Genomic DNA, 288,358 nt, shown 5'->3' with positions numbered 1-288,358 from the left:
ATCAGGAGGGACATCAGGAATAAGAGTCCCTGGATTTATAGCCTAGATGCCTAAGGACGCAGCATAGAGCTTCCTTAGATCCCTTTGGAGATACAACTTGCTAGATGAAATGAAAGTCTAAACCATTAGTACCTAGGAGGTAAGTAAGGATCGGGGAAGTAGATTCGAGGTAAGGAGAATTTTGGGGCTACACTTTCAAGAAAGTCGTGGTCGGGACCCAGGAGGTATGGGCCAGAAGGAAAGGTAGGGGCGCATGCATGGGTGACTGTTGAGCAGAGACTTCTAGCTGCACCATGATCTCGACTGGCTAATGCCGGAGTTCGGGAGGACAGCTTTCTGCGTCTAGTAAGCCCTCAGCTTCCCCAAGAAAACTGAAAGTGAAAGCTGGCTCCAGGCAGACCAACATCCCAACGCAGAAGGGTTCGGGGTTGTTAGAAAGCACTTACCCTGATAGCCTCACACCTGAGTCTTAAGTCCGGTGGCCACGCTAATCTTTTTTTTTTTTTTTTTTTTTGAGACGGAGTCTCGCTTTGTTGCCCAGGCTGGAGTGCAGTGGCGAGATCTCAGCTCACTGCAAGCTCCACCTCCTGGGTTCACGCCATTCTCCTCCCTCAGCCTCCCACACGCTAATCATTTTTAACCTGCCAACAGGTGCCCGGTATTTTCCTCCAATTCTAAGGAAGCATAGGACAGAATAGCAAGTGAAAGAGGTCCAATATTACTCACTACTTTGGAGATCTCTTCGTGGTTACCAAAATGTCACCGGGGGGGGGGGGGGTCCTTGCTCCCAGAGCTCCCAAGATGGCAGCCGGCTGCTTCCAAGATGGTGGCAAGCCTCTTGACCTGGGGTTCTTGGCCTCACGGATTCCAAGGAAAGGAATCTTGGGCTATGCGGTGAGTGTTATAGCTCTATTAGAAGCCGTGGGTCATGGAAGAGAACCGTGGAACCCAGCGACTAGTGTTCAGCTCAATTAGGATGAACCTGGGCACTTAGCCATGCAGGAACAATGGCAAGCCTTTAGCCCCATCAGGAGTGGCAATGGGCGCCTTGCTGGATCAGGAGCACAGAGGACACCCTGCTGGATCCGAAGGGATGGAAGTCTGCAGTGGGTCTGCAGCGGCGGCAAACAGCAGTTGTGGACAGTAAGCGAAAGCTCAGCGCCAGCCGAGCGGTAACAAACACGCACCAGAAGAGAGCGCAGTTGCAAGATTTAACAGAGCCAAAACAGAGCTCCCATACAAAGGGAGGGGACCCAAAGAGGGTAGCCATTGCCGGCTTGAATGCCTGGGTTTATATCCCGATCATTGTCCCTCCCACTGTGCTCTCAGGCAATAGATGATTGGCTATTTCTTTACCTCCTGTTTTTGCCTAATTAGCATTTTAGTGAGCTCTCTTTATTACCTGGTCGGTGTGAGCTAAGTTGCAAGCCCCATGTTTAAAGGTGGATGTGGTCACCTTCCCAGCTAGGCTTAGGGATTCTTAGTCAGTCTAGGAAATCCAGCTAGTCCTGTCTCTCAGTAGCATGAGCAATATTGGTGACAGAGAGGAAGAGCTGAATGCAGTAGACCAGGTGATGGTTGGATAGAAGCAGGTAAGGGAGAAGGAAGTGTCTAGGATACCTTCAGGTTTCAGGCTACTCTCCCTGGATGAATGATGTTGCCACTCACTGGGATAGAGGAGAATGTGCATGGTTCTGGTTGGGGCAGAGATGTGGGTTGTTTGTGTTGTTGAGGGTATTGAAAATCCTCTATCTGCTTTTTAAAAAGCTGAACTTGACGTGTCTTTGGGATGTCCAAAAGGTTTCAAGAAGGCCGTTTGATATATAGATCTGGATCCCAGTAAAAAGGTCTGGGCTGAAAATATGAATGTATAAGCCAACAGCTCATAAGCTGGCACTTGAACCTGTGTGAGATCATTTGATGGGAGTGTGTAGGGCAGAACAAGATAGTTCTAGAAAGGTGTTTGGAAGGATGAAACACTTTTTTCTCTTTTCTTTTTTTCTTAGTCCATGACCTGTGTAAGGGACGAAACATTTTAATGGCCAGTTTAGTGGGTTCTCTTGGTTGCTTTCTCAGAATTAGCATCCTCCGTTTCTCTTCCTAATCCCAGTTTTGTTCAGATATTTCCTTTTTCCTTTTGCAGCTCTGTGCCTCTGCAGAATTTGACTTCATCTTCAATTCTACATGTGGCATGATTAGCATGCGGGCAATCCTATTCCTCTTTCCAATGAATGGTTCAACAATGGCCATGTTACCTGCTAATGAGAGAGGAGAGAAGACCAGTCGTTAGGCTTTGGGAAAATTTGTCCTTGATCCCAAGAGGGTACCAGAGGGAAATCAGTTTAAGTCCTTTGAAAATCTTTGAATCTAGATGTGTTGTCTGGCACTGCTGCATCTCTCTTGCTATCAGCTTGAGCATGTAGACATCACTGAGAGTGGCAGGAAGAGAGAGAGATGCTAGAAAACCGGGGCCTTGGAGTCTTTTAATCTGCTAACCCTGAAATCCTGTTTGACTTCCTTACTTCCTTCTATGTGAGATGACACTTTTTATAATCTTTGTAGTTGGTTTGAGTTGAGATATCTGTTACTTGCAGCAGAGGAAAATGAGGCTGCACATTACACCAGATCCCACAGCTAGTAAGAAAGACACTTGGAATTTGACCTTAAGTTGGTCTGAAGGCAAAGCCCATATGCTAGAACTATCACCCTGACCATAAAAGAAACATTTGTGTTTTCATTAGTTATTTTTTGGTAATTCCAGGACAGGAGATGGCAAAGGGGAGATAGTAAATATTTTAGGCTTTGCAGGCCATATGGTCTCTGTCCCAATTATCCAACTCTGCTGTTGTAGCAAAAGTAGTAATAGAAAATATGTAAATGAGTAGGTGTGGCTGTGCTCCAACAAAACTTTATTTACAAAAACAGGGGGTGGGCCTGTGGGTTGTAGTTTGCCAACACTTGTTCTATTGTAAAAGACTAAGAAAATAAATTCTGAATTAAGACCCTGTGTTCTAATCACAAGTATCATTGTAGGAAATAGTGACTGAATCCAGTTTAAGCACAGTCATGTGCCATTTAACGATATTTTAGCCAAGACAGACTGCATATACAATTGTGGTCTTGTAAGACGATAATGGAGCTGAGAAATTCCTATCACCTGGACACATCTTGCTGATCCTGACTCTGTGGAGGTGGCTAATGTGCGTGTTTGTGTCCTAGTGTGGCAGGCCAATTCTCCCTGACAATTGCCCAGACAGGCCTGCATGCCAGGCACACAGACAGGCCTGCATAGCTCTCCAGTTACACAGACAAATTTCCACAGCACTGCCTTAACATTGAGCAAATAGTTAAACCTGGGGAAATCGGTGCCCAGACATCAAAGCTAGAAATGAAACATATGGTCAGTAGGAGCCTTTCATGGGCTTCTCCCTAACCTGGAGCAAGTCAAAATAATAGAGACAGCCTTACATTCCTAGTGCCAGGACCCATCTCGGGTCAATGGAAACTGAGACAAGTCAAGGTAACAGAGGCAGCTGTTTGAATAGATTCATTGGAGAGCATAAGGCAGCTCTCTGGACCAAGCTGTAAAGGAGATAAGATAGAAATAATCACTCTGGTACTACAGTAGACAGGCCTAAAGGTACTGGGCCCTTTTAATCAAACTGAGCATTTTTTGCCTCTGATCTTCTAGTCGAAACAAAATTAGTTACCAACAGACTTAGGCAAATGCTATACTGCATATAGGCACATAACCCCAACCTATATAAGCACTAAGAAAATTGTAGCACTTTGAGTTGGTCTGGTGGAATTATCTCGGGCCTTCTCCTTGTATCCGGTTACCGCAATGAATTCCCTTATTTCCTAGTTTGTCTGCTTCTTGTTATTGGGCAAATGCAGCTGGACCCGGCTTCGTTCTGAGAATATTAGTTTTTTAAAAAATTACAAATGTAGACCAGGCGCAGTTGTTCACGCTTGTAATCCCAGCACTTTGGAAGGCCGAGGCAGGTGGATCACGAGGTCAGTAGTTCGAGACCAGCCTGACCAACACAGTGAAATCCCTTCTCTACTAAAACTACAAAAATTAGCTGAATGTGATGGTGGGCACCTGGAATCCCAGCTACTCGGGAGGCTGAGACAGGAGAATCGCTTGAACCCAGGAGGTGGAGGTTGCAGTGAGCCGAGATTGTGCCACTGCACTCTAGCCTGGGTGACAGAGCTAGACTCCGTCTCAAAAAAAAGGGAAACCCTTACAGAATAAAGATATAAAGAAAGAAAATATTTTTGTACAGTTGTGCAATGTGTGTTTTAAACTATTATAAGAGTCAAAAAGTGTTTAAAATTTTAAGTTTATAAAGTAAAAAAGTTACAATAAGCTAAAGTTATGATTGAAGAGAATTTTTTATAAATTTAATGTAGCCTAAGTGTAAAGTGTGTATAAAATCTACAGTAGTGTCCAGTAATGTCCTAGGCCTTCACATTCACTCACCACTCACTCACTGACTCACCCAGAACAACTTCCAGTCCTGCAAGCTTCATTCATGTTAAGTACCCTGTACAGGTGTACAATTAAAAAAATATATTTTAAACTGTACTTATACTGTGCCTTTTCTATGTTCAGATGTGTTTAGAGACACCAATACTTGCCATTGTGTTACAATTGCCTACAGTTTTCAATACAGTAACATGATGTACAGGTTTGTAGCTTAGGAGCGATAGGGTACCCCATAGAGCCTAGGTGTGTGGCAGGCTGTACCATCTAAGTTTGTGGAAGTGCACTCTATGATGTTCAAACAATGATGAAATCACCTAATGATACATTTCTCAGAATATATCCCTGTTGTACTTGCTGCAACCTGTGAAATTTCAACACACAGCCAAATTCTATTTTGCTTTTTTAAAGTTTTTTTTTTTTAATCTAGGTCCCAGAATAGCAAGATTTGGATCAACATAACACAAATTGATTTCTAAAATTGAGTAATTAAGAATGATTCACAAATAGAGCATTATAACCAAGTGCCCTAGGGCATTTGCAAAGCTGGGAGGCTGAATGGGTTATGGTGGCTGCCTGAGGATTCTGGGAGATGAGGTTGTCTTTCCTTCTCTGACTCTATTGCCAGCCGCTTCCTCCTCACTTCCCTAAGGCAGCAAGGGGTGCTGGATCCTTCCCAGCTAGAAGTGCCTATTGCACAAGGCATGTGGATGTAGTTAGGAGTGGGGTGGGGCTGAGGCAGTGAGGATCCCACCCCTGTCTATTCCTAGTGCATGTTCAGATAATTTTGGACAACCAGAACTTTTGACTTGTTCTACAGCAACCATCAGAGAATTATTAATAAATGCTCTTTTTGGGGGAGCTTGTAAGGTCTTTGATCTGTGGGAAGAGAAACACTTACTCTTTATTTTGTTTCTATCCTAGAGCTTGGAACAATAATCAAAGTGTGAGTCAGTGAGGGTCTGTTGGCCAGAGTTGGCAAAAAGAAATGTGAGATGAAAACCTGAAGAAATCAATAACAGAACTGAATGATGTTGCAATGGCTGGGGGTAGTGAAAAAATTTTAAATGCTTCCTCTTTCTGCACAGCGGGACATTCTCAGGGAAAGCACATTTTACGACGGACTCTCCACAGAGCAGAATATGTAATATTTCAACGTAGCAATAATACAGTCAAGGGCAATCAATAAGAAGTGCCACTTTTCTACCTGCCTTGATGAATGAAGGTGGGCTCTGGCCTCTCTCCAGTTGGTGCATTTCTGCCTGGCCTGTGCTTGTCAGCCAGGAAAGCATTCACGGCCCCTGGATCCTGCCCCAGGCTGACTTCTCAGCACCCACCTCTGAGTTGGCATGTCTTCTCTGTCACTACCAGAGAGAAGCCCCCTCAGGCTGCAGGGCTGAGCAGAAAGATACAGTGAGGCCAGCTTAAACTCCACCATCCCCAAACACTGGATCAGGCTCCCATTGGTGCAGATTAATTCCAGCCATAGCATCCTGCACAAGTGGCTCAGGAGGGAGAGCCACAAGGCCTAACGTGACAAGCGTTTCATTTTACAGGACGCTTGCTGAAGACTGGACTGGAAGAAGAGGAGATTTCAAAACACAACACAATTAGCCCCACATCACAGGTGTGTACTAAGCAAAACCACAGCCCCAGAGCAGTCTTGGTTCTGAGTTGCACCACAAAGCTGAGGGCCTGGCCGGGAGCACAGGCTGTCAATTTCAAAAGAGATTCTTAGACAGAAAGTCATCACTTATTCATGCTTCATAAGCACACACAGACATTCAAATCCCTTAAAGACAGGATGCTGCACCACTTCAATTAACAGCAAAGTGAGGCCATTTGCAGCTCAAATTCCGCCCTTTGCTGATAGTAGAAGAGCTTCCACAAGGAGGCAGTAAGCTGTCAAGCCCAATGCTACAGCGGCCAATTGAAATACAGGAAAGGGCCAGACGCAGTGGCTCACGCCTGTAATCCTAGCACTTTGGGAGGCCAAAGCAGGCAGATCACTTGAGCTCAGGAGTTTGAGACCAGCCTAGGCAACATGGCAAAACCCCATCTCTATACAAAGTACAATTAGCTGGGCATGGTGGTGTGCACCTGTAGTCCTAGCTATTTGGAGGGCTGAGGTGGGAGGATGGCTTGAGCCTGTGAGGCAGAGGTTGCAGCGAGCCAAGATCACACCACTGCCCTCCAGCCTGGGTGGCAGACCCAGACCCTGATTTCAAAACAAAACAAAACAAAAACAAAGAAATCTAGGAAAGACTAACTTCCTCAGCTCTAGGAAAGATACTTGGGCATTTTTGTGTTTTTCTTAATTTGTGGTACAAAACCAGAAAGTCTTAGTATTTGACTGTGAAAGCTGTCATAATCAAAATAGTCACTAATGTGAAGAAAACTGTAACAAATAGAGCTAGAGAAGGCCATGGGAAGAGTGTTCTCACACATGTATGCCTGAGTTTAAAAACTCAACAAAACCACAATCTTGCACAAAGGCCATCACGACCTTACACAAAAAATACTTCTGCAAGGACATTTGCCAGGCAACTGCCTGTTCAACATCAGACTGGTGGTGACCCTCATAGCCAAGGATAATTATTTCAAAACAATTGTGTAATGTATTGTACAATTCTGTAGTTTTATTTGGCATGCATATTCCCATTGCCATGCCTAGGCGCAAATAAATCTCTTTTCTTTTAAAGATCCTCTCTCTGTTATTTAGGTTGACATGAGCTTTACTTGATAGGTAAGAAGAGGTACAAATTAGAAATAGCAGACCTATCGGAGAAGGTGAAGCAGCAGCAAACTCATTATCACACGAATGGATGTTCTGTGTAGTTGGAATAAAAAGCTGGGACATTTTACTGGGACCTAAATGGTTTCAAATCAATGCCTCATACAACTGTAGGCATTAGATGGAACAAAACAAAACACCAATAGCGAAACACACAATACTGCGGTAATCATGATAACCAAGTAGGTCTCTATTGATAAAACTTTTACAAAGCCGTTGTTGACACACTGTACCTCAAGTATTGGAGGGAGATGGCCTTGGCATAACCCTTTGTCCTAACATTTATTGATGAGAATCATCTGGTTGGAAGGCCCTTGTAGAGACCACTTAGTTCAATAACTCTTAACCAGGTGACATTACTCACCCCATCTCCTGGCATGGGGCATTTGGAAATGTTTGGGTGTGGTTCTGGTTTTCATAATAACTGAGGATGGGCAGCTTTATAACTGAGAATTAGAGACCAGATGTCAAGGGGCATTAAACATCCTTAACCCCTGTATATGAGCAGTTCCACATAAGAATGATCCCAACTGAAAAGTCAGTAGTGCCTCTGTTAGTCTGTTCTCATGCTGCTAATAAAGACATACCTGAGACTGAGTAATTTATAAAGGAAAGAGGTTTAATTGACTCACAGTTCCATATGGCTGGGGAGACCTCACAATCATACCAGAAGGCGAATGAAGAGCGAAGTCACATCTTACATGTTGGCAGGCAAGAGAGTTTGTGCAAGGGAACACCCATCTATAAAACCATCAGATCTCATGAGACTTATTCACTACCACGAGAATGGTATAGGGGAAACCACCCCATGATTCAATTATCTCCACCTGGCCCTACCCTTGACGTGTGGAGATTATTACAATTCAAAGGGAGAGTCAGGTGGGGACAGAGCCAAATCATATCAACCTCCATTGGGAAACACTAACTTAGACCAATCACCCCATTATACAGATGAGAAAGCTGAAACTTCAGGTTATGAAGTTTTTTTATCTAAGACCACCCAGGTCAGTGACAAAGCTGGGCCCAGGACCCAAGATTCCTGACTCGCACTTCAGGGTATCCTTCCTTAAGTTTCCAGTGACCACCTTTCATAAAATTAGGACTGAGTTTGACAAGTGGGAGGGCACACCTGTGTAAACCAAAAGTATCTGAGACAGGTCTTAGTCAATTTAGAAAGTTTATTTTGCTAAGGTTAAGGAAGGACCATGACACAGCCTCAGGAGGTCCTGACAACATGTGCCCAAGGGGGTTGGGGTGCAGCTTGGTTTTATACATTTTAGGGAGATATGAGACATCAATCAATACATGTAAGGTGTATATTGGTTTGGTCTAGAAAGGTGGGACAACTCAGGGGTGGGGGGCTTCCATGTTATTGGTAGATTTAAAGATTTTTTGATTGGCAATTCATTAAAAGTTATTATCAATAGAAAGGAATGTCTGGGTTATGATAAAGGTTTGTGGAGACCAAGTATTTATCAGGCAGATGAAGCCCCCAGGTAGCAGGCTTCAGAGAGAATGGATTGCAAATGTTTCTTATCAGACGTAAAGAGTCTGTTTTGTCAGTAATTCAAAAGGGAGGGGGGTATAATGAGGCATGTCCAGCTCCCCATTCCCATCATGGCCTGAACTAACTAGTTGTTCAGGTTAACTTTGGAATGCCCTTGGCCCCAAGGAGGGGTCTATTCAGATGGTTGGGGGGGCCTTAGAATTTTATTTTTGGTTTATACCTGGGACAACAGGATAGCATTTTAAATCAGGACTGCCCCGAGAGTGCCTCCCAGCTCTGTATTAGGCTGACTTGGTGCCTGTGCTCCAAAGCCTCACCTGCTGAGATCCACTAACAAGGCAGTCTTGGTGAGTGGGCCAGATGGTGGAGAATTGTTGTTTTATCACAGGGAGGAGGAGATGCTGAAACTCTGGGTCCTCCAGGAGAGGTGCCATGGTCATAGCAGGCCCTGCACCCCACAGGCAAAGCTTCTTGCTCCTCTCTGGGGGTAGAACTTTCTGCACTCCAGACAAATGGATAAGGCATAAAACAGTAGGTTCACCTGCAGCCATCAGACAACAGGCATTTGATTTTTTACATGCTTTTTTGTAAAGCCACATGCAACTCTCTCCAGGCATCCTTTGAGAATGACATCGTCTTTAAAACTCTGCATGGCAATCCCTGACACACTGCTGTGATGCCCAGGGAAGACAGGGCGACCTGGAAGTCCAACTACTTCCTTAAGGTCATCCAACATTTGGATGATTATCCAAAATGCTTCATTGTGGGAGTGAACAATGTGGGCTCTGAGCAGATGCAGCAGATCCAAATGTCCCTGCAAGGGAAGGCTGGCAGACAAGAGCACCATGATGCATGAGGCTATCCAAGGACATCTGGAAAACAACCCAGCTCTGGAGAAACCATTGCCTCATTTCATTTCCGGGGGAATGTGGGTTTTGTGTTCACCAAGGAGGACCTCACTGAGATCAGGGACATGCGGCCACTTATGCTGGTGCCATTGCCCCATGTGAAGTCACTATGCTCACCTGGAACCCTGGTCTGGGGCCCAAGAAGACCTTTCTTACAGGTTTTTGGCATCAGGAACTAAGATGTTCAGGGGCTCTGTTGAAATCCTGAGTGAGGGGCCACTGATTAAGACTGGAGACAAAGTGGGAGCCAGTGAAGCCACACTGGTGAACATGCAGAACATCTCCCCCTCCTCCTTTGAGCTGATCATCCAGCTGGTGTTTGACAACTGCAGCATCTACAACCCTGAAGTGCTTGACAAGGCAGAGGAAACTGCATTCTTGCTTCCTGGAGGGTGTCTGCAATGTTCCCAGTGTCTGTCTGCAGATTGGTTACCCAACTGTTGCATCAGTTCCCTATTCTATCATCAGCAGGTACAAATGGGTGCTGGCTTTGTCTGTGGAGACTGATTACACCTTCCTGCTTGCTGGAAAGGTCAAGGCCATCTTTGCTGCTCCATCTGCATTTGTGGCTGCTGCTCCTGTGGACACTGCTGCTACTACTGCTGCTGCAGCCCCAGACAAAATTGAAGCCAAGGAAGAGTCAGGGGAGGATATGGAATTTGGTCTCTGACTAATCACCGAAAAGCAACAAACTCAGCTAGCTTTATTTGCAAAACCAGGAAATAAAGGCTTGCTTCTTTTAAAAAGAAAAGAAAAAAGACACATGCAAACAAAAAAGAAATGACCCCCTGAGGTGAGGTAGTGTTTTTCAGTTTTTCAGCTGAAACAGAGAACAAAAGTTATTTAAAGAGCTTGCAACTTTCTGATGATGACTCTTGCTTGAAATGCTTGGCCTGTCCTGAATTCCCCGTGCTTTGTACCTTCCATGGCATGGATCATGTTTGTTCTTCCTCTGTAATAATTTGTGCACACTTAGCTGCTCCTGGTGTTAGATCCCAAGCTCTGCAGTGCAGACTCTATTTTAGCATCTTAAGCCAACACAGTGCCTCACATAGGCACACAGTAGACTTTTCAAAAATGCTTGTTGCATAAACAAGCGCAGACCAACTAACTCAGAACTGAGCCTTTTTCTTTCTGCTGCTGCTATGCTGGGGCACTCACAGATATGGGGACCATGTCACTCTCCTTTCATTCCTTAAGGTTTCTCATATGGTTTGGATATTTGTCCATTCTAAAATCTCATGTTGAATTGTGATCCCTGATGTTGGAGGTGAGGCCTCATGAGAGGTGTTTGGGTCATGGGAGAGTGTCCTTCATGAATGGCTGGGTCCTATGTGTAACAAGAGTGAGTTCTCACTCTATTAGTTCACTTGAGATTTGATTGTTTAAAAAAATCCGGCACCTCCCCTCTCTCTCTTGCTCCCTCTCCTGCCATGTGATATGCTGGCTCCCCTTCCCTTCCACCATGATTGTAAGCTTCCTGAGGCCTCACCATAAGCCAGGCAGATGCTGGTGCCATGCTCATATGGCCTGCAGAACTATGGGCTGAATAAACCTCTTTTCTTTATAAATTACCCAGTCTCAGGTATTCCTTTATAGCAACACAAATGGACTAATATAATATCAAATAGGTCTAGAGTCAGATGGTTGGAGTTGAACCCTGCCTGTACTGTTGACTGTTTGACCTTGAAGAAATTACTTGATCTCTTTGGGCTTCAGGGTCCATATCTGTACAATGACCATGATAACTGTACTTATAAGACTGCTGAGAGGATTCAGTATGGGATAATACATGTGTCACTCCAGAGTATTTTCCAATACCAAAAACCAATTCTCCAATTCTCTGGACACCAACTGGGTGTCCTACAATTTGATTCAATTCTGACAGTAACTCTAAATAGTTAGTGTCACGTTCCACAGATTTAAGGGTTCAGTCCCACAAGACTGCCTCAACTGCAGACACCAGTCACAAGTCCAGGGTCACTGAACTTCTGATCAATTGGCTATACATGTGCAGTTCCCACAACCCTCTCCTCAGGTTCAATAATCTGCTAGAATGCATTTCAGATCTCAGAAAAATATTTTTGTTTACTGGCTTATTGTAAAGTATACAACTCAGGAACAGCCAAACAGAAAAGGTGCACAGGGCAAGGTCTGGGGAGTGCAGAGCGTTTCTGTGCCCTCTCTGGGTGCACTACTCTCCGAGCACCTCCATGTGTTTGCCAACTTGAAATCTCTCCAAATCTCATTGTTCAATAGTTTTTATAGAGCTCAATCTCCAGCCCTCCCCCAGAGGGTAGTAGGTGGGGCTGAAGGTTCCCACTCTCTAATCACTCCATCTTTCTGGTGATCAACCCCTTCCTGAGGCTACCTAGTCACTGCATTAGCATAAACTCAGGTGTGACTGAAAGGGGTTCCTTATGAATAACAACAATTCATTATTCAGAAAATTCCAACAGTTTTGGGAGCACCGTGTTGGCAACTGGAGACAAAGACCAAATATATTTCTTGTTATACTTAGCACAGTGCCTGGCTGATGTCATAACCGTTAGTGGATGAATGTTATCTGTCATCATCAACATCACCATTACCTTCCTCAGTTAAGTCTACTGTCTTGCAGTTGAGGTTTTCTAAGGTGTAGACTGAAGATATGAATCACAGTTTTTCATTAAAATAGGAAAGCACTCAGAAAAATACAAGGGTCAGGACACGGAGACCTGACATTCAAAATCTGTTAATTTCAAACAAAATGTCTCAGCCTGAAAGGCCACACTCAAGACAATAGACCATATGGTGGCTTGGTTGGTGGCATCAGGCAGAGTGCTGGAAGAATAATTCTTAGGCCAAACTGTTTTTAATTTAAATGATCTGGAAAGGAGAGTAAGCCACACATTAAGTACACCCAGAGGTGTGTTAAGCATTAAAGACAACTCAGAAATAATAAGACGTTAAAAAATACTTGTCTCCAAGATGAAAAATAAAGTATCATTTGACAGAGAATCTTGAGAATGCCAATCCATGTTAATTAGCATGGGTTTCTGAGTCCCTGGCTTGACAGCAATAATTTTCAGGCAGGCTAAGATTTTAATTAAAATGGAAGAAGAATTACTGCAGTCTCTTGAGTGCTGACAATCAACAAGAAACTCATCAGGTTGGAAGAAGCTGGTGAGAATTTGCAGGTGGTTGGAATAACGTCAGGTGAAACTTCTTATGGTTCTAGGCGTCCTTAGAAATTATTAGTTTAAGACTATTATTTTACAGGAAAAGAAATGAAAGTCTTGGGAGGTGATGTGATTTGCCCACATCCTACACAGTAAGTTAGTGACATAATTCAGTCAGCCAACCTCCACTCAGCACTCCCCTCACTTACACCATTTTAAGGAACCTCGTATAAGTTGGAGGTGGCTCCTCCTGTCTCTCAGCTTTTTTCTATTTCCAGTCTTAAAAGAGGAGATTTTTTTCAGATGCAGATAATTTTTGATATGCTCATTATATTTCCTGAGTTTTGAATGCTTTGAACATTTTTATATAATAAAACAATCTCCCATTATGGGAAATATGTAATTCTTTTCTTCCAGAGTCTCTCTATGCAACTTTCTTGATAGACATTTACCTATAAAGGTAGATTTTTTTTTAATAACTAAAGGAGATTTCAATCGTCCATGTCCCATCAGATCCTGCTGGCACCTCGAAGTCAAGGCCTCTATTTCCTTCTTCACCCAGAAAAGACACACTGGGTTGTGGGCCTGGCATCAGACTGGCTCTAACCTTCTGTGATACACGTTACCCTTCTTGGTCTCAGTTTTCCCCTCTGCAAAGAAGAGTTTGGGAAAGTTGAAGGCCAAGATCTATCCTAGTCTCGCAGCTGGTGTCCCACACTTACTTTGTTTAAAAGCCAGCTCTGGCCGGGCGCGGTGGCTCACGCCTGTAATCCCAGCACTTTGGGAGGCCGAGGCGGGCGGATCACGAGGTCAGGAGATCGAGACCATCCTGGCTAACACGGTGAAACCCCGTCTCTACTAAAAATACAAAAAAAATTAGCTGGGCGCGGTAGCAGGCGCCTGTAGTCCCAACTACTCTGGAGGCTGAGGCAGGAAAATGGCGTGAACCTAGAAGGCGGAGCTTGCAGTGAGCCAAGATAGCGCCACTGCAGTCGGGCCTTGGCAGCAGAGCAAGACTCTGTCTCAAAAAAAAAAAAAAGCCAGTTCTGCCCTTGCAAACTTACCAAACTGACTGGGGTCATATGGATTTTGCAGCAGAATGAAATGTGAAATTAATGTTTTTCCCATTAATAAATTATACAAGACTCAGAGGCATCTTCCCCCAAAGGCCCTTACTTGGAAAAATTTCTCCCCCTCTGTTAAATATATCAGAAACTAAACTGTAAAGAAGTTATATGGACTCATATATGAGTGAAGGATACATTCACTCCTACAGGAAGATGGGAGTAAGAACAACTTGAAACAGATACAATGGAAACAAATCCATTCCCTGCTATTCCTTGAAATGCAGAAAGTAAAACATAAATGGCACTCATTAGAGGGGAGGAAAGAGCACAGTCAGGAAGCTGTGTTGGGGAAACTACTCCAGGTCTTTTTGCATCCCCAACTTTGAGCTCGGCCTTTATTTGTTGTATTATTAATAACAAAGATAATTTGTTTTGAATTTCCACCATAAGGTAGGTCCAAATGCTTTTCAAATATCAAGATCTATTATTATAATCACTACCACCATCTTTATTATCATCATCAACATCACGTAGGATCCATCTCTGCATTCCCTGAACATAAATGGGGACAACGTTGTGCTTTTCACTCTAATCTTGTGGTTGCGGTTAGAGTAGTGGTCGTGCAAGCCACTGACGGTAATGAGATGGACTCTTGCTATGAAAATTCAAGTCCAAAAAAAAGTAGAGAAGATCTTCCTTCTCTCCCTAAGTTGCCCAGGTCTAAATATACTGACAAAGAAGATGTCTAAAATATAGCGTTAGCCACAAGGAGGAAGTTGCAAAATAGCGTGTACATGTATGATAGCCTTTTTGTTAAAAACATCAGCAAATCTCCATGTTAGGATATGCATAGAAAAAGATTTTGAAGAATAGATACAAAATCTTTTACAGTGATTATTTTTATGAGGATGTAATTATGGAAGATGTTAGTTTTCTAGTTTCTATATTTCCAAAATTTTTCAGTAACAAATCATATATAATTAGAAAACTGAAGTTTAAAACAAAAGTTTTTCAGGAAAGCAATCTTCCCCTCTTTATTATCACAAGAGATTCTTTCCTTCATACAATGATTTAACACTTTACCCGGCATAAGTGATGAGTATGGGGGGTTTATTATACTTTTCTTTGTATTTTTATATTGTTTGAAAGTATCCATAAGCTTTTGCACACACACACAGAATGAAAACACTGAAGACATTACTAACCTTTATATTGAGAGAGATCTATAATTTTTCTGAATACGAAAGTGAATTTTAAATTCAAATATTGCTGGTGATTATGAAAGTCCCCCATTGTTTTAGTCTATTCAGGCCACTGCAATAAAATATCATAGTGGGTGACCTATAAGCAACAGAACTTTATTGCACACACTTCTAGAGGCACATTGGGTTGGGGGCCTGGCATCAGACTGGCTCTGGATCTAGGAAGTCCAAGATCAAGGTGCTAACAGATTCAGTGTCTGGCAAGAGCCTGATTTCTGGTTCATAAATGGTGACTTTTCTGCTTGTCCTCACATGGTGGAAGGAGCAAGAGGTCTCTCTCTCAGGCCCCTTTTATAAGGGCGTAATCCCATTCATGAGAGTTCTGCCCCCATGAGCTAATCACCTCCCAAAGGCCCCGCCCTTAACCTCAGAGGTTAGGATTTCAATATGTGAGTATTGAAGAGACACAAATATTCAAACCATAGCACTCATTAATCTATGCCCCCATAACGACTGACAACATGGTGACATGCAGTATAAATGTAAACATATAGCTACATAGAGATATTTAGTTAGTTTTTATTTGAAATGAGACCATACTACAAAAAATAAAATATCTATTGGGATTAGTGGTTGCCTAGGGCTGAGACAGGGATGTGGGGATATTACAGCCTGAGCTGAGGAGTGAATACTGGTGGGTACTGGGCTCTTTTTTGGGTGATGAAAATGTTCCAAAATTATATTGTGATAATGACTGCATAGCTCTGTGAATATACTTAAAACATTAGATTGCACACTTTAAATAGGTAAATTGTATGTATGTGAATTATATTGCAATAAAGCTATTTTAAAAAAACCTCAAATTCTTGGGGCTCTTGTTTCTTCTGGCTGTGTACTAAACAGAGGCATCTGAGAAAATATAAGGATACATCTCTGCCAGGTGCGGTGGCTCACGCCTGTAATCCCAGCACTTTGGGAGGCCGAGCAGGCAGATCACTTGAGGCCAGGAGTTCAATACCAGTCTGGACAACATAGCAAAACCCCGTCTCTACTCAAAGTACAAAAATTAGCTGGACATGGTGGTACATGCCTGTAATCCCAGCTACTCGGATGCTGAGGCAGGAGAATCACTTGAATCCGGGAGGCAGAGGTTGCGGTGGGCTGAGATTGCGCCACTTCACTGCAGCCTGTGACAGAGCAAGAATCCCTCTAAAAAAAAAAAAAAAAAAGACACATCTCATAAATAGGGAATAACCATCTTTATGGTAAGAAGCAAACCATAATGAGCAGGACCACAATGAGGCATATTGGCCACCTACATTCGTATGAGTCTTATATTTCATAAGTAGAGAGAGTCCAGATCCAGGCTGGCTAACTTAGCCAAGCCAGTCACATAGGCAAGGGAGTGATGTGTAGGAGAACAGATCACACTGATCCTAATGGACCAAGGTAGAACTGTCCTGGCCACAGTCAGGCCAGTCATGTTCCCAGCTGCTTAAGGCAGGGAAGGCCCCAGAGTCAGCAAGACTTTAGGGACTCAAGGGGGACCATTTGAGGTATGTGTGGTGGCTCCAGCAAAGTTCTTACACAATTGCAAGCTTCACTCGCCAAGGTCTTGAATGGCTCCACCAAACATTAAACAGCAGGCATGGTTGTTACAGGCCTGGCTTACAGAGATTAAGATCCATCCTCACATCTCAGGGGTGGGTTCCTTCTCCTCCAAGGGCTCTGGTGTAGAGATGAGGGCAAATAATAAATTGGCTGAGATTAAATTCTGCCGCTCCCATCTTCGTCAGAACTGTGACTGGAGAGAGATTGAATTATGGAATAATAAGAGAAGTACTATTTCCTGCATATCTGAGTTTGGGGACTGAAATTTATCTATGCTATGCTATATATGAAGGGAACACTTTGATGGTCAGAAACAGACCATAATGAATGTGACTGCATAAAGATGAGTGTAATTGGGGCTCAAGGTGAATACCACATTTTAGGAATTCCTGGATTCTAGTTCTAATCTCTCCTCTAAAAAAAAACCTTCACCAGTTTCACAGACATATTAACCAACATTTGCTAAGTTTTGTAACCTATGAATGAGAAAATTCTGTAATGGTAATATCTCTTTGCCACCAACAAGTGACATGCAGAGGCCAGAGGAACTTGCCTGGGGGAAGAGGGCAAGACTATGAGTCACCAGATGGAATAGGAACATGGTGGTTTTAGAACATGTCCATAAACATTTTGAGACTCTTCCCAACAAAACCTGGAGTCTAATTCCCTTCCCCTTAAGTATGGGGCAACTTGAGTGATTTGCTTCTAAGTGGTAGAAGGCAGTAGAAAAGATGCTGCATGACTTCCAAGGCTAGGTCATAAAAGGGTGTGCATGGGCACATTTGCCCTTGGAATCCAGCCACCATGCTGTGAAGAAACCCAGGTCTCCTTGGAAGGCTGTCAGCAGGTGTTCTGGCCAGCAGGCCCTGCTGAGTTTCCAGCTGACAGGCAGCATCCACCATCACACATGGGAATAGGAAAGACTTTGAGATGACCCCAGCCTCAGCCATCATTTAACGGCAACTGCATGAGAGACCCTGAGCAAGGACCACTTCGCTGATCCCAGCAACCTGCAAAACTAGAAGAGATAACAATAAAAGGTGTTTGTTCATATTTTATGCTACAAAGTTTGAGGTGATTTGTTACACAGCAACATATAAGCAGGATGAAGAATGTGCTGACTGGTCTACTTTTTAGCAAGCCAATGTAACGAGGGGACAGGACACTGAATTGGCAGTAAGGAATGTACTGTGCTTTGCTCCCGCCTCAGTCAAAGCTGACTATGTGCTTAGGACAAGTAACTCTGCCTCTTCTCGGCCTCATTTCCCTCAAGTGCAACACAAGGATTCACTGTCTCAGCCTGGATATCCACATTCCTCACAGCAGGAGGCAGAAGGAGCTGACTTTTAGGGCTATAGAATTTTAGATCATATACTGCAAGACTTCCCGAAGTATTTTCCAATCATGAGAAATTAACAGGTATTATTTCATCGAGTTCATTTTTAACACATAAACATGAGATGTGTTTGAACTATTAGGCAGGTTTCTTTACTACAGGACTTCTCATGGTCTTCAATGTGTTCAGGTGCTCTGTGGCTCTCTAAGAAACGGAAATGGGAAGAAGCACTCCTCAAACCTCCTTCATTATGTAAACTTTTTTCTTTGTTGAGCTTTTCATGGGACTAGGATTCTGCTTAATGTACTCTGAGATTGCTTTCAATTATTCATAGTAAAATAATCAAAACCAATATTTATCTCCCCAGAACTATCCATAAATTATGAAATAGCTGTGGGGTTTGGTACAAGTGGGCATTTGTATCTCCCAATGCCTGATTGTTTACTTTAGAGGCATGTCTCGTTGATTTCCTCTGAGAAATCCTAGGAGGAAGGACATTCCAAGGCCTCAGACCCTGGGGATATCTGAGGGATGCTGGAGAGGAACAAAGCTAGGCTGGAGGGAGTTATGGCTCTCGGCCTCGGTTACTGCAGTTACCATATGCCAGACATTGTGCCAGGCACTGGGGAGATAAGGATGAACAAGGCAATGGCTTCCCTCAAGGGTCTCACAGTCTAGTGAGGGGAACAGACAAGTAAACAGCATCTTAGTCAGCTTGAGCTGCTGTAACAAAATACCATCTCCTGGATGAGTTAAACAACAGAAATTTATTCTTCACAGTTCTGGAGGCTGGAAGTCCAAGATCAAGTTGACAGCATGGTTGGGTTCTGGTGAGGGCTCTCTTCTTGGCTTGTTGACAGCCACCTTCTCATCATGTTCTCACATTGCACAAAAAGAACCAGGTATACCTTCCTTTTATAAAAACACTGATTCCATGGCATCCAAATCTAACTACCTCCCAAAGGCCCCATCTCCATATATATCACATTGGGAGTTAGGGCTCCAATTATGAATTTTGCAGGGGACACCATTCAGTCCATAGCATGTGACATGTTAAAAAATAAGCCCCAGCTACAGGGGGAACCTGGAACTACAAAGGAGGTGGCCCGTTCCACCTGACAGAGTCAAGTAAATCTTACAGGAGATAATTCTTGAGCTGAATCTTGAAACATCAGGAAGAGTTCTTATTGTTGTGTAATTAATTACCACAAACACAGCAGCTTAAAACAATGCATATTTATTATCTCATGGTTTCTGTGGTTCAGGAGTCCAGGTGAAGCTTAGCTGTGTTCTCCACTCAGGGTCTCACAAGGTAGAAATTCAGGTGTCAGGCAGCTGTGGTTCTTATCTAGAGCTTGGAGACCTCTTCCAAACTTACTGAGATTGTTGGCAGAATTCTGTTACGTGTCACTGTAGGATTGAAGTCCCTACTTCCTTTCTGGCTGTTGATCAGAGACTCTCTCCACTTCTTGAGCCTACTCTCACATGGCTTCTCACAATATGGAAGCTTAAGTCTCCAAAGCCAGCAGGGCCACATCTTTCTGATGTGTCACCATCTATTAAAAGCCCTTCCAATTAGGTCAGGCCCACCCAGGATACTCTCCCTTTTGATTAACTCAAAGTCAGCTAAACAGTAACACAATTATGATGACATTTCATCATATTAATTGATTTGGCCCATATTCAAGAGGGGGAGACTGTATAAAGGCAAGAGTCATTGGGAGTCATCTTTGGATTCCGCTGACCTCAACAGTGAAGGTTGGGGAGAACATTCGAGGCAGAGAAAGCAGGATGGACAAAGGAATGGCAGAGGGAAGCAACTCAGGACTTTTGGTGTTCTCAAGTGGTTCCATGTGAATGGAACATAAGGCAAGGACAGAAATGGAGATGCAGAGGGTCATAGACAGACAGAAAGCATATGTCATGGGAAACTCACCAGACCAGGCTAGGGAGCTTAGATTTTATTCTGTAGGTGAAGGAGATTCATTGAAGAATCATAACAAGGGGCTATGAGGATGATAAATATGCTTTAGACAGAACATTCTGGAAGCATTAGTAATGATGAATTGGAGTGGAATAAACCTGAAGGCTGGGAGGCCATTGTGCTTATCTAGGTTGCAAACAGGATCTCGATGCTCATTAATTTCTGCCCTGGCAGCACAGCTCTTTGGGAGTCACTGAGATCTAGCCTTAGGTGCAAATCCAGAACAAGGCTGCCATTATATCAAAACGCTCTGAGCTACTAATGAGTGAGGGTCTGGAGTTAACGCAGTTGCTAATAGCTTAGTATCTGGGGTATGTGAAATGAACCCAAAGGTTCAAGCCTTCCTCTGGTCACATCTCCTTTTGCCTTGTCTCCATGACTGTATGTAGCTCTGTGTTGAATCCCAGATATGTGTTACAGGTACCCCAAAGGAGAACTGTGCTGAGGAATCTACTGTGTAAACCACAGCCTGAACTAGGCCAGACCATTCTGCCATGAAGACAAGACCACCCTTTCCCACTTTCACTTATGGACATGGTTCTGCTCTTCACAGAAGGAGCTCTGGATCCATGAATTCTGCCATTCACCCAACTCCAAACTCGCAGCACTGTTCAGAGGAGAATGGCTAAAGCACACTCTCTCTCTTCTCTAGACCCATGCAAACAGTGCCAATGAGCCCGTCAATCTTTCCCACCAGTCATGGGTGCAACCTCAGAGTCCTCTTCTACACAGGACTCCAGACAGTCACTCTTATGCATTAGAATTAGTCATCAAGATGAAAGCCATCCATCATTCACAGCTGGAGGGCTCCACCCCTTGGATGACAATAGCATCCAAGATGATGTCACTTTACGATGATCCTCTAGTTTAAATTGCTGGCATGCTTGAGGCTTCATCTGGCATCAGGCCCATGTATTCCTGGCTTTTCCCTTCTCTCTTCAACTTGGGTATTTTGAGGCCAAGAGGCCAAGGCCACCTGAATCACAACAACTCCAAGATATGAATTATGGAAACAGTGCTTCTGGGAATTTTGAAATCTTTAACACCCCAAGCAAGGTTTTGGTCAGCGAATATGAAGGGACATCGACCTGGTTCCCCAAAAGCTTACTATCTAGTTGGAGAGATAGGATATGGTGCTGTGAAATGAACCTAAAACTTCAGCCATCAGAGGCAAAATGCTAAATAAGCAGAGGGTTGACAAATGCCAGAGAAATTCAAACCACACAGGGGTGGATATTTTTGGAAATAGCAAATAGGGCTCTGCTCCCAATTCATGACCTAGTCCCTGGCACTGGTCCTACAAGTGCCAGATGATGGGGAGGCAGAGCCAGGTGTTGTGGAATGAGCAGGCAGGAGGAGGGGGTGCCCCGCTGGCCCGGCTGGGCCCATGGAGCTTGGTGATGCCTCCTGGTGCTGGCTGAGGCCATGAGAGGAGGCATAAGTGGGAGAGGAGAGCAGCAGGAGCCCTCATCACCAGGAACACACACGTGGGTCCCTTGTCATTTTCTGAACTTAAACTCATCTCTGCCCACAGAGCCCCCACATCCCGGGAGAAGCAGCAGGCAGAGGAGCCATGAGCAGGTGGAGGAGGCTGGTGCATGCTCTGTGAGATTTCTGTTGGTGACTTCACAGCTGACACACTCAGGCTAGAAAAATGGAGAAAGACAAAAGGCTGAGTTAGCAAGAGCAGAGAGTCCCAGCTTCTCACACACTGGGCCCCAGCTGTGGGCTATTCTAGGGCTTTGGAGGCCTAAGCACAGAAATCATTCTCTTACCACTTTCTTATAACTGCTGATGGCTGCAGTGGAGCTGTGTGATGGGAGTGGGCTCAGGTTCTAGTGGACTCCAGGAGCCCTGAAGATTTACCAATGACCAGTCAGGGCAAAACCATTTTGGGGTGAAAGAGAAAGATGCCAACAGCATTCAGTGAAACACATTATATACAATTCCACCTCCCCATCATATTTGTATATAGTGGTTAATCAGGCAAATCTGAGAAGGGGGAAAGAGGAGATGGGGAAGAGGCACAGGTAACTGGAGGACATGCTTAGGAGCAGAAAGAGGCAAAGCCATCTCTTCACCATGGGGATCCCTCTCCTTTCCTTCAAGAGGGTTCCATGGTGCCAGAGTTGGAAAAGACTTAAGGAAAGTATAGAGGCTGGGCATGGTTCACACCTGTAATCCTAGCACCTTGGGAGGTGGGAGGATCATATGAGCCCAGGAGTTTGAGACCAGCCTGGGAAACATGGCAAGACCACACCATCTCTACCAAAAAAAAAAAAAGTATAGAATATCCTCAGAGGGTGTAACTATGAAAAAACAAGCGAGCAAGACACACCATACCTACCTACTGTAGCAAACCTAGGCTTTTGTTCTCTCACTTCTTCCCAATAATCCCCCTCAACTTGTGGCCAGACATTGAGGGAGGTATGTGGGGCACCATCTAAGGATCTCTCAAATCAGCCCCTTCTCCACCTCTATTGCCCCACCCTAATCAGAGTCATGGCCATCTCTTGCCTGCACTCCTAAAATTGCCCCCTAACTCAACTCCCTGATTCTAATATTGTTCCATAAATAAATAACATAGATTTTATATTTCCCTTCTGGGGAATTGTTCAAAAGCAATCTGTTAGAAATGCAAAGCTGTTTGTGTCACTCTCCTGTTTAAATCCAAACTCCTGACCACAGGTTCCAAACCTCTGAATGACCTGAATGACTCTGAATGACCTCCAAGTCTTCCTATTGATAAGGTTGCACACATGGCTGTCTTTTCATTTCCCCAGCGCAGTTTGTAATTCTGCATTTATTTCTGCTCACTGGCAGCCTCCCTCCCCTACAGGAGGACTCCCGAGGCTGGACCCACTGCACACTCTTCGAGGCACTCCTTGGACCTCCCTCCTCACTCCAGCTACCCTGGTCTCCTTTTTGCCTTTGGCATTTCTCACATGCTGATCCCATTGTCTGGAATGTTCCTTCCCCTGCTCCTGGCATAACTGGCTCCTTCTCAGCCTCCAGGACTTGGTTTAGATGAACAAAGGTCTTCTCTGACTGCTTTATCTACTCTCTATCATTGACCTAAGATACTATCAACTGTAAGATGTCTCAGAAAGTAAAAATGCCACTCAATAGCATCCCAGGCTGCATCTATTATAAGTTGCATCTTGGTTTCAGAAATAGCAAAATGTTTTTGAAGATGTATGCCCAGAATTAAGGAAGTATGGCAAATAGGATTTTCCTGTTATTCTCTGTCATTGTCCCTTGCTCACTTCCATCACAACACTTCTCACAATTGTTAATGATATGTGTACTAAGGTATGTATAATGCATATAAGATCTGGCTGTGAACTCAAAGGCCCATGGTCTGAGGAGGGTATCTGCCTTGTTCATGACTCTATAACCAGCAGCCACTGCAGTTCCTGGTTCAAAGCAGATGCCTCATGAGTGGCTGTTGACTACACAGATGCATGGAAAGAGCAGTGGTTTGGAAAGTAAGACATCTAGACTCGAATCTGGCTCTGTCCTTAACCAACTGGGTGACCCTGAGCCAATCACTCTACTTTCCTGGGTTCCACTTCGTCGTCTACACAATGAGAAGATGGAAACTGAACAGGTCCAAGGCTTTCCCAGCTCTAACACTTCAGGAACTAAGTGATGAAATCTTTTCCAATTGTTTAGGGAAAGTGTCTCATTCCCATAAACGTGGAAGGATTTGCACGCTTGCTGCTCCTTAGCCCAATCATCATGTTAGTCGATTTCTTAAAATTCAGAGAAACCAAATGCAGGCTGGCAGAGAAGGCTATGTGCACGCTGCCTGGAGCTTGCCTGAGCTTCGCCCACCTCTGCTCTGCAGCAGCATCAATAATAAATGAGGACCATTAGCATTGCAGGCAGGTGCCTGCTCTTTGTTCTGTGAAGCTGAGACAGGGCAGAGTTTCTGTAGAAAGAAGCTCCTTAGCTCACCAAGGTACAATGGTGCTCTTACATGGTATCCTATTTCAAAAGCAGTTGATAATTAGTCCCTATAGCACGTGGGCTTTGCTGATAAGAAAAACTACATGTGGGGATTAGGATTCCAAGATCAATGGGAGTCAGTGCATGAGTCTAGAACAAGGTGTGCCAGATTGTTTCTATAAAGGGCCAAGTAATAAATGTGTCCAGCTTTGCAGGTCATACAGTCGCTGTAGCAAACATTAAACTCTTCCATTGTAGCATGAAATAATATGTGACTGAAAAAGCATGGCTGTGTTCCAATACAATTTTTTTGTCAAAAACAGGTGGTGGCAGTGGATTTGGCCTGTGGGCCATCGTGTGCCAACCCCTGCTCTAGGACTGCATATTCAGAGTCCTCCAGGACTATGCATTGACTTATTGGGCCACCCCATAGATTACCCGTAGCAAATGTGCACCATGGCTTACCCAAGGTCACATCACTGGAAAATGAAGCTGGGAGCCAAATTCAGGTCCCCTCGTCCAGTGCATTTTCACTACGGGGGACAATGCTACCTCTTACTGTTCTCATGACATCATTGACAATCCCAGTAAACTTAATTCTTCCCAATCAATGGGGAAATGTGTATTCCTCAGGCACAGAGAAAAGAAAGAGGATTAATGAAAATAAGTCACTTTTTCCCTGTTTTCATAAGAAAATCTGGAAAAGAAAGATTTATCAGTCACCCTTAGCTACCCTGCTTCATAAAGTCAAGCCCATAGAGGCTCTGGGCGAGGCTGAGGGTCACTTTTTTGTTGTTTCCTGGATCAAACTGGACAGCAGCAAACTGGTATTTTATGGGAAAAGTCTCCCTGGTTCTTTTCTAAGTCCAGCTTTCCTGGCAGGGATGCATTTTACTACAATTAGCCAAACTGTTGCTCTCATCAGAGCAGAGCAGAGCAGGCCACACTGTGGCTTGTGTTTGGGGAACTAACTTTAGTTTGCCATGTGTTATTTATTTCTATCTACTTGACCATAAATGTGCAAAGGTTTTAATCTAATCCTGCCCTCAGGGTTTCTACAATCTAGTTGGAGAGATAAGACATAAACATATAAGGGTAAAAAAAGTGAAAGAGCTGGAAAACATTTCAATGCAATAAGAAAAATGCACACACATGCATTCTCTCCCTCTCTCACCTCCAGTGAGCAAACAGTAATTATTGAACACTGTATAGAATTAAGCTGCCTTGGGAATGAGAAACTCATTTTTTCTTGAACATAGCATAACTTGTCCCAATCTCTCTTTCTCCTAATGCCCATTCTACTACTATGCAGAACATTTATTTCCCACTTACAGACAATGCCCAGAGGTTCAGAGGTGCCTAAGAATCAAGGGCCACATCCCTACCTTGCCAGACAGAACCATTGATCCCTGTTGGACACCTTTAGTTATCTAGCACACATAAAAGGATTGGAAATGAGGCCTTTTGTTGGCAATGAAATTCTAGCTTTTAGGTAAAGACAGTTTATTGGGCAGGGTATCCTCCCACACCCAAGACAGTCATTTCAAATCCTCCTAGACACATAAAGGAGAAGGGACAGATTTTTGCTCTTACACACTGTATGTTTCATTTGTTTATTCGACAAAGTATGTGTCGAGGGCTTTTTCTGTGGAAGGCACTGTATGTGTTTTTGTCTGAGATGAGTTTGGAAGACAGATGTTGCCAAGGACAGGGTAATAGTAAGAATACACGTACACAGTGCTCACATAATTAAAATGAAAAATGAAATCTGTGAAGGGAGAAAATCAAGACTCCTTTGATTTTCACCTGACATTTAACATTTTTCAGTTAGCCATGGAAAGGGAATCACCAACCTTCCCCTAAGGAAGCAGCAGAGCAGAAACGGCAGTGGATCCTATTGCTCCAGGTCATTTCCATAGGGAATTGGACTGGCAGGTGTGTTCCGGTTCAGGGAGCAGCAGCTGCCAGGGATCTGCCCTGCTTCCCAGCCACCCAACTTGGGAATACTCCTGCAGGCTCTCCACTGCCCACAGAAAGAGCCTCTCCTACAAAATGACCAGTGGGTGGATGGAAACGCCATAGGGGCTTCAAGAGATCGTCTGGTCCCATCCCTCTCTGAGCTGCTGCACAAGGTCAGGAGTTCCTGGAGCTGGGGCTGCTGTAAGGATCAGAGGGTGGGGGCCAGAGCCCAGGGCTAGCGTTATAACTGCTGGAGAGTGCTGCTGCTCTGGCCCAGCCTGACCCCACTCCTTGCACTTGCACCTGCATCCTGGCTGCAGGAGGCTGTGCTCATTTCTAATTCTTCTCCTGGCTCTTTGGTGTGGGGCATCCTTGGCTCCCTTCTCTGGCTCCCTGTCTGCCGCATTAACTTCCAGCTCTCCACAAACAGCTCTCCTGGCAACTCCAACTCCAGTTGCTTCTTTTCTAAATCTGGTAACTAGGGAACATGGAGGGAAGACTGCAGCACCCACAACCCCCAGTCCCTTGGCCCGTTTCACCTGGGCCCCAGCTCGGCATTATTAGCAATCACTTCTGGGGCAAGGCTGGGACTGAGCCTTCTGGCAACTCTATGTGAACAACTGTCACACTCAGGAGCAACCAGGAAAAACAGCTTTGATGCCGTAAAAGTCAGGACCCCCAAAAGTGAATGCCACTGACTTAATCTGTTATTTTCAAAGCAGGTGAAATTACTCATTAGCATTCAAAATTCTTATAATTCAGATGTCTTATTTGTTAATAAACATGATATAATTGAACAGATATTATAGTGAAATTCCTAAATTTGGCTGGAATCACAATGCTTTTGCCATTACTCATGGCTCATGTTTTATTGTATATCCTAACAAGCTGTTTAAACAGGGTGGCGCTATATTTGAAAAGTGACTTCTTTAGCCAGAGATATAGAAAGGCACTGACTTAATGGGAGAGACCCTGGGTTTTTCTTCTGACTCTCCTTAATTTGTACTTGTCATTTCTAAGGGAGAGGATCTGCTAAGATGATGCAGAAACATGGTCTGCATGCACCTGGTTATTCCTAGATTTGCACCATGGATTCAGGCTTCCCAGCTGAATCAAACTGAATTTGATCAGGGTCTTGGCTCTTCCCCTGTCTTTGGCATAACAACCAGCAAATATGTGTCAGCTCCCACCTTCCTCGTTACCTCCCATTCTCATATTTCTGATAGATGTCCAATCTTTTCTCTGGTTTGCTTCTGGATTTTATCAACCTGTGTTCCTGAGTGAGAATTAGTCTTGGAATTCACTCTGGACTCTGATCCTTCCCAATTTTGATATATTCTCATTGAAATGAATTCAAATAATACAAAAAAAGTACTTAGAAAAAAGGAACTCCTCAATACCTCAGTAGGTCAGGTACCTCCTACCACCCAGAGAAAAACACTATTAACTTTTGGGTAAACATTCTTTCAGGCATCTGCCTAAATGTATTTATATCTATTTACGGCCTGCTTTCTTCTCTCAACCATATGTTCTTGTTGGGAGAGAGAGTTCTCTATGGGTCTCTTGTGCTTGTACACATTTTGCTGAGTAGGCTAAGATTATAAGGTCATTTCTCGGGGTTATGTTTGCAGTGGGCAACTTTGAGGGACGAGGTAACGTCTCCCTCCTGGACAAAGGGCAAGCTTGCTTACCACTTGCAACAAATTGGTGAGTTCCCAAGCTCATGGCACAAAAAGCAGCATGAATATCAACATGTTTACATCCCTTTCCAGAGAATGTGATACAAACCCACCTGTACACAGCATTCATCTGGGTTGGTAGCATTGCCCCCATGTTAGCTGATGCAAACGTACTGATAATTATTCTGCTCCAGTGCCATAGTTTTTAAAAAGTCCCTTGTCTCTGATCCAGGAGTTTCATGTCTTCTGCCAATATCCATGAAAGAGTAACAGACTAATTATTAGCTTTAGTTAAGGTAAAATCAACAGACCCAATACTCACCTATGTCTTTCCACATTAAATATAGATCTAATTATTTTTCATGTGGCTGCATGGTATCACATTATAAGTGTGTGTGTGTATGTGTGTGTGTGTGTTTGTATCACAGTATATTTAATTAATCCTCTATTTTTGAGCATTAGGCTTCCACCAGTTTTTTCTTTTTTTCCTTTTGTATTTCATACAATGCTGCAATAAATATTATTGTACAAATATCCTTTTATACCTACACAATTTTCTCTTTACAGTGAACTTCTAGAAATAGAATTGCTGGGTCAAAGAGTATGCCCATTTCTATACAGTACTGCAGTTAGAAACTATGGTGGCATATTTTCCTAACTGCATCTAAAAGGAGTCTGTCCTTGGTACAACACAAGTACCATAACTCTTTGATCTTTCCTTTTGGTTTACTAGTCACACTGTTATGCCTGAATTTTGAACTGATCTACTCCTTCATTAATATCCCAAATATAGGTAACAGTCTGTAGAGTATGCCAGTTAGTACAGCCTGTTACCTATATTTGGGATATGAATATATTATCCAAGGAGTAGAATAGTTTAGTTAGTTATATATGGAGGAATTGAGGGCCGAAAGTGAAATCACTTGACCAAGATAACATACAATACCAACACTGAGCCAGAGGTTTGATTCATTCCCGTGCATAGTCCATTGGTTCATGGTATACACAGAAGAACAATAGCCTATGATGTTTGCTGTTTCTTTGAGTGGCAAACATATAATATTAGTATTATTGTTATCACCGTCATGTTTCTGAACACTAAAACTTAAGTTATAAGTATTCTTATTAAAATCAAGATAAAGACAATTTCTATTTTTCAGAGTAATAAAATGTAAGTGGCCAGGCATGGTGGTTCATGCCTGTAATCCCAGCACTTTGGGAGGCTGAGGTATGTGGATCACCTGAGGTCAGGAATTTGTGACCAGCCTGGCCAATGTGGTGGAACTGCATCTCTATGAAAAATACAAAAATTAGCTGGGCATGGTGTGGGCACCTATAATCCCAACTACTTGGGAGGCTGAGGCGAGAGAATCACTTAAACCCAGGAGGCAGAGGTTACAGTGAGCCGAGATCACACCATTGCACTCCAGCCTGGGTGACAACAGTGAAACTCCATCTCAAAAAAAAAATTAAAGTAAAACTGTTTGCCAAGTTACATATATATGTATATGTGTGTGTGTGTGTGTGTGTGTATTTAAAAGTTGGCTGGGCACAGTGGCTCAAGCCTGTAATCCCAGCACTTTGGGAGACCGAGGCTGGTGGATCACTTGAGGCCAGGAGTTTGAGAACAGCGTGGCCAACGTGGCGAAATCCCCATCTCAATTAAAAATACAAAAATTAGCCAGATGTGATGGTGTGTGCCTGTAATTCCAGCTACTCAGGTGGCTGAGACATGAGAATCACTTGAGCCTGGGAGGTAGAGGTTGCAGTGAGCAGAGATCACGCCACCGCACTCCAGCCTGGGTGATAAACTGAGACTGTCTCAAAAAAAAAAAAAAAAGATAGTGTTTTAACAAACTCATTGACCCAGGAACTCCAATTTTAGGAATATATTCAATAGAAAAAAAATTTAAAAGTACAAAAATATATACAGATAGAACTATTCACACAACATTGTATGAGTGGAAACAACCAACAGGGGATTGGTTCAATAAATTACGGTGTATTAATACAACCGAATTTTATGAAAAAGAATGAGGTGTGTCTTCATATGCTGATATAGAATGATTTTCAAGGTGCATTGTTAAGTGAATTTTGCTGTCATGTGAATAAAAACGGGAACATAGGTATATAAACTATTTCTAGAAGAATAATGAAAAGCTGATGATAATGTTTATTTCTGGGGGAGGAGAACAGGAAAAAGATTTAGTCTTTGTATTTGATTTTTCAAAATATCATGTACTTTCATGCATTTGTTTCCATTTTTAAAAGCAGTAATGTTATATGTAGAGAGGTAGTGCTTCAAAGCGGTGTTTACTAGCCCGGCTCCAGGTCAGAATTTCTGAAGGGGCCTTGGCATCATTAAGCTCCTCCCCTCTGGATTGGATGCAGGTGGCCCACAGAGGGGTGTTTGTTATTGCCACTTTACAGCAACTTAGGCACATGAACAAATCCCTGTCATATACACTGGAGCTTTTCCCACTCACTTTTCACTTACCATTTATCAACCAATTTCAGCCCTACCTGTACCCACAGATGTTGCTTCTTCTGTTACAGAGCCCCTGCATTCCTGGGGCTGCACCCACCACCTGGTGTCTTCTGTCTGGGAGCATTTGCGTTGCTTACTCCTGCTGCCAGTGGCCCATATCCTCCCATCCTCTGCTTTTCTGATCTCCTGAGGTGGACCTGTGCCCATGGCTAAAGACAGACACCCCTCCGCTTCCAGGTTTCTTTTCTCTTCCACATTCTGGAAAGAAGAACTATTCATTTTATGGAGTACTTTCATCTCCAGCCCAGCTAGAATCTTTCCCATTTCTAAACCAGAGGGAGGCAACTATCTTTTTTACTCCTCCGGCTTCCTGTCAAGTACTGGCATATTTAGCAAGATGTAGGTAGAATTTATTGAGATAAATTTTCATACATATTTCCTGGGTATGTTGCTCTAACCTCTCTTAGTCACCCAAGCCTTATAAAAAGTGTCTCCATAAAAGAGTCTTTCAGCAACTGTCCACCAAAGAGAAGTGATGTCCACCAAACTGAATAGTACATTGTGATGATAATAAACATGATTCTGTAAAAGCGCTTACCTGGTTTTTATGATGCACAAACGCCAGCTGTCTCTTTGCACTCTTTTTCTGCTGTGACCATGTAAACCTAAAGTGACAATAGAGAGACTCTCCAAAGACAATGAATTTATTCAGGAGTAGGCATTTCAATGCAGAATGCATGTACCTTGGTTCCCTATGGGCATATTCAGGAAGGCAAGGATTTTAAAGGTAAAATGAGGAAGGTTACAGAAGTTGTTTTGAAACAATTATCCTTGCCTATTCGCATCAATAACAAGGGTAATGTTAGTTCCGGGTTGGACAGGCAGTTGCTATGCAGATGTCCTCCCAAAAATATTTTTTGTGTGAAGGTGCAGTGGCCTTTGTGCAAGGTTGCGGTTTTGGCAGTCTTTTGTGATAGCTTATTATCAGGCAACCATGTGTGAGAACCCTGCTTCACGGCCTTCCCTAACTCCATTTTGTCAGAGTGCAACACAAGTGACTCCATTTTGATTCGGACAACTTTCACAACCACATTAATTTTTACCACACAGTCCTCAAGATGGTATCTCTGCCTTTGTCCTCCATTATCCCAAATCATTAACCCACTTTCCTTGAAATATGTTCCTCATTTTAAGCAAACTAGATATTTTAAAGGCAATATTTATAAACAAGGAAAAAGAAAAGAGCTAAGAACTGTTTGTTATAAAAAGATTCTTCTCTTTATATACTATTTCATCATGGCACTCTTTAAAAGCATGCTGGAGTCACAATTTTGATGTGGTTTAATGCATGATAGCTCTCTGTTATATAAGCCTGTCACTTCACTGATGTTACGTTCTTACTATATAGGAAGGAAAAGTACATACAAAATTCAGTTCAGACTTGGAAATTAAGTCAGCATTAATATACTTAAGTTACAGCACAGCCATTACTTGGTATATGGGTAAAGAACCATGCCATCTGGCTGGGTGCAGTGGCCCATGCCTGTAATCCCAGCACTTTGGGAGGCCGAGGCAGGTGGATCACTTTATGTCATGAGTTCAAGACCAGCCTGGCCAACATGGAGAAACCCTGTCTCCATAAAAATTACAAAAATTAGGTGGGCATGCTGGCATGTGCCTGTAATCCCAGCTACTCAGGAGGCTGAGGCAGGAGAATGACTTGAACCCAGGAGGTGGAGGTTGCATTGAGCTGAGACTGTGCCACTGTACTCCAGCCTGAGGGACAGAGTGAGTGAGATTCCATCTCAAAAAAAAAAAAGGTGGGGGGAACCATGTGATCTAATCTCAGCTCTCTTCTTATTTTCTATTTCTTTTCTTATCTCTCTTTTCTGAGGGTAGTTTGTCACTCATTTCTCTGTTTTTTTTTAATAAAGGTATAATTTGCATATAGCATAAGGCACAACTCTTAAATGTACAGCTTTATAAATAAATGTATAAATATCTATATTGACCTATGTAATCACCCACTCAGATCAAGATACAGGACATTTTTAGTAGCTCAGAAAGCTGCTTGTCAGGCTTCACCTCCAAGAAGTGACTGCTCTTCTGATTTCTGTCACTGGAGATTTTAGCCTGTTTTTGAGCTTCACATAATAGAGGCATACGGTACATAGTCTTTGGTGTTGTTTGCTCAATGTTAGTTCTGTGAGATTTCTCCACATTATTGTGTGCAGCAGTAGTTCATTCTGTATTTTGCTGTGCTGTATTTCCTTGAATAAATACATCAAAATTTATTTATGCGTATTGCTATGGATGGATAATTGGGTTGTTTCCAGTTTGGGGCTATTGCAAATAAAATTTCTATGAACACTTTTGTAACATGTCTTTTTGTGGACATATACACTCATTTTTGTTGAATAAAGACACAATAAATTATGCTATTGGGTTGTAGGGTAGGTGTACATTTAGCTTTAAAGATAACATGCAACAGTTTTCCTAGTTAACCATCCATATTTACATTTCCAGAGACGATGTATGAGAGTTCCAGTTGCTCTACATTTTTGTCAATTTTCATCTGTTCTTTTAATTTTAGCCAATTTGGTGGGAGATTCCCAGTTCCTTTTAAACTCAGACAAATAACTCAGTCTCTGCATTTCCTCATCTGTCACATGGGATTGCTCACCATTCTCAAGTTTATTGGGAGTTTCACTTGGGAGAATAAATATGGAAGTATCTTTAAAAGCTAGAAGCCATACAAATGTCAGGTATCATATTAAGAAAAGAGAAATAAGTGATTGGCACATAGAATAAAGGCATTTTGCATCTTAGTCTGAGCCAGAGAGTCCCTAAAAGATCTCTTCCAATACCATTATTTTGTTGATGAAGCAGTAAAATGAGGCTCAGGGAGAGCAATTGCCTTACCTAAGGCCAGGTGGCTGACCAATGGCAGAGGCAAAATTAGAGACCAGGTCTCCTGAGTCCCAGCCTAACCTTTGCTCCTAGTCTATGCTGCCTTCCAAAAAGCCCAAAGAGGTTTTTGGATTTTCCCAAGGGCTATCTTGAGTACAGTAGCAATTATGTTACTAAGATTGTGGTAGAAGGCAGTCCAGACCTTCTTTCTGATATTCATCCATCCATGTATTGTACATTTACTGTAAGGTGATACCTGCATTGAGTGATTGGGAATAAAGGGTCATGAAAATGCTGTGTCTTCCTTGAACTCCTACCTCAGTGGAGGTAAGAGCTGGATGGGTTCTGAGAGGCATGGTATGGCTTTCTTCCATTTTATTCCTTCTTGTGGTGACAGTATTGACTGCCCTCAATTTCTTCAAATCAAAAAGTAGCTAAGACGACCAAGGATAGTTCCATCACCTGAATATGTGTCCACCCAACCTCTGGCTAGCTCCCACAGTGGCTGCTGCTTGGACTGTTGATATAGCACTGTCTGCAGCCACTCTGGTGTGTGTGCTAGGTCAACATCTTCCTTTCTGTCCCATTTCCTTCACCCTTGGAGTATAGGGGTCTGTGTGTGTGGATATTTAGAGGAAAAGTCTTCTTTCCACAAGACCATTCTGTACTATGGAAATCCTGACTTCCAAGGCTTCCACCCACTGTGGGAGGGGTGGTTTTGGTATGCGTGAGTACCATCCCAAGCTCCACCACCCTCTAATGCAACCTGTGGGTACCTTGCTGGACTTGAGGCACAACTATCGATTTGTCTGTGTTGCATCCCATCCTTCCCAAAATCTGTTTCCATTCCAAAGTGTCCCTTGTCTGTACCTGGTGCCTTTCCTCTGCCCATACCTGCTGAGAGTAAAGGATTAGTCACTGACACTTTAGCATGAATTTAAAAAGCCTCCTTTTCAAGGAACCTTTATTTTTCAGTGTTGAAGGAAGCACCATGTCCCTTGAAAAGGAAATGTAGGGCCAATAATCTCTTTCTAGAGACAGAGAGAGAAAGAGAGAGAGAGAGAGAGTGTGTGTGTGTGTGTGTGTGTGTGTATGTGTGTTTGGGGAGGTAGGGTTGTGGAGTGAGCCAATTTTTATATATCTTCCCCAAGTCATTCCTGTCAAAAAAGTACAGTTTGGGAACAGAACAGAGAACTTTCCTGTCCCCTTCATATTCCGAGAATATATACAAGTAAGTATTTTAGACTAGAACACATAGATTATGGGTGTGGATCCCTTTATTTCAGAGTGCCTTTACTTGTTATCTCATCTGATCATGTGCAGTTAGAAGGTAGACAAGGTAAGCTTTGTTGCCACTATGATGATGAAACTGAGACCTAAAGGATTTAAGCTAGAGTAAGAGCTAGTCAATGACACAGTTAGGAACAAAATCCAGGTTTATTGAATCCATGCTGTGCAGTTAAGTTATCTCAGGCCTGAGCTGTTAAACCAAACACATTACAAAAATGGCCTGTGTTGTGGGGGACTGGCCCTTGACAGGCCCCTGGGAGAGAACCTCTGAGCCCTTGGAATATTGTGCCTGCTAAGAGTGTTTTTGTGGGCCTGAGGCTGAGCAGCTGCAGTCCATCATGCAGGTGCCACATGCTAAAGCCCTTGACAGCAAGGCTCAGGTGAGCTCCCCTGCTGGACAGTACTTTGCACATGTTGTCCCCCATCATTTCTGGGAGAATTAAGCATATCTCCATGGAACTCCACTGCAAGGGGACACCTGAAAGTTTGCACCTGATTTTCCCTGGACATTGCCCACACACTTTTTCCCTTTCCTGATTGTAATCAGTATCTTTCCACTATAATAAACAAAATAATGAGTATAACAGCTTTTCTGAGTTCTATTAGTCTTTCTAACAAACCATTGTGCCTACAGGTGGTCTTGGTGACTCCCAACACAAATGCCCTGACATTTCCCTTTAGACTGTACCTCTCTTAGCCCCATGATATCAGCCTGTAATTCTATCAAGTCCACCGGCTATGGTTTGAATGTTTGTGTCCCCTCCAAAATTTGAATGTTGGAACTTCAACCCCAAGATGATGGTATTAATTGGTGAGGCCTCTTGGGAGGTGATTAAGTCATCAGGGTTCCATCCTCATGAATGGGTTAGCACTCTTTGATGGAAGAGGTTGAAAGGAGTGCCCTAGTGCCCCTTTGCCCTCCCACCTTCCACCATGTGAGGACACAACATTCATTCCCTCTGGAGGACACAGAAATGAGGCACCATCTTAGAAGCAGAGACCAGGCCCTCCCTGGACATGGAACCTGCTGGCACCTGATCTTGGACTTCACAGCTTCCAGAACTGTGAGAAATAAAGTTCTGTTCTTTAAAATTACCTAGTCTCAAGTATTTTATTATAGCAGCATGAATGGTTTAAGACAACAGGCTACCATTTGAAGAAGGCATTCATCAGGCCAGCTAATGTATGAACTAAACTTTATTTACTCTCCCAAGATCTCTCTGTGATGAGTGCGCTCCCCTGGAAGAAGTGTGCTGCCTGGAACATCTGGCTGAACCTGATGCTTGCACCTTCCCTGAAGCCATAAATCTTAGGTATGGACCCACTAGTCTGTCACATGAACACATCTGGAGGTTTCTTGAAGATTCTGAGATTTGGAGAGGGAGAACATGTGAGGCTAAAGTTTAAAGACATCAGTTTTCAGGGAAATCAGATTCCAAAGTATTATCAATGTAAACATTCAATGTCATAATCAAATAGCCCACCAGAGAATGTGGCCAGTGAATGTCTGGGTTGAATACAGAATTTTGTAAAATATGTGGTTTGAGGGATAATTTTTTTTTAAGTTAGTGAAATTTTTCTTTGGACAGAAAGAAGATTTAAGGCAATGAAGGAGTAAAAAAAATTTAAATGGGACAGGAGGGGTTAAAAAAGAGGTAACCCCAAAAAAACATTAAAAGATCCTGAAATAGACTCAAGTGCGAGTTTTAGTAAATGACAAAGTTGGCATTTCCAAACATGGGAGAGGATTAATTACTCAGGCAATGGTATCAGGACATGTGGTTTTATATTTAGGAAAACATAAAGGTTAGAGTTAGAAAAAAAAAAGAGTTTTTTTTCTTATTTGACACATTGAATAAAAAATCTAAATGGATTAAAGAGTTAAATGATAAAAATGGAAACGTAAGAGAGTTGGGAAAAAGTTGTTTCATTTGGAGTATGGAAGATCTTTCAAAGGATAAAAATAAAAGAAGCAGCATACAGAAAAAAGATGAAGAGATTTACTAGATAAAACTGAAAGCCTCTGTATACCAAGACTTACAAACAAAATTAAAAGGTTAATGAAGCACTGGAAAAATATTTGTACTATATAAGACATGCAAGAAAGATTGTCTCAATACAGGAAGAGAACTTAATAAAAAATAGATGAATGTCAATAAGAAATAGAAATACAGGCAAAGGACATAAACAGGCAACTCACAAACAAAGAAGACAAAAGGTAAATACATAGGAAAGAGATTCAACCTCAAGAATAGCAAAACAAAAAACATACAATCAAAAGGATAACATGCTATTTTTCACTATGAAACTGGCCATATCAGTTGCAGTACAACCAGGAAACAGGAACAACTTCACTTATTTACCAAGAAGGGATTTTAATTCAGGGGCTTGGTTACACAGGTGATGGAAAAAGCCAAGAGCGTAAACAGAGGACCATGAAGTAACTTAGAGAAAATTAGCAATGACAGGAAAAGATGATCACCTTTAGGCTGAAAGGACAGGAAGAGGAGGTGGTGTTGCCAGAGCCAGGGGCTGGGGATACTCTTCACTCCACCCTCCAGGGAACGCAGCAGCTACCAGAGATGTCTTCTCCAGTAGAGAGGGAGGGAGAGAAATACCTTGGCTTCCCCCTTCCTTTTACCTTCCAGTCTCCCACTGATACTGCCCATTGGCCACACCTTGGTGGGTAAAGCTGGATAAATGCAGCCTGCTGTGGTCAGCCCTCGTCTGTAATACACAGCAGAGAAAGCGAAGGGTGAGAAAGAGGTCTGAGGACAAACTGGCCAGGACCACACACTGATAGAGGCTAAAGCCATGACAATGTTTGCAAGGATGCAATGAAATGCTACTTTTATATAAGGCTGCTGCTGTACCAATTTACAATTTACAACTCTCCCGGAGAAGAAACTTGGTAATGTCTGTTAAAGCTTTAAGAAGATGCCCTTTGACCTAGCAATTGCAGTTCTGAGAATTTATCCTAAGAAATATTAGTGATAGAGGAAAAGCAGCATGCAGCTTAAGCCAAGGTCCCCTTGTCTTCAGCCCCTGCTTCTGCAATTGATCGGTTCCGACCCCATGTCAACCTGGATGTAACTCAGTAGCTCTTCAAGTTCCCCCAAATATTCTACTTGAAACACAAGTCAATCAACAACGTAGACCAAGCTTGTCCAACCCGTGGCCTGTGGCCGCTTGAAGCCCAGGACAACTTTGAATGTGGCCCAACACAAATTCATAAATTTTCTTGAGACACTATGAATTTTTTTGTGATTTTTTATATTTTTTTAGTTCATCAGCTGTTGTTAGTGTGTTCTATGTGTGGCTCAAGACAATTCTTCTTCTTCCAATGTGGCCCAGGGAAGCCAAAAGATTGGACACCCCCAAGACTTTACTGAAGATTTTGTAGAGGAGATAAAAGAGGGAGTTTACAGCACATTAATAGCAAATTATGAGTCTTCATCCGATGTTTCTGTTACCCCAAATCCCTTTTGTGCCCCACCGCCCCGTGCTTCTCTTTCAGAGCATGGAGCCCTGGTTCCTGCTCACTCTTCTCTGCTCTTTCATCCTTTTGTTTTGCTGCCTGTTCTCACTCCTACCTCCAGCCATTCACACCCAAATCCATCCTGGAATTCAGAAAAATACAGAACTCTCCTGCTATCAGATGTCACTCTCCACAGAAGGAAACAGAGGCTTAAATTACAAATTCTTTCTTCTGTCATGTGTACAAGGATATCCCTCACATCATTATTTATAATAAAAGGTTTAAAATCTACATGTTCAAGAGTAGGGGATTGGTGACTCCCTTTTGAGGAAATACAATGTAGTTATAAAACATCACCCTACAGAAAATGAGCTGACATAAAAAAAAAAATTCAAATATTAAAACCAGATTGGGTTTATTTTATTTAAACAAGTAAAAAACAAATAAAATGATACTCTCAGAACAAAAGCTTTGTTGGTGGCTGAATAGGGAAAGCAGGAAAGATCTCAGCTGGATTTTAGTTGTAATCCACGTATAAAGGCCAGAGAAGATGGGAAGCAGTTCCATATTGGCCCCAGCTGGTAGTAGTTGATAGGCGTGGTGTTGGTAATTCTTTCTGTCAACAGCTACATGGTAAATATTGTCAGATTTGTGGCCCATTTGGTTTCTGTTGCAATGGCTCAATTCTGCTACTTAGCACCAAAGCCCCCACAGACAATGCACAGATGAATGAGCATGACTGTGTTCCCATAAAACTTTACTTAACGACCCTGAAATTTGAATTTCATAATCTTTTCATGGGTCATGAAATATTCTGTTTTTTCCAACCACTTAATGTGAAAACCAGCCGGGCATGGTGGCATGTACCTGTAGTCCCAGCTACTCAGAAGGCTAAGTTGGGAGGATCACTTGAGCCCAGGAGTCTGAGGTTACAGGGAACTATGATTGTACCATTTCACTTCAGCCTGGGCAACAGAGCAAAACTCTGTCACTTAAAAAGAAAAAGAAAAAAAATTAAAATAATTTAAAAATGTGACAACTATTCTTACTTTGGGAGCCAAAAAAAAAAAAAAAAAAAGGCCACAGGCCAAATCATGGGCCATATTTTGCTGATCCCTGAATTAGGAAATCATGATTTTGATTCCACTGAGCCAAAGCACTTAGCAAAGTGTTGAAACTGTAGGGAGAAAAATACCTTTTCTCACTCAACACTTAGTTTGAGGCTGGGGCACCTATAACAAAAGAGAAATTAACAAGAGAAAAGCATACAAACTTATTTAATATTGTTTGACATGTTATGAAAGATTTCAGAAATAGAGACCCAAAGAAACAGGGAAAACTGTATATTTTTATGCTAAGTTTAATGAAGAAGTGGATAAGTATAGAGAAATAAGATTGGACAAAAGGGGTATAATCTCATGGTAATAAATGGGAAAATTTAGCAAACCCTGTTTATTCAGATTCTTCTCTGTGTTCCTGTGTCTTCAGGAATGAGGATATTACTTTCCTCCAGGTTTAGGGAAGGAACCTTCTGAATGACAGTTTTATGACCTCCCTCAGGGGAGAAGGCTGAGAAGAAGGTGAAAGTAACCTTCCTGCTTCTGCTGTTTTCTCAAATGCCAAAGTGCCATATTTTGGGGTAGCATGTCCTGAATCCTGTGAAAACAAAAACAGGAAAAACAAATCTCCAGTGAATGGGTATTTTTGTGTTTTCTAAGTGCAGTAGAACGGCCTTAAAGATGTTTAAATATGTTACATTACATGTGTCAAATGGTCTCTCTTCAACTGAAATGACCAGAGCTAAAAGAAATGTGTAGCCATGAGGACACTGTAACCTATGAATGACATGCTGAGACCAGAAACCCAAAATCATGGTAACTGAGAGTGGTGCTAAGGCCCTAAGTTTTGGTCATACTCTCATCTAAGTAAGAACCTGATAAAAAAGGGGAATTTTTAAAACAAAATTGTGAAAGGCCATTGTTTTGGACTGAGCTCATGTATTAGGCCCCAACAGATCAAACCAAACCAAGACAGAGTCATTCATGCTAAATGTGACACAATCAACTAAGACTTTAAGGAAACACATAGATCCTAGACCAGACCAGGTTTTGTTTTTCTCCTGTAAACAGGATGTTCCAGCATAAGGAGGTATCCTCTACAAAAGTCCTTGTTCCTACCTTTGCAAAACTGACTGTTCTACTGTTTCCCAGTGGGTTTCAAGACCAAATAAGTACATTATGATGGTGATAGTGATATCAGTGACTAAAGTTTTAGTTGGTCAATCTCTCAAAATTGAGAAAATTACCAAAAGGGGAGAATTGTTAAAGCAAACTAATAGGGCTGAGAAGGACTCCATACTTCAATATTTGAGTCCTTATGGGTGAACTGCAACCTAACTTAATAGGTAGATAAGATTGAAAACCTAACTTAGGAGTATGCACTTGTAACAATAGCTGAGTCTTAGCCAATCCAGCAGCCACACTTCAACTACTCATAGACTGCTGAGTGTTCAAACTGTGTTCACATAAGGCAAACACCGAGCTGTAACCGATCCAGTTGTTTCTGTACCTCACTTCCGATTTCTGTATGTCACTTCTTTTAGTTGTCTATAAACTTTTTCTGACCACGAGGCATCCCTGGAGTTTCTCCAAATCTGCTGTGATTCTGGGGGCTGCCCAATTCAGGAATCATTCATTGCTCAATTGAACTCCATAATTCCATAATTGTATTTGTGGTATAGTTATTTAATCTTCCTGATCTCAGTTTTCTCATCTATAAAAGGAGATAAGAATTTTCACCAACTGTGATGGCTAATATTGAGTGTCAACTTGATTGGACTGAAGGTTGCAAAGTGTTGTTCCTGCGTGTGTCTGTGAGGGAGCTGCCAAAGAAGATTAACATTTGAGTTAGGGGACTGGGAGAGGCAGACTCACCCTCAATCTGGGTAGGCACCATCTAATCAGCTGCCAGCATGGCTAGAATAAAGTAGGCAGAAGAACATGGAAGGACTAGACTTGCTGAGTCTTCTGGCCTTCATCTTTCTCCCATGCTGGATGCTTCCTGCCCTTGAACATCAGACTGCAAGTTCTTCAGCTTGTGGACAGTTGGACTTACACCAGTGATCTGCCAGGGGCTCTCGGGCCTTCAGCCAAAGACTGAAGGCTGCACTGTCGGCTTTCCTACTTTTGAGGTTTTTAGGACTCGGACTGGCTTCCTTGCTCCTCAGCTTGCAGATGGCCCATTGTGGAACTTCATCTTGTGATCGTGTGAGTCAATACCCGTTAATAAACTCCCCTTGATACATACATCTGTCCTATTAGTTCTGTCCGTCTAGAGAACACTGACTAACACACCAACTGAGCTGCCTGGCTCTTTTATTATTGTTAACAGTTAACAGTTAATTTGGCTTAATTTGCCTAGGTTGCAGGCAGGTCTGGGAGGCCAGCTCATCATTGCTCCCACTTCAACTCAAACAGCAGTGCCTGAAAGTTCATTTGAAGACAAGTTATCCTGCTGGGAAACAAACAGAATAGCCACCACCTCTGAAACTCAGACCTAGGTGCCTCCTTTTCCCTGGCTCCCACATCCAGTTGTTCTCCCCATCTTCAGCAACTCTGCCTCCCAAACAGGCCTCCCTTCCCATAAAGTCCCTGCCTTGGTCAAGCCTGAGTCATTTCTTTCCTGGACCACCATGGTGGTTTCTAACCATTCTCTTCCCTCAACCATGGAACCTGCCTGAGACTCAGTTTTCTCATCTATATATTTCAAATGCCACCCTCCTCAGGTTACAGAATGAAATGATAATTATATTCTCTGTGAACCATAGAACACTGATAAAATATGGTATAACAAGAGTCAGTCAACAGAGACCCACTTGCCCTAGTTTAAATATGAAATATGAGGGTTTTATGGAACTCAAAGTCTGCCAGGATCTCATCTCGGCTTCTGTTTTCACTGCTCTCCCTTCCCTTTCTCTTTCCACCTCCTTTGCTCCCCAGTTCACAGGGCAGAGCCTGGCCACATACAATGGATCCTGAGTTGTTTACTTCTCTTCCATCCTAACAGATCAGATGCTGTTATTAGATTATATATTTTTAAAAGTCTGCTTAAACCCATTCAGTGCCATTGTGTGATTTCAAAGCTTAGTCCATTTTCTGCTGCTGTAACAGAATATCACAGAGTGGGTAATTTATATTTTAAAAAGTATATTTGATTCATGGATCTGGAGACTGGGAAGCCCAAGGGCATGGCAGCATCTCCTGGTAAGGGCTTTCATATTGTGTAATAACATGGTAGGAAAGCCGAAGGGCAAGTAGATGCATGTGGAAGAGACTGCAAGAGGGAGCTAGGCTTACTTTTATAACAACCTGCTCCCATGAAAACAAATTTACTCTTGAGAGAACCAACTCACTACTAAGATAATGACATTAATCTCTTCTTGGGGGCTCAGCCCTCATGACTCAATAACCTCTTTAAGGCCCTACTTCTTAATATTGTTCCATTGGCAATTATGTTTCCAATGTATGAGGGGCACATTCAAACCATAGTGGAAGCTAATCCCAAACACCTTTTCCTGTACCCAGGGTCCTTTATGACTTAGCTCCAGTCTCTCATCTGCCTCAGCCTCCATTTTGCACCCTGCCTTCTGCTCACTGAAACCTCTTTTAGTCCCCAAACATCTCCAGCTCTGTGGTGTCTCTCCACTATGATAGCTTATGTTCCCTCCTTATGGAGTAACTGTTCCTCACCTGTCTGTCTCGTACATTTTTATCCACCACTCAAGACTAAGCTGAAATGTTACCTGCTCCATTCTTACTCCTTTGGGCTCCTAAAGCACTGTGTATGTATAATAGTGCATACATGTACACACATATATATCAAAGTGTGTACATTCTCTCATTAGAACAATTTTTTAAAAGGTAAAATCATGACTCATACAGATGAGAAATGAACATGTGTTAAGGATTTTATCAATTAATGAATCAATGAGAGAACCAGATGTCATAATCATTTCAAAGGAGAAATTTTAAAAACACAAATTTATAGGAGTTAAGGAATGTTGAAATGAATGTGAAAATGGAGGCAAAGGTAGCATTTTCCACAGCGGAGGAGAAAAGTCAGTTCAACTTCCACCAGTTAGGGCAGAATTTGCATGTCTAAAGGTAAGAATTATTTTTCATTGCTATCAGTTATCTATAATTTATCAAGAAGTAAAATAGCTTCCATAGAATCAGATAATCCCTGGGGTGTCCTTTAGAGTCCAAATAATACACAGTTTTCCATTTAAGCACATTTTTTTCCTACAGTACCCACCAAATACTTAACAAACACTAGCAGCCTTTGTTAGAAGGTGCCTACTAGAACTGGGCCACAAAAAAGTCAGAGAATATCAAAGGGCAGGGTTGATTTCATATTCCCCTAGAGGAGTGCTGCCTTCAATTCTTCCTAAAAGCAGGATTGGTATCAGAGGTGTAAGGGTTAGGAGGGTGGCTGGGGGTGCTGAGGAGGTGAGGAGTTTTGTAAACACTCCTTTTGTACATGGCTGTAATAGGTTTCCTTTCATACCTATTTGGATTTCATGAAGCAAATTTGATGTCGTGTCAGGTTTGTTAAAATTAGGTTTTAACCAATGCTTTGATTTTAATATTTGTCCCCTCCAAAACTCATGTGGAAATTTGATTGCCAATGTAATGGTATGGGAGTTGGGGCCTTTAAGAGGTTATTAGGCCATGAGGATTCTACCCTCACAGGTGGGTTTAATGCCTTAATAAAAGAACTTGCAGAAGCAGGCTCTCTGGGCTCTTCTGCACCCTTGCCATGTGAGGAACAGTGCTCCTCTCTGGAGGATGCAGCATTCAAGGCATCATCTTGGGCATAGACACAAGGCCCTTACCAGACACCAAACCTGCCAACACTTTGATATTGGACTTCCCAGCTTCCAGAATTGTGAGTCAATACATTTCTGTTCATTATAAATTACCCAGTCTGCGATATTCTGTTATAGCAGCACAAAATAACTAAGACAACCAATAAATGAAAACTTAAAATGGCCAGAATATAAAAGCAATACATATTTTTTGGAAAATGGGGCCAGGAATAGCTATATTCTCCCTTTTATTGTGTCTCACAGTCTTACTTCCAGACACACATCTTCTTTGTGAAAGTGCCCACACCTCAGAGGTCTGAGACTTGCTATGAATCTTTTTTTAGTGCCCTTAGTAAAAAAAAAAAAAAAAAAAAAAAAAAAAAGTTCAATAATTTCCCTCAGACTGGCCTAAAAGGAGCCTTCCCCTTGTGGCCAGTGGAGGCTCTTTCTCCTTCTCCAGAGCTGCATTTTAATGAGACCCCAAGAGAGGCTTTGGGATGCAGGGTGCCAGCACTTTAGTTTAATTTAAGTGTCTGGCTCTTTTTATTTTATTTTTCTTCTTTCTGTGCCTGGGCAGCTCCACTAGCTCCAGCTGAGGAGTTTAACTCATTTAACACTTCCAGATGCTCCCTGTTCTGAAGCACCAATGCTTGTGGCTTGTTGAAAAGTCCTTAGGAGACTCAGGGACATGAGAATAATGTGTCCAGTGACCATAAGGCTGTCTTTAAAAGAAGAACATCTTGTCAGTGAGGAAAATTCCACCTTTGTCACTTGCTTTGCATCCACTTCAAGGTCCGATTTAAGTATTTCCTCAGCAATCATTTGGCACCATTTATTAAGCACCTGTTTTAGGTTCTAGAACTTCAAAGATGAGGAAGCACAGAACGCACTTCTAATGAGGCTGCTGTCTAGTATATGATAAACACCAAAACAGACTACTATAAACAGCCTGGAGGTGGCCAGAGGCACATGATTAGGAGAAAAAAGCAAGGAGCAGAACAGCCTGAGTGATACAATCCCATCTGAGTAACAAGAGTTATTTATATATATATATATATATGGAGAGAAGATACATATGCTTACATATGAGCAGAACATTTCTGGAAGCATACTGGATGACTGGTTATCTCTAAAGGCTTGGCTTTGGGGACTCTGGCATACAGGGCAATTTTTAATTTCACTTTATATCCCTCTATATGTTCAAAAATCATTCTTTTTACAATGAGCATACATTACTTATAGAATACAACAACAGCAACCAGCATGGCAGTACCACCAAAGAGGTACATACAGTGAGTTATGGAAGAAATGAAACAAATCATAAGATCCAAATTCAAGAATTTTCCTAATTATCTTAGATGGATCAATTTCTAGATTGTCATAGTTTTTGCTTACACATTTATGACATGTGACACTTATTCTTACCACAGCCTGCCTTCCTGCCTTCCTTCTTTCCTTCCCTTCTTCCTTCTGTGGATGTTTACTGAGATTCTACTATGTGCAAGCTAGATGATTCAATATTGTATTAGTTATCAAGCTTGATGGCATGTGACTGAAAGAAAAAACTAAAATGGTGGCTTAAAGAATCTAATTTTATTTTTCTCACACATGACGTGGTCTAGAGGTAGGCACTCATCCCAGGACTTGTATGGCAGTTGCAGGGTGGTCAAGAACCCAGGCTTTATCTAGCTTGCTGTTCTCCCATCCTTGGCATGGCCTCTCAGGGTCTAAATTGGCTGCTCCAGATTCAGCTCCAGTATTCAAATTCCGACAAGCAGAAAGAAATAAAGAGGGGCTCCTGCCCTTCCTTTTAAGGAGACTTCCTAGAACTACCACACTACAATCTACTTAAATCTAATTGGCCAGAACTTAGCCATAAGACCACATCTAGCTGCAAGGGAGGCTGGGATGTGTAGAGCAGCTGGGACATGTAGTATTTTAACTAGGTGCATCACTGCCCTCAATAAATCTAGAATTCTATTTTTTTTTTTTTGAGACAAAGTCTCACCCTGTCGTCCAGGCAGTGGCATGATCATGGCTCACTGCAGCCTTGACCACCCAGACTCAGATGATTCTTTCACCTCAGCCTCCTGAGTAGCTGAAACTACAGGTGCATGCCACAATGTTCATCTAATTTTTTGTAGAGATGGGGTTTTGCCATGTTGCCTAGGCTGGTCTCGAACTCCTGGGCTCAAGTGATCTACCTGCCTCAGCCTCCCAAAGTCCTGGGATTACAGGCATGAACCACCACACCCAGCCTAGGATTCTTTTTCTAATGAAAAACTGGAAACTAGATATTGGGAGTTCATTAGCAGTCAATCTCTGCTGCAAATGGGAGCCAAAAAAGCAAGTTCCTGTCTTTATAGTGCTTATACTCTAGGAGAGAAATCCGACATTAATCAAACAATCACAAAAATAATTTTAAAATTGCACACTATAGTAAGTGAGGTCAAGAAACACTTCACTGGGTCTTGGGAGTATATTATTAAAGGACCTAATCTGTTGGGGGAACCCTTTTCTAAGGAAGCATGAAATGGGACTGAAAAAAAAAGTAGGCGGAGGTCAGCCATGCAGGGCCTTGTCTACCTTAAGGTTTTGATCTTTATTGTAAAACAAAGGCCAGTGATTAAAAGGCTTTGGACAGGTTATGAGGTAACTTTTTACCCTACTATGATTATGTTTGGAAAATATTTTTTTGACAGCTTAGTGCAGAATGTGCTAAAGAGGAGGAAAATTGGATGTGATGGGGGAGTCTACACACTGGCAGAAGGATAACCATTGACGTCCAGGCCATTCCACTTAGTGCCAGCCCTTTGTGGAAATTGACGGTGGTCAGTGGTGGGGCTGCACAACATTGTGCTATATGTCTTGTTCTTTCCTACCCCACTGGGGGTTGAGAGTGGAGTACAACCGCAGGAGAGGAACGTCTGTGTTGAGTCATGTGGAGCCATGTGTTACTCATCCCTTCTCGCCAGGGATAGTGCAGCCTGGTGAACATGGCTGACTACCCAACCAACCTTCCACCTACCTTCCTCCCAGTAACAGAACCTTGGTTTACTCAATTGCATGATGAAAACCCTTTGATCTCAGGGAGGTAGACTTCCTCCAGCCTCACAGGATGACTTATGATTGGTCTAAAACAGATATAGTAATCCCATACCTCTTTCCAGATACTTTCCCAGCCATCATCTAGCAAGAGATGAACTTGTGACTCACTGAGATTAAAGAGGGGTTTCTGGGAATGTTTTCTTCATAATAAGAGAAGGTGTTAGAGGACTGTCGTATGTGACTGCGCTTTCTCCCTTTTCCTTGCTTGGGCACTGAAATGAAAATATCCTATTTGAAGCTGAGCAGCACCTTCAGCTATGAGGCTAAAAGCTCAAGGACCAAAATCCAACATCCTCATGGCAGATCAGAAAGATAGAATCTTTCTATCTAGGCTTCTGATGACATTGTAGAGCCACTGCACTCAGCTTGGAGCTACCTCCCAACAGATTTCTTAGAATGCAAGGTGATTCCACATGTTCTCACTCGTAGGTGGGAATTGAACAATGAGAACACATGGACACAGGAAGGGGAACATCACACACCGGGGCCTGTTGTGGGATGGGGGGAGCGGGGAGGGATAGCATTAGGAGATATACCTAATGTTAAATGACGAGTTAATGGGTGCAGCACAAAAACATGGCACATGTATATATGTAACAAACATGCATGTTGTGCACATGTACCCTAAAACTTAAAGTATAATAATAAAAAAAAATGCAAGGTGATTATATGTATCTATTGCTTAAGTAAATGTTAATGTATTCTTTTACTTGCAGCCATAGGCATCCTGACTAATACATTTGGTAAATATTGAATTGAATCAAATGAACCAACTTTATCTCAGCTGTGGTTAAATTTGAGTAACCTTGGGCAAATTATTTTACCTCTCAGATTTCAGTTTTTCCTCCTCAAAATTGGCTGGTAATGATAACCATCTTGTAAGGTATGTTCTGAGAAATAAACAAGGTAATACATATAAACACATTTAGTGATCTCTGGAGTACAGTCCAAATGCAAGTATAAAAGATTAAAATACTGTTGTCTGTTATCCTTCTTAAATGCACACAGATATTACTATTTTAGTAGCTAAAAACAGAGCCAATTTTCTTATTGGCATTCTTCTATTCAGTAAAGTAGGTAATATAAATTGTATGAATACACATTTCCCCCCTCCCCATTGAGATTCAATAAAGTCATTTTTAGTTTGCTTGGTGAAAAAATATAGTAACCATGTTAATCTTTCCTAAATTAGCTCTCAAACCAAGAAAAAAAGAGGGTTGCTTAGCACTGATGTATAAGAACTAAAATGTTCTTTGAAATCAGAAAGACTTATATTTGAATGTCGATGCTTCCACTTCTAAGCTTTGTGACGTTGGTATATTTAATTTCTGTATATTATACGAGGATGATAATGCCTACCTTATCATGTATAAAAATTCAAAGGAGATGATTAAGGATGGTCCAATACTACTCAGAACTCTGGCCCTCACCATATCCCACTCAATTATTTACCACTTCTTAGCTAACCCCTCCATTGAAGGAAAAGTTGCTCATTCTTATCAGGGCCTTTGATTGATCAGGGCCCAGGATATCGCTGGGCCATATTTTATCGGTGTATAAAGACACAACATACCAAAATATCAGTGCCTTGCATGATAATCCTTTTGCTCTTCTGCACCCATGAAAGGAAGATTCACATCTACCTCTTCTTTTTCATGCATGTGATAGGCAGAATTCTAAGATGGTCCCCAGTGATCTCCTCCTGATACTCATGCCTACACATAATCTCATCCCCTTAAGTGTGGGCTGGACCTGGGGACCTTCTTCTTTTTCTTAAGTGGTTTTATTGAGATATCATCCACATATGATTCATTCATTTAAAGTGTACAATTCAATGGTTTTATTCAAAAAAATTCAATATTAAAGTATACTCAAAGATGTATGAAACCATCACCAACAACAATATCTGAACATTTTCATCACCTGAAAAGTACACTTTAGTTATCAACTCCCTGTTCCCCTATGCCTAAGCAAGCATTAATCTACTTTCTGTCTCTAAATAGTTGCCTGTCTGGACATTTTATATAAATGGAATCATATAGTATGTGGTCCTTTTGCAACTGGTTTCTTTCACTTAGCATAATGGTTTCAAAGTTCATCCATCTTGTGGCATATAACAGTATTTTATTCCTTTTTATGACTGCATAATATTCCATTGTATGGATATATCACATTTACTTCATTCATCAGTTATGAACATTCAAGGTGTTTCCACCTTTTGGCTATTATGAATAATGCTGCTACAAACCTTCATGTACAAGTTTTTGTGTAGAAATGTTTTCATTTCTCTTGCATCCATACCTTGGAGTGGAATTGTTGGGTCATATGGCAACTCTATGCTCAATCATTTGAGGAACTTTCAGACTGTTTTCCAAGCGGTTGCAACATTTTACATTTCCTCCAGCAGTGTATGAGGGTCTTGAATTCTCCACATCCTCACCAACAAGTTATTTTCTTTTTTTAAAATTAAATTAGCAATGTTAGCGTGAAGTGGTATCTCCTTGTGGTTTTTATGGATGTTGAGCATTGTTTCATGTGCTTATTAGCCATTTGTATATCTTCTTTGGAGAAATTTCTATTCATGATTTTTACTCATTTTTAAATTGGATTATTTGTCCTTTTATTGTTAAGTTGTAAGAGTTCTGTGTATTCTGGATACAAGTCCCTTATCACATATATGATCTGTAAATATTTTCTTCCATTCCATAAGCTGTCTTTTTACTCTCTTGATAGTGTCTTTAGATGCACAAAAGTTTTCAATTTTGATAAAATCCAATCTGTTTTTTTTTTCCTTTGCTCATATGTTTGGTGTCAAATCTAAGATTCCATTGCCAAATCCATGGTCATGAAGATTTATCTCTGTGTTTTATTCCAATAATCATATAGTTTTAGTTTTGACATTTTGATATTGATCCATTTCGAGTTAATTATTTGTATATGTTATGCAATAAATGTCCAAATTAATTATTTTCCCTGTGACTATCCAGTTGTTCCAGTGCCTTCATTGAAAAGACTATCTTTTCCCCATTGAATGGTCTTGCACCGTTCTTGAAAATCAGATGACCATAAATACATGTGTTTATTTCTGGACTCCCAATTCTGTTCCATTGAGCTATATGTCTATCTTTATGCCAATATCACAATGTCTTGGTTACTGTTACTTCAGAGTAACTCCCAAAATTGGAAGTGTGGGTCCTCCTACTTTGTTCTTCTTTTTCAAGATTATTTTGGCTTTTCTAGATTCCTTGCAATTCCATATGAATTTTAGAATCAGCTTATCAATTTCTACAAAGCAGTCAGCTAGGATTCTGATAGGGATTACACTGAATCTGTAGATCAATTTAGAAAGTATTGTCATCTTAGCAATATCAAGGCTTCCAATCTAAGAAAATGAGATTTTTAAAATTTATTAAGATTTCCCTTTAATTTCTTGCAACAGTGTTTTGTAGTTTTCCAAGTTTTATTCTTCTTTTAAGTTTATTCCTAAGTGTTTTATTCTTTTTGATGCTATTGTAATAGGATTAATTTCATAATTTTATTTTTGATTTTCTCATTACAAGTGTATAGAAATACAATCTTTGTTTTTATATATTTTAAGTTCTAGGGTATGTGTGCACAATGTGCAGTTTTGATACATAGGTATACATGTGCCATGTTGGTTTGCTGCACCCATCAACTCATCATTTACATTAGGTATTTCTCCTAATGCTATCCCTGACCCGACCCCACGACAGGCCCCGGTGTATGATGTTCCCCACCCTGTGTCCAAGTGTTCTCATTGTTCAGTTCCCACCTATGAGTGAGAACATGCAGTGTTTGGTTTTCTGTCCTTGTGATAGTTTGCTGAGAATGATGGTTTCTAGCCTCATCTATGTTCCTGCAAAGGACATGAACTCATCCTAAAAAAAAGATAGATATCCTCTTTATCATTTTTTATTGCATCTATTTGATTCATCTCTCTTTTATTCTTTATTAGTCTTGCCAGTGGCCTATCAATTTTGTTGATCTTTTCAAAAAACCAGCTCCTAGATTCACTGATTTTTTGAAGGGTTATTTGTGTCTCTATCTCTTTCAGTTCTGCTCTGATCTTAGTTATTACTTGCCTTCTGCTAGCTTTTGAATGTGTTTGCCCTTGCTTCTCCATTTCTTTTAATTGTGATGTTAGGGTGTCAATTTTAGATCTTCCCTGCTTTCTCTTGTGGGCATTTAGTGCTATAAATTTCCCTCTATACACTGCTTTAAATGTGTCCCAGAGATTCTGGTACATTGTGTCTTTGTTCTTATTGGTTTCAAAGAACATCTTTATTTCTGCCTTCATTTCATTATTTACCCAGTAGTCATTCAGGAGCAAGTTGTTCAGTTTCCTATGTAGTTGTGTGGTTTTGAGTGAGTTTCTTAATCCTGAGTTCTAATTTGATTTCACTGTGGTCTGAGAGACAGTTTGTTGTGATTTCTGTTCTTTTACATTTGCTGAGGAGTGCTTTACTTCCAATTATGTGGTCAATTTTAGAATAAGTGTGAAGTGGTGCTGAGAAGAATGTATATTCTATTGATTTGGGGTGGAGAGTTCTGTAGATGTCTATTAGGTCTGCTTGTTGCAGAGTTGAGTTCAGGTCCTGGATATCCTTGTTAGCCTTCTGTCTCATTGATTTGTCTGATATTGACAGTGGGGTGTTAAAGCCTCCCATTATTATCATGTGGGAGTCTAAGTCTCTTTGTAGTTTTCTAAGGACTTGTTTTATGAATCTGGGTGCTCCTGTATCGGGTGCATATATATTTAAGATAGTTAGCTTTTCTTGTTGAATTGATCCCTTTACCATTATGTAATGACCTTCTTTGTCTCTTTTGATCTTTTTTGGTTTAAAGTCTGTTTTATCAGAGACTAGGATTGCAGCCCCTGCTTTTTTTTTGCTTTCCATTTGCTTGGCAGATCTTCCTCCATCCCTTTATTTTGAGCCTATATGCGTCTTTGCACATGAGATTGGTCTCCTGAATACAGCACACTGATGGGTCTTGACTCTTTATCCAATTTGCCAATCTGTGTCTTTTAATTGGACATTTAGCCCATTTACATTTAAGGTTAATATTGTTATGTGTGAATTTGATCCTGTCATTTTGATATTCACTGGTTATTTTGCCCGTTAATTGATGCAATTTCTTCATAGCATCAATGGTCTTTACAATTTGGCCTGTTTTTGCAGTGGCTGGTACCGGTTGTTTCTTTCCATGTTTAGTGCTTCCTTCAGGAGCTGTTGTAAGGCAGGCCTGGTGGTGACAAAATCTCTCAGCATTTGCTTGTCTGTAAAGGATTTTATTTCTCCTTCACTTATGAAACATAGTTCGGCTGGATATGAAATTCTGGGTTGAAAATTCTTTTCTTTAGGAAAGTTGAACATTGACCCCCACTCTCTTCTGGCTTGTAGGGTTTCTGCCGAGAGACCCACTGTTAGTCTGATGGGCTTCCCTTTGTGGGTAACTCGACCTTTCTCTCTGGCTGCCCTTAACACTTTTTCCTTCATTTCAGCCTTGGTGAACCTGACAATTATGTGTCTTGGGTTTGTTCCTCTTGAAGCATATCTTTGTGGTGTTCTCTGTATTTCCTGAATTTGAATGTTGGCCTGCCTTGCTATATTGGGGAAGTTCTCCTGGATAATATCCTGAAGAGTGTTTTCCAACTTGGTTCCATTTTTCCCATCACTTTCAGTTTCACCAATCAAATGTAGATTTGGTCTTTTCACATAGTCCCATATTTCTTGGAGGCTTTGTTCATTTCTTTTTACTCTTTTTTCTCTAACTTTGTCTTCTCACTTTATTTCATTAATTTGATCTTCAATCACTGATACCCTTTCTTCCACTTGATTGAATTGGCTATTGAAGCTTGTGCATGCATCACGAAGTTCTCGTGCCATAGTTTTCAGCTCCACCAGGTCATTTAAGTTCTTCTCTATGCTGTTTATTCTAGTTAGCCATTTGTCTAATCTTTTTTCAAAGTTTTTAACTTCCTTGTGATGGGTTTGAACATCCTCCTTTAGCTCAGAGAAGTTTGTTATTACCGACCTTCTGAAGCCTACTTCTGTCAACTCGTCAAAGTCATTCTCCATCCAGTTTTGTTCCATTGCTGGCAAGGAACTGCAATTCTTTGGAGGAGAAGAGGTGCTCTGATTTTTAGAATTTTCAGCTTTTGTGATCTGGTTTCTCCTGATCTTTGTGGTTTTATCTACCTTTGGTCTTTGATGTTGGTGACCTACAGATGGGGTTTCAGTGTAGATGACTTTCTGTTGATGTTGATGCTATTCCTTTCTGTTTGTTAGTTTTCCTTCTAACAGTCAGGTCCCTCAGCTGCAGGTCTGTTGGAGTTTGCTGGAGGTCCACTCCAGACGCTGTTTGCCTGGGTATCACCAGCAGAGGCTACAGAACAGCAAATATTGCTGCCTGATCTTTTCTCTGGAAGCTTCATCCTAGAGGGGCAGCCACCTATATGAGGTGTCTGTCAGCCCCTACTGGGAGGTGTCTCCCAGTTAGGCTACATGGGGGTCAGGGACCCACTTGAGGAGGCAGTCTGTCTGTTCTCAGAGCTCAAACGCTGTGCTGGGAGAACCTCTGCTCTCTTCAGAGCTGTCAGACAGGGATGTTTAAGTTTGCAGAAATTGCCTGCTGCCTTTTGTTCAGCTATGCCCTGCCCACAGAGGTAGAGTCTAGAGGCAGTAGGCCTTGTTGAGCTGCAGTGGGCTCCACCCAGTTCAAGCTTCCAGGCTGCTTTGTTTACCTACTCAAACCTCAGAAATGGCAGATGTCCCTCCCCAAACCAGGCTGCCATCTCGCAGATTGATCTCAGACTGCTGTGCTAGCAGTGAGCAAGGCTCCATGGGCTTGGGGCCCTCAGAGCCAGGCACGGGAGAGAATCACCTTGTCTGCCAGTTGCTAAGAACTTGTGAAAGGCACAGTATTTGGGGAGGAGTGTCCCATTTTTCCAGGTAGTCTGTCATGGCTTCCCTTGGCTAGGAAAGCGAAATTCCCTGACCCCTTGTGCTTCCCCGGTGAGGCAATGCCCCACCCTGCTTTGGCTCGCCGTCTGTGGGCTGCACCCACTGTCCAACCAGTCCCAGTGTGATGAACCAGGTACCTCAGTTGGAAATGCAGAAATCACCCATCTTCTGCATCGATCATGCTGGGAGCTGCAGACTGGAGCTGTTTCTATTCAGCCATCTTGGAATGCCCCCCTAGATCAGTCTAGAAATACAATCTTTTTACATTGATCTTGTATTCTGCAATCTTGTTGAACTCGTTTATTACTTTTGCTAGTTTTTTTTTTTACTAGATTCTTTAGAATTGTCTATATACAAGATTATGTCATTTGTGAATAGAGATAGTTTTACTTCTTCTTGTCCAAAATGGATGGCTTTTATCTTATTTTTCTTGCCTAATTGTCCTGGCTAGAACCTCCAGTACAATGTTGAATAAATGTGGTGAGAATGGGCATCTTGTCTTGTCACAGATCTTAAGGGAAAAGAGTTTAGTCTTTCACCATTAAGTATGATGTTAGCTGTGGGTTTTCCATAAATGTCCTTTATCAAGTTAATGAAATTCCTTTCTATTCCCAGTTTGTTTGATGTTTTTATCATGAAATAATGTTAGATTTTGTCAGATGCTTTCTCAGCATTAATTGAGATGATCATGTGATTTTTTTTCCCTTCATTCTATTAACGCAGTGTATTATATTGATTGATTTTCTTGTGTTGAACCACCTTTGCACTCCTGGGATAAATTGTACTTGGTTATGTGTATAATTTTTGCATATTGCCAGTTTGGTTTGTTAGTATTTTGTTGACAATTTTTGCATACATATTCATAAGAGATATGGATCTGCAGTCTTTCTGTGATGCATTTGTCTTATTTTGGTATCAGAATAATTTCCGGTCAGTTTCTGGGGAACAGACCATCTCATATTCTAATTTCATGGAATGAATTAGGAAGTGTTCCTTCTTCTATTTTTTGAATTTGAGTTTGTGAAAGATTGGTATCAATTATACATTTGGTAGAATGTCTGCAGTGACACCATCTGTTCCTGCTTTTCTCTTTGAGTAATCTGATTTTTTGTTGCTAATTTATTCTTTTCCATTGTTACAGTTTTGTTAAGAGTGTCTATTTCTTCTTGGGTCAGTTTTATTAGTTTATGTCTTTCCAGGAATTTGTTCATTTCATCCAGGTTATCTAGGTTTTTGCATATAATTTCATATATTTTGCATGTATTCCCTTTATAATCTTTTTTTTTTTTGTCGATCTAGCTAAAGGTTTGTTAATTTTATTGATGTTTTCAAAGAATCTGCTTTTGGTATTGATTTTTAGATATTGTTTTTCTCTTCCTTGTTTCATTAATTTCTATTCTAATCTTTATTATTTTCTATCTTCTCCTTGCTTTAGATCTTTCTTCAGCATCTTCAGGTGGAGGTTAGGTTGATTTGAGATCTTTCTTTTATAATATAGACATTTATAGCTATACATGTCCCAGTAAACATCACTTCAGCTGCATCCCATAAGTTTTGGTATGTTGTGTTTTTATTTCATTCATCTTAAAGGAAATGGTGGGAGAGAGAAACACGATAGGAAAAAAAGTTAACATTTGTTTTTTGTTTTGTTTTGATACAGTCTTGCTCTGTCACCCAGGCTGGAGTGCAGTGGCACAATCTCAGCTCACTGCAACCTCCACCTCCTGGATTCAAGTGATTCTTGTGCCTCAGCCTCCCGAGTAGCTGGGATTATAGGCGTGTGCCACCATGCCGAGCTAATTTTTGTATTTAAAAGATATTAAAACACGGTAGGAATTATTTGTGTTTAAAAGATATCCTTCTTCTTTTTAATATAGGCATTTATAGCTATACATATTATAATGTATAATTGGATTTCCCTTTTTATTTCTTCTTTACACAATAGTTATTTATGACTGTGTTATTGTTCCACATATTTTCAAATTTTCTAAATGACATTTATATTTTAATGAATAGAATATGACAAAGGTGAGGAGACATCACTTTTGAGAATAAGTTTCAAAAGACTGTGACTTCTCTCTTGTTTGCACATACTCTGCTTGGCTTTTCCTGCTTGCTTATTCTGATAAAGCAAGCTGTCATGTTATGCACCACCATATAGAGAGGCTCATGTGTCAGGAACTGAGGGCAGCCTTTGGCCAAGAGGCCAATAAGGGACTGAAGCTCTCAGTCCAACAGCTCACAAGGAGCTGAATCCTATCAACAACCATATAAATGAGCTTGGAAGTGGAGCTCCCATAGTGAGCCTTGGTTGACAGCCTGACTGCAGCAGTATAACACAGTCTGAGCCCAAGGACCCAGTCAAGACACGCCCAGATTTCTGACTCACAGAACCTGTGAGATAATAAATGTTGTTTTAAAACCACCCAGTATTACATAGCAGTACATAAATAATAAGATGTAGTTGCTTCAGAAAGAAGGACTGGGTCCTTTGGGTGGGCCAGATACTTCTTTTTATTTCCTGTCTCCATGATGTAAGAGGCCTAGAAAGGACCCTACCTCATATATTGTCTCTGTGCCCCAGCTTCTCTACTGGAAACTGAGTGTGGTAAATCAGGTTGGATCTTTTCTGGGGAACTGACCACCTCAGATTCAGGTGAGGAAGAACCGAAAGGCCTCTCTTTAAGTTCAGTTCTTCAACTCAGAGTTTGTACTGGGTTGGTGCAAAAGTAATTGTGCTTATTGCAGTTACTTTTAATTGCAAAAGCCGCTATTACTTTTGTACCAACCTAAATACTAGGGTAGGGTGGGGCTACCATGTCTAAAGTGTTCCTTTGTTTCCCATTTGGTTATTGTCCTTCATAAGTAAATTTGCTTGTTTATAACCTTAAGGGTGGAAGGTGGGAGGATAGAATGAAGCTCCCAAGCCCTACACCAAACCCTCAATAGAGATAATGAAAGCAGAGCATTCAGTACACAGTAGGTGCTCAACAAATGTGAACTTTTTGACTGGGTGCAGTGGCTCCTGCCTATGATCCCAGTACTTTGGGAGGCCGAGTGGGGCAGATCACCTGAAGTCAGGAGTTCAAGATCAGCCTGGGCAGCATGGTGAAACCCCATCTCTACGAAAAATACAAAAATTAGCTGGGCATGGTGGCACATGCCTATAATCTCAGCTACTTGGGAGGCTGAGGCACAAGAATCGCTTGAACCCAGGAGGTGGAGTTTGCAGTGAGCTGAGATTGTGCCTCTGTACTCCAGCCTGGGTGACAGAGCAAGACTGTATCAAAATAAAACAAAAAATAAATGTTAACTTTTTTTCCTATCGTGTTTCTCTCTCCCACCCAGTCCTCCAAACTCACTCAAGTTATGACATAGAGGAGTCTCAAACTGTCTGCATTACACCCTGGGGTCACTTGTATTTGGTGGTAGCAAAGCTCCTAATTTGTTTGCTATTGATGTATTTATTGATAGACCTTATTGAAAGAGGAATTCAACAGAATTCAACTCAACAAACACCTTGGTGGTGGGCATTATGCTGAGATTGCACAAACAGAGGGGAATAGAACACAGTTTCTGTCCTTAGACCTGAGTTTGGAACTAGTGCGTGGACAGGGGAAGTTTGTTTTTATATATCATCTCATGATTTGAAGGCCAGTCACTAAGAATCCACTCATTTTTTTCCCCATATTTCCCCCAGCTCAAATCACTCAAGAACAATGTCAGAAAGTCTAACACTTCCTCCATTTTGACTTCAGTCCTGGTAATGGGTCTTCCCTGAGGCCATCCACGTGGATATCTCCTAGGATACAACCATATTTGGAACAGAGGCCTGCCCTAATGGAAGTCCCTCCATTACCCAATAAGAAAAATTGGGGAAAAACCCTGAATCTCAAGTCACTTCACAGCCACTTGTCACAAAATGTTCACAATAATGGTACAACTCTACAATGACTGCAGATGAATGGCTTCCTGCATCTGTGTAATATACACTTGCACAATGGTCAGGATGTAGGACTGCTGTGAGAAAATGCTCTTGATCTGTGAAGCTGGAATCCAGGGATTCTGGAGGAAGATGGAGCACAGGAACAGGAGAAGGAAGGAGAGAATGACCCCTTCCCAGGCCTCCTGATCATGTGGGCACATAATGCTAAGATTAACATATGAATGTGCAGGCTCACAGTTGCCATCTATTTGACAGCATTGACGGCAGGATGTTCAGTGTCCCACAATTAATCCTGGTATGTGTGTCTCTGTTGAGTTCTGGACCACTGAGGTCCCCAGCCCACAGGCCACTTGAGGGCAGTGTCTCCCCACTGCAGCTGCTGCTGGGCTGCTCTCCAAAAGCAATGATTCTCCCTGCCTAGGCTGCTGTTTCCTGGGCCCCCAAAGCTGCAAAGCCCTTCTGAGGCCAGCACTGCTGTCTGTTATTTCATCTTTTCTTGGTCCATGCACTGCTAGAACCACACTGTGTTCTAGGTGGAAATCGCCAGCCCAGACCTACCCTGGCCCTGTCTGGCTCTTAGGCCCTTCAGCAACAATACATGTGCCCCAAGCCTCTTGCTTTCCTTTGTGAAAACAACCCCCCAAGGTCCTTTCCTCTAGTCTCTGCCCCTGGAACTTAAACTTACAACTTCCGTCCCACAGACTGGCCATTCCCTGCAAGCACATCAGCTGGTACCAAGAGGTTTGGGAGGCACTGCCCCACCAGTTTGTTAGATTCCGAATACATATCTCTGAGTGTCAGAGATACTTGTAACATCCTATTACAGTAGTTCTGGGAAATGGACTTTTGCTTCAGGGCAAGAAGAAAACTAAATTTTTTTAATAAGTTGGACTAGCACTTTTTTTCCCCTGTGGCCACATTGTTACAGGTACAACAGGTAGATATGAGTGAAGAAAACTAAATTCCTTGAGCAGCTTGTGTTGTATGTGACTGTGCTTGTGTGATGTTGACCCACATGTACCTTAGTGCAAGATTAGAAGATCAGAATGGAAGCCTCGCCCAGCTTCACTCTTGTCCTTTTGGAAATCCCATCCTGAGGGAAGGATGAGGTGGGTCGTGGCATGATGGCTAAGAACGTTAACCAGTTTCCAGAGCAACAAAGGGAGCTTTGGAATCTGCCCTTAAGGAGTTTCTGTGCTAGACTCCAGAAGAAAACTTAATGTTCAGTTTCTAGGTACGAACAGCTATGTTTGGACAAATAACTGTGTCAGATGCTTGAATGAAAATATATCCTGGGTTTTTTCTTACTCTTTCAAATGCATCCAAACCTTTCTGTTGTAGTTTTCTAGGAGGCAGTTGTTTCTCTTCTCACAATGAATCAATCCAGTTAAAAACTGCATGTTCTGAAAGATTGGATAAGGAAAATGTGGTACATATATGCTATGGAATACTATGCAGACATAAAAAAGAACAAGACTGTGTCTTTTGGGGGAAGATGGATGGAGCTGGAGGCCAATATCCTTAGCAAACTAACACAGGAACAGAAAACCAAATACTGCATGTTCTCACTTATAAGTGAGAGCTAAATGATGAGAAGTTACGAACACTAAGAAAGGAACAGCAGACACCAGAGTCTACTTGAGGATGAAGGGTGAGAGGAGAGAGAGAAGCAGAAAAGATAACTATTGGATAGTGAGCTTATTACCTGGGCGATGAAATAATCTGTACAACAAACTCCTGTGACACAAGTTTACCTATGTAACAAAGCTTCACATGTACCTCCAGACCTAAAATAAAAGTTTTAAAAAACAATAAAAATTTTTAATTGCATATTAAACAAGTTAATGTATGAGCCTGCCTGAGGGGTAAGGAGTAGAAGGAAAAAAGAATGAACACAGCTGGGGAGACTATGGCTACAGGCTTTGTTATTAACTGCGTGCTACTGTGCAAATTAGGCTTTCTGTGCCTCAATATCCAAACCATTAATGTAAGGGTTGTTAAGTTAAATTAGATATTCTTTTAGGCAACTTTCAATGCAAGTATTCTCTGACTATAGATATTCTCTCCCTCCCCCTTTTTCCCTCCTCCCCCATTTCTCCTCTGTTGACCTCTTTCTCCTTCCTATTTCCCTTCACAATCCTGTTTCCTTTTTCTTATGTGTGTTGTTTTTATTCCAAGACTTTTACACAGGCTCTTTTATTTTCAACACCAGGCACTTTGTGCCAGCGAGTGTGATGCAAATAAAGTTAGACAGGATTTTGGTTCTGACTGAATAAGAATTGCTCCACTTGAATTTACAAAAAATACCCCCCAAAAACAAAAAACAACCACCCGGTCCCTCTAAACCAATTCTATTGAAAGTTTCTTGGCTTCTGAATTTAAAGAACAACTTGTTCCTGTCGGAGGTTCACTATAAAATGTTTGGTTCACCTCCTTTGCCATTAGTGACAAACACACAAAATGAACGCCCAGAGGAGTGTGCAAATCTGAACTGTGCTCCAGGGTAAGGACTCTCCCCTCTGCCGCTACATCAGTGAGCCCACGTTTACAATCTAAAAATTATCCTGAAGCCAAGTCTCTCTAAGGACATGAATTAAGGATTCTCAGAAACTGTGTGTTTTCACATACACACACATACACACACACGGCTTAGACAGTTCATGTCAAAACAGACTGAAATTAACAACTTGGACTTTTAAAATAGTCTCTCTTGCTTACGGAAACAAATGGCAGTGATGGGCTGCTGAAATTGGGAAGAATAAGAAAAACCACAAAAATGGAAGCATCTTAAACTTCCTTCTATCAGTCAGTGAGAAAATAAGATTCAATTGCTTGAGGTAGCTAACATACTATGGCCAAATGATGGGAATCAGATGTAGCTTCCCTTTTCTTGCCACTTTTATCAGGGAGATAGAAAATAAAATTGGAGCAAGTGGAATAAACAATGCTTTAGTCCCTGAAGCCCAAGATAGGTGAGGAATTAAGAGCTCCTACTTCCCAACTGAGTTACTCCCTAGGCAGTTAAGATTGTCAGGCCATAGCAGACACCGCAAAAGTCAGGGACATATTATCCTAATACAGGGAGTAAGGGTGTTAGTAACAATAATCTAATCTGACATAGAGAGTCAATTCTGGAAAATATAGGTGGGTAAGCTTCATGCTGCTCCCAGGATTGTTTAATGGATGGTTCACAGGTACTTAGAAAACAATGGCTATAGAAGCCAGTACAAATTATTATTACTTTGAGACAGGGTCTCACACTATAGCCCATACTGGAGTGTAGTGGTGCAATCACAGCTCACTGCAGCCTCAACTTCCCAGGCTCAAGCGATCCTCCTGCTTCAGTGTTCCTGAGTAGCTGGAACTATAGGCATGCTCCACCATGCCCAACTAACTTTTAGATTTGTTTTTTTTTTTGTAAAGTTGGGGTTTTGCCATGTTGCCAAGGCTGGTCTCAAACTCCTGGCTTCAAGTGATTCTCCCACCCTGGACTCCCAAAGTTCTGGCATTGAACCACTGTGCCTGGCCTAGGAGTCTTTAAGAATAAGTCAAATCAAGGTAATTCCAGATCTTTCTTACTCCCCCTAGGTTTACTTAACAATGAAATAAAGGAAATGTACTTTATTTGGATTTTAGAAAGGCACTTTAAATTGTTTCCATGAATACTACTCAGCCATAAAAAAGAATGAAATAATGGCATTCACAGCAATCTGGATGGAAGTGGAGGCCATTATTCTAAGTGAAGTAACTGAGGAATGGAAAACCAAACATCATATATTCTCACTTATAAGTGGGAGCTAAGCTATGAGGACACAAAGGCATGAGAATGATATAATGGACTCTGGGGACTTGGGGAAAAGGGTGGGAGGCAGGTGAGGGATAAAAGACTACACATTGGGTACAGTGGACACTGCTTGGGTGTGCCAAAATCTCAGAAATCAAATAATTTACCCATGTAACCAAACACCACCTGTTCCCCAAAAACTATTGAAAAATATATTTTAATATAGATATATATATATAATTCAAAAACTGATTCCATGATATTCTTGAAGGCAAGATGAAAAAATAACAGATCCTAAATAGTGTGGTTAAAGTTACAGGTGTTTATACAACTATTCTTAAATACTCCTGATGAATAGGTCATGTGTTTGTCTAGAACGGGATCTTTCCAGCGTGCTGCAGAGCTCTGCTTTTGGCTCTGTCTGAGCCACCATTTAATATCAGAGATTTGTGTGCAGATAGAGATATGAGAGAAGCAGCACAGATGGGAGTCATGGATGCAAACCAAAAGCTTAACGTTCACCAGGAATAAACGGCAACTACTCTCCTTAGGCAGGTGGAAAAACAACATACCAAACAAACAGAAATCAAGTGCAAGATGAAGAACCCCATGGGAATGACTTGGGAGAATGAAGAAAACTTTAGAATTCTACTAGAAATCATAAGGACTTGATTAAAGGGAAAATACTGCTAGTTCTTACACGGGAAGACTCAGTGTTATAGAGACGTCGAGTCTCCCTCAATTGATATATATTTTAATAAATGAGTTTAACTCATTCTTATTTTGGGAAATTACTGATATATTTGGAAATCTTTCTTGAGGCTCTTTTGCTTAGGAAGGCATACGTAAGGGCTTCCAGGTCACTGGCAATGTTCTACTTGTGGGTCTGGATTATGGTGTCGGGGCATTTGCTTTATAATAATGTGTTACATTTCACATGTGTCTTACACCTTCCAAATCACAACCTCTTTCCTCTCCCCAGAGGCAGCCGCCATCCACATTTTTATAGTAATCAATTTCTAGCACTTTGCAGCATGGTTTAAGATTCATTCAGGCTGAAGGCATATTGCCATAGTTTACCTTTATTGCCATTTAGCATTTTTTTGTTTAAATGTAATGCCATGTGTTTTCTGTTTTTCAGTTGGTGATTATTTTGGTTGTTTCTGGTTTTGTTGTTGTTGTTATTGTTCTGTTTTTGGCTTTTTTGTTTTTGCCACAGGGTCTTGCTCTGTTACCCAGGCTGGAGTGCAGTGGCATGATCTCAGCTCACTGCAACTTCCACTTCCCAGGCTCAAGCAATGCTCCCTCCTCAGCCTCTCAAGTAACTGGGACTACAGGCACATGCCAACAGGTTCAGCTAATTTTTTTTTTTTAATTTTTTGTAGACATGGCATCTCGCCATGTTGCCCAGGCTGGTCTTAAACTCCTGAGTTGAAGCAATCCTAAAAGTTCTGGGATTATAGGAGTGATCCACTGTGCCCAACTATTTCTGATTTTTGAATATGAAGAACATTGCTACTATGAACCTTCTTGTATATGTGTCTTGGTGCCTGGGTACTCAGGTTTCTCTTGGAGTTATATTAATACACATATACACACACACACTTAGGAGTAAAAGTGCTCAGTCACAGGATATGAGAATCTTCAACTTTAGCAGATAACATCCAAACTGTTTTTCAAGGTGGACATAGTATATACTTCCCCCAACAAATGTCTGATTCCTTTTTTAAAATTTATTTTTTAGTGACAGGATCTTGCTCTGTCATCCAGGCTGGAGTGCTAGAGCATTCTTATTCTTCCACATCATTGCCAACTCTTGGTATTGCCAGACTTCTAAATTTTAGCCACTGTAGTACACCTAATCATACTTAAGTTTATACTATCAGAAACCCTGAAACTAATCACCACATATTTTCCCTGAGACATGACAAGAACATTATATGATTTTATTTTTCACTGCTGCTGAAAGCTTACACACACTCACCCATGTTATTATCCAGAGTTTTAGACCGAATTATTTTTTAAAATAATATTTTATAAGCAATGCTTATTATATGGATTACTTTTTGTTTGTGTAGCATTACTTCTTCCATCCCTTTACTGTGTTCTGGGTTAATTTTCCTTCTTGAAGGAGAATATTCTTTGGTAATTCTTTCAGAGAGGGTCTGTGGGTGGTAAACTTTCTGAGTCTGGAAATGTTTTTATTTCATGAAAATAAGGGGTCATTTCATATCACTGGAGTGATATGATGAATTACTTAAACAATTATGTTTTAAAATTAGATCCCCACTTCACACATATTTTTAGAAGGGTCCAGGATTAAAGTGTATACAATGAAATTACAAAAATTGACAGAATAAAATATGGATGATTGTTTACATATAATCTCGGAATAGGAATTCCTCCTCTATTATGACATAAAACCTCAAACTTCACCTTTTCAAAAAAACATCATGAAGTTAAAATACTATTGCAAACCTGGGAAAAAACAATTGCAATGCATACAGAAAGCAAATAATTTATTTTCTTAAAATACAAACAGGATTAAAAATCAATAGGTCAAACAAACAAAAAACCTACTAGAAAAATTTGAATATAAAATTTACAGAAAAAGAAATCAAATTGTCAGCTTTATTTCAAGATAAAAATGCAAAATAAAATGAGATGTCATTTTCACCTACAGATTGGCAAACATTAAAAGATTTTGTCGTTTCCAGTGTTAGCACCAGAGAAAGCATGATGTAAAGACACATTTTGTAACCTTTTTTAGAGATAATTTGGTAATACCTATCGATCTAAAACATGTGAACTTTTACTAAGTAATCAGAATTCCAGGAATTTATCCTAAGGATGTACTAACAAAACTACCCAAAGATGTATACAAGTTAATCAATAAGATTTTGGTTAAGTCAATTAAGAAACATCTTCACAGATAGAATACCTTTGCAGCCATTGGGAACATTATGGTAGATCTATATGTCCTAATATGAAAAGATATCCAAGTTACTATGTTAAAAAGAAAAAGTGCAATTAAAAAGTAGAGTGCGATCCTTTTTGTTTAAAAACAATACTATATATGCTTATGTATACAGAAACCTTCTGGAAAAAAAAATAACTAACAATGATAACTTCTGGAAAGTAGGCCTGGTGGTGGAGGTGGAAACCTAACATTCATTTTACATTCTACTCTAGTGTTTGAACTATTTCACTGTATACACTCATTTTGAAAAGGGGGTTTTAGTTAAATGCAAGCTTGGTTTGGTCCCACCATGTAACCTGATTTCCCCAAAACTTAATGTTATTTCCACCTATATTATTAGATTACAGCATCCACAAAATAAAATAATTACATCCTTTCTGGTGGGAGTCGGAAGCAGACTGAATATCCTTCCTGACAAATGGAATATCCCATAGATGGCAGACCCTGCCTCATAAGCTAGGGAGTTTCCACTATTTTCACAGGCTCCACAACCTTAAGACAAGGATAACAGAGAAAGGACTTTTTATTTGTGTAAGAGACTAAACAATTCTTAAGATTTTTTCAACTCTATGACACTGTAACTCTAAAATTTACAAAAATGCGTTTAACATTCAGGATTTTGGAAATATATCTACTCTATAAGACTTCTAGGATCATGTCAAAATGACACAGGAGCCAATTTCAAAGGGCTCTCACTGGTCAAAGGTGGAGCATTTGTTCATCAAAAAGAAAAATAAATGCAATGGTTTCAAACACATAAAATCTATGCAATTCCCACAGACTTATAATAATAAAAAGTAAAAGCATCATTGGTCATCTTTGGAGATTGCTTGGGTACCAACTCATTATACTGAGAATGGATAAATATGAAGAGAATCAAGCATTTATTCTGTCTTTCAAGATTTATCCTGATTTTTAGGGAAAGCAAAGAGTTTATGAGGAAAATTCTCCTTTATAAATGAATCATAGCTAATCATTGCAGGAACAACAGAATTAGAAAAATCAAAATTTTCAACCTTAAGAAAATGGTAGATATAGGCACCGCTCATCAATGCTTGCTAAAAATCATTCAGGTGAAAGGCAGATAGAGAACCCCAGAATGGATGAGGATCCAGCTTCACCTGAACCCACTGATCAACCTCAGCATCTCTAAGTGGGACATCCAGTCATTAAGTGCATTCTGGGTATGACGTGATAGGGAACACAGACCACTTCCCAGGAAGTATTCTTGCCCCTCCCTCAGATTGAGCCTAAAAATTGGAATTGAGCCTAATTCCAATCAAGTTTTGGATTCACCCAAGAAATACAGGAGGTAGTGGCACACGGTCAGCAATACCACAACGATGCAGTCAGTCAAGGCCTTAACATGGGAAATTCTAAACTGCACAATAAATTACCCAGTTTACTAAAAAAAAAAAATGGCATACACAAAAAGAGGGAACTGATACACAAAAAGAGACATGATAGCAAAATGCAATGTACAGACCTTATTTGGATCCTGAGTTGAACATACCAACTATGAAAGACATTTTTTTCAACTGTCAGGAATACTTGAACATGAACTTTTAGATGATGTTGAGGAATGATTGTAAATGTTGTTGGTTGTGACATAGTTTCAGGGTTAAGGTTTTTAAAGTTCTTATCTCTTACAGATACACATTGTATTTATAGATGAAAGTATTTATAGATGAAATATGATGCTTGAGATCTACTTTAAAATAATTCATTAAACACGTTGCAAGGAACGCATAAAAAAGAACAGGAAGCTGATGTTTTTGTACAGCGGATGGCAGGCTCTGCTGTGGTGTGTTTTTGAAATTTTTCATAGTAAAAATTTTAAAGATAAAAAAGACAGCCTATACATGTAAAGCATCTAATATTGCATCTAGGAGGCACTCAACATATTGGCTATAATCATAGTAACAGCATAGAAAAAATTCTACTAATTTTTACTGACAAAGTTAATAAAAGACATTGAAATTGATCATTATGATATGATTTTGTTAGTATAGACCTTAACTGGGGAGACAGACTGGATCAAGTAAAGGCTCTGACTCTCACTTTAACATATTTACTCAATGTCTCAAATACTGCATAGGAATGCAGTGGCGGGCGCCTGTAGTCCCAGCTACTCGGGGGGCTGAGGCAAGAGAATGGCGTGAACCCAGGAGGCGGAGCTTGCAGTGAGCCGAGATTGCGCCACTGCACTCTGGGCTGGGCGAAAGAGTGAGACCCCATCTCAAAAATTAAAATAAATAAAATAAAATAAAATAAAATAAAAAAGTTCCTGGACTATGAACAATAAACTTTTAAAAATAAGATTCTGAAGCTAGCAGCTTAAGTTTTTTGGTTTAATATTTCTAGATGACAGTGTATTGGGGCATTTCCTGCTTAAATAACTTCTTTCTTCTCGTTAATATTTTCACACTTTCAGAACTCAGCTATAATGAAAATTAAAAACTAGAATTTTCAAATTACTTTTATAAGATAAAAAGTGAAGTATCTCGTGTGATAAATGGATATGATGTCTAATTTTTTTCACTCTTTTGGGCTTGTTTCACACATACTCTCTCACTATATAATTACCCTAATTAACTTCTGATTAGTCCCTAATAGGTTAAGAGGGTTCATTGCATATTGAGAACCATTTTCCTCAAGAAAATAAAATTCCCTATATTCTCCACCCCCATCACACAGTTACCCATTCATCTTCAGGTGTGGTTCCTGTAACAAGATAAGAATAGAGAATCCCTGTGGAGACAACCCTGCGGTCCATTGAGCCCTGAAGCAGTGCCTGGAAATACCATTAACAGGCCATGCCTGGGGCCATATATGAGCCTGACCACCTTATGGATGCTCAAGGTAATCATTAACTCCCAACTTCCTGAGTCTAAAACCTTCTGGGACTCCTTGATATTTTGAGAATATAATATTGTAAGAAAGGGAGAAAATGCTTTTTAAAATCATAACTGCCTTCAAGGAGTATGGATGCTATGACAGGCAAAGGGGCCAGGGTCTTCCATGCCAGTCTTCCATGCTGATATGGTAATAAGCCCTATTTTTCATCTGAGCACAATAATGGCTTTTGATTTGGGCCTGGTGCTGGGTGAAGGAGCATGGGCAGAAGAGAGTTGCAGTGCAGGTCTCCATAAATAACAAGAAGAATTTGGAATTCCTGGGGGCAATCTGATGGGGACAGGGGAGGGGAAACGAAAAGAGACTGAAGGAGAAAGAGGGATTTAGTCAGTTGGCACAGGCTGGGACACCATATATGCAGGGAATCTAGCCAGTGAGACATCTACTGGTGCAGTGGCCAAAATGACCTTTACGAAGAGGGAGGTCTACTATGCAATTTAACATTGTGTTTCTGCAATGTAAATACTTTTGGTTTTCCCAAAAATTGCTGTACAAACAAAAGCCTTGATATGGTTTGGCTGTCGGTCCCCACCCAAATCTTATCTCGAATTGATTCCTACGTGTGGGGGGATTACAGGAAGGAGAGACCTGTAATCCCCACGTATTGAGGGAGGGAGGTGATTGGATCATGGGGGCGGTTTCCTCCATGCTGTTCTCGTGATAGTGAGTGAGTTCTCATGAGATCTGATGGTTTTATAAGTGTTTAACAGTTCCTCTTTCACACACTCTCCCCCTGCCTTGTGAAGAAGGTGTCTGCTTCCCCTTCCACTACAATTGTAAGTTTCCTGAGACCTCCCCAGCCATGAGGAACTGTGAGTCAATTAAAGCTCTTTCCTTTATAAATTACCCAGTCTCAAGAAGTTCTTGATAGCAGTGTTAAAATAGACTAATACGGGCCTTTATGATCAAATTTTTGTTTATGTTTTGTTGCTATCTTGGTAGCAGTGGGGTGAAGAAAATCAAAGAAATACACTACATTCTCTATCAGGTTGGGTGGGTCCAGTGTGGAAGAGTATAAAGTTCAAAAACTCAAGTAACTCATCGAAAGAAAGGAATTAGATCCAGAGGTGACCATGAGGACGTGAGCCTCTGGGAATTTGCAAAAATGGGCAAAGAGCTTAGACTTTCTACCAGCTGTGGAGTGTTTGAGCAAAATCTTCTCTAGCTCTTAAGAGGCAAGGTTACCTCAGTTGATAATGAATCTCACAACTCTGTGCTTGTGCTAAAACATCGCCCAACTTTCAAAGAGGTCACATCTAGTTTCTCTCTTTCTTCTTCTTCTTCTTCTTTTTTTTTTAGAAACAGGGTCTCACTCTGTTGCCCAAGCTGGAGTGCAGTGGCATGATCATGGCTCACTGCAGCCTTGAACTCCCAGGCTCAAGTGATCCTCCTGCTTCAGCCTCCCAAGTAGTTGGGACTACAGACACGTGCCACCACAACCAGGCTAATTTTTTAATTTTTTATTTGTAGAGACGGGGCCTCACTTCATTGCATGGGCTCATCTTAAATTCCTGGCTTCAAGTGACCCTCTCATGTTGGCCTCCAAAGTGCTGGGATTACAGGTTTGAGCCACTGTGCCTAGCCCACATCTGGTTTCTAATGTTGAAATGAAAGCCAAATTTCCTTCATTAATCCCCTTCAGTCTGTTCCCATTGAGCCTAAATAGTTATAATCATTTCAGCCTATCTTCCTGTGAAAGTGAGTCAATCTCCATCAGCATTTTAGCTGAACTTCTCGGACTCATTTTGATAATGACTTATTGTTTGTGTAAGGTTGTGTTTAAAACAAATGTTATCCAAGTTCAGTGCTTCTAACCATTACCACTGACATCAAGGAAGTTGAGTGTGTGCGGGAGTTTGGTCATCCCCAGCAATCCAGGAGGACCCTGTTCTGGGAGTCTGAGGTCCCAGCTTTTGGTTTCAGCTTTACAACTTAACTTGACTGTGAGCCCTCAATTTCCTTATCTGCAAAAATGCAAAAGCCCTCAATTTCCTTATGTGCACTGCTCACCTTATAAGACTGTTGAGAAGACTAAAAGAGGTAACACATCAATGATCTGATTCAGAACACAAAATTATGCAAATAAGGGTTAATATTTGGGCTGATAATAGTTCAACAATGTAAAAAATGTATTTCCTTTGTTAAGGACTATTTGATTCAACAGTGCGCCTGAGAAAAGAATTACTCAACCCTGACTGTTCTTTATTTCTCAATGGGTGATCTGGCAACAGTCTAAACAAACACAAAATTTAGAACTCCTTTAAACCTTCCTAGTAGTTCATTTTCCTTCAAGCATTTAAGCAAGCCAACAACCCAAAAAACTTCCAATTTCTCTCCTATGAACAAACTCTGCACAGAGAACTCAGCCAAACTTACTTTAGTGGTTACTACCCTGAGGCTTTTGACAGTTCAAAAAGTACTTCCTTTGTAAGCCAAAATTCTAATCATTAGAGAGGGCCAATCTCAATGAAATAGCCTCAGGACTGTAGCACTTGAGTTGAGTAGGAGAAGCACTTTCGGGAATAGTGTCTCCCAGCATCCTACTGGTTCAAGGCTGCAGTTGCCTTTGTCTGCTGCCATCCCTCTGCTGAATTCTCTTCCTGTTCCAGGGACCAAGGCTGAAGAGCCTCCAGGGCTCAATCATGCAAATGCTGATCAGATTTAGGTAACTAGGGCAGAGAATTTTACAGAGGGGTGGAGAAAGTCACTAGAGTGACACAGTAAAAATGCAAATTAATTTCAGAGCAAGCACTTTACCCACCTCCCAAGGCACTTAATGATTTCGGATGAATGGCTCTGAGTCTGAGGGCCACCATGATGGCTCTTGGCTAGACTTTGGTTTCCCAGTCTCTTCTCCCTGAGCATCTAAAAGTTATTGCATGAAAGGGACATACACTCCCTGAGAAGAGAGCTCCACTCTCTGTTCCTTATCTTTTTCCTAAATGCATTCTCTCCTCAGGCTTTTCTCCTTTTCATTCCATTTCTAACAAAACCAAGTACAACTTATTTACACATTTGAAAATCTTTATTGTCTAAATACCATCCATTATTAATCGTATACCTGTTCCGATACACAAAGCAAGTCAGTCAGGGAGCAACGGCTTGCATTCTGGTTCCTCTAAAAATGTAGAGTTGGGGAAAATGATCAGTTGGGAGTAATTATAGGGCTTTTTTTATGGAATAACTTTTTCTTTTTATAAAATAATAAATGCTCATTATAGAACCAGTCAAAAAAATTATAAGTAGCCTTAAATCTCTTTTGTTGGAGATTGAGCTTTTGGCTATGAGACCCAGATGTAGACAAATGGTGTGTGAGCCCAGAACACTTTCCATGTATCACCCACAGGAGAGAAATGCACAAAGGAAGCAAGGTGAGGAAAAGCAACTCCTTGCTGTTAGGAGAGGTTTTGGCTCCAAAGCTGAGATTCGAACTCCAGGACCTGTGCTGGTTCACATGGAGTGCTCCTTTTCAGGAAAATAATTGGGCCTATATAGCCTTGAACCCATGCGGGATATAAGCTGCATCATGAGGGACCTCTAATCCTGAACCCAAGAGGAATGATAGCTGCCCCTATTGGAGGGAGGAGCCAGAACAGGGGCCACTTAGGCTCTAGACCTATGATGGGCAGTAGCCCTGGGTCCAATTGCAGGTGGAGAGAGCAGCTCCGGAGAAAGAAAGAGAGAGATGGGACTGCATCGCAATTCTCTCCAGCCATGTGTGCTGACTGGGAAAACAAGGCCTGTTGGTGATCTAGGATATGACAGTGCAGATCCCCCTTGACCTCCTTGGGTAGGCTAAAAGGAGTATGGAGGGAGGAGTGGAGAGATAAGGGGAGAGGTTTCCCCTAGAAATTTTTACCTTTGACCCTACACCCCCATTTTCAGGAAATCTATCTTAGGAAATAATCAGGTACCTATGGAAAGCTCTGCTTATAAGAATGGTCAATATGGCATTATTCATTCCATCTAAAATTTGGATATTAAGTGTTAAATTATGATAATTAAAATGATGAGGCTTTCAAAGGCAGGCACTACATATCAAAGTTAGGAGCTATTGCTCTACCAAAGCCATTTTCTGATATCAGCACCATTTTCAAGTGGTTCAGCTCATAGCTCCAAAATATTTATTTTTCTAACTTTCACATGACTAATCCATTTTTCCAACAAGTAAAACAATAGAAAAAAGACAGTGAAATGCCTTTCACAGATCCAAAGAGTGGTGAAAAAGCCAAACATAATACTCAAAGACATTTGCAGCTGGGCAGTACTTTGGAGATAATTTAGTCCAGTACCCCTCATTGTACAGATAATAAAACTGAGTCCTGGTGAGAGGACATGACTTACCTAAGGTTAGGTCAGAAGCAGAGCCCTGCATCTCTGACCCTCCCATCTGGGGCTCCCTCTGCGGCCCCTCCCTGAAGCTGCAGGGTCCTTTGCATTCTGGGAGAGATTTGGATTAGGCCCTTGCTATTGACACAATCTCTGATTAAAATTGGTGTTCAAATAGAGATGCCCCATTTAACAAATACACGTGCAAGACACCCGGTAATATTTGAATGTCAGTAAACAATGAATAACTTCTTTTTCTTTTAATCTTTTTGAGACAGGGTCTCACTCTGTTGCCCAGTCTAGAGTGCAGAAAATTTTTAAATTTTTGGTAGAGACAGGGTCTCCTATTTTGCCCAGGCTGGTCTCGAACTCCTAGGCTGAATTGATCCTCTCACCTTGGCCCCCCAAAGTGCTGGGATTATAGACATGAGCCACACACCTGGCCAACGATGAATTTTTTTTTGTATAAGTATATCCCATGTCCATATATATTATTTGTGTGTATATACATATATATGCATAAACACTAAAAATTGTTTATCTGACATTCAATTTGAAAGTCGAAATCTAGGCACACTTTTTAAAAATTTGGGCATTTTTTATTTGCTAAAACTGGCAACTCTATATTCAAAAAGAGACATGTCAAAGATTGTTAGAATAAGAAAAGATCATCCATTCCAATTTTCTGATTTTTTTTTTTTTTTTTTTTTTTTTGAGATGGAGTCTCGCTCTGTCGCCCAGGCTGGAGTGCAGTGACGCAATCTCGGCTCACTGCAAGCTCCGCCTCCTGGGTTCACGCCATTCTCCTGCCTCAGCCTCTCCGAGTAGCTGGGACTACAGGCGCCCGCCACCACGCCCGGCTAATTTTTTTGTATTTTTTTTAGTAGAGACGGGGTTTCTCCGTGGTCTCGATCTCCTGACTTCGTGATCCACCCGCCTCGGCCTCCCACGGTGCTGGGATTACAAGCGTGAGCCACCGCGCCCGGCCCAATTTTCTGATTTTTTACAGATGAGAAAACTGAAAACAGAGTGAAGCTGCTACCTGCTAAGGTTCCATGGTTGCTTGGTGACCAAGTTGAGACCACAACTTAGAGGAGATGGTTACCAGGGCCCCTTCTAACACACCATTCTGAATGTGCCTTCCTTCCTGACATTAAAAAAGTTCAACTTACAAATCTTTTAAGAATGAAATCCTAAGAAATCTCATGTGCAGTCAATTTTCCCTCCACACCTCTCTTAGGTTGCAGCCATACACTGAGGGCTTTCCTTGATGCCAAAACAACATAAAGCAATAGAAGATTCTTGGAAGATCTTTTAGAATGGTGGATCTCAGACTCCAGCATGCATCAGAATCACCTGAAGGTGATCACTTGTTAAAATGCGCATCGCTGGGTCCCACCTCCGGAGTTTCTCATGCTGGAAGTCTGGGACAGAGACCTACGATTGCCATTTCTCACAAGCTCCCAGGTCATGCTGTTGTTGCCAGTCCAGGAACCACACTACAGAACTACTGGTTTAGTTGACACAGCCATGCCTATTCAATGAGAATTCCCTGATTAAACCAGAAAAAAAAGTCTTGTGTTTGGGAATATTGTGTCTCAGTTTTAGAAAATCATATTCTGGGCCAGGCGCAGTGGCTCATGCCTGTAATCCCAGCACTTTGGGAGGCTGAGGCAGGTGGATGACCTGAGGTCAGGAGTTCAAGACCAGCCTGCCCAACCTGGTGAAACACTGTCTCTACTAAAAATACAAAAAAGTTAGCCGGGCATGGTGTTGTGCGCCTGTAATCCCAGTAACTTGGGAGGCTGAGGCATGAGAATTGCTTGAACCTAGGAGGTGGAGGTTACAGTGAGCTGAGATCACGACACTGCACTCCAGCCTGGGTGACAGAGAGAGACTGTCTTAAAAAAAACAAAAAAATCATATTCTGTGCTGTATGTTATTAGAGATACTGTTTTTTTAAGGTCAAAACCAGCCTAAATAAGTTTGCCGAGCTGAGATCAATAAGATTGGACAACAGCAATGAATTAAAGGATTATGAGGCAAGTTTAGTTGGGAAAGGAAAGAAGGAATAGGAATAATGATTAGTTTCAGGAAAGAGGAACCACGTGAACAACCTCAAAAAGCACTGTAGTCAGAATGTTCTGTGACTATTTCATACCTTTTATTTTTTTCCCCCAAACTTAGCTATCTAATTACATGGCTAATTGCAGCTGAATGAAACGTTCTGTTGAGATTATTAAGGCCAATATGAGAAATTCTGAGGCATTTGTTCAATCACTTTTGTGGGAACTCCGCGCCCCGTTTCTACTGTCAGAGCTGGAGGCCGCAATGCAGTTTCCCACCCCTCAGCCCCTCCTTCCCTCCCCGTCCCTCCTCCTCCCAGCCACGGCCGCCTCCCTTACTGCTCCCTAAACAATGACCAGATTGTTACACCTCTCTTGGCTTCTTCTGAAAGAAACCACACAACTGAAGTTTTCAAATCTACCCTTTTCGTCCTTGTCCTCCTTCAACTGGCCGCTCCGCAGCCCTGAGCTCCAAGGCCAGGGAGTCCTGTCACATGTCTGCATTTCGCCTCACACTTTGCATATAACAATGCATATATGTCGTAATTATTTGCTCTTCCACCAAATGGCATAGCTCATTTCTATAAGCACTGGGGGAAAAATGCTCTAAAACATCAAATTACATCTCCAACCTGAGGGGACTGAGAGAGACATTCCCAGAGAAAAAGCAGTCTTTTCTGAGAGACTTGGGTGGCCATGGTGTAATTCCATGGACAGAGCTTAATTGGAAAATATCCATGGCAGTAAATAAAGAGCAAAGGAGAAAAACATTCCCCTCAGCCAGCAGCTGAGGCAGAGAGAGTCGGCCCTGCTTGGTACTTATGGATCCCCAGGAACTCATTTCTAGCTTGCCTGAAGGTAGTCACTGGCCCCATGAAGTCAGGAGCTAAAAGCAAAGGGTAATAGTTCCCTAAATGTAACTTCACAGTCCAGCAGCCCTCCCAGGAAACTCTGAGGGGCACCTCACCTCTGAGGCAAGTGCAATAAAAGCAGACTTCAAATCTCAGCTGGGAATTTAGGGGATAAAAATTAGAGTTAACTCCTTCAAGGATACCAGTGTGGTATCCTTGCAGTTTAATACTGGGTTCTGGTTTCCTCGCTGCCTCTCAGATAACATGCCTATGATTCCCTGCAGAGAGGCTGGGAGCCCAGTGTGGGCCAGGAATAAAGAATTGTGATATATCCCAAGTAACTGAGGCCATGATAAGAAGCAGCATTGGCTTGCAGGATTACAGCAGTGGAATGGAAGGGGGGCTTGTCACCCAGACCCCTCTCACCGCCGTGTCTCAGAGCCTTCATGGAGACAGGCAGACACATTCTTGGGGAGGGGTTGGACTGAGTCACACAGTTCAGGAGGCCACTACTAATTGCTGGTCAAACCTGTCTGCAAGAATGAACTGGCATGGAACAGAGAGGATGAGTGACCCAGCAAATGTGGCTCAGAGGGGGCACTTCAAGGGCTGGCTGCCTGGACCTCAGCAACAGCCACCAAAGGATTGAAAGGACCTGGCTGTGGCTTGTGAGATGGCTTTATTGGTAGGCCAGGAGCCAGCTGGGTACAAGGCATGATTTGGGGGCCCTATGAAGATTTCTATTGCCAAGCCCTTTCATTCATTTGGAAACTCAACAATATAGCCTTTTAAACATAAATCCCCTTGAAGAAGAGTGGCTTACTCTCTCCAGTGGGCATTTATCATATTTGGATCTTCCAGATAGCTCTCTCAACAGCTTTGGGAGGATCGTACCCCTACTGCTTCTGTATGGTGTCTTGGAACCAACATCCCACAGGGGCCCGATCGTCACTCTTCCCACCCCTGGTATAGTCAGGGGCTAAGCTCAGTGACCAAGGCACAGCCAGGGTGATACCTTCTCCTGGAACTCTGGGTCTTGCACGAGTAATTTCCTAGATGCAAGGACAAACTTTTCATCACAGCAGCAGCAAGCAGACCCTGCCTGCTTCATGGCCACTGCCTGTTCCTGATGCCCCTCTTCTAGGCCTGGTCCTCCAGCCTCTTGTGACTTCATCCTCAGGACTCCATCAGTCAGGGGTGATTGCTGCAAGCAACATAAACCAATTTGGGTTAATTTGATCCTCACAACTACCTTGTAAGTTAGATAGAAGGATAATTATAACAATCTCTAGAGTGAGGAAAGAGGCTCAGAGTGGTAAATATATTATGAAGACCCAGCAGCTCTACATGGCAGAGCCCAGACCTGAACCAAGGTCTTCTGTCCCTCCCTCCCTCCCTCCCATCTATGGCCCAGGCCAGCCTCCTCTCATATAGCAGAGAGTATTTTGATGCCCAAAAGTAATCAAGAGAAGGGAGTTGAACCCTGAGTTCACAATTAATGAAGATGATCAAAATCAGGTCCTTCCAAGAGTAATTTGGCTGAAGGTGTGATGGACAGAGCAGGTGAATGAGAGAGCACCAAAAGGAGGAAATGGAATAGCCTACAACAGAAGAGAGGGCACAAAGGGTATGAATGCAAGGAGGAGAAATTATTAATAAAAATAATAGCAAATATAAATAGACATATACGCATATATGTGTGAATGTGTTTGCTATGTGTAGGCACTGTTCTAAACTTTACCTATTTACATTTCATAGCCCTGCAAAGTAGGTAGGTATTACTTCCAAGACACGTAGGGGCCGGGACGGTAACTCACTCCTGAAATCCCAGCACTTCAGGAGGCCAAGGTGGGAGGATCGCTTGAGCCCAGATGTTTGAGACCAGCTTGGGCAACATAGTGAGATTCTGTCTCTACAAAAAAAAAAAAAAAGAAAAAGAAAAAGAAAAAAATTAGCCGGGTATGGTGGCATGAGCCTGTAGTCCCAGCTACTCAGGAGGCTGAGGTAGGAGGATTGCTTGAGCCCAGGAGTTTGAGGCTGAGGCTGCAGGAAGCAGTGATCACACCACTGCACTCCAGTTTGAGCAGCAGCAAGATCCTGTCTCAAAAAACAAAACAAAACAAAAAAGACAGACATGTATTACCATTGTCGTCATTTTACAAATGCAGAAACCAGGGCACAGAGAAGACAGGGTCACATCACTTGGTCACACTGCTAGTAAATAGTACAGCCTGGATGTGAACCTATGCAGCTTGGTTCCATTCAAGTACACTTAGCCTTTATGCTACCCTGGCTCTCCCAATGAGTAAGTCAGCCCTGAGAATACCATGGAAGTAGAAAGAACGCTGAGGTTCATGAGGTCCAAGAGAAAGTTGTCCAAGTAGAAGGGGCATCAGTTTGGATCCTGTTCTGCCTGAGAAGAGCTAGGTCATCTTGAACAAATCATACACCATCTTTAGTCTTGGATTCTACATCTAAAGAATAGAGCCAAAAATACACCTTTGTGAGGAATTCAACACAAGTCTTACAATATTAGGCAAATAGTAACTAAATAATATTCCCCTATTGCTACACTGGAGGATATTTAATGGTGTTTCATAGGAAGTGTGAAGGAATTGAGTAATGGTGGATCAAACTTGGGATCCCTCTCCAGCCTGGGAAATTAGTCTCTCCCCAAGAGAGATTTAAAGCATTCATCCCTTTGCCACCCCCTGCAGAAAACTGCTGTCCCTGCAGAGAGGAAGCCACCCGCAAAGAACACAGAGACACAAATCATCCATATTAGACAACCCAAGAGGCACACTTGGTTTATTGTCAGAACAGGCAGCCAGCAGAAGGTATTGGTGGGAACAGACTTTGTAGAAACCACTAGATAAAGACTGAGCTTAGAGGCAAGCTTGCTCACATGTTTTGGTGGAAAACTTACTACTGAGGGCTCAGTCTAAAGCATGGAACAGGAGTCTCAATATTGCAGTAGAGTGAGATGCACAAGGTGTGAGACATGGCAGAAAGCCTCCAGACTGCACCCAACGTAACATTGTCTTCACCACACTTATCAAGGCTTATCATCAGCTCCTCGTGAGAAAGAGCTGGGGGTGGTATTAGAAGTCATGGTTCTCTTTGTAGTTGTTCTGTATGTAGCCATATCAAAATCTGTCTGTCAACCTATCTTTCCATAAATATATGATCTTTGCAGAGTATGAGCTCAGTCTTTTTGATGTCAAACCTCAAGTTAAAGAAACCAGCCAAGAAGGTTACGGGGCACTATCTAGACTTGGGAAATCCTATGATAGTCAAAATTCTGTGCCTGGAGTAGATGAAATAGGCAAGTGGCATCCCATAAAATTCTATCTTGATAAAACTTATTAACTTAATGTTTTATGTAACATTAAAATATTATACGCAAAGCACTTACAATAGTGTTTCGCCCAGAATAGGTCATTTCTACAAGAAAATCTCTCAGGCAGCATCATTTTTTAAGTGCCCAAGGTCTAAAGATGACTGTATTTGATTTGATAGGGATTACCAAGGAAGATTGGACAGACTAACCATAGCTGATCACATACGCATAATTATCAACAGCTTGGTAGGGTGACTGGAGCAGGAGAGTCCAGTGAAATCCATCAAAGAGGACATTTTGTCAAAGAAGTGCAGGCAGAGCCAATGGAAAAGGAGAGTTTCAGGTTGGAGAATGGGATATGTGGATGCCTGAATTCCGGCAGAGGCCGGAGGTAGAAGGGAACATGAACACAGACTGAGCTAGGTAAGAATGGGATGTCGTTGGAGAAGTGGCTGGAACACATGGTTGGGGAGTGTGGTTGGAGCACTCAGACAGCACACCGAGAAGAGGCATCCAGCAGGCTCCTGTCAAGGCTGTGACAGGCAGGACGATGACAAGCTTGTTTCTGGAGGGGGAAAGGAGGACAAGTCAGAGGAGAAGCAGAGCAAGGACTTCCAGTAAATTCTGCAATAGGACAGGAGTGTAAGTTGGGGGCAGATTGTGCATCCCTGGTTATGGGAAAGCCCAGCATGCACGAACAAACGACCAGATGACATTCCAGGAAAAGAGAGCTTCTGTGCGTGTGTGTGTGTGTGTGTGTGTGTGTGTGATGCCTGCTTCTACTGCGTGTTCTAGGGCAGGAGTGGACATCAGGTTTTCATACAAGTACCAGTGCCCGGCCAGGTAGCTTTTGGTCATAAGAGCCAAGACAAACAAACCTCTAGATAAGGGAGAAAAGGCGACATAGAGCAGGATAGTGTCCAGTGAGTGGAGCAGGTAGATGAGGCCAGAGGAAGCAGGCAGGACAAGCCACATGGGGAGGCAGCCTGTGGCCTGGCTTTTGAAGGAGGAACAGGAAATTGGGCAACGGAAGAAACATTCTGCTCCACTTTCCAGTTCATTTTTTTTTTGAGACAGAGTCTCGCTTTGTCGCCGAGGCTAGAGTGCAGAGGTGCTACCTCTGCCTCCTGGGTTCAAGTGATTTTCATGCCTCAGCCTCCCCAGTAGCTGGGATTATAGGCACCTGCCACCATGCCCGGCCAATATTTGTATTTTTAGTAAGACGGGTTTTACCATATTGGCCAGGCTGGTCTCAAACTCCTGACCTCGAGTGATCCACCCACCTTGGCCTCCCAAAGTGCTGGGATTACAGGTGTGAGCCACTGCGCCTGGCCTCCATGTTCTAGTTCTCTATGCAGGTGGGTCTCACACTTGAGCATACATCAGGATCACTCCAAGACTTGTTAAGACAATTTCTGGGCTCCAACTCCAGAATTTCTGATTCAGTAGGTCGGGGATGGGGCCTGAGAATGTACATTTCCTACATGTTCCCAGATGAAAATGACACTGCTGTCCTGCGGACTGCACTTTGAGAACCACTGATCTAAAACAGTGGCCTCAGAAGCAAGGTCTCCTGACCTTCTCTGGCCCTCTTATTTCTTGCCTCTTTTTCTCTCCTGAAGTGAGTCATAAAAACCAGAATTCCTCTTTCCCAAAATGCATCATAGAAACTAGAATTCCTCTCCCCCAAAGCAAGCCGTCAAACCTAGAAAGGTCATTCTCTCCCTTCTTTCTTGAGTATCCTCATTCCAGAGGGGTTCTTGTGCCATATCCAGGAGGAAGGAATGCCATAAAAAGAGGCCAAGAAGAATCTGAACAGACAGGCCTTGCTGGGTTTCTGCCTTCCGCTCTCAGCATTCAATCACTTGCCCTTTTTCCAGTCACATTTCTACACCACTGTCCATTCTTCCTCAAACCTAGGCAGAAAAATAGATCTTTGGGTCTTTATTTCTGAAGGCTCCTACGTCACGTAAAGCCCGGATTAAATAAATGTGTCGTGCTTTTCTTCTGTGAATATGTCCCTTATGGTGGGTGAGGACCTTTCCATGCCTACAAAACCATGGAAATTCTAATTTAGGAGCACAGAAATAACTACACCCCTTGCCTAGTCAAGAAAAAGAAAAACAAAACAAAAATAGTGACAAGAAGAATGAGTTGAAAGTTCCATTTTGCAAACTTGGCACAGTAATGCCCTTCAGAAAGATCAGAATTTGGCTTGGTCAGGGACAGGAAAAAAGGTCACAAACCAGGATGGTGCTGTGGGGAGGAAGAGTTCCATTGTTCCAAACCCCAAACTAAAAAGCAAAGTGAGAAGGTCTGGCGGGGCTGGCCTCAGGTCAGCCAGGAAGACCAGTCAGACACTGGGGCGGGTGGGAGTGGCTACTTAGGCATTTGGAGTTGAGGAACACTCAAGAAAGCATTCCTGAAACCAAAGAGACATCTTCCACTGCCTGTCACAGGTGTTTGAAATACCAGTATTAAGGTTCCATTGAAAACAACAACACAAAAACAAAACCTCTGGGCACCTCCCTCTGAACTTGTAAAGAATTCAACCAGAGCAGATAGTCAGAGCCTACATTTTCATCCAGCCCCAGTCCCACCTTGCCCTGGCAGATTCTGTCCTCCTCCAGCTTGTGACCCTCCACTGTCATTGTCTGAGCTCCTGACTTATGTGAGGGGCTTTGAGGCAGAGATTGCTTCTACTTCTACTTCTACTTCTACTTCTACTTCTACTTCTACTTCTTGCCCCACCTTCTCTGTGGGAGCAGTGATTTACACATAATATGCTCTTTTAAATAGTTAACAGTTGGCTAGGTGAGGTGGCTCCCTGTAATCCCAGCACTTTGGGAGCCCGAGATCGGTGGATTGCATGAGCTCAGGAGTTTGAGACCAGCCTAGGCAACATGGTGAGACCCCTGTCTCTACTAAAAACACAAAAAATTAGCCAGGCGTGGTAGCACTAGCCTGTAGTCTCAGCTACTTGGGAGCCTGTGGCAGGAGAATCACTTGAACCCAGGAGGCGGAGGTTGCAGTGAGCCAGGATTGTGCTACAGCACTCCAGCCTGGGCAACAGAGCAAGACTCTGCCTCCAAAAAAAAAAAATAGTTAACAGTTGTTAACTATTAATAGCTAATGGTTTTTGAATTAAACAAATACACAGGGAACTCTTTTCCATAAGATTACCTGATTTTAAACTATATTTTATGCACACATAGATGCAGGACAGTTTCAAGTGTAGAGAGCTGAACTTGAAGTTGCAAGTTGGTTCTGGACCCTGACCTGTCACTTAGAAGCTGGGGAACCTTTGCATCTCTCAGGTTATTTGATTTCCCGCCCATTAAGTGGACACCTGTCTTGGTTATCTCACAGGCTTGTGCCAAAGAGGATCAAATGAGATGAGTGAAAAGTGCTTTTAAACTCAGGAATGGTATGAACATCAGAATGCTTCTTTAGAGATGATTTCTCTCCATGGCTCCCTTTCATGTATATTCTTGGCTGTTTAACTTTGATCTAGCCATTGGATGACAAATGCTTAAGATAGAGATACTCCTGCCTCGTCCTTGAGAAATGAAATCAACTTTCTTTAAAGCTCTTTAGGGAAATTGTATGTAATGGTGATCTAGTCACAGAGCTCTGGATGTCTGATAATAAAATTAACAGACTCATATAAAAGTGGGAGCAGAGGTCCTGCAGTGCTGACATCATCCAGCGGTAGCCCTTCCTATGTGGACCCTTTCAGAATGAGGCAAATAATTATTAAGTCTTAAGAGGTTTAAAGTGCCACTCTTGCTAAACCACATCTTTCTTGCACCCTAGATGTGCAGCTGATTTTTCAGACCAAGGTAGAGGACCTTATGTTTATCACTGTTTAACTTTACTAAATCTCACCCTTTGGGAAATATGGAAAAGTATGGGCTAGATGCAACAACAGCTAAATTTAGTGGTGACAGTTTTGGGACAAGAGCAGGCTAAAACCAGTGCCCAGAGGAATGCCTCTAGAACTCCATCTCCAGGTGGTGATGGTTCCATTAATTAAGTTCTTTTGCACAAATGCTCTTATGTGTTCATAGTGTCCAACACTTTGCAGAAACTCAGTTGTACCACCTACTGTATAGTCCCATTTCCCACCCCAAAAACTCTATTAAGGAAGGAAATAGGGGTAGAGTTTCCATGCAGGGTCTGTGACCACATCTTCCTTTACACTCAATGTCTACAAACCATGACCTTAATAATCTGAATTGACATGAAACTCAGACTGTTTCTATTCTTCGGACACTGTCCCCTTCTCCAAGGTCCTCAGAAGTGATGATTTGGGCTGATTCGTCTTGTTCATGAATCTGCTCATTTTCCCAGGATATGGCCCAATTATCCAGGCTAAGAGACTCGAGGCACTGGGACCAGCTCATCACTTTCAGACACACTCTTCTCTCATCCTGACTGCCTAGCCTCACACAGTTTGTTTTGCCTTTGCAGTCTGAGGGTTGTTCTCCTTGATGGAGATAGTAGAAGCACACCAGGAAGGAGTTAGACAGTCTATTTACTTAATGTCATTCCCAGCTTATTATTTTCAGCTTCAAACACCTTGTGGCAATAATTCTGCAGTATCCCTCACTGATACTTGTTTTCTGCAAGAAACACAGAATTATGTACTCTCAGATAACCTGTGAGGGGAATAAAGACTGCCTTTAGCATCCTTCCACAGCCTGTGTTAGGAGTGGTACCTTTCCTTCTGAGTGTCTTGTCTCTGCAGGGTTTTCTATCCCACCTTTCAGGGTCCTGCCTGAAACACACTGATGCTATTTTAACACTGGGACCTTGGTAATAAAGCTAGAGGTGGAGTAGGAGGAAATAGACATTCTCTTTAGCATTGTAATGTCCAGGAAATAAGTTAGCAGGGGATTCACATTGGCAGGATGAAAGATCTGTTTATCCATCTCTCTCCTTGAGGTTAGATCATGATGAAGGTCTGTTACCTCTCCCCTCTCCCCTTCACCCCTCCCCACTGCTGAAGATTCCAGGACCTCATGTTTCTCTACCCCTGCAAGGGGGTGACCATTTGGAGCCCCTGAAAGTCCAGAAAAAACACCCTGAATTTATCAAACAGTTTGGGAGGTCAAATTGAACAGAATGGATAATCCAATCCCTAAATTCCACTGCCCTGGGAATGCTGTGTGTGTTGTAATATGACATTCAAAGGAGGAATGAAGGACTGCTCACATGTACTTTCTTCTGTGATCCCATTTCAACGATAAGGAGCCTGGAGCTAGCAGCACACCTGGGCTGCATTCTTTCTCTGGCAGCATGCAAACTCATTTTTACCAAGGTGCCAACTGATTGCTAAGGTGATACATCTGAGAGCCACCTGCATTTTATAATATCAATATCCACAAATATGTATTAGCCTTCTGCCATACTCACAGTATTTTCATTGACACTGGATCTACAGCATTGAACAAGACTGTACCTGCCTTCATGGGTCTCAGATTTTAGTGGGAGTCAGATATTGAGCAATTAATCACATGAATTTGAAATAATAAGAGTAATATGTACCATAAAAGAGGAGCCCTAGGTGCTTAGGAGGCCCACATAGGGGAACTTGGCTGAGCCTGGAAGAGTCACTTTAAGAAGTGACATTTCATCTGAGCTCTGAAAATGAGTGGGTCTGGGTAAGTGCAGAGGAGGAGGCAAAATGTTCCAGAAAGAGATGAGCATGTATATGATTGTTCTGAGGTAGGGAGAACAGAGAGACTCTTCCATGACTGGAGTGAAGTGGGTCAGATGGGGTGGCTGGAGAGGTGGGCAGGAGCCAGGCCACACACAGTCTCCATCTCCTGGACCAGTTCAACCCTTGAGGATTTTATTCTAAGAGCAATGGGAAGCCAATTACAGGCTTTAAACAGGGGAGCAAAGTAATTAGATGTGCATTTTAAAAATGCAAATAGATAGAATATGGAAAATCGACTGAAAAAGATTAAGATGAGAAAGCAGGTGGTCAGGCCAGTCCATTATAGTAGTTCAGATAAAGATGATGGCATATTGAACTAAGGTGGTGACAGTGGTGATGAAGAGAAGTTAATGGACTTGAAAGCCATTTAGGAAGTCAAACATCCAGACATGGGGATTAACTGGATATGGTGTAAGGGAACTGTTCACAGTGGTATGTAGAAATGCCCTTTGCTGTTGTAAGGATGGTAGAGGGGGTAAGGTGGAAAAAAATCAGGGTTGTGTTTTGGAGATGTTGCATTTAAGGGACGTTGGAAACAACCATGTACTTCATGTGACAATCTAAACCTGCCATTGGAACCCATGGCAAATTCCATCCAGAAATAGGCCTGCAATTATAGACCAGGTTATATAATCACCTGGGCAGAACTGGAATTACTGAGGTGTGTGTCTAAAGGCAAAAAATGATTTACTGGGAAAAGTTGCAAAATGACTTCATTAAACTGTATCAAAGTAAAGCTCTATATTACTGCTTAAAAATCCATTTTGCCACGCTTTTTTTTTTTGCTGGATATAGACTTCTTTCTTGACAGGGTTTTTTCTCCTCTCAGCACTTTGAATATTATCCCACTGTCTTTTGGCCCATATAGATTCGGATGAGAAATCAGTTGTTGATCTTATTGAGGATTCCTTGTATGTGTCAAGCTGCATTTCTCTTACTACTTTCAGAATTCCCTTTTTTTCTTTGTCTTCCAACAGTTTGATACTATATCTCAGCGTGATTCTCTTTATTTATTTGGGGTTTGCTTAACTTCTTGAATGTATGGATCCATGTCTTTCATTAAATATAGGGCTTTTTAACCATTATTTCTCTCTTTTTTTTTTTTTTTTTTGAGACAGAGTCTTACTCTGTCGCCCAGGCTGGAGTGCAGTGGTGGGATCTCGGCTTACTGCAACCTCTGCCTTCTGGATTCAAGCGATTCTCATGCCTCAGCTTCCCAAGTAGCCGGGACTACAGGTGTGCACCACCACACCCAGCCAATTTTGGTATTTTTAGTAGAGACAGGATTTCACCATATTAGCCAGGCTGGTCTCGAACTCCTGACCTTAAGTGATCCACCTGCCTTGAGCTCCCAAAGTGCTCGGATTACAGGCCTGAGCCACTGCACCTGGCCAATTTCTTCAAGTATTCTTTCTCCTTTGTATTCTCTTTTTCTGCACCTCACATTATACATTCAGTGGAACTCTTGATGGTTTCCCACAGGTCTCTTAGTTTTGTTCATTTTCCTTCCTTCTTTTTTTTTTTGGTCTTGCTGCTCAGATTGGGCAATCTCACTTCATCTATCTTCAGATTCACTGATTCTTTCTTTTGTCAATTCACATCTGCTGTGGAACACATCTAGTAAATTTTTTCATTTCAATTATTGTACTTTTCAACTCTGGACCTTGTATTTGGTTTCTTCTTTATTGATATTCTCTATTTGGTGATACATCATTCTCATAATGCCCTTTAATTCTGTATACATGGTTACCTTTACCTCTTTGAGCATATTTAAAGTAGTTGATTTTTGTCTGGTAAGTCCAATATCTGGGCTTCCTTGGGCAGAGTTTCTATTAATTTCTTTTTTTACTCTGTATGGGCCATACTTCATTGTGGGTATTTTTTTGCATGCTTCATGATTTTTGTTGAAAACTAGACACTTTGAAGGTTATAGTGTGGCAACTCTGGAAATCAGATTCTCCTCCCTCTTCAGAGTTTGTTGTTGATGTTAATGCTGGTGGTTTCTGTTTGTTTGGTGACTTTTCTGAACTAATTTTGTAACATGTGTGTTCTTTGTCACATGTGGCCGCTGAAGTCTCTCTGTTTAGCTTAATAATCAGATAGTGGTTTGATAGAGAGTTCATGAAATGCCTGCAGCCAAAATCAGAGAAAATCTCCCAGCCTTTGTAGATGGGCTGTGTGTTTCTCTTTCTCTCCACGTGTGTGTGTCTATGTGTGTGATGGGGTGTGTGTGTTTGTGTGTGGTGTGTATGTTTGTGTGTGTGTATGTGTGTGGTGTGGTGTGGGTGTGTGTGTATGTGTGTGGTGTGGGTGTGTGTGTTGGAGTGTGGGTGTGTGTGTGGTGTGTGTGTTTATGCGTATGTGTGTATGTGTGTGGTGTGGTGTGTGTGTGTGTGTGTGTTGGGGCATATCTTCAACACTCTGCTGGGCATTTTGCAACTTTGTTTTAGTGTTTACTTCCTGCTTGTGCAGAGCCTGAAGGTCGGCCAGAGGTGAAAGCTTAGAGCCTTTCAGGTTTCTCCTGAGCATACGCACTGCCCTGGATATATGCATGGCCTCTAGATTCTCAGGAATAGGTGGTAGCTTTTCACAGCCCCATTCTCACTCCCCACCCTTTTCTCCCAAGCTTTCTGGTATGTCTATTATTTGCCCCAACTGTTATCCCTTGTCCTGGCAGCAGCGGTGAACACATTTGCCTTTAACTGTTTCTGACAAATGCTCTCCCAGGTAGCTGCCTCTCTGCTCTTTGAAACTTCTGAATTAAGAAAAAGAAAGGAAAGTCCTTTCCACAAGTTCTTCAAGGACCCACCAGACAGGTCACACCAAGCACCCACAATTCTTTGAGAACAAAGTACACTCCATTTTGTCTGGTACCAGGAACCCACACTGAGAATGCAGGCTGCCATCTTTAAGACAGCTGCTGCTTCAGGGAGGAGGGGGTAGGGGAAAGTTAAGTTAAAATGCCGAAAGTTGTTTTACCAATATTCAGCCTCCTTTTTCTTGATTAAGCATGAATCCGGTTGCTGTAAACCTTTGACTAGTTTCCAGAGTTCCAATAAAATTGATTCTGACAGTTTTTAAAGGGTGGGTACGGTGGCTCATGCCTGTAATCCCAGCATTTTGGGAGGCTGAGACAGGCAAATTGCTTGGGCTCAGGAGTTTGAGACAAGCCTGGGCATCATGGCAAAACTTTGTCTCTATAAAAACTACAAAAAAAATTAGCTGGGAATGGTGGCATGTACCTGTGGTCCCAGCTACTCAGGAGGCTGAGGTGGAAGGATTGCTTGAGCTCAGGAGATTAAGGCTGCAGTAAGCTGTGATCATGCCACTGCACTTCAGCCTGGGTGGTAGAGTGGGACCCTGTCTCAAAAAAAAAAAAAATAGATTCTGACAGTTTTTGCCAGTTTATTCACTGTTTTTGTGAAGAGTTCATCTCTTGGAGTTCTCTACTCCACCATTTTCATAGTCGTCTTGCAGTGTGTGTATGCCTAAAAGAATTACAGGCTTTGTGTGCTGGCAGAATTCGTGATGGTTGGTGACAGAGTCAGAGAAGCTAGATACTGTCATTAGCTTGCTTAAGGTCTGGCAATGCCCATGTGGTGAGACTAGGAGACAGAGATGGGTAGATCCACTGAATACAGACATAATGAATGGGGTGAAGAAGGTGAAGACAGGAAGATCCAACTTTGATCAATATTTCCCCTCATTTCTTCCTCACATTATCTACTTTTCTAAATAATAACTGTTAAATATTATGTGGCTAACTCCATGCCACATACTTAGGAGAAAAAAGAAAGAGCAAACCACATATGTGCCCATAAGAGAGGTTTAATTTTGCTCATGAGATGGCATTTGCCTTAAACAGTTCCAGAATTAATGCAGGGGAGGTAGACGTAGGTTGCTGTAATGTGGTTGACATTAGAATTTGTAAGCACTTCTTTAGGATTTGTAAGGACTAGACATGTGCTGTCCAATATGGGAACTACTATCCACATGTGACATTTTCAATGGAGATTTAGATTAATTAAAATGAAGTAAAATTTAAAATTCAGTTTCTCAGTCACACTAGCCACATTTCAATTGTTCAAATGCTACTCGTGTCTAATGGCTACTGAACTGAATAACACAGCTTTCATTGCAGAAAGTTGTATTGGACAGCGCTGGGCTAGAAAGTGGAAACCAACTCAGAATGCAACTTACTCATTTTGAGAAATCTCCAACTCCTTGAAAATAATCACATACTGCAGCCATGAACGATGAGAGGCTAGTATTAAAGGTATGTTCCTTCAGGTCAGAGATTATGTCTTCATACCTTTCTGAAGTAGATTCCTTCAAGGTCTTTCTCAAAATTCACATGAGAAATAGAAAGAGACATGTTAACTGGGAAAGAACTCCCGAGGGTGAAGGCCAGGCCCACATGCTAGCTCAGTAACAGTGCCTCAGCTATCAAAGGGGAAGGGTGATTCTGAGTTTTGCAGGATGTTCATCAGATTTTTCCTCTCAAGCCCCATAAATTCATAACTAAGTCTTAGAGAAGAAGGCTTACATGGGTAAAATGGAGAGAAATCTTCTCACTCCCCATATCTCTGTGGTATGCTGGGATACATGACATGGTACTTTGGTTCCCACACATCAGAGTGAACTCCATTTGGGATTCAGTCTCTTCCTTTGGCTTGAATTCAGCAAGGGTTCCATTTAGCTCCAGAATCAGAGGTAGGCAAAGCACAACTGCTGCCTCTGGCCATGCCCATTTAGCGATAGCTCCTGTATAGGCATCATCCCTGCGCATAAGCTCGGAGCTCTGCATGAATGGAGTTCATGGGGCTGGGCAGGTGGCAGCAGCAAGGGCAGCCCTCTGAGACAGGTGCAAGTACCCAGTGTTGCCACCTCACTGACGCTCTCTGCAGCTGCATCCAATCACTGATGAATAGGCCCATTGTGTTCTTATTTTCAATGACTATATTTCATTTCTGAAAGTTTGATTGGTCTCAAATCCACCTATACATTTTCTAAATTGAGGTGTATGTTACATTTAAAAATACATAGTTTTTAAAATGTGCAGTTTGATGAGTTAGTACACCTATGTAATCACTGCCTCAATCAAGATACACAACATTTCCATCACCCAAGTAGGTTTCCTCCTGTCCTCTCCTAGTCAATCCTTCACACTCTCAACCCAGACAAAGAGCCACTGGTCTTATTTCTATCCTAACAGTTTGGTTTTGCCTCTTCTAGGACTTCACATAAATGGAAACACAGTATGTACACTTTTGTGCCTGGATTGCTTTGCTTGGCATAAGTTTTTGAAATTTCTTAATGCTGTTTCATTGTAGTATTTCTGTTGAGTTGTTTTCCATGGTTTGAATACACAACAATATGCTTATTCACTTGATGGTGAACAGTTGAGTTACTTCCAGTTTTTGTCTATTATGAATAACACTGCTATGAACATTTTCCTACACCTCTTTTTGTGGACACATGTTTTTATTTCTCTTGGGCAATTATCTAGGAGTGAAATTGCTGACTCATAGGGTTGGAGAATGTTTAACTCTTTAAGAAACTACTAAATATTTTCCCAAAGTGCTTGTATCATATTCTACCCCCTGTACCTTATGTGAGAATCCCAACTGCTACATGTCCTCGCTAACTTGATATTGTCCAGCTTTTTAGTTTTTGCAGTTCTGGTGGGTATGTAATGCTATTTCATTTTGGTATTTTGTTTTTGTTTGTTTGTTTGTTTCTTTGTTTTTTGACACAGTCTCACTGTGTTGCCCAAGCTGGAGTGCAATAATGGTGTGATCTCGGCTCACTGCAACCTCTGCCTCCCAGGTTCAAGTGATTCTCATGCCTCAGCCTCCCAAGTAGCTGGGATTACAGGCACCCGCCACCACACCCAGCTAATTTTTGTATTTTTAGTAGAAATGAGGTTTCACCATGTTAGTCAGGCTGCTCTCAAACTCCTGACCTTGTGATCCACCCGCCTCGGCCTCCCAAAGTGCTGGGATTACAGGTGTGAGCCACCTCGCCCATCCTCATTTTGGTTTTAACTTGCATTTCCCTAATGACAAATGATGTTGAGCATCTTTTCATATGCTTATTCAGATACTACTTTTATCAAGTTTCTCATCAAGTCTTCTGTCCATTTTTTATTAGATTGTCTTTTTATTCATGAGTTATGAGAGTTCCCTACTCTCTAGACAAGTCTTTTTCAGGCATAAATGACAAATATTTTCTCTCAGTTTGTGGTTTGAATACTTGTTTCTTAATCATGCAATCAGATGAGCAGAAATATTTGATTTTGCTGAAGTCCAATTTACCTGCTTTTCTTTTATAGTTAGTGTTTTTTGTGTCTTGAAAACTTTTCGCCTAACCTAAGATGATGAAGGAAGCTCCTATTTTCTTTCTAGAAGCTTTAAAGTTTTCACTCCATGAAAGCTTCCCTGACCCTCTAGTCCCCAAATAATCTCTCCCTCTTTCGACTCCTACCACTTTTGTTAGGGCCTTCACCTGTCACTTGTCTCCTGCCTGTGACATCATTCGGCTCTGTCAAATGATTTAACTCCTCTTCCCTACTGGCTTGTAAGTAACTTCAGGGCAAAACCTACAGATGATAGTTCACTGGATTATTTTCACCACTGTGTCTAGAATTTACTATGTGCATAGCAAGTATCCGGTAAACATGTGTTCAATGAGTGAGCAACTTTAACTCTTGCTCTTCTCCAGACTTGGTAATCGTTGTAGTGAACACAGAAGGTCATTGCTTTGCACATTAGTTTTAACTCCAAGCAGGGCTTTTATCCCCATTTTCTCACCCATGAGGCCTCAGAATATATTCAATTCATTCATGTTCAACCAGCATCTGGGCCCATTTGCTCCTTTTCATTAACCCACTAACCTGTCACCCTTTTGGTAATCAGGGCTCAAGGACTGCTGTTTCACCAGCCCCTCTGGAAAGCCCCTCTGGAAAGCCCCCCTGCTCTCAGCAGCAATGTTCCAGGGTCCAAGCTCACTCTCCCTGGCTTCTCCTCTCAGAGGAGCTGAATTTCAAGCTGCCAAGTGGGGCAGCCTTGTTCCCCAAGCACACCTGCCCTTCTCAGATGAGGCCTGCTGCCCCTACCCTAAAGGTTCATACAATTTAAGTAGCCATTTCAGCAGATAACCATGTCAAGAAAGACTCCCTTTGAACATTTCCATTTGTCTTTTCTCTTTCCTTTATACAGAAACCATCGCTCACTCTTCCTTTAGGCCAAATTTTTCAGGAATCAAATTTTCAGGGTGGCTGGGCATGGTGGCTCATGGCTGTAATCCAGAAGTTTGGGAGGCTGAGGCGGCAGATCGGTTGAGGCCAGGAGTTCGAGACCAGCCTGGGCAACATGGTGAACCCCTGTCTCTACTAAAAATACAAAAATTAGCCAGGCATGGTGGTGCATGCCTATAATCCCAGCTGCTGGGGAGGCTGAGGCATGAGAATCACTTGAACCTGGGAGGTGGAGGTTGCAGTGAGCCAAGATTGTGCCACTGCATTCCAGCCTGGGAGATAGAATCTGTCTCAAAACAAATATTTTGTCTCAAAAACAAATTTTTTTCAGCGTTTTAGGAATGTTGGAACAATCCATTTGCTGAAATAAATTGAAAGCAGTACCCTAAGTAAAGAAAATCACTTTCTGACAGGTCCAGGAGCCGCAGGTTATCTAGGGACCTCAAGAGGAGAGAGATTTACTCAACTCATAGGTATTTGAGGGTACAAACCCATGGCTGGGCTCACCTTTTTAAAAAGTCTTATCTGAGATTCCTTATGAAACAGAGTTCCATCAAAGGCAATTTTAAAAACCTATGTGAAAGATAATTATTCTTGCTGCACTTTATACAAATAATCAGGCAGAGTATAATAAAGCAAATTGGTCTTGCCGTGATTTGTCTCTAGTAAAAATGGAAGACTGGAGAGAGAAAAAGTATGTTTCAAAAACTATGGTACACCTGTTATTAGATTCTAGTCTTATCAGCTGTTTTTGAGGTTTTTTTCCTGCAATTTAGACTCACCTTGCTTATTCCTGTGAACCTCAGTGATCACTGACTGCTGCTCAGAAGAAACAAGAGGTATGGGTAATGTAAAAATCTAGATCAATATTCTCATTCTGGGCACATAGTGGAATCAGCTAGCAACCCCATATCAGCTTGGTTCCAACGGTTGCCCAGTTCATGGAAAGCCTTCTTATTTAGTTTACTTGGGATAGTTTTACTTATTTTACTTTACTGTTGTGAAATATATTTGCTATTCTACTCTTTGTGTAGGAGTGCAGGATAAGCTTACTCAATGTTTTCTTAAATTGAATACTTATTGATCTTCCAGATATCACCTTTTGTTAAGACTCAAAGTTATAAATGGCCCTCATCATATAGATGCTTTCTGACTGAGCTCCTCTCTACCCTGAATACAAGAGACCCTAATATTTAGGCAGGAATATCATCGCCCTATTCAGCCTGAAGAAGTTACAGAATATGGATCTTTGTTCCTCTACAATCCTTGTAAAAGGGAGGGGGAAAATGTCAGAGGCGTTTAAACCAGAGCGGCTCCATCTTGAATAAGGGCTGGGTAAAATAAGGCTGAGACCTACTGGGCTGCATTCCCAGGAGGTTAGGCATTCTTAGTCATAGCATGACATAAGAAGCCGGCACAAGATACAGGTCATAAAGACCTTACTGATAAAACAGGTAGCAGCAAAGAAGCCGGCCAAAACCCACCAAAACCAAGATGGCAATGAGAGTGAGCTCTGGTCATCCTCACTGTTCATTATACATTAATTATAATGTGTTAGCATGCTAGAAGGCACTCCTACCAGTGCCATGACTGTTTACAAATGCCATGGCAACATCAGGAAGTTGCCCTATATGGTCTAAAAAGGGAAGGAACCCTCAGTTCTGGGAATTGACCACCCCTTTCCTAGAAAACTCATGAATAATCTACTCCTTTAGCATGTAATCAAGAAGTAACAATAAGTATAAGCATCGCAGTGGTCCATGCAGCTGCTCTGCCTATGGAGTAGCCATTCTTTATTCCTTTACTTTCTTAATAAACTTGCTTTTATTTTGAAAAGATAAAAGAAAGCAATAACCAGGTTCTAGAATTAATTCTTTATTTGAATGTTGATACCATTTATTATTATTATTATTATTTAAAGATTTTTTTTCCATTTTTATTGTGGCAAGATACACATTGTAAATTTACCATCTTAACATTTTAACTGTATAGTTTAGCAACATTAAGTACATTCATAACATTGTGCAACAATCACCACCATATGATTCATTCTTTGCGTGAGGATTTCCTCAATGACTTGGAGGCTAGAAAAGTGAAACAGGCCAAGTATCCTTCTTCGAGTTGGGCTTCTGCCTAGGGTAGTAGTCATAATGATAGGGACATAGGGAAGAGAAATTCTAGGCAGAAAAGTGCAGGTCTCTGGTGAAACACCACCCTCAAGCTGAAAAGCCTGAAACCGCAGCCTAAAGTGAGAACTTATATCCCTGTTTTCCCGCTTGAATGTTGCATTTTCCTAAACCACCCATGGCACCGTCCTGCCCCATCCTGTGCCTATAAAAACCCAGACTCAGCTGGTAGATGGGACTATGGCTGGACATCAGAGAGAATCAGCTTGACTTCAGAGGGACAGCTTGACAGCATAACTTTGGAGAAGAATCCAGCTGGAGACGGCTGCACTTCAGGGGTAGATTACCTACCCGCCCCATCCCCTTTTCAACTCCTTCTCCTGTTGAGAGTTACTTTCATTGGCAATCAAATTTTCTGCATTTACCAACCTTCAATTTGTTCACGCGACCTCACTTTTCCTGGATGCCAGACAAGAGCTTGGGAGCCATGAGTGTGGATACAAAAGGCTGTCACACTGGCCCTTTGCCCTCACTGGCTGAGGGCAGCCGCCTCATGGAAAAAAGGCAAGGGGCCCACTGAGCTGTTAACACTTAAGCCATCCATGGAAGGCAAAGCTTAAAGAGCACTGTGGCATACCTCTGGGGCTCAGGGAGTTGCAGGCACCACCGCCTGGATGCTGCCTGGGGCCTGCACAGAATTTCACTCCTGCCGGCGCCAAAGCGGCTGGCTGGTTCCACCGCTCGTTCACTCCAGTTCTTGCACTAATTCACTCACTCGCTTCCTCCCGTGAGGAGTTTGGAGCAGCTGGCTGAGTAAATGAGGCACCCCCATCGCGAGTCCCGTGAAGGGGTCGGGGAAATATCCTGCTTTGGTAACAACGACTTATATTCATACAGCTCCTCACGGTTTGCCAGATGTTTGCATATTCATTATCTCATTTGACCCTCCCTCATCATCACCCTGGGACATACAGAAGGTTCTGTCATGGGAGGAGGAGGAACCTCCAGTCTTGGCCACTGCCTCCCTCCCATGCTGAGTCCTCCCCCTGCGTGGGATGTCATGACACAGCCCGTGTGTGCCTGTAGCAGAATGAGATTTCAACATAGAATGACTGACAGCCTAACAAACTTGCACCTTACTTCTTCTTAAGGAAATGCAGAGAATAAAATCTGTCCAGAGGAAAATGACTGTTTTATCACTGGTCATGAGCCTTGATGGCCTCATAAGACTCAAATAACCTAAGCTGAGGCCAAGAACCTGGGCCTGTGAGGGGAGGGTTGGAAGGTGATCAGGGAATTTGGACTGCATGTATGTTGGATAGGTAGCCTCTCGGTGGCTTCATCTGCAGCACTGCCTCCTGCCCACCTGCCCTCGAGAGACCAGCCTCCTCCATGGCCAAGTTGTTGTAATGCTGCCACAGATATAACAAGATCCTTTGCCTGGGTACCATGAATGAGACTCTCTTTGCCTTTTCCAACCTGATATCATGCAACGTCCTCTGAGTAGAAGGGGATTAATCGTCCATCTGCTATCTACTGGTTTCAGTCCACATAAATGTCTCTGACCTGGATCTTGCCATAAGGGTTATTTGCTGTCTTTTACCTCTCTCTTGGCAATAGGGATTCGGGCTATAGGGATGGGCTCTGACACATCCCCCTGCACTAAATTATTCAACATTCCTGTTCTTATCTTTGCAGAGAAGGAGACTGAGGCCCAAGAAAGGAAATAAACCAAATATACAAAGAAAAGGAAATGATATACTTGTGACTAAACATTGAATTTGCTTCCAAGGTTCCCAGCCGCTTGATATCAGAGGGCAACATGATGTGCTGTATAGACTTCATTTTGGAGAATTTAATATACCTGCTAGTTTTTCAGGTATATGTCCTTCCAGTGCCAACTGCATAGCCTCTATTCCATTTCTTTTCCTTCATAGCAAATTTCGTTATTTTTTAGAAACAAAATTTTCTGACTATAAAAATAATAAATGCTAATTTATTATTAACACAGGAAAATGCAAATTTTAAGAGATTCTTCCGTAACTTTTGATATTTTTATGTATTTCTTTCCTGCCTTTCTCTTTGCCTATAAATAATATACATTATACATAACAACTTTATAATCATATTTATAGCCTGCTGCTTTTTATTGGATTCATTATAAATATTGATGTCATTAAAAATTTCTTTCAAAATACCATGTACATTGGCTGGAACAATATTCCACCATGAAGACATACCATAATTTATTTAACAGTTCCCCTGTTGCTTGGTATTTACACTGTTGCCAGCATTTCTCTATTATAAATAAAGCTGCAATTATCATACTTGTACCTAAATCTTTGTCAGTATCTCTAATTATTTCCTTTGGATAGATACCCAGAAGTGAAAAATCTAGGTCAAAGCTTAGCAACATTGTAACACATTTGATTGTGTGTGATACAAACTTGGTCAAAACTTCTCAAAATAAATGTCTGTATTTGATGTCACCATGCCTTTCCCCTTTTCTCCCGAGCCGTCTAGAGCCTGGCTTTTGCCCACTCTGTATCTCTGAAATGGCTCTCCTGAAAAATCTCATGTGTGTTTTTCAGTCTCGTAACACTTGACTCCCTCATAGCGTTTGTACTGTCAGCTATCCACTCTTCCTCAAAACTCTATTTCTTTGACTTTTGGATTCCTTTCTTTCTTATTTATCTTACTGGTTTTCTGACACACCTGCCTAGACTCAGGAACTATTTTGGCTGTCGGTAACAGAAAACCCTGCTAACAGTGACTGAATTGAACAAGGACTTACTTTTCTTGCACAACAGACAATGACATATAGCTGCCAAAGTTGGCTTAGTTGCTCACTGATGCTAGGTCCAGCATCTCTGATATTCTCTTGGTATTCCCTTCATGCTTGTTGCCTCAAGACCACAAGGTGGCTGCTGCAGCACTAGGCATCACATCCACATTCAAGAAAGAAAAAATGAGGCAACCTCTCCCTTTTTGCAATCATTTTATTCAGGAAGCATATTCTCTTTAGCAGGCCTCCTGCTGTGTTTTATCAGTCAGAACTGGGTCATATATCAGGCTGTAAGCCAATCTGGATTCGTCCTCTGGAGGTCTGGAATGGTGTTACCCTCCTGAGATCAAGAGACTCAGCCTGAACAAATCAATGTTGTTTTGGTAGGAAAAGGGGATGGTAGAGTGTGGAGAATGGCTTTGTATGGACATTGAAGAGAGTTGCTGCAATTGTTGATTTTAGATTCCTTCCTTAACCCTTTTCCTATTTGAGTTGCTTCCTAGGAATATCAACCATAAACACAGATTCCCCTCCTACCCACATCATGATGATAGTTCAAAACCTGAATCTCCAGCTCAGGGTCCAGCACCCTCACGGTATTTCTGTTGAGATTCTTCAGGTATTAGAAACCCACTTTCTCTGTGATGAATTTTCCCAAACTTGTCCCAATTTTACCTACGCCTACTCCAGGAGCTTTCAAATGTATTTTAATATCAGAACATTTTTTTTGTTTTAAATGGACATTACATGGAAAGACATTACATAAAGCAGATACTTTTATTTCTATCTTGCAGCCCTCCTCCTCATGGGGTGGGTGGGAGAAGGGTTGTGCATCTCTGGGAATCTTTTTTTTTCTATTTAGAGTCCAGTTCTTGCTCTGTTGCCTAAGTTGGAATGGAGTGGCATGATCGTGGCTCACTGCAGCCTCAAACCCCTGGGCTCAAGTGATCCTCCCATTTCAGTCTCCTGAGTAGCTAGGACTACAGGCATGCACCACCATGTCCAGCTGATTTTTTGAAAAATTTTTGGTAGAGATGGGGTCTCACTATGTTGCCCAGGCTGGTTTCGAACTCCTAACCTCAAGAAATCCTATCTCAGCCTCCAAAATTCCTGGGATTACAGGCATGAGTCACCATACCTGGTTTCAATCTCTTGGACTCTTTAGGACGTTGACAAACAGAGTTTATCCTGATGTCTTGGCCTGGAATCCCCCAAAGCAGATCCTAAGACAAATGCTTATCTGATACCACTCTATTAGGGAGTGTGGGCAGTCCCAGGGAAATAGGAGTAAGGAGAAAGGCGAGTCTTTCCAGTCTTCCAGGGCAGGGAAGGAGGGAGAGAAAATATGCAAGCACACTAAGGAGCTAGTCAGCACTTGGCATCCAGCTCAATTGATTGCCTCATCTTGCCAGACCCTCTTCTGCGTGTCCATATGAGCTGTCGCATCTTAGGACAATCCATCTCTGGGGAGAATATGAGAAGTGTGTATCTGCTGGCTCCTGAACCCATTGGTCAAAACGTCACCTTCCCATTATACGCAGGGGTGCCAAAGGGTCTTGGTAGCATCTCACACTTCAGGGGCAGCAGATGAGCCTCAGGGCAGGAGGTTAGAAGTGCGCAACATGAATAAGAGGTGAGGTAATGTTGAGGGTACCTGAGCAAGGACAGTCCCTGAGGTGGCCAGCCAAAATAATGTGAGGCCACAAAGATCTGAGGTGATACACATAAGGAGTCTGATATAGTTGGTGAACACCCCTATTATACAGGTGAGAAAGCTGCAACCCAGAGAGGGAAAGTGCCTTGTCCAGTCTTACACAGCTAGTTAGTGGCAGAATGCTGCACACTAGACTCTCAGTCTAGTGCTCCTTTATCATGCTAAGCTGTCATTCCGTGCATTTTTTTTTACCTGTTTTTCTCTTGAAGACTGAAGAAAGCATCATCAAAGCCCTGACCTTTCTCAACTGAATATTCTAAGTGGCTTTGGTATCAACTTTATCCATCACAGACTGTGTGCACATTTTAATTGGAACTCTTTTTGTTTGTTTGTTTGTTAACCAGGTTCCTTTAGAGTTAGGCAAAGGAAACTTCTACTTCCACAGTGAAGGGGAAGACTATTATTATCAGCCACATCTGCCAATATTAGGTAGAGGCTTTCTTCATCTTTGCCAGAATTGGGCAGCAGCCATCCAAAATACTGAGGATAATTCTAAACTGAGAGTGATGTACCAAACTTAGATGAATGCTTTATAGTTTCATATTCTTTTTAATATTGAAAATTGCCATTTACAGTTCCCTTTCTTTTACAAAATCCTTTTCTGTGATTGACGTGGTATACATTAGGCATAACTATAATAATCATAGATTTTCTTCCAGAAAACAAAACCAAACTGGGGAATAGGTATTAACAATGCATAAAGAAGTCATACTTGTACTACAGAGAAAGGTGGGAATTAGTTACCTTGTTTTAGACCATGGACCTTTCTAAGAATTGTTATTCTGTGAAATGATTTCTTGAGGCTGGCCACCTCCTAGGAGATGATACTGAAGTACAGAGGGCCCTTGAACAATATGGGTTTGAACTGTGTGGGTCCACTTATATGTGGATTTTCTTCTACTTCTGCCACCCCAGAGACAGAAGAACAACCCCTCCTCTTCTTCCTCCTCCTGAGCCTACCCAACGTGAAGATGACAAGGATGGGGATCTTTATAATGATCCACTTCCACTTAATGAATAGTCAATATACCTTTTCCTCCTTATGATTTTCTTTTTTAACTTTTGTGGGTGCATAGTGTATGTATATTTTTACAGGGTACATGAGATATTTTGATAGAGGCATGCAATGTGTAATAATCACTACTCTTTTAGCTTTTTTTTTTTTTTTTGAGACAGAGTCTGTCTCTGTCACTCAGGCTGGAGTGCAGTGGCACAATCTCAGCTCACTGCAACCTCAGCCTCCCAGGTTCAAGCAATTCTCCTGTCTCAGCCTCCCAAGCAGCTGGGACTACAGGCATCCACCACCACACCTGGTTAATTTTTGTATTTTCAGCAGAGACAGGGTTTCACCATATTGGTCAGGCTGGTCTTGAACTCCTGATCTCAGGTGATCCTCCTGCCTCAGCCTCCCAAAGTGCTGGGATTACATAACCCAGGCGTGAGCCACCGTGCCTGGCCTCTTTTAGCTATTTTTAAATATAAAATTAAATTATTTTTTACCACAGTCACACTGTTGTGCTAGCAAATACTAGGGCTTATTCATTCTTTCTATTTTTTTTGTATCCATTAACCATACCCACTTCCCTCTCCCACCCCCACCCCAACTACCCTTCCCAGCCTCTGATAACTATCCTACCCTCTATCTCCAGGAATTCAAATGTTTTAATTTTTAGCTCCCACAGATAAATGAGAACATGCAATGTTTGTCTTTCCATGCCTGGCTTATTTCACTTAACATAGTGACCTCCAGTTCCATCCATGTTGTTGGAAATGACAGGATCTCATTTTTCTGCGGTGGAATAGTACTCCATTGTGTATATGTACCACATTTTCTTTATCCATTCATCTGTTGACAGACACTTAGGTTGCTTCTAAACCTTGGCGATTGTGAATAGTGCTGCAGTGGGAATGCAGTTATATCTGAGATACACTGATTTCCTTTTTTTGGGTTATGTACCCACCAGTTGGATGCTGGCTTGTATGGTAGCTCTATTTTTAGTTTTTTGAGGAACCTCCAAACTGTTCTCCATAATGATTGTACTAATTTACATTCCCACCAACCGTGTATAAGCATTCCTTATGATGTTTTTAAGAACATTTTTTCCTCTACCTTACTTTATTGTAAGGATATAGTATATAATACCTATAAAATAAAACACGTGTCAATCAACTGTTTATGTTATTGTTAAGGCTTCCAGTCAGCAGTAGGCTATTAGCAGTATTCAACTAGAGATCATACCACTGACAGAACAGACTCCTTCTGGCAATAATATACCCAATTATAAACAAGACCTAAAGCCACTCTAGGCAAGGGTTAAGTCATGTACCCCCGACACTTAAAAAAAACTATGTACTGCCACGAAGTTTCTTCTCTTTCTCTATCAGCTAAACATCACTAGCCTCAAGACAAGCAATGTTGAAACAATTGCAGCTCACTGCCAGATGCTGACTGACATCCCCCCACCATTCCACAAGCCATAATTACAGCTTTGATTGGAAACATGAGTGATTTCAGTCATTTCATCCTGCTAAAAGACCACTGACCATAGACTGGTTCTGGCAGGTTTACACAGGCTGTGCACTGAGTGTCTTCATGTCCTCTGCTTTACCTTTTGACATATAGTGACGAATTGTAATGCATTTAAATGTTAGCGCTCCACCTGAAAGAGAACATGGGCTGACCGTAACAGGCATGTTTCATTACTACACATGCATGTATCCCCTCTTCATGAGTATGAGTATTCATAGCTCCTTCTATAACCTGTTGAACATGTATGCTTGGCCAACCTGTTCAGTTTAAATCCTTATTCCATCTTACCCTCCCTCAAAGTGCCTGCTTTCGGTCTCTGCTGGAGGCTCCACATCTCAGCCTGTCAGGATGGCCAGCCTGTGTCAGGATGGCCAGTGTAATTCACACTTTCTTGGAGAATTCAAGGACAATCCCACTAATTGACAGGCAGCAAGTAGCTGACATACTAGACTGTTCTATAAAAACAAATGACACTGACTGACATGCAAGTATACACTCCTAATAAATTCACCAATCCTTGCTTTCCTTCTGGGTACACACATTTCCTGGCCACCAGATAGCTTTTATGAGGACTCAGGTTTATTCAAATTCTTTTTCCAAAGAAATGGAACTTCCTAAAAGATTTTAGGTTGTTATATTCTTGAATTGGTTGAGCAAAATGTGTCTTCTGATCTTTGACAGTTGACTGAATGTGCTGGTGAAATAACTGACATTCATTGTGCTTTCACTAAAGACGTGTGTGTGTGTCTCTGTGTTATTTATATTAAAAGAATTAAAAAACGCATTTGTATTTAATCTACCCAGTAATCATTTTTATTGTTTTCCCATGAAAATTACACAAGCAAGACTAACCATAAGAAATACCATTACTAGTAAAATTTCTGATGCATAGACAGAGGCTGCCTTGGATGTGTGCTGAGGCTCATAGCATACAGACGAGACAGTAATTTTAAGATGATGGTCTTCATAGAGCCAGAAACAATTTATTTTCAATTTTTGAAGTAAAAATTATTTCATCACTTAGAAACACATTTTTAAATGTCCCTTGAGGTTCTTTAGGTCATGTAAACAACAACCAACAACAACCACCACCACCATGTGTTGCTCATTTGAATGACAGCAGTGTATTTCCCATCTGGCATTGGGAGAGTGAGGGATTGGAGATAGTGATCCAACTCCACGTTTACTCAGTGCTGATGGAGACGGCATAAGACTGCTTTCCATATCTGTGCAACCCACATCCATGCTGAGAAAAGCTGGGGCCATGAACATGCTGACTTAGGGGTAGGGAGGGGAGGCAGGACAGGAAGAGAACAAATAGATTAAGTTTAAAAGTTAGAACTGTGAGTCTTTGTTCAGCGGGTTATAACCTTCAGGGTGTAAATATATAACACCGTTCTAAGCATGTAGGAAGCACTCGAAAATTAAGTGACTAGGACAAATATTAGATTAATTGTCTTCTAGGCTTCTGGATGTCAGGGACCATACTAGCTTGGCATGATGGTTGTTTGGGAATCTAAAACAATAATGTATACTCAATGATTTGGGAATTGAAGGATGAAGTTCATAACCAACTCTGAGGTTGGTTAGCTCATTTAGGTACCAACAAGACACAGGCAGTAAGTTTTATGGCCATAAAGATATGGGCTATTCATCAAACCATGAGGTACTTTTATAAGCATGAGCCACTGTTGGTGATGAAGAAAAACTCAAGCAACAGGATAAGGGGGAAAACTCAGAATATATTCTAATAACAGGATATTGTTTGTATGAGAGGAACAGGACATTTTAGCAGGTCAAGTGATGAATTAAAACAACTTGGAGAAATGAACAAAAGAATCATTGGACTATTTGGACTGTCAGGGAGAAATGACAAAAGAGTCAGACCTCAGTTAAACTCAAGTTTCTACACAGAGCACATGAAGGGAGGAAGTAGGGTACTGAATCTCAAATGTTTTTTGATCATGGGTCATAATTTAAAAACCATTTAATGGTGTGACCTATGGCGTATATACACACAAACATATATATCTGAAATTGTAATGTCATAAGTGATACTCTTATCATTTACAATGAACTCTGCTATTTTCTATTCTACTCTATTCCACCATTTCAAGAATACCAGCACTATCTACCTAATTGATTTCACATCCCATAATGGGTAATGATCTGTAGTTTGAAAAACACAGGACTGCGTAAACACCAAGGGTAGGAAAATGTACTTAAAACTCTGGTGAGGACTTATCTATTATGGGTTGAAAGAAGAGACTGCTGGGATGGGCCAACCCAGTCAAGAAACTTGTGGGAAGCAAGCAGGCTGAGAAGTCTGCACTGCCTGTGGGAGTCAGGTGAGAGTAAAGATCTGCCCCAGGTGACCACTGGATACTGGTCACCTGGGTTAACTTGCTTTGAAGACATGCCAGAATTTCTACCCAAACCTATAAGACATTGAGCATTTTGAGGGCTGCAGAGTAAGAGGGGGGGTATTGGTATCTGGTATCACTGAGTGATGCTAGTTACAAAGGATCCTGGACAATGCTACCTTGATGCATGGTTACAATCTTTGCAGATCTTACAGAGGAAGTAATTTACACAGTAGGGACTCAACTCTTCCCTGCTCAAAATGTTGAAAGAGCTTCTCATGATACTTAGGATAAAGGTCAAAATACTTGTGATGGGTTACAAACCCCTTGCACGGCTTGTGCCCTGCCTCTCTCTCCACCTGCTCTCCCCACCATCTGTCCTACCCTGTAGCCTGTGAGACATTTTCAAACTTTCCAACCTTTTCCTTAGTGTCCCTCATACTCTTCCCTCTACTTGAGCCACTCTTCCTCTGTTCTTCAACCAATTTAATTTTTACTTCCACACGAAACCTTTCCTGATTCCCCAGATGAGAGTAGGTCCCCTTGTTAGACCCTTCACACAGGAAAATCACTTATTTGTGTAAGCATATATTTAATATCTCTCTCTCTTATTAGACTATGAGCTCTGTGAAAGCAGGGACTATGTCTGATAAAAGATAAAAACAACTACTTTAAATATCTTATCAGGAAACTGCATTTCATTTTCTTTGATAACATTTAGAATATCTTCTGAATCTATGCTTATATCACCTTTTTATTGATAATATTAATTTTTTCTTTCTCTTTTCCTTAACCAGGCTTCTGAGGAGTTCACCTATTTCATTGTTCTTTTTAAATACCAGATTTTGGGTTTATTTATTCTTTTTACTATTTTTAGCAACACCACTACATTCTCCTATTCGTTCTAATAGTTATTCTTTAAGAACTAGAGTCTTAAGGTTTTTAGTTGTGCAATTACAGCATTTACAATGACTTTCTTTATTCCTTTTCCATATTTGTATCTACTATTTCATTTTCATGTCTTACTTCTTTATTTTAGTCCCTAAAACAATGTTAATAATAGTGGTGATAGGAGGCATCTCTGTTGTATTCCTGAATTTGGTGGCTTTAGTACAGCTCCATTTTGTGTGCTGTTTGCTGTGTTGTTTTGAGTAGTTAGCGTTTATTGTTCCTTGAAGGACCAGTAAGGTTGGATGAAATCCAGAAGCGTCCTGGGAGTCACATGAAAAAATAACTATTTCAGGAGAAAGGAGTGATTGACTACATCAAATGCTGGATAGGTCAAGTAAGATAAAGCCTGAGAACTGATCATGAGATTTAAAAACATAGGGGTCTGTGATGACCTTGACCAGAGTAGTCTGCATGGAGTGATGATTGGAATGGGTTAGACAGAGGATGTGGGGAGAGGAGGTAGAGACCGGGAGAGGAGGCAAGTTCTGTTTTGCCAGGAGATGTTGTAAAGGGGAGAAGAGAGTTGAGGCAGCAGCTGGAGGAGAATGGGGTCAAAAGAGTATTTTTGTTTTGTTTTGTTTTTTGAAGATGGGAGACATTAAACTATATTTGAAAGCTACTGCTTAGGATCCGGCATTAAGGCAAAACTGGTGATCAAACAGAGAGGCATGTTTATAGAGAGATGTGCTTACAAAAGTGAGAGGAGTGAGATCTTGTACACAAGTGGAGGGTGACTTTTTTTTTCTTGAGAGAGAATCTTGCTCCGTTGCCCAGGCTGGAGTGCAGTGGTGGGATCTCAGCTCACTGCAACCTCCGCCTCCCAGGCTCAAGCGATTCTCCTGCCTCGGCCTCCTGAGTAACTGGGACTATAGGTGCGCGCCACCATGCCTGGCTATTTTTTTGTATTTTAGTAGAGACATGTTGCCCATGTTGCCCAGGCTGGTCTTGAACTGCTGAGCTCAGGCAATCTGCCCACCTCGGCCTCCCAAAGTGCTAGGATTACAGGTGTGAGCCCCTGTGCCCAGCCAGAAAGAGGCCTCATGCAGTATTCAGCCCTCTTGCCCTTCTGCCTTATGCCATATGAGGACACAGCATTCCTCCCCTCCAGAGGATGCAGCCATGAAGCGCCATCTTGGAAGCAGATACCTGACCCTCACCAGAGACCAAACCTGCCATTGTCTTGATCTTGGATTCCCAGCCTCCAGAACTGAGGGAAATACATTTCTGTTCATTATAAATTACCCAGTCTTGGGTATTCTGTTATAGCAGCACAAACATATTAAGACAAGGAGGGAAGGCAGAATATGAGAGACAGGGACAGATGCTGGTAAGTGGGCCACTGTAGTCACCTACTGTTTCTTTTTCTCCATGGATGTATAGCTTTCCTAGGTGATTCTCGTAAGCGTGCAAGTGTGGAATCACTAGTCTATAGCTAGAACCAAGCAACTCACACAGCTTATCACTTCCTTCAATCAAGTCGATCCTGCATCTTGGATCTCATCTCTCTAGTGATGAGGAAAGCCATTTCCAGAAGAAAGAATGAAGAAAGTGTGATTTCAAATTCCTAGGCCCTAGATCCCACTCTATGAGAACAGCCCAGGCCAGTGTCATCTTCATAGCTGGACAGGCTGGACCTATGAGAAAAGAGAGGGAGGAAAGGAAAGGGAGAGGGAGAGGGAGGGAGGAATAGAAGGGGAGAGAAAGAGGTAGATAAATAGAGACAAGGAGAAAAAACGTCAGTTCTCTCCCAAGAAAGAAGCAACCCAAGAGGGAGAAGGGCACCTGGCTGCTGAGGGTACCCCCTCATCTAGAAGCCAAGGTACAGTGGGTTCCTCAAACATGGCCAGTGCTTACCCCCGGAAGAGAGGCCACATGCAAAGTCATTGGCCCCGATGCCAACTCCTCCTGGGAACAGAAAGGGTGGGGTCAGGAATCTGTTTAATCACCTAAGTTGCTTCCCTCCTCTACCTAGGTCTGAGTCAAAAATGGGTGCCATGGGAGACAAATTTAGCCAGCAAAATATTTTTGAAAATCATACCGAAATACCCTAAGCAAGGCAGACAGTGCACTTTTTTGCTCTATGCAGCACCCCTTGCCCCCATGTCCCCCAGGGCCACTGTAGATGTGGGCACCCCTGGCCTAGCCACCGAGTTACAGCTTCTAGTGTCTAGTCACAGGCAGTAAGGAAATGCTGGCTCATTTTTTTTTCCTCCCGGAAAAAGTCTTAAAACAGAATGACCTGGTGAACTTCCCAACTCCAGAATTCTGTGCAGTTATTTTCTAGTGACTGACACCGACTTCAGCCAGCTGTTTCTTTAGGAGTCTTCCCTATGGGGTAAAAATAAGAAATAATTTGTTTCCTGATAGCAGCAAGGAGAACAGAACATCACTTTACCTGACAGTGGAGAGCCCCAGACAGATACTCACTTCCTGTTCATTCCCCTGCCATTGTTTGGTAATGGGCAATGATATTAAACATGCATATTTCACAGTCTCTTGTCCCACGATTTGGAGGATGGCCATTCACTATGCATGAACCACTCACTCATGCTCATCACACAGAGAAAATTACATTTTCCCAGTTGCCAAATGGAAGAGATAAATTATCTCAGGTGGACAAGCACATTGCTCTCAAGAGCAGCTTCCAGACCTAAGACAAAGAGATTTAAAAAAAAAAAAACAAAAACACGCTGGAGGGGAACTCTGAGCTTTCCAGGTGTTGGTGGGGGTCAGTCTCTTCATTCGGACTCGCCAGATCCTCACTTTGCAGTTAGTGGGCTTAAGGTGGCGGGACATTTGCCCTTCTGTTTCTTTTGGATTAAATGAGCAGCCTTGGGGCCTCTTATTCTTCCTTCATAGAAGAGATGTTATAAAAATGAATAAATCAACACAAAACATTTCATATTTATGCCTACTTGCTGAATTGATAACTACTTGTAATGAAAATCAAGGAAGCAAAATGTTAAAATGTTCTCTTTGGGGAAGACACATTGGAATGTCTTACCACAGATGTACACACACTTGCTTGTTACACACTCCTTCCTTATCCCTATTCTCTGAGGTTAATGAAGGTCCTGACAACTGCAGTCTCTAACTTAGCATATAATCCTAAACCTACTACCTGCACACATAGGAGTCTATGTACTAATGGCAGCCAACACGCATTACCCTTCATACCACCATCACTGTGCAAACCCTTAGTGCATTTTCCAATATGATCCCACAATCCTTCATTTTTATGTTTTGCCCACGCTAAAATTCGACAGCGAATTCTTGCAACAATTATTAAGCGCCTGGAATTGTATTAGGCTCTGGGGGTAGAGGCGGGGGACGAAGCGGCAATAACCGCAGTACACAGCAGACCCTATGAAAGTGCCAAAACGCCGGTCTCACTCGGAAGGCTTTGGGAGAGGGGAGAGGAGAGGGCTCATGGGCAGCTAAAGCCACCAGTGACCTCATTATACAATATTTAGGTTATCAGACTTTTCTATGCCTAGAAAAGCAGCGCCTCAACCATTCCAACGGGACGCACCGCGTTCAGTGACGCCCCTCATCGGTGCCCACAGCTTTGGGCTAGCTGAAGGCACCACAGAGGCACCAGTTATTACCAGTGTTAGGGTCCAGTGGCTTCTCCTGTCCATTTCCTCTGGATCCCAAAGTGTTGGTTCCCTTTTGTTAGTTTTTTTCCGGTCATGCCAATGAGCACAGATTCACAGCCCAGGCGGCCCGCTCGGAATCCCAGGCCGGCTGGGGACCGGTGCACTTGGGCTCCGTGCCCCCTCGACCCTCTGCCCGGTGCCCCTTCCCGCGCGCGCGGGTCTCCCCGGTTCCAGAGTCCACCGGTCCCCGCCGGCGCCTTCTCCCCACCCACCCTCCCACCGGGCCCCTGGCGGCTGCAGCAGCGCGGGGCTGGCGGGGCGGCGACCGGGCTCAGGCAGATCCCCGCTTCCCGCCTTCCCGGCGCCCCCTCCCTCCCGGACGGAGCCCGAGGATCCCCCACCCCCGGCGGGCGTGAGGACGGGCTTCTGAGTGACTAGAGCTCGACCGCGTGTGCCCCGGGAAGGCCAGGCTACCCGGGACGGGGCTCGGCTCCCCAGGTGAGCTCGTCTCCGCGGGGCTGGGTCCGGGAAGGCCCCGGGACCGCGCGGCCGAGCGGCCTGGAGGCTGCGGGAGGGCAGAGCGGGGCGCGCGGCAGGCAGCCGCCCCCGGGCGCCCAGGGCCCGGCTCCCCAGCGCCACCGCCGCAGCAGGTGGGGGCCCAGCGGGCGGGGGCGGGGCCCGGCTCTGGGCGGAGCCTAGGCGGCGGCGGCGCAGGCGGGGGCCGGGGCCGGGGCGGGAGCCGGAGCCCGAGCCGGAGCAGTGAGCCGGGCTGTCGGGGCGCCCGCGGGAGCTCGCCGTGCGCCGGGGCTGGGACCGGCCTGGCGGAGCGCGCCGGCGCCGCGGCCGCAGACAAAGGGCGGCTTGCGCCCGGGCCGCCACGCTCTCGGGCTCTGCCTGGGTAAGTGGCTCCCCTCCGCTGGCTTTCTCCTCCCGCCGCCTGCGCCTCTCGGAGTTCGGCGGGCTCCGGAGAAGCGGGTAAGAGCTGAGACTTCCCCGCCCGCACTGCCTCCCCACCTCACCCTAACAATAAGCCCCCCAGGCCAAGCCACTGCCAAACTAGCGAGTTTCCGAGCGGCAGGGGTCTCCCGCGGGACCCGCCCGGCTGCTCTGGGTGACCTCCTCGCCCGCAGACCGCGCGCCGTTGCTGTCCTGGACCCGTTTGGGATGGGAGGTTGCCGCTGGGCTCCCCGCGGTGTGTTTAGGGGAGGAGGACGCAGGAGCCGGGCGCCGCGAGGGGACCCCACCACCAGGGACAGTCCGGAGCGCTTGGGGGTCGCCGAGGGGCGGTTCACACTGCGAGTTCAGATTCGGATAGCGGTTGCGGGGTCTGCCCCAGTCCCCGATTATCCTCCCCTCCAGCTTCTCCCTTCCTCGTTCAAAGGTTAATACTGCGCCCACTCCCCTCGCCACCCTACCGAGGCGCCCACACTGCCGGTCGGTAGCCCCTGGGAGAGGGGGAGTGGGGGGACCCCGCCGCTTTCGCCGCTCGGCGACCCAGAGCCCCAGCCTGCCGGAGAGGGCAGCGGCTCGGGTTTGACATCCCAGCTGGGTCACGGGCCGGCTCCCCCAGCCTCCCCCCGGGTTGCTGTCTATCAGGAAAGCAATAGGAAGTCCGGCCAGCTTTTGCTTTTGTTCTGCCCGCTACTCTACGGAATCGTAGGTGAAGCCGGGGTGGGCGGATGCCCCGGGAGGGGGCTGCGGCGGGAGTTCCAGGTGCGGCCCCGCAATGATTATTGGAGGCGGCGGCTGTTTCCCGCCCCTGGGTGGGGAATGGATTCCGATCGCTAATCGATACCCTGGAGCCAGCAGTGGGTCAGCAGCTTCCCGACAGAGCGCAGCGGCCGCGTACTGTCACGCGCCTCTCCAGCACTCTCGAAAGCACTACCTCGAGACGTGCATTTCCATTCACGGATCTGTGCCTGGGGGTTGATTCATGTCACCCCTGCCTGGGTTGAGGAGTGTCCGCAACTGCTCAATAGCCATTTACTGGGAGGTTACTGTGTGCAAGGCAGCTATCTTAAATAAGCTTAATGTAAAATATACTTATTGAGCACCTACTATGTGAAAAGCAGGTATACTACAGACTTTTCAATTGAATAGATATGTATTGAGCACCTACCCCGTGCAAAGGTGAAGCGTCATGACGTTCTCAATGTAACAGGTATTTATTGAGTACCTACTATGTTCAAGGTAGCTATGCTATGACCTTATTGTAATATATATTTACTGAGCATCTACTAAGTACTAAAGACTTTTTTGCTGAAGGGTTGCCAGTGTACTTTTGGGGTACAGATAGAAACAAGGGAGAGAAAATATAATATCTTCTGACCCTTGAGTCTTTAACTCCTTTAGTGGCCTGCATTTTAACCTTTCCAAACCGCTTGTGTGGTGTATGAAGGGCTGGTCTTCTACACTTGAGGGTACACTTCTATGCTTGAGGATTTGTCAGACAGGAGCAGGGCTGAATAGTAAAAAGTCTTGCTCTGGAACCTCTTTCCAATTCAGTTTCCTTGCATTAGAAAAGTCAGTTTCTTTGCGTAAAGCACCATGAAGTTATCACAGGGAATCAAAGGGCAATAGGGCAAAGCCCTAATGCTCAAAGGGACAGACAAAAAGACACCTCCTAAATAAGGAAGGAACCAATAAAGGAAGGGAGACGGAAGCATGAAGAGAGGGCCAGCTCAACCTTCCAGCCCCTCACTCCAAACTGATACCAGTGATGTATCAGTGAGAGAGTCTAAGTCCTATCATTGCCCATGGCCCTAGGGCTGGAATTAAATAGTTTTCCTGCTAAGAGATTTGATGAATCTGTTACTCTGATAATCTTAGGATCTTGAGATGCACTGGAATATCCAGATTGGCAAGAAAATCATATCCATTAGCAAATATTTGAGTATTTACAATGCAATATAGGCATTTATCAGGGAAATGTAGCCTAAGATGTCTTTGTCTTAAAGAACTCTGGTTCATGAGATAAACATGTAAAATGACAACTTGGGCAGCATATATGAAAAGCCAGGAGCTAATTCCTCCTGGAATTTAACATAAAAAACATTCTCATCACATGGAACTGTGGTTTTTCTCTTATCAGACATTGAGAACTCTCTACGTGCCTTGTATGTTTATCTTTTTGCCTTGGCCTCTAGAAATTCCTGCTAACGGCTTTATCCCGGCTTCTTGGTACAATGATTTTTTTCTCCCTTAATTATTTCTGAGACCTCTCTTTTAAATTCCTTATAAAAAACTATATTACAGTATTTTTGTTGTGAGCTTGAAAGCCTCTCTGAAATCTTTTCTGTAAGTAAGCCCGTTATGAAAGATACATAGAAAATATGGTAAGTATTAGATGAATGTGCTTATAAGAAAAGGGGGAAAAAACTATCAGGAATTTACAGAGAAAACAAACGGGCTTTGCAAGATGAAATAGGATTCAGATGGGCAAAGACAACTAACAAAGACTTTCCTCCCAAATGGAGGGAAATAGCGTTGGCAAAGGTGTCAAAGAAAACAAACCATCTTTAGAGTACTTTAGGTATTTGATAGATCTTCCCCTGGAATAGTTTCCATTCACTCAACACACGAGTGCTGCTGGAACATTTCACTGTGTCAACGACTATGCTAGGTGTCAGGTGGGGGGCATCACCCAGAACCAATTGAGGTTCAGCATGATCCCACAGCTGGCAAGGACCTTTGTTCTCCTGTCCTGGCTGTGGGGTAGCACTGCCCTGCATCTCAGCCATTCTTTCAAGCATTCTTGGAGTTTTTTCACCTGAGCTGAACTTGACTGTAATCTTCTTCAAGGCCAAGAATGTGACTTTTTTTTTTTTTTTCTCTCTGCGTCCCTCCCTCCTTGCAGGTTCAGGTAGAAAGAGTGGGTAGGGAAGGTGACACTTATTTCAGTGACCTCTATTGCCCATTTCATCACCCCTTCCCGGCCTCATCAGGGCCTGCTATCCTCTCTCCCTCTCCATCATTTTCAGCTGTTCAGAGCCTTTCACTGTATGAAAACTGGTCTCAGGGGAAAACCAATCTGTCATCAGTCACTTTCTCTTGAATATGAATGTAGGTCACTGTGTTCTCTCTTCCAGGGGTCTTTGCACTTTAAGCCTCATTATGAAATGAAAGGCTCTGTTCACCATGAGACAATATCAGGCACAGACAAGTGGGTGTTGGAGGTAATTGGGGAGGCAAAGTGCCTTTCCTGGTGCTCCTGAAACCACCACCTCCTCACGTAGCCAGTCTTGGCAAGGGTCCTTGCAGTCCTATGATTCTTGGAAGTCTGGAGCCTTCATTGCTGTTTATCATGGTGCAGTGGTTGAAGTCAGACAGTGGATCTCTGTGAGCCACCTGTCAGCTTGGCCCTCATACATTCCGCTCCAAAGTTTAAAGCTTTATCGTTTGCAGGGAGAATCCTTGCTTCCTTACCTATATGTGCCCATTATTTTAAGGCAGCAATTCTCAACCTAGGCACTATTGATGTTATGGGCCAGATAATTTTTTGTTATGGGGAGCTGTCCTGTGCATTACAGGGTGCTTAACAGCATCCCTGGCCTCTACCCCCTAGATGCCAGGAGCATTAAACACCAGCCTGCTCCCCAAGTTGTGACAACCCAAAATGTCTCCGGCCATTGCCAACTATCCCCTAGGAAACAAAATCACCGCTGCTTGAGAACCACTGTTCTAAGGGTTATTGGTTATTATGTATCATGCCATATAAGAGAGGCCTTATCTAATGTAATTCAATTCTTTTCAATAAAGAGGAACTAATACATGTGTAATTAACATGGCGGAAATTTTCATATAAGTAATTTCATAAATTAGAATAAATATCCTTTTTTTCAGACCTCATATCCTAATCTGGTTATTATATTAAGTTCATCTTTTGAAGCATAAAGCCTCAAATTCTTTGTTTTCTAGTGTGGCTGATTTACATACCACGACTGTGGGTAGCAGAACCGCCATTACCCACAAGATCATCCCAGGCTGCTGCTTGGGCAGTGCCTGGTAACCACCAGTGGGGGAGGAAAATGGCAGAGGAGGATTGAGTTCTAGTGGACTTGATGCTTATGTAATTTGATGGGCCCTCTTTAAGGAAAAGACAAAATGATAAGGGGAGCACATTGCTAGGGCTCCTCCCAGGCCTTGGAAGGGTCCTGTGAGGACAAGTGATGGGCTCTGAATTTAAGTTTCATTAGCTTCGTGGGAAAGCAGTCTTTGGGAAAGGTTTTGAGGAGTGACTGGACAGCTGTGTCTGCAAGAATAGGAAACTAGTCCTACCTATGACTGATAGGAGCTAAGAGAAAATTCTCAAAGTGTTGACTTAAATTGAGAGCACAGATCAAAACGGAATTGTTAAACCTAGGGTGACTTATACTTCTGTTAACATCTGCCCTCAAAAGTAAGAACTTCCATATTGTCAGCAACCCCAGGTCCACATCAGCAGCATCATAGGTGAAATGAGGGGCAGGGATCGTTCCGGTTTAGCAGGAGGCTCTGCATTCCACTAGTGGGTAGTAGTAACTTACTGCACCTTGTAAACGAGGTTGGTCAGTGCTGAAGTTATTGCCTCGGGAAATGAATGAAACTCTTTTTCAGGTCATTCTAATGATATTTGAAGAGTTTATAACAGGAGTACATTGATTCAAACTTTTCTTTTGCAATACCTGAGCCTGGGATGAGAAGTCCTTGCATTAAAACAGGCCAGGCAGGAAACACTTGCCCCCTCATTTTGGGGGGCAAGTAATTTAAGTACAGTCATGTGCTACATAATGGACATTTCAGTCAATGAAGGGCTGCATGTGGGACTGTGAAACTGTAAGATTATAATACTATATTTTTCCTATACCTTTTCCATGTTTAGACATATTTAGGTGTAGAGATACTCACCATTGTGATACAGTTGCCTACAGTGTTCGGTACAGTAGCATGCTATACAGAGTTGTAGTCTAGGATCAATAGGCCATACCTTATAGCCTAGGTATGTAGGCTATTCCATCTAGGTTTGTATAAGTATGCTCGATGATGTTCCCATAACCAGGAAATTGACTAATGATGCATTTCTAAGATGGATCCCCATCATTAAGTGATGTATGACTGTATGAATTTAAGAACTTAAAATAATAAGGCTTTAAAAATGAAACTATAATTCAGACTTCTCATTAATATTTTTCCTTAGTTTAGATCACCTGAGCTTCAGCGAGGAAGACAGTGTTCTAATTGTTGCTTTAGTGTAGAAATGTTAAATATAAATGCCTGGCCCTGCACAAGACTGATCTGGCAATGTATCAATGTCTAGATTTAACAAAAATTAAAAATAAGAAACAAGAAACACTCTACATGAAGATTTGCTGTAGGAGGGATTTCTTTTAAAGCATTGCTAGTCTTTCATTTGTATTTAAACAGATTTGATTTGTATAAAATTTTTCGAGTTGAGACCTGTTTGGAGATTTTAGGTCAAATGTGCACACAGTCACAGAAATTAGACCTGAAAGAGATTTTAGAGGTTTCTGGCCAGCCCTGCTTGCCCATTGAATAATTGGAGAAACTGAGGCTGAGAGTGGTTAGATGGCTTGCCAAGGTCACACAGAGATCAGCTGGGAGGCTGGCTCAAGGAACCAGGAGCTCACCCCATCCCCTTGACAGTGCTGCTGGGATACCGTTCTTCTGTCTTCCTGGTTGTAGAGTGTGTTGGTGTAGGGAGACCAGGCAGGAAAAGGTTTGATAACTTGTCTCATTTCCAGGGCACCTGGTCCTCAGAGAACTACTCATTAATTTAAACTGATTACATCTATGCCAAAGGTGTGTGTAAACACAGGCAGTACTGAAACAATCACAGAAAAACTGAGACGGTTCAATTGGTGGAATGAGACTTTTTTTTTTTTTTTTTTGAGACGGAGTCTCGCTCTGTCGCCCAGGCTGGAGTGCAGTGGCGCAATCTTGGCACACTGCAAGCTCCGCCTCCCGGGTTCACGCCATTCTCCTGCCTCAGCTTCTCCGAGTAGCTGGGACTACAGGCGCCCGCCACCACGCCCGGCTAATTTTTTTTGTATTTTTTTTTAGTAGAGACGGGGTTTCACCGTGGTCTCGATCTCCTGACCTCGTGATCCGCCCGCCTGGGCCTCCCAAAGTGCTGGGATTACAAGCGTGAGCCACCGTGCCCGGCCAGAATGAGACTATTTTATAAAAACTTCCTTTATTGCTTTTTTGTATCATCTTTACAGTAAATAACTAGAATGAAAACATTTGTCTATTTTAAAAAGTAATATATATTCATTATGGAAGGTGGCAAGAAGAGTAAACAAATCCTACCTGCGATCCTGTGTTACTTTAATCCCATTCATATTTTGCTATGTTTATTTTTAGTGGTTTTTTCAGCCCATTTTCAAGCTCATTTGAACAATTGAGACCATATTGTACATATAATTTTGATTTTTCTTGCCTTTTTTATTAGAATAAACAATGTACATGTTATTGTGAACATAATTTTTGTGAACATACATTCCTTGTGAACATAATTTTTTTTTGTCTTTCTACAATGTCAGAGTTTTATTGATGCTATTTTTTTTTTTTACTTTAAGTTCTGGGATACATGTGCAGAACGTGCAGGTTACATAGGTATACACGTGCCATGGTGGTTTGCTGCACCCATCAACCTGTCATCTACATTAGGTATTTCTCCTAATGCTATCCCTCCCCTAACACCCACTCCCTGACAGACCCCAGTGTGTAATGTTCCTCTCCCTGTGTCCTTGTGTTCTCATTGCTGTGAACATAATTTTTAATGTCTGTATAATTCAATCCTTAGAAGCTTGTTAATTTACCACAATGTTTTGCTATTAGTGAACATTAAGCTTGGTCCTAATTTCTCCCTGCTGTGTCACTGCATGAGCAACTTTGTGTCTGTGCTTTTTCTACATTTTGGATTGTTTTCTTGGTATGCATTCCCAAAGAGTGAAATTACTGAGCCAAGGATGTGTGTTCATTGTGTTCAATGGCTTTACCAAAATGGTGTACCAGTTTACCTTATATTGACAGCATACTATAAATGATGAAATTTCACCACACCATTGATAACATACTTTTTTTGTAATTACTTATGTGACAAAGTAAAGGTGTCTTTATTGCTTTCATTTACATTTTGCTTACCAACACAGCTAAACATTTTTCTATAGAATTTTTTATAGGACTTTCTGTGTGTGTGTGTGTGTGTGTGTGTGTGTGTGGTGTTTTTTGTTGTTGTTTTGGTGAATTACCTATTTGAGTGTAGTGTTTTAAAAAAAAAAAAATGACCTGTCATTTGTCAAAAGGAAAAACAATAACCTCTGATCTTATAGGTATAGTGGCCATTTTATAAAGAATTTCGGCTGGGCGCGGTGGCTCACGCCTGTAATCCCAGCACTTTGGGAGGCCGAGGTGGGCAGATCACGAGCTCAGGCGATCAAGACCATCCTGGCTAACATGGTGAAACCCCGTCTCTACTAAAAATACAAAAAATGAGCCGGGCGTGGTAGCGGGCGCCTGTAGTCCCAGCTACTCGGGAGGCTGAGGCAGGAGAATGGCATGACAGGAGGCGGAGCTTGCAGTGAGCTGAGATCGGGCCACTGCACTCCAGCCTGGGTGACAGAGCAAGACTCCGTCTCAAAAAAAAAAAAAAAAAAATTCCATTCAACCCTCATGTTCCATGATTCCAACATCTTCAGTTCCAGGTTTCAGGCTAAACATTTTGTTCATAGTCATAGAGCTGCTTGTTAGTTCCTGAAGCAAGCTTAGATGGAGAGATAGAGTGCTTTATCCTCTTAGTGGAAGCCAAATTACATTGAGCATTTGCTAAGTGCTTCTCAGGCCTTAATTCTTATTCTTACAGCAGTCTCTGAAGTGGGTACTGTCACGTCTCTCCATTTATACATGAGGAGAGTGTTGCATAGAAAAGTAAAATAACATAACCACAGTCACATACACTTTTAATAACTGCTAACTACCTCTGGATCTTTGCTAACATGGCCTGCCTCAGTTATGTACTTGGTCTTGGAGGGAGTTAGGGTTAGGAATATTAGCAACTTCATCTGAACTCTACTGCCTATTTCTGGGAGACTTTGTGGTGCAAGTTAATTTTACTATCTTAAATTTCCTCACTCTATCTTCTGTATCTCTTACCCTCCCCTGTGTTTTCCATCCTTTTCTTTTAATCTCTCCAAGATACATTCTGAATAGTTTCTTCTGACTTGTCTTCCAAGTCACAATGTATCTCTTCAGCTGTATCTAATCTGTGGTTAAATCCATCATTTATTGCATTCTCAATTTTGATTACTGAATTTCCAATCTAGAATTCTAGTTATTTTTCAAATCTGCAATGTTACTTTTTATGGTTCTTGGTTCTTTATTGTAATTTTTATGTTGAGCTTTTAGCTGCATGAGCATAGTAAGCATAATTGTTTTACATTCTGTATCTGGTAATTTTTCTATCTGGAATTCCTAAGCATCTTTTTTTCTTGTCTTTTGTTTTTTCTGGTTCTCATGCTGGTTCATATTTATGTTGTCATGTCTCCTTGTGTGCCTCATTATTTTTAAATGTGTGCTGGATATTGTTTTGAAAAAATATATGTAAGAATACCATGTGTCATTCATTTTAAGATGTACAGTGTTTTTATATTTTAGTCTCTGAAATCAGTATGTGTTTTATGTCATAACGTTTTACACTTCTAGTTGACAGCATTTCTTCTTTTTCACTGGTACATAAAATCATAGTGCTTCATATAATTAGTGATATTTAAAATTTCAGGACACTTGATAATTTGAGACTTTGGATAATCATAATAAAGATGACAAGAGTTCAAGAGAGAATTTTAATTAACTTCTTAAGGTTTTCTGGGGTACCAGCAATAGTGGGTCAATTTTGGGGCTTCAGATTTTCTAGATCACCCAGATGACATGAAGCCAGACTAGTTTACTTTTTGTTCTCTCTTACTTCTAGGGTCTATCAGAGGGTGTCCAAGGGAGAGAATACAGCCGTGGGTTCTTAGTTTCTGTTTCTGGTTGGGCCAGTAAAGCCCCTTCCTCATCCCTGTTTTCCGATTATCACTAAAGATAGAAACTAAAAACCATGGCTTCAGGCTGCTAAAAGCCTAAAACAAAACAGAACAACAACAACAACAACAAAATAAGGTGGGTTAGACAAGCTTGGAGCTCTTTGGGGTCCTACTCTAAATGTAAAGTGGTTTACCAGGCCTTAGGGAGGCCCTGGCCTCTTGATTCCTTGAGGCTGTCAATGTGCTGCTCAGCTTCCTAGCTTCCTGTTTTGGATTGACAAGCCCAGCCCCCTCCAACTGGGTAAAGGTGGCCCCTAGTACTGAGGCCCGCATGTCTAGATCTCTTTGTTTTCTCACATCTTAAACCTGAAATTCCTCCCCATCTTGTTAGCTTTTTGGTGCTTTTAGGAAGCTTTGTTGTTTGTTTGTTGTTAACCTCATCCAGCTTTCTTTGTTGTGTTCACTGGGAAAGTTGGCTCAAATTACGCAGTTTACTACTGCTGGCAGGAGATGGGACCCAGTCAGATTATTTTAGAGACTGACAGGAGAGAAACACAAGTGACCAGCTGCTCTTTGCCTGACTGTGACTAGAGAACTTTATCTGCTCCCAACACAACACCCTGGTTGCGGCTGGAAAGCAGAAGTTGGGATGGATACATTTCCACTAACTGGACATAGCCACATGTAGATATATTTCCCTGCATAGATGAGACTAATTCCTCAGGCTATTCCTAATAAGGCAGGTGATGTGGCTGAGAAGGCAGTCACAGGAGTGCTACCTGGAGCCCCATCTCAAACCTGCTTCTTTCTTCTCACCTATACTGTCCTACAAAAGATGGGAATTTAGGCAAGGGGAGTGTTGAGGCAGGAAGATGCTTTCTCTTTCAGCAGCTGTTAAGAAGTAAAAACTGTAGGCTGTATCTTAGCTGGGTACGTTTCCTTCCATTCAAACTGGACCCCAAATTGTTCATGTTGAAGGCAGAACTTCTCTTCCATGGCCCAGACAATTCCCTGTAGAGGCTGAATCATCAGGTCCAGGCTCAGGAGTCAAGATAGCCTTTCCAGATGACTCTGCTTGATGCTAAGGTTTGGAGCTTTATGATAGTTTCTGGCTTTTAGAATGCTTTTCTGCATGCTCAACCACGTGTTCTTGGAATCAGCAGCCACATCTATTTTCCCCTTACCCTCCTCCAACTCTTCCCCCAACTTTCAAGAAGCCAGAGAAGTTTACAAAAAGCAAAGTGTATTTGCTGAGTTTGAAAAGGTTGGACAAAGGGAGCCTGAGTGGTGGGAACTCCTCATCCTCCACCTTACCAGAGCCTCCACTGGCTTTTGGGGTGTGGGAGTGGGGTGGTGGCAGCTTTCATTTTTATTTTTGAGTACTTTTTTCCTGGAAACCTTAGAGCTGAGCTATCCTCTCAGAAAATCACTGTCTGCCCAGGGAACCATAGCCTCCTCCCTCACCCTTCAGGCGTGTAATCATTGAGTAAAGAGAAGGAAGGTGTGGGTGTGCCCCTCTAGAAAGGGCCCTGTGTTAGCGGGAGGTATCCCTACTGACTTTCTGGAGACCACTGTATACCATGGAGCCTTTTATGTATTCCACAATAATTTACCCTGCTGATTTTTAATTTCACAATACTTCACACATAGGAAGGACTATAGATAAATTAGTCCACCATATTGCTAGAAATAGAAATCCTCCAATTAGATTTCAGTAACTGTCCATAAAAGGACAAATCTGTAACCCCACTCCCAGGTAATTCTAGATTGTGACCGATCCTTTGGAAGAAATGATAAATGACTTAATTAATTTTGAAGAGGCAAATTTTCTGTGCTCCTGGAAAATGTGCCCTTCCATGATTATTTTTGGAGGCAGAATGGCCAGAAAGCCCTACCAGCCATAAGAATTTATGAACCATGACATTTGAAAACTTTCCGCCTGAGATGAAGTAAATTAATTCCTCCAGCATGATTCACTTTAGGTACAAGCCCAAATTTCTTTTATCAGTAACTTGGGCTCTTAGGGTGATTTTTCTAAAGAGGTGTAGTTATTTGAGACCCATCAGGGCCATTTTCTGTATTTCTTTTGTCAAATTTTCCATTTATGTGGATTTGAGTTTTTTCCAGTTATTTCAAGACCATCTTGTCTGCTAATAAGAGATAATGTGCTGCCTTTTCACTAACATATGTGAAAGCCACAGGGAGTTCAGACAAAGTTAGCTGAGCAAATTCCTGTACTTATCAGAGACCATGACATCACCTTCAGTATGCGGTGAGCTTTTTACCAAGTGTCCAGCACCTTTAAAGAACTCAGAATGGTAAAGTATTATAGCTCATTCAATAGAAAAAAGGAACAGAGAAGTTCAGAAATCTGAAATGATTTTATTTCTAAGAGGAGAATAAGGAAGATGATTACCGTAAATCACATAGGAAGAGGAGGTGAGAAATATGTAACAATGGTGTAACTATGGTGGGCTGCTTTTAGCTTTCCAGATCAGAGGCGAGAAAATGAAAAATTTCTTATAAATTATTATGAAGTTTCAATACCTGCAGTATAGGACTTGAAGAGGGCTTTAACGACCCAGCCATCTGCTGTGTAATAAAGCCAGTGAAATATATGCCATCAAAATGACACAGAGAAGAATGTTAGGGTACACAGAGTAGGAGCGAGAGTTTTTTACACTGTGAGTGAGAATATATCTAGTAAGTAGTTCTGGGTATGTTGTGGCCTGAATAACTGTCCATTTTTCTATACTTTACTATTTTCTTGAGCTGAATGGAGACTAAAGACAAAAGAAAAAAGACTCAGGTCGTTATTAAGTTTGTTGGGTCTCCACATGATTCCAAAGTGATAGTGCTCTCAGTTGAAGTACTTTAGTTAAAAGCTCAAAGTCTTGTTTCCATATGTCTATACCTGCTTTCATTTTTCAAAAGTTATTCAGTCAATTTGTTAATCCTGAAACCCCTCCTTTCTTATGAGCAGTCTTTCTTCCGAGATTCTCAATCTTATGAAATGCATTTCTGAACTAGAGGCAGTAAAAAAAAAATCTGTTGGCTTTTCTTTCCAGTTTATTCAGAAGCAAATCCCCAGAATCAAAAATCTATCCACCATTTACCTGCTGAGTTTTCTCCCTTCGTTAACCAACAAACAACAGCGTTTTGCTCTACAATTTGAGTTCAGGATTTGGCTTCCATGATATATTAAGTAACCTTCTAGTTTCTCTTCCACCTCTGCTATTGATAAGAAATAATAGTCGCATTATTATTTAATTATCACCACCAAAAGCAATGTCAGATTTCAGTAATCTAAAACTATATTGCCTTAAACTTAGATTATTTGAAATAAGATCTTTCCTCTCTAGTAATGGATACCTAGAAAAGCAGGTGTATAGGTGTCGATACAGGGGACACATGCAAGAGCATGTACAGTTATGATTATGGGGCAGTCATAAGCTTTTTTCCTAGAAGGACACACAAGACATTGTTAGTAGTGATAAAGTAAGAAGTGATTGAGGATTGACGTGAGGGAAGGGATTTGTTAGTTTATATTTTACTATTTGTTGTTTTAAATAAGCAGACTTAATAAGTAAATAAGGAGAGAATTAAGAAGGTGGAGAAAAAAGCCACTGTTAATAAGATCCTGTTGTGAATTTAACCTCTAGACCAGTGGTCTCCAACCCCTGGGCCACAGAACAAGTATTGGTCTGTGACCTGTTAGGAACCAGGCCGCACAGCAGGAGGAGAGCAGTGGGCAAGCCAGCAAAGCTTCATCTCTATTTATAGCCGCTCCCCATGGCTTGCATGACTGCCTGAGTCCGCCTCCTGTCAGAACAGTGGCGGCATTAGATTCTCATAGGAGCACAAACCCTGTTGTGAACTGCACATGCGGGGGATCTAAGTTACATGCTCCTTATGAGAATCTAATGTCTGATGATCTGTCACTGTCTCCCATCACCCCCAGATGGGACTGTCTAGTTACAGGAAGACAAGCTCAGGGCTCTCACTGATTCTACATCATGGTGAGTTGTACGCATCTCCCATACCCATCCCTGTACACGGAACAATTGTCTTCCATGAAATTGGTACCTGATGCCAAAAGGGTTGGGGACCACTGCTCTAGACACTTCCTCATTAGAAATTCTGGTTTCTATTAATCATCAGACCAAAATCTATAGGAACATATGGTCAATACAGGTCACATATATCCTCCATGGTTTTGTGTAACTTATATTCTGCAGCATTTTTTAAAGTCCTCTCATACCAATGTCTTCTTTGAGCCTCCCAGTGGTGCTGTCTGGTATTTTGAGCCAGTAGTATATGATTTCCATTTCACAGAGGGGAAAACTGAAGCTAGGGGAAGATGTGTGGCTTGTGTTAGATGATATAGTTACTACCTGGTTCCCTAGTATTCCAGGACTAGAAGCCACTTTTGATTCCACATCGGTGTTCTTTTATCCCTGGTAAAAAGAATTTTGCTCTTTATTCTGGACATTCTTTTTTTAAATACTCCAAGCTGCCTCCTCTCTGGTTTTGTGCCATTGCATCTATTTCATTCTGTCTTGACTCATAGTTAGATGATTGTTTTCCTCATTAGTTTCAGCAATATAGGCTGTCTCTCTTTTTGTGTCCTTACTGTGTCTAGTACATTATGGCACATATGTTCATTCCTTAGTCTTTTCTTTTATGGAATTGGATTTAAGGTATTTTCTCCCAAATAATTGTACATTTCTAAGAAAACAAAAGGAATAAACGAAACCCTTTCTACAAGACTAATGTCATTGTTCACAAAAGAATTACGTGTTGTTTGAGTTGGAAGAAAATCATCGAGAGTATTTATTCTCTTGTTTTACAAATGAGGAACCTGAAGATCAAATAACTTCTGAAGATCCCACAGGGAATTAGAGGTGACATGGTATACAGAGCCCAGTTCTCCTCACTTCTAGCCGAGCCCTCCTTTTGCTGCAACAGTTATTACAGAGATTGGCCATCAAGTTTTAGATGAATGGTCAATGCTGGCAAAAATCAGGTCATGCTAAATTAAAACTACAAATGTGAAGAGAGATTTAAAACTCTCAAAAAGACTGTGCTGAGCTTATTTTTCCAAGTTTTAATGAATGATTTCGCAGCTCTGCTTCCTTTTAAAGCAAACCTGCTATATAAACATCAGCATTTCCACAAAGGAATTTGCAGTAGGAATCCTTGAGATGATAAGTATCCACACCAGGTGCATTTGCAATAGAGAAAAATCACCATCACTTGTTGGGTAAATCCAGGTGCACAACATCAGTGTGAAAGGAGGGATTAATGGTAATTTTTACCTCACCTGCAGCCTTCTTAAAATAGGAGCTGTTTCTGACCTGGTGAGTGAACTCCTCCTTCACCAAGGAGCAGAGGCCACGGATGCGCTGTCTAATATTCATGGGTTGGAAACCTAATTCCTAATGCAGCAGTGTTGGAAAGTGGGGCCTTCGGGGAGGTGTTTAGGTCATGAGGGCTCTATCCTCATGAATAGATTAATGCTGTCATAAAATGACTTAATGGAAGAAGTTTGGTCCCTTTCTTGCCTTTCTGCCTTCTGCCATATGAGGACACAAAGTGTCCTCCCCTCTGGAGGATGCAGGGTTCAAGGTGTCACCTTGGAAGCAGAGACTAGACCCTCACAAGACACTGAAACTGCCAGTTCCTTGATCTTGGATTTCCAGAACTGTGAGAAATAAATTTCTGTTCTTTATAAATGACCCAATCTCAGGTATTCTGTCTTTGCAGCACAAACGGACTAAGACAACACCCCAGTTCCTAAATTCACTCCTAGGCACCTGAGTGCTCAAAAGCTGTTCCCAGTTTTTAAACATGCTGAGAACAGAGAGCTGGAAAGGCTTATTTTTTATTTTTATTTTTTTCTGAAGTCACCCAAAAGAGAAACAGCAAAAGAAATTCCAAAGAGGCACTATCAAAAAGCGTAAGGCAAAGATTTCATGAGGAAGATGCCAAAAGCAATTGCAACAAAAACAAAAACTGACAAATGGGACCTAATTAAACTAAAGAGCTCTGCACGGCAAAAGAAACTGTCGACAGTAAACAGTCTACAAAATGGGAGAAAATATTTGTAAACTATGCATCTGACAAAGGTCTATCAATAATATCCAGAATCTATGAGGAACTTAAATGAATCAACCAGCAAAAAAAAAAAAAAAAAAAAAAATTAAAAAGTTTGCAGAGGAGATGAACAGATACTTTTCAAAAGAAGACATACATGTGGCAAACAAGCACATGAAAACAATGCTAACATCACTATTCATTAGGAAATGCAAATCCAAAGCACAGTGAGATACCATCTCACACCAGCCAGAATAGCTATTATTAAAAAGTCAAAAAATAACAGATGCTGGTGAGGTTGTGGAGAAAAGGGAATGCTTATGCACTGCTGGTGGGAATTTAAATTAGTTCAGCCATTGTGGGAGACAGTTTGGTGATTTCTCACATAACTCAAAACAGAATTACCATTTGACCTAGCAATCCTTTTCTTTTGGGTATATACCCAAAGGAATTTAAATCGTTCTTCCATAAAGACACATGCGTACATATGTTCATCACAGTACTATTCACAATAGCAAAAAATGGGATCAACCTAAATGCCCATTAACAATGGGCTAAAGAAAACATGGTACATGTACACCATGGAATACGATGCAGCCATAAGAAGAACAAGGAGATCATGTCCTTTGCAGCAATGGATGGAGCTGGAGGCCAATATCCTAAGTAAACTAACATAGGAACAGAAAACCAAATACTGCATGTTCACAAATATAAGTGGGAGCTAAATATTGAGTACACAGGGACACAAAGGAACAACAGACACTGGGGCCTGCTTGAGGATACAGGGAGGGAAGAGGATGAGGATCCAAAAATTACCTATCAGGTTCTGTGCTTATTATGTGGGTGGCAAAATAATCGGTACACCAAACTTCTGTGACATGCAATTTATTTCTATAACAAACCTGCATATGTGCCCCGAACCTAAAATAAAAGTTAAAAAAATTCTACCAACATCTAATGTGAAAAAGGCATAATAGATTCCATTTTTAATTAAATCACATAATGAAATAACAAAGTGTCAGGTCTGTGGAAGTCCCTAGGACAGTATTTACTAATGAAGCAGTATAATGCAGTTTGTATGAAGCATATTCCTTTTGTGCCAAGCCCTGCTCTGGATTCATAGGGTCCTAGGTGGCACCAGTGCAAGTAGGCATAGTTGGAAAGGACCTCATGAGAATGGAGGTCTCTACAAATTCAATTCAGTTTAACAAATATTTCAGGTAGGTGCTGTAGGAGAGTTACAGTAAAAATTATAAGACAGACCCTACTCTCCTGGAGCTTGGAGCCTGCACCATGCTTTCCAAACTTGTTTGCACATTGGAATCACCTGTGGACCCTACAAAATATTGATGTCTGTGCCCAGCCCACTGCCCTAGAGCTTGTGATCTGATTGTTCTGGGGTCTAGCATGAGGTTTGGAATTTTAAAAAGATGATTCTCAGGTGCAAACTAGTTTGGGAACCAATGGTACGTGTTGTTGTTCTCAACTTTGGCTGCATTAGAATCACCTGGAGAGTGTATGTGCCTGTTTGCATACACTCCCTACTCACCATATGCCTGTGTGTATGAGGGCGTGTGTTACACATTTGTGCCCAGGCTGCAGCCCTAGAGATTCTGACTTATGTGGCATGGGGTCCAGACATCAGTTGCATTTAAAACCCCAAATTAGGTGCATGTTAGAATCACCTGGAGCGTTTTTAAAATACCGATGTCTGGGTCTCACTCCAGAGACTAGGGTTTAATTGGTTTGGAGTCTAGTCTGGGAATCAGATTTTTTGTGAAGCTGCTTAGGTGATTCAAATATACAGCCAAGATTGTAATCCCCTGTGTTAACCAGCAAAACACCAGGGTTACCTTGTGCAGGGTTACCCTGTGCACCAGGGTTACCTTGTGCTCAATAAAAATGGGAACACATGAAACAACAGAAGGGTTTATAAAAATGTTAGTGCTAAAACGTTGGGCATTTCTGGTTCTTTGGACATTTCCGTAGGCCTGAATATGTTATGCTGTGATTTGGATGAAGGGTAGGCAGCCAAACCTAATAAATTCAGCTCACGACCACAGCCTTCATTGTGGCTACCAGTGGAACTTTGAGCTGAAACTGACAGCCAAGCTCTTCCTAATTGCCCTGTTCCTTGTATCTGCAGTGATAGGAGTGGCACATCTGCCTGTCATACTCCTGATGTGTCTAACATTGTTATTTGGAGAAAAATAACCAGAAACTGGCTTCTGTAACATTAAGGTACTCCAGCCATAGATTTAGCCTTAGGCGAACTCTGTGTAGTTCAGCAAGTGTCGACTGTGAGCCTACCCTCTGCCCAGGGTTCAACAGAGAGAGAGCTCCCTGGAGCACAGAGTGCATGTGTCGCCTGGTTTCCTTTGTTCCCTAGGTGATTCTTGTTTAGTCCAAGGAGTAAGGGGAGGGGCCGTATTTCTGCATCTGGCCCTAAGGTGAATGTTTTAAACTGTGAGAGGCTCAGCTATCCTGGAAAAGGGGAAGTGGCCAGATAGTTCATTGAAGCTGCTCATTGAATGGAATCTGAGCCGCTTCTAATGGTCTTTGAAGGCGCCACACCAGTGGTTTTCAAACCTGAGTGTGCATCTGAATCACCTGGAGCACTTGTTAAACTACATATTGCTGGGGCAACCCTCAGAGTTTCTGATTCAGTAGGTATAGGATAGGGTCCAAGAATATGCATTTCTTTTTTTTTTTTTTTTTTGAGACGGAGTCTCGCTCTGTCACCCAGGCTGGAGTGCAGTGGCGCGATCCCGGCTCACTGCAAGCTCTGCCTCCCAGGTTCACGCCATTCTCCTGCCTCAGCCTCTCCGAGTAGCTGGGACTACAGGCGCCCGCCACCACGCTCGGCTAATTTTTTTGTATTTTTAGTAGAGACGGGGTTTCACCGTGGTCTCGATCTCCTGACCTCGTGATCCGCCCGCCTCAGCCTCCCAAAGTGCTGGGATTACAAGCGTGAGCCACAGCGCCCGGCCAAGAATATGCATTTCTAATGCCTGTCTAGGTGATGCTGGTGGTGCTAGTCTGGGGATTACCATTTGAGAACCACTGGTCTAGGAGGAAGGACATAGTGATGGCAGATGGTGCCTGTTTGGTCAAGGAAAAGGAAATTATATGATTGCTGCAAATCTACCTAACGGTTACAAGATCAGGAATCAAAAGAACCTATTAGCAAACTATAAGACTGATAGATTGATTTTTTGAAAAAATTAGGAAACACCTACTGCATGCTAGGTATTGGTGCAAGCTTTGCTGCTATAAGGAAGAGGAAGATGCCGTTACTACATGAAGTGGTTAGTCTTGGGGTGAGTAATGGACTACTAAAAGGACAGCACAGTACTGCTCCCGTAATGCTTTGTAGAGGGAGCGCCTGGGGCTTTCAGGGGACAAACACGGGCAGGAGGGAGTTTGACTCAGAGGAGGCTTCCAGGAGCACGTGATGTCTGGGAGGAATCTTGGAAAATGACCTGGTGTTTGCTAGGGGAGGGTGGGGCAGTATCCGTGGAGCAGCATGGGCAGAGGTGAGAGAGAACATGAGTAAGCCTTGCATGGAGAACCATACATGGCGTAGCATAACTGGGGCAAAGAATTTGATGGGGAGGGGCAGCTAAGTCTGTAGAGGCAGGCAGAGACTGGAGCACAGTAGCTGGGCTGATCTGAAGGCAAGGAAAGTCTTTGAGGGGTGTAGGCAGGAGAGGATGGTGATCAGATTTGCCTGCTCATTGCCCGTGAGTTGGAAAATGGACTGGAGAGAACATGCGTGTGCAGGAGACACAAGAGACTGTCACAGGAGTCCCCATGGGAAGTGATGAGGCTGCAGGGTGCATGGCCTGTGCATCATTTTGTCCTTGCATCACTCTTGGCCTCTGCTCAGGATTTTAAATACTGTGTATGCTTTTGGAGTGGCACCAGGCAGCAACTATTATGCTTCCCCCTACGTGAATATTATTTTTCAAGGAAAATGAAATTTAAATGAATGTCAGGGGCAACTTTGAAGCCGATGAGTTACAAAAATGCAACCACTTGAGAGGTATGTGTGGAAGTGGAGTGGGGCAGTCCCACCTCCTTAGTCTAGATGAGTTTGGGGAGGAACTGTTCTCTGCCTGTTCTGTTTTCTTTTTTGGTACTAGCTGGGAGTCATGCTTTTACCTTGAGAGCAGATTAAAAGCCCTGAGTCATGGCCCAGCCACCTGCTGGCAGCTACATTTCCCCATCTCCCAGGCCTATTCCCCTTCAATTTGGGGGCTTACCCAGGGAAGTCTCCCAGGTACCCTCAGGATGGTGCCAGTGCTGGGCATTATGGAGTGAGTAGGGCTGTCCAAAATAGGTGAGACCCACTCCATGCCCATCACAGTTGCACACCAGGTGTGCATGAAGAAAATCGAGAAGAGGGTGACAGTGGGCTAATTGTTGGTTAGGGACAAGTGCAAAGGGTGTTAGAAGGGGAGTGAGTTCTCATCCATTCCTGGCCCATCTTAAAAGAAAGCAACAGTGATGGATTTTACCTGTGGTACTACTCACTTCAATTTGGTGATGAAAATTTGATTTGCGGTTTCCTCTCACAGGGCTCTTCATCACACAGTAATTGATACATCTCCGAGTAGCTCTTGAGGAAATCCATTCCAACAGGTCCCATCAGCACCCAGGAAGCCTAGCAGGGATCTCAGCTGGCTCCACCTCCCCTGTCATTCCCCTTCCTCCTTCAGTCTGTGGGGTTTCATCAGAAGCCTGAGTGGGCTGGAGGAGGAGGAGGCAGGGGTCACACCAAAGGGATTGAAGACCAGTGTTGGCAAACAGAGTCTGTTCTCAGCAGTAGGGGCATCAAGCAATAGGTCACCTTTGTTGAGGTGGCTTTGCTGCTCAATACCAACACAGTAGATGTGGGAATGGGCTGCAGGACTGGGAGCCAGCAGCTGCCTCGGGTGAGAAGGGTGAGAAGGGCAGGTAAGAGGAGGAAGTAATGGGTGTGACCAAGGGCAAAGTTCACCCTGATCAAGGGAAGACATACAGCCTGAGTACCTCCCGGAAGGCTGCCCCAGACATTTTGCTAATGACATGCCCATGCTCTTACTAGGTGGTTGCTAAAAATGTTTGGATAAATGCCCAAGGGGCCTTCCATCAACCTTTGGCTGGCTAAGGCCAAGCTGCTTTTTTCCTGCTTCCATCTGCTGTTTGTCTCTGAGTGAAGCTTGCCCTACAGTGGGAACCATCCTAGACGTCTGTTCCTTGAGTCACTTAAGGGTGTTCGGCCTTCTCTCTTTCATGGTGTTTACTGTTGGCTGGGCTCCATGGAACAGCACTAGAATATAAACTGCCATATTCTCTAATAATGTCAATTGTGTGAGTCTTGCCTCCTCCGATACTAGTAGACCTTAGGGCAGAAACTTAAATCGATTACAGAACTTCTTTTATACCCCTCCTTTGCTCCCTGCTCTGCCTGGCATCAGGTAGTAGCTGGATGATTGACTGAGATGCCTGAATTTCCCTTGGAAACCCAAACACATCTGCCTTTCCATTGTCCATCAATACTGCTCCCGGGGCCTTCCACCTTCTGCTTACCCAGTAGCATGGCTTGATGCATGTATTCCTCCTCACTCTGTGAGCACTGGAGGAGGAGGAGTTTGCATGTTCATCCTGGGCACTCTCAACATCCTAAAATGCACGAGTGCTTTTGCTTAAAAAGCAAGGCAGCAAGATGTATTCACTATCTGTGGCTGTAACAAACCACCCCATGATTCAGAAGCTTAAAACGACAAAGGTTTATGTGCTTACAGATTCTTTGTGTCAGGCATTTGGAAGCTGAGTGGTTCTAGTTCAGGGACTCTCATGAGGCTGCAGTCATGGTGTTGGTGAGGGCCACAGACATCTGGAAGCTTGTCTTGGGCTGAAGGATCAGCTTCCAAGGTCACTCACGTGGCTGGAGGCGTCGGTTCCTCTCTGCAGGTCTTTCCGTAGGGGCTTATCACACGGCAGCTGCCTCCCTCCAGGGCGCGTACGTGATCCAAGAGAGCAATCGAGCAGTTACGGTACCTGTACAACCTGGACTCTGAAATGGCATGGTCATTGCCCTTTTCTTTCTCTTCATTAGAAGTGAGCCACTGATTCCAGCCCACATTCAAAGGAAGGGGAATTACGCTCAACTTTGTGAAGAGAGTGTCAAATAATTTTTGAACATATTTTAAACCACCACATAAAGCAGGTGAGCAGAAGAGTTGAGTTCATCCTCTGCCAGTAACTTATTTTCCCATGTGGGTGGCTTGGGAGCTGCTCTGGGGAACTCCATGCACCTGTGGGTAGAATGTGGTGAAGGGTCGAGATCCAAGAGTTAGTCTGACAACAGTTACTGGGATACGTGACATGTCTTAGGAGTTTGGGGACCTAGGAAAGTTACATGTAAATTTTTGCTGTCACAGAGCTCACAGGCAAATGAAACTTTTAATAATAAGCACCATACAGTTATCAATGTCCTTTTGAAAACATTATCTGTTGATGAGACTTCTGCTATTTCTAGAATTATGAAGAATAGGGCAGCTTAAAGAAGAGGTGGGCTTATCTGCTGGAGGGTTAGAGCCCTTTCCTTCCACTAGGCCTCAGATTTCTCATATGTAAAGTGAAGGAGAGGGACCCATTCAGTGGGTCTGTAGCCTGGCTGCTTGTTGGAATAACTCAGGGAACTTAAACAAAATACTCTAGAACTTCTGATTCACTCAGTCTGGGATGAGGTCTGGCTACAGGAGCTCCTCAGATGAGAACCACTGGGCTGGCTGATTATGAAGATCTTACAGACTCTGATATGCAGTGGCTCCTAGTGTCAAGCTCTCCTGTTCTGTGGCAGAGTGAGGATGCTCAGGTGCAGGTGCCCTTACTGAGAAAGCTAAATCCTGACTCTACCACCTGTCCCCACCCTAGTCACCCAGAGTGGCCTAAGAAAGTGCAGGGCTACCTTGCGAGTTAATGAGCTCCCTGATGTTAGAATGGCTCAGCCTGGGACCATATCACAGAGATGTTATGGTTGTTGCACCAAGAATTCCTGCACTGGGCAGGTGGGTAGACGAGGCCAGTGGTTCTCAAACTGTGGTCTGCAGAGCAGCATCAGCAGCAGCACCCAGAATTTTTTTTTTAGCAAGGTTCATTCTGTTATAGAATTCTTTTGGTGCTGCTTCACCAGTCAGAAATCTCTACAGCTGCTGCTGCCTCTGCCTGGGGCCTCACTCCGGTCCACTGGGCTCGCTGCACCTGCTTAGCCTGGCAGGCTGTGCTTGGCTTGTGCCCTGGCCCAGATCCCGTGCCCGCTACAGCTCTGTGCTCAGCTCCTAGCTGGATTGGGCATGCCACAAGCAGCTTCCATGTTGGGCACCAGTGTCTAGATGAGGGGAATGCAGTGGTGCCCCAAAACTCAGAGATGCCAGCAATCATGGAGCCCCAAGGGGTGTTACAGCTCTTGCTCAGGAAGTCCCAAGGTCTGAGTCTGCAAGAAAAGTCACACCTCTTTACTCTTGTAGCTCAGTGAGTGGAAGCATATTACAGCTGTCTTTCTACCATAGTCTGGTGAGTGGGAGCACATCACAGCTCTTTTCATTCCTGCTGCCCACAGCTCGGTGAGTTCTGGGTTTGTGTCCTGTGATCAAGAGGAATGAGGTGCATGGACACTAGGGAGTGAGTAAGGGAGAGAAGAATTTTATTGATCAACAGAAGGAAAGCTCTCAACTGAAAGAGGGGACCCTGAAAGCGGGTTCTGTCTGTGAGGCTGAGTTTGGGGCTTTTATGGGCCTAGAATGAGAGAATGTGTGCTTATTAGTCCACGGGTGGTCTTTGGAGAAAGTGCCATTCAATTGGTTAAAAGGCATCATTCAGAAGGAACCAATCAGCCAGGTGCAGTGGCTCACGCCTGTAATCCTAGCACTTTGGGAGGCCAAGGTGAGTGGATTGCCTGATCTCAGGAGTTTGAGACCAGCCTGGGCAACATAATGAAACCCCATCTCTACTAAAAATGCAAAAAATTAGCTGGGCATGGTGGTATGCACCTATAGTCCCAGCTACTTGGGAAGCTGAGGCATAAAAATTGTTTGAGCCCAGGGGGTGGAGGTTGCAGTGAGCCAAGATTGTGCCACTGCACTCCAGCCTGGGCAACAGAGCAAGACTCTGTCTCCAAAAAACAGGAAACAAGGAACCAATTGAGAGAGAGGGAGGGTAAGTTGGGGATAGAAGTTCTCACTAGTCATGGACTCTATGTGGAACTGGCAGCTCAGTTTTCAGGCTTTAAACTGTCTTTGGCTTGTAGGTTGGGTTTCACTGGGGACCCATCCCTGTCTGCCTGGGAATTTGTCTCCTGTTGCTATCAATTCTCCCTTCTCTTTACACACTGAATCAGAATTTCTGGATCTCTGGGGCTGGAGCCTAACAACCTGGGTTTTACAAACCTTGCAGGTGATCTTGATGCATTTAAAGCTAGAGACACACTGGACTAGAGGACTTCTCAAAGTCCCTCTGACCCCAAGCTTTCCTCTTCACAGCAGTGAATTGGGGGCATAAATGTCTGTCTTTAGGCACAAATGCTTCAGGGCATATTGAGGATTGAGTAAGATCCTGTTCATCATAATTGCTGTGCTTTCACTGAAGAGTGCCTGAAGTCCTCTTGTTCCTTGAGGACTGATGCTTGCTGGGAGTTCAACTGGGAGAGATTTCTGTATAAAAACCAATGTGTTTATCGTCCTTAAGCATCTAGATACTGTTTGCTACTTTACAGCATGTCTTAGCTGATGCTTGCTACAGCCAGGGAGTCTGTCCAAGCTCTTTATGTCTCTTCTGTATTAAGGAAGAATCACACAGACCTATGGGATGTTCTGGGGTTATGGTGGAGGAATCAAATCAGAGAGTGCAAATCCTAATCTCCCATCCACTTTGTGTACCCCTGGCAGTGACCGGACATGAGGTTGGATGAACTGAGGAACTAAGCCTCTAGGGCATGTCTCATGTTCTTAAAAAAAAAGCCAAAAACAAAAACAACAGATCTTCTTTTTATAACTTTAGCAATGCAGCCTCCTTAAATTGAAGATAGTGAAAATATGAGAGTGTTTGAACTCTGCATGATGTATGAATTGTGTGTTGTTCCCTGGCTATAGACTGTGTCCCCAACCCTTGCCAGCCACCTTGCAGTGTTTATCCTTGTGGCACATGTTACAAACCCCGGTAAGAATAAGCCTTAGTTAAGCACTAGTTCTCTCTACTGCCTACGACAGAAGAATCTTGACTGTACTTGTCAGTTGGAGTCATCTATTCCTCGTATTTATCTTTAATAATCACTGAAGGAGTTCATTTAATTCAGAAGCTTACAAGGATAACGAAAGAATTGGGTGACAATGACTAGCATGAAACCAAGAGACTGACGTGCACACAAAATGCTAGTCAACATAAACTGTGAATATTGACTACAAACTACGAATATCAGTAGCGTTAACTCTGGACTCTCCTATTCAAGGAGCTAATGATACCCACAGCCTTGCATTACTGAAGGAAATGTCTTTGTTTGGTTCCTGTATAAATGTTTCTTGTCCGTCATTTGGTTCTGTGTTGGAAAGGTCATTTTCCTATGTAAAAAAGAAACTGTATTATAATGCTAAATCATGCTAAGTTTTTGCCTGGTGTTTTTAGGTTCTCAATCTATAGGATCACTTAGGATGCTTTAAAAATAATAAAGATGCTTGGGTGTCAGCCCCAGAGGTTCTGATTTAATTGGTCATGGATGTGGTCCACAGGCCAGCTGGACTGGCATTTTAAAAAGCTAGCCCTCTGGTTCTAATGTGCAGTTTGGGCTATGAACCACTGGCTTGGAGTTTTCATCAACTGCATTTCTATGATGCTTGATATGAATGTCGTTAATTTGCTACTATACACGTTCATCCAAAGCTGACCCCTGAGGATGTTCCCTGTCCTCCAACGTGTGCTCTGCCAAGTGCCAGATGGGGCCTCTACCTCTCTCTTTCCCTCCTTCCTGCCCTGTCTTTTAGCTGCGTGTTTGACAGTGGGGTAGGTAATATATCAACATGTCTGGTTTTTGCTACAGAGAATGTTAAAGTTGCATGCACCTGCAAGTCCCCGATAATGTGCAAAAATATGAATATGACCTTGCCTATGTTCTAACTCAGATTGTGCCCTGGGGTACTATTCTAGCATCAGTGTCTACTTACACTAAGGCTATACTCGATCAATAAGGGGCTTGGTGAGTAGATATATTAGTCCGCTCTCATGCTGCTATAAAGAACTGTCCAAGACTGGGTAATTTATAAAGAAAAGATGTTTAATTGACTTACAGTTCCACAGGGCTGGGGAGGCCTCAGGAAACTTATGGCAGAAGGTGATGCAAACATGTCCTTCTTCACATGGTGGTAGGAAGGAGAAGTGCTGAGCAAAGGGGGAAAAGCCCCATCAGATCTCGTGAGAACTCACTCACTGTCACAAGAACAGCATGGGGGTTACTGCCCCCATGATTCAATTATCTCCCACTGGGTCTGTCCCATGACACATGGGGATTATGGGAGCTACAATTCAAGGTGAGATTTGGGTGGGGACCCAGCCAAACCATATTACTGGGTGTGACCATCTCAGTAATGATCCATTATCATTAGTGGAAAAACAAGATGAGGGTACCTGCTGTGTACAGGGACATCTTATATCCATTCATAAGGAACTTGAATTATTTACAATGTTTGTGCAAAAGAGGCTTTTAAATTTTAATTTATGACTTTCTGTGTCAGAAAACAATTTCTGAGCAACTTTCTAATTGACATTGGTTTGTCAAAGCTATGTGACTTGGTTAGCTCAACTTAGCTAAGAGATCTTCAATATTACCAGTATCACTGATTTTGAACAAAGTATTCTGAGCTAGACATCCTATAAAAGTGCAAATTATAAGGGGGTAGGGCTACCAAAAAATTAAAGTGGAAAATTACCTTCTTCTGCTTGAGGATAACAGATCCTAAAAGAATTTGAGTTCTTGGTGCTGAAGTGCTGAAAACTGTTAGATGTAGAGTCAGCCAGCCTGGGTGTGAATTCCAGCCATGCATTTATTTACTAGGTACATAGAGTTGGGCAGAAAACGTAATTTATTTAGGCCTCAGAGTCCTCATCTGCAAATGTGGAGTAATAATGATATAACTTTTGTGAGGAGAAAATAAGATAATCCATATAAAACACTTGGAGAACTGCCTAGCTCATGGTAAGCTCCAAGTGTACATTAGCGCTTTTTATGGATGTATTTGTTTTCTTTCTGTTGTTACCTGTGTAGAAAATAAAAAAGGGTCTTTTTTCCTACTGATCCAGGGCAAGACCTCAAAATGTTCTGAAAACTGTCACTCCAGGCAAATACTTTCATATATGCTTGGTAATATTAAAGACATTCTTCAATTTTCATTTAATCTTTACTTTTAGGATTTTGGGGACTCTGATTTATATACCATTGCCATCTTGTGGTGACACCTTCAAATTGCAGGGTTTTTTTAGAGGGATGAATTTTTTTAAGGTTTCAATCTGAGAAAATAAAATTATGAAATGACAGCTGGTAAAAAACAATTTCATATTTTTCAAATCTCATTAACATACTCTATTTGATTACTGCAAGAAGTCTGTAGAGTAGGTGTTATTGTCTCTATCATATAAATGAGAATCAGGCAGAAGAGATTGCTGTGGTCTGAATGTGTCCCCTCCAAATTCGTATGTTGAAGTCTAATCCCCAGTGTGATAGAATTAAGACATGGGGCCTTTGGGAGATATTAATAATTAGGTCTTGAATGGGATTAGTGCCCTCATAGAAAAGGTCCGAGGTAGCTTGTTTGCTTCTTCCACTATGAGAGGACACAGCTAGAACACGCCATCTGCAAGGAAGAGAACACTCACAGACACTGAATTTGCCAGTGCCTTGATTTCAGATCTCCCAGCCTCCAAAACGGGTAGAAATAAATTTATGTTGTTTGTAAGCTTCCTAAAGTTTTTGTTGTGCAGCCCAAATGGAGTAACACAGGGAGGGATTAAATGTCTTGTCCAAAGTTTGGGGTGAGTCAAAAGGGCAAGAGTCAGAGCTAGAGCCTAGGCCTCCTAGGTCTCCACCACCAGTGCTTTTCTGACATCCCACTAGGGGCAGCCCCTCCACGAAGGTGTGGTAGGTGCTTCAGTAGGAGCACATTAAAGACTAACTTCCCAAGACTGCTGCTGGATAAGAGATTTTAGCTAATTACTTCACAGCAGGGTTTGGAATTCTCTGTCTAGATGGTCGATGATGTTGTTTCTTTCTTTTTTTTTTTTTTGAGATGGAGTCTTGCTTCATCGCCCAGGCTGGAGTGCAGTGGCGCAATCTTGGCTAATTGCAACCTCTGCCTCCCGAGTTCAAGTGATGCTCCTGTCTCAGCTTCCCAAGTAGCTGGGATTGCAGGCGCCCACCACCACACCCAGCTAATTTTTGTATATTTTTAGTAGAGACAGGGTTTCACCATGTTGGCCAGGCTGGTCTTGAACTCTTGACCTCAAGTGATCCAACCACCTCAGCCTCCCAAAGTGCTGGGATTACAGGCATGAGCTACCATGCCTGGCCTCAATGATGTTGTTTATGCCAGTATTTCTCAGTGTCTTTTTTGTCGTGGTAGAATGAAGAGGCATTGCTATGTAACAAACCACCCCAAAACTTGGTGCCTTAAAATAACAATGATTTATTATTTCTCATAATTTTGTAATTTGGGCAGTGCTGGGAGGGGCGATTCTTCTGCTCCATGTGGCATCAAATGGGGTTGCTCATTTGGCTGCTGTCAGCTGCTGACTGGGTTGGGCTGGGCCAGAAGGACCGAGAAGGCTTTGCTCTCATGTCTCACAGCTCTGTGCTTCCCCTTGTAACCTATCTCTGTGTCTAGCTTGGGCTTCCTCACAGCATGGTGGTCTCTGGGTAGTTGGACATCTTTCATAGAGACTGGCTTCACAGGGCAGAAGGAGATGTTGCTAGTTTTCTTAAGACCCTGGGCTCAAAAGCCCCAGAATGAGCATCATTTCTAGCAGCTTCTGTTGGTCAAAGCAATTAACAAGACCAGCCCAGATTCACAGGGAGGGGAAATACACTACACCTTTGTTTATTTGTTTGTTTGTTTGAGACAGGGTCTCACTCTGGTTGTCCAGGCTGACCAGTGGTGCTATCTCAGCTCACTGCAGCCTCGACTTTCCAGGCTCAGGTGATTCTCTCACCTCAGCCTCCCAAGTGGCTGGGAATACAGGCACAAGCCACCCTGCCCAGCTAATTTTTTGTATTTTTAGTAAAGATGGGGTTTCGCCATGTTGCCCAGGCTGGTCTTGAACTCCTGGGCTCAGGAGATCCACCTGCTTCAGCCTCCCAAAGTGCTGGGATTATAGGTGTGAGCCACTGCTCCTGGCCATTAGACTCCACTTCTTGATGTGAAGGGAGATGTGAACATACGGTGATGGGAAGAACTGTTGGCAGCCATGTTAGGAGTCTGTCTACCAAAATAACATTCGTGTGTCCACTTGCTAAGAGAAACCCAGACTTTTTTACCAGCATGTAGCATCCACAGATAAAAGAAGACCCTGTCAAATCCATCAAGTATGCATGATGGATTTTTTTTAAATTCAGGAAGAGCAAGTTCAATCCAAGATGAAAATATGGTGGAGAAACAGCTCTGGTACGTGGGTCCTTGGCTGTTGACAGTCTAGGTCCACATTTCGGCTCCTTTCTGGGACTGCCCATAGCTTCAATAATCATGGCCCTGGTCCTAAAGATTATTTGGTGTATCTAACCCAAACTCAATTCATATAGGCATTTATGAATACAGAAAAAACTTGGAGAAATGACCAAAACATTAGCCCATTAGATGGTATAAAAAAATATTACCTCTAAATGCATGACCATGGTGTATCTAGAACCTTTTGAAGGCAAGTTATGGCTTAAATCTAAATAATCTGGTCAAAGAGGTACTTCACCAATTGGCTGTGGCTAGAAATGGTTCTCTTTCAGTTTCGGTCCATCCATCCAACCACATTCTCACTTGCTGAGCATGCTTTTGTTAGCTCTTAATTGCGTTGAGAGAATTGGGTACAAGAGTTCAAATTGTAATTAACAGAAAATTCACAGCTGGAGCTTCCATTGGCCTGTGCGTTTCATTAGTCCTCTCACCTGCAAATTTGCATTGCCAATATATTTATGTAGCTCTTTGTTGTTTCCAGAGAACTTTCAGATGCATTATTATAGTTAATTTTCATGGCAACTCCATAAGATAACCCTGCATAAGACTGCTTCCCTGCAAAAAGAAGGAAACTGAAGTCCAGGATGTTAAGAACTTGATTGAGAAACGGCAAATCCAGATCCAGGTCCTCTATTTCAGTGTTTCTCCCTGTCTTCCACATTTTCAGCCTATAATAGGCCTATCTTGATGCCCAGGGCAGGCTGACTAGCTGTGATGAGGAAGGAGCAGTTTTTGGGAATAAAGCCTCTGTTAGTACCTTAATAATGGCCTTGGTCATGAAGGTAAGATGCAGAGATACATAATTTTTTAATTGAATTTCAGTTAGTGGTGTAAAAACATACTATTTCTAGCCAATTGAGGGACTACCTAGGAAATATGTTTTTAACCAACCCCAATAGTGACTTTCTCCTTGGAGGAGGATTTGAGCTCATTCACTCCTAGACCTGAGCATCATGTAGGAGAGAGATAAATCCAGCAGGAGCTCAGCTGCTGAAGCACTTCCATGACTGGAAGCACTTGGATCAGAGCTGATCAGAAGGTGGACCTGTCAGTCTAGCTCACCACACCTTATACAAGTTAATGAGGAACCTTTCTCAATAGCAATTAATGAGCTTTACTGCTGTGCTAAAATTAGAGCTGAAAGGTAACACAGATATATCACTGGAATGGAATAATAATGTTATATATATGCAAAAATTTGAGTGTGCATTAGCAATTCTGTTGCCCTTGGAGTTCATCAAAGCCCTAATATGAGCTGTGCAGAGACAGAGGGACAATGCATTCTGCTTCGCCAGGGACAGTCTCAGTGCAGCTTGTCGTCCTTACATAATTACTATGTCCCTTTTCACTCTCATAAGTGTTCCGCTTGGCTAGTAAATCATACAGTCTCCCAAAGCACAGAGCTCAGCGTATCATAGGCATTTAGGAAAGGTGAGTTCTCTTCCTTGACAAGCCAATAATATCTGCTGGGAAATAGCCACACAAGCTGTGTGTTTTGTCCATTTAAGGAACTTATTCTTGACACTAGAAGTTGAAATCAGGACATTTTCCTGAATGAAGGTCTTCTTTTTAAATGTGATAATGCTTATTCAAATTCATATTGGCACAATAATTGGCCTGACTTCTGCAGGCTTTGGATTCGGTTGAGCAAATAGGGAAAGGGGTCTCTGGTTCTTCATGCATAAGTCAGTAAAATCATCATCACTAATATTGTCTCTAACTTAGTAAATTATTTCTTCTTGTACATGTTTATTTTCTCTCACAGCAACCCTATTAAGTGGGACAGTCTCAGGAACCAGAGATGTAACAGAAGTTTAGGAGTAGGCTTAAGATCCACAACTAATTAGAGAATATCACTGAAACTGGGACCTGGGCCTCCCACCTTTTCATTCTACTTTCTTCCGTCAATCCTGCCTCTTGTAGATGTTCCCAACAGCTGTATCTTGCAGTATCTATGTTGACTTAAGACTTTTTTTTTTTTAGCACCAGTAAAACTAATGAAGAATTAGCATGCTGACCAAGGTGATGGTGCAGAATTGGCTTACTCTAAAACATGCATTGTTGCCAGTTTATTCATCTAGTGTGGCCAAGGGGCAGCCTCATGAAACAAGCCTTATATTTGTTTAGTGCATTTATGGTTTACAAAGTGTTTTCTTTGCAGTGTCTGTTTGTGGCATCTGCTTGAAGTATTGGGAGTGTAAGGCACAGGTAAGCAGTAGAGGTCTTGCTATCACCATTCTTTGCCTAACAGAGAAGGAAAGAGGCTCAGGAAGATTAAGTGAATTGCTCAAGGTTACATATTTAGTAAATGCAAGAACATGGTTAAGGCCACGTACTTCTGATATCTGGTCCGCCAAAGGGTCGTCATTCCTGAATTCAAGGGGCTTCTCTACCATGCTATGAAATTTGATTCTAGGGCCCGCAGGGTTCATCATAAGCACCTCATGAAGTACTGAGCTGACTCCTCTATGAAGGGGGACTAGTATGGTCTCTGACTGCTGCAGTGGTTAAAAATGAAGCAGCTTTGTACATGGCATGGACTATTTTAATGGCCAGAAAGACCAAAAAGTCCTGGGAAGTTAATTAAGGAGCTCATTTTTGAGTGGAGCCAAGCTGGCAGAAGGCAATTAGAGAAAGGGAAAGGACTTAGGAATGAAAGTGTTTTGAAAGCTTGCAGACCTTGCCTGTCATGAGTAAGAAATGGGATTGGGAACTCTAGAGGCTCCCAGAGGATAAAGAAGATAAAGAAACGGCCAGAAGAGGGTTCAAGGACATGCCAAACCTCTTTCTATTGGGAAACTGTGTTGGTTCCTTATTCGAAGCAGGGGATACTTGAGGGGCAAGGAGTTTTTGACAAATAAAAATCTATAAAGAACTGGGCTCGAGGAGAAACAGTCACTGATGTGGAATTGAGGACACAAAAATACTCATTTTCTCTCTATTAGAACAAAGCCATTACCCCTCACCAGGATCTTTGATAGATCTCAATAAGAGAATCAAACTGGGCCCTCAGCCTAGCAGAAGCAGCCAACTCAAGTGAACCAATTAATTACAACCCCCGCTTGGTGTCTGTCTTCTTTCTTTCTGGCTTATTTTCTATCAACCTTGTGTGACTGAAGGCACAGACTGATGTAGATTTCCTTACCCCAATTAGAGGCTTGTGTTGCCAAGCAATATGGGAAAATTTATTGATTGATCAAAGTAAGAATGTATTGACTGATGGAGGGGAGAAGGCTGTCATGTCTGTTGTTTTTTGTTCATGACTTTTAAAGAAGTCGACTTAGAATCATTGGATCTTAGAATTGAAAAAAGGAACCTTAAGGGCTGTGTAGTCCAACTTTTCATCTAGCAGGTAGGTACCCAAATAGAGGACAATTCAGACAATTTTGGAACACTCAGAGAGTTAAAACTTAGCGTCTCACAGCATTGTCCATTTGATTTCTAAACTCTTTACCTGTTAACCATAATATAGCACCTATTGTGTAGTGGGCACTGGTGTGAGTCCTTTACAATCACGAAGTCATTTGTCCAACACTAATTTTATCTCTATTTTACAGATGAAAAAATTGAGACACGGAGAGGTTAAGTGACTTGCCAGAGGCCACACAGCTAGTAAGCGACAGAGATGGGACTGGAACACAGGCAACCAGTCTCCAAACTGTGCACTTGGTTACCAGCTTTGCTGTCTCTCTGATAAGACATCTCTAGTAATTAAGATTTTTTTTCCATTCTTATTTTGCGTCATCAGAATTGGCCCCTTGCAATTTCTACCCTAGAGTTTTTCATGTCATGATTCATCCATTATTGTCGGACACATCATTGTGTTTTCCCATTATCTTTCCTTCTGCAGGCTGGCAATCCTTAGTTCTCCCAACAGTTTCTCATGTGGCATGATTTCCATCCTCTAGGTGCTTCCTCTGGCTGTGAAAAACACCTAAGATTTACAGTCAGCCCTACCTGGGCTGGAGTCCCAGCTTCCCTACTTCCTAGCTGTATTTGCTTGAGTAGATAACCCGCAGTCTTTCTGAGCAGAGAGTCCTCTATTTGTGAAGTAGAACGAATCCTAAAGTCCCTGGCTCGTTGTGAAGAATAAGCAAAGGGCAGGACTCGTAGTGTGAGCTCCATAAAGGGGAATTATTACTGTTGTTGTTATAAGCAATGACAACTAAATCCACTCCCCTAAAAGGACCTATAGATTCATGCAGTCCCAATAAAAATCCTGGCAGGCTAATTTGAAGAAATTGACAAGCTGATTCTAAAATTTGTATGAAAATGCACAAGATCCAAAATAGCAAAACAATATTGAAAAAGAAAAATGTTAGAGGACTCACACTACCTGAGTCAGGGTTCTCCAGAGGGACAGGATTAATAGGAGATATATATATATATACACACATATGTGAAAAGGAGTTTATTAGGGAGAATTGGCTCACGCAATCACAAGGCAAAGTCCCATGACAAACTGTCTGCAAGGTCTGGAAGAAAGAAGCCAGTAGTGGCTCAGTCTGAGTCCATTCAAAAGCAGGGAAGCTGATAGTGCAGCCTTCAGTCTGTGGCCAAAGGCCCAAGAGACCCTGGCAAACCACTGGTGTAACTCCAAAAGTCCAAAGGCTGAAGAGCCTGGAGTTTAATGTCCAAGGGCAAGAGGAATGAAAGGAGGCATCCAGCATGGGAGAAAGATGAAAGCCAGAAGACTCAGCAAGCCAGCTTATCCCACCTTCTTCTGCCTGCTTTATTCTAGCCGCGCTGGCAGCCAATTGCATGGTGCCCACCCACACTGAGGGTGGGTCTTCCTCTCTCAGTCCACTGATTCAAATGTCAGTCTCCTCTGGCAACACCCTCACAGACACACCCAGAAACAATACTTTACCAACTCTAGGCATCTTTCAATCCAATCAAGTTGACATCTAATATTAACCATCACAGCTGCAGTAATAAAGATTGTATGATACCGGCATAAAGATAGACAAATAGATCAATGAAACAGAAAAGAGGGTCTAGAAACAGACCCATACATCTACAGTCAATTGATTTTCGACAGACACAGTTGATTCAACAGGAAATGCCTTTATCAGGTGGTGCTAGAAAAAAATGGATATTAATCTGTAAATAAAACAATCCTTGATCCTATCTAGCTCTGTACACATCAAAACTAATTTGAGATAGTTCATAAGCTTCATGTAAAAGTAAAACAAAAAACTTGAAGAAAACAAAGCAGAATATTTTTAAGATTTTAAATTAGAGATTAGGGTACAAAAAATACAAATCATAAAAGAAAATAAGATAAATTAGAATTTATCAAAACCAGATATGTCTCTTCATGAAGAGATGTTATTAAGAAATTAATAGGCAATCCATAGGCTAGGAGGAAATATTTGTAATACATAAAAATCAGGCTTTAAAATGAAATATTTGAAAAACTCCTACTAATCACTAATAAAAGATGAACCACTCAGTGAAAAACATGGCAAAAGACTTGAAAAGATATTTGATCTACAAATGGCCAGTCAGGGATTTAACATCATTTGTCATAAGGGAAATATAAATGAAAACCACAATGGGATACTATTCATAGCCATTAGAATAGCTAAAATCAGAAAGACTGGCAACGCCGGATGTTGGCAAGGAACACTTCTAGAGTACTGGTGGGAGTATAAAGTGATACAATTATCTTAGAGAACTGTTTGGCAGTTCTTATAAGGTTAAACATACATACCCTATGACCCAACCAATTTACTCTTAGCTACACAAGAGAAATGAAAACATGTGTCCATAAAATGACTCATATGAGAATGTTTATAGCAGCTTATTCATAATAATCCAAAGTTGAAATCAACCCAAAGTTCCATCAAAGCGGAATGGATAAACAAACTGTGGTATGATTTTGGAAAATGGAATAATACTCAGCAATAAAAAGGATTAAAAACCCAAGATATGCAAAATAATCTCCAAAACATAATAGTGAATGAAAAATCCAGGAAAAAAACATATCTTCCAAATGATTCTATTCACAAGAAGTTCAAGAACAAATGAAACTAATACAGAGTGAGAGAAATCAGAACCGTCATTGCCTTTGGTGAGGGTGGGTGGGAATTGACTGGAAGAGGGCATGAGGAAGCTTTCTGGGGTAACAGACACATTCTATATCTTGATTGTGGTGATGGTCATGTGGGTAGACACAGTCTTCAAAACTCATTAAATTGAACACTTAAGATCTGGGAAAATTCTACCTATATGTTAAGAGATAAATGGTAACATCTGAAATAGAAGATATTATGACTTATGAACAGTGACTGCAGTGGTTTTTTATTCTCATGATTTGAACTTTCTGCTTCTATTAATGTGGACTGAGATTATGTTAGTTTTGTTTTTCTTTTTTGGCAGCTTCATCACACTCTTTCCATTTATTGAATTTGTGGCTAATGGTAACTGCCAAGTCTCTCTTCTTTTTAGACATGAATTGCTGCCAAGCAGGGCTCCTTTCTGAAATACCTGCTTCGTTTGTCTAAGTGGGTGTCTATATGCAGCCCTTGAAGGAATGAATAGAACTCAGATAAACAAAGGTGGGATTTCTGAAAGGAGTAATGCTGTAAATAATAAGAACAGATTCCCATTAAATAGTACTCAGTGCTGGGAGCTTTTCTAGGGCTTCACACATGTTCACCCATTCAATTCTCACAACTCCATGGATAGGTGCTATTGTTGTCCGCATTTTCTCCATGGGCTGACTTGAGGTACAGTGAGGTTAAATGACTTGTTCAAGGTTATATGGCCAGTAAGGGGTGCGGGTAGAGCTGGAGTTCGAGTCCTGGCAGCTCTGATGCCAAAATCTGTGCTTCTACCGCCTGTGCTATGTTATGCCTGGCCCCTGGTTTGCTTCTTCTGTTTGATGTGTTGACTGTAATTGACCTGGGATTTGATCTGTCTCTGGTGAATCCTCTTACAATAGCGTATGCCTAGGTCACTCCCGTAAGGAACATCATACCCAGAGCACTTTATGAATCCTTCATGAGAATTCTCTTGTGGGAGAATCTGTTTATGAAGGAACAACACTGGGTTCATTAGAAGAGAGGCCCTCATGAGCTCCAGACCTCATTACAGGTCCAGCACAGTCCTCTCTGCAGTCTCTCTTCGTGCACCTAAGCGCAAAGAATTCCTTAAATAGCATCCACTGGCCATAAGGTGCATGATGCTATTCTATGTATCCACCAAAATCAACATCAGTGGTATAATGTCAGATAAGGGAAGCACTGCTTGGTAGCAATTCATGCCCAAAAGGAAGAGAAACTTGGCAATTATCATTGGCCATCAATTCTATAAACGACGAGAGTGTGATGAAGCTGTTAAACACAAGATCAAAACCAAACCAAACTTCACACCGTCTCAGGCCACATTAATAGAAGTAGAAAGTTCAAATCATGGGAGTAAACAGCCCTACTGCACTCATTACTGTTTCGAGTAAATCTTAGCATGTTCAATTTCAGGTGTCATTATTATTATTTTTTAACCTGTAGGTAGAATTTGCACAGGTCTTAAGTGTTCAATTTAAAAGCACAGATTTTGGCATCAGATCTTAAGTGTTATGACAATTGCATTTACCCATATAACCATTACTCCAGTTAAGATATAGAATGTTTCTGTTATCCCTAAAAGTTTTGTCATGTCCCCTTTCGGTCAATTCCCATTCACCCCAATGAAAAGTATATGTTGATCCCGAGAGAAAAGAAGCCTTCTGGACCAGACTGGGATTTTTCTTTACTAACCTTTACTAAGCACTTTGTACATGTCACAAACCCACAGGAAAGGTCTCTTGGGAGTGGGTGGCGTAGGCTGGAGACAGCTTGTTACAGAGACAGATCCAGAGATATTACCAACTGGAAACACTAAAAGCTAATCTCCACTCCCAGCACCCAGTCCTGGATGACGCTCACCTGTCTCTAAAATCATGACTCTGTCCTGCTCATCTTGTTTCTACACTAGTGGCCCCAGAGAGTCTTGCTAGATCAAAACATAGGTTTCTGGTTTTACATCCCAAAGAAAGCTGCCATGAGCATGTAATTAACCAGAAAGTTCCAGGTGATGATTTATAAGTCTTATTTAGACCTTTACAATGATCTACTTTCTTAGTGGCCTGTGTCGAATTGGCTTTGGTGGCTACCCTTGAGTTGCTTTAAGTGGGACAGAAAGAAGACATCCATCATGTTGGACCAGGAGGCACCCTCAGGACATAGCATAGTGTTAGATATGGGGGAGATGCGTAATATATGTGCTTGTTTGAGAAGCCACACCTAGGTTATCTCTGGGGCTCTATTATAGTTCAGCTGTGTATAGACACTTCTTTGGGTTGCAAAATCCTCATTTGAAAATTGAGATTAATGCCATCTCTCTATCGCAAGATGATGGAGAAAGTTAAATGAGATATTAAGTAGTTAGAGCTCTGAAAATATATAAAAGTGGCACGGCATTAGGAAGGATCACCTATTAAAGCATCTCTATCTCCTTGAAGAAGCTGAGCTGGGGGGAAAAACAAGTAGTGAGATTTGGGACAATGAAACAACTTTTTTAGTCCCTCTGTGCTTAAAAATTCACCCTTACACATTCATCCTTTTGGGTTTTAAAAGCTTCCTGGGCCTTCACGGCCCCTCCAGCCACCACCACAACACCCCTTTCTTGTCAGCTGAAACCTCCAAGAAATGTTAGACCTTAAAACATGATCTTCTGAATGGAGTCAGCTGGGTTTAATATTAGATACCTACTGCATGCCAAGCACTGCGAAGCTAATAAAAATAAGCAAGAAATATCGGCTGCCCTCCAGGAATTTCTAACTTGATCACATCACTTACGACAGGAGAAGAATCCCAGACAAACAGTCCTCCTGTTTCATTCACTAACCAACACTACTGGTCTTCTTACCAGTTTACCTTGATCTGTCTTGGCCCCTGCCTTTTCACACATTAAATAATTAATTCTGGAGTTTTCTCTCTACAAAGAGCAATGGCCTGGCCAGGAAAAAAAAATCGTCTCATGAACTTCCAAGAAAAAACAAAAAACAAAATGACTGTGTCTTTTGAAGGAGTCATAAGTAAACTATGATTCTGGGTTCTCAGTTTATGGATAGCTTTGGTTTAAAACATGTCCATATGCCTTTATCTTCATAATTCATGTCTTAGGCTGTCCTTTCTTTACAACTAAACTTCACATTTTATTTGGATTTTACTAACTTTTTCATTAATGACCCCTTTCTGTTCCAGGATTCAGTCTAGAGTTTAGCATTGCACTTAGTTGTCATGTATCCTCCGCTCTGAGTTTCTTGGTCTTCCCTTGTTTTTTCATGACTTTGGTAGTCTTGAGGATTACTAGTCAGATGTCCCTGAAGCTAGGTTTGTCTGATTATTTTTCTCATAATTATATTGGGGTTAGTGGGTTTTGGGGGGAAGGAACAACACAGAGGTGAAATGACCCTCTTGTCATGTCATATCAGGGGATACATGAATCCCCATGATTGGTGATGTTAACCTTGATCACTTGGTTAAGGTGTGGTGTTTGCTAGGTTTCTCCCCTCTGAAGTTACTATTTTTCTCTTTCCGTACTTTGCTCTTTGGAAGAGAGTCACTAAGTCTAGCACACCTTAAGTTTTACCTCCTGCAGCAGGGTGTATCTGCGTGTATTATTGGATTAATATGATTTGAACAGGATTAATATTCAGCCTTTCTATACGGCACCACTGAACTTCACACTACAGGTCATTCTCACTGTGTACCTTGAGAACATTAGCTAATTAATCCGAATTAGAAATTACAACAGACTCTCACTAACTCTTACTTCACTGATCTGTAAATAGAACAGACTTTTTAAAAACCTGTCAGTCTTTTTACCTCACTTCTAAGCTGAGATTTATATAGCTAAAAGTGGCAGCATATGCTTAATCCATGAGATCTGTGACTATGAACATATTTCATTTTTTACTTTTATTATTATTATTATTTTGAGACAGAGTCGTGCAGTCGCCCAGGTTGGAGTACAGTGGTATGATCTTGGCTCACTGCAACCTTCGCCTCTTGGGTTCAAGCAATTCTCCTGCCTCAGCCTCCCAATAGCTGGGAGTAAAGGCATGTGCCACCATGCCCGGCTAATTTTTTGTATTTTTAGTAGAGGCGGGGTTTCGCCATGTTGCCCAGGCTGGTCTCGAACACCTGGGCTCAAGCAGTCCACCTCCCTCAGCTTCCCAAAGTGCTGGGTTTACAGGTGTGAGCCACTGCGCCTGGCCTGCTTTTATTATTTTTAATAGACACATATTAATTAGATACTATAAATGTATTTAAAAGAGGTTATCTGTGGAGCCTCAGCCTGAGTAACATTTCCACAAATGTTTTACTTTGTGTTTTCTGCTTTCCTGAGGAGTATCTAAGTCATCTATAGAGAAATGTATTTGTGAAAATAGCTTGGATTTTAATCTATATGTTATATTACAACCTCTAAATGGAACATCTTACTATAAGGGGTGCAAAGCCAATTATTACATATAATTAGGTAATATCTGCATTCTCAAAAAACCCCAGTCTCTTTATGACTTGGTTTCTAGTAGAACGGGGTTTAGTTTCAGATGAGTCTATCTTCAACTCTTCCCAGTAGAAGCCACTGTATTTGATATAGTTTGTGTATTCTAATCATTTCTCCATATGTATATGCATCTCTGCTTCACCCCAACCACACTGAATGTTTGGAGAGAACAGTCCGTGACTTCCACCTTTGTCTCCCAGTGACTAACCTGTGGCATCTGTAGAGTTGTTGGTTGTTTATCCAACATTGATGTGTACCTTTCCTTCTATCCAGCAGAATCCCAATTTATTCAGGAACCACTCCCCTCTCCCTAACCAGGCATCTCAGGGGAAACTGACCCACACATAACTTCAGGGGCAGGTCTGATTAGTTGAGAGCATTCCTTCTCCTTACTCATCATGAGCCTCGGAAGGGGCACATGGCCCCAAACAGCCCATGGAAGGAGCTTGCTGGGGGCTTCTGAGAAATTTTTCTCCATCTTAAGACAAAATGACAGGGAGTGGTGAGGTGGCTTCTCTACCTGTAGACTCTGTCATGCATAGCCATGACCATCAGAGCCACCAGAGCTGTCCACCTCCGGTCATGGCACAAAACCAGGAGAATGTCAGGGGAACCATGGACCTGTGCTAAGCTGAGGCTTCCTATTTGTGAAACTATAATAAATGTACTTTCTGTTTTAAGTTCAGTTTCCTATTACTTGCAGTCAAAGACTTCCTTGGTGATGATATACGTTTATCAGTAAGTACCTTTATTTGATTGATTTTAGTGTCAAAGGACCTCTTAGAAAGAAGAGGATGCTTTTTAAAAAATGAAAAAAAATCACTAGTTCACTTTGGGAAAGGAATTTCATCCTAGATAGAAATTTTTAAAGAATATGTGGTTTTTATTCCTGTTCATTCCTTGTTCATAAACTTGTACATTAAATGTTATTTTAAACTTTAGTATTGTTCATGATTTGAAGATAAAATAAAAAAGTGGTGGGCACAATGGCTCACTCCTGTAATCCCAGCACTTTGGGAGGCCGAGGTGGGCAGATCACTTGAGCCCAGGGGTTTGCAACCATTCAGGTTTTGAACATAGTGAGACCCTATCTCCGTAAAAAAAAAAAAAAAAAAAAAAAAAAAAAAAAAAAAAAAAAAAAAAAAAAGAGAGAGAGAGATAGTGTGAGACCCTGTCTCTATTTTTAAAAATACAAAAATTAGCTGGGCATGGTGGCACGTGCCTGTGGTCTCAGTTACATGGGAGACTGAGGTGGGAAGATCGCTGGAGGCTGGGAGGCAGAGGTTGCAGTGAGCCGAGATTGTGCCACTGCACTCCAGCCTGGGTGAGAGAGCGAGACTTTATCTCAAAAAAAAAAAAAAAAAAAAAAAAAAACAAGGTGCCATTGATTGGTCTGTTTTTTCTAGTGTGAAAATTGCCTGGCTTCTGGAAACCATGAAACAGTATAGCAACTTTCTCTACCCAGAGTTATTTTGTCTCAATCCCTTCCACCCCTCCTTCCACGGCTGCACCACTTCTCTTCCTCTTTGGGGTGTCCTCCTGCAGGTAGTTGTCCACTGAGCTGTGTCTTTCCAGATGCAAGATCAGCTCCACCTGGGTCTTTTGAATAGAATGCACCCCTCCAGTACTGCAAGCTTCACCTGGCTTTTTCTCGGAGATCCTATTTGCTGCAGTATGGTATCAACTTATGACTATTTTACTTCTTATTGAGACTCTGTGTGTGATGTCCATAGGTATTCAAGCCCTGGAATGTTGTTTCTCACCATTTCCCATCTTTTGCTTGCTATGAGTCACTGGGCACATTCTGAACTCTTAGTCTTCTTCCTTTATCATACCTCTTGCCTTCCGTGGCAGCTCACTGCAAGGGCTTTAAGAGAATAGATTTCTTTTCTCATCTCTAGTGGACACTTCATGCTTGTGTTCCCTCCATTCTGTGGAGAGGACTCATTATTTTGATATTGCAAACCTTAGCCCAGTAAGTAAATTTCTTTTTTCTCTCCAGTCAACAGCCCATTATTTCCTAGCTGGTGTGATCCAGCTTTATCTCACACATTTTCATAGTGTGTTTCTTAAATTATATTTCTCAGAATATAGTTCCTTAAGGTGTTCTGTAGAAATATGTTTCCATAGACAATGTAATTTGAGAAATGCCACACATCTTCCCAGAGAGTCACCATGCATATTAGTAAGTACATCAATCGTAGGTCCCGATACACCCTGTATAAAGACAACTGTTTAACTTATTTAACTATAATGCCCTCCACCTCTGCTTCCCCCTCGCCTCCTCCCAACAAGGTCTATCCAATAGCCTGTGAAATTCGCCCAGTAGAATTCACAATTCCTTGAACCCATTTGGGCTTTGCTGCTTCTAAGCCTTTGCTTTTGGGGTACCTTACTTGGAACATCCTCCCTGGCTATCTTTGTCTATCAGAATGACCAGCCCTGCCCTCTGAGCTTAGCTCAGATGGTGACTGTGTGATACTTTATTTTAAAATATTTCCATATTAAAAAGTCCAGCAGGGGTGTGGGCATAATTGAACTCCAGTCCACAAGGGGTAAGTGCTTAGCATTTGAAATATCCTAATCAGGAATCAACATTCCAGAGGTAGTTATTCAGCATTCTAAGTATGCTTGAAATCTATACCAGAGGGTTTGTAAATTAGCATAAGGTATGTGAGAAATGAATTTTCATTGGTGTGAGGAGTGATGTTCAAGATCAGTGATTGGTTAGAAAGATTGTCTAGGCCACACCCCCTGCATGAAGGAGATATAAGAATCAGCAACCCCATTCCCTGGGTTCAGTACTGTGCTCTACGGCAACTGCCTGAGGGTCTCAAGGACCCTGCTTCAGGGAAGACCTCTGGTGCCTGAGTCCCCTATAATCCTGGAATATTGCAGCCTCCTCAGATGTTAGGCGTGGGCTGAGGTGTCAGAGGGCCAAGATGGGGACTTCCCTGAGCTACAAAAACTGCTCACATGACTGTGCAGGCTTGCTAATAAATTTCATCCAACACCTGCTTAAATTGTGTCTTACCTCCTGGTAAGGAGGTAGTGGAGAGGGGCTGCATCACCCTCAGCTAATCTAGAGGTTACAGATAGTTACTACAAGAACCTGGCAAGCAGATGTGGCCAGTCAGCAGACAGGTCAGTCCCCCATGGGCCATGACCACTGGTCCAGGCCCCTCCCCTGTCATTTCTGTTCTCAAGGTGATACTGACCAGGGTGAGGAGTCATCAGCCACCCCAGAGCTCAGCCGGCTCCACCAGCTTCCATCTCCCTGGGATGTCTTCTGTCCCAGAGTCAAAGTGGCTGCATTAGGGACCTGTAAGCCACTAAGGTACTTGGTTAAGGGACATCCACATCTCCTCTCACCCTGTGACCACAACAAAGAGGGGCTCTTGTCATGCCAATTTCCTGTGTGTGCCCTGCCCTCCTCATCCTCCTAAACTCTCCTACATCTACACACACACATTATTGGGGTTCCTGCAGGATCCATGCCTATACCAGCAAATGTGACTCTGTCATTCCTCCAGAACCTGATTTTCCACACTAGCCCAATGTGGTCAGTCCTGTCTCTGCCTCTGAGTCCACATCTGCAGAATGGGAATAAAGCAGTGTCTCCTCATGGGCCTGTATGTACAAACTAGTTTGTATATACAAAGTCTGGAACACTGCCTGGCACTTGTAAGCACTTGTTAAGTATTCATTATTCCTTTTATCTTTCTTTCTTCTTAAAAAATTATTATCAAAGCTTTGTCTTAACAGGTGGGTTCATTGCACTGGTGTGAAATGAACAAATTCTGGAGGTTGTAATAGCCTTCTATTAACCAAGATAGATGTCACAAAGAGATACATATCACAAAGACCATGCACTAATGTTCACTTCTTTACTCATTGGGGCCTTTACTTGGAACTTATTTGCTCTTGGTTTACAAGGCATTCTAATGAGCTTGATTTGCTTCCTTACTTAACAGAGGATTAGAAAAAGCAAATTAGAAGGAATTTGAGGCACGCATACCCAAACCATCAAGGAGTGACTGCTGATAGTGAAGAAAGAGTCATAGAAGTATAAGGACAAGACAAAAAAAAAAAAACTCAAATTCTGGGATCATTTACGTAGGAAAAAATAGCCCCATGCCTCGGTACTTCTCAAACCATGTCATTGTTCTAAAGCCTAGTGTAATGGTTGATGTTTATAGTGATGATTTTGAGTTATTGAGAGATGATTAACTGATTTTTAGCATGCTTTGTTTAATGAGGCAGGAAAGTATGTGATATGCTTTAGAACTTCCAACAAAGTGGTGAATGTTAAAGTTTTGATGCTGAGAGTGATCAATCATGCTCTTGTTATTTGTTAAAGCAATTTACATAATTTATATAACATATCCAGTTCTCACTTCATACTGGATAAATGAGGCATCACTTTCCGTGGTTAGTAATTGCAAAATATCCCCTAATCCATGAGGTATAAGCTTGCTTACTCTTTTAGAAAAACAACTCCCAAATCTGACTCTTGCTAAATCCTAAAGAGTTTTATAGATACATGTGAGAACACAGCGTGTAGAATAATCAATGTGAGAAAGAGACTGATACTTGTAAATAAAGCAGCCCCTTTTCTAAGTTCTATTTTTAACTTCTACTTTTTGTCTTGGTCTAGAAGACCTTATCCACTGTTAGGTTTTGCTGAGTTTGGAGCAGATATATTTTAGTATGAGGGAAAGGGCATGGGTATTTCACTGCGTTGCTGTGCTTGAGTTTCCCTTGGCTGTTAACAGCTGCCAGTCTCAAGAGTGCAATGGCCTGGAGCAGGGGGCTTTACCCCACTGGTGACTAGGATGTGATCCAGTCTGGACTCTGACTTCTCTTGTGCAGAGACACATAAATTCATCAACAGCTAAGGGATTTGAGGGTCTGTAACAAATGATAGTGCAAGAGACAGAGCCTTAAATTATTGAACATGTTTCTCTATTAAGGAGCAGAGGGTGCAGGAGGATGGTAATTACAGCCTGACATTACTGCCATAGCCTCTGCCATCTACTGAGCTCTCACTGTGTACCAGGCCCTGTGCACACATCAATGCTTTGATGCAGATGCCATCAACCCTACAAGGCAGATGCTTTATGTAATGAGGAAACTGAGGCTCAGAGATGTTAAGTGACTTATGTGAAGTCACACAACTAAATACAGAGGAGATCAAGTTGAAATCCAGATCTGTCTGCCTCTCTGGGCCATGCTTTTAACTACTGTATGGGTACTGGGAAAGCATCTTTTCCCTGGGACCAGCTCAGCCTTGGCCTTTGTGCAGAGGAAAGAGGCAGCAGAGGGCTCCCAGGAGTATTCAGGTACTGCTCTGAGGGAGAAATGTCAGGGACAAAGATTTGGATCCATTTAGAAGGGATCTTGAGGAAACATTGGTTATATTACTTCTCCTAGAGGTGGGTCCTCTGCTCTAGGGCCCAACAAAACCAGTCAGCAGTGGAAGCTGCTTCCACCTTGCAAGAGAAACTCTTTATGCCCCTGCTCCTATGGCCAGTGTGTCTGTCCTCAAAAGTTTTTCCAGGGTCACTTCTAACTGGGCAGTTTGCTGATCTCCTTAGATATTCAGTTCAGGCCTGAGGTGGTTTTCATTTGGGATGTCTCTCAGGGGGCAGCTGAGCTGTCATTTCTTCCAGGGAACAAGAAGCAGGAGGTAGAGGGGAGAAGGACCCATGGCCCAGCCTCCTTCCGGGGCAGGCCTTCCCCAGCAGAGTGCCTGCGCTCGTTCCTCCGTATAGCTCACCTGGCTGCCACTCTCCTGCTCCGGCGAACATGGCAGCCTCAGTCCCATGTCTCAGTCTGGTCTCAGTTCCTCCTGGATCTTCTTGTTCTTTAGGTTAGTGGCAGTCAGAGGGAAAGATAAGAGATCACGAGCTCAAAGGGGAAGAGTCATGAGGGCAGACTCTGGCTTGGTCCACATGCTTTGGCAAGGCATCCTGAACCACAGGAAAGTCTGGGCTGCAGCGGAAAATAAGGGCTTACATTTCTCATGGAGTCAAAGAAAAAGGAGGTGGCGGGGGCGGGGGTGGGGGTGGCAGAAATAACAGGTATCATGATAAAACAAGAGCACTGCAGAGGGAATGGGAACATGCCCTGAAGTCAGACAGACATGGGGAGAACCCCGCCTGCCACTGGCTGTGTGACCGTGGACATGGTCTTAGTTTTTGATGGCGATTTGACAGACATAAGCAAAGGAATCCTGGCAAAGAACAGTGGGGGAATATTATAGACCAGGTGAAAGGGGCCAGATTTTTGAGGGTCTTAAGTGTCAAGCAGAGGAGTTGGGATTTTGTCTTTAATACACTAGGGATCCATTGAAGGTTAGTGAGCAGGGATGTTGCCTGCTCAAAGTAGTGCTTGAGTGAGATTAGCCTAGCAATGTTACATTTCGTTTACATTCATGCCTGCATCTGGAAAAGTAATGCAAAAATGCTGCCCTATCTATTGGTAGCCTGCGATGACTAACAGTGGTCTTCAGTGCTGTCTACCAAATATTTCTAATTTTCTGCCTTCTGGGAACATAGCATTGCATTTTCCTGTCTGCTTCAAAGTTAGGTGGGACTGTGTGACCTACCTAAACCAAGGCTGGGATTGGCAAACGTTTTCTTAAAGGACTAGATAGAAAATATTTTCAGCTTATGGGCCATACAGTCTCTTTTGCAACTACTCAACTTTGCTGTTGAAGTACAGAAGCAGTCACAGACACTGTGCAATGGGGCAGGCATAGCTGTGTGGCAGTGAAACTTCATGCAGAAAAACAGGCAGCTGTCCAATGTGTGTGAGCAGAAGTGACACTTTTGAACAGAAGCTCTAAGAGCTGTTGCCCAGTTCATTGCCGCTGCTGTAATCCTGGAGGCACATGTGAAAGTTCAAAGCCTGTGTCAGGCTGGGACCCCAAGTGACTACGTGAGCCAAGTCCCTGTCAGTGCATGTTGCACACATAGCGTGCTTAAGAAATAAACCCGGCAGTGTTAAGCCAGTGTGATTTTGATGCTGTTTCTTACTGCAGCATAACCTCTCTCTGTGGAATGATACAGTATCATCTTTGTATGCAAAGAATCATATCACCATTCTCTTAGTCTTCATCATTACAGCTGACATTTACTAAACACTTACTATGTGCCAAATACTAATGGGGTAGGGGGGAGGGGAACTTTACCAACATCATTTCAATATTCCTTCTCACAACCATACGACATGAGTACTGTGATTATACCCATTTTTGCAGAAAAAGAAAATGGAATTTTCGAGAGGTGAATTAACTTGCTTACGATCTCACAAATGGTTAAGTGGAGGAAGTGGGATATGAGCCCAGGTCTTCTCATTCTAAATCCAAAGTTCTTCAGCTCTGTGTGTCCTGCCTCAGGTCCAGGCCTTTGGATTTTTTTCTTTTATCTCTTGTCCCCTTTGCTGCTTTGATCACTGTTCTTGGATGTGTGTGTTATTTTGACGTGATCCACAGTGGCCCTGTCACAGGGCAAGAATGAAGAATCTTGCTTCCAGAAAAGCGCTGCTCTGAGCAGTGGAGGTGAGAAGAAATAGCCCGGAGGGATGAATTGGGTTGGCAGTTCTGACGTACACAGTAAGAGGGCCACGTGGTGATTGGCAGATCCTTAAGAACCGCTCTCAGTCATGTACCCATGTATTTCCATCAGTCATCCAAGGCCAGTTGTCATCTTTCCATTCTCAGCCATGTTCATGTCTTTCTTTGAAAGGAAAAAATCATTTACATTCTGGAACTGTCTTAAAGAAATTGTGCTACTCCCCTTCCTGGCCTGAATAAGCTGTGACTGTCATCTCTGATGGGTTTAAAGACAATTTACCAATCTTGTATTGCAACAGCCTCCGTCTATTGGACCCTATAATAAGAAGCCACATAATGAGTTCTTATAATTCTCAAGAGCTACCATTGAAGATACTATCCATTATGCTATTCAATATCCCTTACTTAAAGTCTCAATTAATTTTTCTATTTAGTATCATGGAATTTTTTTCAATAAAATTATACCTTTCCCTAATCAAAAATGAGCATTACATAAGCAATTACATTTCCCTTTTTACCTTGCCCGTTGGAAACCAGGATTTACTTGATACTTGAAAATATAACTGTTTTGACTGAGGATCATGGTGGATAATCTTTACTCATTCTCCCCCTGCTCCTCCACCCCTGTGGGTTCAGATATCTGTTTCTGACTTTAAGTTTTAAATGTATAACATTTTATTGTAGGTCACTGAAAATCCTTCTTGGAAGTAGATAAGATGTCAATTATAATTTATAACTTCACTAGGCCATGTGATAGTAAGTCAGTGAGTAGCGTGGAGTTAACATTCCGAGCTTCTGCTTCCCTCGTCCTGGTTGAGAGTTCTTGTTGTTTATCATCTAAGAGTGTCGTCCCTCAGTGTGGGATACCTTGAAGACACAGATCCACTTCCTTTTTTTTACAATGACAACTCAAAGTGTTATCTTTGTTCTAAACTCACTTCATGCAGGGACCAATGATCCAAAAAAGAGATTTTGGGGGCCATCAGATTTGATGAAATTAGTCACAGCAGCAGATGCTTTTTATCAAGCACTTGCTTGCCAGACCGTATACTGCCCATTTTGCATGCTGTATTGTGTTTACCCCTCCAGCCTGTGAGATATGTCTTCTTATTGGGCTGGGGAAACTGAGGCTCATGTAGGTAAAGTGACTTGCCAGGACACGCAGTCAAGGAAAGGCTCACGCAGTCAAGGAGATTTAAACACAGGTGTTTGTGACGAGAACACACTCCTTCTACTTTGCCACAATTGATTCTTGATGATGATGATGATGTCAGGTACTGTTCTTCTACATGCTAGGTACTATTCTAAGTGCTTGATTGTATTAATGTCCCTATGATAGGTTCTGCTACCACTATTTTACCATGGGGAAACCAAGGCACAGAGAGATTAAGTAACTTGCCATAGGTCACATAGGTAGTAAATGGTGGAGGGAGGATTTGAATCTAGACAGTTTGGCTCTAAGGCCCACTTGTTTGCTATGCTGTACTCTCTTTGGTCATATTGGTCTGTAGATATGGTGGATATATCAGAAAAATTAAGATCTTGGGTCATGAAGCCTGGATCCTGGTTCCCATTCTGCCAAATACTATGTGCCAAGTAGTACAGATAGGACTTTACCAACATCGCTCCAATAATTCCTTCTCACAACCATATAACATGGGTACTGTTATTATACCCATTTTTGCAGAAAAAGAAAATGGAATTTTGCAAGAGGTGAATTAACTTGTCTACAATCTCGTCATCTCCCTTCTGTACCAACCAGGGTCATGGTTAGAAGACCAGAACCACACCATTTACTTTAGCAGAGTTTAAGGAAAGAGTTGGTTAAACAGGCATGGGAGGCCTACCCTGAGGTAACACAGAGATATAACCACAGGAAGCAGCCGCCACCCCCAAGGCCAAGGGAACAGAGGACAGAAGCTTGGAGAAGTGGGGCTCATAGAACTACAGCTCAGCCTTCAGAAGAGGGACCATCACTTGGCTGGTGTCGGTATCTTAGGTCCTTGCAGGAGGGCTTCCCAGAGCAGAGGCTCAGACCTTGGAGAACTGGGCATTGCCCAGAGGCTGCTGGTACTTCTGAGGGGTATGGTGAGGCTGGTTCTGGGAGTGTGGGAAAATGGGAAACCACAACCAAGTTCAACGCCAGGGTGAAGAGCCATCACTGGGTGAGCTGCAGGAGCAGCCCTCCTCCTGCCTTGCAGCCTCCCTCTAGTGCCCCCTGTTGGCAGAAACAGCAGAGAGCCAGCTGTCAAGGGGCACTGTGGCTTGCAGATTTTCTGATTTCCAGCCCAATATAATTGAACAGAGACTAGAAGGGGTTGTTCAGGGCTGAGAGACAAGAGCTTCATAAATGGTAGACGTTCTTCTGCTGCCATTTCTTTATTGATAAAATGATGAGACTGAACAGATGGTGTGCAGGGAGCGAATGATACTCCCATTTACCCCCTCTCCTGGGCTTCTATCACAGCAAAAAGATATAACTGATCAAGTTCTCCTCTTCTTCTCCCCTTTCTCCACTTGACAGTGAGCATCTTGAGGCCTAATATGTTATTTCTGCCAGTAATTGTCTAGTGCAAAGGACAGTTCTTGGTGAGGGCTGCTATTCTATGCTTGAACTATATAACTACCAGATTTGGACATGTACTTAAGTCACCAACTATTTAATGACCACAGAGGGTGTGCCCAGCCCTGGGCCAGGGACTGCAGAGAAGAAGGACATGCTTGAGGCATCGACTGGCTGTGAATGAACTGACAGTCTTCTTACATGAGTGACATGAACCCAACAAACGAAGAGCAAGTTCTCGCTTACATGACAAAATGTCTCAAATTTGGGTTGATTCAGGTAGAGTTTGAGTTCAGGAAAGGGAGCATGATCACATGACTTGGAGTAATTGTTTCTTACCAACCTCCAATATACTCACTTAGAGACACCATTTCTCCAAAAGTATGTGTGCTTGGAAAAGCTATTTTATTCTGCCATCTCTGGAGGCTCCCAGTGTTGTGCCTTCCTTGGCATCTTCTTCCTGTCATGAGCCCAATAATGTACAACTTCTCACGTTTTAAAAAATTAAGGTGGAGATATCAAGAGAACATTCAGAAGTTACTTGTTCGTGGCTGCAGAAAATCTGCAACAGAGAAATCACCTTAGGAGCAGCCCTGGGTGCATCTTCACAGGCCTCCACCAAATGAGTGAGCACAGCTGACCTTTTGCTAGAAGGTGTCGCTGAGCTCCTTATCTAGGCCGGGGCCAGAATGTAACCTTGCAGATAAGATCCTATGGGAGAGCTGCCCATCTCTCTGACAGTGGGAACATTGTTCCCTGGCCTCAAGGAAGGCTTCAGGGAGTCATCTAATGACGTAGCATTTGATCTTCAGGGTTTGCAGAGAAAGATAAAGTGGCCCAGAGGAAATGAAAACATTCCTCTGGAGTCACCTGCCCACGTCAGCAAGATGCAGGAACACTGGATTAAACAACTGAGAAGTATTCTGGTGCTTGCTGGATTCTTTGAGATGATCACACCATTGACATCACTTTCCCTGATCAGAATACTGACTCTTTATGCAGGAGTGGGGCTGTATTCTTTACATAGAGCCCTCAGGCACACTCCATAATCTTTAAAGATTGAAGTATGAGTTACATAAAACAACCCCCAGGAACCTGAAATGCATAGCTTGACAGAGTTTTCACATGTTTACACTATGTGACCAGGTAAGGTCATAGACTATTTCTAGTACCCTAGAAGACTTCTTTAGCTCCCTCCTAGGAAGCTCTCTTCACCCTCCCATTCTGACTTTAGATTAGTTTTGTCTGATCTTGAATTTTATATTATATGAATTTTAGAAGACAATACTCATTTATGTCTGGATCTTTTGGTGAATATTGTACAATTTCATTTTTACTAATGGAGAAACTGGATACAAGTTCAGAGAAGTGTTATGGCCTGAACAAGGTTTTACACCTGCAGTCCTATAATATTTTCCATTTCACAGCTCATTTGCTATAATCCATATATCCAGCCATCCATACCTCCATTCATCTAAACCTATCATAAACAATGGCTTTGTGTCAGGGGTAATTCTAGGTCTTGGACGTATAGATATGAGTATGTCACCCCTACCCTCAGGGAGCTCCCAGTATAGTGGGAGAGAAAGATTTCAGGTGGATAATTAAACAGGACTTGTGAGGGCATAGAACAAGAGGCTGTATATTTATGTGCATGCTGAGAGGAGGAATCTGTGACTGGAGGGCTCAGCGTGGAAGGGATGACATTAGAGCAGAATTGCATTCTTGGACATTTTTCTTGTTTTTTCTTGCCAACAGGGATGCAAATTCTAAGAAGACAGGATTAAGGTCATCTTCTGTGTATATCCTATAGCACCTTGCAGTCATGGAGCTAGCAGGAAATTATTGCTGAATTCACAGCCTACAACCTTTAAACATTGTGAAATGTCTTCTCTAAGGGCATGAGTAGTACACCTAGAATCTTCTAACTAGACAGAAAGCAGAGAGTGACAGGTTCCCATCTTGAGTGATTTGATTAGATACTTAGAAAGGCTATAAAGATATTTGGCAAACAACAATGCCAGTTTGTGCAGAGTTCCTGGTGTGGAACCCTGTAGCCGGAGAAACATAAGGCCCTGGATGAATCTCTGAAAATTGTGTCTGCCAGCTTGCTTCTCTAGGTAGGTGAGGACTTTTTCAAGACTTTTTCATCCTTACAGGACATTAGAAAACACACTGTGGCAAACACATCCTAAGGTGACCTGCAATGAATATAACCCCTTTATAGCCCCCCTGTATAATCCTCTCCCTTGATCATGGCAGATCCTGTGCATCTAACCAATAGAATATGGCAAAAGTAATGGGATGTCACTCCTATGATCATGTTATGTTACAGAAGACTCTGCCTTAGCAGACAGGAGAGAGTGTCTCTTGTTGGCTTTGAAAAAGCACACAGCCATGTGTGAGAGGGCCTGTGAAGAGAGCCACATGGCGGGAAGCTGTGTGTGGCCTCTAAGACCTGAGTAGCCTCCAGCCAGTAGTCAGTAAGAAGCTGGGTCCCTAAATCCTACAGCTGCCAGGAAATAAATTCTGCCAACAACCTGAATGAGCTTGGATTCTTCCCAGTCAAGCCTCCAGATGAGAATGCAGCCCATTTGACACTTTGATTAAAGCCTTGTGACCCCTGAGCAGAGGACCCAACTAAATTGTGTCTACACTCCTTACCCACAGAAACTGGGATATCATTAATATGTGTTGTTTTAAGCTGCTAAATTTATAGTGATTTGTTACAAAGCAATAGATAACTAATACATGCACTTATCTGCAAACACTGATTGTGTCAAAACAATCCTTGTGTGACACATAGTTCTACAGAGATTGTAAGTCTTATATACACCATACATAGGCTGTAGAATAATAACCAATGAATTATTTTTATGATTTGAAGTAGCATTTTACTTTTATACTATTGTGGGCTTTGACTTATCTAAGAAGTAAACCAGGGCATTGCATTGTTTAGGACATAAGTTTAATTGCCCTAAGAGAGACCCTAAATCAGCCCCTTTTCTAACATTTGTAGAGCTCAGGGCAAGAAGACAAATGAATGAAATACCATGTCTAAGTAATTAAAAGTTATAAATTACTGTTTAATATATTCTATTCAACTATATTGACAATATACCTTTATAATGACATGTGGAAAGATATGGTCTTTATATCATTGAAAGTTGGCAAAATGTTAAAGGTAATAGAATTTATTATTATGCCTGTTGGGTATTCTGCTAATGGACAATGTTTGGATGAAACAATAAGATATACATATAATTCATAAATTATATATTCTATAGCAAATTTTCTTGCCTTCATTTCAGAATAATCCTTAATTAATGTTGCTTTATATAACTAGTGTTCAATTGTCAGTAAGGACCTAAAAGACTAAAAAATTAAATGTGTGTCAAATTTGAATGAATTACTATCAAAATGTAAATTTAAACTAATAAATCAAAATTAAAACGTTCTAAATTAATGTTTTTTAAAAGTTTTAAACAGTATTTAAAATATCTAAAATTTAAGATCAAAACACATAATACTAAATTTTAAATTAAAATTTAAATAAGGTTGAAATTGTTACTTAATTTTTAAAACACTTGTTTGAATCATATTTTTATAAAAATAAAACTATTTTTAACTCTAGCTTTTCAAGTATACGTAGTTGCCAATGTAAAGGATCAGTTTCACCTGTATCAAAATATCCCATATACCTCATAAATATATACACCTACTACATACCCACAAAAATTAAAAATTTTTAAAAATCAGTTTCACATGTCACACATATTATCTCTAGACCTATCTAGATGTGTATATATTTAAAGGTTACGAATTGTTTAATATTGCAAACTATTCCATAACTTTCATATGTAACTCTTGTGGTTATCACACTACTTCAGTAGTACTGGTAGAATCAAGAATTGGAATATGAATAGAATCAAGAAAATGAGGATTCTTCCCTTCTGGGAAGCAATACTTCTTGGTTATTCAGGAATCTGTTACATTGCTGGTCTCTGAGGGAGGAATTGATGAGTCAATACTTAAGGGCTGGCACTGCTCAGATTCTCCCTGTACTCTGTGTCTGTCTCTGATGTTGGCGATGTCACAATCCCCAATCTTTCACAACATTTGGACACAGTAGTCTTTTGTTTTGAGGACTAGGGCAAGAGATGTGGAGAAATGTTTCCCTGAAGGCTGAACGTTAGTCACATAAGTGGATGTTCAGGTGTCCACTCGCTCATGCTGTGTCGGTGCCCAGCACTGGGTCCTGAGCGACTGGGTGCTCATGTGTTCTTTCCTAACTGTGTGCGTGGGAGATCCAGGGCTTCCTGATGAAGGGGTCCAGTGCACATGCCCTCTTCTGTCTAAGTTGTGGTGGAAGCTGCAGCCCCGAATATTAGTTGTTTAAACAATCCAGAAATTTACTTCCTTCTCATATAACACTGCAGGACAAGCAGTCCACCATGGCACAGCAGTTCCACAGCCTTGGGGACCCAGGCTCCTTCTATCTTGTTGTTCACTTTTCCTGAGATATTGTCCTCATGGTCATGGCTCAGAATGGCTCCCATTGTGCCTGCAGTTTAGCCAGAAGGAAGGAAAAAGGGATGAAAGGCAGGACATGCCCCTCTTTTTCCAGACCTGATCCTGCAGTCGCACACATCAATTCTACACACATCCCACTGGTCATAAACAGCTGAGAGATGGAGTTTTCCATGGGTGTCCTAGTGTCCAAGTAAAAGTTGTATTTCTGTGGAAGAAGAGGAGAACACCATTTGGGTGACAGCTGGTAATCTCTGCCACAGGTGTATTTTTTAAATATAAATTTGGGAGGGATCGTGATAATTTAGATTCAAGGATACAAGGTTGCCCAAGTTCAATTCTGCCTTTTCAGAACAGCAGACAGATAGGAAAGAGCTTTGAATGGTTTTAAGCACATTGCAGGCCAGAGGCTACCTGAAAGGTGAAATTGAGGTTCCTAACTCTTTCAAGACACCTTGGGAAAAACTGGTTCAAATCTACAACCAGCCACAAACTAGTAACGTGACCAAGCCAGTTACAGTACTGCTCTCAGCTTCAGCTCTTTCTCCATAAAATGAGGGATTTGGACTAGACTTCTGGTTTACAAACTGGGTTCCAGGGGACCTTAGGATTCCTCAGTGTCACTTCAGGTGTCAGGGGCTGGCTTTGAACACTTCTTCCCTGTGTATTTATTTGCCAAAGAAATTCCATTTTGATTGGGTATGTGTCTTAAGGGTCTGTGTAAATCTTCCTTTGGGGGAAAAAAAAAGGTGGGGCTTCTAATGCTACAAAGAAAGTTGAAAGATGCCTGGACAGTGTGATACCTAGTGGAGGCAGCTTGGCATCCCATCAGAGTGCCTGGATTGAAATCCCAGCTCTGCTGCCTAACTTCTGTGGCACCTCAGGCTGAAGTACTCAACTCTCCTCAGCCTCTAGAATAGGGTTTCCTCATCCATAAAATATGGTCATTGTTATTTACTTCTCAGGATTGTCCTGAGGCTTAAATGAGATAATCTATTTAAGAGGGCTTGTATTAGGTTTCTCTAAAGGGACAAAACTAATAGGATAGATAAATATATGAGAGGGAGTTTATTAAGGAGTATTGACTCACAGGATCACAAGGTGAAGTCCCACAATAGGCCATCTGCAGGCTAAGGAGCCAGGAAGCCAGTCCAAGTCCCAAAACCTCAGAAATAGAGAAGCCAACAGTGTAACCTTCGGTCTGAGGCCAAAGGCCTGAGAGCCCCTGGCAGGTCACTGGTGTAAGTCCAAGAGTCCAACAGCTGAAGAACCTGGAGTCTGATGTTCAAGGGCAGGAAGCATCCAACATGGGAGAAAGATGAAGATCAGAACACTCAGCAAGTCTGCTCTTTTCATTCCTGCTTTTATGCTGTCAGCTGATTAGATGGTGCCACCCAGACTGATGGTGGGTCTGCCTTTCCCAGTCCCCTGACTCAAATGTTAATCTCCTCTGGCAACACCCTCATATACATACCCAGGAACAATACTTTGTATCCTTCCATCCAATCAAGTTGACACAGTATTAACCATCACAAGGCTTAACACATGTCCTGGCATAAAGGACATGTTGAATAAATGGCAATGACTGTTATCATTACCACCACCATCAACTTCATCTCTAAGGCTCCAGCTTTTGGCTCTAAGGCTTTACGTTTCTTTGAATTATTGTGCAAGATGGAGGACCCTTTGATGAGGGAATAATTATTACTGGATTTTTCCCTTTGCTCTTGGATTTTTGCAGGTTTTCTCAAAATAAAGCATGGTAGAGCCAGCCCATTGCAGGTAAAACCATTTGAACAGAAGACATCAGGGTCTGTAATTTCAAAGGCATTATTGAAACAACTTTTTTCTTAACAGAAGAAACAAAATTAAGCTTTTAAATCAAGGAGGAAAATTATTTCATTTTAATGCTGCACATGGCAGGAAAATAAAGTGCAAAGTTTACAGCACTTTATTTCCTTCTTATCAGAAAGGAAGAAGGAAAACCCCATGGTATTATGTTTTGTCAAACATGACTTTCCAGGGACTAAACCAGACTTCGATTTTAGACCCCTGTTCATTCTAGTTTGGTAAACCCTTGACAAATTCCAGTCTGTTCCACCCACAGGAGAGGGTCATGTTACCATCTCAGCTGCAGAGCCGATGAGCTGGTTGTACCGACCTATAGGATCCCAGAGGTGGGACCTGGAGATCATTGATTACAACTCTCTTCATGGGCCAATCAGATGTTATATGAAGAATCAAATGAGAGAAATGTGACAGGCTTCTGATCCTCCCACTCATGATTTAAAATCTTCTCTAGAACATTCTTGTTACATCTTTACTCCTACTTGTAACAAGACCTTAAGCCACCCCTCTTGCATCTCATTTTCTATCTCTGTGTCTGTTCTTGCTTATAAAAGTCTTCAGCCTGAGCACTGAATTGATGCTCAGAGTTTATCTAAAGCCAGAATCTTCTCCATGTTATTCTTGACAAATGGTCAGTTCTTCTTCTTGAACACGTCCCATGACAGAGAACTCACTGCTTTATTAGGAATCAGCCGTTCTTTTGGAGGAGAGCTCCAACTTATTTGAAAACTTTCTTCTTTTGCCCCAAACTTGTTTTCTAATATATATCTATCATATGTGTATGTATACACTTAGCCTTTTTTAACCGTCTGGATCAAGCCTACATAAACTTTAGCCCCCTTCGCCAGGCTGCCTGGCAAATATTTGAAGCTAACCCACCTCCATCTCCAGGCTTAACCTACTGAGCTCTCCCATCATCTCTGATCCATCATGATGACCCTCACCTGTCTGGTCATCGATCTCTGGGCTTCCCCGGTATTGTTGAAAGCGTGCTTGTTAAAGTGAGTTCACCCAAACTAGTTACTACGCCCTGTACCTGTTTTTCCATTTCTCCCCATTTTTCTTGTAAAGCTCTACTTGATACCCCCAAATAATAGTTTGATTAATGTTGGAGAAAAGAGGAAGAATATATACAGGCTAAGTTCTGTGTCTCTTCATACATTTCTGTATCAACACAGCTTTTAAAAAACAGTTCCACCGTAAAAATGTATATATAAAATCTGGGGTTCACCAAGACCTTCAGGCCTTTTCCAGCGACTATTCCTATATTTGAGATAAAACTGGGGGTAAACGCTGCATCTTTTATTTGTCTTTACTACATTTCCCTTGGCTTTGAGAGTGGTTGTGTTTTTGCATTATCTCTAAAATGTATGAAGGTAATGTTTATTTCTATCTTTAGAAATGTTAGAGACCACATGCAATTAGACACCATCTACAAGCCTAATGAGAAAGCACTGGCTTCATTGGTAAAAGCGTGATCATTATTATGGAGTGGGGCAGGTGTTTGAAAGGATGGATCAGGGCAAGTAAGAGCATCCCAAATCTAAAGAGAAAATGCAGACTGTGCCCCCCAAGAATACTATCTGAAAGTCAGTATGGTAAACACTCAAGCCCTCCAAGATGCAGGTACCTGGCCCGGGTAACTGCCTTCCGTAGAATATCTTTCTATGACCTAGATTGGTTAAAGTAATTACACACTACTTATGCAAAATGGTGAATATAAACTGAGAACTGGTCAAATGTATCATTTTAATTAGGCCGTCTCCCTGCAAAAAGAAAACTATGTGAAGGATCTTTTGTGAAGAGTCAAATTTCTATAAACTTGGATTAACGTGTGCCAACCAGAGATTCCAGGCTAAAGGTATAGGAAGTCCTGATATTAAATACTGACTAGTCTGCAATTATGAGACTTTTCATCAGGAAAAATTAAGTGATCAGCCATGATTTCTTTTTCTGTGAGTCATTATGATGTCTACCCAGTACATCAAAGCTCAGTTTAAATTAAACTGGACCCAGAGTCATTTATTTATTGATTGATTTTAGAGACAAGGTCTTTCTCTGTTCCCCAGCCTGCAGTGTGGTGATACCACATAGCTCACTGTAACCTCAAATTCCTGGACCCAAGTGATCCTTCAACCTCAGCCTACCAAGTAACTAGGACTATAGGCACGTGCCACCACACCTGGCTAATTTTTTTGTTTTTATTTTTATTTTTTTTAATAGAGACAGGGTCTCACTATGTTGCCCAGGCTGGTCTCAAACTCCTGGCCTCAAGCAGTCCTCCCACCTCAGCCTCCCAAAGTGCTGGGATTACAGGCGTGAGCCACCACACCGGGCCTGGACCCAACTGGGCCTTCATCCAGTGAGACAAGCAAATTTCAGTATCATTGATGACTGCCTCTTTCTTCCTGTGTCTTTTCAGTAAGACTTTCTCAATTCAGCGAGCATACTCACACTCCATGGAAACCTACTCATAATGCTAAACCTCCTTTTAACCATTTTTAACCGTTTCATTATTTTACCAAAGCTAAGCCAAATTGACTGATGTTTCTGTCCTTTACCCTCTGCAGTCCTTTCTCTCTGCGGTGCTAGTGAGAGAGGAGGCACAGCCTCATGTGGGTCCACAGGGAGGCTGGCGTAAGTAGAGATGCTGGACTGAGTTACAGAGCTGCCAGCCATGAAACAGAAATAGGATATTGGCTCCCCCAAGGAAATGCAGGCTGTGCAACTTCTTTATTTGGGTTGGCAACAATAGGCATGCACTTTACTTCTGCTGAGGCCTGATCACTTGCTGAATATTTATTTGTCCCAAAGATTATTTAGCTATCCTCAGGAATCCAGGCTCTCTGGCCAAGTTTTCTCCTTTGGCATGGGTTCCCAGTGGGGAATGTGACTGATCCTTTCTCCCTTCAAAAGGGGCCGTAATGACCATCGAGCTGGAAGTGGAAGTGTCATAGGAGAAGAGCAAAATGGGACGCAAGAGGACCCATGACTTGTGAAGACAGCAGCAGAGCTGACTAGAACTCGGATCTCCAAATCCAGTGTTCTTTCCAGAAGGCCAGAATCTCTCAAACTTTCAGGGGCATATCATTATATGAGGAACTTAGCTAATAAAATGCAGATTTTTAGTTCTCCTCATTAGAAATTCTGACGCGGAAGCTGCCTGTTTAATGTGTATCTTCATGTGGCCATGAACTGAGATACCATCTCTATGCATGAGATCACTCCAGCCCATCAACATTTACTTTCTGCTCATACTCACCCAGGGAGGGGAGTGTTGCCAGACAGTTAAATATGAAAACCATCATATCTTCTGGCTCATTTTTTAAAAATTATAGCACAGGCCAGGTGCAGTTACTTGTGCCTATAATCCTAACACTTTGGGAGGCTGAGGTGGGAGGATTGCTTGAGGCCAGGAGTTCAAGACCAGCTTGGGCAACATAGTGAGACTGTATCTCTATAAAAATTAAAAATATATATATAGCATAAAGAACATTATAAAAACATTAAAATAAACTTGCAGAAAGAAAAAAAATCCACCCATGTCCTAGAGCTCCATCAAACCATCTATCTACTTCCCCTTCCATGTTTGGAGAGGTTATCCTTGTATTTAGGTAACTATCAACCTAATAATTATTTTATCTTACTTTTACTTCTTTTGGCCAAGTATCCTCTTTATTATTTGACTTGCTAAGAAACAGGGCCCTTGAATGCTATTAAAGAAGAAAAACAGTGCTTAACTTTATCGATCATTTGCTACATTACTGGGCACTGTGCTCAGGGTTTTATATACATTCACTCATTTAATCCCATCAGCCTTATGAGGAAGGTCCTAGCATCCCCATTTTCTAGATTAGGAAACTGAGGCTTAGAAAGGATTAATAGCTTGTACCAAATTATAAATCTTCTCACTCCAAAACATATGCTCTTCTTTTCCAAACTGCCTTCTAGACAGCAGAAAAAAGACAGAAGATGCTTGGCCTGCAGCTCTTCATCCCCATGAAGAAAGGAGACCTACACAGGAAACAACTAAAGGACAAAAATAACAACTGTACTTAAGCACTAAAATGTGCCCTAAAGATACATAGTGCTGCAGGGAGTGAGAGCGGGGCAATAACCGTGTGAGCAGGAAGCCTTAAATACAAGGGAGAAAAATGGGACATGATCCTAATGGCGGAGGCTGCTATTATAGGTTTGGGGACAGCAGAATGACTTGGTGAAATGAAAAGTCACAGAGAGCCCCAATCCGCCACGAAGCCATCCATTTTAGCTGACTCTCCAAACAGACCTTTGGCCAGATCCACTAAACATTTCAGATTTGACTCTTTCTCTCCAGAGCTGATAATCAGCACAGACAGGATCCCAGATGGTAGGAAAAAGGGGTGACAAGCTAGAGAATCAAGCTCTGAGTAAGTGCAGGTGCCACCAGGAGCAAAATTTTTTTCCAGAAATGAAACCTCCATTGTTGCTAGAGAGTCTGAGTTCTAAAAGCTTTGCTTATGATTTCCCTGGAGTTTCTCGAGGGTCTCCCATGTCCAAGTATCTGTGATACTTTCTGTCTTCACCATGCATTTGGCACTTAGCATTAGCTAATGCCATCATTTCATGCGCTGCCCATCACCATCGCTCCATGACATTTACTACCTGTGCACTGCACTGTGCCAGGCACAGAAGACATTTGTAAGTCTCTGCCACTGGGTGTGTACAGCCTTTCTGGGTAGACAGGGCACATCTTAATGCCTATTAACAGCCCTTACAGTTCACTGTGATCTCAGTAGACTTTATTATAAGGTGAAGCAGGATGTAGGGCAACCATTGAGAGGACAAATCAAAAGTGGGCAAGACAGGCAGAGGAAGGAGAAGCCCTGAGGTGGTGATGGGGTTTTCAACCATGTATTTTCTGGGGGCCTGCCTGGGGCATCACATGTGCTGGTGGGTTCCCTAGGAAGCAGAGTCTGCGCCAAGATTAACTTGAAGGGCATTTGTTACTCCAAGGGATGCTTCTGGGGTTAAGGTTTGGGAAAGGGGGAAGAGGGAAGCAGGGTTGAAGGGTGGCTGGGCTGCAGGCACAGTGTTAGCCTCCTCTGATGCGTGGGGACTTCTGCAGCTGAAATGGTCCTTCAGAGTTGCCCCTAGTTGGAGGCCCTTTATACTTTCCTATCCCTGGCTGTGGGCTGCCCTGGACAGGAGGTGTGAACACTGGCCAGGTGACTCCATTCAGCCAAGCCAGTCCTTGGAGGGGGCTGCCACTGAGTCTGCTGGCAGCCTCCCAGCAACTGGGGCAAGGAGGCCTTCATTTCTCAAGGGGGATTTGGGCCTCATGTACTGCCCTCAGAGAGGCACTCAATAAACATTGACACATTGGCTGAGAACACCTCTCTCCCTCATGGCACAGGGTCCCTGATTTGTGACTTGGACACAGGCAGAATAGGTTTGGAACTACAGCATTTGTTTAAAGAATAATAATGGACCAGGCTGCGAAAGATCATTTTGTGAATGATTGTATGGCAGCCACCACAAACTGCTAAATGTATGGGTTTGAGACTTTAGCATAAGAGCATCATCTGTAATGAGAGTGAAAGTCAGTGCTCCCAAGCCAATTAATGATTGTCGGGGAGAAATTAGTGACCTGCACCGTCAGATAAATAGTTTCATTTCACATACTGTTTCCAAAAGATTTTTATTTTCAGGAACAGAGCTCTTGAAGTAAGATAACTATCTCCTGTGTACACATGTGGACGCAACTGTTAGTTAATTCAGGAGACAGCTAAGGAAACAAAATAATTTATAGTGTGCCTCCCTTCCAGGAGTTGAAGTAGCTCTTTGGGTATCATTTGTCAGGCTGTAAGAGAGCTGTAGGAGTTCAGAAGGGAGTATTTAATCTATCTGTTTTGGCAGAGATGGGGGAAACTCCATAGAGTGAGTGAGGTAAATTCCCTGAAGTCTCAGGCGGGGAGTGGTTAATTCAGAACTAAAACCTGGTCTCAGTCAGGTCTCAGCGCTTGATGCATCAAGCTCCTGCGAGCCAGGGGGGCTGGTCTCAAAAGAATTGTAAACATTGTGCAGCAGCGTAGATTTTTCTACAAATTCATTTAGACTCATCCCAAATCAGCTTGTCCCCACTTTCCTGTCTGTGTAAATGGAACCTTCAACACCCAGTCCAGCAAAATAATTATCTTATTTAGCCCTTCCTATCCTCAGTCTTCACAGTAAATCTGTCAGCAGATCCCATTAGTTCCACTTCCAGAATGCGTCTCGCGTCCCTCTGAACCCCCAACCCCATCCTTGACACTGAAGTCTAAGCCACCATCATCACCTGCCTGGACCACCTCAGGTGGCCTCCTTACTGTCTCCGTGTTCCAATTATTGTGGGGAACTGCAATACATTCTTTGCATTTCAGGAATCAGCCAGAGGGAACTTGTAAACATGCAAATCAGACTACGTCATTTCCCTGCTTGGAACACTTCGCTGTTTCCCAGTGCACTTGGGATAAAGTCAAAACCTCTTACCGTTTTAACATACGAGGTCCTGCTCTGTCCACCTCTTCAACCTCATCCCCAACCCTGCCCTTCTGGCCTCAGCCCCACTAGTGTCTTTCCTGAATACACCAAGTGTGTTCTGCCCCAGGGTCTTTGCACTTGCTGTGTGCACTGCCTGGATTGCTCTTCCTCAAGTGGCTACATGGATGGCCCCTTCTTACCTTTCAGGTCTCAGGCCACATGATTTCTTTTCAGAGACACCTTCTGGCCAAAATAATCTTTTCCCCTGACATATGCAATCACATCACCTGTCCCTATTTATTCCTGCTGATTTTATTTTATCTCAGTTTACTTATCTTGGTATTTGTCTTCTCTCACTGCAGTGTAAATTTCACCAGAGCAAGGACCTGTTTACTAGTTTATGGCTAACACAATGCTGGGACAGAGCAGGATGTAATCAGCATTTGGCAAAAGTATGAATGGATATATGAGTATATGGGCTTTGTATGGCCTGCTGCACAAATGGAAACAGAATACAAGAGTACCAGCCAAATTACGATTTCCCAATTACATTCTTAGATATTTGTACAATAAATTATAATTTGCAAATATTTTATTTTAGGTTCCAGAAGAGTAAAGGAAATCAACACGTGAGCAGTGTAGTACTGTATATGGTGATGCTGTGGAGCTATTCCATGATGTTGCAGTCTTCCCATTCACCTAATATTGTGAATAGTATATAACTTACAAAATAGTATATACTGTAGGGTCCTACTTGACTTTTAAAAATGTTATTATAAGCAGAAAAGGCTAAAAGGATGTTACCAAACTGTTAGCCAGACTTATCCTGGATGTTAGGGTTATTCTTTCTGTTTTGTTTTTCTTTTCTTTATTATCTGATGTTTATATGATGAATTTACAGTTTTTTTAAAGTATAACTTTGTTTTTTAATAATACCAATGGTGAATCCTTTCATGGTGCTGATGGTGTCAGTGGTGAACATATGGTTTCAAGACAGATCTCTTCTAAGGTACACAGGTGCTCTTCCTGGAGGGCCCTGCCTGGTATGCCTGCCTGGTGCAGCTACCTGGGAAGCTTTGGCTGCCTGGGATCTAGAGAACTTGCTGTGTTCAGAAAGTGACACCTGAGAGCACCCAGCAGCAAGCTTAAAGAGTGTTGAGTCAGCTCTAAGCTTTGTCAAAACACAGGGCCCAACCAAGAGAGACTATCTTGTCCCTCAGCCTGTGGCACTGAATTCCACTCTAATTCACTCTCTGGGGTACCTGGAAGATGAGGACTATCTGGAAATGAAAGACATCCTTGCTGACTGGCACTTGCCCCAGGACACCGGTGTGGAGAAGCTGAGGCCCAGGACCCGAAAACTCAGCCAGCTTTGTGCTTTCCTGAGCTTTCTCAGGGCATAGGGGGAGGCATGGGAGAGAGAACAAGTCAAGGAGGAACAAAAGCTGGTCCTGGAAAATGCAGGGTCTGCATCAGGGATGGATGGCCTCTGTCACCCCAGGAGACCGAGCCTTGGTGACCAGAATCTTGGGATGCTAAGAGACGGCAAAAGTGCTGGGCATGAAATGTGGCAAGATTTTTTTCCTTCCTCACTTTATCCTTGCATTTTATTTTTCTCCTTTCCTGGGTCCTCGGCATCGTTCTTTGAGAGCCCTTTTCTAGCTTCCTCCCTCCAAAGACCGCAGGAGTCACGAACCCCCATTCCGTGAGCATATGTGTATTGGGCTCTTAGCACATGCAAGGGCTGTGACACAGATGGCAGAGGAGGCCAAGGAGTAGAAGACAGCCCCTTCCTTCATGGATCTTCCAGTTCAATTAGAAAGGGAAGATATGCTCAGTGGGCAAAACAAAGTATAAGGTCTGAATACCAGAGTAGACTCGGGGTAGCACATGCCCACATCAAAGCCAGGCTGGACCCAGGACTGGTGAGGTCTGAAGCTTATACAGCATTGGGAGATCCTCATAGAAAGAAGAGATAGAAAATAGCTAGAGCCCCTCCCAGGTCTCTGGAAGGGGCTCTTGCCAATGAGGAGTTCTTGGCTTAAGCTTTGTTAATTTCTTGGTGTATTAGGGTTCTCCAGAGAAATAAAACCAATAGGGTCTGTGTATGCACACACACACACACACACACACACACATATATATATATATATAATGACATTTATTTTAAGGACTCAGCTCATGTGATTATGGAGACTGACAAGTCCAAAATCAGCAGGGTGGTCTGGCAGGCTGGAAACCCAGGATAAGCTGAGGTTGCATTGAAGCCTGAAGGTCATCCATTGGCAGAACTCCTTCTCACTCAGGGGAGGTCCCTCATTTGTTCTATTAAGGCCTTCAACTGACTGGAAGAAGACCACCCACATTATGAAGGGTCATCTGCTTTACTCAGAGTCCACTAATTTAAATGTAAATCTCATCCAAAAACATCCTCACAGAAACATCCAGAATAATGTCTGACCAAATATCTGGGCACCATGGTCAACCAAATTGACATAAAATTAACCTTCACACCTGGCAAATCCACCTCTGAACGTGAGGTCTGCGGAGGGAGGAAATGCTGTGGACCAGATGGTCAGAGGAGGCTCCCTGGGAGAGGTGGACTTGAACCAACCTTGGGGATGGCTTGGGCATCATGGCGTCTGTGGTTCTTGCACATTGAGCCTCAGTGTGGACGGAGAGTCTGTCCCATGGCCTTGTTGGAGGCAGGAAGGATTCTGGGATGGCCAAAGGGGTTAGTAACCTTTGGCCCAAGGGGTCGGTAACCTTTGGCCCAAGGGGTCATCAAGGTGTCACATGTGGCCTACTTGCTCCCACACTGTCCCCCTCTGGGAACTTGTTTTTCCTCTTTCTTGTCCCCTCTCCCCTCCCATTCCTCATCACCCTTTCTTCCCGTCTCCTCCCTCAGGTTAAACCTGGAACGAGACCAGGCCCTTCAGGCTCCCAGGAAGTCACAAGGGGTCTCCAGCAGATGTGCTTCATCCAAATCCTCAGAATGAACACAGCTTGTCCCACACCCAGATCCTCAAGATGTGCAGGGGGCTCTGTAGTGTGTTCCCCAACCCTGTGCCCTAGTGACTCTTTGTATTTGCACGTGGTGTCATTTATTATGCAAGTGTACTTTGTCAAGGGAGCCCCTCTGCTCGCAGTACAGGGAAACCAGCCTCCTGGCTATCTCCTGTACCTTGTTAATCTGCAAGACAAATGGGTGTTGTCATTAGGCCTTGTCACTGTGAAGGGAAGGGAGAGTATCACCATTCCAGCCTGGCATTTCTGTCCCCCCTACCACCCACCCCCCACCCACTCATCTTGGCCACATGGCCTCCATTTCCGCTCCTGCTATGTTTCCTCAGCTGGTTCCTGCCCAGACCTCCTGTGGACCACATGGTCAGAGGAGGCTTCCTGGGAGAGGCAGACTTGGACCAGCCTTGGGGAATGGCTTGGGCATCATGGCATCTGCTGTCCTTGCACATCGAGCCTCATGGTGGACCAGGAAGTCTGTCCCATGGCCTCATTGGAGGTGGGAAGGATTCTGAAGGAAGGATTCCGCTCAGGGGGAAGGTTCTGAAAGCAAGAAGCTGACAGCAATTATTTGAAGAGGTTACAGTGGATAGCAATGGTTCCTTGAGGCCACAGACACTCCCATCTGGAACTTTCCTTCCAGATCCCAACCACCAGCTTCAGGGGTGGCCTGAGCTCTGGAGGAAGGAGAGGCTGCAGCTGTTTCCCACTCCAGGCCAAACCGAGCCTTGAGATCCTTCTGACTTGAAAGCAGAGCTGAACACCCTGCCACTGTGTTGTCTTCAAACCAAAGTTGTCACTTATAAGGACCCCTTGCCTGCATTTAGCTCTTACAGCATTGAACACACTTCCTCACAGTAACCTGGCAAGGAGGGCAGAGACTATGTTACAATCCCATTTGAGAGAGCAGAGGTGAGGCCCAGGACTTGAGACAGATCCCTTGGCCGGTACTGCCTGCCCAGGAGATGACACAGAATGCAGGGTCTCCCATGCCTGTGAGTTTGGATGGTGTTGATTAGGCCACATCCAAGACCTGGCTGCATAGCGGCCTCTCCGAATTTCCTCATGGGATTTGTGAGGCAAGTCTGGCGACAGCAGCATTCTCCCTGATGTCTTAGATTCTCATGTGAGTCCACAGGGCTCAGGCAAGCATTAGACAGACTGGGAGAGGTGACTCAAGGTGTTCTTTCCAAGCAGAGGAAACAGATTTTGTCATCAGGGAATAAGCTCCCACCAGGCCACCCCACCCATCGGTCTGTGTGGCGACTCCTGACGCTGGCTCCGAGGTAGGGTTCCCGGGCAGTGGGGACTGGGGAGGATGGAGGTCTGCTTCCCATTGTAGCCCTTCCTAGATGCTGAGTTGCAGCTAGTTCAGCTAATTGGCAAGAAAAGGAGAAGCAAAAATAGTGAAAATCTGCGAATTAATAAAACAGCCTTGAAGCAACCGCCAAAATGTGTACAAATCATGAAGTAATTAGAAGTGTGAAGAATTCTATCGGGTTGGCTGTTTCCAAATCCAACATCTGATTGCTTTAGGAGGCCAAGGGCTGGCAGGCCACAGGGAGTAGAAATTCTTTCCATTGCCATCTGATCTCGCCTCCCTGGGCCCTGGGTTCCCTTGAAATCCTTACGGGGTCCTGGAAGTTTCCATGGGACTTGCTAGAATCAAATGTTGGCCTTTTGGGGGCCCATTAAGCACACGCAACGCCTTATCCAAGTAGCATGTAATATTTTAGAATAATGCTGTTAAGATTTCGCAAAGTGTTTTTTGGATCTATGTTCTTATTTAATCTCTCACTATCACCAAATATTTTTATGTCAGTGTTTTTCAGAGGAGGGAAGCAAGGCCCAGAGAGTGAAGTGGTGTCAACTCAATTTTAAGAGCCCATCAGGAGCAGAACTAGGGCTAGAGCCAGGATCTTCCGATAGCCCCTCCAACCTCTCCTCTCCCACCCACATTCCTCCTGTGGGCTCTGCTGCATCTCTCAATGGTGCCAGGCATGTGTATATCACAATTCTCTCAGCTAACAGCTAACTACTGTTCTCTCTGCCCATGGTTTATTACATTTAGATAAGTTGTTCAACCCATTTGTTTGATTAATAAACTAAGACCCAGGCACATTTAGTGATTTGTCCATTTTTCATTTCATTTTATATCCAGATTAGACTGGGGAGAAAAATATTTCTTTTCTTTGTCTTTCTGGAAACACATTATAGAAAGAGATTTCAGGACTGAAGCCTTGTGGTATACCTAACACGGAAGGGTAGAAGCAATATGTCATTAGAGTTTCATTGCTTGACTTTGTTCTTCCTGCTTTGTGGGGGCTTTCTCAAGAGTAAGTGCTCACATTCACTAAGATGAGGGAGGGCATTGCTCAGGGCTGAAATGCAGTGTATTCAGGCTTAGAAATTCTGAGAGCAGAAACCGGAGCAGAACCCTGAGAGAATCATGTAACAAGCTTGATGTGTGTTGTTAATTCCCCAAGCGGTAGCAGAAAGCTCCCAGGAGGCTGGCATTTACATGGTTTATAGCCAGACTGAGCAAAGAACAGTGTGATTAAGTTACATGCATTAGTTGGCTCCATAACCAGAATAGAAATGTATGTTTTAATTTAGGATGGAAAATTTTCAGCAAAGCACTTGCTACTTGCACAGACTTGTCTCTAGTCCTCAAGTTTGGCCAACAGTGGAGCACTCTGTGGGAGAGGAAATCAGGGAGCTGGAGGCAGGTCCAGGAACATAATTTGCAGGGCACAGGTGCAAGATGAAAATTCAGGCTCCTTGTTCAAAAATGATGAAGAAATTCAAGACAGCGACAGCAGAGCATCAGCTAAGTGCATGGTCCTTCTGAGCTTCGTGGGGCGCCGTGTGACCCCATGGGCCATCCATCTTTGAGGCTGGACCATGTTGGAAGCCATTGGAGAAGGCAGGGGGTGGGGGGGTTGAGCCTGGGGCTCAGAGGTTCTGTGTTAACCAAATGCCACTCAGCTGGAAGATCAGAGATGGAAATCAGTTAACTTACATTTAAGAAATCACCTGGAGGCCCAGGCCCTGTTCCAAGCCATTAGGGATTCCGCAGTGAGCAAGCAAGGGCTGCTGTGAGTAGGTAAAGCTGAGGGCCTTGTCTGTACCTGGGCTTCGTAATAATGATGCCCATCACTGTTGTAGGACCAAGCACATTATTAAACATGTGGATGTGTCTGGGCATGTTAAGGGCTTTAATGAACATTAGCTTTAGACAGACACGTAAACAGCAGGTGAATGTGTGATGGGGAACCTGAAGGAACCTCCTATGTTGGGAGATGGGGGAGGGGAATGCCTAACCCCTAGGGGCATTCGGCCTGGTAGGATCCTGGCTGAGTTCCCTCTGGATAGATACTGAGACTTGAGGGATTTATACCCCAAAGCTGTTTCCTCCTGTCTTTTTTGTTTTTTAGACAGAGCCTGTCTCTGTCACCCAGGCTGGAGTGCAGTGGCACGATCTCTGCTCACTGCAACTTCCGCCTCGTAGGTTCAAGCGATTCTCCTGCCTCAGCTTCCTGAGTAGCTGGGATTACAGGCACACACCACCACACCCAGCCAATTTTTGTATTTTTAACAGAGACAGGGTTTCAGTATGTTGGCCAGCGTGGTCTCGAACTCTTAACCTCAAGTGATCCACCCACCTTTGCCTCCCAAAGTGCTGAGATTACAGGTGTTAGCCACTGCACCTGACCTATTTCCTCCTCTCTTTCTCTCTAGACCAACCTTCCATAGCCATTCCGGGCATCCAGGAGTACCCAGGATATAGGTGCTGACCTGACCCAGCTCCTCTGTCCACAATGTCATCCTCTTCTGACACATCCTTCAAGGTCCTAACTAAAATTCTGCACTCCTCTGCACTCCTGTGATCCTGCACCTGGCAGGTGCTTAGTGGTCTGCTGGGTAAACAAATATTAGGATTAGCTCCTCATCCTAATATTCACAGCCCTCTGCAGTCTGACCACATCTGCCTTTTGGCTGTGCCACTGCCATCCCTCCAGTACACAGAACCAGCCTCTCCCTGAATCAGCCTCCACATTTGTTTTTCCCACCTGGGAGCCTCACCTGTCTTTGCAACTTTGGTTCAGTTCCACAGACAGGTACCGAATGCCTCTGTTTACAGCCTTTCTGGACCAAGGTACAGTAGATCTTCATTACCCATGGATTCTGTATTTGCCAATTTTACTACTCCCTAAAATTTATTTGTATCCCCAAACCAGCACTCATAGTCCTTTCACAGTGATTCGCTGATGTGCACAGAGTGGTGAAAAATTTGACTCGCCCAACATGCACATTCCCAGCTGAGGTCAGACAGGGTGACACTCTGCCTTCTGGTTTCAGCTCTCATACTGCAAACAAGTGTCTTCGCAGTCTATTTAATGCCACTTTTTTTGTTTTGCATTTTTGTGCTTTTTGTTGGTGGTGATATTGCAGTTCTGAAATGGCTCCTTAAGCATAGTGCTGAGGTGCTATCTAGTGTTCCTAAGCCCAGGGAGGCTGTGATGTGCCTCACAGAGAAGATGTGTGTGTTAGATAAGCTTTGATCAGACATGCGGTTGGCTGTGAGTTCAATGTTAATGAGTCAGCAATATTCTGTACATCCAGAAAAAGGAAGAGGGAATTCACTAACAATGTCCATGAGAACACTCCATTGTTGCCATCAGAGGCTGGAAGGAACATGACCATATTAGAATGTAACTACCATAAATAAAGAGGGTCAACTTAGCGTCTCCTAAGTGTCAGGCATCATTCAAACCCTTCCTGAACTTTGTGGCTTTCTGCTCAGTCCAGGACCGTGTGCTTGCTCTGTCCTGCAAACTCTTTTTGTACCAGCATCTTCCCATTGTATTTAGTACTCAGACTCTGACTTCTGATGCCCCTTGAATTGTTATTTTAACTCTCCATGTGTGGCCCCCAGATGATGGTCAGTCCTCTTAGGGCAAAAACCTACTGGCCTCACAGTGTCCTTCCTGGAGAGATGTGCTGCAGCCAAACGTGGAAAAGTTGTCTGATTAGAATGTGTTTTCAGACAGATACTAAACACAGTAGGAAATAATACGACTTTATCAGCAAGATAAATACAATCTTTATCAGCAAGAAAGACTTCAGAGTGCCTCCTGCCTCAGGGTGGTTGTGAGAATCAGAGATGTTTGTAAAAGCACAAAGTGAACTTGGAAAGTGCCGTGTAAGTGTTAGGTGTCCATTGCTGTTGGCACGTGTGGGTGGCCGTGAGAAAGGCATAGTGGGGAAGCTGCTGGCTTGATCTCCTAGATATGGGCCCTACTGTGGTTAGAGGCTTCCAACTGGGGCCCCAGAGTGTCAAACTTACCAAGCATTTCATGCTGTTGAGGGGAAAAGGTGGCATTTCAGGTGGCCTTGGGTTAGATCCCCTGGGGCAGCGGCCTCCTCCTTGCTGGCAAAAGCCACGTATTTCTCTCCAACTTTCACGTGGCTGGGAGTTACCGTGGGCGTTCTGTGGGTTGCAGAGTCTGTGTTTCTTCTCTTCAGTGAGGGGAGGCCAATTTTCTTTTTGTTGCTGTTTGATTTCCAAATAATTAGATTTGCAAAGGTCTCTGGTGTTTTGTCAGAATCTGTCATTACAGTGCCCAACTCAAATGTCACCTCTATCAAGACGCTCTTCCTGATCTTTCCCTTCCAAATGAGTCATCCAGCATCCCCTCTGCCTGTAGTATTTCCCTCAACCTTGTCTCTTGCATTCTTTCATGTTCTGTCATGTTCTGTCTCTCTTTGTGGAATTTTGTGAGTTATATTATACACCTCTGGACTTTAATCATTCCTTAAGGACAGAGACTGAGTCTGGTTTAATTTTTTTTTTTTTGAGATGGAGTCTCGCTCTGTCACCCAGGCTGGAGTGCAGTGATGCGATTTCGGCTCATTGCAACCTCAGCCTCCCAGGTTCAAGCAATTCTCCTGCCTCAGCCTCCTGAGTAGCTGAGATTATAACAGGCATGTACCACCATGCCCAGCTAATTTTCGTATTTTTAGTAGAGACGGGGTTTTACCATGCCAGGCTGGTCTCAAACTCCTGACCTCAGGTGATCTACCCGCCTCAGCCTCTCAAAGTGCTGGGATTACAGGTGTGAGCAACTGCGCCTGGCCTGATTTTTTAATGTATACCGCTGTGCCTAGCACAATGCTATTTTGTTATTGTTTTAATTGTCTCTTGGACTGATGGAGTAATTTACTGAAAGCCTTAACAAAGGTTAAGGCTGTAGTCTGGATTCTTGGAGCAATAAGGAAATGGGTGTGCTGAGGTCACACTCCAGTTCCCATGTCTCTGTGTGGCAGGGAAGAATCAGCGCAGCTCTTGTCTCCTCTGCTGAGGGGAACGGCTGGTTTGTGGCATGAGCGAGATGGTAAGGACACAAGGTCTTCTTGTGGAGTCTAGAGACTTTGCGAAGGCGCTGGGGAATCCCTTTTGCTGGAAATTTTTAGGCAAAACTGACATGTGTCTGTCTGGAATGGTTGCCTGGAAACAAGTCTGCCTGGGAGTGAGCCACTGTGGCCATCCCACCCTTGCTGGACCCAGTCAGAGCGTCTGGGCCCTGGCCTGTCGTGGCAGAAGGGTTTGAAGAGGTTCCACGTCCTATAGCAATGCACATGCACCCCATTTGATGGATAAACATCATAACAAGTCCTGGCTCAGAGACTGTTCTAGTGCCTGCATCCCTAGCATATTTGACAACACTGTGGGCTCTGAGGGCTTGATTCTTCTCAGGGGACCTCTCTTTGCTCAGTGGCGTCCCACCGCAGCCACTTGGGCTGGCTCCTGCCAGATTAATCTCCCCAAAACACTTTGATCTGAGGCTCAGAAACCTTAAGTGGCTTTGCACTGCCTAAGGGATAAAACCTAAATTCCTGAAATCTTACTATAAAGTCCTGGAGGGCAGGGACTCCATCTGATACTCCTTTGTAGTCTCCTCCTGATGGTTGATAGGGTCAGTGATGAGCTGCCGTGTGTCAGTTTGATTTTATCTGTGGTCACTTCTGGAGAATTGTGAGACTATAGGATTTTCTGTCAGCTGGCCAATTCTGCATCTAAGGTAGGAAGCATCATCTGCTTTCACTGTGGTGAGTTGCTTTTGCTTGTAACTGGGTGGGGTCCTTAGGAAGAATTCCAGGAACATTGTGCAATAAATTTGGATTTGGGGAGGGGGAGCGGGTGCAGGAGAACAGTAGTTTTGTAGGAGGTTGAAATTCAGAATTTGTTTTTTTCCAGCTCCCTGTGGTTCCCAGAAAGAAACCTTTTTATAACTCTCAGGTGCACCATTTCTCTCTTTTCCAAATATGCTCAATGAAAACCGGTGCCTCCCTTCCCATCAGGACTGGAGTAGAGCTGAGCAGGGGTGTTCTGAGCAACTCTTGGCTCTGCTCCCAAAAGGGGCAGGATGTCAGCACCTGGTGTGCATTAATTCAAATGTTGTTTGCCCGGCATGTGCAACTTTTTTCAGCATGGCTGTCAGGTGTTTTTTTTTCTTTTTTTCTTTTTTTTCTCCTTTTCTGAAAAATTGAGGAAAGTGTGCTCTCAGACTGGGTTCAAGAACAAGGTGAGGTCAGTTCCAGGAGTGAAAGATCTGAGTGGTCCATTGTCAGGATGGGAAGCGGTAGCCGAACACGAGTGGTCTCTTGCTTCTCTGAAATCCCTTGGCGTTTATTTTGTTCCTTGATCATTGACGTGGATCACATCCTGCCTTCTGTCATATTTGACTTACATCAGTTATTAAAGCATTACCTCTTTTAGAGTAGGGATCACCTGTCATCCATTTTTAAATTTCCCCATAGGCATAAGAGGTGTTTTTTGTAGATCATGGAAGAAATTCTATGATCTGAAATAGCCAGGCTCAGTTTTTAATTAGGGAGCCAGGGAACAACTAGGAACCAGGAACTACCAAGGATGAAACTATATTGGTTTAATATCCAAATAATATTATCCCCATTATACCAATGTGCTTCAGTGTTTCTGTTCTAAATTCTTAAGGCCTACAATCATGGGTCGTTTTGCTGTCTCCTCCTTCTGTGTAATTAGACTCAAGCCACACCAGGTCTTACACACTCCAGAGCAGTGGTGCTCAATCCTGACTGCACCTTAGAATCAGTGGGGGAGCTCTTAGACATCCCTATGCCCAGTTGGCACTCCAGACCAATCAACTGAGACTCTCCAGGGGAAGCATCCTGGCATCCGTATTTGTCAAACTCCTCAGGTGATTCCAGGGTGCAGCCAAGGCTAAGCATGAGCTATTTGAGGGCAGGGTATCTGTCTTACTAATCATTGTAGCTCCAGGGCTTCCTATGGTGCTTGGCACAGAGTGGGTTTTCAGTTAATATCAGTGCCTCCTGTCAATATCTCCTCGTGGATGTCAAATGACTTCAACTAACAGGATTCTGAAACCAAACCCAGAGCCTGTCTCTCTCCCAAGTTTTCCTTCTCAGCACATGCATCCCCATATATCTAGTAGTATGAGCCAGAAATTTAGGATTCAACTTCAATGCCCCCTATCACCCCCAACATTCTGGCCCTTTACTGTGCTTGATAATTTGACATACTGAATCTCTCTCATATCTATGCATTCATTTCTATACCCACCAGTACCACCCAAATACTATCCAAGTATCCAAATTCAAGATACTATCATCAATCCCCTTAACTACCTTAAAAGCTCCCAAGCTGGGCTATCTCTGTAGCCTAGTCCAACCAATCCATTCTCCACACTGTAGTCAGAATCATCCCTAAAAATGCAAATATGATCCTGTGATCTACTGATTAAAACATCTCAGTGCCTTTCTGCTGTTGTTAGGAGACCAGACTCCTTAATGTGATCTGCAAGACTCCATGGTCTGGTTCACTAGGCCCTGGTCCATAAGACCCATGCTTGGTCCATAAGACCCTCATGATTATTCAACAAGGCCCCCTCAGTCTGGTCTAGTCTTATGGTCTAGTTCATAAGGTCCCTATGACTTGGTCCTCCAGGCCCCATGGTTCGGTCCACAAGCCTCCATGGTTCACAAAGGCCCCAGGATCTGACCCCAAAGCCCCATGGCCTGGTCCAGTATAGTCCATGGTGTGGTCCACTAGGCCTTGGTGGCCTGGTCCACATGGTCACATGGTCTAATCTACTCTCTCAGACTCAATTCACTCCACTCCCTGCCTTATTCTTTGCACTCCAGCCACTCTTGCACTTACACTTCCTTGCATTCTATGCTGCCTTCAGGCTTGGGGCCTTTGCACACCCATTTCCTTCTGTCTGGAGCACTTTCTCCCTTTCCCTCCTTGCCTAGTTAATTTCTGCTTATTCTTCAATTCTCATCTTAAGGACCCCTAACTCAGTGACACCTTCTCAGGTCCTGGCTCCAAATCCCTTCAATACGGGCTCTCGCAATGTCAGGGTCACTTCCCTGTAAGTTCTTACCTCCATCTGCAGCTCAACTTCTGTTTCTGTGATTATTTGATCAATATCTCTCTGTCCTACCTGACTGAAGCCCCAAGAGGGCAGGGGCTATGTCTGACTGTTCATTTTATCCCCAGTTCCGAGCAAAGGGCAGGGCAGCTAGGAAGTGCTTGGTTAAGTATCTGTGGACTGAATACCTGCATGTTTTGCAGAGCAGTTCCAGACCTCTTTAGTCTTGCTACCCTGTAACCAGGTGACTCCTCCTGACCCCTCTTCTCTTAGGCAGGGGCTGCCTCTCCTGCATGAGACCCATGGGGTGACTCCTCACAGCCCCATTACATAAAACGCTCCACATGACATGTCTGCTTTGCCCTATTTTCAGCAACCTCCTAAAGATCTATTAATATCCATATCCATCATTTGCTTTTCTATGGGAACCTTTCAATGTTTCTTAATCTCCCCTGAACTTTCCTAAAGCTGAATTTTTAGGGTCTTCATGTATATCCTTGATTCCTCCTGGCCCACAAGGATCTTCAGGAGTTACTCTTTTTCACTTTGGACCCCGCATCATAGTGTCTTACGTCACTCAGATGCTTTTGCGTATTGGTGTTTGTGGCCGCACAGTAATCTCAGGGGTGGCTGGGTGGAGTATGTGAGATCATCTCTGTTCACGATGAGAACATAAGGCCCAGAATCAATTTCCCAACTCCTGTCACAGCCTCCTGCTTGCTTCTGTTCCCTAATCTTAAAACCACTTAGAAACAAAATCCTGCATCCAAACCTCAGTTTCTTTGAGTCTTCCCAAAGCACTGGTGAGAACACTGGACGGGAGCTCAGTTACCTGGTTTCGTGCCCTTCTAAGACATCTCCCATCTCTGGGTCTCACTTCACTAACTTTGCAAAATGAGAAGTTTGGACCAGATTATTGAGGCTCCCTCAGTAATAACAGTGATAATAATAATCATGGCAATAATAGTAATAATATTAGCTAACATTTATTGAGCACATAGCATGGGTCAGGCAGTAAGTATTTTGCATGTATTAGTTCATTTTTTAATTCTTTAATTCCCTCTACAAGCAAGCAAAGTAGAGATCTTTGTGGCCCCATTTGACACATATTGAAGATCAGGTATAGTGAAGTTCAGCAACCTGCCCAAAGCCACTGAGCCAGGAAGTGGCGGAGCCAGAATTTGAACCCAAGAACCCTGACTCAAAACCCCTCACTCTTAACCAGCTAAAGTAAAGGACAGGGGATGGACTTTGGAGTCAGACAGATGTTGTTTAAGGCCTGACTCTGCCACTTGTCAGCGGTGTGGCCCCAGCCAGGCTACTTCTATGCACCTGTTTCCCCATATGTAAAATAGGAATAATGCCTGCATCAGGGGTGTATTTGTGTGCTGGGGCGGCTGTGACAGAATACCACAGTCTGGGTGGGTTAACCAACAGACATGTATTTTCTCATAGTTCTGGAGACTTGAAGTCCAAGATCACAGTGTTGGCGGGTTGGTTCCCCTGGAGGTCTCTCTCCCTGGCTTGCACATGGCTACCTTCTCACTGCGTCCTCACATGATTGCCCCTCAGTCTGTGTGTGGCCTACGTCCTAACCTCCTCTTCTTATAAGGACATCTGTCATGTTAGATTGGGGCCTACCCAGATGACTTCATTTTACCTTAAGAACCTCTTTAAAGACCCTGTCTCCAAATACAGTCACATTCTGAGTTATTAGGGGTTAGGGCTTCAACATATGAATTTGGAGGATACAAGTCAGTCTAACAAGTGGGTTTTGTGCACCTTAAGGACATCATGCATGTAAAGTGCCTGACTTGGTTAATGCTGGGTCCTTCCCCTCTCTCCACTGGTTCTAACTTCGTATCCATTGCTCTATTCCTGGCTAATGATGAGATGCGATGCTAGGTTGGCAACATGCGAGTGAACACTGGGTGGAATCTGTCTGTTTGGCAGCTATTTCTAGAGTGGAAAAAATCTCTGCCTCATTTTAGATTGCTTATGGCATGGTTTACAGTCCTAGGTTTAACATTGGAGGCCTTGAAGTCTTAGAAAAATATTATGATAAATCACAATCCTTCAAACAAGCATGACATATTTTATCCAAGGACGTGAGCTTGCCTTTCAAAAGTGAATTTATCCTTCTGCCTGAGTAAGACAGCACCTCTTTCCCCTTGCAGCTGAATAGCTGAGGCATCAGCACTTTTAATACAAACAACAACAGGCATCCTGGAGTTGCCAAGAGCCGCTGCACCCTGAAGGTTTCCGTATTTACTGCCGGGTGTCACTTTCTCTTCTGGGAGACCACCTATCCAAAGTCACAGCAGGTTAGAGGTGAACGACCCAAGAGGAGCCAGGGGAGTTGAAACCCAAGTCAGCACTGTTGCATTAATGCAGTTGTTCTAGCATGGAGAAATGAACATGCAAAGAAATGTGGGAGTCTTTTTGGAGAGAGATGAAGTTCTGGAAGGAATAACTGAGAGTCAGTAGCAGCAGCAGCAGCAGCAGCAGCAGCATCCTAATCCTATTAGCAGCTGCTGTTGACAGAGTGGCTGCTCCCTGCCAGGCACTAAGCAGTGTCCTTGTGTACATGATCTCCAGACTCTATATTGCCCTGAGAAGTGGATTTGATGATCCTGTTCTTCAGATGGGGAACTGAGGCTCAGCAGTATTAAGCCACCTGCCCAAGGTGCTATGCTAGGGAACAGCAGAGCCAGGGTTCCAAGCCAGGTCTGCTTATCTGCAGGCCTCCACAGAGGAGGAAGGCCTTATATGGGCACAACCTGGGAACATCATGTAGGTGACCAGGCAGATGGGGGAGAGCAGCTGCCTCCTAAGTCAGGAGGGAGCGCCCTGGGACCCCCAGGCTCAAAATGACCTCGCTGTTTCAGAAACCTGGAGAATGGAGAAAAACACAGCTAAACCTTGGCCTGTGGGTAGAAGTGAGCAGCCTTGAAGACATAAAGTAATTCCCTAAGGGCTGGTGCCAAGCTGGATGACTGGAAATGGGAGTGAACCAAGAAAACAGAAATCTGTAAACCTGAGCCAAATTAGTTAAGTTCTGAGACAGAAATCTGTCATCTGCCTTTTCTCTATGTAGTTTGCATCCTGAAAAAACCCTTTTCCATGGTGTTCACTGAGTGGGCTCTGAGAGTTTGGTATTTTGTTAAGGGAGGTGGGGGTAAATGAGAAAAAGCTGTAATCTTAGTGTTGAACCACTTTTATGGTTCAATATAAATGTTGCAAAATTATATATGGTCATTGTAGAAAATTTAGGAGAAAATGCAGAAAATTATAAAGGAAAAACATTCTGTAATCTACCACTCACAGATAATAAGCAAAATGTTAAAAGATGACCCTTCTAGTCTTTTTGCCATACAATTTTAAAACATAAAAGGGATTATACTATGCACCATTTAGTAACATCTTATCACCTAGCACCACATCATGCATGTTTTCCGATGTCTTTAAATGGCCTTTACAAACATAACTTTTCTTCCCCATCAGGTGATGTATCATAATTTAATTAGTCCTTCCTTGTTGGACATTGGGATGATTAAGAGTTTGTTCCCTTGATTAGCTCACCTGGTAGAATATTCCATTAGGAACCTGGAGCAGTGGGACAGGCATCTATCTTGAGAAATCTATGCTATTTATATACTCTTCACTCTGTTAATAATTGTCTCTATTAGCAACTAACCACAGGTCTGAACTAGCGTCTGATATTTATAGCCACCTCGCTTTCTTTTGTTCTCCTAATGGAATCAGTTTAAATACGTCACAAACCTTTTATTCTAGAAGGGAATATTAGAGCAAGATATTCATCTCGAGAACTGTGGGCATAGACCAGTGTTATTTATATATATCTACACACATACGTGATCTTTATATAGACACATAGACAGGAGCAAAAGGGCGCACAGCAAAAACAACCACATTAGCAGTAGAAGAGTCCCTTCCTGTCAACAATGAAGCATTTGGAAGGAAATCAGAGACATACAACAAAATAGGCTTTTTACCCTCTTGGGGGCCATATCAGCAGCATGGCTATTCAGGGGCCATGCTCTGTCACCTTGAGGTCATGCCAAAGAAACTTGGACTTATACACAGATCTTCATTGGCTCTTGTCCCCAGGACATTCTTCTTGTTTACAAAAAAAAAAAATTATATGGATGCCCTTACCAAAAGAGCAGGGATTGTGGCTATTTTCTTTTTCTTTCTTTCTTTTTTTTTTTTTTTAAAGACAGTCTCGCTCTGTCACCCAGGCTGGAGTGTGCAGTGGCACAATCTCAGCTCTCACTGAAACCCCTGCATCCTGGGTTCAAGCGATTTTCCTGCCTCAACCTCCCAAGTAGCTGGGATTACAGGTGTGCGCCACCACACCTGGCTAATTTTTGTATTTTTAGTAGAGATGGGGTTTCACCATGTTGGCCAGGCTGGTCTCGAACTCCTGACCTCAGGTGATCCACCCGCCTCAGCCTCCCAAAGTGCTGGGATTACAGGCATGAGCCACCACCGCACCCAGCCGATTGTGGCTATTTTCATCTTTCATCCCTTCCATTGGCTTAAACACACACACACACACATGCACGCACACACACACACTGATGCGTTAGTGCCTGAGCAGTCAGGGAAGGAGAGTAACGGACAACTTAAGAGACTGGAGCAGGCTTCCATGAAGGTACCTGGAAAAATAAGAAAAAGGCTGATGTCCTATAGCAAACAAAGATTATTTGCAAATTCACAAATCAGTGTTGTTGTCTTTTAAATCTGCTTTTGCCAAAGATGATTATTTGTCAATGTCAGAAGATCCATATCAGCTGTCACCTGGAAAAAAAAGGGGAGAGTTGAGTGAGAAGTCCTGTCTGTGACCCATGAAGCCAGGCTCCATTCTTTGTCTTCTCACTGGCTCACTGAAGATCTGAAGGAGCCACATTCCACATGGAAATCCCCATAAAGCGTTCCTCTGAAACACAGAATATAAAAAGAGGGCTGGGCGATTATCAGAAGTTGGTTCTAATCTCAGCCTGTCACTAAATCCTGATGGGATTTGGACAACTTTCCCTACCTTTCTTGGGTCTCAGTTTTCTTATCTGTAGGGAAGTTCATATAGGTTTGTAGATGTTAAATTGTGTTTAAAGGTGCTTTGGTGTTTTACAGATACTTGATTGGAACTTTTTAAAAAACCTAAATCTTTTTTAAAATTATAACCCAAATAACACACTCTGTTCTATAGATGTTCGATTTGAACTTCAAAAAATATATATACTTTTATATTTTTAAAAACTGTAACCAAAGTAACACACTCAAATGTGTTATTTATCAAATTTCAAAATACTGAAACCCTCAATATGCTAATTTGATTTTTAGCTGTCCACAGTTTATTCTGCCATCTCTTTTTAACTTAAAAATAACTTGAGATTATCAATATGAACTATTTAAAAAAAGTTATTGTACCATTTGTCGTAACTTATCTGTTAGGATTTCTCAATAAAATGCTAGTAAACAACATTTAGAAATAAACTAGATAATTATTACATAAGAATCAGGTTCAATGTTCTCATTGTCTTTATAACAAATAGTTAAAACTTGTACTAAAAGTAAAGTAAATTTATGCTAAATAGTATAATTCTGTATCTGTCTTGTAAGTGTTCAATAACTGTTAGAAGTTCTCCTCATATATACTTCGTTTCCTGTAAGGGTTTGTATTTTACAAAAGCCTTCTGTGGCAACATTACTTCCGAAAGCCGTTTAGACCTGACATTCTATATAAATTACATTTTTACATGTAAAACAAAATATGTTTGTGGCCATGCAAATGTAACAGTATATATTAATGACCATTAATGGTTTTAGTAAAAGTCAGGGGATTGTAATTAAAATAAGTCAATGATAACCACTTTAAAAGAAGTCTGAGCAATATCCCAATTAATGAAATTCCCCTAAATGAATTCTAATTAATAACTTGGGGCACATTACTTTTCCCGCAGTTTGGCTGCTGTTTGCTTGTCAGTTGAAATGTATTATTGTATATTTGGGAAGAGGAAATTGACTTGAAGATCGGGAAGTCCAGCCCATGCTCCAGAGCTGAAGAATTCCACCCCAGGGGATTTTAGGAAATGGGTTTTGGGTGATGGTTCAATTGATCATTCTAAATTAAATTACTAAGTATGCTTTAAATTTGGTTTAGAAAAACTGCTGGTGTATGCATTTTGCCTTTCTTCCTTTATCTTATTTTATGAAACAACCACCCCAATATAGTTAGTGAAGAAAAACTCTGAGAAATTGCCTTAACTCAAGTAATAAGGCCTATGAGGATGCTGTTTTTGGGAGCAACTTTGCCCTGTAATATAAACACAGGGAAGCATGAGTTGAACAACCCCTGCAGGGTGTTAACCACAGGGGGACCATCTGGCCTTTGAACACTGCCTGTGGAACCTGATAGAATATTTCTTGTTCAGATATGCCACAGGTCAGATCTCATGGCCCAGCATCACTGAACCCCTGCAAAAAATAAAGGTAAACAAATGAGGAACTGCAGTTCTATCCAGGGATTCCAGTGTCACCAAAGACTCAAGTGTTGGCCAGGCTGGTCTGGAGCTCCCAACCTCAGGTGATCCACCCGCCTTGGCCTCCCCAAATGCTGGGATTATGGGCATAAGCCACCGCGCCTGGCCTGCAGCATATTTGATTCTGATAGTAATTTGGACTTTTTAAAGTGCTAGTGTTGATTGATTATCCTTTTGGTGCTTTATTCATTAACTTTCATTTCTCCACCCATCAACTTTTAGCAGCAGCTCTCAACTCAATATGAGAATATACTTATTTTCCTTCCCTCATTCTTTCCTCTGCCTCCCCAATATTTTTTTCTGCTGTATTTTTTCTTCACATTGTCAAAGTTGATGACATTTACATGTTGTTTGTGACATGTTTATCTACAGATTGATTCTCAAAGTTGAAAACCAGTAAGCAGCATTTATATTATGAATTTATTTAAAAACAATTCCCAGCCAGGCACAGTGGCTCACACTTGTAATCCCAGCACTTTGGGAGGCTGAGGCAGGCGGATCACTCAAGGTCAGGAGTTTGAGACCAGCCTGGCCAACATGGTGAAACCCCGTGTCTGCTAAAAATGCAAACATTAGCCAGGCATGGTGATGCACACTTGTGATCCCAGCTACTCTACTTGGGAGGCTGAGACGGGAGGATCACTTGAACCTGGGAAGCAGAGGTTACAGTGAGTCGAGGTCGCGCCGCTGCACTCCAGCCTGCGTAACGGAGTGAAACTCCATCTCTAAATAAAATAAAATAAATTCCCTCCTCAATAATTCTCATCCCATATCTTCTTGTCCAGTGCAACTCAGAACACTGTACCCTCAGAACTGCCGTTTGAGGCTTAAGAGAATGGAGATGGGAGGGAGAAGGAACCGCCTACTTTTTTACACACAGAGGTCTGGGTGGTAGGGAAGGGGGCTTCAGTAGTTTCATGTTAGCCTCAAGTAATCCCACGGTTTTAGCCCCTCCCACCTGCCGGTCTTGGCTCTTGCTGACCTCAGTCTAGGGCCTCTCCAAACATCCATGGGGCTGACGGCATCCTCCACGGCTGCCCCCTGCCCCTACCCTCACCTCACTGTGCAGTCTGGGCCAAGACAATTGAATTCTTTGCCTTTCAGAAATGTATTAACGTCCCTTGTCCTCTGACTGTTCCCTTCCTGTTCTTTTCATCATTATGGGGTTATATGGATGAAAAGATCCCCTTACTATCAACTTTAATGCCCTCTCCGTGGAAAGGGAGATGAATGCCTGCAGATCCGCATCTTAGTACAAATCTGAGTTGCCTCCCCTTCTTTTTGCAGCTGCTTTCCGGTTGGACTTGAGTCCAAGAAGATTTGAGATTTCTGCACTGAAAAGGAGACTTTGCTTAGATAACTTTTCGTTTGGTTGGGAGAGGGAAGGGGGGAACAGAACATGATAGGTAAAATAATGTTCACCTTTGGTTGCCATGGTAACAGCCTCCCCCTGTAAATAACACCTGGGGAGGTTGAGGGAGACAGGAGAGCAGCTGACAGGAAGACTGAGGGTCGGGGGGTGGGAGGGTAATCACCAGATTGGAACCACTGAGTGGCGAGGATCCGCTAGCTGTCTGGGGACAAGTCACACTTGCCATTGGTATCTGGAGGGCCCCAAGCCTGTTCAGTCATGCAGCAAAAGCCTCAGGAGTTCCTAGAGCAGGGAGAACAGACACAGGGAAGGAACTGCTTTCCTTACCTTATCCTTTACCCACTGCTCCGAAGGGTTCCTTTCCCCTCCCTCTTCCTTTCTCTCCAAGCCCTGGAAATGGCCTCTACGATGTCATTTTTAATGTGCTGAAAGCCATTCCCCCCATGGCCAAAATAGCCAAAGTGATGCCTAACATTTATAACCAGGACGTAGATTTTCATTCCATAGAGATAAAGCTTAACGTAAAGATCCCCTGGGAAAGGGAACCTGGTATCTTAGTAGAAATGGCTGAGCTCAAATCCTCAATGTGGGTGCTAACAGGGAAGAGTACGAGTGCTTGAAAAGGAGGAAGAGAGGGCACCGCAGAGAAAGAAAAGGAACAGCAAGCGACCTTGGAACCAGGCCGATAGATGTTTTTTCACCATTTGCATAAGACTTGCTATTCCCCCATCATCCCACCCATTCCCACCTCCATTCTCTTCTAGAAGCTGCCACAGGACTATTCTAAGGGGACATGGCTCAAACTTGCAGTGGAGGATAGTGGATGGGATGGGGATTCGCAGGTGAGAGCCATCTAGAGGGAAGGTGAGGGAGAGCAGAAGGAGAGGCCTGCAGGCCAGGGAATGGGTGGCTGGGAGAGAGTGGCAAGGAGAACTGGTGGAAGGCGGGATATGGCGAAAGACATGCTCAGAGGCAAGGGAGCTTTCCGCTGAACATCTACAGCACTGGGATTAAAGATGAGAGGTGAACGCCAACGCGCCGTCCATAGGAGAGATGAATGCCAATGTGCCATCCATAGTGGCCTTAGAAATGACAGCTGGGATTAAAGATAAGAGGTGAATGCCAACGCGCTGTCCATAGTGGCCTTAGAAATGACAGCTGCGATTAAAGATAAGAGGTGAATGCCAACGCGCTGTCCATAGTGGCCTTAGAAATGACAGCACCATGAGCTCTCAAAATTAGCACAGATGATTTTGGTGTGTTCGGATTGGAGGAGAGATGGGCATATGAGAATCAATGCATGAATGTGTGTGATTATTAAACACTCTACACAGTGACAGCCATTTCATACCAACAGTGGGAGCCACAGTTATTTTAATTTTTTTTCCACAATGAGCCTACTTATGGGATTCCTGTTCTTACCTCAAAAGGAAACAGGGACGGAGAAGAGCAGTCCCTTGTCAAGGGACGCATGGCAAGCCAATGGGAATTTAATTGTGTCGCTTAGTACACAGGCCTCATGGTCAGGACGGCTCTCAGTAGGTGTCCTGGGGCATTTAATTCACTCAGGCAGCAGAGCCTAATGGTTGAGGGCATGGCGTCTGAGGCTGGAAGGCTGGGGTTTGGGGCCCAGCTCTGCCACTTTCCAGATGAGTGTGTTTGGGCAAGTTCCTTAACCGGTACATACCTCAGTTTTCCCACGTGTAAGGTGGAGGTAATAATGGCGTGTTCCTAGGTTAGATGAAGTACATTGTTTCCTGTTATTACTGTCTAGTTTGGAAGGTAAATGGGATCTATATGATTATTTCAGCACTCTTTTGTGTGGTATTTTTACTTTTCACACTGACTTCATAGCTGTTGCTTTTAACTCTTACAAAAACCCTGTGGGATAAAAATGGAAGGCATCAATTCCAGCTAACAGGCGAGGAAACTGAGGCTCAACATCACAGGATCTGTAAGTGGCAGAGGTCAGACTTGAGCCCAGAGTTGGTGTTTTTTTTTTTTTTTCTTTAAGCCAGAGGTTCTCAACTGTACTCCTGCTAGAGTCACCTCCCCTTAGAGATTCCCCTTCCCCTCTCCAGGCAAGGCTGTCCCTGAAGCTCTTACTCCAGGGGCCTTTGCCTTCTCCCAGCATTTTCCAGCGACTCACATAGGCATCTTTACTTTTTTTAATGGAGCACTACAAGGGTCACTTACCCTTGGCTGTTTTCTGGTGGTCAGAGTGACTTCGTTCTACTCTGTCCCTGGGTCCTCTGTGCTCTGGAAGCACACCTGGAGCTGGGCATCCTGAGTGAGGGGTCCCACTGGGAGCATGGAATGGAGCAGAGTGGCACTGAGCCTGGACCCCCTGAGCATAGACAACATGGAACTGCAGAGGGACGGGGGCTACAAAGACTTTCAGCAGGGCCTGCAATGATCTCTGTCTCCAGTGCTTCAGTGAACCCAACCAGGAAGCTTCTGTGTCCTCACAGGACAGATAATGATGATGCCCCTTGCTCAAGCTTTCTCAGAGGGGAGCACAATAGGTTCTCCCATCTGGCCCCACTTCTTTCCTCAACTTGATTTTTCTACCTGTGGCCTCCCATGGCTCAGCAGGATCTATCTCTCTAGCCATCTCTCTATTCCTCCAGCAACAGACTTCTCGAGGTCATGGTATGGACCTTTGCCCACCTCCTTGATAGCCTCTACTCACTCTTCAATTTAAATGTCACTTCTTCAGGGAGCCTGTTGTTTCTCCCCAAAGTAATGGTCTCCTTGCCACCTCCATCCTGTACTTTTCCATCATACACTTATCACAGTTGTGATCATCTGCAGTCACAATTTTTTGCCATTATTTGCATCACATCTGCCCCTCCACCCCCAGACTGTAAGTTCCATGGGGCCCAGGACTGGATCCTCACTGCCTGGTACATAGTGATGCTCGATAAATATTACATGAAAATATTAAATATTCAATAATGCTACATGCAAGTGCTTTGGACAGTGAAAGTTGCTTTGCAAATGTGTTTCCATCTTGATTTTATTGCTATCCATGGGGTTACCAAACAATAAAAGAACTGTCTGTGGCAGCTGAGACTTCCAGAAGAATCAGGCAAAATGATTCGTAAGGAGAATTTATTGAAAATGGTCTGTAAGCTACACAATGTCTTGTGGTGTGGCTGGTCCTGAGGGAGGGGAGTTGAGAAGCGAGCCTGAGGATGTAACTTGTACTCAGTTTTGGTAAACAACCCAGATTCAGCATCTTGAGTTTGTCAGTGCGTTGATCTGAAAGCCTGGAGAAGAAAAAGAAATGAACACCCGAGGGAGGGGCGTGCAGTTGCTGTCCAGGTTTTCTTCTAAGCTGGTCTTCCTACTGTGTCATTTGAAGCCTTGCGTGTGTATGATGCCTGAGAGAGCACGTGCTGTTACCAAGATTTTACCGTCGGCTCAATCCCTTCTCTGCTCCCAGCTTCTTTTGGTGCCACTGAACTCTCACATCCCTAATGAGTTTATTCCTTTTTCCACACCTCATTCAGCCCCTTCCTGACCTCCCCATCTTCTGTCCTTTGCCACAGTTCCTGCCTGCTGTGCCATAGTAGTCTGTGAGCCAAGCCTGGTCTTCAGTGCTCAACCATTCATTCCACATATTCCTCTTAAGCCCCTGCTGTCATTCTAGAGAGCTGACCCATGGTTCCCCCAGCAAATCCCACCCTTCAGGGAAGGGCACCTTTATGACTCACTTCCCCCAAGCACCTCTTCCAAACACTTGCCACTCTCAAGTCCCTAGGCCCATTCCCACCCCTGCATCATCTTTTATTCATCGACTTTTTATTGAGCATATACTACATGCCAGAAACCATACATGGTTGGAGGTATAAGGGTAAATCTAGACACCATGCTTTTGCTCTTGGGATTCCCAGTATGACGGGAAGAAAGACCCAGAGAGAGACAGAGAGAGAGAGAGTCCTGTGAGATAAGCACTGTGCGTGTGTGCATTGTGCTCTGTGAACTGGAAGGATGTTAACTCTGAAGGTGTCAGGGTAACATTTCAGCACAACATGAGCACGGTTGCTCCAGGCAAACAGAGAGAACAGTGTCACGAGCAGGTGGACCTGCATGTGTGGAGAATGTGGTGAATCAGGGAAGATCACCCCATTCTGTGTGGCTGTGGTGTGGGGGCAGCCTCTGGAGAGTGGGGAAGACAGGTGCAGGCATGACCTTGGGGGCTGAGTGAGGAGCTTGCATGTGAGGAACCTGTGGGGCAGTGGAGAGCTATTCAAAAAAACTTTTTAACAGAATGAAATGAAGAGATATGTTTTAGGAATAATTGAGGAAAGGAGGACAGATTGCAGGGGATGCAGGAGGGCAGCAGAGAGAGCACTACAGGGTTTATTCTGAACATATTCATTGAGGGATGCCACAGATCCTACAGTGCTCTCTGCTGCAGGAGAGCAAAAGTGAATGGTTCTCACACCCAGCTGCTGCAGGGGACAAAAGCTAGAAGTAGCATATGTAGAATCTAGGTATTTAGCGATGTCCAGGACCTACCCTAAAGCAGTGTGGATGAAAGGGGACAGGCTGCAGCATCGCCACAACAAGGCTTTACCTCCCTGTTTTACTATAGCCTCACCCCTGCCCTCGCTATGTTTGCCCTAGGAGGTGGCCTCATAGTGGGAGGTCAGCAAGACTGTCCCAGGCCTTACTCCCAGCCACCTTTGCTGACAACTCAAAGGAAGGTAGAGGGAACCTTAGGTCCTTGGAGCCTGGGTGAGGGTAGAGTTGAAGCTGGGACTCTACGCCTCTCTGCAATTATGTCAAAGAAAAGACAAAATGATCCACAGGGTGAAAAGAGATCACTCTCAAAGTCGGCAATTTGTTTTGCTTTTTGTTTTATGTGAGAGAAACACTTGCCTTATAAAACTAAACCTAGGGATGGGGGTAGGCCCTGGGTGCCAATCCTCTGTCCCAATCCCAGTGATCTGACCCCCCAGGGGCTCAGTCCTGTGTGAGACCCACTTGAGTTGCTCTTCAGGCTTTCTGAGGCTAGGCCCCTTGAGGTGTCCTCAGACTCTGTCTACCCACTCCCACACTCGGGATCCTAATTTGCAATTCAGGCAGTTGAAACTGATTCAGAACGAAAAACAATTGACATCACTCCTTGAAAAAAGAAAATGATTTTGTCATTGGCAATATAATAAAGCCTAGTTCTAAAAGCAATCTGCCTCCCACCCAGAAGGTTTGCACTGGACAAGTGAGGGTTCTGTCCCCTCCTGCCACGCTCAGTGACAACATCCTCACTTGGTTTCCTCCAGGTAGGAAGTGACCAACACAGGAGAGGCAGCTCCTCCCGCCTATGCTGACCTGATCCAGCCCCACCTCTCCCTGTCCAGCCTTTACCTCTTCATGTGTATTCCGTAAGGAAGCTCTGTGCATGATGCGTATAAGTTGACCACCTTAAGTACTTTTCTGAGCCCCAAGTTGCTCTGGCCCATGCATTGGGTTAAAGGCAATATCTATCAAGTACTCTTCCTCCCAAAGAGTAGCTTGGAAGTAGGACTCTACATAAGCCTGTGGGGTGGCTGAGATCTTCCCCAGGCAGCCCCTGCCCAAACCCATTGACTCCCTCTTGTTCCTAGCACATAAGGACCCCAGGTCATAGCAAAAAGACAGAGCCTGGTTTCTGCTGGTTCTTGAGAACTCATGAAACCCTGAGGTTCATTTATCTGGAGTGTGTAGAGGCAAAGGAATGCTTTAGTGCGTCACCATCCAGCCCACTGCAGGCCAAATATCCAAGTGTGTTGGCTGGGGCCCCAGCACTGATCTGGGTTCCCAGTAAAATAACTACACTGTGCAGGTTAAATCCAGTTCCTGTCCTGGACTCCCAGTGCCTGGGAGAACTGTAGGTATCTTGGCTACTGGCAGGATTGCATTTGTCAAGCTAATGTGCTGCTGCTGTTGTCAAGGTTGCAGTATTTTCTGCATTGAGGACTATATCAAGTGTATGTCCAAGGCTCCCAGGCAGTGAGAATAGTCCGTCTCTGTGTCCCGAGTACTAATGACGGCCAAGCAACTCAAAAAGAAGGCAGGCAGCTGCCTCTGGGCTGGAGGTAAGGTCTTCACTCTTGACATCCTTCTGCCCATTGCCCCCCTTCCATTACCCCCTCCCTTTCTCTCTCCTCTTTTCCTCTCCCTAGCTCCTCCTGTTTGTCCCTGCTCCCCTAGCCTGGGCCTGCACCCTGGCTCGTATCATCAGGATCCTGAGTGTTTTGTTCCCCACTGATGCATGTGGGCATGAGACCGTCCACTTTCCTGTGATTTATTCACTGTCTTGGTTACACCTGAACAGAGGCATCTTTTGTACATGGCCTTAAGGGGGCTTGGCTCTCCAATCTCACACTAGAATGAATTGATGCTTTCCTCACCCAGCAAACACTGGCTGGGCCCCAGTGGAGGCCAAGTGCTGTACTAGGCACCAGCCCTGCACGTCCTCACCAGGACAGGGCTAATTCTCAGTCCCCTCCTGCCATTGCTCCCTGAGAGCAGCCTGGCTCCAGCTCTGTTCTAGTGAAGGGAGAGGATTCTGGTTTGGAATGCTGGTAGCCGCTGCCACATGGTCCATATGTGACTCTTTCTTTCCTGATAGAAAGTTATGACTTAATTATTTGAGGAGGAGGAGCTGGTTCTTTGCAGTTGGCCAATCCTGGCCTTGCACGGGCCTTTGCTGGCTGGGTCAGGTTCCCCTCCCTCACCTGATGGAGGATGCCCCGTAAGGTTAGCCTGAGGCCCAAGAAATGCCAAAATGGGTTGGGCCTGCTCCAAAAATAGGAGTGACCTTGGAGGAGTCCTTTCCCCTTTCTGGGTTTCAGTTGCCTGGGTTCCTGCTGTAATTAGTATTAACTGACTAATGCCTGAAGGCTGGATGGTCACCTTTTTCAGCATGAAATCAAACCAGCAAGGAACACAGGTGCTGCTGGGGAAACTGGGGTCCCCGTCGAGGCTCCTGTTCTTTGCCTCGTCTGAGAGCTTAGAGCGGGTTCCCTACTGCCCACCTCCCTGGATCCATGAGCTCCATTGCTTTCTTGTCCACTCCCCACCGAGGCGGTGGAGCCTCATGCCTTGTCATCTCCCTCCAGGGAGCTCTTCACCTGGAGGCTGACCAGTACTCTCCCTCTCTCACCACATGTACTGTGATCCGATGGCCTCCCACGGGCCCTGACCATCAAGACTAAGAGGGTTGTGGGTGTGTGGAATGCGCTATGGGCCTGCAGGGGATTCATTGTTCCTAGGAGATCAATGCGCTCCCTGGTATCTCTCCTGCTAGAGCAAGGAGCAAAGTGCAAAAGCCAGCGTACAACCACGTTTCCTCTCCAGCGCTCACGTCCCTACGATGTGATCTCTGTGGCATGTGGGTCTGACTCTCAGGGTTTCATAACATTTCCATGAAGGAGGCGCTCACAGAGGAGGGCAGCGGACACATGGTGGCAATCAGGAAATTAGAACCGAGCAAATTCATTGTAGATTCATTCCTTGATACCCCACACCCCAGGCTGGATGTCTTTGTGTGTCCTGGAAGAGAAGATAGAAATAATTTAGCCTGATGCTTTCCCTAGTCTCCATTCCCAACTGTCACACAAAAGAAACTCAAAACACATGTGCAGTGGTTTCACCTCTTCCCATGTGAAGGCCACCCTACTATTGGAGGCATGTCGAGACTTGCCCAAGGCAGGAGAAGGGGTCACACTTGCAGCCCCTACAGCCCACTTAATGTCACGATGGGTGCTGTTCACTTTGGTATAATTGGGTTGTGGTCATGACTGTACTTATTTTTGGAAGCACATCTGTATTGCCAGCCCAATTGTTCTTCTCTCATGAGTAAGTGGGCAGTGTGGTTATTCCCACTTCACAGAGACGAGACTTCTTGCTGGAGTGCTCACAGGCACCGGCAGGACCAGAATCCAGGCCTCCTGGCTCCCTGGCTTTCCTGGACTCTGACAGCCCCATATGGTCGAGGGCTTGTTGACCTGACCTGTCAAAATACGATTTCTGTCACCAGAAAACAGGGAGATGCAATCGCTGGGAGAGGGATCACTTTTTCTGCTTTAGGAATGATTTCTTGTTGCCTCTGAGCAAAACCCCTGCAAATGATTAGCCTCCCCGGGAATAGTAGGAGGTAGCCATGCACATGCGTCAGCTGGATAAGGAGCCGATGCGCCTGGGTAAGAGGCAAGCTAGGCTGGGTGGAAGAAAGTCAAGAACTCTATGAAATTTAAAGAGACTGAATCTAGGATTTAAATCAGATAAGACTTGTGAAATTCTCATGTCTGGTTGGTATCCCTTGGGGGATAGAAAGAAGTCAGTATTACAAATTTGAATTTGTAAACTATGGTCTGGAGTGTGGAGCTTCTGAGAATGCATTTGCACTGCTCAGATATTAATATTGATGTAGTAGGTTAGGAATTAGGTGCTGAGAATAGAGTGATGCACATGATGAGTTCCTGCCCTCACTGCACTTCCAGTCAAACATAGAACACAGCAGTTAAAACTGAAACAGAGAGAAAAGTGACATAAAAGGGCTAAGAGGGGGACACAGCCTGAACAGATAAGCTAGTCTGGGAAGGGAAAGGAGACATCAGGGAAGGCTTCCTGGAGGAAGGGACATTTAAACTTAGACCTAAAGGATTAATAAGAATTAGTGGCTGGGTGAATTACACCTGTAATCCCAGTACCTTGGGAGGTTGAGGCAGTAAGATTGCTTGAGCCTAGGAGTTCGAGAACAGCCTGGGTAACATGATGAAACCTATGTCTACAAAAGTTTAAACAAAGAAAAACCTAGCTGGACACGGTGGCATGCACCTGTAGTCCTGGCTACTCAGGAGGCTAAGGCAGGAGGATCTCTTAAGCCCAGGAGTTTGAGGCTGCACTGAGCTATGATCGAGCCTCGCACATCAGCCTGGGTGACAGAGCGAGACCCTAGTCTCAAAAAACAACAATAAAAAAGAACCAGGTGAAGAGAAGGGGGGCAGTTTCCCTAACAAAAGGAACAGGTTTTCCTGACAAAAGGAACAGCAAGTGTGAAGGCCCAGAGACAAGGGAAATGTGACATTATCTATGGGCTGAAAGATACCTTTTATGGCTAGTGAGTAGAGTTCAGCGAGACTGGAGATCAGAGGCTAGAGACAGTGAGAAAGGATGTCAGTTCCCAAGATGAGTAAAGGAAGCAAGGTAAATCCTTCTCCGAGAAACTGGGAAAATTAGAAAAACAGAAGCAAGCACTCAAGGATGCTCAAGAGTGCTCTGTAACAGGAAGCCCCATGGGAGATGACAGAGTTCGCTGGTGTTGGAAACATGCCTGATTTAGAACCCAGGCTCTACCTTCTAGGGTGTGATCTTAAGAAAGTATTTCAACTCTCTGCAAAATGGAAGGAAGCGGAGGAGAATGGGCACCTGCAGGGCACCTACTGTGCACCATGCACTGTGCTGAGTTGATTAATCTACTGAGAATAGTTCCACCTACCTCACAGTGTAACTAATGAAACTTCAACTTAAACATTGTTGAATGTGTATGACTATGCCCAGCACCCAGGAGGCCCTCAATAAAGGCTAGCTGAGTTGGACTGTGTGCCTGGGGAACAAGGCAGGGCTTGGTGCCAGAGACAAAGAAAGATCCTGTTAGCAATGGGAGCGTGAGGTCAGAGTCAAGGCCACCAATGCACATAGGCTCCGCCTGAGTGCCAGCTCCAGGTGCTTGGCAGAGGCTCTCAGGAGTGCTGTTTTAGAAGGACTTTGATTCTCCTGGCTCATCAGGAGAGAGTCATGACTGATTATCAATGTCTGCCATAGGCACAAAATGGAGTGAAGTAGTATATATGGCACACATCTGCCATTGCTGATCGAAAGCAAGATAATACAGACTCCTGTGGCTACAAGCCAAGGATCTTTTAAGCATCCCTGCCATGGGCTAACCCTGCAGGTAGAAAGTAAGTGGTCCCATTTATGGGTCCCAAAATTTGGCAGGAAAACTCAGGTCTGAACACTAAGCTGCCAGAGGACTTTCTGCATTCCTATGATTGCTTATTAAATGTGGGCTCACAGAGTTATTTCCCAATTCAGGGAAGGCACAGTGGCCTGCAGGCACCGTTCAATAAGTACTCAAGCCAGTGTGGGAGAATTAAAGATGCAGGCTCTGCCTCTCCTCTGAGAAGCTCAGACCTGGCTGGGATCACTTCCCTTCAGAACACAGCCCAAACAAAGTAAGCCCCAAATAGGGCCTCACCTTATTTAGCCACTGAAGTCATAATTGCACTGATTTAGATTTTGAAAGAGGCCACCATCTTCTGCTATCTCAGATCTCCTTCTTTAAAAAGAGAAGTTTCCCCTTGAGTCTACAAGGGTCAAATGTTGCAGGAGTCGTTTAAAATCAGAAGGATTTACACACCTGCTACACATGCCCCCTGGCACACTTGTGGACCAGAAGCTGGACTCAGCCTTCAGCCTAGGCAGGGGCCTCTGTGCAGCTGGTGCTATGCCCGCGGCCACCAGCTCCCAGACTTCCCACGCAGGGACCCAGATGCTCCCCTTCCCCAGCTTTGCTGATGTGGAGCTGGAGTTCCGACGAGGCAGCCGGAATTTCTCTCCGTGCTATTTTAGTATCGCTGAGAGGCATGGGAAGGCTTTGTTCTCCCTGGCTGGTTACGTAATTTTCAAAAGGAAAACAGAGCAAAGCCCGAACGCTCCTGGAGTTTGCTCTTTGGGGAGGAGGGAACTCCCCACCCAGCATCTGATGTTCCTTCTGCAAACTTCTCTTCCCTCCCTCAATTCTTTCCTCTAACCACTCCACCTCAGGGAGGTGAAGACAACAGGGTCCCCTCCTGTTTCTTTCTCAGCAGTGTCCCCACAGGCGTGTTCTTTAGAAAACTGTATAAGGGAAACACAACCCAGGGTGGGTGGCATCACTGCCTCCCAGGGACCTTAAGATGTTTACAGTCATCACAGGCTCACACGTCCCAGGGGGAGAAGGCTCACCTGAGGCCCATCATGGGCAGCAGAGCCTGTCAGTGGTTCCTCTGCTTGAGATGTATTTATTTTAGACTAAGCTGGGCTTTTGGCTCGGGTCGGTTGGTGTCCTGCTGGCTGGTGTGTGTGAAGGGTCATCCCAGGTCCTGGGCTGGGAGTGGTGCTGGCCATGAGAGAGGAACAGGCATAGGGACTGTAGCCCAAGGTTGGCATCATTGGCAGCACCATTAGGAGCAGCCATCTGCCCACATATCAGGGTTTCTGCAAAGGAAAATGAGTTCCTGAGCGTGCACAGGTCACTCCACACGAACCACTGCAGCCTGCACTCCTCTGGGGTGGAGGGAGCAGCGCTTAATTTCAAAAGCCGGAAGGCCAGGGAGAGTTGTTTTTCCTAATTCCTGGGGGTCCCCCTGCCGCCGCTGAGAGTAAGACCCAGCTGAGTCTCAGTGGTAAAGATCAGCGATTACACAGCAGTTCTTTACTCAGGACACATCTCTGGTCATTATGCTTTTGGGGGCCTGTGTGGCCTCCTCCCTTGAACCCCTGCTTTTAGCCCCTACTCACTCTGGAGGGACTTAAAAAACTTTCTTTTCTGGGCCTCAGGGATGCTTTTTAAATTTATCTTTCCATGTGGATTGTACTTTGTCATAACCAAAATCTTACTGCAAACATGGACCCATTCTTGTGTCCACTGATATTTATTTATTGAATCCCTCTCTATATGCCAGACACTGCCCTGGACCCTGGGTTACATCAGTGAAAACAGACAGGTAAGATTCCCCTCCTCCCCAGAGTTCTATCTGACTCTGGAATCTAATGAGATCCATGCCAGGTGAGACCCAGGACCCCAGACTCAAGGAGGACTTTTCAACGCCTCTTCTCTATTTTAGAAAGTCAAGAACTGCAGATCTCCAAGTCCTTCCTCTCCATTACTTAGCTATTGCTGTATAACAAATGTCCCAACATTTATTGGCTTAAAAACAGCATTTATTACCACGCAGCTCCTGCGAGTCAAGAATCTGGGCACAGTTTAGTTGGTGCCTCTGACTTGAGGTGTCCTGAGATGTCCATCAAGCTGTTGGCAGGGCGGTAGTCCACTCAGGGCTCAACTCAGGGAAGGGTTGCTTCCGAGCTCACTCACACGGTGGCCAGCAGGTCCATTTCTGAGAGCTCACAGGGATCCCCCCACAGGGCTGCCTCAAGAAGGAGCAGCAGCTTCCCCAAAAGTGAACAGGAGAGAGTGATTACCTCAGATGGAAGCTACAGGCTCTTTATAACCTGATCTCAGAAGTGGCATCCCATTCCTTTTGCCAAATTCTATTCTTTAGAAATGAGTCAGTGAGTCCAGCACCCACTTAAGCGGAGCAGATGACACAGGACCTGAAAACCAGGATCACTGGGGCATCTGGGAAGCTGCCTTCCACATCCTCCAGGAGCCTCTCTAATTGATGGGACTCACCCCACTTCCTGCTACACTTACAGTAGGGATCACACAGTTGACCCCTGAATGTTCCTGCATTGTTTCCATAATTACTGTTGTGGTTCCACTCCCCCAATATGAATATAAGCTTCTTGAGGTCAGAAGCCATGTGTTCTACCTCTTCTCACTTTCCATTTAGACCAACCATGTGCTGAGCAAGTTACTGTCAGATCGTCTCAGCCTCAAGTGAAAAAAAATGTAAAAGTCCAAAGCAAAAATGTCTTAAACAGCAGTAGGGCTTAACAGTCTCTCTTGGCAAGAAAGCTGGAGGTGGGTAGTTGCAGGCGTGGCTCAGCTCCTCAGCGATGCCAGCAAGGTCCCACGCTCCTCTGCCACCTCCCCACGTGGCCTCAAGACAGCTGCTGCAGCACCAACACCACTTCCTCTACAACTGCATCCACAAACAGAAAGTAGGGTTTCTTCTTGCTTGGGAAGGATACCTTTTCCCTTAGGACTCCCCAGCAGACTTTCCCTTACACTTGTTGACCAGAACAGGATCATATGATCACCCCTAAAGCAATCACTGCTGAGAGGGAATTGTATTACCACAGTTGGTTTAGATTCATGGTTCTCAACAGCGATGGGTTTGGAAGATGACATCGCCTTCTGGGACTCTGGGAAATGTGAGTCTGACCCAGGGACTAGGGAGAGCTATTGGCATTTAGTGGGTTGGGACCAGAGTTGTTAAACTTCCAGCAATAGTGTATGGTACAGTCCTATAAAACAGAGAGAACTGCAGAAGCTGAGGCCGGAGTCATTTGTAATCACCTGAGTGAGCTTGGAAGCAGATCTTCCTCCCTATTTGAGCCTTGAGATGACTGCAGCCCTGGCCGACAGCTTGACCTTGAGTCCGAGGCACCCAGCCCGAATGCCAACACCAATCCTGTTGAAAACTGCTGACTGAGACCTAGTGATTTTCACCCAGAGGTGTTTTTGTGCCTCCCTGACAGATGACAGTTGTCAGTGTTTGGAGACACTCTCAGTTGTCACAGCTTGGGGATGTGACTGGCATCTAGGAGGCTGAGGCAAGGGATGCTTCTGAGCATTCAGCCATGCACAGGATAGTCCCACTGCTAAGGATCACTTGGCTCAAGATGTTGACAGTGCTGAGGCTGAGAAACCCTGGTTTAGACCCATTGGGAGTCATTCCTGGGTGGGCTTAGCTGCCTGATGGCCGAACCAGACCTGGTTTCTTCGTGAGGAGGAAGCAGGAACGTTTCCTGGGTAGGTGGCCACAGTCAGTGTCAGCTACAGGCCGTGCTAGTCAGGATGCCTGCAAGTCAGCCAGCTCGTCCCAAAGATGCCCAGTCCCTGTGCCACAGGCTCCAGCATGGCTGAGGTTCACAGTTAAAGGTCAAGAACATGATGGAAGGTGGGGGTGTGGTTGTTTAAAATCAAGGGTTTTTTACTCCACTTTTAATATTATTTCAACATTCTATTTCTCAGTTGCTCTTTCCATAGAATGGGCTTACCGTGGCCTCCACACTGGGTTGAACACAGGCTGAAAAGGTGGCTGCCTCTTGCTTTAATTTGAGACATACCACAAGGTGTGCCTACCCCACATTTTTCCCTCACTGGGCCTGAAAACTCACACTGAGCCTAGATGGTTTGTGGTAAGAGTCACTCGCTGGGGCTGAGATCATATTATGGCAATTAGAGCGTGAGCGTTGGACTGGGACCGACCTGAGTTGACATTCCAGATTCTTCACCTGCCAGAGGGTGACTCTGGGGAAATCACTTCCCTGTTGGAGCTCCATGGAGAATGATATCAACCTCACAGGGGTGTTGCGAGACCCAACTGAAATAATCAGGTGAAGCGGTTGGCCTCTGGTAAACCCTCAGGACATGCAGTTCCACCATCTTCATCATGTCCTCTTTGCCGTCTCTCCAGAAGGCTTCTGTTAAAATGCAAGTGGGGTTGCGGGGTGAGGCACATCAGCCGTACCACAGAATTGCAGAACTAGAAGGGACCTTTAGGCCAGATTAGGTAGCTTTTGGAAAGCCGAGAGCTGGGTCCTGAGGGCATCAAATTTGCATATGAGCTGAACCAAGCCTCGCCTCCTAGGGTAGCTCCCTAGGAAGCCAGGCCTGGGATAGTGTCGCCAGGAGGGGCAACAGGAAGACTGAGTCCAAGAGGAAGGAGACAGTGCAGTGCAGGAGGAGCCAGAAAGGGGCCGGGTCCCAACACACTTCAGGGCCTGCTTGTGAATGAGCTAGAGGATGTTCCCATGGAGTCTAGAGCAGAGGTCCACGAACTGCAGCCCACAAGCCTAATCTGGCCCAGCACCTATTTTTGTAAATAAAGTTTTATTGAAATGCAGCCATGCTCATTTGTTCAGGTATATTGTCTGTGGCTGCTTTTGTGCTATGAAGGCAGAATTAAGTTGTGTTGAGTGGTTTCAACAGAGGCTGTATGTCCTACAAACATGAAAATATTTGTTATCTGGCTCCTTGTAGAAAAAGTTTGCCAATCCCTGGTATAGAGGGCTCCATTCACATAGACCACAGTGACTCATTAGGATCATGAGCCCTGGAGTCAGACTGACTGCGATGTGAATGGTGCCACCTAGAACTGTGCAGTGCATAGCCTGCTCAGCTGCAAACAGCGGCTCCACAGGAGAAGGGCTTCCTGTGAGTTTCAGAGTGTTCAGGAGAGGGGAAGAAAGCAGCGTCTGTGAAATGTCAGCACCTTGCTGGGGAGATAGTTCCTGTGGAAAGTTGACAGCATGAGGTTTGGGAGGATCTGAGCAGACGGGGAGGTAAGTCTAAATTTAGATTTTCCAAAGCCGATTTGTAAACCAAAGCCCCAGGAATCCCAGAAAGGGACAGTTGGCACACACCATCTCATCTCTGGTTTGCCTCCCATGTTAAAAGGCTGGATGAGTGAGAGAATAATTAATTGGCCTCAACTAAGCTGTTGCCTGAGAGTCAGTGAGAAAGCAGTTGAGAGCTGAAACTCCATTGTTCAGAGTCCTGAGGGTAGAAATTTCTATTCCTGTGTTTTATTACGATGCCCAGCCATGGAATCATGGGGACCTTGGCTGCCCTTGCGAGAGTTCCATGCATTCCTCTTGCTGGGTGTCATTCAAGCAGGATTGAACGAGTGACATTTCCATCTCAGACAGTGAATGCCACCTCCCTGGGTTTGAAATCACACCTGTGATTCAGAGCAGCTCTGAACCACCACCTTTGAGTTGAGAATGGTTGGGCTTTGCCCTGAGAAGCTGCACCACACCAAGAGCTGCCATAACCACTCCCCTGCCTAGGTGGACACATCCAGATGCCAGTCTGCTTCTCCCCAGGGCCGATGGGCCCACCCCTCTCAGCATATCATGTAAGAAATGGACCACTAACCTGAGACTTCTTAGGTGGTGGATGCCTTGTAATCAGCCTACCTAGGGAGAAAGGCAAAGGGCTTACAATGCAAATTACAGAGGAATTGGAAAGAATTCCTCTGTAAAGAAACAGAGGAAAGAAAGAAAGAGAAAATGAAGAGGCTTGAGAAGAGAGGCATAATAATAAACTCAAATGGGAACAGAGAAATGGTCAGACAAGAGGCTGCCTGATTAGAGCACTGAAACTCTAAGAGAGGCAGCATCTAAGCAGAAGATGTTACTAAAAGGATTGAAGTTCAGAAATATTAGTTGGTCTGAGTGGTTAGGGCTTGTTGTGAGATGTGCCCTTTGAACAATTTCCATGGCAAGTATCACAAGGGACAGTGACCACCTAGGAAACGTGGGCATCACCACTGTGTAGACATAATGAATGGTACTCAGCTCCTTCCAGTCCACGGATATTTTCTATGCTCTAGTTTGTGCCCTGTAAGCTACTTGTGAAGCTTACAGTCTAGTTGGGAGATGGACATGTACAAAAAGTTAAATAACAGCCCAGGCTAATGTATGATAAATGCCAAACACAGCATACACATGAGTGCCACAGGAGTTTAGAAAAGGGAGACATGTCATTGAGAACCAGGATGGATGCTTTAGGAAAGAAGTGAGACTTTGGATTCTGAATGATAGGATTTCAACAAATGGGGGTGGTGGGGAAGCAGGAGAATATTTCAGGAACTGGGAAGATACAAGCAAAGAAGCCAGGCAGGAAAGAGTCTATTTAGCGGCCCACAGGAAAGGTGGGATGGCTGGAATCGAGGCTTGCCACGTTGACATGGTACCTGGCCCCTAAAGCTGACAGCATGTTGGGAAGACCACTGAAAAAGAGACACACACACGGGATACAGTCCCTCCCATGCATTAGAGGGAAAGAGTTTTAAAAATAAATAAAGCACCTCTTAATTATTCGCTGATTATCTGCATTGCAGCTGATCTCAAGCAAACCCTGCATTCAGCTTGTGTGTGATGTCATTCCCTCTCTGCTTAGGTGCTCATTCCTCTCTCTGTTTACAACCCAGCAGGAGCTGGAGAGGAAGAAGGCTTAAGCATGTCTCTTCCTAAAAAAATAATAATATGCAATTGCCTCTTTTTGCTATGCCCTTGGGAGTCAGACCAGGCTTGTGGGGAGAAAGAGAAGCTTCAATGTAGTTGCCATTATGTGACTTGGGCAGCAGGAGTCAAGGAGGGAGAGAATGGGGAGCTGTGGAGGCTCTTTGATTCCCCTGAGTTAGGTATCTGGTCAACTTCGCTAGCACAGGCCATAGAATCTGGTTCACTGGGTGCTCCCAGCACTGTCTCTTAGTGGCTGGGCATCCTCAAACAGAGTAAATGGTATTCATTTATCCATTCATCAGATGGATATTGACCCTATCTATGCTGAAAGCACTAAGCTGGTGCTCTCCAAGCCTTGGTGTCCTCACCTGTAAAGTGAGAACTGGAATCAGAATCGATGTTTCTCAGTGGAAGTGCTGTTGGCATTTAGGGGTGGAGGGGTGGATGTCAGTGGATGTGCTCTGGGCATTTGGGCGTGGAGGTGGGAATGCTCAGTAGAATGGTTAGCAAATCCGGCCCTGCCGGTTAAATACCAGTAGTGACTCCCAGTCAAATAAGGTGAGGAGGGCAGTACCGTCTCCAGATAAGGACCATGGGCCTTGTTTTTTTAGATTTCTTCCCAATCTGAAATTCTGTAAGTCTATGGTTGTTTTGTTCCTGGACCCAGTAAAAACATGCAGAACAGAATTACCAAAGATCTGACAAATTATCAGAATCTTGAGTACATCTTATTCAAATGTAAGGGAATGTTTAACTAAACAGCAACAATAGGTAACATCTGTTAAGCAATTACTATGTTCTAGACCCTTGGCAAATTTCTTTCATTAGAAGTCTTTACAGAGGATCTGATTGTTTACTATTTCAGATCATCTGTGTCCCCTAATTTGCCCCCTTAATTTCAGAGCATTGAGTTGACTATCGTTTTTGCTTCATTTATCTTTGCAGAGTTGTGCAAAGTTCAGATAGGGAAGGGTCTCTACAGGAGGCTCTGCAATATGAGAATAAAGCAGCAGTCTGCCAGGTTCACTCCTTTGTGTTGGATACAGTGTTCTTTCTTTGTGTGTCCGTGGTCTTTATGAACTTAGAAAACCTGCCAGTCTCTTAGACGCTATATTACCTTACTTCAGAGATCTGAATTTACATTTCTAGTTTTGCAGGGTTTTTTCTCCCCACTTAGTTCCTATACCTGTAATTTGAGTCAACAGCCACCAGAGGGCAGGGACAGTGAGGTTTAGATTTGACCCATTGCTTTCAAGAGTGAGGTCACATCGTCAAAAAGAATACAGCTCACCATGCCAGTCTTGATATAGCACTGGGAACTCTGCACCCTGGTTTCTGGGCAAAGAGAGTCCTTTTATTATGGGTGGCAACATTATTTCCTTGTAATTTGGTACATGGGCTTCTTCAACCTACGTGGAAAGCAAGAGATACAAATGTCATTACATCAGTCCCTGTGAAAGCCTCTTAAAATGTTCAAAGACATTTGTAAAAGAAGGAAGAAAAGGAACCCAAGTGCAAAAACACGAGTATCGATCCTTTGTTTTCTGTCTGCAACTCGTTACTTTTTACTCTCACCCTTCCTAGCTAGCGCTGATGTGTGTGTTTGGAGAGCATAAAACAAATTAATTTTGCAAAGGTCAGAAGGGATAATTCTCCCACATAATTTGCACATGGTAACCTTGGGGGAGCAGGCACTGACATGAGGCACAGCATCTGATGGTCTTATCAAATCAATCCATCTTCTCTCTCTTCCAGGGGAGTGCTACGCACAGCAGGAGGGTGGCTGGGCAGTGCAAAGCCCGGAATCCCCTGAGCAAGCAGTGTTTCAGCTGGCTGGACAGATCAAATAACACTTGGGCTGGTTAACAAAAGACGCAAGTGGGAAGGTGTTGGAAGCCAGAGTGTGGAAATTTACCCAACGTTATTTCTTTAACAGGGAAGGAGACTTGGTCTGAAAGATGCCACATTCCTGCAGCCTCTCTGGGTGCAGTGGAATACAGTCTTGGGCTAGGTGGCGTGGATGAGCTGGCCAAAGAGGATGCTGCCCACATCCAAAGGCTCCAGAGGATCCTGGCCTGGCAGCTGAGCTCCCCTGCATTTGGAACCTCAGGCGTAACTTGGTGTAGAGCTCATGAAAGGTGCTTGTGTTTCTCCAGCTTGAGTTTCTCCAGCTTTTTTCACCAGTGCTCACCAGACTGGCTCAGGTTTTGGAATCTAAGGTGAGCTGGTAGAAACGGGAGAGGTAGAAAGAAGCCCCTGGATGCCTCCAGAATTCATTGATGGGATCCCTGCATACTGCTTGGAACACACAGAGAGGCTGTGACACAGCTGAGCTTTGGAGCATCTTAAGGAGCCACGCTCAGCAAACAACTCTTGCATTTCAGCCAGAAAGAGCCTCTTGTAACAAAGTATTCAAAGGGGAGAGTTTCTGCATCCTTTACTTTGCAGTCCACTATGGTAGAAAACTTGACATTCCATAGATAATGATACTGGGTTTTCTTTCCAAGATGCCGGATTTAAAAGAAATATGAGCCATTCTAAGCTTTAAGGAGGGTTCAGGAAACACAGGAATTAGTAGACAGCCCTCCCAATGCAGGTTAAGAAAACAGCCTGCGCCCCCAACTAGCGCAGCTCAGCGAGCATGGCCATATGCCATTCTCGTCTCCAGAGAGCTGGTGGCAGTGACCTCACTGGGAGAAGACGCATCCCTCAGCCGTGGGACTTGACAGAATGAGGTGTGCGAGGGAGGCCACTAGCCGAGACTTGGCCTTTCCTGACTGCCCCTGTGTTACCTGGGCAGCTCCAGATCACTGAGCCCACAATGGCTGAGAAGGGTGACTGCATCGCCAGTGTCTACGGGTATGACCTCGGTGGGCGCTTTGTTGACTTCCAACCCCTGGGCTTCGGTGTCAATGGTTTGGTGCTGTCGGCCGTGGACAGCCGGGCCTGCCGGAAGGTCGCCGTGAAGAAGATTGCCCTGAGCGATGCCCGCAGCATGAAGCACGCGCTCCGAGAGATCAAGATCATTCGGCGCCTGGACCACGACAACATCGTCAAAGTGTATGAGGTGCTCGGGCCCAAGGGAACTGACCTGCAGGGTGAGCTGTTCAAGTTCAGCGTGGCCTACATCGTCCAGGAGTACATGGAGACTGACCTGGCACGCCTGCTGGAGCAGGGCACGCTGGCAGAAGAGCATGCCAAGCTGTTCATGTACCAGCTGCTCCGCGGGCTCAAGTACATCCACTCCGCCAACGTGCTGCACAGGGACCTGAAGCCCGCCAACATCTTCATCAGCACAGAGGACCTCGTGCTCAAGATTGGGGATTTCGGGCTGGCAAGGATCGTTGATCAGCATTACTCCCACAAGGTATGTCTGGCTGGAATGGCGGATATCAGTGGTCCGCAGAATCCCTAAGAATATTTGCAGCACTCTCAAGCTATTCCTAGCTCCATGGTAGTCAGAGGACTAGAGTTAGTAATTAGGGGAGGCTGGAGGGTGCTAGGAAGATCATTAGCCTGAAAAGTTGTTGGAGGCGTGGAGGGAGATCTGGTTCTTGGTCTTGGCTCTGCTATGTGGCTTTGATCACTCTGAGCTGTGCCAGCAGAAGCTGGACTAGACGATCTCTAAAATTTCTTCCAGCTCTAAATTCTATGGCTTGAAAACTATGTGGTTGGTGAATTTGCCTCTAGCATCTTCTTAGCCCTGCTGTCCACTTAGCCATGTCCTTCCTGTGTGCTCAGGACACACCCTGAGGCTTCCCACCCTGTGAGCCTCTGCTCTGGTTGGTCTCACCTCCCTCATCCCATCCAGGCTGACCAATTTGGTGTCCATTTCTCTCAGTCAGTGGACAGCAGGCACAAATGGTTGATCTGATGAGCTAATCCTTCACTGTACCTTGTCCAGCTAATGACTCTGTCCTCCCAGGTCCCATGATGCTCTTGCCTCTCAGTGTGATGTGAAAGCCATGGGTGGCAGACAGTACTATTGAGATTCCCCGTGGTGGGTGCTAAATGCTCCACCAACTGCAGGGATCAGAGCTGACCTGGCCACTCTGCTGGAGACAAATGTCACACTGAGTTGTTCTCAAGGGCCCAGACCTCCTCTTACCTGATCCATTCCTCTCTTCAGAAGCTGGGAGTCCTCTGACATTCCCTTCCTTCCCCTGCCCCAGGTTCCTGCCACTTTAGGGGTGCCTCTGAGCCCCTCAGCATGAGCATGTTGCCAGGTACCCTGCAACAGAGCTGGGGGCTGGGTGTGGCTTCCACCCTCCTGCCCAAACCTTGATGCTACAAAAAATGTTATTAGAATAAAACATCTCCTTGGGAGTAGGTGTGCAGTAGTCTGTTATCATCCAAGGGGCTGGGGTGGGTCATGAAAGGGGAGGGTGGTTTTGACCTTGAACGTGCTTTGGCTGTCTCCCTGAGCCCCATTCCTCTGCCCTCCTTTAGCACCCCCACATAGAAGGGCACTGATCTGCCTTCTACAGCTTCAGTGGAGGGCGTCACAGGGGGCAGGGAGCAGGGCTCCCCGTCCTACCCTCCCTGGCTGGAACTTGGGCTCCAGCCCAGGTTTCAGACCCCAAATCAGCCTAGCTGGCTCTGGCTCCTTGGTGCCACAAATTACTTAGTGACCTTAACCATGAGCCTGCCCTCTGCCCCATTCCTGCAGCCAAGCCATCTGTCAAAACTGACAGCCAACTCTGTAGGAAGGAATGTCCATGGGCTGGGGCCGGGGGAGGCAGGGAGAAACAGTGCCCTTGTATCTCTTTCTAATACCCTGAACTGCTTCTTTTTTTCTCTTTCTTCTAAGGAGCAATGACTCCAAACCACCAAACCAAAGGTTTTAATCCAAATCTGTTCTTACTTGGTAAAAGACCTAGAAAATCCGCAAGACTTTTATATGTGGGATGCACAAAAACTACCTTCTGAATTGGAATAAACCGGTACATTTGAGTATCATATGATGAAAGGACCTGATTAAGTGAGCTGCAACAAAGAAAGAGCTTAAGACAGCACATAGTAGGGCTTTAGGAAGGTCCAGGAAGATGGCTTATTGTGGCGTAAACTGGCTATCGTAATAATTCTTTGGGGGTGACATGGTGTGAGCAAAGGACCCTTTAGGAGGAGTCAGAGGTCCAGGTTCCTTCTAACAGTGCTAGCTTGGACGTAGTCACTTACCCCCTGGGAGCCTCAGTTTCCCCTCTTTGACAGGGATAATAATTGTGCTCTATCTGCTCCTCTGGCTTATGGTTAAGAATCAAAATGGTCCATGAATGTAAAATTCCTTGGAAAGCAGTTAGGACTGCATCCATTCATTTAATTGGTATTTGCTGAGCCAAACCCAAGCTCAGTGCTGGGAGCTGGAGAGACCAGGCTCACACGATCCCCTCAGCAACCCTGAGGGCTGGGCTCAGTGTTATCCTGTCACTTGGGACTGGAAGCCACTTCCCTGGTTGAGACTTTCATTTCCCCAATGCAGAGGAATTTCAATGTTCTGACTTGCTCTTATCGGGTTCTCCTTAATAAAATTCGCTGTGGGAGGTTAAAGAAATCACTGGAGGCAGTTACGAGCCCAGTAGGCACTCACATCATCCCTGCACCCCCGTGTTCGGCAGATGCCACCCACCCCTACCCCACCTCCTCCCTCATACACTTTCTGCTTTTAGCTTTCTGCCCTCTCTTCCCACAGTGATGATGAAAGGCTTTATATTTGGTGCTTTTATTTATCCAATGTGCATTTAAATCAGTTCTCGTTTAATCCCCATAATGCTGTGAAGCGCTTAGGGCAAATGGTTCATTTTAAAATAGAGAGAAACGGCTTTCTCAAGCTTACACAGCTGATATGGCCAAAGGACACAGGGACTGAGGCCTCTTCCTGTCCTGGTGGAAGGTCTCTCTGAGCGCTGTCTCCTTCATGAAGTCTTTCCGGATTCTGGGTTGGAATTAATCATTCCTTTCTCTGAATTCCTATGGCACTTTCCCCATCCCATCATGGGCATCTTCTAACATTCATCACTCTCTGCTCTGTCCTAGGAGTATTTGAGTCTGTCTCTTTGTACTCTCCCAAGCTGAGAGTCCCTTGGCCCCTTGAAAGCTGTCTCTCCCTCTTTATGGTTCCCCTCCATGGATTCTGATCACTGTACCTAAGACATGGCCCTCAATCGATTTTGTTGACTGTATTGAACAGATGGAAGAATAGTCATCTACTAGCACATTGCAGAAAGGGATCTGTTGGGTTCATTGATTCTGTGTGGTTGGAAGTGTTGACTCTCAGAAAAAGAGCACATACTTCTTCCAGACAGTAGGTTGGTTGTGGTCAGATGTGTACATCTGGGACATGCATCTGCTCTCTCCAGTGTGCTTGGAGGATGCTGTCTACACACAAACTTCTCGAAACTTAATCCCTTCTAAAGTTTTATGGATCTCCACTCCCTTTGAAGAAGACCATGCTCACCTGGGCTGCAGCGAGTGCCTTTGTGTGGGTCACAGAAAAACGCCCCTTTTCCCTGGCTGAGACAGCCCAGGGCCAGCGATAGGCTTAGTGATCCAACTGGAGCATTGTTTGGAAAAACTCTCAGAACATTTTTCCTCTGCTCTCATACCACAACGACATACCCAGAAGGCTTCTCTGACCTCAAAACCGTGGGGATTTCTCCCCACCAGCAAGCTAGCAACCAGTTCTTCAGTGGACACCAGCTGGGTGTCCCCCAATTCAATTCCAACACTATTTACCTGGAGATAGCGTCAGATCCCACATGTTGAGGGACACAAGACTGCCCCCTCCTTCCCACCAGTCATATTAATAAGTCTGTGCCTCCGGAACTTCTGATGGACTAGCTTCAAGTTTGGGTTCCCATGATCCCCTCTTTGAGTTTAATTAATTTGCTAGAGGAGCTCACAGAACTCAGCGAAACACCTATTTACATTTACTGTAAGGATTAGGGTTAGGTTCATGTAACACTTCCTTACATTTATTATGACGGACATTTTCAAGGATACAAATAAACGGCCAGGTGAAAAGGTATACAGGGTATAGTCCAGAAAGGTCCTGAGCACAGGAGCATCTGTCCGCAGGGAGTGGGGGGCGCACCACCCTCTTGGCACATGGATGAATTCTTATTCGCCCACCCAGCAGTATGCAGCAGCCTGGTCCTCATGCCTCTCATCTTTCTCGTGGGTAGACAGTATGTCTCATTTGCTTCCACATCCCCTCCTCTAGTGCAGGGCCTGACACTGGGCACATGCCCATTAGGTTCATTTAGTGAAGGAGATACCAAAGGAAATGGCCTTCTCTTCTCTAATGAGCAACTGGCCACATTGAGGTTTCAAGTTGCAGTCAGGATGCATGCTGGGTGTGTGCCCCCCTACTGCAGCACCCCTGGGGGTCTTGGTCTTTGCAAGGTCTAGGGGCCATGTAGAGGCTCCTGCAGCCCACACTTGGGGAGATGGTCTGGATGGCAATGGAGGATGTTCCCTTTCAACAGGGGCAGTCTGGAAAACACTGCCTCTGTGTTATTCTCGCTAAACTCGCCAACTGTATGACCTTGGGCAAGTCCTTTTGCTCATGTAGTTTATCCCTAGAATAGATCTGTAAAAAGACCTCACACCCATGTTGTCCATCCCTGGCCTTTCACAGATGACAAAACTGGAAGGGAAGGAGCCTCGCTCAAGGTCACGCAATGAGCGGCTGAGCCTGGGTTTTGACTCCATGTCCGCTGTTTTCTCAGAGCTTCATTTCCCAATTGTCTTTTCTGCCAAATCAGGAGAGTCAGGCCATTCTGCTTATTTCATAGGATTCCTGTTAGAGTCAAATGAAAAAGCGTGGCTGTCAAAGTGCATTCAGATGTACGCAGGGCTAAATCACTAACCAAACTTTGCCCAAAGAGATGCCACGGCAATGCCAGGCAGACACCAGCTGTCAGTTTCCCCTTCACTGAGATATGGACCCCACTCCTGACCCAGTGGCCTTGGGGTGAGTCTTGCAATCCCACCTGAGGGTGGCTTCTCAGCCCGTGGTCCTGTGACAAGCCCTTTCTACTGCCTCCTCTGCAGGCCCGCTAATTTGAGTTCTTCGTTGTTTGTGTTGAGAAGAGGTGGCTGAAGGATTGGAGCGTGCTTTCCTCTGAATTTATCCTATTAGGAAGTAGACGATCTCAAAAGAGAAAAAAAAATGTCATTAAGACTTCACTGAGCACTGTATAAGGCTTAAGAAGGGTCAGGAACCACCTCAAGGGTGTGCAGAGGTCCTGAGGAGCACGATGACAGCTTGAATCACGGTGAGAGTGCGTCGCTCCAGGAAGGGCCACCTCTCCTCCTACCATAGAGTACTCACTGGGGCTGCCGGGGGACCACCCACTACCCTTGCTTGTAGCACTTATTTTACCCTGGGCTCACTAAACCTGCTCATCTCCACTACAACATTCAAGAACTGTCAAAGTCCTGATCCAGTAACCTTCTATGACCAGCGTGCATCATGGCATTTATAGTAAAGCTAGCCCTCTACGGCTCACACCTCTGACTGCCAAAGGCACATATAGAGGCCCCATTGCCGGGTCTATCATTCTTACAGCAGTACTTCTAAAATTAGGTGGGTATGGTATAATACAAGTTACTTTAATTCTAATCCCTGGCAGAATTTATAGCATATCCATTCCTCATTCTATCTCTCTAAGGGATAATCGTAACAAGTTCTATTTGCTTCTGACAGACTGCCCTAAAATCACTCATTGCAGCCGGGCGCAGTGGCTCACGCCTGTAATCCCAGCACTTTTGGGAGGCCGAGGCAGATGGATCACGAGGTCAGGAGATCGAGACCATCCTGGCTAACATGGTGAAACCCCATCTCTACTAAAAATACAAAAAATTAGCCGGGCGTGCTGGCGGGCGCCTGTAGTCCCAGCTACTCGGGAGGCTGAGGCAGGAGAATGGCGTGAACCTGGGAGGCAGAGCTTGCAGTGAGCCGAGATCATGCCACTGCACTCCAGCCTGGGCTACAGAGTGAGACTCCATCTCAAAAAAAAAAAAAAATCACTCATTGCCTATTCTTTCATAAGCCACATGGCGCTTGTCTTTCACATATCCGCCTTTCAAAGTGGCAATAAGCAGAAAATACCCAAGAAGGAAAGGAAGAGGAAGGGACCCATCAGAATTTGGGCAAAGGCTCTTGTGTTTTGGTGGATCATTCAAGCAAGTCTGTTTCCCGCGGGGCTGGCCTGCCTTTGAGCCTTTCTGCTTCATAGCCCTCTGTCTTCTTTCTTCATTCACGATCAGACTGCTTCCATGCTTTGCCTCCATATCTCATTAGGATGCCTTAAAAATTAACTAGCAGGCTGGGTGTGGTGGCTCATGCCTGTAATCCCAGCACTCTGGGAAGCCGAGGCGGGCAGATCACTTGAGGTTAGGAGTTTGAGACCAGCCTGGCCAACATGGCGAAACCCTGTCTCTACTAAAAATATAAAAATTAGCCAGGCGTGGTGGTGTGTGCCTGTAGTTCCAGCTACTGAGGAGGCTGAGGTAGGAGAATCACTTGAACTTGGGAGGTGGAGGTTGCAGTGAGCCAAGATCACACCACTGCACTCCAGTCTGGGCAACAGAGTGAGACTCCGTCTCAAAAAAAAAAATCAACTAGCATAGTGGTTCTCAAAGTGAGGCCCCACACCAGCAGCCTCAGCTTCACCTAGGAACTTATTAGAGATACAGATTCCCAGCTTCCATCTCAAACAACAGCCCTGAGGGTGAGGCCCAGCAATCTGTGTTTTCACAAGCCTCCAAGGGATTCTGATGCTCCCGAACTTTTAAGAACCATTGACCCAAAGAAATGGGATCGCTTATCTCAGGACAGAAAGCTGATGCTCCTGATGTGTTTGCTGACGCTTGGAGCTGTGGCTCTCAAACTTCAGCACAATGAAGGAGACTAAGAATGCCTCCCAGAGAACACAGGTGTGTCTGAAGCAGGTGCCTTAACTAGAAGGGCTGCTAACGGTGGGAATCTCAGGCGCTGTGACAGGGAGTCATGTGGATTGTTTTAAGCAGGATGACTTTGGAGGGCCTCACTCGCATCACCTTGGAAACTGCCTGCTCCCCCATGGCACGAGTTTACTGGAAAGCTATACACACCAGGGACCTAAACCCATAGGAGGACTGTTTCTGTTTAGGTTTGGTTTTTTACAATTAGGTGATACAAACAATAATTTTGGAAAACATAGACTTTTCATTCTGGTGTGAACTACTTCACTAGATGTCATTTAAAAGCAAAAACACTGGTTTCACAGTTCAGCAAGATTGAATGTCTGATTGAGGGCTCAGCAAATTACTGTAGTTTGCTAAGTTTGTGGTTCGATTTGAGGTCCCAAAGGAGGAAAAGAGGTACATGATGTCGAACACATGCAGCCAGCTTCCAGTGGCTTTGCATGGGAGCTCTGGTTGGCGGAGTTTACATGGGTTTAATCATGCTGAGGCCAGATGCAGTGGCTCATGTCTACAGTCCCGGAGCTTTGGGAGGCCAAGGCAGGAGGACTGCTTAAGGCAAGGAGTTTGAGACCAGCCTGGGCAATAGCGAGACCCCCATGTCTACAACAAATAAGAAAAAATTAGTCAGGTATAGTGGTGTACACCTATAGTCCCAGCCACTCAGGAGGCTGAGATGGGAGGATCACTTGAGCCCAAGAGTTCAAGGCTGCAGTGAGCTACGATTGTACCGTTGCACTTCACCCTGGGCCACAGAGTGAGACCCTGACTCAAAAATAAATAAAAAATCATGTTGATCAACTTCATTTCCTCCCTCTCCTGGGCACTCTGTCTTCCTTTGATGGCTTTTCAGGCTGAGATAACCTCCCCCTCTCTGCCTGAGAAAAACACACAGAAAGCTCTCCTAAAGCACAAATTCTCTCCGAGCTGAAACTAGGAGGAGAAATATTCAATCTGTGACTGAAATGGGGTCTCTGCCAGTGATCAAGAGAGTGCCCTTTTAGTGTCTGTGTGTTTATATTCAGGTCTCCACAGTGCAGATGGCAACCCACAGGGTGCAGGGAGTGGGGAAGGACTTTCCCAGGACCCCAGAGTAGGAACGGGGTCCACAGGGCTGGTGCTGGGAGCAGAACCCAGTCATCCACGGAGGCTGGATTTCATGGGAAAATGAGCTTGTGGAAGGGCACTTTCTGAGGGCTCAGCTAGCAGGAAAGGTCACTTTCTTCTGAAGCCACTAAGCATGTTATTCCAAATCAGTGGAGCTGAAAAGATTTATTTAAAAGGCTATGAAATATCCCTTTTTTAAAGGGAAAAATATGATCAAGGGGATTAGGATGGAGGCTGTACTTGAGAGTCAGGTGTCCCTGAACACCCAGGCAGACTTGGAAAGCTCATTGTGTTGGCATTCAGTGCCTCCCTGTCCCCTTCCCATGGCAGAAGAGGACCCCAGGAAGAGGCTCTTCCCTCTGTCCCTGGGCCTCCAGGGTCCTCTTCTACCCACTCTCAGAAGAACACCACACCCAGGCCACCCTTCCGGGAAGCAACCCCACTGAGCTTGGGGTGATATTATAAATCTTTAAACACAAGCCTGGCCTGGGAGATGACCAGTCAGAAAGGAAGCCAGCCAGCGTCCTGAAGCAGGGTCCTAGAGGCACCCTGCTTGCCACCAGTTCACCCTTTATTGCTGGATCAAGGGGAGGAGCAAGGGAGTCAGGGGCTTGGAGTAGTGGCTATTTACCAGTCAGCTTGCAGTATTTCATTATTCAGCAACTGGCCCAGATATCTCAGTGCACATCAGCCACGCTGTGCCACTTCCCTCGTACCAAAGTTCCCCCTTTCCAAAGTGCCTGTGGGTCTGGCTGTCCACTAGGGGTGAGCAGTTGATTAAATGGCTCAAAGGGCTGGGCGTAGTGGCTCATGCCTGTAATCCCAACACTTTGGGAGGCCGAGGCAGGTGGATCATTTGATGTCAGGAGTTCAAGGCCAGCCTGGCCAACATGGTGAAACCCCATCTTTACTAAAAATACAAAAATTAGCCTGGTGTGGCAGCAGATGCCTGTAATCCCAGCTACGTGGGAGGCTGAGCGAGGAGAATCTCTTGAACCTGGGAGGCGGAGGTTGCCGTGAGCCGAGATTGCACCACTTCACTTCGGCCTAGGCGAAAGAGTGAAACTCTGCCTCAAAAAAATAAATAAAATAAGTAAATGCCTCAAAGGGACCAATAGCCCCCTCTTCGGAAGCCCAGCCTGCTCACTCACCTGGTACTCCCCTCACCACGAGAGCTGCCACCTCCTGTGGCAAGTGCCAAAGCCCCTGAAGAATTCAACAGGCAGGAAGTCTGCAGCCCTCTAGGGATGCTGGAGTGGAGCTAGTGTTTCATGCAGTGCAGGCTTGCTGGTGACAAATCCTTTGTTTACCTAGAAAGTATATTTTTTATTCTCATGTTTAAAGTTTATTTTCCCTGGGTGTAAAATGCTGAATTGGCCGGACACGGTGGCTCATGCCTGTAATCCCAGCACTTTGGGAGGCCGAGGCGGGCAGATCACGAGATCAGGAGTTCGAGACTATCCTGGCCAACATGGTGAAACCCCGTCTCTACTAAAAATACAAAAAATGTAGCCAGGCATGGTGGTGGGCGCCTGTAGTCCCAGCTACTCGGGAGGCTGAGGCAGGAGAATGGCGTGAACCCAGGAGGCGGAGCTTACCTATTGTTTCTAAAGAGTAGTTGGTCTTCATTCATAGGAGTGTTCCCCTGTATGTAACGTATCTTTTTTGCTCCAGCTGATTAATGAATATTATTAAATGAAATGAAGTGGGAGGGCCTCGGGGAATAAGTGTTGAATAATGAGCTCCTCCTTCCTTTTATACCCGAGATTTGCTGGTGAGAGAACTCACTCCCTCTCAGAGGGTGTTTTCAGTCCTGGTGTAAAGGACCCAACCTTCAGTCATTGCTCCAATCTCTCCACTTGGGTACACCCAAGTTGTAAACATTTCAGGAACAGTACACTGTCTTATTCTATAGGCAGATATTCTTTGGTTTATATCGAAGAAGGATAATTAGAAAATTGAATCAAATCCTTTTCCGTTTTCTCCTGAAATGTGGTTTCTTTATTTAGCTTTGCTGCGGTAGCCTGTTGAGAAGACAGTAGTATAGAAATAGAAGGCTTGGGGGGTGGGCATCGCATTGCTGTGATGATCCTGCCTTTTGTGGTTACCTTCTATTTCAGTCTCACACATCTGTGAGCTGGGAGAGACCAGCCCTTATCCTCGCCTCATCCGCTGCCACTCCACTCCCTCATGTTGTAACTGACTTGTCACCATTCCCTGGAAAATACCATACCCAGTGACAGCTCTGGCCCCACATACTGTTCCCTCTGCTCCCACATAAACTCCTATGTACCCCTGCAGACCCTGCTTAAGTGTCCCACCTCTGTGAAGCTTCACCCAGCTCCCCAGGGAAGAGTTAATCACGCCTTCCTCTGGCTGTGCAAAGCCGTTATCCCCACATTACTGTGACGATCTGTTTACATGCCTCTTCCCAGACAGACCCAGCAGGGCCCCTAAAAAAACATATGTATCTCTTTCATTTCTATATTCCTGGCACCTAACATAATATGTGACCCATCGTATGAGTTCATTCAATGCTAATTGGCTAATGAACAAGCCAAACCTCTGCCTTTCTATTGAATCGAGCATGGTCTTCAGGCATAAATTCTTTTCCTCAGGGCAGCGTTCAAGGATTTGAAGTCATCTACCATGTCCTTCTAAATCTCGGCAGGCTAGAAACCCCCCTATACAAAAATATTCAGGCAGTCTTCTAAGTGCTTAATGGGTGTTAACCTACTAACCTCATAACAGCCTAATAGGTGATGTTGTTGCCCCCATTGTCTAGATGAAGACACTGAGGCATAGAGAGTAACTTGTCCAGGGTCACCTGCCTGGTCAATGGCAGAGTTGGACTGCAAAGCCCAGTGGCAGCTCAGAGACTGTGCTCTCAGCCACTGAGCTCAGCTGCTTTGATGGCCATTCAGGTGAATTTCCAGAGCTCACACTATCCTGACTGCCCTTTCATTGACCTCCTTCTTGGCAGACCATTTTTTTTTTCTTTTTTTGAGATGGGGTTCGCTCTTGTAGCCCAGACTGGAGTGCAATAGTGCAGTCTCGGCTCACTGCAACCTCCGCCTCCCGGGTTCATGCGATTCTCCTGCCTCAGCCTCCCAAGTAGCTGGGACTACAGGCGCCTGCCACCATGCCCAGCTAGTTTTGGGGGGTTTTGGGTTTTTTTTATGTATTTATTTTTTTGAGACAGAGTTTCACTCTGTCGCCAGGCTGGAGTGCAGTGGCACGATCTTGGCTCACTGCAACCTCCACTTCCTGGGTTCAAGTTATTCTCCTGCCTCAGCCTCCCAAGTAGCTGGGACCACAGGCGTGCACCACCTTGCCCAGCTAATTTTTATATTTTTAGTAGAGGCGGGGTTTCACCATGTTGGCCAGGATGGTCTTGATTTCTTGACCTCGTTATCCCCCAACCTCGGCCTCCCAAAGTGCTGGGATTACAGGTGTGAGCCACCACGCCCAGCCCATTTTTTTGTATTTTTAGTAGAGACAGGGTTTCACCATGTTGGCCAGGCTGGTCTCAGACTCCTGAGCTCAAGCAATCCTCCTGCCTCTGCTTCCCAAAGTGCTGGGATTATAGGCATGAGCCCCTGCACCTCCCAGGTCTATAAATCTTACCTCCCCACCCAGAGTGGCTGCTCTGCCTCAGGCTGCAGCCTCTGGGAAGAGGAGACTTCTGGACAGGCTGGTGGGGTGAGGGTGCGTTCCATGCCCCTGGGAAATAGGACAACCTCCTCATAGGTAGAGTGGGCAGGTACTAACTAGTGCCATGTGAGCCTAAGCAAGTTACTTAACCTCCCTCAGGCTGGCTCCATCGCCTCATAATAACTCAGGTTTCTGTGTTCTCAGATACCTAAAATTGTACCACTGATAGTAAATTGTATTGGAATGGTTGACCATGTATTAGCTTCTCTTTTAAGATACCGATAAAGGGAGTGAAGATGAATGGGAACAAGTCAGAAAACTCTTACTGTAATGAATTTGTCAAAATGGATTAATTAGGAAGCACTGGGCTGGGGGAAGGGAGTTGAACTCAGAAGGAGACCAGAATACAGAGCCCCCTTAAATGTTGACACATTTGCAATTTGGCCAAAGCCTGCCTCTAGTACTGAGGTTATACACTACAGGTGATATTCAAGATATTTAACAACTGGTAAGCTTTGGGACCAACCAATCTGAACAGACATCGGCAGTGACCAATCAGAGTGGATACTGTCTGGGAGCCGCCATCACCCCTCCACCCTGCACAGACTGGAGAGCAGGCCCTGTCTTCTCAGAGGTGCTCACTCAAGGGTCCACCAGAGACTTCCCCGTCCAGGCACTCAGAGCAGCAACTGAGAGGCCTGCCCTGGCACAGTCACTTTGGGAAGAATACAGCTTTTTTTTCCTCCCTTTTTCAATAATTCCCAAAAATATATAAAATGAACAGGCCTTGGTCCCACAGCTGCCCCCGCACTCTTATTCTTGTTTCCTTCTCTTCCAAGATATCACATTTGCCCTCTGCTGTCCATCATGCACCTGGCAGGATCCCCTTGTTTTCTGGGTGAAGGCAGCAGGAAAGGGGGAGCCATTCCTTGCCCTCCCTTTTGTGGCATGGCGGCCCCACCTTTGGCTTTCAGATGACACAGCCAGCAGGTTTTGTGGGATATGGGAGACTCAAGGTTATGGTCATGAAGATTTTTTTTGCAGCGTCTTCTGCATACAAATACTACCATCTGTAGTAACCATGAAAACTCCAGCAGTAAGCTTAATAAAGCCGTTGCGATCCTCAGGACTCACCTGAGGTCTTCTTGGGGTCGAATTTTCCCCATTGTCGATCCCTATGCCTTTTATTGTGGAATTGGAATCTGAGTTCCTCATGAAGGAGAGCAAGCCCGGGAGCACAGAATGGCCTGCCTGGCCTGGTTTCACAGGACTGAGGCATCACTGTGTGTGAAGGTGGTTTTCAGTAGCCCATGCGCTGGGCTCGGTGGAGCCCAAGGCCAGGAGGACTGAGTCATGGGTGTGCTTCTGTGCAGGTCTTTTGTCTTAGCCACATTTTCTTGTCCTCAGCTGCCCTTCTAAGCCTGACTCTAACCAATTTGCAAATGCTACGGGTCGGAAGCTAGGGAAGGAGTGATCAGCCAATGGCTTCTGTAGCTGGAAGATCAATACCCTCAAGTCTACCCAGAAATATTTCCTACAATTCACAATAATGTACCCTGGGGAGTTCTTTCCCACCCATAACTCTGGATTTTCATACCAACCCTCTGAGAGAAGCGAGTCAGGTTAATTATTATCCTCCTTTGATAGATGAGGACAAGGGAGCCCCTAGGGTTGAAAAGCTCATCTAAGGCCCCACTGCTAATGAGAGACAGAGCTGGGACCAGATCTGCCTCCAGGAACCTGGAACAGCAGCTGATGCAATCAGGCTCTGTTCCAGAATTTGGGAACTTTCCTGGTACCCTCTGTGATGAGAAGAGGGAGGAATCATGGCATGGAGGCGCTGGCTTCCGCTTTGCCCAGGTGGAAGCTTGGAGAACAAAGCAGTTCTGTGACCTCCCTGGGCCCCACTGTGAGCAGAGATGGGGCCAGGACAGGAAAGCCTCCTCCCTGCCCTGGCCCCACTGTGAGCAGAGATGGGGCCAGGACAGGAAAGCCTTCTCCCTGCCCTCCTTCCTGTGTCCCTCCCGCTGGCCTCTCCTAGTGCTCTTACGCTGTCCTCCTCTCCTGTGTCTCCTCACTGGAGACTCGCTGAAGCCCAAGGCCTGCTAACTAGCAACATAGATTCCCACTGAGGGACCCAGCGCTCACCACGCCACACGCAGCGAGTTAGGAAAAGGCCACTACCCAGAGTATTCCTTTCAGTAGAACAGTGCTTTTATATTTGCTTTTAAACTCTTTTTTTTTTTTTTTTTTTTTTTTTTGAGACAGAGTTTTGCTCTTGTCACCCAGGCTGGAGTACAGTGGCGCAATCTCGGCTCACTGCAACCTCCGCTTCCCGGATTCAAGCAGTTCTCCTGCCTCAGCCTCCCAAGTAGCTGGGATTACAGGCGCCCACCATCACGCCCAGCTGATTTTTGTATTTTTGGTAGAGACAGGGTTTCACCATGTTGGCCAGGCTGGTCTTGAACTCCTGACCTCAGGTAATCCCCCCACCTCAGCCTTCCAGAGTACCAGGATTACAGGTGTGAGCCACCGCGCCTGGCCTAAACTCTTTTTAAAAACGTTATTGAGATATAATTAACATACCATACAATTCACCCATTTAAAGTCTACAATTCAATGACTTTTAATGTATTCAGAAACGTATGTCCATCAGCAGAATCAGTTTTAGAACATTTTCATTGCCCCCAAAAGAAACATCATCTCATCCCCCTTCAGCATCACCTGTCCCCACAAGGTCCCTCATCACCCAACCTTAGACAACCACTAGTCAGCTTTCTGTATCTATGGATTTGCCTAGTCCGAATATTTCACATAAGTAGAGTCACACAACATGTGGTCCTTTGTGACTTCTTTCACTCAGCATAATGTTTTCAAGATTTATCCATGTGATTGAAGCAGGTATGATGAGTACTTCGTTTCTTTTTATTGCCAAGTACTATTTCATTGTTTGGATATGTCACATTTTGCTTGTCCATTCATTAGCTGATGGACATTTGGGTTGTTGCTACTTTTTGGCTCTTAAGATAAAGCTGCCATGAACATTCAGGTACAAGTTTTTATGTGGATATGTTTTCACTTCTGTTGGGTATATACCTCGGAGCGGAATTACTGCGTCATGTGCTACTGCTTGAGGAGCTACCAGACTGTTTTCCAAAGGGGCCACACTATTTTGCATTCCCACCAGCAATGTATAAGGATTCGATTTATCCACATCCTCACCAACACTTTTTTTTTTTTAATTTTAGCCATCCTAGTGGATGTGAAGTGGTGTTTCATTGTGGTTTTGATTTGCATTTCCCTGATGGCTGATGATGTTGCACATCTTTTCATGTGCTAATTGACCATTAGTGTATCTTCTTTGGAGAACTGTCTATTTAGACCCTTTGTTCATTTTTAATTGGGTTTTTAAAATTATTGAATTATAAAAGTTTTTTAAATATTCCAAATGTAAGTCCCTTATTAGATGGATAATTGCAAAAAAAATTTCAACCCAAATTTTCAACTCAAGTTCTTTGGGGTTGTCTTTTTCACTTCCTTGATGTCCTTTGAAGCACAAAAGTTTTTCATTTTGATGATATCTAGTTTATGTCCTTTTTCTTTTGTTGCTTTTGTTTGTGGCATCATATCTAAGAAACCACTGCCTAATCCAAGGTCATGAAGATTTATGCCTATGATTTCTTCAAGTTTTGTAGTTTTAGCTCTTCAGTTTAGGTCTTTGATCCATTTTTAGTTGATTTTTATACATTGTATGAGATAGGGGGTCCAACTTCATTCTTTTGCATGTGGGTAATGATCCCAGCACCATCTCTTGAAAACACTATTTTTTCCCATTGAATTGTCTTAGAATCTGCAAATATCACTAACTATAAATGTAAGGGTTATTTCTAGACTCCATTTTTTGTTGCTGTATATATCTCTCTTATTCCAGTACTATGCTATCTTGACTAGTGCAGTTTGTAGTCCGTTTTGAAGTCAGGAAGTGTGAATACTCCAACTTTGTTGTTTTTCAAGATTGTTTTGACTATTCAGGCCTTAGAAAGGAATAAAATGCTGATACAGGCTATAATGGGTGAACCTTGAAACCATTATCCTAAGTGAAAGAAGCCAGTCACACAAAGGCCACATATTGTAGGATTCCATTTATATGAAATGTACAGAATAGGCAAACCCATAGAGACAGAAAATAGATTAGTGGTGCCCAGGGCAGAGGAATGGGAGAAAATGGGGCATGACTGCTAATGGTATGGAGTTTTTTGTTAGGGTGTTGAAAATGTTCTGGAATTAGATAGTAGTGATAATTGTATTACCTTGTGAATAAACCAAAACCCACTAAATAGTACACTTTAAAATGGTGAATTTTACAATGTGTGAATTATATCTTGAAAAAAATTTAAAGAGATCATTTGAATATCGTTATATCTATGAAAAGCATTGTATATGTAGTTTAAAATCTTCCCACAAAGAAAAAAATACCCTCCAGGCCCAAATAGCTTCATAGGTGAATTCTACCACTATTTAGGAAATAAATAATACCAATTCTACAAACTCTCCCCAAAATTGAAGAGAATACTTCCCAACTCATTCTAAACCTTATTGTGATAGCAAAACATGACAAAAACCTGTATAAGAAAAGCAAGTGACAGATTAATATCTTCCATTAATATAGATGCAAAAATTCTAAACAAAATTTTAGCAAATTGAAGCCAACAATATATAAAAAGGATAATACATATTGACCAAGAGTGTTTTATCCCAGGAATGAAAATTTAATTTAATATTTGAAAATCAATGTTATTACCATTTTGGAAAATGATTTGGCGGTTTCTTTAAAAGTAAAACTTACATCTGTCATATGATCCAGACATTTCACTTCTATGTATTTACCCAAGAGAAATGAAAGCATATGTTCACAGAAAGACTTGTATACAAATGTTCATCACAGCTTTTCCATAACCGAAACCTAGAAGCTACCCAAATGTCCATCAACATTCAAATGAAAACACTGATCTTTCCATACAATGGAGTCACCACTGGGCAATAAAAGGGAATAAACCATTCACAACACTACAGATGTATCTCAAGATAGTTGTGCTGAGTGAAAGATGACAGAAATAAATGAAGTAAATTCTGTGTGGTTCCATTTATGTAAAATTCTAGAAAATGCAAACTAATCTACAGTGATGGAAAACAAATTAGTGGTTGCCTAGGGATGGAAAGGGATAACAAAGAGGAATCAGGAATGTTTTGAGGATGATGAATATGTTCTTTTTTTTTTTTCTTTTGAGACAGAATCTCGCTCTGTTGCCCAGGCTGGAGTGCAGTGGCGTGATCTCAGCTCACTGCAATCTCCACCTCCTGGGTTCAAGTGATTCTCCTGCCTCAGCCTCCCAAGTAGCTGAGATTACAGGCAAGCACCACCATGCCCAGCTAATTTTTATATTTTTTTAGTAGAGACGGGGTCTCACCATGTTGACCAGGCTGGTCTTGAACTTCTGACCTCAAGTGATCCGCCTGCCTCACCCTCCCAAAGTACTGGGATTACAAGCTTGAGCTACCACTCCTGACCTAATATGTTCATTATTTTTATTGGTGATGGTGTGTGTGTGTGTGTATGTGTGTGTGTGTGTGTGTGAGTAAACTTATCAAAATAGCACACTAAATATGTGTAGTTACTGTATTTCAGTTATACCTCAATGAAGCTGTTTTAAAATAAATACGTTTATTCAATTAACAAATATTTGAATGCCAACTGTGGTCTAGGTGTTGGAGATACAAGGCTGAAACACAAGACTCTAGACAAGGTTCCTGCCTTCATGGAGTTTATATTTAAGTGGAAAACTTATATAGACCAGATTATTTTTAAGAGTCCTGGAATTTACCCACACAGCTCTTTCAGCCCCAGAGAAGTTTCCTCCCTCCCAGAGCTGTAGGAAAACTGGCAACACAGCTGGATGTAGGGTGGCATGGAGCTGGGTGTAGGGTGGCATGGCGCTGGAGTCCAGCCATAGACTAACAGTGGTTAGATTGTCTCGCTTCTCTCTGGATGTCCCCCTTAAGGCGTCTGATCACCATCCATGCTCCCACTCCTGACCAGCAGGACGTGGGTCAGGTCTGAGAAGAGACCCTTGTGGTCCCTTGTGGTCCTTCCTGTCTGAGAACAGACCAGATGGCACCACGGAGACCTGCTGAGCCAGAGATAGCCAGGTTGTGTTGTTCAGATGGAGGGTGCTAAGGAAAGAAGGGAAGTCGGAGTAGAGAGAGGGGGGTGCCCTGTTGCTAGAGCACTTTCCGGCTAATGTTTTCACTCCTTTGGGGGCTTGATTCCATTAAATAACCTGGTGGAGCCCCTTTTTTGCTTAAACTTATTTGAGTGGCTTCTGTTATTGCAACTAAGAAGAGCTTTGACCAGGCGTGACGACTCATATCTATAATCCTAGCGCTTTGGGAGGCTGAGGTAGGAGGATCGCTTGAGGCCAGGAGTTCAAGACCAGCCTCAGAACCATAGCAAGACCCCTTCTCTAAAAATAAAAAATAAATTAGCTGAGCATGGTGGCGCGTACCTGTAGTCCCAGCTACTCAGGAGGCTGAGGCAGGAGGATCACCTGAGCCCATGAGTTCGAGACTACGGTGAGCCATGATCAAGCCACTATACTCCAGCCTGGGTGAGAGAGCGAGCCCCTGACTCAAAAAAAAAAAAAAACAACAGCTTTTATTCCCCTTCACTCCCTTGGGTGAGCTCTGCCTTCGGGAGATGAGGAAAAGACACCTCCTGGCCTCCCCATCACAGTGGGCTGTGGCTTGGATCCATTCATTAATTATAGCAGCTGCCACTCTCAAAGAGCAGGCTGTGTGGGAAGGGAGGGAGGTCAGATTGCTCCAACCACCGAGGGAGACAGGTGAAGGCAGGCCTGGGTGAATAGCCGTGGGAACTCTCAAGAAGGCATCAGTGGAAAGGCACTGGGATGAACCTAAATAGGATGAAAAAGTAGGCGCCAGGCAGACGCATAGGGAATGAGGCCAGAGGGCAGGGAGCAGTGTGTTAGGTGCCCTGCAGACGTCTCCATGTTTCGGTGGCACCGGGCCCCAGCTTTGTTCACCTGCCTGTCCTCCATCTCCTTCTCTTCTCACCCCTTCTTGTTTTCCTGTTTCCTCTCTGAGCCTCCTAGCTCACAGCACTCATGGAGGATGTTCCATGCCCACCAGAAACACACAGTATTAAAACCATTGCTCCTTTGGGAACAAAACCTTGGCCTGAGATTCAGGTGATCTGATTTCTAGTCTCCATTCTGCTCCCAACTCACCAAGTGACCAGAAGCAAACATTACTGCCTGTGCCTTGGATTCCCCACCTAGAAACTTTCTTCTAAAGGCACAGAAGCAATGTAGAAGAAAGGCCAGTTGGCTGGCATCAGGGGCCTGGGTTCCAGCCCTGCCTCCTGAGTGTTAGCTGGGCCACCTCAAGCAAGTTGCCAAGCCCAGTGGGTCTTGGCTTCCTCACTCACTGTCCAATGAGAGAGAATATGGCCAGCATCCCACCCATGGCTGTGGAGAAGATCCTGCAGTTCCCTTTAAGTTTGTGCACTTTAAGCAGAGGGAAACGTTCCTTCATCCAATGGGGGCCCAATGGACACACCTAGTATACCAAGTGAGACTTTTCCTGACATCTACAAGAACGCATAGAGAAATGAATGTGCAGTGCATGTGTGGGAGGCACCAGCATGGCATAAAGCCAGCCGTGGGATTGCTTATCCAACCAGGCAGGACTCCTGTCCTGGCATTTTCCCTTGCCACTCATCTGGAGACCAAGACCCCAAATTCCAGACGTGAGGCTCTGTGAGATCAAGCCAGTCCTCACACTGGAATGAGCTGCATCCTCTGCCTTCTCAAGGGAGGCCAGTGCTATTTACTTCACACCTTCTGACCGTTTGGGAAGAGAATCCAAGGTTGTAAAGCCTGCCATCTTCTTGAGTGGCACCAGATACTGACACTCGGTATACCCAGCTCTCTGGAGCATGCTGTTTTCTCAGTGGCACTGATTCTGCTGCCTTCACAGAGAGTTCTGATATGATCGTGGCATGCAGAAAAGAGCAAAATATCAAGGGGCCAGAGCACCACAGTTCTCAGACACACAATGGGAGAGCCAGGTAAGGACATAGAAATCAGCCAGCCCCCCAGAAATGCCCCCCAAAAGTAACTGACCTGAGGTGATGGTGGAGACTGGATTTGGCTTTCAGGAGTAAACCAAGGAACAGCCAAACAAAAATAAGCCTCGTTAGGAGTCGTGTTACTCTTTGGTTTTTAACTTCAAATTAGTTTATCTTCTGAACCTTCTGCAGACCAAGCTGCCAAATGTAACTCCAGTTTTCCACACTTCTGCTTATAGCCTCGCACCATAGTGAACTAAAATTCAGAAAGACTGGAAGCTAAGGAAGTCACTCAGTCATCAAACATTAAATTCTGTTCCCTGGCAGCTATGTACCCAGGCAGGAGATTGAATGGGAACTCTTTGGAGAGATCTCCAGCAACAGGAGTTGAAACAAAAAGTCTTTTCTGCTAATCCTCATTTAGTCAGAGCACCAAACTGCTTCCTAAAAAGCACCAAAACTTTGTACACATGATATTCTTTACAATGGTGCTTCCTTTCTGAACAGTGGATTTTCTTCTCAGATGTGGCTCCCTATTTAAGCAAACTAAATCGACACAACTTCATACCTGCTGGATGGCTAAGGGATGTTTGCTCACATTACAACACTCATCTTGCCAACTGGCTTCCTGTAGCTTCCTTTAAACAGATCGAGATTTTCCTCCATCCAATGTGAGCCCAGTGAACACGTCTGCTATGTGAAGTAAGACTTTCCTGAAATCCATGTCAGTTATTTACCCTTGTGGTACTCACGGCCATCCAGGAGAAGGGTTTTGCCTCCTTCAGCTCAACTCTGGCTGACTGGAGGAGAAGAAAGCAGAGATTGGACAGAGGTCACAGATTCTGAGCAGTGAGACCAAGGAGGCAAGAGCAGATGGATCTGAGGTCCCTGGCAAATTCTCTGCCTTACACGCTGCCACTAGTGTTTTCCACAAAGCCCAGATGGAGACGGCCAAGGATTGTGTGTGTGTTTTATATATGTATGCATCTATACATATATAACAGCTTTAATGATATATAATTCACATACATATATAAACATAGATAAAAATAACTTTACTCTGATATAATTCATACACCTTTTGCCCATTTAAATTGTACAGTTCACTGTCTTTTAGTATATTCCCAGAGTTGTTCATTCTTGCCATACCGATTTTAGAAAATTTTCATCATCCCAAAAGGAAACATCATGTGTCACCATGCCTGGCTAATTTTTTTTCTATTTTTTATAGAGACAGGGTCTCACTGCGTTGCCTAGGCTGGCCCTGAACTCCTGGGCTCAAGTGATCCTGTCGCCTCGGCCTCCCAAAGTGTTGGGATTACAGGCGTGAGCCACCATGCCTGGCCAATGGGAGGATATTTAGAAGCATCCTTGGCCTCTACTTACTAGAAGCCAGTAGCTCCACCCCTCAAGTTATGACAACTAAAAATACCTCTAGACATTGCCAAATATCTTTGGGGGCCCAAATTGTCCCCAGCTGAAAACAATTACGTTATCCGAAAGTAGCTCACTCAGTTTGTGAGTTTTTGTGGAACACTGTAAAGCCCAGCCTGACCTCTTTGTGCCACCCAGCAAGTTCCCAGGGTCTTGCCTCGCTCTTTCCCTGGTACACGCCTGCAGGAGGTACCTGCTTAGGAAATGGATGCTTCCATTCCAGCTGAATCAGCACCCGAGTCTGAAGTGCCCACTCCCAGCGAGACTCTGCGGTGGATCCTGTGACCTCGCCTGGCTCCTCGAGAAGAGCAGTCTGCTGGGCAAACACTTGGGCAGGACAAGCAAAGCCCCACAGAAATCCTTCAGGGCCATGTGTCTGCTTGCCTGTGGTCTCGAGGGCCCTGTGTTGCCACTAGAATGCCGTCAGCTGCTCCATTTGGAGGGATTTAGTGGAGGGACTGGAGGCAGGGACTAATTCCAGGTGTCTCCTGGGTCCTAGGGAAAAAAGAGAAAGCCCTAGTTTAACCTTTAGCGAGGTCAGTAGTGACCAGGCATGAGGCTGGGCACTGAGAACAGATGACTAAACCCGTTCCCTGCCCTCAAGGTCAGGGATTCTGCTGAAAGGTGATCATGGGCAGCTGCCTCGCCCCCATCCCCAGCTTGGTGCTGGCACTTCTCTGGGGTATAGACATCTAATGACTGAGTCCCTGCCCTTGAGAGGCTACAGTCTGGTGGGGGAGGCAGCAGGTTGGCAAGACTTACAGAGATGAAGTGGAGATTGCAAAAGCTCTCTGAAGAGACGAGGCTGGGCTGGGGTGATCAGGGAGGCAGGAGCCAGTGCAACTGAAGAAAGATGGAGTTTGGAGGTGCTGAGTTCTGCAGATGAGTGTTCCAGGCACAGACGGCCCCGAAAGCTGCTTTAGACTGTCTCCAGACCCCTCCCCAGGGCACCAAACAGCAGTAAGCCTATCTCTAAAGAGCTGAGGTCAGAAAAGGCATGTGGAGGCCCCAATGGGGAACATGACTTGAGTTAACCTCTCATGAAAGTACCTGCCTGGCTTCTGACTCTTCAAGAAAGGCAAATAGAATAAAGAGGCTTCCCACAGAATTTCAAGATGACAGAGAATCTGTGGATGAATTCTGCTAGTGAAAGACAGTGCATATCCCAACCTGGATGGAACTGGAGACTATTATTCTAAGTGAAGTAACTCAGGAATGGAAAACCAAACATTGTATGTTCTCACTCATAAGTTGGCGCTAAGCTATGAGGATGCAAAGGCGTAAGAATGATACAATGGACATCGGGGACTCTGGGGAAAGGGTGGGAGGCGGGTGAGGGATAAAAGACTACAAATTGGGTTCAGTCTATACTGCTTAGGTGATGGGTGCACCAAAACCTCACAGATCACCACTAAAGGACTTACTCATATAACCAAATACGACCTGTTCCCCCAAAAACTTATGGAAATTAAAAAAAAAAAAAGACAGTGCATATCCCTTCTAGGACTCATAGAGCAAAAGAGCCTCGCATAAAGCTATCCTGCTGGCCGGGTGCGGTGGCTCACGCCTGTAATCCCAGCACTTTGGGAGGCTGAGGCGGGCAGATCACATGAAGTCAGGAGTTTGAGACCAGCCTGGCCAACATGGTGAAACCCCATCTCTACTAAAAATATAAAAAATTATCCCAGGTGTGGTGGTGCACACCTGTAATCCCAGCTACTCGAGAGGCTGATGCAGGAAAATCGCTTGAACCCAGGAGGTGGAGACTGCAATTAGCTGAGATCATGCCATTGCACCCCAGCCTGGGCAACAAGAGTTTTGAAACTCCATCTGAAAAAAAAAAAAAAAAGCTATCCTGCTTCCTGGAATGCTGATTCCTCACGCACTGGTGTTCCACCTTTGAGGAGACGGGCAGGGGGAATAGATGTTTTAGAGAACAGCACTGAGGACTAAGTCATAGAATGTTCAAGTTAACAAAATTGCACATATTTGCTGACTTTTCCTTCAAGGGCCTCTAGGTTAAAAATGAGGTTGTCCAGCCAGGTGTGGTAGCTCACGCCTGTAATCCCAGCACTTTGAGAGAATCGCTTGAGCCCAGGAGTTCAAGACCAGCCTTGGCTGGGCAACAGAGCGAGACCCCACCTTGACAAAATTTTAAAAAGGGGGGGCTGTTCTTCTTGAAGACTCAAGTACAGAAGCTAATAAAGGCTCTGATAAGTCCTGCAATTCACAAACCAGTTTAACTATATCTCAGATTTATCCAAATTTGACATGAAGCCTATTCACCAGGTAACATCTAATAACAAAAACAACAACATTTTAGGAAGATTGAGCTAGTGCAACCTCTTATTGTAAATGGTGTCTTAGGAATTACTACTGTGGGTCCTAGAATCTGGTCATCCTTATTAGAAAGGGGTCCTAGAGGTCTCATATCAGGACTCCAGGTTCCCATCTGGATAGTATAGGCAGGAAGAGTTTGGGGAAGGGGCTGGCTTTTCCCTCTCACCTGAGCTAGAGCCCCAGAAAGGCTTGCCACTCCCAGGCTGGCTCTCCTGCCAGGTGGCAGGACTCCCTTCACCTGCCTCAGCAAGTCATTGAAGTGACCTCCCTGGCCAGAAGCTCTGGCCTTGCTTCTTTCCAGGGCTTTTTCCTTACAAATAGTAGAAAAGGAAAATGGTAGCTGCACTCTGTATTTTAATGTGATACGTTCAGGTTGAGCTTTTATATTTCTAACCTACTCCCACGCCTACTCTTTCAGATCCAGGTGTGAGTTTAAATCCAAACCATACCAATTTCTTTCTCAGAAGAGCATCTTACTACTAATAGCTCAATACCATGAGTTAGCACTGGCTGAAATGTTTTAGAGAACCCAACTCATATGAAGAGCAAGACATTCAGAACAAAAACGTAAAGAGCTTTGAACAGATTTTAAATGACAAAGGGATTCTGTCCTGTGCAACCATTTAAAAAGCTCTTTTAACACCAATATGAGAAGTCATCTGTAATAGATGAAGGAGAAAAAGCACGTTCCAGTAAAGTACAATAGGACCATTTCAATTTTGGAAAAAGAAAGTCTATGTGTTTGTATGTGGAGAGAGGGAAGGAAAGACGGGAATTAAACCTACTTGTCATTCCTCTTAGGGAATGGAGGTGGGGAGTAGCTTGAGAATTGAGGAATGACATTCACTCTGAAGTGTACTTCTTTAATTATTGAAATTTTTAAATGAACCTGTACTACTTTTGCAATTAAAAAATACAAATCTGCCTTGCTAGATGGCAAAATGAAACCTCCAAATATGGACTGACCAGGAAGGCATAGTGTGCCCTGGGAAGGGCAGGTACCAAAGAGGTGGGAAGGAACAAGAGTCTATCTTAACTGGGGGCACAAAGGAAGGATTCATGCTCAGTTGAAATTTGACATGTTTTGCTTTTTGATAAGAAAACATAAAGATCATGAAGACCCGTGCCATTCAACCGAACAAATCCTGGGGCATATTGTGTGTACCTAGTCTGTGTCGATACAGTTCCTACACACATACATGTGGTCATTTAAATGCCCATGCGACATCCAAGTTGAGGCAGTTTTCCAGAACCAATCATTCTCAAGTCAGGGCATATGGAAAAGAGACATTTAGCCTGGAGAATTCCTTTGCAAAACAGCTTATCATTTTCAGGTTTTGCCTAAAGATTTTCAGCAGGCTCTGGCCCCAGTGCACCTTTGTCAAGGGAGCAGCTCCAATAGTTTGTCAAGAGAATAAAAGTATCTGCAGCCAGGACTGGTTTTAGCCAAAACTGCAGAGACAGCAGAGTCTTTTCTTGTAATCTCCCAGTCTCCCATCTCTCTACCCCTTCCCCACCTTAGCACTCAGATCCACACTTTGGTTACCCCCATCTCCTTTCCCATCCCCCCTCACACCCACCTTCTTTCAAAACTCTTTGATAGATCTTAAAAAGGGAGCTGGGGCCAGCCTTTACACTTTAGTATGAATGTAACCCAGGGTCACATAGCTTAGAATGTCTACATTTTAAGTTTTGTTTTGGATTATGAAAGGGGAAGTTGAATCCCTTTCCAGGTAAAAGAATCTTCAGGCATCAGCTAGCAGGTAGAGGCAGTGGTTTTTGAACAACCCTCTGCTGTTGCTCCAGAAGCCACACTGCTTCCCTGTTGTCAGCCTGTAGCCCAGGTCCTGGACATTCTCACCCAGAGGCTCCATGCAGGGCCTCTCTCCGCCCTCTGGAGGGAATTGGCCCTCATTCTCCATGGACCAAATGATGCATATGAGATCTCTGGTGCAGGCCACTGCACTCTTCATAGGACAGAATTTTGACATTCAGGATCGAGCAGGGCCTCAGATTCACTGTTGAGAGCCCAGGGGAAATAATGCTGGACAGTAGCAGGGACAAGCCCTAGTTCTGTTCCTTAAGAGTTATGTGACCTTAGGCAAGCTATGTATCCATCTCTAAGCTCAGTTTTCTGACCTATAAAAAGGAAACAACAGTGTTGATTTTACAGGGTTGTTCTAAGGACTAAATGAGATAAAGAATGCGAAGTGCTTAGCATAGTGCTGGGCAGGGAGAGGGGCCTCAATAAATATGAGCTGTTTGCAGCTCTTATTACTTGGTGGGACAGAGATAGGGGCTTGTGGGAGGAAAGAAAACAGAAGGCCAAAGCAGGCTAGAAGCTGGGGTTGGAGAATTTGGAATAATGACACCTGTTTCCATCAGCTCCAGCTTTGATCGTTTCCTTTTACAGGGTCCCCAGGCAGGAGAGCACCGAGTTAGGGATGGTGACTGGCTTCCCAGTAGAGTCCGGGTTTTGAACTCATGGGTAAGGACAGCAGCTCCTCCATTTTGCAGGGGCATCCATCTGAACCACCGGCAAGGCAGTAGTTTAAAAGATCCTAAGGGGTTAAATAGATAGTGCAGGCTAGGCACGGTGGCTCGCGCCTGTAATGCCAGCACTTTGGGAGGCTGAGATGGGTGGATCACTTGAGGCCAGGAGTTTGAAACCAGCCTGGCCAACATGGTGAAACCCTGTCTCTACTAAAAAATACAAAAAGTAGCCTGGGATGGTGGCACATGCCTGTAATCCCAGCTACTCAGGAGGCTGAGGCAAGAGAATCACTTGAACCCGGGAGGCGGAGGTTGCAGTGAGCCACGATAATGCCACTGCACTCCAGCCTGGGCAACAGAGCGAGACTCCATCTCAAAAAAAAAAAGTGCACAGTCCACACACAAAGTGAATACATTTTACCTGTGCCTGTGTGCCCTCACTTTATACACAATTGTAATAAACTTCATCATGTGGTTGTCAAATCCACAGTGGACAATGAGCAGCAAACTAGGGACTCGACAGGCACACCGGGCAGAAAGCAGTGACAGCTGACAGTCTGACAAGTAAGGAGACAGAAAAAAATATAAAGACAGACTGAGAATTCACCAACAGTCACAGCCCTCTGGCTCTTTAGAGGGGTTTCTTCCGCCCTTCCACTTCTGAGTGCTGCACTGTGTGATGACCCAAATCATAACTGGTGTTTGACTCTTGACCCTGTAAAAGGATATTAAATTATCATCAATTTTAAGCAGCCAGTTGTGTGAATGATAGTAGCCTCTGGGTGGAGTGGTGCTTTCAAGTGTGCATGTGCTTTCCGTGGGTTTGTTTCCACGTGTTTGCTTACCATTGGATTCCCGTGGTAATCCTGTGGTATAGGAAGGGTGTGTATTATTCTATAGAGAGGAAAAACTAAGGCCTAGAGTGGTTAAGAGACTTGCTGGGCTTATGAAACGAGTGAGTGGTAGATCTGGGCCTGACTCCAGGACTTCTGACTTGAGGCTGAATGCATTTTCCTAATTGCGCCACCATGCCAGGTTACTTTTTGTATTTTTTAGTAGAGACAGGGTTTCACCATGTTGGCCAGGCTGGTTTCAAACTCCTGGCCTCAAGTGATCCACCCATCTCAGCCTCCCAAAGTGCTGGGATTACAGGTGTGAGCCACCGTGCCTAGCCTGCACTATCTATTTAACCCCTTAGGATCTTTTAAGGGGTTAAATAAATCTTTCCACACACATTTTCAAACCCTGTTCCTTGGATCCCCAGGGTTCTGCCCCAGGGCCACAGGAGGGCTGCAGGAGCTGCTGTGGGATACAGAGAAGGCTTATGCACAGGGCTGTGGCTTCCTGCCTCTGATTCGGTGAGAAGCATTCAGTATTTATCTAAAAGAGACTTGGGATGGGGAAAATCGAAAAAGTCCGATTCTGAGAACATTTCTATCCAAAATGACTAAAATCCAAAGAAAGTCTTGGGCTGTGTGCATACTGGGGTAAATCTGCTGCTCTCTGAAAAATTTGGCCATCAGAATGACCTCCCCCAAGGATGCCACAATCTTGCTGGACACAGATTCCCTGAGGACAGCCCCAGATGACTCTCAGCCTCCATCCTCCCTCCTCATGCACATGGGCTCCTCAGGCCACCCAGGGCCATTACTGCCCTTTACAATCCCTGTCCCATGGGCCAAACACGTCCCCCTCACCTCAAAAGTCCCCTGGCTAGTGTTCTGTTCTCTGAAAGTCCTGCTGAGAGATGAATGGCAAACTCCCAGATGAACTCCACTAAGAAAGCATGTTTATTTTCTCTAGTATCTTCTCCATCCACTGGAGCCCTATGTTAAGCTATTTACGGTGGGCTCATGGCTGTATCTCCCCAGCTGTGAGTAATTAATACTTACTGAATGAGTGACAGATGTCATTCTGGCACACCCAGAATATTAACCCAAATAATTTATTCTTAATGTGGGAATATCAGGCCCATGGCAGGTGCCCAGGAAGTTGTTTGAGTAGAGAGGCCTTTGTTGACCCCATAGAGGTGGCCACTTGTTCATCCAGGAAGATCGGGTCCTGCTCATCTCTTTGCCAACCCCCAGCTCTCCTTGCTCCCTTACTCTGCATCCACACCACCCTCAGTGAGAGAGGAGGGAGCAAAGAGGCATCCAGATGTTAGTCATTACTCCATCACCACTGTCACTATTAACAGATGCTTACTGACTGTGAAAAGTCTGTGCGGGTATTGCAGGAGGGAAATTATATTATTACTTCTTCACCTGGCCACTCTAAGCATTAAATAACCCTAAATGGTTAATGCCTGATAACTGGCTGTGTTTATTATTATTACTGTTGCTGCCTGCCTGTCAGAAGCTGATGATTGAACTGGGAAGACAAGAACATAGACTCAGGCGGGGCACGGTGGCTCACGCCTATAATCCCAGCACTTTGGGATGCCCAAGTGGGTGGATCACTTGAGATCAGGAGTTCGAGACCAGCCTGGCCAACATGCTGAAACCCCGTCTCTACTAAAAATACAAAAATTAGCCAGGTATGATGGCGCACGACTGTAATCCCAGCTACTCAGGAGGCTGAGGCAGGAGAATTGTTTGAACCTGGGAGGCGGAGGTTGCAGTGAGCCAAGATTGTACCACTGCACCCTGGCCTAGGTCAAGCCTCCATCTTAAAAAAAAAAAAAAAAAAAGATAGACTCAAGTCTTAGCACATCAGGGAAAGTGGCATGTATAGCCAGTGTGAAGCGAGTGATACCGAGTGGGTCTTGTATGGAACACTTTCCTTTCCCTTCCTACCTTTCTAGCCCTGTTTTCCCCTATATAAGAGGTCATTTGGAGCTGGAGGGCATTCTGAGGATGGGGCACTTGATGTGAGCCTTGTGGGTTGTCAAGATTTAAAGAGGGAGGGAGGAGGAGGCACTCCAGGTGAGGGATGGCAAGAAAGAAGGTGGTGGATGCCACGTGTGCAGTAGAGAGAGCGCCTGGGGAGCCGAGAGTGAGAAGGCTGCATAGGATGAGGAGGGAGGCAGGGGGAGGACCTGAGAAATAAGGCTGCAGGGTTTGGACAAAATATAACAAGCAAGAGGAAACCATCAAAGTCTCTATCAAAATGGAGATTGCAAAAGGGAGGGCAGAGTCACATCTATTCAGAGCTGGGAGTTTCTCCTACATTTTCTGTTTCATCCTGACAGCAACCCTACGAAGTAGATATTGGCTCCATTACGCAGATGAGGAAACTGAGGCTCCAAGAGGTTAAGAAAGTTGCTTTAAGTCACCAGCAAATAAGTTGCTGGTTCAAGATTTGAACCCAGCCTCAGAGCTTGTGTTTTCAGCACAGCATTCAAGGGATCCCCATCTGGCAGGGCACTGCAGGATGCAGTGGGCAAGATGAGAGCCAGGCTCCCCTGATAAAAAAAAAAAAAGCAAACGAAACTGTTGGCTCTGCACTGTGTACACCCTTACCCTGTGCTGGAGCACCCAAGAGTCAGGGCACCAGCAGAGCCAGGATATCCTAGAAGGATTCATAAAGAATTTGATATTTGCTATTTAAAAATATCAAATACTCATTTTGGGAAGAAAACTTGACCTTTGTTGTACTCCCTTACACTTATTTTGTGGTTTGTATTACTTTTACTTGAATTGCATACAGGACAGGGGCACCGTAACAGCATCAGTCCTGAGTGCCTCAGAACAGCTGCTTCTACCCTAGGGACCCACTGAGCTGAGCACTGCTGGGGATACAGCCAGTGAGGTCCCGATTTTGAGGTGGGCAGCATCTCCTATGCTTGAGAAACAATTGGCTGAGTAGCAAGTAGCGTGGGCTTCCTTGGAAAGAGGCAAATGAAAAACGCAGCAGAACCTGCAGGTCTGAGAGGATCCGCACAGCACTCACCCTGAACGCAAACCCAGAGAACCCCCTCGTTTTCCAGCTGAAAGCCAGAGCCTCAGCTGGTGTGATTGATGTGTGTTGCCCATAATACAGCCTGAGAAATCAGGTGCAGCGTAACTTGTTTACACAGATTCTATGTGAGGACCTATTTAATTAAGGTAATTATGCACACAGACAGATGGTGATGGCAGCACGCACCAACACCAGCTGATGGCAGTGGGGTTGAGGTCCCGGGACATACAGGAAGTCTTCCTGGTATGCGGTCCCTTGCACACATTTGGAGGAGAGACACGGTACTTGAGCACCTGGAGAGAGAAAAAAGTGGGGCCTGAAAGAGGCAGGAGGGAAGGCGCAGAGACTTGGTTCTGTGGTGCAGGACAGCAGTTCTCCAAGTGTGGTGGGCAGACCAGCAGCATCAGCATCCCCTCCGAACTCATTACACATGCAGATTGTCTGGCCACACCTGAGACTTGCTGAATCAGAAACTCTGGGGGTGAGGCCAGCAATGAGTTTTAGCAGACTCCCCAGGGGGTTCTGATGCACGCTTAAGGTTGAGAATTGCTGATGTAGAGCATAGCATAGCTGTTCAAAACAAAACCTGGGTTTATTCACAGCTTTCACACTTAACTGGCCACTCTACCTTCTCTTTCCCAAGCCTGACTTTACTCATCTGTAAAATAGGAATAAGAACACCAAACCTACCGGGGTAGCATATGGGTGCCACGGAATGGGAGCTTCTCTGCTTGGTTCACTGCTCTGTCCCAGCACCCAGAAAAGTACCTGGAGCAGAGTAGAAGCTCAATAGATATTTGCTACATTAATAATTCAATAAACGTATTCACTGAGATTGTTGATGTAAAGTGTTAACACAGTGTTTGGCAGGCATATCATATGTGCTTTTAGTAATACTGCTGTTATTGGTGATGGTGATGATTAGTTCCTGTTCAGCAAAATGAGAGACTTGACTGAAATGACTATAACATCTCTTTTAGAGAAGGAGGCAGGTGATCAGATCCACAGCCTCTGAGGTTTTTAACCACACACTAAAATATTTAAATGGGCAGGGGACAGGGGAAGCTGTCACTTGGACCACAGAGGGGAAGGTAGGAAGCCGAATAACATCAGTCACCCCTGAGCCTGGGCCTACCAGAACAGAGCCATGCTCAGCCATCTGGAGATAGAGATGTTCAAGGGTCCCCAAGTAGCTTGGATGTTTCACCGGCCCAAGTGCTCCTATCAGCTGCTCCTTAGGGCCTGTGGTTTTCCAGACTGACTTGTGGAATGGGCTTGTCAAGGCCTTCTTTACTCACTTCAATTAGGGGAGATCGCCCTTATTCCCTGTCACTCTAGGAAATACTGAACTGTTGTAAGCCTACAAAAATCAGCTCCTTAGGCAACAATGATACTCTTTTCCCTGAAATCAAAGTGGCAGCTGACCATGACTTTCATTCTACTGAAGGAATAAATGAAAAAACCTAGTCCAGGACTAGATTACATTTCTCGGCCCTACCCCAAATACTATTTATGACCATCTTTGATCAATATCAAATAAAATCAAATCGGGCTGCAATTCAATAAGCTTCAGAGTATTAGGCCTTCCACTGAGTGGCTAGGGGGCCTCTAGAACCAGAGGCATTCAAACAGCCCTAAATTATCAAGGAACATAACTATAGACACAACAGAGACTCAAAAGTATGGGAATACCATGAATTCCATGCTCATAAATATTCATTTATTAAATAAATACATATTTATCAAACATATCTAAGTATATAAAATAAATATGTCCTTGTATTTTTTGTTAATTACATGAAACAAATTCTTAGAAAATATATCATCAAATTGACTAAAAAAGAAATAAAACACCTAAATAATGCAGTCACTACTAAAATTGAATCAGTAGCTAAAACTTCTCAGAAAGAAAACCTCATGTCCAATAGTTTTATCAACTTCAACCAGACTTTTAATTAACAAATAAGAGAAAATAGAAAAAAAGCTTCTACCTCCCTGCATTATAGCCTTGGTAGCAAAACTAGACAAGTGTAATATGAAAAAGGAAAATTGCAGGCCAGTCTCACTTATGAGAATATATTTGCAAAAGCCCTGAAAACAATATTGACAAACAAAATTCAGTAATATAGCCAAGCACGGTGGCTCACACCTGTAATCCCAGCACTTTGGGAGGCCGAGGCAGGCAGATCACCTGAGGCCAGGAGTTCAAGCCTGGCCAACATGGTAAAACCTTGTCTCTACTAAAAATACAAAAATTAGCTAGGTGTGGTGGTGCACACCTGTAATCCCAGCTACCTGGGAGGCTGAGGCAGGCGAATCACTTGAACCCAAGAGGCAGAGGCTGCAGTGAGTCAAGATTGTGCCACTGCACTCCAGCCTGGGCAACAGAGCAAGACTCTGTCTCAAAAAAAAATAAATAAAAATTGAGTAATATATAAAATATATCCAAATTGAACTGATATTAGAAATGCAAAGTTGGTTTAACATTAGAAAAATCTATTCTTTTGACTTACCAGAAACAAAGGAGGAAAAAAAGACCCCATGATCATCTCAATAGATGCAGAAAAAGCATTCTAGCAAATTCAGTATCTGTGAATGATATAACTAGGAATAAAAGAACTACCTTCATCCAAAAAAAATGGTTTCTACCAAAAACCTTCTGCAGTATTATGTTTAACAATGAAATGTTAAAAGCTTTTTCTTTAAAACCGGGAACACATAAAGGTGTTCACTATTTCTCAGTACATCATTGCACTAGTGGTCCTAGCAAGCAAAATAAGATAAGGCCATTGTTATTCACAGATGATTTGATTGTTTAAATGAAACCCAACCAAATTAATGACTTAATAAAAAGACTTTAGCAATATTGCCAAATATAAGATCAATATACAAAAATCAATTTCATTTCTGTACACTGGGGGCTAAAAGCAAAAAACATAAACAGTATACCATTTATTATAGCACCCAAATAATATTTGGCAATTTGTCAATTAAGTTCTGACTCAGAGTTAGGGCAAACTTTGCAGCTTAAGAGCAGTCCCACACAAGGGTGCTCTCAACTCAGTCAGTTGCCACAAGCCCGGGGGTCCCTAGGTCACCTGCACATCTGACCTAAGAGCTACAAATTTGGAGATTCTCATCTTCCCTCAGATTTAATCATTCACTTGACTGGTTCCCAGAACTCAGAAAAGCCCTGTATTTATTATTATAGTTTTATTACAAAGGATTCAAGTCAGGACCAGCCAAAAGAAGAGACCTAGAGGATGAGGTCTGGGAAGCTCCCAAATGTGAAGTTTCTGTGTTCTCAGGGCATGTCACTTTCTTAGCACATGGGTATGTATCATCAACCAGGGAAGCTCACTTGAGCTTCAGTGCCCAGAGTTTTTTGGGGAGGGTAGGAGTTGGGTTCATTACCTAGGCATGGTTGATTTAATCATTGGCCACCTAACTGAACTCAATCTCCAGCCCCTCTCCACCCCTGGAAGTTGGGCTGATATCACGTGGCTTAAAGCCCCAGCCTTCTAATCACAGTCATCCCCATCCTGAAGCCATCTAGGGACCAACCATGAGTTGCCTTATTAGCATCACGTCAGATATGGTTCCAGGAGCCCACCATGAATAACAGACACACGTATCACTCAGGAGATTCCAAGGGTTTAGAAGCTTCCTCCAGGAACTGAGAATAAAGACCAGCCAAATTCTTTATGATGTATCAGGCAGTTAGAAGTAAATCTAACAACAACAACAAAATACCTAGTCCCTCTTGACAAACTCTCCATATAAATACACTGGAATACTCTACAGCTGCGAAAGTGAATTAGCTACAGGTGCACACATCAACTGTTGCATGTATTTCAGTTTTGCAAACCAAATTCACTGGCAGCACTGTGTGATTAACAGTGATGCAAACATCAGCACTCTTCTGTGGACCCATCTGCTGAGAGTGGGCAGAACCCACCAACCAGGGTTGTGGAAAACTGTGAAGCAGACAGACTTTATCTTCAGAGCCCATACCCACCTCCTGTGCCTCTTCCCCTCTTCAGAGCTGCACCTCCCTCCAAGTGTCTGGGACATTTGCATTCTCTTTCCTTCCTCAGCTCTTCAAAACCCTCTCGGATGCATTGCTAAGTGTGAAGGAGAAAATCCCTGCAGATTCTCTAGGCGGGAGTTGGGGGCGGGGGACAGGGAATTTGCTTCTCTAGCTATTCCACTCAAAGTTGCAACTGTGGGTTTTGGCCCTTGGTAAAGGAATTTAAGAGAGTAAGGTGACAGAGGAGGAAATCAAACCTTTTCTGGTGGCCAAAATTCTCACCAGCTTGTTTAGGTGAAGGACAGAAACACCTTTCAAACCACACCAGCTCCCCCTGCAGCCATGCCCCTCACACGTTCCCTCCTCTAAGGAATACCCAGGGCCTCTTTGCAAACTCATGACCAGCCGTCGAGATGATTTTCCTCCGCGTATTAGAACATGGGCCCTACCATGGATTAGATTACTTCGAAGAAGGTTCCTAGAATGTTTCTGCTTTCCAAGCTTAAATTCTAACAAGACACCCCTACCCCCACTCCTGTCCTCCTTGGCCATTATCCTCTTCTTTTGCCCAGTTTACTCTGGTCAGGGCCACATTTACCGTGAAGTCCATGAAACTTAACCCCAAGGCCTCTCCTTTGCACAACCCTGACCAAGGCCCTGGGAGGGACCCTAACCTTGTGTTCACATGGTCACGTGTTTTTGTAATATTCACAAAGCAAGTTATTCTGAGAGCAATCTGTTAGCAAATGGGCTATTGCCATTCAGACTTTCCCTCCTGCTGGATGCCGCTTGCTTGGCTGGGCATTTGGGGGAGCTGACTTAGGGGAGGTTGCAGTGGAGATGCTTTTAGTTTTAGTGAGCTATGTTTACATGGTTTGCAGTTACTTCTGTATGTGCAGTTAGGTTATTGCCAGCATTGTGGTGTAGGAATAACTTTTAGAAATCCTGCTAAGGCCCACGGAATCAACTCATGAGGTCCTCATGCAAACAGGGCCCACGCTACAACTCATAACATGTGACTGCAACTAGGACATCATCAACAACTTGGTTAATGAGTGTCATTAATTCAAAGAGAATAGAAGTTGAGTCACCACATAAAATTAGAAATGCCCCCCAAATCTTATAGGTCATGTACAAAAGAACACTAAATAGAATTATTTCCCAAATTTGATAATCCAGAAAACTTATAAGGTAAAAGAACTTATAAATATCAGCTATACAAGGCTGGGCATGGTGGCTCATGCCTGTAATCCCAACACTTTGGGAGGCCAAGGCAGGTGGATCAAATCGCTTGAGCTCAGGAGTTTGAGACCAGCCTGGCCAACATAGTGAAACCCTGTCTCTACTAAAAACAGAAAAAATTAGCTGGGCATGGTGGTACACACTTGTGTTCCCAGCTACTGGAAAGGCTGAGGTGGGAGGATTGCTTGAGCCCAGGTGGCGGAGGTTGCAGTGAGCCGAGATCACACCACTGCACTCCAGCCTGGGTGATGGAGAGAGATTCTGTCTCAAAAAAAAAAAAAAAAAAAAAAACCATTCTAAAGTTATCAACCACACTAGAAGAAAGAGTTATCCTTTTAACTATCTAACTTTCAAAGACTGAGTTATCTTTCAAGCTGGGCATGGTGGTGCATGCCTGTAGTCCTAGCTACTCAGGAGCCTGAGGTCGGAGGATCACTTGAGCCTGGAAGTTTGAATCTAGCCTAGGCAACATAGCAAGACCCTATTTCTTAAAAAAATAAAGAAGCGGCCGGGCGCGGTGGCTCACGCCTGTAATCCCAGCACTTTGGGAGGCTGAGGCGGGCGGATCACGAGGTCAGGAGATGGAGACCATCCTGGCTAACACAGTGAAACCCCGTCTCTACTAAAAATACAAAAAATTAGCCGGGCGAGGTGGCGGGTGCCTGTAGTCCCATCTACTTGAGAGGCTGAGGCAGGAGAATGACATGAACCCCGGGGGGGCGCAGCCTGCAGTGAGCCAAGATCGTGCCACTGCACTCCAGCCTGGGTGACAGCGAGACTCTGTCTCAAAAAAAAAAAATAAATAAAATAAATAAATAAATAAAGAAGCATATTACAAAATTGTCACAGAAGAGAAGATCAGAGATTATGCAGCATGTTTACATTTGCTACCAGCAGTTTGCCAAGCAGCTAATTAGTAAAAATGTTATTTTTATGAATGGTGTGGTGTTTGTAGTATTTGCCAGCTTTTTATAATTTTTAATTAGCTGCAGTTCCTTTTCTGATTAAACATAAATATTCACTTCATATCTAATTTTGTATTCATGATTTTGTATTTTTAAGAGGCTCCCCAAACCAAGATCCACCCTGGCCCCTCTTCTGTTTCCTTCTTCATACAGTGACTGCCCCATCTTCCTGCCCTCATCTGGTGTTGACTGTGCCCAGGTTTCATGATAGTCTTTGCAGTTGAACCAGCATACTTACTGCCCAGAGCTGGAGTGTAAGCTCCCTGAAGACAGTCCCCTGATTCAGAGTACCACAAACAGGGCCGGACCTACTGGAAACATTTTATAAAGGCCTGTTAAAAGAGCATCTGAAATAAGACTGTAATTCTCTCGAACAGGTGACCCAGGAGCTGCCTCCCAGTATGTGGGCACTTCAAAAGTGGTGTACCTGCCTGCAACTTGCAGGTTTTCCCAGAATAGAAGAGTTTCTGCAGAAAGGATGTGGTTCCCTATGAATAGTGTGATCCAAAAAGACCCTTCCCAAAGTCAGGGTCAGACAGGGTTACTGAGCCAAGAGTTGGATTTGGACCCTAACAGAAGCAACTGTGGAGACCCCTCTCGAGTTGATCTCAAGACCTTTCTGCTGCCCTCCTCCCCATGCTCACTCCCCTCCTCCATCCCCGCTGCCTGTACTTCTTCCCTGCCTGGCCAGCCTGGGCAGTGGTCTCAGTGCTACTCATTCAGCAGGCACCTCCTTCCTCCGGTAACCTGCACCCCCCACCTTGCCCAGCCTCGCTTTCCTAACCAAAACATCCCTGCTTTTCTTAGGGGCCAGAGCCTCTGTGGAGTGAAAGTAGCTGGCATTTCTAATGGCTTTTATAACTTGCAGCCACCTGCCTTCAGCATCTTTTGTCTGCAGGCACCAGGCACACCAAGAGGTCCCAGCACTCAGGGGCTCTCAGGATAAGTGGGGGAGGCAGTGTGACTCCATTCACACAGAGCATTCAGCAGGTGCCATAATATTAGTTTTGCTAACAGAAGACAGTGGGCTTAACAGATCAGTATGTTTCCTCTCCCAGGTATCGAGTTGATATGTTGACAGGGACCTTACCCAGCATTCCTCACAGCCTGTCCTGGGAAAGACTGGTCCCCATGATGCACTTAGAAAAAAGTGGGTAAGTGGACAAAGAGGTTTGACAAGCACTACATACTAAATCCCCATCTAGAAGATTCTGAGACTTTATAAATAAGCTTCACTGGTTGTTGCCAGCCTGTCCCAAGGGTGTTTGGGCACACATCCTATCTCCCCTGCTAGCTATTAACATCTTCAGAATATGAATTCATTTCAGGAAACACTACCTTACTATCTTAACTAAAAACAGCAACTCTGTAGGTGAGACTCCTGCACCCAGACAGGCAGGTGGTCAAGTTCAGGAGGAGCAGGGCATCCCCAGTTTTCTGCAGGGAGCTATTTCCTGCCTATATTTAGGGTGGACTACCAGGAGCCTCCTCCTTCCCCACACCTGCCCTTTCCAGGCAGACCTTGTGACAGAGAGACTTTTAAAACTTCAGGTAAGCTCTCTAGGGCCCATTCCATTCCCTCCCACATCATCTGTATAATGAGTCTACCTGGAGACTCCAAAATCTGTCACGCCCTCCAGACCCATCTAAGTTCTACCTCATCCCGCATCAGTAGAAAATAGAAAGGCCAGGCATGGTGTCTCATGCCTGTAATCCTAGCACTTTGGGAGGCTGAAGTGGGTGCAATGCTTGAGCTCAGGAGTTCGAGACCAGCTGGCCAACATGGTGAAACCCTGTCTCTACAGAAAATATAAAAATTAACCAGGTGTGGTGGTGCGCGCCTGTAGTCCCAACTACTTGGGAGGCAGGAGGATCGCTTGAACCCAGAAGGTCAAGCCGCTGCACTTTAGCCTGGGTGACAAAGTAAGACCCTGTCTCCAAAAACAAAGCAAGACAATGATGTGTGTCTCTCTTATTTCTTAGTCTGATTGCATCACAAGGGTTGTGGGTCACATTCCAGAGCCTTCTGAGAAGGGAGAAGTCAGGGAAGTTCCTTTTGTTCTTCTGAGCGTTCTCTGCAAGTCAAACTGGGGAGAGTTCCAGTCCTATGGGGTGGGAGCAGCTGTGAAGAGGCTGGAATCGGAGGGGAACTTTGGGCCTGGAGGCCTAATGGAGGACTCTGTGATGTTGGACTATGCCGTGTCGTTACCCTCCCTGCCTCTGCATCCTCTTCTGTGGAACAGGGACAATGATAGCAGCCACCCTGGGAGAGTGTCATGATGACCAAATGGAAGGAGACAGAGGGTGAGGAGCACCCTGAGCTCATGGTCAGCACCTGGCAGATGGCTGTTATTATTACCCATTTCTCAAAAGTGCTTTTGGACTCACATTTTCTTTCTTTTTGAGGATGGAGGTGTAGAGGGGTGCAATAAAGCTCTGAGTCTGACCTCCAGGTTGGTCCCAGGCAAGATTAGCAGCCCGAGGTGTCCGGCTTCCACACGGTAGCATGAAGAGCATGTTCAATAGAAAGCCAGACCCATACCCCACACAGCAGAGGGCTAGGCTTGAGCACAGACACTACCTTTGTCCTGAGATTTTTACATGGCAATTCAACTTCAAACTAATTTTCACCTGACTGGTGGTCAGTTCCTGAATTTCATGGGCATATCAGTCATTCCTTTAGCTCAATGTTTTTACTGCATTCATTCACTCGATTGTAAGTGAGCGCCTATCCTGTACAGAGGTGCACGGCAGACAGAGGGAAAACAACTGGCTCTTGCCTTCAGGAGCTCTCGCTGCCTCCCCTGCTATAGAGTTATGAAGTTAGATGAAGGGGTCCAGGAGGCTGTGTGAACACAAAGCCTTGCCAGCTAAGTCAGAGAGGAGGGTCCTGCAGTAATATCCCCAAATGTAAAATGAAAAATAAACACCTTCAACAGGGTTCCCAGGAGGTGAGCTGAGCTACTGCTGGCAAAATCCCTTGTACAGAGTGGATGTCAACAAATATTCCCTCCCCTCCCTAATATGCTCTCAGTTATATACCTGGATGTTAATAAGGGAGCTGAGAGAAAAGTTTGCTAGGAGGGAGGAGAAAGGTTCTACTCTCCTCGGGGCAAGAGGTGGGGGACAGAAAGGGGAGGCCTGGGGCTCGGAGACCAACGTCTCATGTCTTCTACCACATGGCCACATGGCTCACCCCTTGACTCACTCTGGTCTCTGCTCGAATGTCCCCTTATACGAGAGGCCTTTCCGGACCACCCACCCCATCACTCTCTATCTCCTTACCCTGCTTTATTTCCATTCCTTGCACTTATCTCCACTAGACATATCATACATTTGTTTGTTCAGCTGTCTTTCCATCCAAAGTGTGCACCCCATGATTACAGGGACTTTTGTTTTGCTCACTGCTGGGACTGGATCTCAGCTCTACCAATTATTAGTTAATTTGATCTTGGTCAAGTTAGCCCCCTCTCTCTACTTGTTTCACAGGGTCATTTTGGCAATTAAATGCACTATTAATAAAGCAGTACTTGGCACGGTGCCTGGCACATCATACTTTCTCAATAAATGATAGCTATTATTATGATCAGTGATTTTTCAGTAAATTTTTACTTCCTATGGTTCAGCCATCTGGGGAAAACCTCTGTGGCTACTCAAGGATTTATCTTATCCTGAGGGGAGGTAGAAATAGAAACCTGTACTCATCCAGGAACCATGAAAATACTACTTACCTTTCCAAAGCAGGTGAACTCCAGACCTCTAGGGATGCTGGTTCTCAAATACAGCTACACCTTGGAATCACCTTGGGAGCTGTAAACAAATCACTGATGCCTGGGTCCCACCCCCCACCCCCGCCCCCACAGATTCTGATGTGATTGGCACAGCAGGAGGCCTGAACGGCAGGATTTTTTTTTTTTTTTTAAGTTCCCTAGGTGCTTCCAGCCTGTAGCAGGTCTGAGAGCCACTGATCCAGAGTGCCACTAGATTTCCCCTTGAAAGCCAGCATGACAGATGTCTATTTGTGGCTTGACAGTTAATGCATCTTACTAAAAGAAGCCATTTGCCCACAGACTGGCCTATTAAAAATTAATCACTTTGGCCTAGCAGGGCTCCTCACTTAAAGATTGCTGTCCATTGTCATGCAGCACCCCAGGATGCTAATGCCCCACAGAGGAGAACTTGTAGCGCCTCCAGCAGCAGAAGCAGATAAGGAAACTGAGGCAGAAGCAGCCCAGCCAAATCATCCCTCCACCCACCTCTCTACCCAGCCCAGCCACTGGTCCTGGTAAGGATGGTGGTAATGGAGCTGTCAGTCCTGGTACGTCACTGAACAAACAGAACATGTTATCCTGTCTTTGAACTGTAATAGGATTCAGAGTTCTTGATTTGGACCCCATGAGGATAATGTCCAAAGCTTTTATCAGATGGTGAGCTCTAGTTGAATTAGAAGACAACCACATTTCACCGAAGTGCTTTTTAAAAAGAAGCCCAACTCCATTGCTCCCACTTTCCTGCTGTTTAAAGTAAGGAGAAGTACATTATGCTAAATGAAATAAGCCAGATGCAAAAGGACAAAGCCTGTATGATTCTGCTTCTATGAGGTCCCTAGAGCCATCAAACCCATACAGATAGAAAGGAGCATGGTGGTTGCCAGACGCAGGGGGCAAGAACAATGGGGAGTCATTGTTTAAGGGGACAGACTTTCAGTTTTGCAAGATGAAAAGAGTTCTTGGCTGGGTACAGTGGCTCATGTCTGTAGTCTCAGCACTTTGGGAGGCTGAGAAGGCAGGTGGATCACTTGAGCTCAGGAGTTCAAGAGCAGCCTCGGCAAAATGGCAAAACCCCATCTATACAAAAAATACAAAAATTAGCAAGGTATGGTGGCACGCACCTGTAGTCCCAGTCACTCTGCGGGGTAAAGCCCGAGTATCGCTGCAGTTGCGAGTCTCACTGGGAGGCTGCAGTGAGTCATGATCACGCCACTGCACTCCAGCCTGGGCGACAGAGTGAGCCTCTGTCTCAAAAAAAAAAAAAAAAAAGTTCTGGAGATGGATGGTGGCGATGGTTGTACAGCATTGTGAATATACTTAATGCCACTGAACTGTGTGCTTAACAGTTAAAATGGTGAACTTTATGGTAAGTGTATTTTATCACAATTAAATTTTTTACGGCAATTTTATTATAATTTTTTTAAAGTAAAAGGAAGTGACCACACAGGGCCTGAAGTGTCCAACAAGGGCCTGCAGGCCTATGGGAACTTATATGAGCTTTTGGTTGATTTCCATGGAAACCTGGGAAGAGATGGTGAATTTCAGGATCTGTCCAGGATCCTCCAGAGGGTGGAGTGGGGAAGGGGCAGCCCTGAAAGGGGATCAGCAGATCAGCATTTAGGGCATCTTAGAAGTTTATGAAAATTCAGTGCAGCCGATTTAGCCGAACTAGTTCTTCACACATGTTTACTTTAGCTGCATAATAGAACGTGCCAGATGATTTACCAGTGATTGCGATGTGAGCCAGGCTTTGTGATGTGTTCCCTCCCTCAATTTGAGAGAGTCCCTGCTGCATGCTTTCCTGGAAATGAGTTTAATGGAATGAGTTTGCTATTTGGCTGTGGTATTATTCCTTTTTAAAAAAGGTTTCTCACGTGCCTCATATGTACATTGGCACAGATAAGAATTATGCCTTCAGAGGGAGATGACTACAGAAGAGAGGCTGTATATGTCTGCTTCAGCGGGACCTCTGGGAGGATGTTGTTCTTCTAAATGATCTTTTGATGAGTGTCTGTAACTCCAAAGAATTAACCCCTATTATAGGTCAGTCTGCTGCTCAGTTTGAGAAATCTGCCTGGCCTGTAAGTAAAGCAAATCATAATTTCTTAGGGCAGGCCAGTATCATAAAGACCATCTAGGGACTTGCTGGTCCAAGTGTGGTCATCTGAACGGCAACATCAGCATCACCTTGTTTAGACTGAGAAATGGAATCTGCGCTTAACCACTCAAGGTCCTCAAGGGATCTGAGAGCACCCCAAAGTTTGAGAAGCCAAGCTTTAGGGCCTCCACCAGGAAGACGGTTTTGGCACATCTCTCCATGAGACTGTCTGTTCTGTGCTTGGACCCTCTGCTTGTCTAGACAGCCCAGGCCCCCACGGAAAGCCCTGGCAGCCTTAGAAGTCTCTCTTATGTGCGAGGCAGTGGAGCCCTCTATTCAGATCAAAGGCGTTACATCTGCACATCCTGGGGTTGAATTCCAGCTGTGCCACTTATAGCCTGTGTGAGTATGGACAGGCTGCTTACCCTCTCTGTGCCTCAGTTTCCTCCCTGTAAAATAACTATGATGAGAGTCCCTACCTCATGGGATTGCTGTGAGGATGAAATGAGTTAATCCATTTAAAGCAGATAAAACAGTCTGAGGAGCTCAATAAATGTTAGCTGGTATTATCATGTCGCATAGATTTCTGTCTCACACATTGGCTCTCAGCTGTCCCCAGAGCCTCAGAGAACAAGCTTAGCTCCTCTTCTACATGACAGCCTTGCAAATGTCTACAGGCAGCTGTCACGCCCACCCCTTCCATGTCCTGCAGACTAAAATTGCTGGGTTCCCGTGAGACAGGCCTTTGATTTCTACTGCTCCTCCACCAGGAGGGCTCCTGAGAACCCAGTCCCCTGAAAGAATCACAGTGTCCCTGCCACAGTGTCACTTTTCCCCTAAGTTTTTCTTCTTCCAAGGAAGTGCAGTGCCAGGGGCCTTCCTGAGGCCTTCCTGAGTCCATTAATCTCCTGCTCTCCAGACTGCCCGGGGAATTGGCGGAAGCGTGATGGGGTGGAGAGGGAGCACGGAGCCTGCAGCCTCCTTGCTCCACCAGTGCCCACCTGCTAGTAAGACTTGCAAGGGCCCCACTAGGGGTGCAGGCCTGCCCAGGCTAATTAGAAAAGCAGAGACACACGTGGCCCATCTGCAACCTATGCTGAAACGCCTTCTGCACTAGGAGGGGGGTATTCGCCTCCCCTGGGGAGCTCATTCAAGATGGAGATTGGAGGACTCCAAGTCTGCAGCTCTGAGTGGTCTGCACACTCACAAGCACGTCACTGGGGATGGGGGAAGGCTTGGCAGTATGAAAGTGATGAGTGCAGGAGCCAGACACCCCTGACCACTTCCCAGTTACAGCACCTTGAACCAGTCATTTTACTACTCTGTGAAGGGCCTGCATCAAATTCATGTAAAATACTAACACAGTGCTGGGCACAGGGTAAGTCCCACAGAAATGTTGGCCATGGTTACTTCCTGGTCCTTGCATTTTTTTCATATTAACATTTCATCTCTCTAACCATGTGAAATGCTCTTTGAAGACAAGGGATGATCTTAATCGTTTTCCCATCCTTCACACAGGGACAGACACATTAGCCTCCCAGGACACATTGCAGAAACTTCTGGTTGGGAAGGCGAGGCTGTCAGAGACTCTCATCATCCTAGCCTGGAAACAGGGGCAGCCGTAAACATTGCTTCAGCATGAAAGGAAAAGCAACCCTTCCCACCCTGTCCTCACCCCCCAGAGCTAAAGTTGACTGGGCTTTTATTCTTGGAGAATGTTGTCTCATTTAAATTCACCATACCATACCAGGCCAGGCGCAGTGGCTCACGACTGTAATCCCAGCATTTTGGAAGACTGAGGTGGGAGGATAGCTTGAGCTCAAGAGTTCAAAACCAGCTTGGGCAATATGGCAAAACCCTATCTCTATAAAAAATACAAAAATTAGCCGAGTGTGATGGTGTGTGCCTGTAGTCTCAGCTACTTGGGAGGCTGAGATGGGAGGATCGCTTGAAGCCAGGAGGCGGAGGTTGCAGAGAGCCGAGATGGCGCCACTGCACTCCAGCCTGGGCAACAGAGTGAGACCCTGTCTCAAATAAATAGGCCGGGTGCGGTGGCTAACGCCTGTAATCCCAGCACTTTGGGAGGCCGAGGTGGGCGGAAATCGAGGTCAGGAGATGGAGACCATCCCGGCGAACACGGTGAAACCCCATCTCTACTAAAAATACAAAAAAAAAAATTAGCTGGGCGTGGTGGCAGGCACCTACAGTCCCAGCTACTCAGGAGGCTGAGGCAGGAGAGTGGCGTGAGCCCGGGAGGCGGAGCTTACAGTGAGCAGAGCTAGCACAACTGCACGCCAGCCTGGGCGACAGAGTGAGACTCCGTCTCTAAATAAATAAATAAATAAATAAATAAATTCATCATACCCGTGAGGGATTAGTAGGCACATTATCATTAAAGGGTGTAGTAGAAAGTTTATTGGATTGAGCCTTCTCCCCCAACCTTCCAACTCCCACATGCAAGAGATCAGGCAGTGGGGGCACAGCAAGGGCAGGCACAGGAGACTTGGCTCCAGATCAGAACTGGTGACCACCCAGCACGGGCTTGCTGGAGCAGCTCGGAGTGCCCACCCTTCTGGAGTGACTTTGATCCAGGCTGTTCTGAATTCCCTGGCAGGCAGCTGGGATCGAGGGCTGCTTCCCTGCCGCCTCTGCAAAGAGAATGCTCAGAGCTTTAATTATACCTTCTCTCTAGATCCTTCGGGGGCCCCTAATTATGCTCCTCACATGGCAGCTGCTGCTAGATTATTTCCCAAACACCTTTGAAGCTTTTAAAGTCAAAGCCTCCCATGGGCTATGCATGACTCTAAAGGGACAGCAAAATGGGTGGATGGGAGCAATAGCTGACGAAGGTCCCAAGGCCCCTTAAAAGGGTCTAGAAAGGAAACCATGTTCATCTGCCTCCCAGTGGGAACAAGGTGGCAGGAGGAAAGAGACGATTAGGAAGGGGCCACTCCCATCTTGTTTCTTGTGCTCTGAGTGGTGGTCACAGAGAACTGTGGGAGTGTGCACTTCATGTCTTCTCAGAGCAGTGATGTCACAAAGCCTCACACAAGAGGCTGGCCCCAGCTGGCCTGCAACAGCCGCATGCAGACGCACCCACTTGTGTGCCGAGTGTGCCTGCTGTCCTGCTCACTCCCTCCTTGGCCATCCTGTGCATGGGCATGCCCCGCTTGGGGAGACCGGGTCTGATTACAGAGACATGATCCTCTCTACATCCAAATGGAGCTGAAACTATCCTCACCCCGCAGCCTTGGGCAGAAGGCTATTTGAAGATTTTTTTTGAGCCAATATACTTATTGATTTGAGCTCTTTTAATAAAATTGGGTCTCCACTTCTGAGTATTCTTTAAAGATTTTTTTTTTTTTTGTAGAAAATTATCCTAAATTTCACCCCATCCACTCGACTGCAACTCCTCTCTTGAATTCTGATCACCAGTACCATGTTGTGGGCCCCAGAACCTCTCCCATTCAGACACCCAGGGCTCAGCTCAGCTGACAGGAGGACCCTGGTCCACTGTGTCTGCCCCTAGACCTGGGAATGGAGCTTCCCATATATTCCCATCTCCCCTTCCTGGGGCTTCTCTTGCACCAGCTTGGCAGAAGACACTGCACCTTCCCAAATTCTTCTCAGCCCTGTGGCTTCTGAAACATATCAACAAATCCCCTTTAAGGGCCAGGCGCAGTGGCTTATGCCTGTAATCCCAGCACTTCGAAAGGCCGAGGTGGGCAGACTGCGTGAGCTCAGGAGTTTGAGACCAGCTTGGGCAACATGACGAAACCCCATCTCTACAAAACATACAAAAATTAACTGGGTGTATTGGTGTGCGCCTGTGGTCCCAGCTCCTTGGGAGGCTGAGGTGGGAGGATCCCGTGAGCCTGGGAGGCAGAGGTTGTAGTGAGCCACTGTTGCACCACTGCATCCCAGCTTGGGTGACAGAATGCGAGAACCTGTATCAAAGAAAACAAAAACAAACAAAAAATCCTCTTTATGTTTTTTAAAAGACTGTGAAGAACAAGTAACCATAGGAAGATAGTTAGGAGTTAAAAATTCAGGAGGTTCTTGTTTTTCATTTAAAAAAAAAAAAAAGGAAGAGCTGGAAAGAAACTTTCTTAGCTCCTGTCATGACCTGGTCTGCTACTTCTGAGATTCATCCACTGGATAAAGAAAACACCAGTGTCTCATGGTTACTCTGTTGCTGGCAGTAATGAACTTGAGCAGAGCTCCTGTTTATCCATCTTCTTACTCGACAAGGGCAGAGTTACATCAAGGTGGGGTGGGAAATCATTTCTTCTGAAATATTGATAACCTGAATTCCTTTCTACAAAGGAGAACCCTTGGATCTCATAAGATTCTCTCACCAAAGCATTTGAACCCCACAAACCAGGCCCAGCCCCTCTAACCAGACCTCTGTTCACTCATGCTCCTTCAAGATCAATGGGAAAGGGGCAAGAATGAAAGGGACCCTGAAAGAGGTCTGTTTCATGCGAGGGGAAACTGGAAGAGGCGTGGGAGGAAGGGTATCCAAAAATGACTGATCAGTGGAACCAGAAATTTTGTCTTTCAGGGTTATCTGTCAGAAGGGTTGGTAACAAAGTGGTACCGTTCCCCACGACTGCTCCTCTCCCCCAATAACTACACAAAAGCCATCGACATGTGGGCCGCCGGCTGCATCCTGGCTGAGATGCTTACAGGGAGAATGCTCTTTGCTGGTGAGTTGCTAACTATGCCACCTTCCTTCTCATCTGGTGTCGTTCCATAGAAAGGGGAACTGAGTGCAAAACACTTACAATCACAAGACATGCTCATGTTTTGCTGAAATTACTTCTGTGGCATTTATGAAACTATTTGGAGGCACCTTATTATATTGTCAGGCAAAAATACTGGAGAGGCTGAAAAAATAGTAGCCTTTTGAGCACAGAAGTTTTTGCAATCAAGTAACTACTTTGCTATGACCTAAATGCTTGTGTTCCCCTAACATTCACAGGTTGAAATCCTAACCCCCAAGGTGATGCTATTAGGAGGTGGAGACTTTGGAAGGTGATTAGGTCATGAGGATGGAGCCCTCATGAATGGGATTAGTGCCCTTGTAAATGAGGCTGGAGGGAGCTTGTTTGCACCTTCCACTGTGTAAGGACACACTGAGACGGCATCATCTATGAGGTATGGGCCTCTCACTGGACACCGAATCTGCCATCTCCTTAATATTGGATTTTCTAGCCTCTATAACTGTGAGAAATAAGTGTTTGTTGTTTATATGCCACCTAGGCTATGGTACTTTGTTATGGCAGCCTGAATGGACTTAGACACACTTATACTCAAACATCTTGAGACTGATGGCTGCAAACACACACACCCTACATTTTTAGCCACTTCCTTCTCCCTCCCTGCCACTGTTCCCTGTCCTTCAGCCACACCAAGTGACCCACTGTTTTCCTAATCTATCATCATTTTTTGTTCACTTTGGCAGAAAGACCTCCTTCTCTGCTTAGAAAACTCCTATTGAACCTTCAAAACCCAGCTTATGTCTTGTCTTCCACGATGTCTCTCCTAATTCCCCAGGGCATGAGTCATCCTTCTTGGCTCTCCCATTGCACTTCATACTCATTCTCGCACTCTCCCTCTTTGCTTGGAAGAGCACTTGCTCTCTCTCTTCACTCCCTCTCTTCCATTCTCTCCTCACTCTGCAGTGTGGCTCACTCCCCCTCCATCTGTCTGAAGCTGTTCTGACCCAAACTGCCATGTTCTTAATCCAGGGAACCCATTTCAGCCTCATTCTGTGGCAGTAGTCAGCGATGATAGTCACCTCCTTCTTGAAACCCTCTGCTCCCTGGGTCTCCTCCTCCCTCTCTGGCAAGCCCCCCTCAGTTGCTTCTCAACCGCCATGAGCTCTACTTCCTCTGCACTATGTCCCTCAGCCCTTCCCAAGTTTCCACACTCAGCCCTAAATGCTGCTGTCACTTACTCAAATAATTTTCATCCACCCCCTCCACCCAGGCTAACTTTGCAGAGGCTGGAAGCCCAGAAATGTTCCAAACCACCATTGGTAGAGGACCATGGTGAGGCCAGTCTCCACATGCTCTGGCTGCAGCATGGCAGACAGAGCCCTGTGGGCCTGCCTCCTTGCCACCTGTCCTCTGCCTGGATTCCATACCCCTACAGAACTCTGGGCCTCATATCTGGTCCTCCTGCCTGACCTCTCTTCTCAGTGCTTGCAGCCCTGCCCTGTCCTAACCACACTGTCTTGGCCTCAGCCTCCCTGTGAGTGGTCTCCCCGTGGAGTGCTCTCCCTGCCTCCTCAGCCTACCCTGCTTCTCAGGGGACACCATCTCCCCTCGGTTTTTTTGAGTTGAGGCCATCCTTTCTCCCATGCCCTGTACACAGAGCGGGATAGAGCCTCTGCATCCTCCTTGCTCACCATTGCTTGCCTGCTCTTAATAAAGCAGCCCTCCTCTGTGGCCCACCAGATGGCCCTTCCTCTTCTCTACCTTGTCCTCCCGTGCCAGCACCTCATCTCGTCTCCCGTCATCCCCCACACTGAGGCTGTTGGCACCGCGTCACAGCCTCCCTCTCCACAGTTGGTCCCACATCATTCTGGCTGTGAGACTGATGTGGCTCACTTATCTACTATCCTGGCCACAGAGCCCCACATCCTCAGTTCCTGGGACCTCACTGCCCTTGTTGTCAGCCTGTCCTCCCCACATCCACCCTGGACTTTGTGTCATCACCCAGAGCTGCTCAGGGGAGGAGAGATCTGAAGCGAGTATCAGAGTGGCAGACGGTGGGAAGCTGAGTGTCCAGGGAACGGAAAAGGACATGAAAGCTGGAAGGCCTGAGAAGTCCCCACCCACCTCCTTGCTTGATCAGTGACTGCAGTGTGGCCCAGCGGGAGCGTGTTTTCTCTTGGCAGTCAGCTCACAGGAGGCATGGCCAGCACTCATAGCCTGCATTGGTAGGCCTAGGCTCCTGGGGCTACCCCACCCTTCCATGTTGGGAAGGGAGGGGGAGAGAGAGGGAGTAGGATAGCCTTACCCCAGCCCCCTTTCAGAACCCCAAGACCTAGTAAGATTCTCCCCACTAAAGCCCCTGAATCCCACAAAATATAAGACAGCAGTGGCCCTTCTGGTATCCCCTAAGAGCAAAGGTGTGTCCCTAGTATCCCTGTGGGCTCCCTCCACCCTGAAATCTCTGTCTACAAACCTGAGCTTGCAAGTGGCAGGGCTACTTGAGATTCCCTGCGGCCCCACGGGGAGCTGACAATCTCAGTTGCTGGCCTGTTGTTCTTGTTCACTGTAGAGTGACCACATACGGGCAGCTAGTGTAATAATTAGCTCATGGGCACTGCAGACCGCCTAAGCCTACAGGTGAAAAGGAGCTGTCACTCCCTGTCAAAGCCCCTGGCTCTCACAGCTGCTCATCTGCTGTGTGCACAGAACATAGTGCTAAGGATGGGGAGAGGGATTGCTGTGGGACAAAGGGACAGTGAGGAGGCAGGGGAGGAAAGTCAGACAAGGCCCTCTCCAGGGAACTTGGGGTCTTGAGACAGAATTCTAGATGCCAGCCCTAGAAGGGGCCCGGGACAGCCCACCTCTTGTTTAACAGGTGATTTGGTTTCAAATAATGCAGGGTGGGAAAATGAGCTCAGAGAAGAAGAAATGGCTACCAGAGGCCTTTCTGAGGGAACACCAGCAGGACATTAAGAGAAAGCCATGTCTGAATAGCTAAGAAAGTCTTTATTGTGTGTTTCGTTTTTGTTTTGAGACAGAGTCTCGTGCTGTCCCCCAGGCTGGAGTGCAACGGCATGATCTTGGCTCACTGTGACCTCCACCCCCCATTTCAAGCGATTCTCATGTCTCAGCCTCCCGAGTAGCTGGGATTACAGGCATGTGCCACCACACCCAGCTAATTTTCTATTTTTAGTAGAGATGGAGTTTTGCCATGTTGGCCAGGCTGGTCTCAAACGTCTGACCTCAAATCATCCACCTGCCTCAGTCTCCCAAAGTGCTGGATTACAGGCATGAGCCACTGCACCCAGCCTGCCAAGAAAATATTTATATTGGGCACGGTTAAATCTTAGGTGCCATAGGAGCAGATTTATCTAATAAGGAGTAATGAGAGACCCAGAAAATGTCATCTCTCAATCACAGCAATGAGGGAATTATTCAGTGCTATGCTGGGCTAGTCACTCTTTCATTCATGATGCTAACTTCTTCCAGTAAGTATTTAAAATACAAGCTATAGTGTTCTCACTCATAGGTGGGAATTGAACAATGAGAACTCATGGACACAGGAAGGGGAACATCATACTCTGGGGACTGTTGTGGGGTGGGGGGAGGGGGAGGGACAGCATTAGGAGATATACCTAATGCTAAATGACGAGTTAATGGGTGCAGCAAAACAACATGGCACATGGATACATATGTAACAAACCTGCACATTGTGCACATGTACCCTAAAACCTAAAGTATAATAATAAAAATAAATAAATAAATAAAATAAAATACATGCTATATATAAAACATATATTAATATGATATGTTAATACTAACTATATGTTAATGTAACATTAAGTAACAAGAAAAGGTAAAATAGGTTGGGCATGGTGGTTCACGTCTGTAATCCCAGCACTTTGGAAGGCCGAAGCGGGCAGATTGCCTGAGGTCAGGAGTTCGAGACCAGTCTGGCCAACATGGTGAAACCCCGTCTCTACTAAAAATACAAAAAAATTAGCTGGGCATGGTGGCATGCACCTGTAATCCCAGGTACTTGGGAAGCTGAGGCAGGGGAATTGCTTGAACCAGGAAGGTGGAGGTTCCAGTGAGCCGAGATCATGCCACTGCACTCCAGCCTGGGCAACAGAGCAAGACTCCGTCTCAAAAAAAAAAAAAAAAAAAAGGTAAAATAAAAACAATGACAGGAAAGTCAGATGAAGCTGAAGTCAGGGCTTATGTCCAAGCATTTAGGCCCTGAGTACAAACATCTTCATTTGCCCCTGGACTCTCAGGAGCCCCTACAGTTTTCCCTCTGGTGGATTTTGTGCTTTGGGTGGCTCCTTGACCACGTGCTGGGGATACAAGCCTGAGTAAGACATAGTCTCTGTCCTCAAAGGTCTGATGGTCCAGCGAGGGACATAAAAGGGTTAAACACACACAAAAAACTAATACACAGTGAACCTATCTGTGCCCAGGGTGAGCCATCCTGCTATCTTATTTTTCCAACTGAAATTGCACAGACCTCCCAGTTCCATATTTTCCAGCCAATTCAAGGCAGGGGAGAAAGGAGGAACAGGTGGGAGAGAGGTCTCACCCTGGACTCTGACTCAAAGATTCTTCCCACTCCAGCCATAGCCACTAAGCCCTGGATAGCTCAACATCCCTGGCCCTGCCACCACGATCTGGGTCATAGGTGCCTGGCTGCCTCCGTTCTCCCGGCCTTGAACCCTCAGCTCATAGGGCTCTGCTCCAGCTGCCCTTCCATCAGGCTGACAACCTTCAGGCCAGACGGAGGAGAGCTGGGCTTCTCCATGCCACAGCAGGCAGGTGACTCACCGAGAGCCCAGACAAGACTGTATAATCCACAGTCTATTGGCTTCTCATCTTCAGGCTCACTGTCTGTGGTCACGAGATGCTTGCAGTCGCTTTCAGGTTCTCATGCAGTAGTGTCCAACGAAGAAAGGTAGGGAGGGGTCAGCCAGGGCAGCAAAACAGCTCTCCTCGCATTTCTCTCTTACCAGGGAGGAACATCTTCCCTGGAAGTCCTTCCAGGAGATTCCTGTCCCTGTTTGATTGAATCACATGGCCTCCCCTTGTTGCAAGAGAGGCAGGGAAGGCAACAGCTGGTGTGACATGGAAAGGACCTTTCAGTAGGAAATGGACATTGACCATAGTATCCTCCATGCTTCACACCTTCTCCCATTTTCAGTGGTGGCTTAGTAGACTCAGTGTTAAGATGCCTCCCCCAAGTGACGTCTGTCACAAAGAATCACTCAGGGATGATTAGGACATAAATCCCCAAGGTGGAATTATTCCATCAGCTTCTCTCAAAGCCACTCTTCCCCGCTCCTAGAAGCAAAGGAAGTCAAGAGTTATTAAACATCTGCTACAAGCAAGGTATTTCTCCTGGAGCCTTCATCTGCCAACACACTCGACTCCTTATAATACTCATTCCAAGTATAAATAATCATCCTCATTCCACAAGGGGTGGGGGAGCTAGGTCTGCCTCCAGGGCTGTCTGCCACCAAAGCTCTTGCTTTCTGCCCCAGGCCATGGATTCCCAGGGAGGCCCCACTGGCTGCCTCCCATATGACACCATTGATCTCGGGCAGGAGCAGACAAGTGAAAGAGGCTCATTCTCTGCCCCCGCCCCCACTGTGGTTGAAGAAGCTACTCCAAGCAGAAGGTTGTGTATTACTGATTTGTGTGTCACACAGGAGAGGGGTAAGGGGCTTGGGAGCAAGGTCCCACCATCTCTGTCTGCAGCTTGATCACCCATTGACCTCATGGTCCCCTGGTGAGTGGTGTGGAGTACACATTTAGAGACAGGACCCCACAGGGGGCTTCCAGAGTACTGAACTGACCCAATGAGTCCACTGCAGGGAGAGGCCAAAAGGACCTCTTCAGGAGAGAGCCTGAGGCTGCAGGCACTTCCTTGGTCAGTATTCACATGTGCTTAGGGCCACACAGGGAACTTCGGGGGGGACCTGGGAGAGCCCTCATCCTAGGCTGGATGATGGGAAGACTGGAATCCCATGGGAATTCATGGCAAGGGGAGGGCCCTCTGTGCAGCTGGATGGGCAAGGAAGACTTCTTGAGGAAGGAGAGGTACGGCTGAGGTTTTAACCTAGTACAGCTAAGTGGAAAGGCAACTCAATCAAAAAAGAGAAAATGGAAGTAACAGAAGAACAGCCTGGAGGTCAGAGAAGGACAGCAAGGAGACCCATCTGTCCAATGCCAGAAATGCCATATGGTGGCCAGTGGTTGCCTGGGTGTGGGAGATGAGTTGAGTTTCTGAGACAAAGACTGAAGCTTCTTATGAATGAAAACTATGCCTCGCCCATTCCCAGCATCCAGCGTGATGCCTGGCATGGAGAAGGTGCTCAATAAATAACTATTTATGGAATGAGGGAATGAATGCTTGAGTCCATCCTGTCCCACCAAAGTTGCCCTGCAAACTTGGCATAGCCTGCCTTCCTTCTTCCAAGGATCACAGAGGCCGTGTGCTCAAGACACATCCCAAACCCAATTTGTTATTCCTGATTTGTTTTTCTCTTGAAAGTTTCCTAGATGGAACCCTCTTAATTGGAAACCAAAAGGTATGGCTATTTCCAGCCTTAAAACTGTTTCTTCCCCATCCTAGTAAAGATTGTGCAGAGAGGCCTATGGGAAGTTGCACTTGGAAGGCCTTGAGCCAGGCTGTTCCCGTTCTTTGGTGCTGACTTATATCCAGCTGGTCTGAGACACAGAATGCTAGGGGCATAGATGGGGCCTTGCAGACTACCAGATTCAACCCCTTCTTTCTACTTTTGACAAAGCCAAGCCCCAGAGATGTCAGCCACCTGCCCACAGTTGTGCAGCAAATGAAGACCAGAACCCCGGTCCCAGCCCACTCCTGCCCCACTGCCCTGTGTTGTTCCTTCCAGAACACCTGGCACTGCTTTTGGGCTACTGCACACCACAGCCTCTTGGGCAGCACACTTAACCATCTGGCATTGCCTCCCCAGGGGCCCATGAGCTGGAGCAGATGCAACTCATCCTGGAGACCATCCCTGTAATCCGGGAGGAAGACAAGGACGAGCTGCTCAGGGTGATGCCTTCCTTTGTCAGCAGCACCTGGGAGGTGAAGAGGCCTCTGCGCAAGCTGCTCCCCGAAGTGAACAGTGAAGGTACCTGAGCCTGGCAGCCAGGCCAAGTGTCCTGGGAGGATGAGCTAGGCTCCACCTTGCGGGGTAGGGGGCAGGCAGGTCTCCTTCCAAAAGGGCAAAGCATGGTCCTTGGATATAAAAGTCAAGGCTCCCCTGCCAGTGGGCCTTTGCCCTAACTACTTCCAAGCTGTGGATGCTGGGCCTCAGGAGTCCATTAGGGGCAGTCATTAGTGTTCTACCCTTGTTTCTGCTGCATTTTGCTTCTCATCTTCCTCACTCACCTTCTTCCCTCTCTTTCCTTCATCCTCCCTCACGTTTTTGTCCTGGAAGGCATGGTGTGGTGCAAAGAACAGGAGCTTCCTCAGCCTGAGGGCAAGACCCAGGTCCCATTCCACCAGTGATGAGCTGCGTGGCCTCAGGCAAGGCCCTTTACTACTCAGGCTTACTCCCTCTACTGTATATTCAAGGCCTGGCAGGCCTGGGAAGAGGCCAAAGGCTCTAGTTGCCTCTAGCTCTCAGAGGCTCAGGAGACTCAGTCTAGGTGACAGCATCCCTCAGCAGCAGAAACTTCCATCTCGTGACAGGTGCAGAACAAGGGAGGCAAGCCCCAAGGCCACACTGGGAGCACTAATTCTGAGCTCCATTTATTACAGGACAGAAATAGACCAAAGGTGACGAATCTGGTGACAAAAACTCAGGTGCAGCACGGTGAAAGGTGGGCTCTGGATGAAGCAAGGTTGAGGGGCTCAGTGTCCTGCCCACCTGCCTCTCAATCTCCAGACATGCTCCTGAGAACCCTTCCAGAACCCCTGGGGCTCTGAGCAGCTCAGTTTGGAATCCTCTGGGCCAGAGGAAAGTGACAAGATTGTACAGAAGCTTCGTTATCTAAGAAATGCCTTAAAAACATCTGGGGAGGGTAAGCCTAGGGAGGAGGAGTTTCTGAGGGGCAGTGGCTTAGGAGTTAAGGTGAAGCTTGTACGGTAGCAGATAACCCTGAAATCTGCGTGGCTTAACCCACTTACAGTTTATTCATTGTTTACTTCACATCCAGGCAGAGTTGGGAGCGTGGATAGGCAGGGGAGGACGAGTGGCTGTGCCCGGGACCCAGGCCATCAGTTCTGCCATCTTCAGCAGGTGGCTTTCAAGGTCACCTCGGGCATTCCCTTCCAGCCAAAGCCAGGGGAAGAGAGAGCAGAGACTCTTGCGGGAGGTTTTTCTGGGTCAGGCCTGGAAGTAGGGTACACACAGCCCTTCCACCCCCATTCCATCAGCCCCAAGCACACAGCCATTTCTCACTGCAGGAGGGGCCGGGAAAGGCAGGCCAGCAGGGTGCCAGGATGAGGGAGTCACATGGGACATGACTGCTGCCTTGAAACAGGAGAGGGGAAATCGTGGGACAGAGAGGACATGCTGCTTTGGGGGAACCACTGAAGGCAGAGGTAGGCCCTAGGGTAGAAGTTAAAGGGGGATTTAAGTTTGATAAAAGGAAGAATTTTCTGGGCCAGGTGTGGTGGCTCATGCCTGTAATCGCAGCACTTTGGGAGGCCGAGGCGGGTGGATCTCTTGAGCCCAGGAGTTTCAGGCCAGCCTGGGCAACATAGGGAGACCCCGTCTCCACTAAAAATACAACATATTAGCTGGGCATGGTGGTGCACGCCTGTGGTCTCAGCTACTTGGGAGTCTGAGGCGGGAGGATCACCTGAACCTGGAAAGTTGAGGCTGCAGTGAGATGTATTCCCTTCACTGTACTCCAACCTAGATGGCAGAAGTCAGACCCTGTCTCAAAAAAAAAAAAACAAAAAAAGAAATGAAGAATTTCCTAGTGTTTGGGCTTCCCAGAAGTACCTGGGGACCTGTAGGAGGATCAGCTATCAGGGAGAGGGAAGAGCAGATTTTCATCCGTGATGGAGTCTGTGGAGCAGCTTTGGGGTTGGTACTTGCCTCTTTTTCTTTTGCGACAGGGTCTCGCTTGTCACCCAGGCTGGAGTGCAGTGGTATCATCACGGCTCACTACAACCTCAGCCTCGAGGGCTCAAGTGATCCTCCCACCTCAGCCTCCCGAGTAGCTGGCACCACAGGCATGCGCCACCTTGGCTGGCTAATTTTAAAATTTTTTTGTAGAGACAACCCACTACTGGCCCACCTGGCCAACTACTACTTGTCTTGCTAGAAACAAGCCCAGGGTGATCTCAAACTCCTAGGCTCAAGCAATCCTCCTGCCTTGGCCTCCCAAAGTCCTGGGATTACAGATATGAGCCACTGTCCCGGTGGTGGTACTCATCTTTTTTAAAGATGATAGTGCCTGCCTCAGTCTTTAGAGCTTTAATTCTCTCATTTCCTTGTCAAAAGGTCAAGTCAAGTCATGGCTGGGGCCAAAAAAGGGGCCAGAGGCCCAAAGAGAGAAAGACCTGCCCAGACTTGAAGCTGGGCCCTGCACTAGACTGCCTGATTCTTCCAGTCCTAGGAATTTGTCAGGCAGATCCTCTTTTAAGTTTGCAGCTCCAGACCCAGAAACACACTCTGAGCATCAGACTGTTCGGGGTGATCAGAGTTACTGGTGCTTAACTAATTTGGGGGTCTGGGGTTACATTGCAGCACTACGTCCTCCTGGGAGGCCAGTGACCTCCTGAATCCATAGATTTCCTGAATCACTGATGAATTTTCTTGCAAAGAGATCCAGGGCTGGTGTGAGGGGCAGGTTAAGGCCCACCAGGGAGTCCCTCGGAGGGATGGGCAGCCTGGGCCTTGAGCTCAGCTCCATTTCTCCCTCTCCATGTGGGCTGTAACATGAGGAGCCAAGTCATGATTTAAGCAGACCTCCAGAGACACTAGTGCTGAGAAGGAATCCAAACTTCTAGGCTAGACCTTGCCCTGAGATAACCCAGGGCAGAGCTCCAAGAGCAGAGCTCCCAGGGTACCCACCCCTGCTCAAGGGAAGGGCCACCAGTGCCTGTGTGCAGAGCTGCTATCTGCTGAATTCTGGCATACATTCGTGCTGGTTAGCAAACAGCCTCTCGCACAAGGCTTCTGAGTGTCCCTTCCCTTCCCCAGGTTCCCACTGCCCAGAACTCCCCCTTGATCCAGACATGAAAGGACTACTGCTTGGCAGAGCAGGGGAATTCAGCCTGGTTTTTCAGTATCTGTAATATCTATCCATCTATCAAGGCTGTCTGCCTTTGTTGAACTTCCAGGGGCAGCATATGGTAGGAAGAGCTCTGGATTCAGACCCAGGAGCTCTGGGCTGTGGAGACCCTGTCCCACCCCTCGACTGCAGCCTTCACCTTTCTCACTAAGGCTTTTTACTGCTGCACCTGGCACTCCAGCCTCAGGGCTTCCTCAGGAGCAGGCTCCTCCATCCCATTCCAGCAGCCCCTTAAGCCATGACAAAGGGAAGTTGGTATATAAATATCCCAGCTTCCCTGCCCCGCAAGGGGAACCACCTCTGAGTGTGGCCCACACTGTCTCTGGAGGATCCCAGATGCCCACAGGAGTAACCTGTCATGAGTGTGCCTTGTTCTGGTTCCCCCTCACTCCCCCACCTGTGCTTGCTGGGATCCCCCACCACATAGACTACCTACAACCCCAAGCCTTGTCTCTGGCTCTGTCTCTGGAGAAACCCAGGCTGAGGCTGGACCTTGAGCAAGTCACTTGATCCTCTGAGTCTGTTTAATTCATTTACAAAATCTAGAAGGCAGCATCTGCTTTGCCTTTGTCACTGGATTGTGACAAGGGTCTTGAGAAAGAAAATGGCTAAAAACCTTTTGACAAATGCAGAAGCACAGACACCAGCACAGAATGTCACCGTGCTGAGGAATCTCCTTCTGAGCTCAACAAGGGCAACAAATGACCTTCATGTCCGGCTTTGCTCCCTGCAGCCATCGACTTTCTGGAGAAGATCCTGACCTTTAACCCCATGGATCGCCTAACAGCTGAGATGGGGCTGCAACACCCCTACATGAGCCCATACTCGTGCCCTGAGGACGAGCCCACCTCGCAACACCCCTTCCGCATTGAGGATGAGATCGACGACATCGTGCTGATGGCCGCTAACCAGAGCCAGCTGTCCAACTGGGACACGTGCAGTTCCAGGTGCTTGCAGCCCTGGGTTCCAGAGCCCACATTTCCCTGTCCTCCCATCTCTATTTTGCCTCTAATTCTCCATGACCTTTCCCTCTGTCTCCCAAGTTGCATAGCTCATTGGACGACTTCTCCAGCTTAGCTTCCTGCCTTTCTCTTGTCCCCAGTAAATGACCAGTGTGAGCTGCACGTGTGGGTCAGAGGCCTTCCTTTCTGCAACACCCCCAGCTTCCCTCACCATGAGTCTACTGAACATGGGGTTCAATACAGTGCTCCCCAAGGATTTAGTGAACACCATGGTAGGAGCTCACTTCTAGCAGCCTGGGAACTTGCCCTTGAAAAGTAAACTGCAACAAGGCAAGGCAAAAAAACAAAGCAGAGATTACCATTACAAAACGCTATCCCATGTTTCATGTTGGTAACTCTTAAAAATGCCATTAAAGACCAGGTTCGGTGGCTCATACCTGTAATCCCAGCACTTTAGGAGGCCAAAGTGGGAGGATCGCTTGAGGCCAGTAGTTCCAGACCAGCCTGGGAAACAAAGCAAGACCCCATCTCTACAAATTTTTTTAATTAGCCAGGCATGGTGGCACACAGCTGTAGTCCCGGACACTGGGAAGGCTGAGGCTAGGGAATCCCTTGAGCCCAGAAGTTTGAGGTTGCAGAGTGAGACCCTGTCAAAAAAAAAAAAAAAAAAATGCCATTAACGGGGGCTACATTATTATTGCCCATTGACACACAAGGAAGCTTCAGCTCCAAGGTTAAGAGACTGGCATCATGTCACGCCCCTGATGGGCCTCTGCAATCTGCATCCATGTCAGACGCTGCTAAGCAATTATAGGACCATTTTCTGCTAAACTGGGCTTGGCTACAGAATCCTCAATAGGTGTCCCTGGAAGCCACTACCAATGAATCAGCGTTGGGTAGAAGATGTATTTTTAAACAATTTCTGCCTAGGCACGTAATGATCTCTTAGATCTTTTCCTGTTCTGACGTTCTTAGATCAGGCAGCTAAACATTTGGGCATCACCATCTGCTAATTCTGGGAGGGAGTGCTGGTAGCTGCTCAGTTTAGAAACAGCAGTCGAGGGCTCAAGCAGCTAGGACTCCGAGGGGGCCTAACTGGGAGTCCCACTGCCGGGGGAATGTGACAGCTAGTTACATAAGTGACAGATGAGCAATTTCTCCTTTTTAGTCATTTGACAGATGACAGGTTTCAGATTAAGGAGGCACTGAGGGAGGGCCAGGGCAACGCTGCTATTTTTGGACAGGTTTGCTGGCTTGTTGTTGTCAATTGTTGTTTTCAAGCATTGCCAACAAATAGAGATTAATGAAGACTCTGTCTTCTGCCACCCCTGAGGCAGGCCTGCCCTTGACTGTGGTTCCTGTGGCCCCATCCCCTTCCTCCAGAGAGCCTGGAGGCTCAGGGAGAGTCATCATATACTTTCTGCGACTGTGGCATAGGGTTGTGCCAGGAAAAACTGTCAGAGGATTTGTTGCTGCCTGACCACCCCTAAACCTGGTGCACCTCACCTGTGCTCCCGACCTTTGCCATCACACCTGCCCGAGGGAAGAGGATGACAAACGATCTTGTTGCTGTGGGCAAGCTACTTACTCTCTTGGAATGCTAGTTTCCCAACTGTAAAACGGGGGTGATAACACAAAGTCCACAGGGTTGCTATGAAGACTACAGATAATGTATGTTTGGCACTTGGAATACAGCAGCCAAGGGTCAGGGTCTTCACACACTCTTCCTCCTGGAAATCTCTGCCCAAGGCCACTCAATCAAGGAGGCAGAGCTCAGCTCTAGGAGAGATTTCTGCCCTAGCAGCATCACTGGGAGGCGGGCAGTGCTGAGGCCTTCCTATGCCTCTCCAGTCACACTCTGTGGGCTGCAGCTGCCAGGTCCATCCCACGCAGCCGAATCTGCCTCTCCTTGGTCTATCTGTTGGGCCTGCTCAGGGAGTAGCTGGCTGCAGACTGATGTCCTCTGTGCTCCTGCCTGCCCCACAACCCCAGGGTTCTACGTAGAGCACCCGCACAAGGAAGGGAGGGCTCCGCCAGAGCTGATGGCTCGCCTGTCTGCCCATCTGCCCTTCATTTGCTCTTGGCTAGCTGACTTCACTCTCCATGGCTGCAGAGCAGTCGAACAGGGCAGAATGCCAAAGATCTTCAGCTTCTCTGGAGGGTGTCTGTAATCTTTCTGTAGGTCCCACCTGCCCTGCATCAATGCAAGGTGCTATGGGGCCCCCAACCAGATCCACCAGGGCAGGGGTTCTCAGCCCTGGCTGTACCTTAGAATCACCTGGGGGGTCTTCAAAACATGCTGATACAGGGCCCCACCCTAGACCTACTCAGTCAGAATTGGCGCAAGGAAGCAGTGAGGCAGGCATGCTATTTTATTTTTAATTCCCCTATGTGACTCTAATCTGATCCAGGGTTGAGAAGCACTCACTGGAGCCTTGCTCCTCAAAATGTGGGTCCAAGGCCCAGCAGCATCAGAGCAGCTGGGAGCTTGTTAGAATCTCAGGCCCCATCTCAGATCTACACAATCAACATGTGCATTTTAGCAAGACCCGCAGGTGATTCATGCATCTATCAGCGTTTGAGAAGCATTGCGTAGGTGGATCCCCTGGAAAGTTTCATGAGGACAGGGACGTTTGTTTTGTTCACTGCTGTATTCAGTAATGTCTAGAACAGTGAGTGCTGGCGCATAGTAGGTGGGCAGGAAATATCTGCAGGGTTTTGAATGCGTACAAAAGAACACAAGAGTTAAGCCGAACAATCCATGTCCCCAGCTGAGCCCCCAAGGCTCGCCATTATCTGCCCATCACCCTCCCACCTTGAGGGATGGGGGTCGAAGGCAGGGGGGATCGGGAAGGAATGGAAGGCAGGTGTTTGAGTGGCAAACAGGGATTAGAGGGCTTGGCTCCCTCCCGGAAGTTACCTGACTCGGCCGTCCAATCACCGCTCTGTTTGTACCCTTGCAGGTACCCTGTGAGCCTGTCGTCGGACCTCGAGTGGCGACCCGACCGTTGCCAGGACGCCAGTGAGGTGCAGCGCGACCCGCGCGCGGGTTCGGCGCCACTGGCGGAGGACGTGCAGGTGGACCCGCGCAAGGACTCGCACAGCAGCTCCGAGCGCTTCCTAGAGCAGTCGCACTCGTCCATGGAGCGCGCCTTCGAGACCGACTACGGGCGCTCCTGCGACTACAAGGTGGGGTCGCCTTCCTACCTGGACAAGCTGCTGTGGCGCGACAACAAGCCACACCACTACTCGGAGCCCAAGCTCATCCTGGACCTGTCGCACTGGAAGCAGGCGGCCGGCGCGCCCCCTACGGCCACGGGGCTGGTAGACACGGGGGCGCGCGAGGACGAGCCGGCCAGCCTCTTCCTGGAGATCGCGCAGTGGGTCAAGAGCACGCAGGGCGGCCCCGAGCACGCTAGCCCGCCCGCCGAAGACCCCGAGCGCCGCTTGTCTGCCTCGCCCCCAGGCCGCCCGGCCCCGGTGGACGGCAGCGCCAGCCCCCAGTTCGACCTGGACGTGTTCATCTCCCGCGCCCTGAAGCTCTGCACCAAGCCCGAGGACCTGCCGGACAATAAACTGGGCGACCTCAATGGTGCGTGCATCCCCGAGCACCCTGGTGACCTCGTGCAGACCGAGGCCTTCTCCAAAGAAAGGTGGTGAGGGCGGAGGGGCCGCTCCAGGCCCCGCAGAGCAGGAGGCCCCCAGAGAAAGCCGGGGCTGGCAGGAGGCGGCCGCCCTTCCTGCCCCTCTCTGCTGCCTTGGGGTTAGCAGAACACGTGAAGGATCCGAGGAGCGAGAGGAATGTCCATTTCTTAAACTGCCTTAATAACTAGCCTTTAACCTCTGGGAGCGGGTTTGAACAGGACCCTGGCTTGGGGGTTGATCACTTTCCCAGCAAAGGGGAGACCACATGTGGTGCACAGGGAACAAACGGCCTTAGACAGCAGTCTGCGGGCCCCACCTGGGTGGCAGGATGCCGAGAAATCTTGCAGAGGTAGCTCCGAAACCATATGGCCCAACTAGCCTCAATTGACAGCTGAGGAAAGGCAATTAGGCCCAGAGACGCAGAGATACTCGCTTAAGATCACAGGCTTAGTGTGAGGCCAGTCTCCTGGCCCCCAGGCCAGGGTCTGTCCACTATAGAATGTCTTCCTCTACTGGGGTCGTTCTGGCTTTTTGCTTAGAAACTTGGTCTGAGATGTTTCTTCCCTGTCCATTACCGTTCGATGTTCTTTTATTCAGAGCAATGTTTCTTGTATTCTGAAACTAGAAACTGAACCAGTTTGTTTCTCCTAGTCACCAAGCATACTTTCCTCGCTCCCCGAGTACTTAAATGTTCTCATCTGTCGCACCCCTGTATTTGCCTCACCCCTGCATGGTCTGAAATCTTCGTTTCAGGTCAGAACAGCCTGGGGTCTGTGGGTAAAATCAGCCCTTCTCCCAGGCCTGTGCACACACCCCCTCAGTACTCCCTATGCACTTTCCTGACACGCAAAGACACAGCCCTCTTTCCCCAGTGGGGGTCCTACCCCAGTGAGGTTGAAGGCAGCAATTCCAAGAATCCCTCCAACCTCCCTGCCAGCACTCCTTCACCCCACAACCGGCCCCCCCAACTAACCACAGCGCCTCTCCAGACCTACCTCGGAACCTAATGTTCTCTGCACGAACTGCTCATTTGGAGGACAGCAGTGAGGTCCTGCCATAGAGCAAATGTGTTAGGAGAGAAGGTTTCACATGGGACCCACCATCCTTCATCAATACTTTCCAGAGTTTGATCATCCATTTAGCCTTGACAAACAGCAGACCCTACAGAAATGTGTTGGAGAGCACGTCATGACCTTGGGGTCAAGGAATCCAGAAAGGAAGATATGAAAGGAGGTGTGTCAACAGCGAGGGCTCTTAGGGGTCAGGCACCAGCATGGAGACCTCATGACAAAGGAAGGGACTCAAAGCAGCAATGCCCCTCATAGTGTAGGCTAAGGTGAGTTTGGTACATGCAAACCTGTGTGCTCACACAGAGAGCATGGGGTAATGGTGTGTAGACACAGGCCCTCTGCAGAAGCATGGGGTGGGGACACTGACAGCCCCTATGTGGTCCCCAGGAACATTCTACCATTTCTGCCACTGGTATTCAGCTCCTTCTCTTCCCCCAACACTCCCAAAGATAGCCACAGAAAGTCCAGCCAGTCTGTAGGTAGAGGATGCCCCCAGTTGGTCTTGGGCTGCATTCATCCTCACATCACAGCACCTTAAATCTAATCAGCAAACTATAATTTATACATTGAAACCTGCAACACATTAGAAACTTATATTTAAAGACAGAATTAATCACACTGACCAACTTTTAAATGGAAAATATGTAAATAGGAAGTGTTTCGGTTATTTTGTTTTTTCTTTAAGAAAAAGAAATGTACACAACTCCTCATGTGCCATTTTGTCCTCAGAGGGCGGCTTTACTTTTTTTGGTAAAGGAACAAGCTGCTGGCCTTGACCAGGAGTTCGTATATAACTGTTATTACAGAGGAATTGTTATAACTACTAATGTTTTTAAAAAAATCTATTAAACATTATTAAACTTGATCAGTTCAGGCCAAATAAAGTTTTATTGGAACACAGATTTATTTATGTATTATTCATTTATGTATTATCTGATCCTGTCTTTGAGAGTACTAAGAGCCTAGCTGGCTTTTCCCTGCGCCCATGAAGGTCACTGTATTTGAGGGTGGGGGAAGGACTGGGGAGGGGAGAATCTACAAAGATTGGTAATCAGGAGGTGATTCCAGAATCATCTGGTGAGGCCTGGCGTCCATATTGTGAATTTCAAACTATATCTTGGAGCTAATACCAAACCTTCTGACCAGGGCTGGTTCTCTCCTCTAGTCACGAAAGGTGCCAACATCATGAGATTGGGGGGAACCAACCACCTAAAAATACCCACCCGCGCTACCCCTCACAGATACCTGAGATCTCGTCCATCTGAAGTCAACCCCTTTGTAATATTAAACTGTTAGTCTTCTTTTGTAATTCAACAAATACAGCTGACCCTTAAACAATACAGGTCTTTTGGCTAAAAGAACTTTCTACTGTTGAAATGCACCTGAGCCAAGAGGAGCAGCCTGTTAAGCCAATTATCAGATTATTTCCAAAGTGTCTGCTGAGTGGCCATGCTGAGTGGATGCAGGTGAAGGGAGGCCAGAGCCAGGCCAGAGACTTGGTTGAAATTTTATATTGGAGAAGACTTGAAGCCCAATGTGAGGCCTGGGCTGCTAGAATGTAGGAAATGGAGTGTGGAGAGAGGGAATTGAGAAGCACAAACAGCAAACAGCACCAAAGAGGAAGGAGGACTGAAAAAGGAGGAAAGAGGGCACCCCAAAGGAAATAGTTCACAATCTCATCCAGCCACCTCTGATTCTAAGATGAAAACTTCTGTTAGGAGGGTCCTAGGTCTACCCTATGTGAATAACACAGGGATCAGCAAACTATGGCCTCCAGGCCAAGTGGTTGTATTGGAACAAAGCTACGCTCATTCATTTACATATTGTCTGATCTTGTCTTTATTTATTTTTATTTATTTATTTACTGAGATGGAATCTTGCTCTGTTGCCCAAGCTGGAGTGCAGTGGTACAATCTCAGCTCACTGCAACCTGCCTCCCAGGTTCAAGCGATTCTCCTGGCTCAGCCTCCCGAGTAGCTGGGATTACAGGCACCCCCCCAACAAGCCCAGCTAACTTTTGTATTTTTAATACAGATGTGGTTTTACCATGTTGGCCAGGCTGGTCTCGAACTCCTGACCTCAAGTGATCCGTCTACCTCGCCCTCCCAAAGTGCTGGGATTACAGGCATGAACCACTACACCAGGCCTCTGTCTTTACTTTAAATTGTAATATTTTATATCATGGATTTTTTGCAATAATATTTTTTAAATATTGCATTCAAATATTTATCTTGGTTACCGAGGTTTTTGGCACCCTTAAATTTTGTGCCCAAGGCAAGTGTGCTTCACTGGCCCTCAACCTAGTCTTAGCCCTCATCTATGGCTGCCTCCATCCTACAGAGTTGAGCAGTTGCAACAGAAACCTCATGGCCCACAAAGCCTGAAACATTTATTACCTGGCCCTCTCCAGAAAAAGTTTGCTGACCCCTTGTGTAAGATGCTAAGTGGCCTCCACGTCTTTGTGAATAAGTACACAACTTGCCTTGTCTTTTCTAGCCGCTGACATTCCAGTTCAGAAATGCCACATTTCCATGACATTTTCTAATTACACATCCTATTTTCATTACATGATTTTCTCATTACACATCCTCATTTACTTTCCATTCTTTAGGGAAATGTCTTCATTTGCTAGTGAGAAGTTTCTAAAAGTGTGGGAACCATCCTACTTGAGCCGAGGCTGAGGAGACATTATGCCAGAGGTTACTACCATGATTAGAAACCAGGCTTTTTGCTAGGATGGTTAGAACAGGCAAAAGCTCAACTTGAAAGCTGTGGTTCTCGATTGAACTAGTAAACTCCACATGGGGAGGGAAAATGTCTGATGTCCCCAACTGCTTGGTTATAAGTCAAACTGTAGCAAGGGTATGTCAAACAGCATCTTCTCTTCATTGAGACTGAATCACTGAGAAAGCCCAGAAATACCTGCCTGGGTAATAGTCCTATCTTCATTCATTATTCAATGAATATAAAAATTGACAGTAGATGGGCATTTACAGATCATCTAATCCAACCTCCTCATTTTGCTGATGAGTAGACTGACAGCAGCAAAGTAATTTGCCCAAAGCCACACAGTTAGTGGCAGAGCTAGAACAAGAGCCCAAATAGTCTTTCCAGGATAAACTCATCTCATTCAACCTAACTGGGATGCAGATGCTGCGATTGATACTTGGAGGAACAAAATCAGCCCTGAGGATGAGAACAGACAGACCACAAAGGCACGAACCAGGCCATCATAGGCCCCATGCTCTGCTCACCTCTTTGCCTGAGTGCTGGAGCCCTGAGCCTCTGGATGCCTGGAGCCCCAGGGCTGTCCTTAGTAATGGCTTTCTTCCCCTCCAGACAGTTCCTGCCTAGCTTGGGGCCTGATCTGTGTAGTAAGGAAACAAAGAAAAGAGAACAGGGCACTGGCTTAGTTTGATTTCCTTCAGCAGCAAACCGTGAGATATGGATTCAAGTGCAAGGCTGTGGGTGAGGAAACACTGAGAGGGCAGTGGGGAGGTGACAGGGAAGAGAAGGAAGCAGTAAATGGTGCAAGCTCCTGCTTGTGGGGAACTGTACCTGTGTCCTGGCAGGGAGCTCCAGGAGGCAGAGCACAAAATACACCTGCGAGACTTCCCGCTACAGCCAGGCCTGGGTTGAGGACTGCTCTCCTGGGATGCAACCTCCCCAGCACCTCTGGCCTACCCTGCACTGCAGCAGAATGGGCTCCAGTGGCTAGAAAAAGGCCAGAGGACCAGGCGCGGTGGCTCACGCCTGTAATCCCAACTCTTTGGGAAGCCGAGGTGGGTGGATCACCTGAGGTCAGGAGTTGGGAGACCAGCCTGGCTAACATGGCGAAACCCCGTCTCTACTAAAAATACAAAAAAATTAGCTGGGCATGGTGGCACATGCCTGTAATTCCAGCTACTCTAGAGGTTAAGGCAAGAGAATCACTTGAACTTGGGGGGCAGAGGTTGCAGTGAGCTGAGATGGCACCACTGCACTCCAGCCTGGACAACAGAGTGGAACTCTGTCTCGAAAAAAAAGAAAAAGGCCATAGGCAAAAGGCCACAGGTGCTGACAGATGGGAGTCGGGCTGGCACGCAGAGAAAGGTGAGGGCCAAATGGATATTGGTAGAGCACCAACAGGTGTCAACAGTGCGATTTAACAGGAAGCAGGTCCAGGACCCAGGCAGAGAACAGCTGCTTAGTGCTGGCAACACACTCCCTGCCCTGGCTTGGGTTTTCTCAACTCTTCCTGGCCCTCCCTTCTTCCCTATAAGGATAAAAACTGGCTTTCAGCGACTCATGGCTTTTCTTTTCAATCTCCCACACACCCCAAGTGTACCATCAGTTTCCTACCAATAGTCTCACTAATCAACTCTGGGATCAGCAATCCCAGCCATGTTTGAGAAGTGTTGGTGTCAAACCAGTGGGGTCTTTGTGTCAGAGCCTGCTAGTAGGCCTGGGGCTTAAGTGAGTTGTGTGCTCTTGCCTGACTTGAGGGCCATTTTGGTCCTTGAGGTGTGAGTTTCACCTCGTTCAATTACATTAAGAACTTCTCTAAGACCACTGAGAACCCTTCTAGATGTTGACACCTGAGATCTGAGAATTGAAGTTACTTAGTTTGCACTGATGTTCTCCCTTGCTCTGCACATTCTTGACTCACCAGTATCTGAACACTCCTATGCCTTGATGCCTGTTAGTGCCTAGTGGCACACGTAAGAGTGACAATGTGGCAGGGCTGAGTCCAATCCATAAAGAAACCAAGCACAACCCACCAGGGGGCTGAAACCATGGCTCAAGGCTCCATAACACAGTGCTCCCACCAGGCAGCTCTGCTGAACTCTGGGCCACACTCCATTTCATTAGTAGTGAATGGCTCCGTTTCCATCGGAAACCAAAAAGAGCCATCTCAGGGTTGGAGTGAGACCAGTCTCAAGACCCTTGCGATGGGCTCATGTTGGCCCTTCAGTGCACCTACCCAACATACAGGCTCTGTGGTAGAAAATAGGGAGCATAGGAATGACGCAAGCATGTGGCTGACAGCAAGACCGTGTCTTCAACAATTGCTTCATCCTGTCTCCCAGAACTGCTCACAGGTACATGAAAATGGTTTACATCTTCTCTCCTGTAATTCAAGGGCTCAATACTAAGGTAGAGTTTTAAACATTGAGAAATTCAGAAACAAGGACGCTGTGAGCCATACTGTGAGTTTTCCACTCCACTGATAGTGTCAAAATATGGCTGTGGGGTTGCAATGGCCATCAGAGTTTGGCCATCGTTGTCTGGAGTTGGTTCCCTAAAATCAGTACCTGAGATGGGCATTTGGGGGCCAGTGATTCACTGCCCAAATGCTCTAGGAAGTGGGGGATACAAGAGACCAACAGAGTATCAGCTTCCTGTATTTCCCCTTCCTAGACCAGGGGGATCTCAGCAGGCATGTGGTCCAGGCTACAGACCAGCTTCAGCCTGGTCCCACCAAGAGCTCTGGTGCCTGAATTGCACCATAGAGTGGGGCCACCTTGAGAAAAGAGGACAGCCTTTGGTGCCTCCATGTCATCCAGTCATGGCTGCCAGCTGGGGAGGGTGGGGCGAGGAAACAGAACTCATTCAGCCAAGAGCAACTCTAGAGGCAGCTAGGAGCCATTTAGCAGCCACTCCCTGCTGCAGGGGATCTGGGCAGGTACCACCTGCATTGCAGAGCACTGCACTAGGCACTATGGGGGATAAAGAGGTACGAGAAGGACCTGCCCCCAGAGGATTTTATCATTCAAGTGAGAAAATGGAGCAAATATATAAGGTTTCTGAGGTGCACCTAGGAGACCTTCAACGTTCCCCACCTGGTGAGCCCTCCACGGCCCATCATTATTGATTTCCTGCTGTTGACATTCCCAAAAGTTGCCTCTCCACCACTGCTCCCCACCTCAGAACGCTCAGCCCAGTGACTGTCTTGAGGATCCCCAAGACCACCTTAGGCTTCATGATTCACTAGAAGGACTCACAAGACAGAAAAGCGGTATACTCACGGTTATGATTTGTTACCATGAAAAGAGATCAGAATCAGCAAAGGGAAAAGGCACATGAGCAACCTCCAGGAGAAGCCACATCTAAGCCTCCAGGTGTCCTCTCCCAATAGAATTGCATGAAGATGTGCTTAATTCTCCCAGCAACAATGTGGGTAGTATTGTCAAACCAGAAAATGTCACCTGAGCCTTGGAGTCCAGGGTTTCTATGGGGATGGTCAAAGATAGCCATGCAGTGCCTATGTGACCTACTCAGTCTCCAGCCCCCAGAGGTCACATTGATACAGCATGGCCCAGGGACTCAGGCAAACACAAAAAACCACCCTTATCAGGCTGTCTATTCCAAGGGCTCAGAGGTTATCTCCCAGAGGCCAATCAAGAAACTGTCCTCCTAAACACAGGCCTTTCTTTGAAATGTGCAGGGTTTGAGCAAGCAGGGCCCACCAACTTAACCCTTTACTGCACAGTGACATTGAATATATTTGTGTCTTTTGCAATTCTGAAGTCATGTGACTTTATCTTATGTGAGCATTCTAGCAAAACTGAGGCAACACAGCTATTTGTAATAGAGATCTTATTTGATACACCTGCCTACATACTTTTAAGCATGTGTAGGATCATTAAAACATAACAATAGAAGCATGCATGCTGAGACAGAGCAGAACTAACACCTGAGATTCCATTTCTTATTAAATCATGGTCTGCTTATGAAAGCTGAACCTGTCAACAAATGTGCAAGCTAGCTCACTGCTCATTCTGTCAGCGTGGTTTTTACCACGGGGGCAATAGTGCTACATGCATGATGGGTTGCTGTGAAAAGCAATCATCTCCAGCCACCCCAGAGCTGCACTGTAATGTGAAACTGAGGGCTTTGGAGTTCTGAGGCCAAGGGAGCTCTGTGGCTGTGCAGTTGCCTGAGGAATGGTTGCACAAAGAAACACGGTTAAGAGATGAGGATGTTGGCCGGGTGCAGTGGCTCACGCCTGTAATCCCAGCACTTTGGGAGGCCAAGGCAGGCAGATTACTTGAGGTCAGGAGTATGAGACCAGCCTGGCCAACATAGTGAAACCCCGTCTCTACTAAAGATACAAAAATCAGCCAGGCGTGGTGGCCCATGCCTATAATCCCAGCTACTCAGGAGGCTGAGGCAGGAGAATCGCTTCAACCAGGGAGGCAGAGGTTGTAGTGAGCCGAGATCACACCACTGTACTCCAGCCTGGGTGAGAGTGAGACTCTGTCTCAGAAAAAAAAAAAAAAAAAAGAGATGAGGATGTCAACAGCCAGGCTGAGCCACGTGACAGCTCCAGACCTTGGAAGATTCCAAGAGACATGTGGAGCCAGGTTCCCGGGGGCTCTGGCGGTGGGAAGGAAGGAAAAGGTCAGACTCCTCCCATATAGGCTACCCCTGGGTATGATTAGAGGGTGTGATTTTATGTGTCAATTTGGCTGGGCCACCATGCCCAGCCAAACATTATTCTAAATATTTTTGTGAGGATGTTTTTGGATGAAATTAATAATTAAGTCAGTGAGACTTTATGTAAATCAGACTGCCCTATATAACACGAGTGGGCCCCTCCTAATCAGTGGAAGGCCTAAATAGAACAAAAAATGACCTCTCCCAAGCAAAAAGGAACTCTGCCTGCAGACAGCCTTCTGACTTAAACATCCAAGCACCATTGGCTCTTCCCTGGATCACCAACTGCTGGCCCACCCCAAAGACTTCAGACTTGCCAGCCTCCATAATTCCTTAAAATATAGTTCTTACTTAATTTTAAGGAATTCATTATAATTATTAGGAATATATATACACACAGAGAGAAGTATACTTAAGGAATTATATTTTAAGGAATATATATTTTAAGGAATCAATAAGATATGTGTGTACACCACATATACCCACTTATAAGTGGGAGCTGAACAATGAGAACACATGGACACAAGAGGGGAACAACACACACTGGGGCCTGTCAGGGGGTGGGTCAGGGGAGGGAGGGTATTAGGAAAAATAGCTAACACGTGTTCGGCTTAATACCTAGGTGATGGGTTGATAGGTGCAGCAAACCACCATGGCACACATTTACCTATGTAACAAACCTGTACCTCCTGCACATGTACCCTGGGACTTAAAATTTAAATTTAAAAAAAAGATATGTGTGTATATATTTGTGTGCATATACATATATATATACACACACACATATATATATATACACACATACATATATATATATATATACACACATATATCTTATTGATTCTGTTTCTCTGGAGAACCCTGACCAGGGGTTCCAGGACTTTACATGTCCTGTTCCATTTTAATTCCCATAACTGGAGAGATAGGTTATTATGCTGATTTTACAAACGAGGAACCTGAGGCACAGAGAAGTAATTTGTCCAAGGTCAGCAAACATAGGAGTTTGGAGCAAGGACAATAGAGTCAGACAGGCTGGACGAGAATACCAGCTCTACCAGTTACTAGCTGTGAGACCTGGGGCAAGTTACTGAACCTTTCTATGCCTCAGTTCCCTCATCGGTAAAATGGGGATAATAATGTTATCTATCTTATAGTATTACTATGAGAATTAAAGATGTTTAAATACGTAAAGCACTTGGACCAATATAGTATTAGGTATGTAGAAAACGCTTTGCAGCTGGCCCTTCTCATCCACAACCAACAATGGATCAAAAATATTTGGGAAAAAAAAACAATAAAACAATTAAAAAATTCAAATAAAAAATGCAGGCCAGGCACAGTGGCTCATCTGTAATTCCAGCACTTTGAAGGCTGAGGAGGGTGGATCACTTGAGCCTAGGAGTTTGAGACCAGCCTGGCCAACATGGCAAAACTCCATCTCTACAAAAAATACAACAATTAGCCAGGTGTGGTGGTGCACGGCTGTAGTCCCAACTACTCGGGAGGCTGAGGTGAGAGGATGGCTTGAGCCTGAGAGGCAGAGGTTAGTTACAGTGAGCCAAGGTTGCACCACTGCACTCCAGCCTGGGTGACAGAATGAGACCCTGTCTCATAAAAAACAAACAAAAACAAAACAACAACAACAACAAAAAAACTGGACTATCATAGCATTTCCACTGTATTAAATTATTATAAGTAGTCTAGATTTTATTTAAAGTATATGGAGGATATGCATAAGTTATAGGAGAAAACTAAGCCATTTTACATCAGTTACTTCAGCATCCTACATTTTGCTATTCTTGTAGGTTTTGGAGAAAAGGCCCTAAGGATACCAGGAATGACTGTGTAAGTGTTTGATAAATAATTAAAAGAAACAAGGACCAGGCGCAGTGGCTCACACCTATAATCCCAACACTTTGGGAGGCCAAGTCAGGTGGATTGCTTAAGCCCAGGAGTTCAAGACCATCCTGGGCAACATGGCAAAACCCCATCTCTACAAAAAATACAAAAATTAGCAGAGTTTGGTGGTGCACATGTGTGGTCCCAGCTACTTGGAAGGCTGAGGTGAGAGGATTGCTTGAGCCCAGGAGGCAGAGGTTGCAGTGAACTAAGATTGTGCCACTGCACTCCAGCCTGGGCAACAGAGCGAGACGCTTCTCAAAAAATAATAAAATAAAATGAACAAGATTATACCAATTGTAATTGGTGGATCCAGAATTCAAACTTAATAATGCTGACTATGTTATGCGATCTCTGGGGTTTTCACACTACATCAAACAATGTGGAAAATCCACTTATTACCCTCCCTTTTTTTAAAGGCAGACTCTTGCTCTGTCACCAAGTGGGGCCAGGTATAGTGACTCCCTGCAGCCCCAAACTCCTGGGCTCAAGCAATTCTCTTATCTCAGCCTCCCAAGTGGCTGTGACTACAGGCACCCACCACCACGCCCGGTTAATGTTTGTATTTTTTGTAGAGACACGGTCTTGCTATGTTGCCCGAGCTGGTCTTGAACTCCTGGCCTCAAGCAGCTCTCAGGCCTCAGCCTCCCTGAAGTGCTGCGATTACAGGCCTGAGCCACCACACCTGGTCCTACTTTCCCATTAAAAATAAAAATCAACTGAAAAGTACACTACACCCCACCTCTGACCCCACAGGGAAGGCCCCTGAATCCAGATTTGCCCTGTGGTGACCTTCCTCAATCACCCCTCCCACTCCCACCACAGTAATTGGACCAGGGTGCACACCTGATCCAAGTTGAGCAAATAATAATCCCTCTCCTGGAAATTTAGATTTAAGGTACAGAGATGCTTGTCTGTCTTTGCTGTTGCTTAAACAGAGGACAAGAGCTCTAGGGAGTATGTAGACAAAACCTACAACCAGACCAGAGCTGAGAGAATCCAACTATAGGAGACTCATGAACGCCAGGTGGGAGGGGGAGATGTGGAGGGGCCTCAGAGGGCCAATTTCCTCCCTCACAGTTCTGCCTACGGCTGTGCTTTTGGCCGTTCTTGCATTACTATAAAGAAATACCTCCGCCGACCGGCTAGGTGGCTCAAGCCTGTAATCCCAGCACTTTAGGAGGCCGAGGCGGGTGGATCACCTGAGGTCAGGAGTTTGAGACTAGCCTGGCCAACATAGTGAAACCCCATCTCTACTAAAACAATACAAAAATTAGCCAGATATGGTGGTGGGTGCCTGTAATCCCAGCTACTCCGGAGGCTGACGCAGGAGAATTGCTTGAACCTCGGAGGTGGAGGTTGCAGTGAGCCGAGATCATGCCATTGCACTCCAACCTGGGTGACAAGAGCAAAATTCCATCTAAAAAAAAAAAAAAAAAACCTGACACTGGGTAATTTATAAAGAAAAGAGGTTTAATTGGCTCACAGTTCTGCAGGCTATATAAAACGCATGGTGCCAGCATCTGCTTCTGGGGTGGGCCTCAGGAAGCTTGCAATCATGGCAGAAAGCGAAAGGGAAGCAGACATCTCACATGGCAAGAGCAGGAGCACGAGAGTGAGGGAGGTGCCACACATTTTCAAGCAACCAGATCTCACATGAACTCACTTGTCACCAAGGGGTTGGTGCTAATTCATTCATGAGGGATCCGCCCCCATGATCCAAACGCTCCCACCAAGCCCTACCTGCAATAATGGGGATTACATTTCAACATGAGATTTGGAGGGGACAAACATCCAAATCACATCAGGCTGACCCTGCCTTGGCAGGGCAGAGATCAATCAATGATAAGAGATGTCTCTTTGGTTTAGCACATATGTAGGGTCTTTTTGACACCTTCTTGAGCAGATGTTCTCACTGGGAAAAGATATTTAAGGACCAAAGACACAAGGTTGTAGGTGTAATTAAACTTCCATAAGGATCTGTGAATAGGAAAGTTGATTCAGCCAACAAATGTCCCCTGACCATGGGAAGGAGACAAGCCACAGCTGTTTTTACCAACTGGCGCTCATTAAATTAATTACGTTACCACCAGACAGCTCATTCAACACACTTGAGGAGTTTTAATAAAATCAGGGATGTCTGAGCAGAAAGAGGCCATCTAGTGAATCCCACCAGTCACCCTAGAGAGAAGGTTGCAAGTTCACACAGCAAGCTGGTGGCTCCTGGCTCATAATCTAGTGCTCTTCCTTCTACAGAATGATACTTTATCTTGGGATTTGTGCATTCACTGGGGTTGGCTACTCAAAAATTCCAACAATTCTTTTCTCTTGTTTCTCTTCCTCCCTAGAGGCTGAAAAAGTTGCTTTCCTTGCCTTCCTGAGAGCAACTCACAGCCAGTGACCCAGTTCAACAAGATAGAAAAGGATGTTTCCTGAGAAGCTTCTCAATACTCAAGTTCAATGGGCCACATGAGAAGCAAACCTTTACCCTCTGCTTTTTGCTTTTAAATGTGGATGCAATGCTGGAACCTCAGCAGCCCCCTTGAGATCATGAGGCAATAGGACAAAGGACAAAAAGCCAAACAGACCGAAGGAGTGTAAAAGAGGAACAGAAAGAGCCCACAATGACAAAGTTAAGCTGCTGAATCAGCCCTAGAGCTGCCTACATTTCAGTTAAGAAAGCAATAAACATCCTTGTGATTAGGCCAATTCATCTTTGGTCACAAATTTTCCTTTGCTTACAGCTGAAGGCAACCCAGTGATTACAGGGTGAATTTGAAGGCACCTGGTTTCTCCACTATCTTGTTCTTGCTGCCCCTTTGCAATCTGGGATCCCTGCAGCTTGGTAGACTCTATATAGACTTGTCCTGTTCTCTAACACTTACAGTTAGTGAAATTTGTTACACACCTGGGACCACCTGGCTGCTCTTAGGGGCATATTTTGCCCAGTGTTATGTCTCTTATTGCAAAAAAGCTGGCTTTTTAAACAGCCAAATGAGCAAAGCTTTCAAATCACAGTGAGTGAGTGGGCTCTTACAGACACTACATACAGCCACAAGTTGCCTCTCACCTCCTCCTGCCACCCAGAGAAATTTTCTTGATTTATTGCATTTTTAACCCATATCTCTCTAGCCATCCATCTCTCCAGCCTGTATTTCGAGACGTTTACTGGATACTTAGCCCCTCTCAGGAACAATCCATTCCCCATTTTTCAAATCGTCCTCCTGACTTTAACATCTTCCTGTGTCTCCTACCTTTGCATTTTCTGGGGGAAGATAGATATTTAAACAGAGAAACTCCCATCTGCAAGCCCCATTTCCTCATGAATTTTAATCCTATTTCTCCTTCAGCATGAGGGGTGAGGAGTGGCTCTGGCAAAAGAGGAGAACGTGGGGACATGTTGTAGGCTCAGCCCAGAGGCCCACAAAACCACACACTCCCTGTCTCCTTCCCCTTCTCTGAGCCATACCCTCTCAGGGCAGTCATGGCTTAGAATTAACAACTGCACAAGATGAAGAATCTGAGACCTTTCTCTACCTGCTTCTCCCCTCACTGAAGTTGATTTGCCCTACCCTTTTGAAATCCTGGTTGCTAGAAGTTCTTGGTCTTCACTGTCCAATCCAGTAACCTGTGGCCACATGTGGCCACTGAGCACTTGAAATGTGATTAATCCAAACTGAGATGTGCTATTTAGGGAGAAAAAACACTTTTCCTCTACTGTGTTCTTGATTCTCTGGCTGGGGCCCTAGAAATTAAATTGACAAAAGATAGATTAACAAGAGAAAAACGAACAGTTATTAATAAGTCCAGCATGCATACACTCAGGAAAAACTAAGTGATTACTAACTCAAAAGGGTAGTTAGTACTTGAGGCTTATAGAGCATTTTAACAAAGAACAATAAAATTGTAGAAAAGAGACAAGACAAAGGAAAAAGGATAAAGGATTTAGGCTTTAGAAGTGGCAAGCTGTGAGAAGGTAAATATATAACAGGTGGAACTAACGGAAGAGAAAAGTTATTTTAAAGCCAGCTGCAGTGTTTCATGCCTTTAGTCCAGCACTTTGAGAGGCCAAGGTGGGTGGATCACTTGAGTCCAGGAGTTCAAGATCAGCCTGGGCAACATAGCGAAACTCTGTCTCTACTAAAAACACAAACATTAGCCAGGTGTGGTGGCATACACCTGTAGTCCCAGCTGCTTGAGAGGCTGACACAGGAGGATCACTTGAGCCCAGGAGGCAGAGGTTGCAGTGACCCAAGATTGCAGCACTCCAGCCTGGGCAACAGAGTAAGACCCCGTCTCAGAAAAAAAAAAAAGGTTAGTTTAGTAAGGTTGTTATGCAGAGTCCTCTTGTTGCTATTTCCGAGCTGATAAGAGTCTAAAGGTGTCCCTGTCTGTTTTTAGGAAAATGGGGGAGAGGGCAGGGAGTTGTTTTCAATCCTAGCATCTGCTGTTTCTCAATTGTCTTCAGCTCAAAATAATCCTTATGCCAAAGTGGCATATTTTAGGGTGGTGTATTCTGATCCCCTTTAGCTGCAAGTACAAAATAGACACCAAATTTCAAAGACTTAGCACACCCCCCAAAAATAAAATATCTCATTCATAATTTTTTATATTGATTACATGTTCAAATGATAATATTTTTTGATATATTAAATAAAATATATTAGAACTAACTTCCCCTGTCTCTTTTTAATGTGGCAGGCTAATACACAAATTTTAAATCGCCCATGTGGCACCTTTACAATGCTATTGGACAGCACAGTTCTAGAATGCTATGAGCTGACTACAGCTGTAATCCTTTTTCAATAATATTCCACTTCAGTGGGGTCTCTATCTTCTGAAACCAAAGGAGGGGCACTCATAGTTGAGCTCCAGGCCCCATGTATCTTTTGTGGGGCAGGCCTCCTTCAAATCAATCATAAAAGTGTTGGTCTCTTGTCATAAAGATTGTTTACAAACTCAAATAGCCCCAAACAACAACAAAAAAGTGGTGTTTTTTTTTGTTTTGAGACAGAGTCTCTCTCTGTTGCCCAAGCTGGAGTGCAATGGTGCAATCTCTGCTCACTACAACCTCTGCCTCCCAAGCTGAAGCAATTCTCTTGCCTCAGTCTCCCGAGTAGCTGAGATTACAGGAGCCCACCACCATCTCCAGCTAATTCTTATATTTTTAGTAGAGACGGGGTTTCACTATGTTGGCCAAGCTGGTTTCTAACTCCTGACCTCAAATGATCCGCCCGCCTCAGCCTCCCAAATTGCTGGGATTACAGGCATGAGCCACAGCGCTTGGCCAAAAGTGATGTTTATTCGACAGAATAGTATCTCTTGAAATTGGAGGGCAAGAGGCCAAACTGGGTCTCATAAGGAACTACCCTTAAGCCCCTGGGAAGCCAAGGTCAACGTTCTTTTCTCCACCTCCCTG

The 288,358-nt window shown here is 44.4% G+C and overlaps 1 protein-coding gene and 1 pseudogene across 3 annotated transcripts; both read left to right on the top strand.

Annotated features, from left to right (window-relative positions):
* Window positions 1-9,466: 9,466 nt before the first annotated feature.
* Window positions 9,467-10,368, top strand: LOC100596991 (annotated as a pseudogene).
* Window positions 10,369-107,941: 97,573 nt separating this feature from the next.
* MAPK4 (mitogen-activated protein kinase 4) lies at window positions 107,942-274,523 on the top strand. 3 transcript variants are annotated; one of them, XM_030810420.1, is made up of 6 exons: window positions 107,942-108,012; window positions 209,737-211,167; window positions 257,510-257,654; window positions 264,662-264,823; window positions 268,678-268,891; window positions 271,870-274,521. In XM_030810420.1, the coding sequence occupies exons 2-6, from the start codon at window positions 210,622-210,624 to the stop codon at window positions 272,564-272,566; spliced, it is 1,764 nt and encodes a 587-aa protein (XP_030666280.1). In that variant the 5' UTR covers window positions 107,942-108,012; window positions 209,737-210,621; the 3' UTR covers window positions 272,567-274,521. The 3 variants fall into 3 exon arrangements, with proteins under 3 accessions (XP_030666280.1, XP_030666281.1, XP_030666282.1); XM_030810421.1 differs by having other exon boundaries at window positions 107,956-108,012; window positions 209,556-211,167; window positions 271,870-274,523; XM_030810422.1 differs by lacking the exons at window positions 264,662-264,823; window positions 268,678-268,891 and having other exon boundaries at window positions 107,956-108,012; window positions 209,556-211,167; window positions 271,870-274,523.
* Window positions 274,524-288,358: the final 13,835 nt, after the last annotated feature.

Source organism: Nomascus leucogenys, chromosome 4 (assembly GCF_006542625.1).
Source record: "Nomascus leucogenys isolate Asia chromosome 4, Asia_NLE_v1, whole genome shotgun sequence".
Lineage (NCBI taxonomy): Eukaryota > Metazoa > Chordata > Mammalia > Primates > Hylobatidae > Nomascus > Nomascus leucogenys.
Note: the sequence above shows the minus strand (reverse complement) of the source record. Positions and strands in the feature narration are given on the sequence as shown.

Coding starts and splice junctions, on each gene's coding strand:
- MAPK4 (XM_030810421.1), top strand. CDS start 210,622: ATGGCTGAGAAGGGTGACTGCATCGCCAGTGTCTACGGGTATGACCTC. Junction 211,168..257,509: donor ATCAGCATTACTCCCACAAG/GTATGTCTGGCT, acceptor TTTGTCTTTCAG/GGTTATCTGTCAGAAGGGTT. Junction 268,892..271,869: donor TGGGACACGTGCAGTTCCAG/GTGCTTGCAGCC, acceptor GTACCCTTGCAG/GTACCCTGTGAGCCTGTCGT.